Here is a 288358-nt window from a genome sequence, read left to right as displayed (position 1 = left end):
CTTCGAATTGCAGGCTTCAACTTGTTCGAAAGCATATCACTGTATCGTTCACTGTTTATTGGTGTCCCCTTTTCCACATAATGTTCCATAATTACAGCTTCTGAGTCCCAAAAAAGTGTGAGCATCAGTTTTCCTGCAGAGTGTTGACGCTTGTCTTTTTTTTTTTCACAAGATTGAGGGTGTTTCCATTCCATGCTCTGGCGTTTACTCTTAGGTTCGAAGTGATGGATCCATGTTTCATCTCCAGTGATGATTCGTTTCAAAAAGGCTTCACCTGCGTTAGCATGTCTGTCCAATAATTGCTGACATATTCTCACACGATTTCGCTTGTTCTCGTCAGTGAGTTCTTTAGGGACCCATCTCGCACAGACTTTATGAAAGTTGAACCTGTTATGGATAATTTCATATGCAGAACCATGACTAACGTGCATATGGTTTGCCACTTCATCAACAGTCACTCGTCGGTTATTCAGAACCAGCTCACGGACTTGCTCAATGTTGTCATCAGTAGTGGATGTGACTGGACGACCTGCTCTTTCCTCGTCCTTCACACTTGTTCGACCGCTTTTGAACTTTTCAATCCACTGGTAAACACTTCGCAGCGGTAAAATATTGTCACCGTATTGTGCTGAAAGTCTTTTTTCTATGCATTTCAGCTCCTGGTACACCTTAAGACCACAAAAAACGGATTTCAGTACGCTGTTCGTCTGTGGTGCACACGGAGTGTTGCGCAGCCATGTTTACTTGGCGACACTGCAGAGCGAACTGAAGTGATGACGCTGTAACCTGCCACAGGCGAAGACAACGATACTATCTATCGGCTTCCGAGCGCAGAAAGCTGTACAACTAACTTACGGAAGAAAAGAAAAACATTGCATTTACTTTTTGACTAACCTAATAGATACGTATATACATACATACAGTACTTTTTTCTGGCGAGGCCTACTCAAGGCACGCCGTACAGGCACCTTTATATAAGAATAAAACTAATAACGTTTCATTTTAAGGAGATGAATATGTGTGTGTTTAACTACATGGATGCACGATTATTTTGAACATACCACAATATTTTGAGTAGGTCTTACGGCGCCCGCCGAAAATGTTCCAGGGAAAAGGCGTGTCAAAATCGAAAACTACGTCCTGAAGTTAGATATACCGTATTGTCACCATAAGAAAGGAGTGTTTTAAGTGAGATAGAGAGACGATAGAAGCTACAGAGAATGAGAGGAATGGACAGAGAGAGAGAAGGAAATAGAAGGAAAACTTGAGAAACAGATAAAGTAAGAGAAATAAACAAGCAAGATAAGACATTTGCACAGAGAGAGGGAGAGAAAAATGGATAAGGCAGGAAGTGAGAAAGAAAGAAACAGGGAGACAAAGAAGTAGAGAAGCGACAGGGAAAGACATATTGAAACCAGAAAGAGGAAAGGAAAGAGAAATATAAAACAAGAGAAAGAAATAAAGAAGCAAGATAAAGATAGAAAAGCTAGAGATACAAAAAGAGGGAGAGAGAGAGACAGAAGGAAGAGGAATAGAATATCAATAGAGAGAAATAAGAGTCTATTTAGGATACTAAATCTCGTCTCGATTTTACCCAAACCTGCCTCATCTGAGAACATGGAATATGCGTTCAAGCAAAAGTGCACTTTGAGTACAGAGTAAAGTGAAGAATGCTGAGAATAACACCTGCGATGATGAAATTGGAAGGTGTCGTGGAATTTGCGTGCATAGCGAATACTACCTGAAAGCAGGGCAGAAAATGGCAAAACGTGATGTGGATAACCGAGTGCCGCCCGCTCTATGCGAGATGGAGTCAGCCCGCTTTAGCATTGTCTCATGGGCAGCGCTACCAGGTCAGTTCAGCGTGAGTCAAGCCTGCCCACGCATGCCTGCTTTTCTATTGTGCTTTCTTAGATGTTCACAGGCTAAGCCAATCTAGAATGGAATTCGAAATTGCCGAAACATATGAGGGGAAGTCTTGCTTGATAAAGGGAGGTTTCCGTTACAGAATAACAGGATTCATAGAAAAAATGTAAGTTTTACGTCATGGATGTGTATCAAGTAAGTACTGAGGCCGTGTCAGAGTGTCTTGAATAACAAGATGTCTTCCATCAATTCGCGCATATTTTTTTTTGAAACTTAATAACGGAGGAAAACCCTTTAAACCGCCAGTTGTGACCCATCAGGTTCAGAGAGAACTACATAAGTGCCTGTCCTAAATAAGGCGCGAAGAGAAGGTTAGTAAAATGATAAGTAGCAAATGACCTCCTTGCTCTAAGACATATACGCTAATTCCAAGTCACCTGTTATTTAGCAAGGCAGGTGTTACCTCCACCCCTCTCTTCTTTTCCCTGTACTCAAAAGTCCACGAATTCTGCTTGTATACGCATATTCCATGTACGCAAGGTCGCCGACATCCTCATCTGGTATATCGTTCTAGGTAGTCTCACCTCGGAATCGACTCTATCGATAAATATGGATTGGTTCCATTGTTGTACAGAACAGGCAAATATACTGGTCAATCGAAAATTTATATTACATACATCAAATAAATTATTCACATTTCACCAAATTGATTTTCCTTGTGAATTGAATAGTGTCGAAGATTTACCAATATGAATGGAGTCCGGTCCTCGTTTACTGCGTCACTAATCAGAGCATTAGAATAGTTTCAGTTTATTGATTTTACGTTTTCTAACAATTCCCTGACTAATGAACCTGGATAATTTATAAAATTAATTAACATTGGATACAGATGTCGAAAAAATTTTGTCTTTGTGTTTACCAAAGTTTATCTAGTACATACATCAATCGAGATAATTAAGTTCCATATTTTTTTTGTACTATTGGTATTTCACTCCACAAGTATCATATTAAATTCTGCAGTTACTCATCAGAGATAATTGACCTTTCCTGTCGTATCTGTAAGCAATGAGCACTTCACGCACTTCAAACAGTATATCACTAAACTTTCTCGGCTATTTGTACTATAAACAGGCGCAAATACACTGGAAAGTCGCAATTGACTTATTGACTTATTTTATAGCCATCTCCATGAGGTGAATTATTTACCTGTATTTACATACAGTTAGAAATCTTAGAAACAGGGAAGTCCTCTGAGTCCATTATTATTTAATATTTATTTAACAGATATTAAAACAATAATAGATTCCCCATTTCAGTTTCTACAATATGCTGATGATGTATGTATATATTTTGGCTCAAACAATCACTTAAAAGATTTTTCAATATTTGAATATAAATTAATAGAATTTAACCAGTGGTTAAAGCAGAAGAAATTATCAATATCTTTATAAAAGCCTAAAATAGTAGTATTTAAGCATAAGGGTCTTCCAAATGGTTTCAACATTATTCCTAGAAGATTACAAATTTCAATTTTTTTTTTCACAAGGAAAATATCTAGGGGTATACTTTGGTGCTTCATTATCATGGCAGCATCAAATATATATGATGAAAAATAGATCCGAAAAAATATTTCATTTATTTAAACAATGGCAAATACTAAATGGGGAGCACATCCTACCAGCATGCTTATGTTTTATAAGAATTATTATCGCGCAGTATTAGATTATGGATTAATGGTCTTGTGTAATCTTCCAGCAACAAAACTTGCTCCACTAGAAGTCCAGCAACGGAAAATTCTAAACATATGTTTGGGATTAATGAATAGTACTCCTAATGTAGTGGTATATATGGAGTCAGTAGAATGTTCGGTTTCTGTCAGGATAAAGTTAATTGCAATAAAAATGTTATTTAAAATGATTAAATATAATCATTCAGCTGAGTTTAGAGAATCTTGGCAAGAGTTTTATCACATAGCCTATATACAGATGGGTCTAAAACTGAAAGTGGAGTAGGAGCAGCTCTTTTTGATATTGAAAGAAATATACCAAAAATGTTTAGGTTACTAGTGGAGGCATCCATATTTACAGCTGAAATATATGCGGTATATCAAGCTCTGATTTATATTGGTACAGTTCCTGAACAGAAATTTCTAATACTAGTTTTATTCGCAAAGTGTTTTATAAGCAATACAATCTAATTATAAAAATTTATTTAAAATATCACCATATGTCATCAATTGTATTTGTGCAGCTAGTAGCTTAATTAGCAATGGAAAAATAGTTAATTATGTGTAGGTAAAATCACACATTAATATTTACGGAAATGAACAAGCAGACAGATATGCAAAACAAGCCGTTCAGTTTAATGAAACAATCCAGTTACCATTACATTACACAGATCTTCTGCCGAGGGTTAAGAAGAAAATTTTTGAAGAATGGAAATTATGGTGTAATAATTCATTAGAAAGTGTTGGTGAAAGCTATTGTCCATATGTTGATTAGGAAAAAATCTTGGTTTTATAATTGTAAAGGATCAAGAAATGCAATTGTTTTAATAAATAGATTAAGAAGTGGTCACGCGAGAATATATCATCATTAATTTAAAATACACATTTTAAAATCTCCGAACTGTGACAGTGTTGATTTAAGGGGTGATGCTCGTCATATTATTTTGGAATGTCCAATTCACTCAGAGAAAAGAAAGACCTGATACAAAACTTTGTCAAAAATTAATGTTCCTTTTACCATTAATATGACTTCAATGTTGTATGCTCCAGATGTTAGAATTGGATATGTTATACTTGCTTTCTTGAGAAAAGCTGATTTAAAATTATAATATATTTTTGTTACTGAATGAGTTAATGTAGTTATATAAAATTGTATTTAAGAACGTTTGTAAACTTTGTGTGTATATTAAAAATGTATCTGATGTACTTATAACAAGGATTATATATATGAGGATAACCCAGCCCCATAAGCCAGGCCGACATCGGAAATCACTAGGCGGATGCGGAACTTGCTATACGACATTTCCGTTGGAGAAGGAAGTAGCTAGTGCCATCTAACCGCTTAGACGAAAACTAAAAGCCCTAAAATGATGGACAATTAATGGGATCTGCCCTGTCACGGTTGCCATTAGTCCATGATCAGAGGCTAACTCATAAAACAATCGTATAAATTCAAGCGATATACATTATAAAGTATATTTGTATTACACTTTATGTAGTACTACGTTGCGTCGTACAAATTCAAGCACTTGAAACTTTTATTAAAGCTGTTGTAAAGATTTCAGATTTTCATGGAAGATTGTGACGCATTTCACTATTCTCAAAGTTCGTTATTGACTAACCTGTGGTAACGCACCGTGGATCAAGGACTGAGTTTTTGTTATAAGTACATTTCGATTTAGTGTGGCTATATTTTACTTTCTAAACCAAAATGTAGGTTCATTGTGGAGAATTTTGAAGCTTCTGTTATTTGCCTTAGGCTTTTCCTGGAATGTTTAGGAATTCAGTGGTGATTGGTTTTGTGATTAAGCCTTGTGCTGTGAAAGATTTATTTTATTTCTTATATCAAGCATAGTATAGAATAGGCTAGGAAGGCTAGGAATTGGGTATTCGTGTTTAACATAGACATCTCACTACAAAACTTTTACATGCGTCGTTGACTGAGTATCATGTAAGATACTCTTTAACCTTCTTTATTAATTAAATACCATCCCCTAAGAAGTCTCAAAGCACACAGGTTGAGTTTGATCGCTCTAAGCAAAGGTAGAAACTCTACATTCTTTATGTGTTTGTAATTTAAATTCGTGTAGAATGAAATTTAAGTTTAGTTGCAAAATAAATGTTTCTTGTATCCTACAAATGAGTTCTGGCTGCATACGTGAATATTTATTATTTTTAAGGAAAATATAGACACATTAACAACATTTTGGAACAGTAAATGATTTTTAATGTCATATAGACAAGGTAAACTTATGATGAATCAAATAAAAAAAGCACGTGTATGGTCAACATTAAAAATTCTTAGTTTAATATTTTAACAATATTAATATTTTGTTTTAAGTTAACAAAGAGAAAACTAAATATATGCTTACAGGCCGAAACCAAGTGTTAGGTAATAATCAAAATCTAATTATTGATAACAACTCGTTTGAACCAGTTTCCAAATTCAAGTACTTAGAAGTAATACTAACAAATGAAAATGATATTAAAGAGGAAATAAAAAGTACCTAGGCTTAATTCAGGAAATGCATGTTACTTCTCTCTTCATAAACTTTTGTCATCTCGTTTAATATCTAAGAAACTAAAAGTTAAAATATACAAAACAGTAATTTTGCCTCTAATATTATATGGATGTGAAACTTGGTTCCTTACATTGAAAGAGGAACATAACTTGAGAGTATTTGAAAATAAGATCCTCAGGAAAATATTTGGCCCTAAAAGGGATGAGGAGACAGGTGAGTGGAGAAGGTTACATAATTTAGAACTACATAATTTGTATTCATGTCCAGATATTATTAGAATAATTAAATCAAGAAGACTTAGGTGGGCAGGCCATGTGGCACGAATGGGAAAGGAAAGAGGAGTTTACAGGATTCGTGTTGGGAAACCTGATGGTAAGAGACCTGTAGGAAGGCCAAGACGAAGATGGAGGGACAACGTTGAGATAGACCTAAAGGAAATCGGTAGGGATGGAAAAGAGTATATAGATCTTGCTCAAGATAGGGACAGATGGAAGGCCTGTGTTGCTGCAGCCATGAACCTCCGGGTTTAGGAAGGCTAGAGAGTTAGTTAGTTAGTTTAATATTTTATGGGTATGTTCTTTCTCTGTATTTGCATACGATGAATTTTCATTGTAACTTCACAGTACAATATTTCTTCTGTGATAAATTTACAGTGCTACGGGTAGTTTGTTATTTCAGTGAAAGGGGAAGATATTTCGGTCCTATTATTGTTAATCTCATTGCATAACACGTGGATTGCAATTAATAAACCCCAATGTAAATAACAAATCCAGAATCAATTACAATAATGAAGTATTAAGTAAAATTTTTAGCGTTAGAATTGAAATGTTTCTTGTCTTGAATTTTACGAAAACAAAAAAATGACCCAGTATCATAAATATATAATAAATCAGAATATCTTCCAGGTATTTCCTTTGCACAATCCAAGACAAGACGGAACAATTTTAATTATTCCTTTTCTTCTATTTGTTACATTCCAATGAAAAAAGTCGATTTGCTTTCCAAGTATCGAGCTCAAACATCGATGTGCGTATTAATCGATAGTTCCTCACTGTTCGAGTTCGTTGTCTTCATGTATAGTCTGTGGTTCATAAGGCCTTAGAAAAGTGTTCGCGCAAGTCAATACAGAATATGCTCAGTGTCCCATCCTGTAATAGATAATCCTTGCTTATAATGTACATATGTTGGGCATAAACAGCCATATGTTAAGCTGTAAGTCCAATAAAACTTTGTTGAGTTGAGTTGTTGAGAAACTTGCATCAAGGATTACCTATTACTAGGGACGTGAAGTTTTCGCTTTATTTTCCCCTAAATTTCGATATTATTTTTTACTTCAATTCGGTGTTATATTTTGCGGCATAGGGCAAAATTCGGTGTTATAAATTAATATCGGTGTTATTTTTATATGCATTTTTACTGTTCTTTTTATGCTTACGATTTTCACATAGTTTTCGTTCTGGAAAATTGAGACAAATAGTAGCTTTAATGACAAAACAAATTACGGCTTACCTCTGTAAGAAATGACGAAATATCCTCCATTTGGAAAACTATTTCATCTCATCAGCCACTAAATATGAAATGTTTATTGAATGATAACACCCAAATCTTTGAACACAATCATACACATCACATTTCCCTAACAATGTCAAAAAATCCCTCTGCAACCGTTTTGTGTACATACACATACAGGCCCCCTTCCCCAGGAAACAAAACAGGTGCTTCTCCCTGAAACTTTTACCGTTCCTACGAAATTTTCCTTCTGGGAACCCCCTCTCTTCCCCGAGCGAATTGTATTTCAGGACAAGGTGAAACACTGTCAGTCATGTCTGCGCCAAACTGCAATAAATGAAGCGCGATAATCTCTTTTGAATGGAACTATCACCAGCTAGACTACAAATGAGAGAACAGCGCTTCAGCTAGTTCTTATTGAACAGAAGAAGTGCTATCCCCAGTTTATATTGAATATTTTCTGGAGTTTTTCGCGTTAAAGTCCAAAATTCGGTGTTATTTCGCGATTCCGATACACCGAAAACTTGCTTCTTTTACCTACTCAAATAGATTTTAAACACTTTATTTTACTTTCCTCGACTTTTCGGTGTTATCGTTAAAACGAAATCTTCACGTCCCTACCTATTACAGAATGGGACACTAAGCATATTTTCTATTGACTTGCGCGAACACTTTTCTAATGCCTTATAAATAGACCTCGGATTTTTAGGTTCTAAAAAATGTGCTTTTAGGTTCCTAAAATAGGCTCTAAAAATCCTAAAATAGGTCCTAAAAATAGGTTCTAAAAACCTTAAATTAGGCTCGAAAAAACTTAAATTAGGCTCGAAAAATCCTGGAATAGGTTGGAAAATAGACTTAATTTGGTACAAAATTCCTGAAAAATACTGATTAGATACAATCGTTAAAAACAAAATTTCACAAGAACCGTGATAACCAGATATTAATTTTCTAAACAAATTTTTGTTTCTTTATATCCTTTTCAAAATTATCTACAAATTATATAATACTGCACTTGTGCTGTTAGAGAAACTTACTTATTGGTATGAAAAATGAATTATGTATGTATAATTTGCTGCACAATATCAGAGTGGCTACTTACTTGGAAGTTGAATTAGAATTAAAAATTTTGGGTGCGTCAGCACTTAGGCTATTTTGCACCCGTCACATTTTACGGGGTACAGTCCCTTACCATTACAAATAACAACTCTAACGTTGTATAATTAAAAAAACTTAAAATATTCTGACTGCCGTTAAAAGCGAGGCTGTAAAAGGGCACTCAGCACACACAAAGACAATAAAAGGACAACAAGCACAAAATTATACTGGCCATAGCGCCAGAGCCTCGTTCGTCTGCAAAATGTAGTCCAGGGTGTACTGCGTGGAGGTGAGGTTGACTTTTGGGCGCCTATGTGGAAGGTATCCCTTACACCCCGCTACTCACTTGGAATTCCTTGAATTCCGGGAATTATGTATGAAATATTTGCTCTGGAAATTATTCATGAATTTTGGCAAGACATGAAAAAAGGTACAACTGGATGTTTTCTCTAGTCCCATTTTTTTCCATAGACGTGAAACATTGCAACTGTTATTAATCCAAATCCCATTAAATTTATACATGTTTATACATGCCCTGAGGAAAGTTTTATTTTATTTTTTTAGAAAGAAAAAGAAAGCTACATGGAAAATAAAACAAAATTTTCTCAATCCATTAATTTTGTTAGTGTCTTTTGCAGAACAATCTATCTGACAGATGGAAGATTATTACAAAATAATATATCTTGAAGTTGATTAGGTAAATTTTTTGGTACATTGGAATCATACAAACCCTTTACATTGTCAATATTTTTGTGTATGGAAGGGAGGGTGAGAGTTGGTAATACATAAGGTTGGAATAGAGAAAACATCTGCTTGTATCATTGAATTTTTGGAAAGTTTGCCTTGAAAACCAGGAATTATACTTGAAGTTTTTCATTGTCCTATTGACCAGCATGAATCCTTTTGCGTTATCCACACTCAAACTCCACCTCTTGTCTGCGAGAATCATTTCATGTGCTGAAAATTATTTTTGAACAGAAACATAGTCAGTAGTGCAATTGTAATCAAGGGGTTCCTGGTTGGATACCCGGTGGAGGCACATAGTGGTTCGGATCCCACTTTAAACTGTAGGTCCAGTCCCGATTAGCCTTACTGTGCATAAAGACGAATTAAAACACGAAATCAATAAATCAATTAACGCAAATTTGAATGCAGAAACATTACTTCGCAAGACGTGAATGCCAAAAAGGACAAAACTGACACAACAGTGAGCAAGGCTGCAGAAGTATGCACTTGGGACTGTGCAGGCAGTGGAGACGATTGGGTGCCAAAACTAAGAATGGGGAGAAGGGGGGGGCAAGGACACTTTATCTTAGTAGGCAAGGCTTAGCATTAAAAGTCTATAGTGCGGGGGTAGAAAGTAGGGGGGAACTGTCCCCTTTCACCGCCACTGTGTGCAGGTAACAGTGCGTCAGATATTTTGTTTTGTTTAGAGCTTTGATAAACATCATATACTTGGAGGGAGGGAAATCGTCAGGAAACATGTTTCAAACATGCCAGTCATGGAATTATTTCACCACCAAACCTAGTAAATACCTCTGTGAGATATAAAAATCCTGTAAAACCTTAAAAAATATAAAAACCTTAAAAAAAAGTTTAATTAATTTAGGCACATAAACCTAAAATAGGTTCTAACAAGCAAAATAGGTTATTTTAGGCACTATAAAACTTCGTCAGTTGTTTCGGTTTTTTTATGAAACTCCGATATAACTTGTTATTTCATATTTACCTGCAAAGGAAAAAATAGGTTAAAAACCTAAAATCCGAGGTCAACTTATAAACCACAGACTATACACCCAGTACAAGCAGAACCATCTGGCGGGGGAAGACAACGTACTCGAACAGTGAAGAACTATCGATTAATAAGCATATCGATGTTTGAGCTCGATACTTGGAAAGCAAATCGACTTTTTTCATTGGAATGTAATAAATAAAAAAAAGGAAAAATTAAAATTGTTGATTCTTGTCTTGGATCGACCAAAACAAATACCTAGAAAATATTCTAATTTCTTATACATTTAATAAATATATATGATATTGGGTCATTTTCCGATTTTCGTAAATTCAAGACAAGAAACAACATTACTTAATACTTGAATGTTGTAATTGATTTCCGGATTGTTTTATTTACATTGAAGTTTAATTATTGCAATCCACGTGACATGCAATGAGATGAACAAAATAGGACCGTAATATCTTCCCCTTGCACTAAAATAACAAACTGCCTGTAAGGCAGTACATTTACCACAAAAGAAATATTTTACTTTGGAGTTACAATGAAAATTCATCTTATGCAAATACAGAGCAAGAAGAAGAACGTAGTCATATAATATTATACTGTAAGAATTTGTTTTGTTGACTACACACACTTTTTCCCCCCATTTGATTCGTCGAAGTTTACCTTGTACATTGTGAAAATCATTTACTATTCAAAAATGTTGTAAATATGTATAGGTTTTCCTTAAAAAATAATAAGTATTCATGTATGCAGGCAAAACTAATTTGTAGGATACAAGGGACATTTATTTTCCAAATAAACTTATATTTCATTCTACATCAATTTAAATTACACACACAAAATGTAGAGGTTTCTACCTTTGCTTAAAGCAATCAAACTCAACCTGTCTGCTTTGAGCCTTCTTAGAAGATAATATTTAATCAGTATAGAAGGTATAAAGCCAAGCTAGCGTAATCTTACACGATACTCAGTCCACGACGCATGTAAAAAGTTTTGTAACAAGATGTCTACGTTAAACTCGAATTCCAATTCCTATAGTACCTTCTATACTATGCTTGACACATGTAACGAACCTGAGAGTTTAAGGTTTTATGTTTGTAAGATGTTAAGATTTTTAAAATGTTTGTTATTTCAAATAATGTGCAAGTTGTCACAGATAATTATAGTTAGATTGATACACTTGTGTTTGGAATTTGTGTAGATGTTTATAAATACGTCATAATCTGTTCGTGTTGACGTCACTTTCTCATCTCAGCGGAGGAAGTGAACCCACCTGAATGTTTCTCACCTGACGACAGACTGAGTTTGGAAAACAGGTGAAGGTGAAGGATCAACAAGAACGTGGTAACAGTTAATAGAATGCCGGAATAATGTATTTGGTAACTATTTTCGTTTCATTCTGGCTATACTCGAAATAATAATTAAGTACAGAAACTTTCGTGTATTTATGTTTGTCTTGTCCAACGTTAATTCTATATGCAAGTGTCTTTAGTGATTGTGATGTGATTTAATATGATATAGAATTGTTCCTCGTCAGGCAGAAACGTAAGCAAATCTGTGTCTTGCTTGTAAGTACACATACGATAGGAAATATAAGTGATTATAAAACTACGTTTAACTTTGAATACTGTGTTGTGTTTCTTTTCGGCCCAGCAAGCCCTGATGATTTGCAAAGATTCTCATGTTCCCGACTAAAGGAGTAGCGGACTAACTTTGTGACGACTGGTGTCCAACCGGGGGACGTTGCATAGTTATTTTGGCACAGCAACGTGGGGCCCGAGTGCACAGTTATTTTGGTACAATCGTGGGGGCTTGAGTGCAAAGTTATTTTAGCAATTAAAACGTGATACCCGGTTTAGTGCATACTTAAAGTGTTCGTCCATAGAATTCACAAAGGTGATATTGAAAGTCCTTGGAATTCACGAAGGTAAAAGTGTGATAGTGAAGTGAAGGTATTAACTGGTAAGAGCCATAGACTGTGTTGTAGAATGGAGAAAGACGCGACAGGAATGAATCTGCGAAGCAGAGGAAGAACGACAATGGATGCAGAAACAAAGTTTGGATGCTGTAATGATCTTACCAATGACAGGGAATTCTTCCAGTGTTGCCAATGTTTGCTGAGGTTTCATAGTAGTTGTGATGGGCAGGAAGTAACGTTGGCATCAAATAAAGAGATGCGATGCACATCATGCTTGTCAGCACCAGAACCAGAACCAGAACCGAACGTTCCTACCAAACCCTCATCAGATCACTGGCTACTTGATTGGTTGATGAAAGATAAAGCAGAGCGAAAACAGAAAGAAAAGGAGGATGAAGACCGTAGACAGAAGGATGAGGAGCGTAGACAGAAGGAAAGGATAGAGGAGGAGAAACAGCGTAAGAAAGAGATGGCTCAGATAGAGAAAGTTCGAAAGAAGGAGATGATGGAGTTTAAGCTCATAGTTGAGTCTATAGAAGAAAAGAGAAGGAAAGAGAAAGAAGAGGAAGAAGAAAAGAGAAGGAAAGAGAAAGAGGAGGAAGAAGAAAAGAGAAGGAAAGAGAAAGAGGAGGAAGAAGAAAAGAGAAGGAAAGAGAAAGAGGATGAAGAAGAAAAGAGAAGGAAAGAGAAAGAAGAGGAAGAGGAAAGGAGAAAGAAGGAAAAAGAAGAGGAAGAAGAAAAGAGAAGGAAAGAGAAAGAAGAGGAAGAAGAAAAGAGAAGGAAGGAGAAAGAGGAGGAAGAAGAAAAGAGAAGGAAAGAGAAAGAGGATGAAGAAGAAAAGAGAAGGAAAGAGAAAGAAGAGGAAGAGGAAAGGAGAAAGAAGGAAAAAGAAGAGGAAGAAGAAAAGAGAAGGAAAGAGAAAGAGGAGGAAGACGAAAGGAGAAACAAGGAAAAAGAAGAGGAAGAAGAAAAGAGAAGGAAAGAGAAAGAGGAGGAAGAGAGAAAGAGAAAAGAAGACTTAGATATTTTCCGTTCATTGATTGAAATCCAGGAAGAAAGGAGGATACAGGAAGATATAAAACTAAGGTCAGAGTTACAGGCTCTATTCTCTCAACATAAACTTGAACAGGTAGAGAGCATCAGAGGAGAGATAGAAAAGCTTAGTATTAAAGTCACTGAAAAGGTGGACGAAAGGGTAAAGGAAATTGTGGAAGAGCAGCTAGAGTTCTTAACAGTTCGGCAAGGACGGTTAGAGAAAGAACAGGATCAATTGAAGAAGAATATGGAAACCTGCCTTGAAATTGTCCAGTCTGGAAGAGAATCTGAATATGACCCTCCACAGAGAGTTCAAGAATTAAAGAGTTCTGTAGAGTCTATTAATGTAGCACTAAAAACCTTTGGTGAACGAACAGAACTCATAGAAAATATAGTGCAAGAACAGAAAGTTGAAATAAAGGCAGCTGGAGAAAAGGTTAATTTTCTCCATGAGAAGGCTAAAAAGATGGAAGTATCTCTTCGCCAAGAAATTCAGGAACAGACAGTTACAATTATAAGTAGGGTCAGTGAACTGCAGGAAAAGATCCATAATTTACAGATTCGACCAGAAACCTCTTCCGATATAGTGCCTGATCCAATCCGAGGACTGAACCCAGAAGCTACTGCCTATGAACCTCCTGTTGTACTTCCAAACCCATTCTTCCCCGGTAATACCACAACTTCTGATAGATGCAAGAGGCCTAGAGAAAAGGATAGTATTGACGGTTTTTCTCCTCGACGCAGAACAGAGTTTAAGATGCCCAGAATGGCTGATATCGCGAACATTCCAAAGTTTAAAGGCGATATCGAAGCTCAATCTGCCGAAAGATATCTGCGTGAATTAAATGTCAGTTTCGACTTAATGCAAGTGCCTGAGCACTATAGATTGGAATTATTACCTCGGGTTTTCACCGGCAAGGCTGAGCATTGGTTAGCTGGTAATATGGACAACTTTGTGAATTATGCTGATTTCTGCGCACGCTTTAAGGATGAATTTGCATCAGAAAAGGCAAAACAAAGACAACTAGCTGCTGTGAGGAACCGAAGGTATTCTCGCCTGGTCCACGACAACTTAGAGAGTTTTGCCTGGAGTGTCTACGCAGCGTACAGAAACCTAGCTGACAATTTTAATGAGAGTGAAGTTCTTAATTTGATCATTGGACAGTTGCCGTATCGCATTCGGAATCTTTGTCTGGCGCATGCTCCACGAAGTGTGGATGAATTGACACACTTCTTAAAGGACTTCGATATTTATGATGACCCTGATTCCTGGAAGAATAAAGAAGACCCTAAGAATAAAGAGGCTGCAGGCAATAAAAGTTTTAAGATCCGGAATATCCAGACGGATTCAGAGAGTCGAGGAGGAAATTTCTCACGACCTCCAAGATTCAACAGAGGATTAAGCAGGAGAGGTTTCAACCAAGATCAAAACCAAAAACAGCGAAATTTCTACAGGCCTCGTCCAGAGCAAGAACGGAATTCTCCAGACAGATGGCGTTACGAAGAACGACGTAGCCCTAGTCCGCCTAGACAGTACTCTCCACGACGTAGAGGTGACAATTGTGGTTCTTTCTCCCCAAGGCATGACATTGCCTCAGAGCAGGAAGAAGCAGTGGAGACTACTAGAGAGTTTCTGCACAACCATGTCAAACAAACCTCGACCTATTCTAAGTGCCTCCTCTTCGTTTAGGCAAGTGAACTCGAGGGACGTAAATTACAAGAATAATATGTAGATTATTTTTGCTGGCCGAAAATGTATTTTCTAGCAGTCAAGTGAAAAAAAAATCCGAATATAAAACTGGTGTATTTTCCGGAATACTCAAGAAGATAGTGCTAAGTGGTAGACAAGTAGAACATGATATTAGTGGCATGAATTTTAGCATCGATGTTTTCCATTTTAAAAGATTGTGGTTCTGACTTTCTTTGACTGTGCCTTTTCTAAAAACTGCACCAGGCAGAAATAAGTATTAAGAAAAATGCAGTTGATGTGTTGTTTGTTACCACTCCTGATCATATGAAGGATTAATTCTCCAGATATATATATATATTTAGTGCGGTACATCCGAAAGGTCCAGAATGAGGATAGAATCGGGATGCATAAATCCGTAGACCTCTCAGAAAAGGTCCATATAGTAAATATTTGGATTAATTCCTATAAGCAGGAGTTATTGTATTGCTGGTGTGGAATTTAAAGGCATTATTCTAGAAGCACAGAAGCAAGAAAAGTGTTGAGTTTGAAGTGCTATAGGAAAGTACTGGTTTCAGTTCATTGCTTATCGAACCCTATACCGTTTTCTACAAAGTCTTTTTGGAGAAAAAACTAGATATATGGAAGCCTACTGTTCTATTAAATCATCATGGAATCAATCATTGCCTGAATTCACTGTTTATTGGCTGATTAACTATCCTGGATTGTATTCTATTTTGGATACCACAAACTACGTTCCTTCTGAGTTGTTGTCAAGTGAAGAGAAGCCAAGATTGAGTCATTCAATTGTCAAGATAAACTCTATATTTTAATGTTCTTTATATACTCAAATTTTTTTCAGAACTTGTAAATTACAATTTCTTCAAAAATTTTCCCTGGACGAGGGGCAATTGTAACGAACCTGAGAGTTTAAGGTTTTATATTTGTAAGATGTTAAGATTTTTAAAATGTTTGTTATTTCAAATAATGTGCAAGTTGTCACAGATAATTATAGTTAGATTGATACACTTGTGTTTGGAATTTGTGTAGATGTTTATAAATACGTCATAATCTGTTCGTGTTGACGTCACTTTCTCATCTCAGCGGAGGAAGTGAACCCACCTGAATGTTTCTCACCTGACGACAGACTGAGTTTGGAAAACAGGTGAAGGTGAAGGATCAACAAGAACGTGGTAACAGTTAATAGAATGCCGGAATAATGTATTTGGTAACTATTTTCGTTTCATTCTGGCTATACTCGAAATAATAATTAAGTACAGAAACTTTCGTGTATTTATGTTTGTCTTGTCCAACGTTAATTCTATATGCAAGTGTCTTTAGTGATTGTGATGTGATTTAATATGATATAGAATTGTTCCTCGTCAGGCAGAAACGTAAGCAAATCTGTGTCTTGCTTGTAAGTACACATACGATAGGAAATATAAGTGATTATAAAACTACGTTTAACTTTGAATACTGTGTTGTGTTTCTTTTCGGCCCAGCAAGCCCTGATGATTTGCAAAGATTCTCATGTTCCCGACTAAAGGAGTAGCGGACTAACTTTGTGATGACTGGTGTCCAACCGGGGGACGTTGCACACAAGATATAATACATCTTTCACAGCACAGGGCTTAATCACAAAACCAATCACCACTGATTTCCTAAACATGCCAAGAATAGCATAAGGGGAATCAAAGAAGCTATGAATGTGGAAATCCACAATGAACCTAATATCTGGTTCAGAAAGTAAAATACGGATACACTAAATCGAAACCTACTTGTAACAAAAACTTATTACTTGGTCCCGGTGCGTTACCACAGTTTAGTCACTAAACAACTTGTCTAGAATATTTACAACAGCTTTATTCAAATGTTCCATGTGCTTGAATATACACGACGTAACGCAGTACTACACAAAATGCAATACAAATATACTTTATAGTGTAAATCTCAACTCCAACTGACGATAATCCGTTTGGTTGAGTGGTCCTCCCAAACATGTTTCACCTTCTCATCCGAGAAATCCTTGTGCGTCCACTTTTGTCGTCAGCGTACATGCCATCTTGACCCTGACCTGTACATTGGGAAATGTCCCCTGCGATTCGTGAATGAGGTCCGCTTTCTGGGCCTCATTTTCGATAAGAAATTAAATGTCTACCTCACGTTCGCCAGTTAAAGTTCTCTTGTCTTCGAGTTCTCAACCTTTTACGCGTTTTATCTCATACTTCTTTAGGTGCTGATAGGACGGTACTGCTCCGCCTGTACCGTTCACTCATCAGGTCGAAGCTCGATTACGGATGTGTTGTCTGCCCGACCATCTAGGCTTCGCTTCCTAGACACCGTCCACCATGCTGGTATTCGTGTGTGTTCTGGTGCTTTCCGTATCAGTCCGGTCGCCAGTTTGTATGTAGAGACATCTGAGCCGTCGCTGTCTCTGCGAAGGCAGCGGCTGCTAGTGAACTACTTCCTCCATCTTCGCTCGATGCCCTCACATCCTTCATATTACACCGTCTCAGAAAAGAGTCGGCTGGCAAAGCATCGGCTCCACCCTAGTGCCACTGGACCATTTGGTGTTCGTGCAGGTGAGATCCTGTCAGCACGTGGTGTTGACAGTGATCTTCCTGGCGTCTCTCCACTCATTCTGCCTCTCCCGACCTGGGAGTTTCCTGCACCTTCTATCGATTTTTCTCTGATTGCCCTTCCAAAGGCAGAAACACCAATGGTTATATACCAGTAACGGTTTTCAGAACTTCGTGCGAAGCACCCCAATTTTAGTGTGTTTTATACGGATGGATCCAAGACAGTCGAATGAGTTGGTTGCGCCTTCGTCCTAGACTCGCAAAGTTCTAGTTACTCGCTACATCCTGCCTGTTCCATCTATACGGCAGAGTTGTACGCCATTCTAAAGGCCCTGGACTTTGCAGACGTCAATGGTCTAAAGAAAGTCCTTGTGTGAAGTGAGTGTTTCGACCAGCGTGTTGCAGACTCTGGATTCGCCAAATTCCCGGCATCCAGTAGTGCAACGCATGTTCAGACGGCTCGTGTCTTTATCTGCCAGTGCTGATGTCTGCTTCTGCTGGGTCCATAGTCACGTGGGCATACAGGGGATCGAAGCAGCCGATGCTGCCGCCAAGTCTGATGATGCAGATGGCGACGTTCTCGTCCACCTGCTGTCAGCTAGTGACCTGCAGAACGTGTTTCGTCGTAGCCTTCTTGTCACTTGGCAGGCACAGAGTGGGATGCTGAAACGGGGAACAAGCATCATGCTATTAAGCCCACCATAGGTGCTTGGCGTTCCTCGTCCCGTCCCTCTCGGCGAGAAGTTCTTCTATCCCAACTTCGTATAGGACACAGCCGTCTAACCCAAGGTCACTTGCTACAAGGGCAGGACCCTCCGTTATGTCGTGTTAGTAATGTAGTTTTAAGTATTCGGCATATTCTTGTAGATTGTGCCGATCACGCTTACTTCCGTCAGAATTTTAACCTGTCCGGCTGTTTGTCATCCCTGTTGGGTAATGACAACAGTATTTTATCAAATGTTTTTAGTTTTTTATGAAGAGCTGGTCTCTTCCACCGTCTGTGAGGAGGCTTTCAGTTTTTTTTCTGCCTTTTTAATGTGTTGTGTTGGTCTTGTGCAGGTCTTTTTACAACCTTGCACTTTTAATTTTTCCCAGGGGGCTTTTTACACCCCTTGTTTTAATCCCTCAAGTCAGAATTTTAGGTAAGGGGATCATTCCCCGAATATCTATATTGAAGGGTGCAAAATGGCATCAAGTGCCGACGCACAAAATCATTTTAAAATTCATTCATTCATTCACTTATTGAATTTATGCAATCATTTTATGAGTTAAACTTTGGTCATGGCTATATTGCTAAGCTTGTCAGGATAAATCCTACTAATTGTCCATCATTTTGGAGCTGATAGTTTCGTCCAAGCTGTTAGATGGCGCTAGCCACTTCCGTCTCCAACGGAAATGTCGTATAGCAACTTCGGTATCCTCTTAGTGATTTCCGCGTTCGCCATGGCTTATGGGACTGGGTTATCCTCATATTATATTATCCTTGCTTGCATCTTAGAAAATTGGAAAAGAGAGGTTTAGTGTATTAAATAAAATTGGGAACAGTTTACGTCTTTTAAGGTGTGACAAGTATCCGAAAATGTTTTAACTATATGTTCGTTGGATATTCCTATTTGGATATAATGTGTTTATATTTTTGATAGGTTTAGGCAAATAATATAATGCCAATTATTACGGTTAATTCATTGACTCAGCAGTAGACACACAGATCGATCTAAAATTTATAACCGTTGTCGTTCAGTTATTCTTCTTCTTATTCTTATCAACCTACACTGAAAAAAATAAAGGTGTGGAAACTCACCTTTTGGGGTGAGTTTGGCTTGTCACAAATAGACGTCCCCAAAAGGTGAGTTTCCACACCCCATATTGGGGTGAGTTTTTCTCACCCTAGTATAGAGTGTGTTTTTCCTCCCATAGGATGAGTTTTCTCACCCTAGTATAGAGTGTGTTTTTCCTCCCATAAGGGTGAGTTTTCTCACCCTAGTATAGAGTGTGTTTTTCCTCCCATAAGGGTGAGTTTTCTCACCCTAGTATAGAGTGTGTTTTTCCTCCCATAAGGGTGAGTTTTCTCACCCTAGTATAGAGTGTGTTTTTCCTCCCGTAAGGGTGAGTTTTCTCACCCTAGTATAGAGTGTGTTTTTCCTCCCATAAGGGTGAGTTTTCTCACCGTAGTATAGAGTGTGTTTTTCCTCCCATAAGGGTGAGTTTTCTCACCCTAGTATAGAGTGTGTTTTTCCTCCCATAAGGGTGAGTTTTCTCACCCTAGTATAGAGTGTGTTTTTCCTCCCATAAGGGTGAGTTTTCTCACCCTAGTATAGAGTGTGTTTTTCCTCCCATACGGTGAGTTATTCTCACCCTAGTATAGAGTGTGTTTTTCCTCCCATACGGTGAGTTATTCTCACCCTAGTATAGAGTGTGTTTTTCCTCCCATAGGGTGAGTTTGAGGGGTTCGTGAGGAAGAGGTAAATGATCTTCATTTAGTATAATAATGCTTACCTTTAACCTTGAAGAATCAGTCAGATCTTTTCTACCTTATCCAATATGAATTCAGAATAAGATAGAGCAATCATAACTTCATTATAATTTCTTACCAGATGGCAAATGTATCAAAGTAGAGAAATGCAATGTTAACTCTTGCATTGTGTAATATACGACATCACAGTGAAAACAGTGTTTCTTCATTTAATGCGTTCAGATTTTAATGTGATTAATTGTCTTCTTTATAAAAATAATACCATTCAATTCAGCATTAAAATTTGACAAAGCTTAAAAATCTTAGAGGAAACTAGATGCAGCACGCTCAACAAGGTATTCATGTAGAAGAACAAGCCATCCCTAAATTACATGAAGCTTGCAAGGAATATTATGTATCGATTTCTAAATCATACAAAAAAGCCGCAACTTTTAATGTACATACATATTTTCCAATAAGTCTTTTTTGAGACTTCCACTTGATGCTTAGAAGCCAATTGGGACTGGATATATGTAGAGTCACATACACTGCTGGGTTGTAATGATTTAATTGAAAGTCAATGGTGCTGTTACAACCCAGAAGTGTCCTTGAGTGTACAATATAACATGAAGGGTATTGATCTTCAGAAGTCACACCCGTTAATTATAAAATAACAACTTTTTTCTGTACTGTTTGGAAAGCAACACTCATGCTCACATACATTGCTAGGATAAATAAATGACATACTTAACACAACAAAATACTGTATACTTGTATATCCGTAGATAAATTTTATGTATACGTTGGATGCAAGTATATACATACATGGTAAGGGGATAATCTCTGAAAAATACTACCTTGCCACTAAATGCATACACATTAAGCAATAATTCAACCTTACCTTTCCTTTGCTGTTGGTTCTGCACACTCAGTTCAATGCCACAATCATTACAATGTGAGTAATTTTTGGTGCTTTTAGAACCTATTTCAGTACTTTAATAAATTAATTAGAAACGAAAATGTACATTCTTAAGAAGGCAGAGCAAATTTAGTAGAAGTTATAAATGTTCATATACATAATTTTTAACCACTCTATTTCAAATACAGAGGTTAATTTTTTTCGCCCCAAAGATTAGGTTGAAGAAATAAAGTTACCAGTTAGCAAAAAATTCAACTTTATTTACAATATTCGTACATATCATCTTGCAATAATTCAACATAGTTCTCACAATTTTATCCAAAAAAAGAGGAATTTTACTTCATTGCTAAAAATTTGCATGCTGTATTCCTTTAAAATGTCTGTATGGAAAGGCGTCCATGATCTGAAAGGAGAAAAAATGTAAAAGTAAATAAGAATATAACCAAGAATGCATTTAGGTCAGAGTGTGATAGTTTAGAATGTACTTATAACATTTATGAGTCTTAATACTTCCCTGAAAAGTATACTAGTGATGTGTGCATACAAAGTGATTCAAGCTTGAGTAGCCAGCCTTCATGGATGAATGGTTGCGAAAGCATGCTAAAACGCCTGGGGTGTCGAGTTCGAATCCCAGCCTGAGCACAGGTGTTCTTTGTGAGTGTCCATTCATCCATTCCATCATATCATCACTCATCCTCATGTTCGCAATTAGCCCAAAAGTAGCAGAAATGCGAAGAAAAATAAACAAAATCAATCAGTCAAGCTGCTCAATTGATAGATTGACTTGGTGTTTTAAGTCCACTTTATGCACAATATGGCTAATCGAGACTGGACCTGCGGTTCAAAGTGGGATCCGAACCACTATGTGCCTCCACAGGGTATCGAACCCAGGACCCCTTGATTACAAGGCAACGACCTACCACTGCACCATCGGGGAGGCCCTCAAGCTGATCAGTTTCTACATTGAATGCAGTAGCACTAAATTGGCAATTTATTTTACACAGCATTTCCCATAATATTTAAAGCTCGGGGAGGGGGGGTTAAACCCAGTAACCCCCCTTGCGTGCGCCACTGATTGAATGAACAGGTGGAGGGACTAAGAGTATGTCACCCTATTATGCAAAGGTAATATAAACATGCATGCTTTTATTTCATAAGCAAGGGCCTATACAAGGAGGGTGATGATGGGGCTATAAACAGGCAGGAAAAAATAGCGAAATGAGGGCTGACTACTGGGCACGCCACAGCATATATCTGGAAATGGCACACTATCTTCAAAAGTAAGAAATTACTTTAGGATAATATTTTGTGCTGAAACATCGGTGTCGGGAGATGGAGGTGGAACATATCCGTTGACCCCCCCCCCACCCCCTGGAATTGCCATCGGCCATTTCAAGTCACAAAAAGCAGAAGTTGTTATAACATAAATAATGTTTAGAAAGCTTTTATTGAAAAGTTAAAACTTAAAGATAAAACAGAATAACTGTGCATTTCTGTACACTAACTGTGTAAAATGTAAAAAAAAAAAAAATATAGTAATAAGGAAAAGTTGTACTTGATATTCATTCATCTAGTAGTTCTCCCAAAGGATTTAATAATAGTAATAATAATAATATAATTTTATTTTTTTGTTATAATAGTTATTACTGTAAAATTATTATCATAACCATGATTCTTATTGTTAATATTTGTTCTAATATTAAGTTAAGTCAATGGATTGCCCCCCAATACACACACACAAACACCTTTCTGGTGTCGCCTAAGAGCTCAAACAGTACCATTCAATGTTGGTGTGAAAAATATTTTTTTTACTAATTTTTGAGTGTTTAGCTTTAGCTTTCTTTTGTTTCTGTTAGTTCTGCAGGGTGCGAAATCCTGGGGGGACAGGGGGATTTCCCACCACCAACAATCTTGGCCTTAAAAATCCCCCCACCAAAAATTTCCGGGGGGAAGATTTTTTGTTATAACAAACGAAAGATAAGCAATTACTTTTAATTTCAAATATACTGTACTAAGAATAATATCGAAAACACACACAAATTAGTGTAGTTGTGAGTATTGAATGCTTTCTCTCTCAAGAAATCATTAACAAATCTACACCAATACGCACAATTAAAGTAAAACAAGAATGCAAGAAAATTATAACTATGAAATCTAATTGATTTATATTAACATAAAGCACAAACAAAACAAAAACTTACACATAATAAAAGCACTTCAACTATTTCATAATTTATAACATCTTTAACCAAGTTACTAAAGGAATTAGTTGGCTGCTTTACAATATCTGATATGTATAAAAGTAACAAATTAATTTACTTTTAATAATACACACATGTGGCGGAGGGGGAATGTAAATTAAGAACTTTCTTCCCCCACCAGTTTTCAATGATTTCGCACCCTGTAGTTCTGTCCTGTCAAAGTGTATGTGTAAACATCATGTAGCGAAAAGGCAAAAAGATTTTATTTATTCTGTACATTATACTAGCATGTAACAGGCACAGTGCCAGAAGGAGAAGTGAGTGGATGCCTCATTCCATCCCTTCACCCAGCAGACAAGAGACACATACCCTTGACAATTTTAAATATTTTCTATAGAAACAAGACATAGCTTCATGAAAGTTCAACTCTCCAAAAATAAAAGCATGGATATGATTCTGTTTTCAAGTAGCAGAAATAAAGTTCTATTGAAAGTTTAGTAGGCTACGAAAGAAATACATAAAGATTATAATTTGTATATTTATGCTAAGGTGCATTTTGGAAATGCATATCCAAAGATTCTTAATTACAAAATGAAAGGTGTGTATGTATGGTTTGCACACGCAGCATTATATTTTACGTTCCTAGTTCTATTTATGTGATTCTGACATTTTCAGATTACATACAGGTTAATTGATTTATTTACTTACATTTCCATTTACAAAATCAGGATCATCTTCAAACATCAGATGTGGTTATTTTAGTTAAACAGCATTCAATGTCTGAAATAAGGAATAAATTTAAATTAGATTAATCTTGAAAGTAGCAAAAATTTAACTTCTTCAATACAACAGTTTATTGTACAACTATATTTCTTAATAGATGGAAGACTATTTGAAGCGTTCAAGTGGATTTAACATATAAAAGTTAATTATCATGCAAAGTTAGTATCATTTGGATCCCCCCAGCAATTTAAATTCTCCTAAGGAATGTCTATACATACAGTGGAAGATTGAATGAAAGAAACCCAGAATGATGAAAGTTTAGATACTTTTCAAATAAGAATTAATTTCTTTATCTGTGTGTTTTCTTCTACATAACATCTCAAAATGAATTTAATTTCCAAAGACAAAATTTGTATGTAGGCTTTTACAGGGTAACTGATAGCCAATAAATGTAGCATCACAGACCCTCACTTTGCAAGTTGAAAAGAGAAAACAAATAAAATGTATGAATCACTTACTTCATCCCACATCCACAAGAACACTAAATTGTACACAAGCAGCAATCGATTCTCAGAACTTAAAGATGCTGACACAGAAGTATATTTGCTGTGTGGTCTAGTCAACCATTTTTTTTTCACTAATCCTCCATGAAATTAATTGTGTAACAAAGATATTAGGAAAGGTATGTAAAGAGTGAGATGCATAAATATTTCCCGGAGAAGTTCAATGCAGTTCAATTCCTTAAATACACGTGGGACGTCAAAAAATATTGAAAATTATGAACAACTTGCCTGGTAATATTTTAACATCTCGCTGTACACATTGTGTAATTAGTATGCCATATCAATTTCCAAATACTTCTTAAGACAGTCACAACAAAGTTTTACACTCCAGCCTACACTGTGTATAACTATTAGTACTGTCCTTCCCAGTGGCGAACACTCCCTTTGAAACAGAAATAACCGAAGCTATGAGACACCCACCCACCCTTTCCTATTTCCAGATTTGTTGTTTGAATTTGTTTTTAAGTCCATTTTATGCACAGAAAGGCTAATCGGGGCTGCACCTAAAGTTCAAAGTGAAATCTGAACCACTACCGAGTATGGAACCTCGGACTCCTTGATACATGTATTTATGTATGCATGTACTTTTGACACTTTAATTTTCTTTTCACACTCACTATGATGACTAAATGTTCAATACTAGCTGCCCACCTCTAGCGTGCGCTACACCTGGGTACATATAGTGGTCGCCACTGGTCCTCCCACCTCAACATATAAGCTTACTTCCTAAGAGACCTCTGTCATTTCAAGTTCCTACAGCTTAAAACTTATGAAAATAATGAATAATAAATTCCCTTGAAAAGAGAACAAAATTAGATTTGAACTACTCTACTTACATTGCATATCTGTGTAAACCCAACCCATGCAGGATCCTTGAAAAACTGCTATCGGTGATGAGTGGCGAAATGTTCAGTGTAGATTGGAACTAAGGCGAGTGTGTTTGTGGGTATTATCCGTATTCACTCCTCTCTATGCATGGCACATTCCTGAAAAGGAGTTGAAAATTAAAATAATACTTAAAATTTTATGTTACACAACCATATTTATGTGTAAAAGAAATCTAAGACAACACTCTGTATGATTGAATGAAACACCCTCCCTTGCCCGGGAAAACAAATGCTACCACTACCTAAATAGAGGCGGCAAAATCTCCCTCGGACAAGCGAAATAGCGTTACGGTCCAGGTTAAGTTCGTGTGTAGGAACCGGTGACCAACAGTGCATAGTAATAAGCCATATCGAAAAAAAACAAAGACATATGTACTTTCAAATTACCACCTCTTTACCTGTAGCCGGGAAGCGGCTAGCTGTATACCTGAAAATCACGGGTAGCGACATGCATACGAAAAGGATATAGCCCAAAATTAACATGAAAATAAAAAGTATATTCTATTCATAACCAACAAAAATGGAATCATTACAGGTCCCCACACTTGCACTCTCACATTCTCTCTCAGATTCAATCCTCATGGGGTCATCGACACAAGAAATTATACATGACATGTACAGGTTTTATGACGACGAGCCCTAATTATTGCATTCTCAATTAATTTTATCTTACTTTTTGTCTAATCAGGTCATTTGTGATTTTGCTCCAGTGCTACTTAAATCCTAGCCAGCCCTTACTTAAGTTCACCTCTTGTTTTTTAAAAAGAAACTAGTCGGCGCGGTGACAATACATTACTTGACCAGTATAAACAAAGGCGTCTCAACGGCAATTACATTCACGTGGGCGGACGTTTTCCTTTTACAAGACCTCACGTGGTTCCAAACATAACAAATAACCTCCGTTGAGTGGCTCAAACAATATACTCTCTAGCAGGCGGGACTTAAACACTTCGCCGCGACGAGCAATTCACATTACCAGGCAAATACTTTAACAAATAATCACATATGCGACCGGACATAGCTAGCAGCGACACAGCGCTCACACATAAAAATGAACAAACCTCAAGTAGAATATGCAATTAAGCGGGCGGCGCTTTACTCTAATAGTACGCACTTTAAACAAATACAAAGGAGCACAAACAACAATGAATTTAAGATCATAAAAAAAATATCACAAGGAATAAGAAAAATTGACCTGAGACGAATAGATTACAAATGACAAGCGCGACGGGAGTTCGATATAAAATTTCGAGTTGAGTGGGCGTTTTCCAAATGTCGACGAATTTCAAGGGCGTTCTCTAAATCAATCGGGCCGTCACGTGTTAAGGTTCACACAGATGAATACTTTACCATCTCTCAGCTTCCGGGTTGCATCCAGGCGTCTTTATGGGCGATTGAAACACATAGTATCCACGCGAAAGGTTCCTTTGGTCGCGACGATGAAGATGCGAGAAGGGTTCAAACACCTAGTTTCCCGGCTCCTCTTCCTCTCGGGATCGGTGGATCTCCGTGGTATGGCGCGGTTCGGACGTCGCATCTGAGCGGTCGTTGTAGGCGTCGTCGGGGCGTCAACATCTCTCTCTACGTCTCTCTGTCGCGGCTGGTAGGCGTCGTCGGCGTCGTCGGGGCGTCAACGTGGCGGATGGTAGGCGTCGTCGGCGTCGTCGGGGCGTCAACATCTCTCTCTACGTCTCTCTGTCGCGGCTGGTAGGCGTCGTCGGGGCGTCAACGTGGCGGATGGTAGGCGTCGTCGGCGTATCAATAGGGCGGCGTTCGACGTTCTCTCTCTCTCCATGGCGGCGGATAGGCATCGTCGGCGTATCAATAGGGCGGCGTTCGACGTTCTCTCTCTCTCCATGGCGGCGGATATGCATCGTCGGCGTAGCTTCTTCTGACATCAGGCGAATCGACGTAACGCCCTCATCTCTCTTCTCCCTCTAGCCCGCCATAGTTTCCGGTGTTCCTCGTTTCTCAAAAATTATAAATGGCGTAAGGTAATCACGGAAACGGTTTCGCTTCAACTTCCCCCAGCGGTTGAGGTAGGCGCACTCGTGTAGACTTACTGCCTATCACACACACTGGTGTTCGCACAACACGACAAAGTCCACTGTACACGAAAGGTAGCACGGAGCTGCTCTCGTTCCAAGAATCGCGGCAAAACTGTATATGGAGAGGTAGCACGGAGCTGCTCTCCCTACAAAGATCGCGGTAAGACTGTGTGTCGAAAAACCATGTCCCTCGTTTTATTTAGATTTTGAAAAACGACGCTATGCGATCGTTGAAGCGACGCTTCCGAAGGGGTCAGTCCACTTTGCTCTATTGTCTCCAAACTAGGACGTACCGTGTCTGAAGTTGACTTGTGCGGATTAAGCTTCCGCCTGGCTGTCGCCCATAGCTCAATAGCAATCGCTGTCCACAAACTGATCAATTAGAACCGATTTGATCTGGCGTCCGTAATTGTCGCTTGATCGTGACGAAACTCCACATATCCGTCCTTGCACACATGCCGCTGCGCTGGTATAAGTTTCACATGAATCTGACCGTTGGAAACCGAGATATTTGAATGTTTGTCATTACGGTCGAATTTCCTAAGCTTTAGACGCATAGCGTGACCCTTCAGGTGCTCACCCTTAACACAAGCGAATCTCCCGTTCCTCCCGTCGGCTTGGCAAAAATCAAATATGTAATCTTACAAATTAAAACACTTAACACTTTGAATAAACACGTCTTTTTACCGCTACATACATGAATAATAAAGATAATAAATGACGGTAAATCTGACTGTCATAACCTCGCCCCTCTCCTTCTTCCAAGGATTTCGTAAGCGTGAAAAATTCGCTCTACACAGGGACAGAATTTTTTTTTGCTACAAATCCTTGAACACTCTGTATATAAAAATTGGCAAACAAATATATGAACACCCTGTATATAAATTGACAAACAAATACATTAACACCCTGTATATAAAAATTGACAAGCCAATACATGAACACCCTGTATATAAAAATTGACAAGCAAATACATGAACACCCTGTATATAAAAATTTACTCTCCGCACTGCACTGACACTGTGAACTTTCGGTTACTTAACACATATAATAACATCCTGAATATAAACATAATATGGAGAGTATATATATAAAACAAGAACAAGATGTGAGCATTTACGTGTCAGCTTGCATTCCTACGTCGCTCTTACTCTCGTACAGTGCTGTCCACTCTCTGCGCTTCTCATCGGAACAGTTCCACCTCTTGCAGTTCTCTATATGCTGGGGTGCTATGCTCTTCCCAGACGTGCAGTCCACTAACTCCAGAATATTGGCGGCGAGCTTGCTCTTGCAGAAGTACGGACCATCGTACATGAAAAAGAGCTTCTTGATTTTCCCTTCAATTTGAGAGCTAAGTCCGTGATTCTTTACGAATGCGAGGTCTCCAGTTCGAATCTCGGCGCCGTCCCTTGCCTGTCTTTCATTGGCCTTCCTCCTGGTTTCTCTCGTCCGTTCGACGGCCATCAGGATCTTTTGTTTGACAGTTGGGTCGCGGTTGTCCTCCTTCAATCCAAAGTGACGAATTACGTCTCTCCGAGGTGTGCTGCCGAATTGTAGCTTTGCTGGTGTGAACCCAAGGGTGTCGGATTCTGTGTTGTTTAGGAGGAGTACAATCGAGGTGACGTGCTTGCTCCATTCCTGATGCTGTTTATGGCAAAATAATCTCAAGAGGCGGTTCATTTCACAGTGCATGCGTTCGACCTTGTTTGCCTGCGGCCTGTAGCTCGGGGTCCATATGGGCTTCACTGCGTATGCTTCCAAAGTGTCCCTCCAGAGGCTACTTGTGAACTGAGCTCCGCGGTCCGTGAGAATGTAGCGCGGAGTTCCGAGCTGTACAAAGTAATTTTCTGTAAGCTTACGGAGCAACACTCTCGTCGCGGTTGACCTGACTGGATACGCAACTAGGAAACGACTGCATCCATCCATAACTGTGAATAGGTACTTCGTGCCGTCCTTGCTTTTCGGGAGTGGTCCCACGCAGTCTGCGAACAACACTTCCCGCGGTTTCTCTGCCACAAACGAGGTTGGGTTTTTTGCCGCTCTGACGCGGTTAGGCTTAGTTTGCATACAAATGACGCAATCGCGCACCCATTTCTTAGCGTCTTTCCGCATCCCTTTCCAATAATAGGTACTCTCGAGGTATCTCCACATTTTCCTCCCCCCGAAGTGACCTGATTTGTCATGCGCTTCCTCCAAGATTTTCTTTCTCGCTTCAGCTGGCACATATACCCTCAGGCGCTCCGGGTTGTGGACATCTGTCTTGCACAGGATCCCGTTCGCGACGACAAAATGCTCTTTCACGCGTCGCTGGCGACGCGGATCTGCGGGTTGCTGGTCTTCCAGGATACTGAAGTACTGCGCGAGCTCGGCATCTTCGTGTTGCATTTCTATAAACCGCCCGCGGCTGAAGGTGGTCAGGTACAGGGAATCGAACTGCATCAAATTTACGTGCACTTTTGTTAATCCTTTCCCCCCAACGTATCTTGACAGGGCATCAGGCACAACATTCTCTCGCCCTTTCACATACTCCACCTCGAACGAGTAGCGCTGAAGGCGATTGCTCCACCTCGTTAGTCTCCCACTCCAGTTTTTTGCGCGGTGCAGCCATTGGAGATTCCGGTGGTCTGTTCTCACAATAAAGTGTCCTCCGGCCAGATAAACATGAAAGGTTTCGATGGCCCACACCACGGCCAGGCACTCGAGTTCTCCGACGGTGTAATTTCTCTCTGCCCCCCGCAGGGAACGACTGGCGTACTGAATCACTCGTTTCTCCCCCTCCTTTTCTTGATACAACACTGCGCCCACGGCCGTGATTGAAGCGTCGCACTGGACATAAAAAACGTCAGAAAAATCAGCGTGGTAGAGGCGAAGCTGTTCTCAGACGGCGTCCTTTAGTTTATCTAGGGCTCCTTGATGTTGATCTGTCCACTTCCATGCCTTTCCTTGTTTCAGCAGTTCAAATAGGGGTGACGCAAGTTCGCTGAAGTTCGGTATGAAGCGCCGGTGCCACGTAAATATCCCTAGAAGGCGCTGGACTCCTTTCCTTGATGTCGGGGGCTCGAGCTTCCTTATCGTGTCAAACTTAACTGGGTCCTGCCTCACGCCTTGCGCGTCTATGATGTGGCCCAAAAATTGCACTTCCGGTTGAAAGAAAGCCGATTTCTCGAGTTTAATTGTCATTCCCGCATCTCGTAATTTAGTGAGGATCAGGTTTAGATGTTCGAAATGTTCTTCCACGTTTCTTGAAAAGCACAAGATGTCATCAACATACCACAGACAGAAATCTTTCACTTCGTCTCCGAGCACTTCCGCCATGGCGTTCGTGAAAGCTTGCACGCCGTTAGAGATTCCGAACGGAACGACGGTAAACTCGTATAAGTTATCCTCGAATCCGAAGGCTGTATAAGGCATGCTCTGTTCGCACAAGGGAACCTGCCAGAATCCGGATAACATATCGATTTTTGAGAACACGTGTTTTCCATGGAACAGTTGTAGGGTGTCCTGTAGTTTTAATGTTCTGACGCGTTCCAGCTTACACCTCGTATTTAGCGCGCGAAAATCTCCGCAAATTCTGAGGCTATTGTCAAATTTCTTCACCACGAGTAGAGGATTCAAATGTACGGAGCGTGATTTCCTAATTACGCCCCACTCCAGCATCTGCTGCAGCTGCCGACGCACTTCCGGTCGATGCGTAAACGCTATCGGGTAAGGCTTACTGACAACTGGACTTTCTCCCTCGACACGGATTTCATGCGTATACTTCCGGCACTTTCCTGGCCTTTCATCAAGAACGACGGCATTATCCCTCAAAAGACTGGCGAAAACTTGCTTTTGACTCGCCGAGAGATTCTCACATGAAGCAACTGCGGCGTGCAATCTTTCCTGTACTCCTTTGTCGCGGTCGACCTCCGAACATAAAGCGACGACGGGCTGGAACTCGCCCTCTTCTCCTGCGCATGACCTCCAGAATTCGACGTTAAACTCTTCGTCGCGATTATTCAAGGTTACAAAGTGTCGACCGATGTTGAGCACAGACGCATACCGGCTCAGGAAATCCATTCCTAGCAGCAGGTCCACGGACAATGACTGGACCACCAGAACCTCAACCTCAACATGATGTTCATCCAGCGTTGCCTGCAGAATGGTGTGACCGAGAGGCCTCTCTCTCGCTTTGCCCGAGAAATCGATGAGTCTAAAGTCTCGTACGTGCCGAAGTTGTGGCCTGCGCACTCCCTTTGTCACGCGCCGCCAAGTTGCCTCCGAGCATAAGCTTGCCTCACTTCCCGTGTCTAGGAGCCCCATCACAATTTCATCGCCCACTCGCAGTTGTACATGTGGCGATTTCGAAGGCCAGCGGTCCTCGTGACTTTCCTCGGCTTCTCCGTCGGCGTGGATCTCCTCGTCCAGCCAAGCGGCACGAATCCTGATCGGCGTGGTCTTTGTTACATCCGGGTGGTTCGGCTCAAGCGAAGGTGGATCAGGTGTAGTCTGCCCCGCATCCGAGCCCTGACGCGAGACTTTTATTAGTTTCCCGGATGCTGGTATCCCGACGGTCCTGGCCTGGGCGAACCGCGTCTGGAATTCGGCCTGGTCTCTTCTCTCGCTGGGCTCCGTTGCGTCCTCGCTCCACGGCGTCCTGCATCTCCCCGATCTGACTCCGGGCTGACCGACCTGCTATCCGCGTGGCGCTGATAAAAGCCATCCCGGACTTGGCCGTTCTGAAAAAAGCCGTCGTTTCTCCTTGGCGACGCACGAGTCGGACCTCCACGCCGTCTCCTGCCTCGGAATGGGCGTCTTCGTTGCGGTGAAGGTGGATCTTGCAGCTGGCGGTTCCTTTCAGCCCCTGGAGCGTGGTGCTGTCCTCTCCATCCCTGCTGGACTAGATGAACGCGCGGGTGTTTATTCCGGTGCGACGAATCATCTTCCGGTCGGCGCCGCTTGCTAAACTTCTCACCCCTGGTTTTCTGCCTCTCCTCCTCGCACTGAAACAGGTTTTCCAGTGTGAGGGACATCGCGTCGGCGTCAAACACGCACGCTCCATTGAGGTGACGACGAATTTCGTGTGGAAAATGGTACACCAGAGCGGCTATTATCTCCGCCGTAGTCATTTGGGGTTGCAGAGACTTGAACTCATTGTACCGTTTCCAAAAGTACTGGGCATACGTGAGTCCTCCGCCCCTGTCGTATCGTTCGTTTCGCACCTGCATCAGCATCCTCTCGACCTGCAGGGGACGTTGAAAATAAGTGAGAAACGCTTCTTTGAACTCCTCATATGAATTGAAGTTCCCCTCGTTCCTGTCCATCCAGTTCTTGGCCCGGTCCTGCATTAAACCTTTCAGAATCAGAAGCCTATCCTCGTCTGTCAGACCTAACTCACGGGCGGTAGAATTAAATTCCTCGAGGTACGTGGAAGGAAGAATTCTGTCAGCACCCGAGAATTTTTTGAAGTGCTTCCGGTATTCGGGCGGAAACAGAGCCCTCCTGGCGGCCGGCTGTCCTAACTGTACATCCTCGTCCCTCTGCTCGCGGCGCGGACTCAATCCTGGTGACGCAGTGTTTTCTCTTCGAAGGGGGCGGGGCGTTTCTGGAGCTCGCTGGTCGCTTTCCCCGTTCGAACAAGTGGCGACGTCGGCTGCCGGTGGTGACGTCAATCTGGGCTCCCGCGACGATTGTGAAGTGCCGCTGCTAGTTATGCTCAGTTGACGCACTTTCATCTCGAGGTCCTCAATTCGTTCGGAATTCCCTTCGGCTTTAACTGAAATTTCTCTCACTTGTCGCCCCAGGGTGTCTATGCCACGGTCACATGTCGCTTCCAGCTGCACGCATTGTCGGGCCATCTGCTGCATACCTTCCTCCTGGTCGCGCACGCTCTGAGACAGTGTTGCCATCTGGTTCTCTTGCCGGTCGATCCGCAAGTTGGTTTCGGCGATTTTGGCTTCGACACGGGATTCGCATTCCTGTACCCGAGTGACAAATCACCCTTACGTCACTCATGTTCAAGTTATCACCTCACCGGAAGTACGGATGGTCTCCTGGAGGCGGTCTTCCGTCACTCGCATCTGGGTGCTGATGGCCTCTATCTTGCTCTGGGTCGCCTCCATCTTGGCTTCGAGCGAGGCTTCAATTCCGCTTCGCGTAGCTTCCATCTTTGATTCTAGCGAGGCTCCCATCCGCAGTAGCATCTCGATGATCTGTTGGGAGTTGGTACCACTGAGGCTAGCTGCTTCGTTGACCCGTTCTGCTTCTCCCAGAGATACCTGTTGCACGCTGGTCACATTGGCTTCCCCCCGCTGTTCGGTGGACTGGTTTCATCACGTGGACTTAACTGGAGATCGCACCGGGAGCAAACCTGTCTAGCTGAGCCGACGTTTTCACTTTCTGGGAACTCCTCGCTGCAGACATCGCAAATCACCCTTACGTCACTCATGTTCAAGTTCTCGATGCGGCGGTTGCGCAATCTCATGAAATCAAAAATTCAACCCTCGGTCGATTCCCAATGCTCGCTGACAAGCGTAAACGTGAGCGCTCACAATATATACCAATATATATTTAAACAATTCACAAACGAAAAAAGATAAGGGCGGTCGATTCCCCTTTTGCCAGAACTCAACTTAACGCCTAATGCCATATGCCAAACAAAAATTTTAAAATGCCTAACGCCTTAAGTAGCTGCCCTACTACCTTGACAAAAATAAACGCCTAATGTCTAAATTACCACCTCACGTCAAAATAAAACAATAAAATCTCACAATGAAACACAGTTACATGACACCAAAATACGCCTGACGTAGCCCTTACAAAAACGACATATACCTCTGCACTGAGGGTGCTTTCGATTTAAAATATACCGGTCCCTGTGTTCGCGGCGCCAAAATGTATGATTGAATGAAACACCCTCCCTTGCCCGGGAAAACAAATGCTACCACTACCTAAATAGAGGCGGCAAAATCTCCCTCGGACAAGCGAAATAGCGTTACGGTCCAGGTTAAGTTCGTGTGTAGGAACCGGTGACCAACAGTGCATAGTAATAAGCCATATCGAAAAAAAACAAAGACATATGTACTTTCAAATTACCACCTCTTTACCTGTAGCCGGGAAGCGGCTAGCTGTATACCTGAAAATCACGGGTAGCGACATGCATACGAAAAGGATATAGCCCAAAATTAACATGAAAATAAAAAGTATATTCTATTCATAACCAACAAAAATGGAATCATTACAGGTCCCCACACTTGCACTCTCACATTCTCTCTCAGATTCAATCCTCATGGGGTCATCGACACAAGAAATTATACATGACATGTACAGGTTTTATGACGACGAGCCCTAATTATTGCATTCTCAATTAATTTTATCTTACTTTTTGTCTAATCAGGTCATTTGTGATTTTGCTCCAGTGCTACTTAAATCCTAGCCAGCCCTTACTTAAGTTCACCTCTTGTTTTTTAAAAAGAAACTAGTCGGCGCGGTGACAATACATTACTTGACCAGTATAAACAAAGGCGTCTCAACGGCAATTACATTCACGTGGGCGGACGTTTTCCTTTTACAAGACCTCACGTGGTTCCAAACATAACAAATAACCTCCGTTGAGTGGCTCAAACAATATACTCTCTAGCAGGCGGGACTTAAACACTTCGCCGCGACGAGCAATTCACATTACCAGGCAAATACTTTAACAAATAATCACATATGCGACCGGACATAGCTAGCAGCGACACAGCGCTCACACATAAAAATGAACAAACCTCAAGTAGAATATGCAATTAAGCGGGCGGCGCTTTACTCTAATAGTACGCACTTTAAACAAATACAAAGGAGCACAAACAACAATGAATTTAAGATCATAAAAAAAATATCACAAGGAATAAGAAAAATTGACCTGAGACGAATAGATTACAAATGACAAGCGCGACGGGAGTTCGATATAAAATTTCGAGTTGAGTGGGCGTTTTCCAAATGTCGACGAATTTCAAGGGCGTTCTCTAAATCAATCGGGCCGTCACGTGTTAAGGTTCACACAGATGAATACTTTACCATCTCTCAGCTTCCGGGTTGCATCCAGGCGTCTTTATGGGCGATTGAAACACATAGTATCCACGCGAAAGGTTCCTTTGGTCGCGACGATGAAGATGCGAGAAGGGTTCAAACACCTAGTTTCCCGGCTCCTCTTCCTCTCGGGATCGGTGGATCTCCGTGGTATGGCGCGGTTCGGACGTCGCATCTGAGCGGTCGTTGTAGGCGTCGTCGGGGCGTCAACATCTCTCTCTACGTCTCTCTGTCGCGGCTGGTAGGCGTCGTCGGCGTCGTCGGGGCGTCAACGTGGCGGATGGTAGGCGTCGTCGGCGTCGTCGGGGCGTCAACATCTCTCTCTACGTCTCTCTGTCGCGGCTGGTAGGCGTCGTCGGGGCGTCAACGTGGCGGATGGTAGGCGTCGTCGGCGTATCAATAGGGCGGCGTTCGACGTTCTCTCTCTCTCCATGGCGGCGGATAGGCATCGTCGGCGTATCAATAGGGCGGCGTTCGACGTTCTCTCTCTCTCCATGGCGGCGGATATGCATCGTCGGCGTAGCTTCTTCTGACATCAGGCGAATCGACGTAACGCCCTCATCTCTCTTCTCCCTCTAGCCCGCCATAGTTTCCGGTGTTCCTCGTTTCTCAAAAATTATAAATGGCGTAAGGTAATCACGGAAACGGTTTCGCTTCAACTTCCCCCAGCGGTTGAGGTAGGCGCACTCGTGTAGACTTACTGCCTATCACACACACTGGTGTTCGCACAACACGACAAAGTCCACTGTACACGAAAGGTAGCACGGAGCTGCTCTCGTTCCAAGAATCGCGGCAAAACTGTATATGGAGAGGTAGCACGGAGCTGCTCTCCCTACAAAGATCGCGGTAAGACTGTGTGTCGAAAAACCATGTCCCTCGTTTTATTTAGATTTTGAAAAACGACGCTATGCGATCGTTGAAGCGACGCTTCCGAAGGGGTCAGTCCACTTCGCTCTATTGTCTCCAAACTAGGACGTACCGTGTCTGAAGTTGACTTGTGCGGATTAAGCTTCCGCCTGGCTGTCGCCCATAGCTCAATAGCAATCGCTGTCCACAAACTGATCAATTAGAACCGATTTGATCTGGCGTCCGTAATTGTCGCTTGATCGTGACGAAACTCCACATATCCGTCCTTGCACACATGCCGCTGCGCTGGTATAAGTTTCACATGAATCTGACCGTTGGAAACCGAGATATTTGAATGTTTGTCATTACGGTCGAATTTCCTAAGCTTTAGACGCATAGCGTGACCCTTCAGGTGCTCACCCTTAACACAAGCGAATCTCCCGTTCCTCCCGTCGGCTTGGCAAAAATCAAATATGTAATCTTACAAATTAAAACACTTAACACTTTGAATAAACACGTCTTTTTACCGCTACATACATGAATAATAAAGATAATAAATGACGGTAAATCTGACTGTCATAACTCTAAAAGAAGTTCTAGCTGCTGCTTGAAATTGTAAGTTTTCTTAACTTAAATTGTTAATGTTTAGAATCCCCCAAGGACCGAAAATTAGAAGATACTATGGACGCACACTACAGAAAACCTCACGAATATCAGCGTCTGAATGTGGGAAGGCGATCATTGCTCCCGAAAATTAATGTCAAGGTATATTTAACTTTCACGCCCTTGTTTACAATGTGTCTTTTTTCCTTTAAAAAATTGTGAATTAGATGCAATCGACTACAACGAATGAATGGAGTGTAAGCAGCAGCTTACAAATCTTATAAACTCTTACAGAAGCCTGTTTTGTAAATAATATTTCCCATGCAAATTAACTTTACGTCCCACAGTATCCCACTGCATTATTTTGGCCTCTTTACTTAAAAATCAATTACAAATCCCTCTGGGGTACGTTCCGACAGGCAATAACGAAATATTATGAATTATGCGCAACAAGTTACTTTACAACTTTAGGAACATCACACACCAAACGAAGGTGCCAGTCGCAGTCAGAATAGTCGACACCAAAGGGGGCTCTAGCCCACAACGAAATATTTTTGGCCCATCTCCTCCTAACACAAATAGCCAACAGTTAAAAATTGGGATTGCTTACAGCGCAGCGAGAATCACACAAGAACAGAAGAACACAAAGAGAGAGAGTGAAAGAGACCGAAGATACATTGACAGCGAATGACAGAGAACATAAATAGAAGGAAATGGGAAAGAGAGAAGGAAGCGTAGAAAGAAAGAGACAAAAGGTAAAGAAGAATAACGGAAATGGAAACAGAGGAACCAAGAGAGCAGAGAAAAATTGAAACATATGAAAACGGAGAAAGAAATAAAGATGATAGAGAATCCTAGTAGCAGTGATAATTGTAGTAGGGTCAACCTTTGTGACGTTGTTCCCCCAAACATCCACATATTCTGTTTAAAGTAAGATTATCTTTCGTTTGTACCGGATTGTATCGCATTTACTTTCGTTTGCAACATTACAGAGTTCGAGTATTCACAAATTGAACTTGGGGGGGGGGGGGACTTCAGGTAGCCCGTACAGTTTTATCCCAGCGCATTTTTTCGATTGTACCGTAACGATTTGAGAGTAAATTAAATTAATATTTTAAGTTCCCTCGCCCCCAACTTTAAAATGAAGGACAAAATCATTACGTTTGTACCATTGAAATAACTAAACTAAACAACTAAAAGCTCCCCATCATGGAGGAAGAAAAAATCAAGCAACTTCTTGGATAGAATTTCGTTTGTGCACTTGAAATTTTATTTTTTATCGTTATAGTTTTCCAGTTATTTCTCTCCAAAAATGGGAGTGGGAAGGACGGAAACGAACTTAAACCATGATTTCTCAGTCTCCGTAACCATAGGCGTAAATTGGCGGGGACAAGGACCCCCAAAATTTTCACATTTGTTAAAATCTTCAAGTTAGGCGACCTGAGGAGCAAAGTAATAAAGAGTAATATTTGTGATTTCGCTAGTTATTTAAATGTCTTAGCACGTCGAGCTGCGACGCCAGGTGTCCCGGGTTCGAATCCCGCTTGGGCATGGTTGTTTGTAAATGTCCATTCATCAATTTCATCACTCATCCCCATATTCTCAAAATTAGCCAAGAGGCACAAACCGCGAAGTAAAATAAAACGAATCAATCAAATCAAATCAAACCATCACGAATGCCAATCTTCGGACGAGAACTATTGAAAGGGCTCACACTGCATGCTAAACAGTGCCCTCTCACCGTGTACTGTCATTATTTCGAAATGTGAAACACATTTTGGTCTAAGCATTTAGGATAGGACAATCTGAGCATATATAAAGAAAACTTACAGTGTAAAAATATTGAAAACGTTATTGAACTTACTTACCTTCGAATCCTGCTTTCTTATCTTCACTTTCAAATACCCACTCAGCAGACAAACTATTCTGGCCCACGGCACAGACGACCTCACACAATATCAACGGCAAGGCTATTCTGGGCCTGCTTGTCCCAGACGACCTTCGATTGGTCCACACGAAAAGCGCGCCGTATACGACGCGTGACTTGCAACAAAAGACACTAAAAGTGAATGTCCTTTAAACAAAGCAACGATCTTTGGGGGTGGGGGTGGTTTAGACAACTTTTGTGGCAGGCGGATCCACTGGGGGGGCGATGGGAGCGATCTCCATTCCCAACTGCCAGTTCTTGGATATGATATTATACCTGATATTTTTGAGACTCAAATGTTCCGACTTTTATCCCCAAATTTAAAAGGCTCGATAATATTTATAAAATAAATCAACCTTATGATCAAGATAAGCTAATCGAAACTGACACTACAGTTTAAATTTGTATTGAATCACTGTGCAATATGCTTCAAAATGAAATCGAACTGAGACCCCTTGAGGGAATAAGCTTTCGTGTTCTGTGAATATTCACTATATTTCTCATATCTACTCATTCAGATTACATTGTGGCAATAGGAGGTCAAGAGGCATTATGATACAATAATAACCACCTATTCCAGTCCTCGACCTCTATTTTTGCAAAGGAATTCTCTATCTTCTAGAACACAAAATCAGCTTCGTTCCTGTTTACAGTATAATATGTTGTTTATATATAGCAGTGTAGTGTATGTTAGAATTGAGGTTCGGTGAGGTGAGGCATTCGAATGAAATTCGCCCCTCCCAGCTGTAACTTCTGGATCCGCCTCTGGTTTGTGGCAATTTGAAAGCGCTCTGTGGATACCAAAGTCCTAAGAAAATAAAGGACAGAATTTCTCTCCTCCACAAATTGATTGAGCTGGTTTATTTTATTTCGCTTTTGTGTCACTTTTGGCTAATCGCGAAGATGAGGATGAATTGATGATATGATTAAATTCATGAAGGGACACTCGCAAAGAAAACACATCCCCAGGCCTGGATTCGCTGCGCTACCCACTCCGCCATGGAGACCGGCTTTCCTTCACAGAGATAAGTACTTCATAATAATATTAATGTAGAATATAATATTGTAATTCTCATCCAGGAACAGCCCTATAGTAGGGGGGTGGGAGGATAAGGGCAGTTGATTCAGGTTCCGCAACAAACAACTTCAAATTTCCCCAGAACTTATTAGTTAATAGTTGACACTGATACTTTCTAATACACATGATTAGTTGACCAAAAATCTAGATTTTTACCCCCTAAAAAACTAATGTGAACATGAGAATGTTTTTTGTCGCTTTTATATAAAGAAAACTTCAAACTGCGTTTATTGTGTAATGCTGGTTATTATCAGTTCGTTACAATAATCTGTAATTAAAATTTTATAATAATAAATGAGTATTTAATGTCTTATTGTTGAAAATATTGTCTTTGCATTTACTGTAGTGTCCTAATATACTGATTGGAACAAAGAACTCCAGAAAATATAACTTATATGGTGGTCGTTACCAAAGATAATGTACTCTTCCTGCGGGATTTGTAAGCAATAAGTTCTTCTCAATAAGGGGACCCCCACGGACAGGGTGCAGAGCTGTGGTGCAACGCTCTCGTCACTTGGTGTCCAGGTTCGAGCCTGGGTGAGTGACTGTTGAAATAGCCATTTCCATAAGATAAATTATTTTCCTGTATTTGTACATATTGCCAATGGACACGAGAACTTGCGAAAAATAACATTTTTTAAAAATAATCCAGATAGTTAATAAACAAGCGTGAATGTGAAGATATGAAGGACGTATCATCCAAAATACAATAAGTAACTTCATTTTTTTTAACTAGTCGTTGAATGCAGAGTCTTGCACTACTAATAAAACTGTATCTTAGATAGTGGTAAGCAGGAATAATGCTGTTTTCTTTTCCTTCTCACTGGCAGGCAGACACGTCATTCGAGGTATTACATATATCGATTGCCTTCGACTGTTGACTAGAACAATAGAAAACCAGATTTTTTTAAAGGAAGATCGGCCGTTGGTATAAAATTTATTATTACGTATTATGATTATTTTGATTGATTGATTTGCTTTATTTTACTTCGCTTTTGTGCCACTTTGGCTGAAACCGAGCACAATTTAAAATGAAGACAAGACCGAGAGTGACAGCCGTCTGTATAATCGAGACTTATACTGTCCGAAACGAAAGCCTTGTATTGTTCAAGGATTTGGTAAATCGTAGTGTAAATTATTTTTTGAATTCGTTATAATCAAAATTTCTATAATATGCAACTTGATTTACTTTTTATTTAAAGATGTTTAATTTTCTAAAACTTTCGTTTTTTAGTTATATTACTAAATGTCTTTGAACATTTCTTATATATTTATTATTGAGATAATCTAAACGAGACCGAGGCTTTTCCTTCGGGAAAGAAAGAGCAACGAGAACGAGTCTGCTTACAGCGACGTCTGGCGAAGAACGAAAGGTTCCTTCATTCACCACTCTCGTCTCAGTTTGTAACCTAAATTCATGTTGCACTTTTATTAATTTTTGTAAAAGTAATCCTATGTTCAATGGCATTGATTAACTTCAGTTGACCATATTTTGAGAAATCTTACGTGCCAGTATAATGCAAACTGTCTGAAATAAATGTAATAAGTTAGCCGTGACCGAGCACGTTGAATAGTAGACTCAAGGATTTTGCTACCGAATGCTTGACGGTCAATTAGTTGGCTTATGAAAAGATCCACGTATATATCCAAACCAATAATAATAATAATCTCTTGATTTAGTAGGTGACGTGCGCGTGGATTACAAGGAAGCAGAATTCTTTATAGGGGTGGTCAGGCCAACAATAAAATTTAAACAGTAATATTAATAACAATAATAATTATCATGCTTATGATTATTATTGTTATAAACTAATTGAAATAAACCAATTTTATTCCAAATGTATTATCATTACTATTATTATTATTATTATTATTATTATTATTATTATATCCTCCTTGGAGAGAATTTTCTTCTCGATCCACTTGATAAATGAATTTCCAGCGCAACAGTAACTTGACTGAGATGCTTATAGTCATTAAATTTTGTTATTAACTTCTATAATAATAATACCCGTGGCTCTACAGCCCTCGAAGGGCCTTGACCCATCTCCCGGCTGCCAGGCTCCATCCCACAATCCTACCTAGAGGTGTGGAGATCTTCAACCAGTAATGGGGTGACGTGGGGTCAGCACGTCGAACCTCCAGCCGTTATAGGAGATATCCGTGACCGGGTTACACTACTCACTCGTAGCTCGCCAATTTCCTCACGATGGTGGGTTGCCACCGGTCCTATGCACAGGCCGAGAACCCAGAGACTGAACCCAGGCGGACTCGAACCCATGCCGTCGGAGGCCAAAGCACAGCGCCTTAGACCGCACGGCCACGGACGAGGACAATTAACTTTTGTACAGTTTGTTCAAGAAAAAGCTTTCAAAGCTAGTTAGAAATTTTAATCACAGCGTTTATCAGAGGAATATAATCGTGTACCAGAAATAAAACATTGCTTCGACTTGTAATGTCATTCCCAGGGAAGACTTCAGGTTTGGTGCATTGACGCGTGACGCGCACAGCAAGGGGTTGCTCGTTACAAAGGAAAAGGAGAGAAAGTCCAGAAACGGAACTTTGGAGGATATTCACGTATGGTATTCAACACGTCGTTGCAAAATTTATTTGTTGCCACATCTATTTGAAGACAGTGGCTCAGAAAGGGAACCAGTTTGCCTCATTAAATGTAGCGTATATTTGGAAATGAAACAAGAATAACAAATTGGAACTGCGTTTATGGTATTATGTGCTCATTGAAATTAATTAGCTTAACCAAAATTTCTTTTGAATACTTAGATAAGCGGACCTATTTAGAAACTTTTATGATTTTTGTTTATGCAGCTCTAAAGATTTCAAAAATATGGATAAGCATTTTAGGTTGTACATTGACTGTGATGTAGGGGTGGGGGAAAAGTAATGAAAGTTGAATGTCTTCTGGAGTTGCGGTCCCTTGCAAGGATAAAACGCAAAGTGGGATGAAACATTTTCTATTAGACTATTTGTTGTTGGCGTTACCGCCCTTAGGCATACCTTTTGAATAAATGCAAAAGATAGTCGTTGGTGTAGTAAACTACGAAGCAGAGGGTTTGGGTAAAGTTTGAATATGTCCTTTTCTTTGTCTCATCAGTGTTATCCTCATCGTTACAATTAAGCCATTCGTCAAATTGCAAATTGAAGTATTCGTCACATGTCATATTGGTGGCGTACGTAAGTTGTTTGGCAGAGAACTTTAAAAAAAGAATTTCAAATGCAGGAAGGATGGGAATTCTAGGAACATGACTATAACACAGGCCCGTTTATTTCGGGGGGGGCTCATCCTTATCACCACAGGCGTCGCCAGAAATATTTGCAGAAGGGGACAGGCCATTGATTGGTAGAAAGAATAATGACAATAATAATTATTACCAGTTTACCACGGTTATAATTATCATTTTACAATAACAACTATTATAAGTTATTGAAAATAAACCAATTTTAATCCAAATTATTTGTTATTATTATTATTATTGTGTAAATGGAGAGAGACTGCTACTCGATCCACTGTATGAGTGTATATCCAACACATTGTCCATTTTTTTTACATTTTGTACAGTTAGTGTACTGAAATTCATAGTTATTGTATTTTGTTATTATCCTTTACACATTCCGTCAGTAAAGGCTTTAAAAGTTTGCCCAAATTTTACTCATAAAGTTTATATAGTATGACTTGTCACAAAGAAAACTATAAATTTTGAGAGCTGGTGGATCCATTTATTCTTTGGATTAAATGGTAGAATATAACAATATAAACTGGTTTCTCTATTATACACTAAACTTTTTTCGATCTAATGTTTAATCCTGCTAAGTAAGTAAAATTAATTACCTCTATGCACTATTTAAATTAGATATTTGTAGGATTTCGGGGCTTCAGCCCCCTTAGCCCTCCCCCTGGCTACGTGCCTCATAACAAGAAGGCATAACCCTTCTCTTATGGTCATAATCCTTTACGATAATCCCAGTGACTTCGGAAATATTAAATTTTTAATTGTGGTGGGGTCACATTTTAAACATTAAGTTTATTTTACATCTCAGCACAGAGAATTGTCTTGACGCCTCTCGTTAAATTTACTGTAAAATAGTAAGGTTAAACAAATTATTTAAGCGTTAAAAAATAATTCCAATTACATTGAGTACTCAGGATGTGTACTCCTGGTGTTATATCTGTAATCTGTGTTTTGCATAAGAGCTTCCTCCTAGCCGAAAAAAGTAATGAAATAAGAATAGGAAAAGTGTAATGCAGCCCGACAGATAAGCGTTATGAATGAACACTAGAAATACCGACTCCAAGTAACAAAATTTACTTCTCCAAGATAACATTGATAATGAAGGCACATTATATTTTCATGAGAAAATAACTACAAAGATGCAGTCATACAGGTTCGAACAACAAGAAAGAAGAAATATTGTAAACAAAAAAAAACACAGTTTTTTATGCCTTAATTTGTATGCACTTGCACGATTGCATATGTCACACGTTCTTTCAGGCTATAAACATGTATTTCCTTTGTTTAAGTGAGGAAAAATCATATTTTTCTTTCGGCTTAAATTTTGTTAATTACTGACGTAAAGCAGTGAAATTGTACTTGAAAATAAGAAATGACTATTCAAATAGATTATTCCTGAAATTTACATGTAACATACAGGTATTTATTTCGTACACTTTCTAATTATTAAAACATCACAGGGATCTCAAAACTGACAGGTTTATTCCAAGGTCCCTCGACCGCTAGTTTCCCCCACACGAACAACGTCGACGGACTTTAGGTTTTCGACCTATTTTGAAAGTATTTCACGATTTAGTCACTCGAATCAGCGCCACTTGCAGTACAGCGCCTCTGCTGAATATTTAGAGAACTGCTACAGGGTGGTAATTTGTTGGGAAAAGGGTTCAGCAGGTAGAAAAAATTGCCTCGGAGAGCCTGGCAGGGGGTCCAGGACGACAAACGTTGTCATGTCGGCAAAATTCTTTCGCTATGACAAGGCCTGTGAGTGGATTTTCAGTGGGAAAGTTTGTACATGTGGCATCACGGTGCAGCCGAAACTCACCCAAAGGGGTGTATAGGGAAGGTTTTCACGACAGATCTGCACTCACCCTAGGGTAGGGAGGAGAAACTCACTCAAAAGGGTGAGGATTCCGAGTATTCTGACCTTCGAAGCCTCCAAAGAGCGAAACTCACCCCAAACACACCTTTTTTTTTTTTGCAGTGTATCAACTGTGAGTTGATTTTGGTCATCTTATCTGAAGTGTAGATTCACTATGCACTTGTTACCCACAGGAAGGAGAGGAAAAACAATATATTGTTCACTAAATCGTTAAGTTACATCTTCTGGCATATCAGTAAAGAATCCATATAATTGGAGGATTGGGATCCGTGAGGAGTACTTAGGGATACAGGGAATGGAACACGAACACCATGACGGCGCAAACCATTTGTATAGTTTGTCTCGTTCTGTATCAAATTCTGGACATTGTAGAAAGAGATGTGTGGCAGCTTGAATAATTTCTCCGCATGTTCAGGCTTGATTTGATGCTATCTGTAAACGTTCTAGGTGATCATTAGTGCGAACATGGCCCGTACGATGATTTGTAATATAGTAAAGATTATAATTGATCTTGGTAAATGTATATGAATAGAACAAAGGTTTAATTTGTGAATGTTCTGCAAGACATTTATATGTATTACCCGTGTATTGAAATTGTACTATACGCCACTGTCTATATTTATTTTGAAGTTTATTTTTAACTCTTGGGAGAAGGTCCGTATAAGGAAGCCTCGAAAGTGAGATATAGTCATGTCCACACGTTCATTTCCCGTATTTACATGGTGAGCCTTTACGTAACTGAATTGAACGTTGATCCATAAGCATGCTGAATTTGTTGGATTATTAGAATGATAAATAACGGATGACAAATCTGAGGATATGAAGAACTCAGTGCCATTAATACGCTTAAAGCATGTGTAATAATAAGAATTTTTGTGGTAATCGGTATTGTTTTTGTTTTTTTTGCTCTGATTTGGAATGATTTGGATCCATCTGTATATATGATTAGGTGTGTTGGCCTTTTCTCTTGATAGAGTCCAGCGCAGATATTTCTGCCGTGCGATGCGCGAAACAACTAAAGAAGCAGTGTTGCTAATGGAGCAGATAGAAAAATCGCTGCAGTGCGCCGATGCACAGCTGTTACGTACAACAATAAAATTAGAGAATTCAGGTCTATCTAACGTTGAGTTTTAAACGTCATGCATTATACCAGGACTAGGATTAATATGTACTAACAAGTGGCTTTGTATGTAGCTACATACATATGGACTAAAAATTCGCAAAATATGAACTAACACATAAGTAAAATTACCAAAAATGCTGCAAAGAAGACTTCTTCATACGATTCCTTATTTGAGTGATTTCAAACAAAATAAAAAAAATATATATATTATTTTTCATTGCATTAATGCACTGGTGGCGTTCTAACTTTTCACTCCCAAAACTCGTATATACTGGTATGCAACGGCAGATAATAACATGCCAACGTGTTAAACCGCTACAATTGCACCATAACACTCCTCCTGAAGCAGTATTATTATTTCCTCTCTGAGATCGGCGACAGTCGGTTGCCTTTTTTTGTACATTGACAAAGGATGCCGGCTTCCACAACAATAACAAGTACATATACTGCCACTAGACGATAAGCTGCGCGGCTTTTTCTTTTGTTATGAACCAGGGCAGGCGCCAGTCATTTAGCCTCCCTGGGAGGTGGCGGCAGATGCCGCTCTATTTCGACCCCCCCCCCGGTCATTACGCAGCAACGGAAAATAACGTTTTCATCGAAAGCGTCCACTGACGATTTGGTCGCTGGTCTTTGTCGTTCTTTCCCGGGAGTGTGGAATGATGTGGAGGGGCCTTCTGACATCTCAAGAGATTGTTTTTCGTTCATGATAGCCCTGATTGTTCTTTCAGGAACTCCAGTCGCAGCCGCTGCTCTCTTGCCAAAATGCTTTATTGGGATGCTAACACCATGACTGGCTTCCTCCTTCATGAACGCGTGCACGTTGCTTAGAATTTCCCGAGCTTGGCTATGCAAGGTTTTTTATTTCAACTTCGACAGAACTGGAGGCATTATGGAATTTAACGTTCATTAGCAAACACACACGCAATACACGCACACAACGTCAAACCGGTCAAATACTTAGTATAAAATAAAAATATGGCGCTTCCAATCCAACAAAACTCACCGCCACTTTACCTGCCTTTCTTCTTCCGTGACAGAAATAGTGCTTCATTATTACAGTTGGCAACACTAGTTACTAGCTAGCCAATGAACATGCACTGCATAAAAGAAGCAAGCACTACGCCGTGCTATATTGCCACATTACCATCCCTGCGGAACGGTGGGAACCGCGAGCTGGAGCGCTATTCAATTGTTTTCAATGATGTTTGCGCGAGTGTGTCCAGGAATGGAATGACAATATGGCAACAATAGCGAAGGTTTTCGAGCAGGGTAGAACACATGATGCTAAGAGAGAGGGAGACGAAACGAAAATTCGTTTCTACGCAACGGCAAATTTACGTGTGTGGCACTCTAGATGGCATGTCGTCCAAGATCTCTGAAATGGATGTTGCAGTGCGTATGTAAAGGTATGTCTAATTGGTAAATTAGAGTATGTTGGAAGGTGAAAGACTTTGTACGAGTTTCCGCCTCTAGAATAAAGTATGTTGAGGGTCTATAACATTGGCTTCTGTCCATTGTTTTTGTATTGCAAACAATTTAATGAAACGATGAATATGATTTTTCCAAGTTTTAAACAGAAATTTTATTGTTAATTGGACCCGGTCAAACTAGTTTCTTTTCTTTCCATATATACACTGAAATTAGGGCAGGACTGCATGAGACCTCAAAGCCTTTCTCTGTATTGTGTCTATTTTGTTCAGATGATAGGTATTTGCACCCCCATAACTAAAAGCAGCATAATCAAAATTTGATCGGAAATAATTCCTGTAAAATAGTAGTAAAATTTTGGGGTCGTTCAGTTAATGAAATTGAATTTGTGTATGCGAATAGCCTCTGCAAAATCATCAGGTATCGAATGGTTCGATTTTCGACGATATTTTATGTCTTTCGACACATAAATGAAGAATATTGCAAATAATGAAAGTAGCGAAGAGTTAAATGTATGCATACATATAATCAGTGTGGTATTTCAGAAATGTCCAGTGGGGGAAATTCTACTGACTGTCTAGGGGATTAGATGAGATAATGACATTATGCCATATAAAATTTCCCCCATTGATAAAATTTATCAAGCAGATGGGGGAAATCCCCCCATCCTCCCTACAAATATCACCCCGTATATAATATGTATGGCACTTTATCATTCTTTTCACACTATAGACCTATGTTGAAAAAATATTCAATAACAGCTGACCGCCCTCCCACTCATGAGGGGTAGACCGCGCTACTACTGAGTATAGCTATGAGAAGTTATAGGCTATATGAAGCATTCGCCACTAGTGTGTGGTGCAGGGTATATAGTTCTCGCGGAAACGAAATTCCATGATTTAAACTTTTACAAGGTTCATTACAGTCCCGCCGCCCTTATAGCCAGCGCGGGGAACGCCATTCTGCCAGCGACCCTCTGTTGTCGCGTTTACCTACGAAGTAACTTGCGATCAAACAGCCAATTAGCAACAAGCGGCAACCTTTGAGACACTTCTCTCCGAAGCAAGCAGCAGGGATACAGGATTTTGACAAAATAGCCGTTCTGCGCTGTGATTGGGGACTGGTTCGTACGGCGGCACTATTATAATTAATAAACAAGACGGATCCATTGGCCATTGGCTGAGTGAATTCGCGAGTACACGGGAAATTTGGAAGTATCTCTGTTATGGCCATGGGGGTGAGCGGGTGCCGTCTCGTACCCACCCTAATACGTTTAGTGTTCAAACAATTTCTCCTGTTTTCCATGCACGCAATTACGCAGCTTCTCGTGGCCTCTTAGGCAATACGTATGGTTTTGTTTGTTGGGCAGATGGACTTCCATGAACGATTTTTAATTTCCTTACGGTCACAATCATAGGTGTAACTTGGCGGTTGCAAGGGGGGAGGTGCGCACATGACCCACCACCAAATTTTCAGGTTTATTGAAATTTAGAAGTTAATGGCGCTTTTGTTAACCTCCTGCGGGACACAAGGAGCAAAGTAATGAATACATTTTATGATTTCACAAATGTAACAGTTAACAAAATAGTACTGGATGCTATTTTTATGTGATAAAAAAAATCGATTCTGCCCTCACAAATTCAAGCCCCCAGTTCGACTCTGCCCCTCCCACCCCAAAAAAAATTGAATCCCAAGTTCGACTCTGCCCCTCCAGTTAAAGGGAGTGTCAGGTCACCGGCGCGGAGATCGTCCTTATAGCAGTGACCCCAAGTTGCCGCGTTTACTTGTGAAGGAACTCGCGGTCAAATAACCAATTAGGCCCACCACTTGGACAAGAAGTGACAATGTTGTTAAAAATCCCCCTCCCCAAAGCAGCCAGTAGGGAAACAGGATTTTGTCAAAATAACCGTTCTGCGTTGTGATCGCACACCGGTAAGTACGCCTCCTCAACTGTAGGTCGCAAGTTATGCGCGTGGTCACAATAAAAGAAATAAAGGACATGCAATGAACATTATACGGAAATTACATATTATTAATGAAGTGTAACATTAACATTTAACATTAGACTATATTAATCATCGAAGTTCTGTTTGTAAAAAAAGTGCTTTAGTGGTCGATTTTGGATCTTGTTACCGAAGTTCTCGGGTTCGGGACTTGATCTTTGCATGAAAGTTCTTTGCGAGTGTCCTTTCATCGATTTCATCAACACTACACATCCTCATCGTCGCGATTAGTCGAAGTGGCAGACAGCGACGCAAAACATCAAATGACAAAGAGAAGAATACATGAAATCCCCCTCTCCTTTCCGAAATTCTTGATTACGTCATTTATTTCTACGATCAGTCAATATTAGCGTTTCACTTTCATGCAAAACAAGGAAAATCGCGGAAGATTAAAATATAATAAAAACAAGCTAAAGTAATATCAATTAAAGTACAAATATATGATGCACAACGAGATACACAAAATACTTTTGATGATGCTAAGTGTACATGCTATAATTTATGCAAGGATATTTACGATTTTATTACAAAAATCCATGCCCGTCGAACTTTTTTAAAGTCGTAAACTTTTTTTGTCCACTCGTTTTCAAGCACAACACCAATACTTGAGTTTCGAGATAGCGTACTTGCTTGATTACGCAACATTATCCAGCGAAAGACACCGTGAGCATTCATATATTATTGTGGAGAAATCACTGCCGAATGAGAAACGATGCGCGCGATCGCCAACGACGAAACTCGTATCCTCTCCAACGCACCGCCATGTTGCCTCGCCATCCATAACGACCTCTTCGCACCAGTCTCCCTCCTCCGCGGAAACACGTTCCCTCGCACGCAGTTCCGAGGCAGCGATCCGAGCCATTGGCCGACTCCGAGTTACGTCACTCCCGCTCTTGACAGGGTGGGCGGGGCTTGGCGTTCATGGCGCTGGGATAATGTATACTTGGGTTAGTGTGTATTGCCAGTGTTCGGTGCGAAGGCTCGTGGCACGCAGAACGTTTGACGGGGGGAAAACGTAGCCAAAGCCAACAAAACCCTCCCCCTTTTCTCTCTCCGTATTTACGAGGGGGGGAGCAGAGGCGAAAGAGTACAGATTGCCGAGAGGGGGGGCGCCGAGATAGAGAGGAAACTGAACCGGTTGCCGCAGCAGTAAGACCATCACTGCGAGAACCTTGCGCAGGCGATCTCCATCAGAGCTCTGTGTCTGGGAAGTGGGGAGGGAACCGCAGGACTCCCTCTACTCGATGATATATAGAGGTGGACTTAGCCCTAAATCGCGCCCAGGACTCTGCAAGATTAGGGTGTGATCTCTGGGCGGATCTGTCGGGTTTTGGCCTCTGTATTACCGCACGTACTCAGCAAGCGCTTGTATCTAAATCGCCTGATACTTTCCGGCAATCTTCCGCAAATCCATTCCTAACACCAGAGCTAACAAATCCACGGTCAAAAAACGTGTACTTTTTTTCCGTTACTTCTCGTCTTTCTCCCCCTACCACTTTGCACACACGCACCTTTTTTTTCTTCCTAAGTTTGTTTTTTACCCTCTCTCCCTCCCGAAAACACAGCGTTCACCGTGTCCGAGAGGAGGTGGGGAGATCACCGCCTGCAAGAAATCTAGTTACTGAAACAGCGACGTATCGTGGACCTTCAGTGAAGAATACTTACGGCGCAGGAAAGAGGACCGCGACGTGTTTCCCAAGACATTCTACACACCACAGACACCTTGCGGCGTAGACAACGATAAGCGAGGACACTGATTCACCAGCCCTGCAGGAACTCGGTTCGGAGGCGGAGAGAGAGAGAGAGTGAGAGAGCGGGAGCGAAGCAGGCAGATTACGGCGCCTATCTGGACCTAAAGCCTTCAAAAATCACGGGGGCTTAAGGGACTTACGAACCTTAGCAAGGAGAGGAAAGACTTTTAAGCCTTTTTCATATCCCACCACAAGCCGAGAGACAAGCAGACAGATTCTACGGGTGTTACCGTGGTGTTAGTGGCAGTGCAGCAGTGAAGTGTGTTTGGGTTTTCGGATTGTGGGACACAGAGGGGAGGGGGATTGAAAGCTCGTCTGGCCGGATTTAGTGCTTGTGTTTGCCGAAGCCTTTTTTTTTTATCCTGAAATCCTCGACCGGCCTCCCCCACCTCCCTACCTGGTACTCAACACATACAAATACGGACAACCTCCCCTCTCTCACCCCCTGTCAGAGGTTTTTTTCTCACGTCCCCACCCCCTGGCCCGAGCTAATTGATTGCGGCGCTCTGAGTATGGATGGGTTGGGCGGAGGGCCACTGAGTGCGGGACCTTTAGCGGACTCGGGCCTCTTCCAAGATCTGGTCTCGGGTGTTGACACGCACTCCCACGCACACACGCACGTGTCGGAAGCCACGGGGATGACGGCCGGTGGATCGGCGACAGTGGCTTCGACACCTCATTCCCACGGCCACCACAGCGTCTCCACAGGGGTGGACTCCGTGGTCAGCGTCGCTTGTCCGTCGTCCGTGCCCTGTACTCTACCAGAACCGCTGGAAAAATTGAAACGAGGTGAGTCATCTTTATATATTTTTTTTTAATGTTGGCATTCTTTGTATATAACATGTTCGTTCTGTACTAAATGCAGGGCAATATTTTAGAAACAATGCAGATTGTTGTTGGTTCAATTCCACGTATTTTTTACCACGGCCCACTGGGATGTTCTAACAATACATAACGCGCTTAAAAAAATGGAACCATAAGTTCATACAAAGCTCAATTTTCTATTCTAATTTATAAAAAAGTTTTCCTCTCACTATACACATTTAAATATTTTGAAAATGCCCTAAAGCAAGTGTAAAGTTTTAGTTTTTGAGTAGCACCTAAAATTCATGTTTATATTCAACTAATTTTGACAATAGAACCAAAACTAGCATTTGTATGGAGCTTTTTCTTCTTTCTAGTAATTTGGCTAGATATTGATGGATCAAAATTAATTTGCAACAGTTTCTTGCACGGTGTCTCTTCATACGCTAGAAAAATTAAAACACTTCCGTGGATAATGTTGACATTAACATTCACTTACTATACATATTCTGCGGTAATTACGTCACATCCAAAATGATCTAATTAAATATTGCCAACTACAAAAGTGTTTAACCTATTTCGTATGAGGAATATTTGACCACTTTGATCGGATGAATATTATTTAACACATGAACGTGTTACATTATTGTAGAACTGCTGTGAATCTTCAGCATTTTTACAGCCATGTTTTTTATGTTAGTGATGCTGTTAAATATTAATGCCATTAGTTCCGGTTTTACATTTTATATTGTAGATCTGTGTATCTATTCTATAGAAGAACGATAACAAGTCGAACAATTAACGCTCGATAGCAATTCTGATTCTTCTGTCAAATAGCACACTTTACTATACAGGCACATTTGTACCCAAATGCTAGAGTTTTTAGGTAAGATAAACTTCAGAATTAACTTCAGTTGAAAGAGAATTTGGAAATATTTTGTGTATTTGCAAAGAAACTTTTATACATACATATACATCATAAACATTCGAATATCACACATTCAAGCAAGTAACTCTTTTAAAATTTATTTTCTGCCTAACATCTTTATTTGTGAGCATTAAACTTCAGTGCTAACAGCCCCTCTAAAATATATTTTTTGTTGATTGAAACTGCGGCCTTTATGTCTGTATATATGTAAAACCTTGTATAGACCATACCTTGCAGTAATGAATTACTACTTACTCTTCTTTTAAGAAATTTGTGAACTGAGTAACGTTCGATAAGAAATTTCAGGATATTTATCAATGTAAACTCTTTCTTTAAAATACTTTATTCCATTCTTTGCTTTATTTCTCTTCATTGCCTGACAACCTACAGCTATACTATATTCCCAGCAAGATTGCTTAACTATGTCCTTGGTACATTACCTTTATTTTTTATAAAACGTGAAAAAGAATGCTTTCTCGCCACTATCAAACATCAATCTTTACATCTCTCTCCATAAAAAAGCAAAATACTTGTGTACATTTCGTGTTAAGGAATAATTATCTGCATGAGATTATAAGTGTCTCCTTCAAATTATATATATTTTTTAGTATTCGAAATAATTTAACAGCCACAAAATTTAGTAAAGGCTATGGGGAGGTTTTAAGGGGTTTCAATCTGTTCCAATCAGCATAGCAAACGTTTTTTGCCTTCAGTGCTGTGCAGAATATGTAAATCATCTTAATGTATTTTTTAAATGCTTTAGTAAGTATGATCTACATAGTTTATTCGATTTCAGTAAGTGTATCTTTTCATTATCTAGGGATAACTGTGTTTCCATTACATGTTTTCTTTTATACTTATTTTTTTGAAAAAAGAACATAGTATGGAGAAGGGCATTATGAACATGTGAATGAAAAAAAATGCTTTACTGATTGTATGGTTTTTCCAGAAATATAAATATCAATATTAATCAATATTTTAAACCATATTATGTGTATAGCAAAATTTAATGTAAAAAGATAATAATGTTGGAAACAACAGAATTAAAGTAGAGACTACACCAAACCAAAATATTTACGTTCAGAATTTAGTATTGATTAACTGAATCTTTCTTTGAAATTATTATTAATAATAATATAACTTTATTAATGTGTATGGCAATTCTTAAGTAACAGTAAAATTGATTAAAATATTGTTATTTCTAAAAATATATATAAAATAAAATTTGATTCTTGAGCTACACTACAATCTTCTATGACATACTGATGTCATGTTCCCAATAGAATGGTAATCTTTTACAGGGTTACAAACATCACATTATACTTTTTAGCTATAATATTCAGAATATTAGAGGATATATTTTTGTGATTCCGCCCCTGAATAAGGCCATCATATTGCTACTTTGCTCAATGCAGGGTACATACTGAACGGCAATGTCAAAACTAAACGCTAACCGGCGGTTTTTTTACACTAATCTGTCAAGTGTTTCAGGGCAAAATAGGTGGACCTATTGTTTATTTCCAAGGTGTTTTCTTGGAAACATACAACACAGCTTACCAAAATTTTATTTTTTCTTGGTAGGAAGTTTAGTTATTGGTATATTTTTCCTAAAGATAATTTAAGAAGACCAAACTCTGTTTAACATAAAAAACAATCACGATAAACATGACTTTAGATGTTTGAGAATCGTATGAAAAGAAATACCGCAGACATTTGTATTTGTGACATGCGTATTTCGTTCAAGGAATTGTATAAATATGTTGTGCAAGTCTGTAAACTGTTAATTTATATTAGTTTAAATTTACGTAATATTGTCTATTGTTAAGGGAACATAAGCGCACGATATCTATTAAAGTTATCTTACAATGTGCACACCTAAGTTTTTCAAATCAGAAATGATTATTGTTTTAAATATATTGAGCATATTTTTACAGGAATGAACCATGGAAACAAATTTGCACTTTATTAACATTAATATGTCAAATTAACAAATGATATTAGAATTATATTTATTAAATACCAAATTATCCAGCAGTAGGTAGATAATTATGAAGATTAATTTTCTTTATTCGCCTTTTCATTGAAAATGTCTACACATCAAACAACCCAATATACCTCCCAAGCTGCGATTTAGCAACCCCTGATGTGTGTACTCTGTGTACACAGGATTGAAAAAGACATAATTTACAGTTAATTAATTTTGTTTACTAACAACACGGCAATTGCCTTGCTTGTGACATGTCATTTCAAATTCGAGCCTTGGAAAAGTCATCATATTATTCTTATTCAGTCTTGATTTTTTTTCAACGATTCTCAGATTTTTCAAATTGTTGTTCACTTTTATGTATTTAGCAAGAAGTTGTTTAACTGTATTGCAGTGTTGTAAATATGGTTTGGATCAAACTCAGTAAGGGATGGATGGTTGAATGTTTTCGTTCATTATCTCGCCGCATTAATAACGTTTTCACAATCATTCCAATAGCATATTTTTATTTATTAAATTTGTTTGTAGATAGCGGTAATATATTATTATACTGCAGCTGCAAAAATATGCAGTAACTAATTTTACCGAAAAATTATTATTCTACCTTCATTCCTGATTTTCTTTATAGTGAAATCAAACGATTTTAGGGCCATGTGTATCCAGTCAATTGTTAATGTTATATGCTCATATTCCTTTAGCTTTAGTTTAGTACAAATGTATCTATTTGCTGTTTGTATTAATTGAATTGCACGGTTGCATTGTTACCAGAGGAGACAAGCGCACAGAGTAATTGTTTGAAAGGTAGTACATTTTATATCTGCTCCAAATAATGGTGGTTGTTTCTATGCATGTATGTTTCCCCGGTCGCACGTGAGTTGCCCATATTATTATTCGGTTGAAGAAACTATTCGCATCAATAAATTACATACATATGCTCTTAAATTATTTTCTTCATAGTCACCATGATTATGGAGAGCCTCCTTGTTAGTGGCAACATTGTCCTTGTAATGAAGGAGTTCCGGGTTCAGAATCGGATATAATGTGTCGCCAGCCTTAGACCAGAGTAACATTTCCCGCCCTTACCCTACTATTTTATGTGAATTTGTTATGTTACATCGTTAGTGTGTACAATTGCTGCAGGATATAATTGTGATCTCTATTCTTTAACAAATGTTGTAGCAATTTCCAGGGATAACAAATATACATTATAAACAACATAAAGATAAAACGACTTAGAAGATAATATAGCATAACATTTATAATATAAGCGAAGACTTTAATTTACTTCATTTACTGGTTCAATAACGTGTTGCATCTCCCCTCCCACCGTGTATGTAGATTCGTAAAATGCATAGCCTATATGCAGACGACACAAAGAGTAACTGAAGTCAGTTTCTGCTGGTTAATAAGGCACAGTCCAAATCACAGATTTGGTGACAATAAACAGTAAAGTAAAAATTAAAGATTTTTTTTTACTGCCCCGGATTTGACTCGTGAATGCACTGGGGGCATTTGCAAGCGCTTTTTGAATCGTCACATTCGATTATACTAGTTTTTAATTAGAACATAAGGATGAGATTCGTGCATGATTCTGTTTTGTGGTAGTCTAATGGTTGCTGTTTGGCAGTGTACAATTTTAAAGAATGAAATCAACGAATTACCCGCTCTCAGCATTTTCTACACCAATCTCCACATCTTTAATTTAGTTCCCAACCAGGGAAAGTATTTTTGTTCTTGTTAATAAAAAGTTCTAAGTAACAATTTTTGCCATTCATATTATTATAAACTAAATAAATTGTCTAATTTAGCGGCTTTCATACAAAACTTTACATTAGACTGATGATTTGCAAAGAAATTTAATAAAATTTTCTAGCTCGCCCACTCGAGAACTTTCTGTAAGAGCAACACAAAGTTTGTTCTTGAAATTATTGGTGCCCTATTAAATTAATATTGTTGTTTGTTTTGCTACATATGTATATATAATTAGAAAATAGTGTACTGTAGATTTATCTTCATATAAAAATTAATTCTGATAGAATTAGGAGTTTTCCGAGATAAGCAAAAGAAGTCCATTGTCGCTTCAGGCGTAGAAATCTCTCCGAAGGCTCTATGTTTAAATATGATAGGATACTTGATTTCTGTGTAACTATTGAAGCTAAAAGTAACGTATTTTATACGGGCCGTTATATGTTAATGATAACATGCGCAAATTGATACATGTTTTTCATATTACTTACTTTGACTCTCGAGAAATGGAAATAAATGTTTGAGATAGGGGTATTCTTGTCTCTGCCCGGAAAAGTCCAGATTTGGAAGTACTCACGTATATTATGTATAAAAAAAATGAAAATAGAAACTCTGAAAACCTTCATATCCCCCGCCCTACAATTTCAAGTCGTACACTTGTGTTTGGTATAGTTTGCAGCGATGCATTTTCACGAAAGCCCCTGGGCCGGAACGAAACTTTCGGGGCGCGAGTCATTCAAACATTCCCCATGCTCGGGAATTTTTTCCGTTCCGACTGTACTATTTTCGGGGCGGGCCAGGCAGAAAAGTAGGAAGTTCATTTTTTAAAAAAAAAAAACTGCATCAAATCTGTAGACAAAATATGAGAGTTGGAATTTATTTATTAAGCATTTTTGACACCAAAAAGCCCCTTGACGAGCTTTGGTTTCGGACGTAACAAATAAGCGACTCGGAACTTGATAACCCATACTCCGTTGAATTGGATTCAGTTGGTGCGCAGTCTCTAGTTGCTCTACAAATAGTGGACGAAATTCCTTCAGTAGCCACTGATAGCCAGAAACAGACGGGACTAAACAATGGGACGAACTTTCACCGGCGTTTTTCTCGGTTTCGTACTTTTGTGGGTTAGCAAGCTTTACCCCAAGCCGCTCAAATTATAATATGGTTCCAGTACACACAATAAAGTATTTTTCCAACCATTGTTCAAATTAAGCTTTTTGCTTGCGGTGTACCCATCAGTGGCGTATTTGAGATTTCATTCCGGGAGGTAGTTTTTATTCGTGTGCAAATTTCTATATACAGTAGTACCAGTCAGTAAACTGAACTATTGCCTTACGATTGTGAATACCTTAGAAAATTGGTCCTAATCCAGGTCATTAGATTTTACAATAAGATTAAAACGTAATTTAGAAACACTTAGTACGTATACCTAGGTATATTTACATTCCAAGAAAACCCCTCATACACAAAAAGAGCTATCGATCTTAGAGTAACACCAAAAACTTGACCAAATTTCTATTGCCAAGTTCAAACTTAATGTCCATCTAATCTATCTACAAGTTTCTTGTGATCACTTTAATATTTGTACAATATGCCATGAAAACTTGAAGTGGAAAACGCCTGCTGTTCTCGGCTCTGTGAGGTTGGTCACTTGAGGAATGGTGTATTCCTCTACTCCACAAGGCTGCATACTTTTCGGTAGGGAAATCTTTGATGACTGGACCATTAATGGACAAGAATGACTTTGTTTACTTGTTTGTTATATACTTAATAAATGGTATATACTACATGCTTTTAATACCATTTTCTTTGAGGGGGATAAAACCATGTCTGGTAGGATACAAATATTTTTCTATTGCCGGTGATAATATTTTCTGGGGGGGAATCCCTGCCATCCCCCCGTTAATTCGCACAGTGTTCCCAACAGTAATCTTTTCATTTTACTTTTAAATGCCATGGGTATGGTTGTTGAGTGAAGATTTGTAGGATGGAATTGATTCATTAACTGCACGCTGCACCTCCCCCATCCACACGCAATCAGAACTTAATATTCGCATATTCTGGATTATATTTTCATTCTTTTATAGCATTGTATTGGAAATAATTTGTATAAACACTTAGAGTCGCGGAAATTATGAATAATGAAGTGAATGTAGGAATAAGAAACATCCATGCTTTCTCCGATTTCTAAGTAAATGTGCAAGATTTTAAATTTTGTTTTGTTATTGCCTGTGAAGATTTGTAGTTTTCCATTTTGCAACCATGTTTCGTCTGATTCACGAGAAAAGCCATATGCATAACTCCTTAAATGCGCCACTGCTGCTGCTGTAGAGTAGCTTGCTGGCTACATTGATATGTGATCTCATTGTCAATCGCTAAGTGGCGGGTCAGCAGGCCGAGACAAGTCGCTTCCGGAGATCACTCCGGTATTTCAGAAAAGCATGACTAAGGGGGGCCCCGAAAAATAGTAAATATTATTGTCGTATAAACCATGTTGTAAAAAAAATATTTAGCCCAATTAGTTATTACAGAAATAGGATTTAACAGGCTTGTATTTATAATGAATTACCTACGCATCATTTTCTATGGTTCAAAAATAAATTTAATTCGAACATGTGACTGTTATTGAATGATTACTTCTCGGAATGTTCTCCTTCCGGACACACGCGTAGCCAGTTTTAGGTTGCAACACAGCCAGTATGAAGTACAAAGTTCTACTTCATTATAATTGTTTAGCACCACTTCATTTGTACATATATTTTGTAGTTTTTAGGATACTGGTCATAAAAGGCTCTCCGATAGTCCTTGTGAACTACTGATAGAGGTATAAAGATATTTTTGAAGGGATAGACCTGATAAATAATAAATCCATAGAACATAATAAATTCATCAGCCCGTCTGAAGTAACCTATCGCTATACCTAGCATATACCAAGATCTAAAATTTTCTAAAATTGAAGACCCATGTTAGTGTAACGCAACATAAATGATTTTGATTGTCCCTAATAAATTAATCAAACATCAACAATCAATTCACTTTTATATTGCTATACCTTAAACCTTTGAAGCTAAAGCATAAATTTTGACGTTTTCTACCGTCAAAGTGTAGTACTGCATAACTGCTACCATATTGTTTTGGAAACGGAAGAACCCAGGCAGAGTGTCCGGAATTTCAGCTTTCAAACCAACACTACAAGATAGGCCTAATGCGTGTAATAGGTTCCAATCTGAAGTCATATTTTCGCGCTGGGAGTCAAACCTCTACGGATTTGGATTGAAATTATCCATCGCTATTTTTGTTGCCTTATTTTACATCCTGTCCGCTTGTACGGGCCGATTTTGTACCGATATGAAGCCTCTCTATCCTCTCTTATCGTATTATCCTCTACAATTTTGCAGGTCGTGAGTCATACTATCGGCGTTTCGAGACAAGGGGTAGGTGGAGTAAAAAGCTACCAAATCTCAAGATGTATGAAAATCGTCTCCTTATGCATAACTAATTTTTTAACAAGCAAAACTTTCAACAAGGGGATCAGATGATATGAAACTGTCTTAAGAAGCCGTATCAATTTACAAATTTCATGGAACCAGTGTTGCAAACTAATTTTTCCAAGAATGTACACAGAATAAAAGCCGAAAATATTAAGACGCCGTCCTTAAAATTTCATTTTTCCAGAAAATCTCCAAAAACTAAATTATGCTTGAAAAATACTTTCCCTTCAAATTTTAATGTTAAACATTGCAGATGAACTTTTAAACTCGTATTTGTCCAGGCCTACCAAGAATTAATTTATTTAAAATAAAACAGAGTATGCACTTTATGTCTTGTCCATCTCGCTGCCTATTGTTCTGTGTTTGAACCCTGGTCTGTCTGGGCACAAGTATTTCTTTGTTAGTTACAGTTCACGAGTTTTATCTGTTGATCATTCATCCTCATCGTCACGATTAGCCTACAGGGACAGAAAAGTGATATAAAATAAGAAAATGCAAATACATTTATATTAATTTATGGCCCTGTCATAACTCCTCCCGAATGCTCTTCAGTAGGAAATCTAGAGCTATCTATATCAAATTTTATCATGAAACGTATAAACATTGCACTCAAGGCAAGAAGTATGGGCAGGTCAGTAATGGCAAGAATAAAGCGCCCTGGGTAGGTCTCTGGCTTGACAACTTTAAGGAGACATGAATGACCCACTCAACAAGAAGGCTATAGGTTACAAAGAAACAATTAGAAACAGAGAGCTTGAAACCGACATTATCTTCTCCCTTCCCTTTGTTCCAAGGAAGACAAATGCTGCGCAAAATGAAGATATGCATCTACTGCGTTTCAATTCACAGTGAGTGCCATTAGCACTCTCTTTTAACATTGTTGGTTGACGCCAGAAATTGATAAGAGAGTGTGTCTCATGACTAGTGCCAGGTGTAACCTAGATCCCCATTTCCTTTCCGCCATTGTAGTATATGTTTCAGAGTATTACAACAATTTATGTAGATTCTAATGCACCTAAAATTGCCTTTTGTAGCGCTTGTAAGTTCCCCAAAATGTTGAAAAAATAAAGGAAGATAATTATATTTTGAAGTTTGAAAAGTGTGTTTTGTTGATTTCCCGTTACTTGCCTATACGCCGTTCCGTAATCGAAGGGTTCTGGGTTCGATACCCGGTGGAAGCACACAGTGGTTTGGGTCCAACTTGAAATCCCAATACCGACTACCCTTTCTGTGCATCAAATGATCGTGTGTGATTTTTTCATTTGATATATTTCAGTGCACAAGAAACTGCAGCTGATAAATGTACCCTTTGATACATTTCTGTGTGTATTTTGAATTTGATGGAACAAAAGCGCATCATTAGCAGTTTGTGCACTTTAATATGTTACTGGAGTCAACACATTGTTTCATTCACAATTTTTAATTGTGATAATTGATGCACCAAAAGTGCATCGTGGTGGCGTGGTTAGCACACCGCGCTACGACGCCAGGGCCCCGGGTTCGAATCCAGGCCTGGATATACATGTTCTTGTGAGTGTCCCTTCACCATATCATCACTCTTTTCGAGATTAGACAAAAATGACAGAAAAGCGAAGTAAAATAAACCAAATGAATCACCTAAGCAGCACCCATGAGCAGGCTAGGATTTGAACCCGGAACCTTGTTCTTGAGGTCTTGACAAGGGTAAGGACAGTGCAGGAAATGCATTACCTTGACATACTGTGAATATTTGAAAAATGATTAAGTTTTTTAGTCCACTGTGTAAGTAGGTGAATAATTGGTCTATTTGTTAAGCTGCATTACTTTAGTGTCCCTCTTTGTGTATAATGCGGAGTACTTGTTGCGGATAAATTTCTACTAACGAGAAAGTTCCTGATTAATTCTCGTGCCAAATCCCGTTTCATTAAATTTCAGCAATACTTGAATGATAGGAGTGCATTATTGCCTGCGATCGGACCAACGGACTCTTCCTTGTTTTATCGCTCGCGAAATGGCATTCCGCTAATGGCTCTGCGGCCCTTTTGAATACAAACGATGTGCAGTGCTGTTGATGCATGTGGCGTGCGCCGAAGGGTTTGTTATACAGAGCACTCGGCAGACCGGAAAATTGGACTCTTATCTGTCGCCTCGAGCTGCGAGGGTCGGCGTGCTTCCCCTCCCTTGCTTGGATGTGAGCAGCGAGGCTAACGAGCCTTGACCAAGTTGAATGGGGTTGATTTTTAACACTTTCAAACCCCCTTCCCTCCCTCCTGTGAAACCCCGTCTAGTTCGCTACACTCTTTTTGCACTAGGTGTAGTGCAGGTGCATCCCAGTTTCAGACTGGTGCAAGGAAACCGTGTTGAACCGAGTGGACGATAGTTAAAGGGGGGCACAGGGGACGAGGTCCTTCAGCCACCTCTCACCTCGCACTCAACCATACCCTCTCTCCCAGCGTAGTTGCCGTAGCTTGCCGTTCTTGTTTGCAATTTTAGCTGGGAGCGGTTGTGCCCCCTAAGAGGATAAGGGTATGGATGGGATTTGAGGAGAGGATCTAACTACCTTGGTGTCTAACATTAAGACCAAGGTGTGTTTCTTGAGAAATAAATATGGACTTATAGAGCTGTTAAGATTGATAATAAATTATAAAATATAAAAAACATAAAAATTTTTTTTAGAACAAATATAATATAAAATAATGAAATAAGATACAATAAGATAATAAGGGATATAATGTTAATACAATGTTTAATATTTGAGAAGTGAGAAGTGAGAAATTAGATTTAATGTATATATGTTCAGTCCTTAGACCATAATTGGTAGAATAAGAGTTTGTTGATTATAAGTTTACTATAATTTATGTATTGCCTTCATTGAAGAGGCTTTAGAGTATATATATAGTCCTTGGACTAATTGTTCCCAAAAGTAGTAGGAATTTTTTTTTTTTTTTTTTTGAGAAAAGGACATCCGATGTTTAGATGTTCCTTGACTTCTTCTTCATCCAGTTGGGTAGAACATGGTTTCTTCTTCTTGGATTTGTCCGAAAGGGATATTCTCCAGTTGATTGCTTCTTTTAGATGGTCCTGTTACTTGAATGCACTTCCTTTTTCCATGGGGAATATACCTCGTAGTTTCCTTCCTTAAATGGATGTTGAAAGAAAAGGACTAAAAAGGATCTACACCTTCCTCTTGCCTACCAGTTGTTATTACACTTCGGATGGAATTTGATCACTTCACTGCATATCTTCTTTAACACTTAGGGATTATATTGGTGTCCTTTGGCTTCTTAATGATGTTATGTAAAAGTTCCTTCTGTTAATAGATGAAGGTCCTTCTTCATAGAGTTTTAATTCCTCTTCTTTCTTCTTACTTGTTACACCTCTCGAGCCATTTCTTCTAAGCGATCTTAGTCTCGTACTTCTTCTGTGACGGGTATCCTTCTGTCTTGATGTTTGAACCTCAGGGGGAATACTTATCCCTGAATTACTGATGTAACTTTGTTCTTCACTTTTGGAAACAAGTTCCGCAAGTTTGTTGATGGTTTGAAGCATTCCCATATCTTTAAAACTTTCACGCCATGCCATATTTTGTAATGTTTCCCGGAGCTTAGTGATATTACTACTCGTGTGTTGTTTGCATTCCATTAGCGTATGCTCTGGGGTATCTATCGTGTCGCAGACCTCACATGTGTCCTCACCACGCAGATTAAACCGCTTTAGATATACTCCATACGGGCCATGCCCAGTGATATAATGAACCAGACCACTTGTTGGTTGTAAGTTTTTCCATTTACTTCTCCAGTTGACATATGGTAGATATTTCCTGACGCGAACGGCAGTTTGAGATTGTGTCCATTCTTCTTGCCAATTATTCCATATATGGCTATCTATTTCATTATTTGTATTTGCTGTATATCCCAGCACTTCCTGCACCCCGTCTTGTCTCCTCTTCTTCAGCCAGTATCTTGATGCTGATCGAATGACTTCCAGATCTAACGGCAAGATTCCTGCAATAACTAACAGGGCATTAGTTGACGTGGTCTTAAAAGCACCCAGTATTCGTAGTAGCACATTTCTTTGAGCTGTTCTTAGCTGATTCTTAACGTTGACGTCTAATCAGTCCAGTCCATACTGATGCAGAATAACATATTATGCTCAGGAAGATCGATCTATAGTATATCATAGATACTTCCTGTGGGAGTTTATAAGCCTGGTTCCCTAAGCCAAGGATCTTGTGTAGCTGAACCTTGGCTTTTCCAATAACTTTTTCAATATGCATTCTCAGTTTAAATTGGGCTTGTAGGGTTACGCCCAGATATTCAATGTGCGGAGCTGCCTTGACTATCATATTGGCTCTCTTGATGATGGCTGGTCTTTGAAGTTTTCCTTTTAACATAACGTGATGAGATTTTTGGGCTGCTATTTTCATTTTTGATGTTTGGTTCCATTTCTCAACTAATCTTAGTGCTTCCCCAGCATGAGCCTCTATCTCAATACGATTGTTAGCTTCTATGAGGATGAGGATATCGTCTGCGTAAGCTGTTACTTCTGCCACATCCTCTGATTCCTCAAGTGAATACAGTAGTGGTTCCAAAATTAAGTTCCAAAGGACCGGTCCCAAAACAGATCCCTGTGGGCATCCCTTATTTATTTCTCTTTTAATTATTTGTTGGGGTCCTTTAAATTGGACAAATCTGCCATCCAAATAGTTCTTTATCAGATTATACAATGGTCTGGGTGTTTGGGCCTTCCTTAAAGTTTTCAAGATATACGGCCACCACACATTGTCAAAAGCTCCACTTATATCAAGTGTGATGGCCAAGACGTATTTGTATGAATTTTCTTGGACAAATGTCTGCACATGATGTATTGCATCCTCTGTAGAGCGTCCACGGATAAATCCATACTGTTTTCCCGACACCCCAGTTAATACTCTTCTTTCATTCAAACGCTTAACTACTAATTTTTCCAGAATTTTACCCATTGTATCTAATAGGCATATTGGTCTAAAGGATTTCGGTTCTTCGGGATCTCTGTCTTTGTCTTTCATTAATACAATCAAGTTGGCCAGTTTCCAATCCTCCGGGAACTCACCTGTTGCCAAACATTGATTATAGATCTCTTGTAGACTTCCTAATAGCTCGTTCTTAGTTATTTTAATAACCTCATTTATCAGACCATCAGGCCCTGGGACTTTTTTGCATTTGAGTTGGTCTATTACCAGAGCTATTTCCTCCCTAGCAAAAGGTAGAACCAAAACTTCATTCTCATACCTTTCCTGTAATTCCCGTCTAATATTCCTTTGAATGTCAGAATCCTCGGCTTCATTATCAAGTGGTAGTAGTCTTTCCATCAGGTACTGCAGGGACTCCTTCCATGAGTTTGTATACTCATTATTTTGACGTTTTAATGTTGTGGGTGTATACTCCTGTCTTAACTTCCCAGTTACAGCTTTGTACGCAACACTCCATGGATCTTTTACAATCTGATTCTTTAAAACTCTTGCCCATTGTTTCGTTTTATATTGTTTGATCAGGTCTTGATAAATCCATTTGGATGTCCTATATTTTTCCAAATAGATTTGTTTTAATCTGGGGTCTATTGATCTCTGGTAGTTTTTACGCAATTTCCTTGTGATTGTTCTTCTTTTCAGGATATATAGAGGCCACACTTGTTTTTTCTCAGTTGGAGTCTGCCTCGTGAGTTGACTTACAGCTGTTGTCAATATTGAGGTTATTGTCATGACACTGCCTTTTAGCCTTTGGTCCATTCTTACTGGGTTTCTTTCTAGACCTTTCTTGACCTTATACCTTAATTCTTCTTGCTCTCTCCTACTCCATTTTCTTTTGGTATTGTATTTTGGAGTAGTCCATATTCCGTTCTTAACACATGATATATTCCAACCTATTACATTATGGTCACTGGTCGTCAGGTCTTTGACCCACCAGTTGTAAATGGACTGCCGGCCCTCGCAGTCCACCAGGGTGATATCAATGTTCGATTTGCCACCATTATTGTTACGGAATGTCGGTATTAAGGATTTCCTGTTTACAATATAAAGATTGTTACTAGCAATGAAGTCTTCCATTTCCCTGCCTCTATTATCGAGTTCCTCACTATGCCATAATGGAGATTTGGCATTAGCATCTACACTTATCAGAACATGCGAATTTGTACCATTTTGGAGTCTAATTGCTCTCTCCATCGTTTGTATATATGGTAATATCCTATCTTTAAACTGGCAGTAGGTGTTTACTAAAGTCCAATTCTTTCCGCCAAACTCTGCATCTATTACCACACAATGCGGTGTTGAGCACGATTTTCTCCAAAAGATTTGAATATCCTTATTTGTTACTAACGTAACAACTTTTGGTGTCCCGGAATGAGCGAAGGATTTGATTGATGCAGGAAGTCCGACAAACTTCCCTTTAATGTGATAGGGTTCCTTGATCATCGCAATATCGATGTTGTTATTTATAATATAATGTATAATCTCTTGCATTGCCAATCTGGCACCTTGGGCATTATGTTGTATTCAGAGGCGTGGCGTGCATGTAGCCGCTGTTACCGCAGGTAACACCAAAATATAAAGAATTGAAGAACCCGTCTTAAAATATTATTACGTACATAAACTGGTAATATTGTCGTAAAGTAAACATTGCAAACTGCCATTTTTTCTGACACCGGCAAAAGCGAAGAGGAGGACTGATCCGGTACCCTCCACAGGCAACATGAGGAAGGACCCTGAGCCCACGCAAGGAAGACTTCGCGTTGCGGCAAAGACTGTTATGGCGGGAGGAGGAGGCGGGCTGTTTAGCCGGCGCAGTTGCCGGTGATGCTTACAGGAAACATACCAGTGTTGCCATATTCAATTGACAGAAAAGAGCTAAGTCGCCTAATCGGGTCTATCTTACTCTGAAGGTGTCCAGTCACACTGGGGAACGATGGCGCAGTGTTAGTAGCGTCGCCGCCTTATAATCAAGGGATTCCGGTTTCGATACCCGGTGGAGGCACAAGTGGTGCGGATCCAACTTTAAACTGTCCCGATTAGCATTACTGTTCATGAAGTGGACTTAAATCGCCAAATCAAAATTTAAAAAAATCAAATCACACTGGGGCAAAAGCAAACTACCAAGTGATATTTTGTATTTACACTAAATATCAGCGATTATGAAAGTCCTCTTTGTCCTTCTTCGACATCATGGGCGAGAAGGAGAGGAGAGGGATGGGTATGGTCAAGGGGTCCGCCGTCCTTCTAAAAATGTCAACCTAAAATTCTACATGGATATTTCACACATATAATATTATTTCGGTTACAGGAATTTGTGATAGCTAATTGTTGAAAGGGCCGATTGAGATTGACATACGTTGTCGCAGGAATGCGATAAATTCGGATTGAAGCAATGTTTTTGACGTGGTAGAACTGTTTTTGGGTGAAAACAATACTTACAAGCATCATTTCCCGATTGTTATCTTAGCACGCTCTGAAGTGTCAGGTGTCGCAGGTTCGAATCCTCAGCAAGAAATGGTTATTTCAATGTTCGTTGTTATTATTTTACTTACATAATTATAAAAATTAATAATTACATACACAAAGAAATAATAATTTTATTTCAATAATTCACCATGCATCCTCATCGTCACGATTATCCTATAAAGCGAAAGCCTTAAAGGTAGCAAAGGACGTAAAATATACGAAATAGTAGTGGTGTCAGAAATGAGATTTCAGTGGATTTAGCGAAACATGGGAGTGGGAGTAGTTAGGAAACAGATGAAGACTACATCCACTCTACATACGTCTTATTTGAAACGAAAAGTTTCGCGATTTGGGCAAATCTGGTTTCAAAAGAACTAAGATGGCAACATTAGTAGAACGGGACTGTTTGCAGGTTCCGAAGGAAATATTGGGGAAGGGCAGATGCTGAGAGGGGAGGGGGCAAGGAGGGTGCTTCACGTGTTACAAAAGTAAACAACGGTTTGTGGGAGGGACTGTGCAGTGGGAGTTTTGTGACTGGTGTCTTTCGTCTTTATGTTGTTTTCGGGCATTGTCAATTAATTAATGAAGCTTGCTCCGAGTTCCGAGGTGGCGGGTTCATCCTATCTGGACAATGTGTGTAATCGTGCGATAGAAGATATTTTGAAGCAATCTTTCGGTTCGTTATTTTGCAGAAAAAATCGAAATTGTGGCGAAAGGGAGGCCAAAGCCTATTTTGAACGATTTAAAAACCAAGTCGTCTGCTGGATATGAAATATTAGCACTTGTTGAGAAAAATGAGCTACATTTTTAACATTTCACGATTTGTGCTTTAATTATACACGGATGGGAAAGTAAAAGTAGTAATCATAACTTTCACAAACCGCGCATTTTATAACACTATAGCTTCAAGAATTACATGATATATTTTTACAAAACCACATGGCTCAATCGAACCATTGAGGTAGTGTTTCTTATTAGACTTGAATGTAACGACATTTTCTTTATAAAAAAAAAAACAACAATGAAATGCATACAAGACGACAGCTACGCCATCGGGGAGGCCCACGAGAATCTTCGAATGTTTTGCTTTCGCTCTTATCCATTTATCTGCTATATAAATAGGCTTGCCACGAAGATCACAAATAACTAGACAACAGAGTAAGCAAACCACAGAAATATTCCCTTGAATGCTCCTTCTAGATGTAATCTACCAGAATTTGGAAGGAGAAACGAGATAAATCTTCCAAAAAGCATTTGCTGACTCTGGTCAACCATACAGCGGAACAACAATCTCATTTCTGTGACAAGGTGCTGACCTCCGTGGCGGAGTGGTTAGTACATCGCGCTACAACGCCATGGGTACCGGGTTCGAATCCTGGCTTGGGCATGGATGTTTGTGAGTGTCCATTCATCATATCACCACTCATCCCCATCTTCGCAAATTAGCCAAAAGTGGCACAAGAAGGGAAGTAAAATAAAGCAAATCAATCAATCAATCAGTAGAGACGGTCGTGGGATTTTCTCTCCTGAAGTCTTAGCCCGAAGAAGGATTTAATAGCGGAGTTCCACCACGAGTATAAAGAGAAGGTATCAAGATTTTAGAGGTAAAGACAGTTAGAAAGGGGTTTTAATGAATTAAACACACATACAAAATGCCGCTTAAGTCCGCAAAAGAATTAACGGGATGCAGAGTATGACTTGCAAATTTTACGGCCGACCATTTTGTTCTCCAAATCCGAGGATTCCGTTCCTCGAGGGACGTGTCCGAGCGTTAAGCGCCCCCGATATTTAGTTTTCCTTCGGCGACCGAAAAGAAAATATCAGTGGGCAGGATTGAAGCCTTGCACTGCCCGTGATCGATAAAGGAAAGCTTCACTTTGTTGCACGTTGACGTGACGCCTACGAAGGCCAAAGGTTGTCCGTCTGAAAGATCAGCCTCGAAGGTGAAATTTCGCATTTGTGGTTGTTTAGTTCGAGATTCATATTTTCAAGGTTATATCTTTCGCTTTTATTCCTTCCAGATTGTGATTCACGCTTCATCCGCCCCGCTCGAATAACTACCGAACGCATTCCTTCTCGGTTAGCCCTTAATCCATTTTCCGATTACTACGAGGGACAATCAGAAAGTAAGTTGCAGCAGCATGAAATAATAACGTATGGGACATGTGTATTTATATGTACGGTATGTACAATGCAAGAGCCACTTCTATATATTCAAGTTTATTTAAGTACTAAAGCCGACTCGATGGCCCAAAGCTCCGGGTTCAAATCCCGGCCTGGGCATGGGTGTTATTTGTGAGTGTTCTTTCATCTATGATCGTCATCGTCAGGATTAGCTGAAAGTGTCAGAAAAGCGACGGTAAATAATGAAACTGTATTTAGTAAATACTTAAGCTCTTCGCTCACTAAGGCGTCCGAACCGCGCCGCGAGAAGAAATTTCCGTTTTCCGCTTCTAATGAAATCAAACGGTGCAACGTCTACTACAGTGCGACGCGCCGAAATGTGCGAATGCATCTTACGGAATTTCCATGCCAGATAATCCAGTGGTTTCAAGAAAATTGTTTAGTTTCGGCGTGGTTCCAAATGTTCTGTGGCAAAATTACTCCGAGCTTCTTCGTGCAGCTCCGGCATTCTTTTCAAAGGTAACAAGCATACGGCGGCTCAGATCGACGCGGTCCACTCTATGGGCAAGACTTCGAAAGATACGTTGAATGTTCAACACGGCTTTTCGGAGCGTGACGAGCGACAAGCTTTAGAATCGGGTGGCACGTGTTTTGCTATGCCTTCTTGGAAAACTTCCCGTCCAACGTGCGAGAACCAAATCTGTTCCCTTTCACGCCTCTTTGGAAGAATCAATTCGGATTCAATGATGACATTCGTCATCGAAGTGGACACTTTCTTCTTCCATATCTGTGTGCTCATTCTCGAACAACGTGTACCAATTTACGAAATTCCATCATTAATCGCTCAAGAGATCCTTTGCCTATATTAGCGAGGAGGCACAAATAGCTTTTGGTAGAACTGAGTCACGCGTGAATGTGCAACGAACTAGATTCATTGAGTAAAGCATAGATATGTTGGGATTTTTGTCCTATCATCAATTTCATAATTCATCCTCATCGCTGCGAGTAACCTAGAGAGGTACAAAACAGACTTAAAATAACCAGGAATATATTAGGATAGAAAACATAGTTCTATGCCTTCTCTTTAGAATGTTAATACCGCAGGTTATAAGACCAAACAAGGAAAGATCACGTCTCAATGTAGATATCATCGGTGAGGCCAGGAAAAAGATGAAAATGCTCCTAGATGTAGTGGTTACTCAGTAAAGTAAAGGCCTCCTGCGAATTTGTGCACCACGTAAGATTTATCGTGATTTAGTTCTTTTGTGTACGTATGTTCAGCACATCATCGTCGTATAAAAAAAGTGACGTAATATTTATAAAGTTCGAAATAAATAAATAAATGAATAGAACTCGCAGAACATGGAATGGACACTACACCGGAGAATGTTGTTCTAAGTATTCGACATATTCTTGTTGAATGTTCCGATTTCGCTTTCCTCAGGCAGACTTTTAATCTCCGTTTGTCATCCCTGTTGGGAGATGACAACGATGTTTTATCAGATGTTTTTACCTTTTTGCGAAGAGTTGGTCTTTTCCACTGCCTGTGAGGAAGTTTTTAGAAAATTCTTACTTTTTAACATGGTGTGGTTGTCTTGTGCAGGCCTCTTTACAACCTTGCACTTCTAGCTTTTCCCAAGGGGCTTTTTACACCCCTTGTTTTAACATTTTCAGTAAATAGTTTTAAATAAGGGGATGTTTCCCCGTATACATTGAAGGGTGCAAAATTGCCTAAAGTGCCGACACACCCAAAAATTTTAATTCAATCTATCAGTTTTCAATGTCATTGTACAACATTTCAAAATGTCAAATGTATTTAGCTCGCATGATTGTGAGCATGTTTCTATGTATTGTGTTTTAAAAATAACATGTTTCTGTACCAATCCATACCATTATGTGTTATATAATGAGGGCAATTTTCTAAATTCTATATAGGATCTATAAACTGTTTATAATAAACATCATATTAGAAAATTCAAAGACACTGTTCTATACTCTATGGCATAATTACCGTTAAATAACTGTCTAATGAACAATGAAACAGTGCATCTCTCTTGACAGCGCTAACAATGAGTGAGCGAATGTTGGTCTCATTTTTAAAATTAAAACGGACTCGTACAAGCGATTTCGTGCGTTAATCGAATTGTGAAGTTCAATTACTGTGGTAATTTACCAGTGTCCCTTGGAAGTGTAGGTGCAAACAACAATGCATTCGCCAGTCTATTCAACGTCATTTTCAGCGTCGCGAAGAGAAAGAGACACGCCAACTGGAGCAAAATTGCCAGGGACAGGCGAGATTCTAATGTTGCCAGATCATGTCATCGAAGAAATCTTCAATCGTATGGAATTTGCGGAAGTTAGCAACACGAGAAGAGTCTGCCGTCGTTTTCGTGACGTCGGCGCTAATTTTTTCACGCACTACTTCAGAAAGCTACAAGGGCTCATTCAGAAGGAAATCAGATTGATCGATGACAACTGGGACCCCAACTATTTGCGCAACTATCACAACAGGCAGTGTCACCTGTTTCTAGAGATTCTAGAATCCGACTACAACATCACCAGTGTAATTTGCTGGCAGGCCACGGAAGACAATTTCTGCCCTTGCTTTGCCGGTGAGCTGCTGCAGCACCTGTATCACGTGTTCAGAATTTACGTACACTCGAGGAAGACATGCGAGTCTCTCGATGGCGTGTGTTTCGAACGCATCTTCGAGTTAAACGAGAAGCTCATTTGGGTTCTGGAGAGAGTCCTCGAGAACATGGACGACGAACGGAACTTCCTCATGGATGCCGTACACATCTTGGATTGGTGCTTGACAGCCGAGAGGAAGGATGAGACGTCGTTGGCTGAAAATGCCTGCGTGATACTCTTCAGCTTCAAAGTGAACGACGCCTATCTGTTTTTCACGGGGCGCCAGTGCGTGAAGACCAAGTGCATGAGGCACTTCAAGCACATCACCCGAGCCTTGGTATTACTGGTGTGCATGAGCAACCGGGAGTATTTCAGGAAGAAAGTGGAGAGGCTTTCGATCGGAAGCGACAACGAATGTTTCAGCACAGTCTTCTCGAACAAGAGGATAACGTTTGAGGAACGGATGTTCATGTTTGGCTGCAAAATGCAAGGTAAGGACGAGTCGTGCGTCACGGTGCAGTTTCGCTTCTCGATCCCTCTGGATCAAGATGAACCAACGGACGCTTGTGTCAGCACCGACATCTACCGACGGTTGTGTGAAGTTCCGTTCGTATCAACGAATGTGGAAATACAGCTCACTCTAAATAACGAATCGTCTTACAATACGTCCCTTGAATACAAGAGATCCCTCACGCTCTACAAAGTGCCCAGCAGTCCAAGTAAGCAATCTTCATGCAAGAAACACAGCAAAGGTGGCTCGTTGGACGAAGAACCTACGTTTATTATAGTGAACAAAGGAAACTAGAAGCTTTCCGCAGTGAACATTCACTTCAGTAGTGCCAGAGACTTTTTGTTGGCTTAGATCTATAAAATATATCTCAAGAAAGAAGAAACTAAATTTTTGTCTATAGCTTTTGGAGATATCGATGCCCTTTACTCCAATTAATAAATATCCGTCAGAAATATTACGTGTTTGATTAAAAATATAGGTACTCATAAAAATTAAAATTATTGGTCATTTTACACTCAGAAGGAACTAACTCGGGTGGGATTCTATCTGTTTGGTACAGTTATCTGAGTGATATTTATATAATGTTAACAGGTCATGTGATCTGCAGAAATGGGTTGAGCACAAATTGCATACTTATTCTATTCCTTGCACACACATATTCCCAGACAAATGTACAACAAGACAGAAAGATTCTGATTATAGAGTGCTGAATCGAGGCCTTCTTGCTCGATCGTCTAATAGTTCGCACGGATGACGCTAGATGGCTTGCGGAATGGATATTTTATTTATTTATTAATTTCGAACACACAGGCACATGCTAAATTACAGTGTTCACAGAGTAAACAAGAAAGTAATACAAAATACAAAAATAATATTACATCAAGTGAGAAATATGACATTTCAATCTACAACATACTTATAAACATGACTGATTTCATATATTGCTTGATTTGAGAGAGTTTATGTAATATTTGCATACAAGTTATACAGAGGTAATCAGCTTATATACATGTAAATAGTAGTAGTGTAATAGAGATATTGAGTAATAAGTTGCACATATAAGAAACACAATGATAAACATACGACAGTGAAATTAAAACAGTATTTTATATTAAATAATGTTAAACAAAAATATAGATAATGTCTAATTTAGGGTGAGATTATGAACATAACAATCTTAATTGTGTCCTGTTTGTATAGGCTACAGTGTTCAGAAAATACAATGACTTTTAAATCTGAAAATATCGATTCTGGGGTTATTACTAGAGACCGGATGTTAGGCAAAATCCCTATTCTTTCCTGTACGAGATATGATGAAAACGAATGTTGCGAAGGCCAGGGGGGAGAGATTAGCTTCATTTAAAGGCAATTTAATCTTGCCTATTTTGCCTATTTCATACGATATTGCCTATATTATTTCATAAATGCCAGATATTGCCTATTTTAGGCATTTTCTTTAAAATTGTGACATGACTGAACTCTGTGCATACAATTTCCTGTTCCCAGGATTAGTTTCCGATGTTTCCAAGAAATTTAAAAATAACAGTTAGCAAGTTATTGCAGCTAATAAGGACTTGGACAAAGTAAGGGCAATTCAACATGTTCTGAAAGGTGAAAATATACAAACTGAGTTAGATCCACGTGGAGGTTGAAAGATCTTTTTCAATTCTAAAAAATGTGTTGTCCGATTGCAGACATAACTTGTCGGTTGATCACCTGAAGAAATACCTTGTTGTGATGAGCAACCACAATTAGTGCTTCTTATTCAGAGACTGCCAAACCGTACAGTACAAACTTGAAATACATTTAAACAGTTTCTTAGTTCGAACTGCTGTGTGGAATATATAGTGTAAATTTTTAAACTGAAATAACTCTAAATCTATAAAGAATGTACAGGTATGTTTCTATATTTTTTAAACACCTATTTATTTTTGTATGTCTATCTTCATTATTTTGAGTTAAATTTCATAGCTTTTTATTGCCTATTTGTATTTTAATGCCTATTTTACTGCCTATTTTGAAAATTATAAGTGCTTATTTGCCTGCCTATTTTATATGTTTTTAGTGCCTAAACATCCGGTCTCTAGTTATTACTAGACGCCGAGTTGAACAACTTGCACATTCTCCTCAGGGGTTCCATTTCAACCATGTTGGTTCTTCCATGCGAAATTTTAAAGAGAGTATTTCTGGGTCTTAAAATAGCGTTTGGAACATAAAAGTTTAATTGTGAGAGTAAAGCTGGAGAATCTATTTTTCCGTTGACAAGTTTGGATAAGAAAGTCAGTTGATGCATTTGTCTTCTTTTTTCGAGCGACGGAACACTCAACATTTCACGCAACGTGTTACCCGAGGTAAACTTCGGATATTCACCACCGAGTTTAAATAACAGGTTCCTCAAAAATTTATTTTGAAGTTTCTCTATTTTGTCCATTTCTTTCTTGACTAGAGGATCCCAAGCAACCGAGGCATATTCCAGTTTCGATCTCACAAACGCATAGTACAGCAACAAGAAAGTTTCCCTCTTTCTGAATTGGCTCCCCATTCTCATTATGAATCCTAAATTTCTATGGGCTAAGCTGAGGATACGCGCAATGTGTGATTGAAAGCTTAGTGATTGGTCGAAAGTAACTCTAAGATCGGTAAAGGTATTCACTCTTAGAATTTCCACACCTTATATGAGTATTGCATGGGACACCTGTTACGCGTAAATGACACTACTTTACATTTCTTGAGGTTAAGACTAACTTCATTATTTTCGCACCAATTAAGTAATTTATCAAGTTCTTCTATTACAGTTACCGTTGTTTTTTATGTTTTTAAATATTTTTACATCGTCGGCAAAAATAAGTTTTTCAAAGTTTGTGAGCACATCTGGTAAGTCGTTAATGAAAATTAAATATAATAAGGGGCCAAGGTTCGATCCTTGTGGGACTCCAGAGCTAGCTGTGTAATAAGAAGACCTGTAGCCCTGGTACATGACATATTGTCGGAGATTCTGTAGGTACGAAGCGAGCAGTCGTACGAGTGGAGGTGAAAGGCTTATGTTGGTTAGTTTCAGAATTAGGGTGTCCTGGTGAAGAACCCTTCGCTCGAGCGAATAACGCTCGAACATTCAAACGACTAGTATACGCTCGAAGCCTAGTAGTTCACGTGTAACCGTAGTTTGTCTGTAGTAATGGGCCGTCAAATATGTATTGTGAAGGGATAGAAGCAGTGAAATTGAAACTAAAGTGAACATAGTCATCATCTCCATGTGATTTAGTCTATCTTACGAATACATAGCAATATATGACAATGAATAGATGATTATGGGCTGAAACTACCAGGACGGATTTTTACACATTTGTACGATTATTGCCCATTGAAATGATATTTGAAATTCTATATATTTGAAAATAAGATCCTTAGGAAAATATTTCGACCTAAAAGGGATGAGGAGACAGGTGAGTGGAGAAGGTTACATAATTTAGAACTACATAATTTGTATTCATGTCCAGATATTATTAGAATAATTAAATCAAGAAGACTTAGGTGGGCAGGCCATGTGGCACGAATGGGAGAGGAAAGAGGAGTTTACAGGATTCTTGTTGGGAAACCTGATGGTAAGAGACCTGTAGGAAGGCCAAGACGAAGATGGAGGGACAACGTTGAGGTGGACCTAAGGGAAATCGGTAGGGATGGAAAAGAGTATATAGAACTTGCTCAAGATAGGGAAAGATGGAAGGCCTGTGTTGCTGCAGCCATGAACCTTCGGGTTTAAGAAGGCTAGAGAGTTAGTTAGTTAGTATATATTCGAGCGAATTACGTGGGCGTGGGAGATTCGATCGAGTATTTTCGAGCGAAAGTGGTCTAATGCAGTATTCTAATTCTGATGGTTCTGAATACAGATCTCAAACACTGGCACTTGGGATGATATTAATATTGTTATTTCATTGGACTTGTATGGAGTGGTAAAGTCGTTGCTTTGTAATCAATGGGTTCCTGGTTTAATACCTAGTTAAGGCACAGAGTGGTTCGGATCCTCTAAGTGTAGGTCTCTATAAGCCTTTCTGTGTACAAAGTGGACTTAAAAAACAACTCGATATACCTGTTCACAAATTTCTACGCGTACGAAACTTTGAGTAGAATAAATTATGTTCTTAATCAGGTCGAAGAAATGCGGAAATTCCTTTAGTCTATTGTTATATCATTAATTTCTGATGTTCACACAGATGTTTGAATTTTCTGGTATGGAAAAAAATAGACGGATAATAACATTATTAGTGCATGTTGTGGTCAGCACACTTATCGCTGATAGACCTGAAGTTCTAAAACATTGTGTGCTCTGTATTTCGTCCTTCCTCCAAACTTTTTCAGTTTCAGATTCAAGTGTCTAGTAACTTGATGGGATGAAACGTCGAGTTTAGTAATGTATAATCGTTGCCAACTAAGATTTTCCCTCTAGGGCATTTACCTTAACAAAAACCAAGTTTCACTCTCTATCCTTGAAGGTCACACCTGTTGACAAATGAGCTTTAAGCCGGAGTCAGAGCAGATTATAATGGCAAGGGTTCTAAATGTGATATGTGTATTTCGGTTATTGCTAGAAAAATACCCCACTTATGAGCATTTTAAATGATAGCAGTCCTCCTGTAGAATCGGTTCCTTCCGGGAACACACTGTCCTTGCATAGTGAACCCCTTCCTCATGTAGATTGTTCGCCCGTTATGCGTACTCTCGGGAAGTTGGGTAATATATCGGATTTGTTCAGGCTTGATCGTAAGGCCGGTAGAGATTACTTTTAAACTGCAAGTGTGCAGTATGGCATTCAATTTGTGGAAAATGAACGGTAATTTGCTTAATCCCAGTTACAGGTATGTCGTGACGATATAGCGTTTTTTTTCTTTTCGCATGTGCCTAAGTGTGTTTCAAAGTTATTTCGTGCTTTTTTTTATTTTCTCCCAAACGGCATAGGTCCTGCACATTAGAATTTGTACTAGGGATGGCATAAGCCTCGTAGATTGTGAGCCATAGAGTTTAGTAGTAGAACATAAGCTATTGTTGGCAATATTCACATTCATATTCTGATAACATAAAAGAGGAAAGTAGTGTAATTATGGTTGCTATAGATCAATTTCCTCTTTTAAGCCTTAAAGTTTGTACGATATATCAATAAATTACAATATTCTCGATATCGACAAGACCGTTACATCGATACTGACACCAGCTTCGCAGGTATTTCTAAGAAACTTAAGTAAAGAAAGATCCGAAAATAATGATGGATAGTTATTAGAGCATGCTCTCACTGTGACATGTGTATATTGCGACACTATGTCAGTGATACCTTCCCGCCCTTATCCACTATTGTTGTTAAAGATATTTTGTCGCCAGATTCCGCCAAAATGTTCTGTTAATATCCTCCAGTCTGTCTGCACAGGGTGTCCGGGCTAGAGGTATACAAAAATAACTGCGGATAATACGAAAACTACTCCTTATATTGCCTCGTAATGGTGCTAAGTCGATAGACCATCTATCCAAGATTTCAGTAGTCAGTACGATTAACAGTGCTGTTCAGCCACGCATGCGCAGAAACGGCATGAGAACAGCTCTCAATAAGACGGGCTGCTAACCTTGGCAGTCATGATGTGGACGCCAAAGAGTAAAGTGCAGTGCGTGTTATGGTTGGCTGGGTTGAAATCATTAAAGATGTTGTGTACATGAGGAAAAATCACAATTTGGGTGATTTAAGACAGGGTATCGTTTAAGCGGTTGTTCTAATAACACCTCAAATGCCGGTCAACACTTGGCACGAGCTTGAGTATCGTTTGGATATCTGTTGAGCTACAAATTTTGAGGTGTACCAGTGTACATAAAACCTTTCTGAGTTACTTTGTACAAAACCGGGAAAAGAAAGTTAGTAAACTTTACACATGCTAAAATATATGTGTATTTTTGTATACCTCTAGCCCGGACACCCTGTATATTGATTCTCCCCTCTACTCCCTTCTCCCAATTATAAACCTGAGTATAATAAGTTTTCAGATTCAGTATTTGGATTTTGAACTCGCAATAAACCTAGGGGAGTGCTCCACACATCCCCAATACCTCCCTCATATTTTTCAGCACCTCCCTAAAATTTTTCACACTTGTTGTCACTTTTGCTCAAAATACACCCCTTAAATTTGGACTGAGACACCCCCTAGTAGAAAATTCTGGATAAACCCCTGTTGCAGGGGAAGATACAGAGAAATAAACGAGCATTGTAAGGTGTTAAAGTTGTAAAGCTTCATACTTGAAATGAATTCTATTCTTGTTGGAATTTTCCGGTACACAACTCGTAGATTTACAGTCGAACTGAACATCCTACCGTGGAAGCTAAATTTGCGTTGATCTGTAGAACAAGCAGTTGACGAAGGATCCACATTTTTGACTTTCCCTCCATTTACGAGAGCGTAGGAAGAACAGTGTCTTTTTTGCTGCTTTTCTGCCCCCGCAAGGAGAACCAATTTGTCTCCAACTGCGTCGAAACTGGAATCGGAACACCTAAAACAACACTGGGGCTAGCAGGGTGCATTCAGCGTGTAGCTATAGGGCCTGGCACGCCTGCGATCATGTATCAAGTGGCAGGAACGAGGACGGAAAATGCTCAAGTGCAGACGTGTATTTTGGCGTAACACAAGAGTGTCTCAATCAGGGCACCCGTGGTTCGGAAGACTGCAAATGTAACACCAAGTAAAAACTGCCCGTCCCAATTTTATTTTCCCATTTCTCTTCCATCATGTGTCTTTGCGAGGGGGAATCGTATTGGTACTGGAGCAAACATTGTATTCTCTGCTTGGATGACGCTTTCTCAATTCACGAACCTTATATAATATAGAGTAAAACCCAGTGTTCGGAGGTAATGAGCAGCTAGCTAGACGTTTTGGCGCCCTAGGCAGGATTGTTCTTTGGCGGCCCCCTTCCCCGCAATACCAAGCGCCGACGTTTTATGTGCGTCCTTCGATATCTTGTTCTAAAACAGTTTTTATGATATTTACATGCTACGAATTTTGAAATGAGGAAAAATAGAAAAACTCATTAAAAAATAATGTAAGTTATATCTAAACACTTGTAGTTTGCATTCGTTTATGTCTTACTGTCTCAAAAACAGTACTATTACTACTTTGGGAAAGATAATATTTCAGCTGTGTGTTACCCGAATGTAAGCCTATACAAGTAAAAGACGAAAAATATGTTAAGAATTCTAAATTTGTTGTATTTTTTAAAAAGACAAAATCTTTGAATGGTGCCCCAGGCTTCAGCTTCCTATCCTACCCCTCGCTACCGGCCTGGCAATGAGCTGACTCGGAGGTTTTCGACCTTCGCGGCCATAGATCCCCGGTTCGAATCACGGTTAAGACACAAGTTGATGTTGAGAAATTAGAGAGAAATTGGGAAACTAGAAGAGAAAGTGAAAAACACAGAGAAGTCTGTACAAGAACAGAGTTTAATCGAAAGAAAAAGGACGTTAAGTGGTCGACAGTCAACATCGTCACCGAAGTTCCCAAGTGCGAGCCCTGGACTGAGCATCGTTGTTCATTGTGACTTTTCCCTCGTGGATTTAATCTATTTGCTACTCATAATCATCGTCGCGATCAGACAAAAGTGACAGAAAAGCGACTCCAAATAACGAAAACACAAATATTGTAGTAACGAGTTAGTTAATTACTCGAGTTGTAGTTGCTTTTTGAAGTAAGTAACTGAAACTGTTACTTTTGTCAGGTAAAGAGTAACGAAATTAGTAGTTAATTTTTGCATTTCGTCGTGTGAGATGAGAACCAGAGGGTTGTAACTATAATTTATCAAATTTAGAGGAGAGAGGAAATAATGCATTTTTAGGAATACTCTCCCTCACTTCCACGTACCTTTATAATACTCCCCGGTAACTGTTTCTTGCAAGCCAACGAGGCTCTGGCGCCTGCACCCATGGCCAGGCTAATCCTTTGTGAGGTTGCGTTGTCCTGTGTTTGTCCTCCTGTGTGCGGAGTGCCCCTTTGCGGCCTCAGCTTTTAACCTCAGTCAGTATACACTCAGAAAACTACATGCATAATAGCTATTGATGCACAAAAGGGTGTTTTATGGCCTCTGCGAAGAATCAGATTCACATTTTGATGCATTTAGGTGCATTTTTGTATATCGTAAAAGAAACTAAGAAATGCATCATATGATTCAAGTGAGGATTTATTTAAGTCGAGATGAACTTTAATGCATCAGTTGATGCGTTTTGATGCACCTTCCTCCTACGTTTTTCATTGATGCACTTCAAAATTTGGTCTGAGCTACATTATGTCTACAAGACCGAACGTTTAAGGGCATCATCGAAAAAAGATGCAGGAAGGTCCATCAAAACGCATCAACTTATGCATTAAGTGCATCTCGACTTAAATAAATCCTCACTTGAATCATATGAAGCATTTTTGCGTTTCTTTTACGATATACAAAAATGCATCAAAATGTGAATCTGATTCTTCGCAGAGGCCATAAAACACCCTTTAGTTCATCAATCGATGCGTTCTGGTGCATCAATAGCTATTATGCATTTAGTTTTCTGTGTGTAGTTTTAGTTCCTGTTAAATAATGAATAAATGGAGTTTTAAAAAATGGGTAAGGAAGGTTTTAAGAAACATATTTCATTTTCTTGTTGGGAACCTGTCCTCAAGTACGACAGGTTCCTAGTAATGATCCTGCTGAAAAGAGTCAGTAAATTGCAGATACGTGATTCCACCTTACTGCTAACAATTAGTGGAGATACTCCCAAACAATATTTGGGACTTAGGCTACGTTACTCTGGTTCACATGGCGATTTACGACTTTTATACATGTTAATGAACAAAAATATTGTTTGCTGAAAAAGAGTAGAAATGCTGTTTTACGAGCAAATAGTCTGCGTCACGTAACTTTGCAAACATACGGGTATTACTTTGAATTATCATTTATCATATTCTATTTTTTAAACATTCGAGTTTTTTTCCCGGGTTCGATACCCGGTGGAGGCACATGGTGATTCGGATCCCACTTTAAACTGTAGGTCCAGTCCCCATTAGCCTATTTGTGCATAAAGTGGACTTAAAACAACAACTCAAAAAAATGAGAGTTTTATTATGATTGTCGATGGTCATAAAGAAAAGAGCAATCCAGTTCCAAATCATAGGCTTACATGAAACACGTTCATATCTTATCTAGAGCGGTAGCCATAAGGGAGTTAATTTCCAGCATATTAACAGTTCCTTTTGAAAGTCAACGTTCTAAGGACTGTTAAAAGCAAGATCTTGAAAATAAATAATCAATAGATGGCGTTGATGGTCCTTGCAGTGGACGCTTATGTGGACATGCATGAAAAACCATTAACATGTTTATCTTTATAATAAATGTACTGAAATTAACCTGTATTACGGTCACCATGTACGGTGTGTGTGTGTGTGTGACACTCCATTTCTGTATTAATCCTGTCCATTGCATTACTTTGTGGAAATTCTCTACCTGTGAAACGGATGTTACTAACGTGGGTTTTCAACGAGCTTATTAAAAATCGGATCCCATTTCATGTTTCATAACCGAATATGTGATTTTCGAGATAGGTTTCTGAGTTTCCAATGTCACTCTCAACTGCAAATTCAGTCCCTGTTAGCCCACCTCTGAATCAAGTATCTTCTTGATAACAATCACGTATTTTAACACCCTGTAATCAACACAAAGGTACACATTAAGTAAATATGAATTAATCCTTATAAACTACTATATAATAGAAAATAATTTATTTTCAAGTATGAGCCTTTACGACTGTGCACACCATACAAGGATGAAAAATTTTAGTGCAATTTTCCTACATCCTCTCCTCCTCTCAGTCTACTTCCTTTTCGCACTGATTGGGAGTTTACAAACACCGTCTTTCGTTTCCCTTACTTTCACTACACTCCCACTGTTTCGCTACAGTATTTCACTAAAACTCTTAGCTAAGTGATACCTAGATTTTTCTTGGATTTATTTATTTAGTAGCCACCTTTCACTCATTTTCGATATCCCCACTGAGCTTCTTTGCTCTCTTTGACCAGACATAGCGTAGGAAAGTTCCCAGATTCCTTATTTGCGCCTCCCCCTCTCGGTCTCTCCCTCCTAATAACGGTTGTCATTATATTCTCAATGTTAGCTTCATTTATTTCCCTGATATATTTTTGTCTTGCCTCCCCTGTTTCTTCACAGCATAGCGGACATTCTACGCTCCCGTCCTCCAGCTTTAGTTTAACTTGTGTCCATCCCCCAGTCTGAACCAGGCTAATCCTGACCTTATTTTGCCCCACACATATAATTCTAGTTCCTTATTCCCCATTCTCGATCCGTATCCATTATTTTTGCTGATGTTAACGATATTTTTGCTCCGCATTCCGCTAAAATGTTAGGTTTGTTATTGTCTTCCAGTCTGACACGTATGGCCCCTAGCATCTGCCTATACATTACAGGCAACCGTGAGAATGCTCCTAAAGTGCATGTCTTTTCATTCTTTCTACATCGCTCATATTACGTCGCTTTTCTACCACTTTGGTCAATCGCGGCCATGAATTGATGAATGGTAAGACAAAAACGATGATACCATCCATTCATTACCCAGGATTCGAACCTTGGTCCTTTGGCATCGCAGCACGTTGCGCTGACCACTCCGCCATAGAGGCCGGTTGCAGACCGGTGGTTTCTCTCCCTGACGGTCCTCCCAGGAGATGTCCAACTGTTCCTCTAAGTCCCTCGGGAGCAGGTGGCTCTTGCCATGAATTACTCGAGTCGGATGCGCGAGATTTTCTCAACCTCCGCCATGTTCTCTTCTCCGACGTTTGACGGAGAGGCGAGGGAAAGGATTTATTTATTTTTTTCGAAAACTTCCACTCCCAGGAAGTCAACTATTTTCGGCAGGAAGAGAAGTTTCGCGGTGGCAATGAAATATCGCCTTTTGGAGCAAACGCGACGTCCGATAGCCATTTGTTTTCGACCGTCTCCACCAGCAGCGCTCTTTCATCCCCGACGGACGCTGTCAGTTGCCACACCCCTCTGATCCTGAAGTTTCTCCGCCTTTAACAAGCGGTCCAAGATTCCAATTCATTTTAGGATATTTCTCAGCTGGGAGTTGAAAACAAACGTCGTTGTGAATGTCCGTGCCTATTGCCTTCAATGGCTTTACGAGATCATTGGTTTTTCCTGTAATCATGCGGGAATACTTGTGATATCGTTTGTAGGCAAAAACAGTATTCAGCACAGATACATTATCTACAACGATTCAATTATTAAAAAGATTATCAGACACATCTACCACAGCTGCTAAAACTAACCTTTGTTAGCCAACATTGAAGACTACGGCTGGCCAGTGTAGCAAAGTGGTAATTCGTGTTCCATGTCAAATGGCTGGTAGGTAATGGAGTCTGTAAATGTAAGGTGAGGGAAAAATACAGTACATCTCAGATTTTCCTGACAACAAATTCATGATATCCAAGGTGGTATTTGAAGGTGGAGTGCGAGAAATTCCCACTGGTTGCTATTTTTGTACTCTTGGGGGGCGTAATTTATATAATATCCCGATGCTTCAAGAGTGGTTACTGGAATTCCTATACTCGAAATTTTCATATACCACACTAGTGATATATATTAATTCCAGGTGGCAATTTTCGAGCACCCTGTATGGAGTGACGCTGGGATTCACCCAATCTCAACTTGAAACAATTGGGTGCCTGAGGGCAATCTTAGGGGGTAAAGACGGCCGGTGGTTCTGCTGATCACATCACCTCCACAAATGGACAAGATTGTAAATTTCTGGAGCTCTCTCTCAACACCCCCCCCCCCCCCGCACACACTTTTGCAGCATATTGTAATGTTCAGGAACATAGATAGCTTTACCTGTATGTATGTATGTGTGTGTGTATCACATATACCTGCACACTAAAGAAAACATATTAGCTACTCAACCGTAAAATGAATTCTGCGTGAATTTTTCTCCGTAAACATGAAAAATAGCAACTTTTATTAATCCAAATCCCACTGAATTTAGACATAAATATTTATAAATGCCGAGGCAGTATTTTCACAATTTAGCTTTTATTTTTATCGAGGAAGGGAAAAGAAAGCTGCGTGAAAAATAAAAGAATTCTCTCAATCTGTGTACTTTGTTATTGTCCTTTGCTGAACAATCTATCTGACACACGGAAGATTATTGCAAGAAACTATATCTTGTAGTTAATTAGGTAAATTTGAGTGCAATTATTATACAATTAACAAATTATCGTAGATTAGTATATCTCATAACATTTGTGACTTGTGTTTCTATGTATTTTGAGTCTGAGTATGTGAAATGGCAAATGCAAACTCTGCATCTTAAATTAAACTATTTTAAATACATGTACCTTTTAATTTAATTTAATTTGAATTTGTGGATATAGACAGACCCTGTATATTGTTAAGATATTTGTGTGTGTGTGATGAGAGGCGGTAATACGTAACATCTGCTTGTACTCTCGAATTTTTCAAAAGATCGCTTTGAAAACCCGGAATTATACCTGAATTATATCACAGTCCTAGAGTGGCCATCCTGAAGAACCAAATAGAAACCACGGCTTGTAAATGGAATTCCGGTGAAAATACGGGTATGAACGTTGATAAAAAGCTTACAAAATGATTATAAGAGGAGGATTTTTTTAAAAAAAGAGAGAGAAACGCCTCTGCACTCGTTGGTGCGTGTGTGCGATTGTGCGTCGTGTGTGCGTGTGCTCTGATTCACTCGGATTGTCAGCAAAGGATTAAGCCTGGCTTAACATATAAAAGTAACCACCACCGTCGAGTTTGCAGAACAAAAAACGATTTGTTACCCGTTTCTGTAGTTGCATTTTACTAATATTTGCGCTTAAATCTGAATGCTTTGTTTTGAAAAAAAAATATATTTGCTCGCTTTTTTTATTTCCCATTTTCTCTCTCCGTGCAACATCCCTTCCTTCCGCATTATTTGAAATTGAATATTTCTGAGGATTTTTACATTTAGCCAGTAAAATTGGAGATTTTGATCGCGCAGAAATCTCCGAGCTCCGAATGGGATCGTCAAATTCGCAGCCTCGCCGTTAGCACAGATCCTCACTTGATCCTCAACCAAATGAATACAACGCGGTTCGTGTATTTAAAAAGGATTCGACACGTATGTCGATTAAAACGCATTTTCGCCTTTCTAAAGATAATTTGATTTTATACGGGAGGAAGATTTTTTTTCAGTTGATCACCAGTGATTGGGGAATTATTTTTCAAGGGAATACATTGGATAATTCCATTAAAAGGATATACCTTCTTTATTCGGACGGAAAATGGAATTATTTTGGTTTTCATCTTTTTCTCTTGTTCCTTCTTGGGAAGATTAGTTCTTTTTTGTTTTTGTGTTACAATTTTCATGAACCTTAGGAACCAATCGGATGTTATTAAATTTTGTAACACTTTTAGAATTAAGTTACTATTCTAATAGCAAGTACAGTCACCTGCAATAAAAATGGAACAGCTAGATCCTGAAACACTCGCTTCCTTGTAATGTGTTGCCAAACTTAACGCTACCACCGCCGTATAGGTAGGCAACACACACAACACCTTGCAGGGAAGCGAGTCCCATTTTCATTCACGGTGACCATGGTTACTTGGTGACGTTTACTTCGGAAGATTCAAGTCTTGACAATGGGGCTGGTCAGGCAAAGTTTGTTGTAGGTGGCAACATCGTAGTACGCTTCAGACAGGCAACTGTTTATTTATTTATTTATACATACTCCCCATAACAGAGCTAATGCTCCCCTTACAACGGGAGTTTACAAGTAAACAAATTTACATAGTAGCCTACATAATATTCATATACATATACATAAACATGAACATAAATATTAACATATACAGGCACATAAACCAATTACATATACACAACGCAACGCATTACAGATTTTTAGACAAAATACTAATTAAAAATAAATTGTTTAATAACAGATACATAATTTTTTTGAGACAGCAAAATCGATGTTAACATTATTTTGTATTAGTACATTATGAGCTTTCCATATTTTAACCATAACTGAATTTTGATGTACAATATTTTCAGAATTAACCGAAGAAAATGGCAAATGAGAGCGAAGCGTTCTAGGTTTAATTGTGAATCTTATCAACTGAAGACAATCTTGAGCATCAATAAAGTTATTTATAAATTTATACAGTAAGATGTTTGGCTAGTTCTCTTGTTGATTTTAATGAAGAGAACCCAAATTCAGATAAGATAGTATTATAGGATATTCTTTCTGTTCTCCCATTTAAATACACGGTCGATTTTCGGTTGAGATATTTTGAAAACTTTCATGGAATTTTCCATGTTTTTTGTATGACCCTATTGTTGCAACACCGGATTAATCTTGACTTGACTTGATTTGTTGTTTTAAAGTCCGCTTTATGCACAGTAAGGCTAATCGGGACTGGACCTACAGTTTAAAGGCACCGGCTTAATCGATTATTCTGCACTATCAGTGCGGTTCAGCCGAAAGAAGAGGTTGAAGCAAAAGTCCAAGGAAGCAGAGAGGAGGGAAGAAAAGATGGAAGAGGGTTGCTGCATTTCTGTCTTTTACTTTCCTCCCTTCAATCTTCGTTTAAGTTGTAAAACTTGATCCCGGGTTATGATCAAACCTCCCCCTTCGGCCATTATATCATTTTAGAAGCTGACTGACTGTCGTAAAGAGATTTATCGCTAGCAGGCGTGCTGCAGGAGGAAAAATGCTCCAGCCGTTTCGGTTGTTAAAGCTTTCCGAGAGGTCCGATCCACTTTTATTTTTTTTTCCTTTCTCCTTTTGGTACGATACTATGAAATCGTCTTCCCTGAAGTTAGAGCCAATTACAATTTAAGCTGACGTCTCAGCCGAGCTCCCCGACGTTCGAGGGAGGAGGGGTTTATTTCGGCAGCACTCGCCGAAACCGGCTTGAGCTATGAATCTTATTGAAATACGACGGAACGACCAAAACAGAGTTACGCTCACATAATTTGCTAGAATCCTCTTCCACGTGCATTTACAGATGATATGTGCAGACTTAATGCCAACTTCATGTACCCTCTTCATCCTTTATATTGCCCCGCGCTCAGTGTATTTACGCCGCTAATCATCCCTTGCTGGAGGTACGTGTAATCTTTTTACTCAAATAGGCGACCTTAAGTGCAATTTCCTGCGAGTTTGCTTAACAGCTGCGTCGTAAATTAGTATCTTGCATTTAATGCTTTCCGATAATATTTTGTGATGAATTTTCGAATACTAGCTGGCTAAGAATTTGTAAGGTAATCTCGGAGTGTTGGAAATCTGGTCCATCATCGTTAAAAATGACATTAATTTTAAGGGCGACACCGAGAACTTCAGTACGAAATATCTAGAATTTACGGAAATTACTCTCGCAACGTGATGATAGTAAATTCTTGACAAATAATAGTCCCTGAAGCCACCGTGTCCAAGATTGGTACAATTGTCAAGGATAAATACTGCAACATACCTACACATAACCGTAATCAGATACCAAAATTGGCTATAGTACCTATACTCGTCACGAGGCTCCGCTAGTTTCAGCAGACTGTTTACGCGACTGAGCACGCTAGAACAATTCTTTCACCAGTACTCAGCGGTTGGTTTCACTGGATATTGAATGAAGTAGTTACTCATTTTAAAAAGTAACTCGTTACAGTCACTTTCTGCTTGAAATTTTATTGGTAACAAGTTAGGCCTACACATAACCAATGATTATTAATTGTAATAACATAAATATAAGAATTTCGAGTTTCTGTTTTATGTCCATAGGTTAATCGCAGGCACAAATGTCATAATAATAAAAATAATAAATTAAAATGGTATTAATTAAAATATTCAAATTAATATATTTTTATTACACGAATAGGCAAATAGACGGTACCAGGATAGTGATATAACAACACGTATTCATTATCCTGCTTAACGTGTAGTCAAGGTTGGCAAAATTTGTAAAATAGAATAAAAATAAAGAACAACGTAGCGAGAAAATTAATGTCACATACATGAAGAATTAAATATTTCTTGTATATCAAAAAAGGATGTTAGATCCAGTTAACGAAAAGTTAAGTTCCTGGTAATATTTTATGCATATTATTAAAAGTAGTAGTAAATCTTGCATGAATCTTCTTTGACACTGTCATTTAAAGTCGTATGATCCTTGCCTTCCAATTACTTCGGCGGAAATAAATAACCTTCGATTAAACAACAAGTATATTTTCATTATTTACTTATTTATTTTATTTTCATTAATTAATTTTAGTGCTTAGTAAGTCTCTTTGGGGTGTCCGGGTTAATCGGGACTCTACCTACGTTTTAGAGTAGGATCTGAACCACTATGTATGTGCCTCCACCGGGTATCGAACCCGGAACCCCTTGATCAGAAGGCTACAACATTACCACCACGCCATCGGGGAGCCTCAAAATAAATATGTGAAGACTTACAGTTTTTTTATTTATGTTTCTGGTACATAATATAGCTAAAGTCCTCACTTATTTATATTATTACAAGTGAGTGATGGAACAAGGAGTTAGCTTTGCTTAGATGATCATCCAATATATTTAATGCAACAACGACTTTTTTTCTAGCTCCAGCACAACGTTCCAAACGAATGCAGCAAATCCACCTAAAACACTTAAGTCTTTGCTCGCAGTTATAAATATGAATTGCAGTAAACTGTGGATGTTCTAAACTTAGCATTCAACGAGGATTAAACGAAAATTATTTCATCATAGCATCCAGAGAAGACATGGTTGGAAGCAGAGTTACGAAATTTAGCTCTTCCCCACGTTTTTCAAGTTAAAAATTTCAGTGTCATAAAGTAACTGTCGATAACTTTACATATAATGCAATAAGTAACTCAATTACTTTTAAAAGTAGCAAGTTACAGTTAGAATTTCTGAAAAAGTAGTTGTTACTTGTAACCGCGCTCACGTAACTAGTTACTTCCATACGCTGCCACACAGTAAACAAGAAAAGTTACTTTCTTTATCTCTGCACCAAATGCACAAAAGCAGAAAGTCATTTGCAGGAATGGGAAACGGCAGATGTTGAGGAAAAGAGACTTGTATTGGTTCACACTTTGGTCGGAAGGGTTGTAGCACCGCGGGAGGCATTTCGGTGACCATTTGTTGGTGCCGTATTGGCTTACAAACTTGTCGAGTTCCGCGATCTCAATAAGACCTCACGGAGGATCACGCTAAGCCTCGGCGGCTAATGAAAGCATTTCGATGTAAATCAAGTCGGGCGAGGGGCGAGCGCCAACCGCAGGCGCCGACCCGTCGCTGATTGAGGAACTGTAGGCAAATGTGTCATCAGGTGGTGTTGCCTTCGACAAAGGCTGCTGGGGAACTGCTAAAAGGGGTGAGCCGTCGTGCAAAAGGGTGGCGAGACTGTTATTGTTCGGTGAGGAAATGAGTTGTTGCTGAAAGACACGTTTCTGCAGGTGCCGATGTCACTTAATGGTCTCAGTAACCGAGAGGTATTATGTATTCCTTTACAGGTCTGGGAAAATGTGATGGTTGTATTTCCCACTTCATTTCTAAAAATTAGTTTTTTCGGCATGATGAGTCCAAAGTGCATGGAAAGATCAATTACGATATTCAATACTAAACGCACCGGCATGAAAAGAGGCGGCTGGGCAGAATTGCGCTGGTGCAACATATGGGAAAAGCAAAGCGAGAGCGGGACAAAACTCGCTAGTTCCCGCTTACTGTGTGGCAACGTCAACCGGGCTGCGTTGCCTAGTTTGAGCGTCAGACCGACCTCTCTCCGGTGCTCTTTTGTGTCATCAATGACCTTTCGAGCAAATACTGCCAGTTTGTATCACATGGATTACAAAGACCAGTTCTACAGCCAGGGAGTTGTGCTCCGACGTGGTAACAGTTCGAACTTTTGCCACCCGCCTAATTTCATGGCCATGCATTTGGTGGTTTTTTAAAGATTTATTTAAAAAAAATGTTATTTAGCGTCGCTCTTCTGCTGCTTGGCTAATCCCGACGATGAGGATGAGTGATGTTGTGATGAAATTCATGAAGGAACACTCACAAAGAACCCATGCCTAGACCGGGACTCCAACACGTAACTCCTGGTGTCTTAGACTAGTGATGGTATCGGAACGAGACGAGAATTAATTGGCACTGATTTGTCTCGACATTGAGTACACCTATCTTGTTCTAGTTTCATCTGCATATCTAAACACCAGCCGTAGTATATTAAAATCTCGAACGAAACGAGACTATCAGCATAAACGTAACTTGGGACCTAATATTTGGAGTGGGGACAGAATCGAACTTGGAGCTTAACTTTGGGGGGCCAGAATCAAGATGTTTTCATGCCCATAAAAATGTCATTCAGGACTATGTTGATAGACAACTGTTACATTTTCAAAGTCATAAAAACTACCCGTCACTTTGCTCCTCGGGTTCCAGGAGGTTAACAAAAAAAACAAAAAAAAACATTAACTTGTAAATGTTCATAAACCTTAATTTTTTGGGGGGGGGACTAATGCCCCCCACCATCTTGCCCCCGTGAAGTTACGCCTATGACTATCAGAGGGAACGTCTAGGTTTGGCCTGTTTTGCAGTCTGCATTGTTCTCAACCTCGCTTTAAAAGCCCTGGACTTGTCCCAATTTTTAAGGTAGTCTCGGTATAATCCCAATAGATTGTAAAATATTCAATTTCAAATTGTCTTTATTGAAGGGCGAGGTTCAGCCTGTGGCTGTTCTCCCACCTAACCCAGTTTATACATCTAACGTGTGGACATAAACCAAAGGGAAAAACAAGAACAAAGACTAAATAGAAATAAAAATGAAGAAACACACACAAAAAGGAAAACCAATAACATTTATACGCATAGACACACAAAACATAACATTCACTACAAAATATAAATAAAGTCAAGCGAACTATACTGGTCTACTCGTTCTTTCATGAACGACATGACATACCTTACCATTTGTTAGGCTTCTTTCAAATTGTCCGTGAGTTTTTCCGGACGGGAGAGACCTCAAGGGCAGGAGACGAACGAGTATTGTCTTCACACCTCAAGCTCCAGAATACGCAGGATGCTGTGGAGAATAAAGATCTAAAAAAATACGTTGTTGCGTTCGCTTTGTTACATTCGCGACCTTCACTCGTAAAAATTTCAGCTTGGAACTTTATTTGTGCTCTTGCAAAATTATGTAATTATTACTATACTTCTCGACTTTTGTTCGATTCCTCGAATAGGAGACCAAGACTTGTCTCATCTCGATACCATCCCTAGCAACCAGTAGCGTGCCCAGGATTTTCGAAAGGGAGGGGTTATATGTACTTTTTCTTGGTAGTCAGCCCTCATTTTGTCATATTTTCCTATCTTTGACGTTCTTTTTTTTTTAGGAATACTAGGCCAAAAGGGTGTTATAACCCCCACCACCCCCCCCCTTCGGCACGCCACTGCCATCAACATGTTCTGGAATAGCTGTAGAGACAGGATATAAATACGACGTAAATGTATTTAGTGTATTCTCTTATTTTGTCGAATCTAATATAAAAGTTTGGTTGAAATATAATATCTTTAAAAACATAATTATTTTAGAACATCATCCCATTGCTCACATTCGATGCGGTCAAGTAAACGTAAGAATCCAACTCGTCCACTCAAATCTTAACAGTCGGATTATTGGAAAACCTAATTTCACGCAATGGTACGCTAGCGTTTCTTCCGTTGGAACACCCTGCAGTCTCTCGACATTTTCTAGCAGGGAAAATAGGGTGTTTCTGATCATACGAATTGTTTGTCCACTTGATGAACATATAGGCTAATTGGGACTGGACCTTCAGCCTCAAGTGGGAATGGAATGTGCCTCGAACCAGAGACCTCTTGATTACAAGGCGACGACGTTACCACTATTTTTTTTCTATTTAGAAGAAAGGCCCCTAAACGGCAGCCTTCTCCACAAATCAAACTCATATAATTTAATCTCAATTCTCTCTATCATTCAGAACAGACGAACACAATCATCCATCTCTGAACCGGGATTCGAACCCGGGACCCCCTGGCATTGTATCGCGCTGCGCTCACCACTCCGCCACGGTGGTCGACCTACGCCATTGGGGAGGCCTCGAAACAACATTTATTAACATCACACTCTGTTTTAATACAAAGGAATTACAAACCCTATGTTTTAATATAAAGACAGTAAATATCCCAATCCTACTGAGCACACTCCACATGACGCAATTTTATCAAATTCACTAGCCGTAGAGCCTGGTGCAAAGTAATGACGTCACACTTTGATCTTGTGAAAATCCTGATGTGTTATTGAATTCTGGAAAGCGGCGAATATGCATTTCAAAGCACCTCTTTATATGATGCATGGTCAGATCATTCCAGTAGAAGCTATGTTCAAGCAGGAAGACGTTCATTTATTTCCGAGCGCGCAGACCGCCCCGGACACAAAAATAAGACATGAAGCCAAACAAGCCTTGCTTTGAAAAGAACCCGTCGGTGCCTCTGCGGGACAGGTGCAAGGGGGGATTGAAACACGGTCAAGCGACCGCCAGAACGTGACTTTTAACTGCGTGGGAGGCGCGGGAACCCGTGCGAACTTTCATTAGGACTGTCAAGCTCCGAAGGGAGGTTTGACATTTCAAACAATTAGCGCTGGAAATTAGCCGGTGGGGCCAAAACCGAAAGAGATCTTCTGCGGTGTGCGGTAGCAATCTGGTAAACTCATTTCCAGACATCCCCCACCGCAAAAGCTCTCCCAAAAGGGCCCGAAATGTTCCTCAACGGATCCCCTCGTATGCCCAATTCAACCATTGTGCGGGCGAAAGGACTGATACATGGGGATTATTTTTCCGAACCTCCTGTCCCTCTCCCCAATTTGACTGCTAGTTTTCGGAGTATTCATTGTGTCCGTGCACCGCACAGCTGCTATCCATTTTTGCGCGGCGATATCGGCGGCCTTTTTATGTCATCGCACAACACCCCCTCCCCCTTTCTTGCCCCAAATGAAACAATAATGATACGCGCATGGAGAGACCCTCCCTTCACAAAGGGTAAGAGGGATGTTGGACACGATTAGAGCATAAATTTGTTACGAAAGGCTGAGCGAGTCTCCCTCGCAGTTTTTGTCTTGTTCCGACGCTGGAAGACATCGGGGCTGGCGAGAGAGTCTATTACGCGTAACAAAATTGGACATGAAAATCAACATCTGGTGTTTATTACCGCCTTATCGGGGGCACGGTAGGTTTTGAATAGGGGATGGCATATTCTATGGAAATGATTGGCCTAATAACCCACTCAATTTGCATACTTACGCCAACAATACAAACAGTATAAGTAGTCAGTGCAAATTCAACATTTTCGTTGCTTCCACCAAACATACACCGGTAACTGCAATCTTGAAGGTCTGGCGTCTAGACTCACAGCCAGTATATTCCTCTGTGGGACTTTGGACCTAACCTGTCCATGTATGTTTGTGCTTGTCCTTTTATGAATTTCATCTTATCACCATTCAACCTTATCTTCGCTAAAAGTGTTAGAGATGCCGCGTAAAGTAACCAAAATCAGTCAGTCAGTCAACTTTTTTCCTTGTCTTTGTAGGAGGAAAGCATATTGTGTTATAAACACCAAAAGTTCATATACTATTTACTATATCTTGAGATATCACACTCCTTTTTTGGAAGGGGAGGATGAATACACATTCTACAGCCGCGTTGAGTGATCGATTCACGATTTTGTCACTGAAGGATCTGGGTTCGAATCATGACTACATCATTGTGTTTGTTCTTTCATCAATTTTATCCAATAATCATTCATCCTCGGCGTTGCGAATAACCTAATAAGTAAAAAAGCGACATTAAATAGCCAAATACATGCACAAATACAACTTGTAAACAAGAACGAAGATAACATATATATATATATATATATATATATATATATATATATATATATATGTATATATAGACAGACGTATGTGTATGTATGTGTGTGTGTGTGTGTGTGTAAGAGAGAGATGAATTTACTACGTAACCACAATATGTTACAATGGTAGTAATGAGAATATAGGCACATTTATAATAAATTTCTGACGAATTGCTAATGAGGATAATTTTAATTTCATCTTTGTAGCAATTATATTTTACTAAATATCCACATCGATATAACTATTTGAACTTATTTACTTATTTATTTATATACCAAAAGTTTCAGATATAGTACAGAATGACCATTTTATACTGAAACAGTAACAGGAGAAACACAACAATAATAATAACAACAAAGCAATCGAGTACAAGATGGCACAAAAAAATATTGAGATTTCACATTCATTGTTAACATTTTCTGAAATTGTGCTCTGGCAAGAATGTGTCAACATTTGGATGCAGGTTATTACATGAGCAAGGAAGTCTATACAAAAGATGCCGCTGTAGAAGAGAGAGCCTTGTAGTGGGATTGTGAAAGAGCTCAACTATTAAAATGTTTATCTTGGGTAGCCTTTGGCAGTGGTTCCCAAAGTGTGCGCCGTGGCTTGCTTACAGGGGCGCCTCGAACTGTCTCAATATTTTCACTGAAATGATATGATTGTTCCAAATATTTGCTTATTTAGTACTCATTACATGTAAAATGTTTCTGAATTTTAAATATGTGTATATTTTTTAACTAAGGCAAGCAATTTAAACACACTAACTGAGCGTTGCAAGTGTTAGATAGGCCTACAGTCTGACTATATTCCTTTTCCGGAATGTCTGGAGTAGCGACGCGCAGAGGCGAAAGCTTGTGGGCGGGGCCAGACATGCGGCGCTCTCCTGAATGCAGAAATCCCACAGAACTACTGGACCACGAATGAGCAGTCGAGTCGCCCCCTCACGCGCGACCCTCTCCTCCGCGCGTTCATTGGACGAGGCACACACCGCAACGTGCGCGCAGTACGCGTTCGCCTTCTCTTACTCCAGACATTCCGGAAAAGGAATATAGGGCACCGCGGAAAAATCTTGAAGCAATAGGAGCGCCGTGAAACGAAAAGGTTTTGGAACCTCTGGCCTATGGCTTAGTTTATTGGTTACGAAAAGGTCATTATAATGTCTATTGTCCATTTTTTACTACAATGGGCAACAGACAGAGAAGTCGATCGAATTATTAAATATCCCTCTTTTACAGCACATGGCATTCTTTCACTTTACGGAGCATATACGTGTATGTATGTATACACATACACACACGCATGAGTTAAATTTAACTCTAACCTAACCAACATAATGTAACATGATCGGTGCTCGAAGTGAGTGGTTAGTTTATTGAACTCTCCAGCCTAACTGTTGCCTAACTGGGGGGGGGGGTTTCTAAGTCCTTGCCTAGACTCATTCTCACCCAAGAGGTCGCTAGGTGCCGGGGATTGCTCCGAGTTGATACCTTCCTGGAGATGAGGCCTACTCGACGCTATGAATATTTTCACAAAGCATCTCCCAGTTGTCTCATTGTCACCATGTTAAACCATATGGGCATCCACCCAGTTAACCCCAAGGTTCTACAAAACATCCCCCCCAGCTAATATTTTCCACTTCAAGCGCTGATACCTATATGCAAGTATTTTTCGGCAAATTTTTTTCATTAACTTTTCTTTCCTGCGTGATTTTTTAGGAATGTATTTTTACGTATCCCAGTTTGGATTGATTGATTGATTTGATTTATTCTACTTCGCTTTTTGTGCCACTTTGGCTAATTTGCGAAGGTGGGATTGAGTGGTGATATGATGAAATTGATGAATGGACACTCACAAACATCCATGCCCAGGTCGGGATTCGAACCCGGGACCCCTGGCATCGTAGCGTGATGTGATTATGCCAGTTTTGTTTCAATTCTTGAAGCTCTCCTTGAATGGAACAAAAGAATGAAGAAATAAATGATTAATTGCATGTCACTACATCCCAATTTACACGCTTAAAATTTCGCACAGTGTACATTTTCCTTCTGTAATCATATTTTTATTTATTTCGTGTTTCTACACAGTTGACCGAGAAAGGTCACTTCCTTCAGAAACTCGATCCGCTATTACAATAACGTGAGGCCTGGAAGGTTTTCTGCGGTCATTATTTCGTTGGCAACGACACCTCCCTTCCTTCCTTCGGCCAAACGGAGGCGGTTTTGTGTGGCGCTGATTGTGACAGATCGATATAGCCTCGAGGTCATGTGTAGCGTCTTGTTCAGCTACAAGTGGAAACCCGAGAGGTCAAAGTGTGAAAGGGGCGCTGCATGCGTGGCAACAGCTGTGTCGGTCTTCTGGTTTTGCTCCTTCCAAGCGATTCCGAGGGAGAAGTTGACGTGGGGGGAGGGAGATATTCGGCACCCGCCGTGCGAGACCCACAGGAAGTCGGAAACGATCTCGCTCGCGGTTTTACGTGAGATTTAGCGCTTTGTGCTGACAGCACGATTGGTTGTGTAATGCGTAACGATCTTCAGCTGCCGACATCATCAAGCTGTGGTCAGCGACAACTAATGGCATTGGTTGTCAGTGCTTTCTTTATTGAGAAGCATTTTCCTCTTCGAGTCTGGGATACGAGTTCCAACGCGACACTAATATAGAGAGAAGTGGATAGCACAGCGCGCTACACAGCGGTGGTTTAGTAGGTATGGTCTGACTGATACACGGGACACCCGGGTTCGATTCCCGGGGTGGATGATCTAAGGTCGGAACTTTTCTGGCCTTGTCTCCGGATAAAGCGGCTCTGGGGCTCACCCAGCCTCAATTCAATGAGTGCCTGTGGGGTAAAGGCGGCCGGGTGCTGATCACATCACCTCTAAAATGGACAAGATCGAGAATGTGTGGGGCCCTACACCCGCAAACCCTTAACCTTTTGGTGCCCAAGCGTCTCGAACGAGATACCCAAAAGTAACCCTCGGGGTACCAAGCGTCTCGATCGAGACGCTGTGTCAAGGTCGTAGTTTTTACGTTACAACTTTTCTATTTTTGGCTAGAATATCGTTTTTATTTTTTATATTGTTCCTAACACATGTATTTAACAGAAATTGTTTTTTGCATTTTTTTTGTCTTCATGAAAATGGAGGGGGAAAGGTGGGTAAAGGTACTTCTCTTTTGCGGCTCTTTTCAACGTCAAATCTTTGCCGACAAAGGAAGACCGGCTTTGTTGTTCTGTTGTTACATTGGTCATACGGCAATGATGCAAATATTTTTCTGTTTCTTACATGCCAGCGATAATTTATATGTGCATTTTGAACTTTTCATATCCTTTTTTTCGGGGGGGGGGGGGGCGGGGGGGAGAAACCCCCTTTTTTAAAAACAAAAATCAGGGGATTTGCCCCCTTTCACCCTCCACATGTGCGCCGAATGTGAATAAATTATATATCGTCTGAATCTGTGATTCATTCTGCATACAACGGTATATCGTTCAAATCTCCAGAGCAAATAGTCTCTGAGCGTTACCCCCACACCCCCTATACGCCTTCATGGCGTGGTGCTAAGCACAGGGGAGCACTTTACCTTTTTTTTTTTTGCTAGTTATTTCAAGGTACCGCTGCATTTCGAAGCTTGAATCAGTGGCGTGCCGACAATTCCTTTTGGGGGTATAACTCAAGTTACATTGGTCATATGATAATAATGCAAATATTTTTGTGTTCCTTACATGTTAGCGATCATTTCCATATGCATGTCGACACTGTCATGTACTTTTTGCTTGAGGGGAGGGTCAAGGAACACAATTTTTTTCCCGAAATTTTGGAATTTTGAGAGTTAGCCCCCTCCCCCTCGCCACATATACTCCGAATTTGCTAAAATTTCATATAGTCTGAATCTCTGGTTCATTCCGCGTACATCGGTATATCACTCATCTCTAGGGCAATTAGTTTCCGATCTACACTTATTTAATTGAAACTCTGCATTTTGCTCAAAATCGGCTCGGTACCCAGAGGCTTACTTGTGAAAAAGGTCTTGGGCGTCAAAAGGTTAATGTGCCTTCATGGCACGATGCTATATGCAGGGAAAACTTTACTCTTACCTTTACAGCGGGCTACGACGCCAGAGGTCCCGGGTTCGAATCTCGACCTGAGCATGTTCTTTGTAAGTGTCTCTTCATCAATTTCATCACATCATCAGTCATCCTCATCGTCGCGATTAGCCAAAAGTGTCAGGCGAAGGTTAAAGTGGCAAGTAAGACCACCCCAAATTATTCATTGACATTTTCCAGAACTTTACCAACAACCATATTTAGCTCTGGTGAATCATGACGATGAGAATGAATGATGACCTCGAAATTGTGATGGGACAAACGCAACGACACATATCTTGACAGGAGTTCGAATCTGGGATCTCTGCTTCGATAGCACGTTACGCTGACCAATTCGCCATGGAGGGGGGCTGTGCTGGGACCTCTGCTTCGATAGTGACCACTTCGCCATGGAGGGGGGCTGTGTTGTTACAATCTGACGGCACAATTTCCCAGTTCAAAGGGCAAAATTTCCCTTTTCTGACCATTTTTTCCCTTAATATAAAAATATTTTATGATAATAATAAGTTATAGTATATTCATTGGCTCATGGTCGTATGCATGAAAATTGTTAAACAAATTCATCACATACATGCATATAGCCAGCTTCATCTCTTTCGTGACCCGGGTTCGAATCCCGGTCAGGTGTGAATTGTGTTTGTCTCATCACCCACTTCATAACTTCATCATTCATCCTCATCGTCGCCATTAACAGAAGATGTAAAAAGCGAGGTAAAATAAACAAAATAGAAATGTGCTTCTACTCATTGAATATGTAGGCTTATAGTATTTTCAACGAATTCCCTTTCATCCCTTTGGTTTAAAATACGGTTCAATTTTTTTCTGGACAAAAGGGAATTTCCCTTCAAGTAACAATACTATGCGTGTTTGTGTGTGTATGCAGTCGCGTCGGTGGCCGAGTGTGTTGAGTGCTTGCTTGACTCACGATTTCGTCATGGATCTCGTGGACTCTGTGAGTGCCTCTTTTTCAGGGTGCGAAATCCTGGGGGGACGGGGGGATTCCCCCCACCAACAATCTTGGCCTCAAAAATCCCCCCCACCAAAAATTTCAGGGGGGAGAGTTTTTGTTCCAACAAAGAAAAGATAAGCAATTACTTTTCATTTCAAGTATACTTTACTAATAATAATATCGAAAACACACACAAATTAGTGTAGTTGTGACTTGTGAGTGTTCAACGCGATTTCTCTCTCAAGAGATTATTAACAAATCTACATCAGTACTCACAATATAAGTAAAACAAGAACGCAAGACAAAAGAAACTATCAAAATCTAATTGATTTATACTGTATTAACATAAAGCAAAAGCTAAATAAGAACTTAACATAATAAAACCACTTCAACTAGTATTATCTAATTAACGTCTTTAACCAGTTAGTAAGGGAATTATTAGTTTGCTACGTTATAATATCATCTATGTAAAAGTAACAAATTACTTTCTTTGTGTGTATAATAATAATAATACTAATATATTTTTAATTTAGTAATTAATTTTTACTTTTAATAACATTATTGATATGTATATCGTCTAATTTATATGTATGTTTGTGGGGAGGGGGTTTGTAGATTAAGATCTTTCTCCCCCCACCAGTCTTACATGATTTCGCACCCTGCTTTTCATCAGTTTTGTCCAATCACCATTCATCTTCATCGTTGCGATTAGGCAAAACTGTCAGAAAAGCGATGTAATATATATATATATATATATATATATATATATATATATATATATATATATATCAGTAAGGAGATGAGATTGGAAGGCAGTAAGTTGAGGATGAGTGGTGATAAGATGAAAAGGGTGAAGGGACAATCACAAGCACATATAAACAACACACAACCAACTCCATAGAGGCTTATATTGGCCATGGGCACAGACGCAAAAGCCTCGTTAGTCTGCATTTGGGTGTCTTCAGAGAGGGTCACCCTTTACACCCCTTGTTCAGGTCTCTATTTTGACATGGTTTCCTATATGTTGCCTTGGCGCTTACCACGATGGCTCAACGATTATATTAATTACTTATTTGCACATCTAGTCTATTCCTTTTTTCTGTCTTTGTTGGTCTATACTTTCACCTTCCTTCTTATCAAAATTTGTCGTAAGTCCATTTCATGCCCAAACAAGCTGATCGGAACTGAAAGTGGGATTGGACCTACTGTGCAATGTTCCTACACAGGGGATTCAACCCCAAGATTCTTCAATTGCAAGACACCTGCGTTACCACATAGCCATCAGGAAGGTCCGCCTTTGCTCTTACCACTTAGAATCCATTTCATCGTGATTGCTCTGCCTACTGTCATTTATTTTTTTATTGCCTTTTCTCTTTCATTTTTTTGTTTTGTTTTCTCATTTATTCTGTTTTCACCTCTTTCTAGCGTATTTTCCTCTGTTTTACTTCTCGAGTTTCATTTATCTCTCTCTATTAGTTCTCTCCAAAAACTTTCTACCTTACCGATGTCTTTCAGCCAACGGCATACGATTTTCAATATAGACCTAAACTATGATTTGTAAAGCAATTTTTTTTAACGTTATATCTGTTATATCTCTAGAAAATTTTCACGGGTGTCCATGACTCGTACCACCTGTACTGTTGTTGTGTCGCCATTCCGCACATTGCACGAAAAACAAACTAAATCAAAAGAAAAGTTTCCACACACTTCTACTCAACTTACGTGCAGATATTCCTCTTTCTTGAAGCGAACGCAATAAAAAAATGTAAACTCACCTGCTATGATAACCAGGTCTTTTCTCTCATTATCCATGTCCTTGGTGGCCCCGTACACACACCGTACGCACGCGAAGACAATGTTTTTTCGGTCCCACGAGTCTGGTGTATTGCTCTCGAGGCGTTAATAATGCCATATTTGCTCGTACGTCAGCCTTTTCCTTTTTTATCTGCTGAATTGCTCTGTATGCCTTGTTCTTATCTGCATTGCATAATCCACAAAAGATTTGCGACCTGTCACTGCATTGTTTAGAATACTAACAAGCACATATGCTGCCCGAGTGTGTACCATTCTGTCACATACAAAGACATGAGCGGAGAACTTCAGTTTGCTCGCCGCCTCTGTGGCCGGGTGCGTTAACCGGAGGTAACGGGTTCGAGTCCTCAGACATGAGTCTCGTGAACCCTTCATCAAATCGTCATTCTCACAAGCACGATTAACCCAAAGAGGCAGAACAACGAGCTAAAGTAAAATAAATAATTAAGAAAGGGGGAACCCCTGAAGTGGCCCCCGCATACCGGGTGTTTCAGAAGTAATTGAGGGGTTAAAGAATTTATTGCAGGTAAAGTATTGACGTTACGTTAATGAAACCAGTCCAGAACGAACGAGGAACTCAAATAGTTTGTTTTACACCTACAAGTGTTCAATGTGTGTACCACGGGTGGCGTATGTACAAACCCTATAGTGCTGCAGAACCTCCAGCTATATTTGGCTACTGATTGGCTGCCATTCCGGAAGTTGATGCAGCGTTCCTTCAAGTTAACGCTAGATGGCTGGGTTCAAATTAACAGTGTAGATTTCAGAGATCCATCCCAACAAGATAAGAAACCCATTTACACTAAGGTTCATTTTTTAGCAAAATTTTGTAAATTAATGTTTTAGAAGACAGAAATCAGAACTCTTCTTGAAGTGAATGATTTTTCTATTTAAAGTCACATCAGTGCAAAAATTGTAACTACCAATGATTATTGAGAAAATTATGAATATCCAATGTATAGCATTTTAAACATTATATTTTATTATGTAAACGTATATTTCTTAACATAATTTCGACAATCTGTTTACAAACTTTATTACTATATAATCACAAGTCTAATTTTTTTCATACTTTTGCTGTAAATGAAGAAACAAGGAACACTGGACACGGAACATAATCACTTCCGGTTCACACAGCCAATAAGAAAGTGTTATATACCTCTGGTTCTGCAGCACTATAGGGTTTGTAAATACGCCCACGGGTGACACGCCACACATCGACACGATAGTCTAGTTCTTGCAACACTCGCATGGGCCTGTCGATAATGCCTATCCCTGCGATGATATCCTCTCTCAGGGCTGCAATATCACGCGTCATGGTTGAGACGAATACCCTGTCTTTCATGAAACCCCACAAAAAGAAGTCACATTGTGTAAGGTCCCGTGATCTTGAGGACCAAAACATTGCACAACACACTATGACTGATGTGGGTGATTTGAATGTCACCTAGCGGCACAGATGTGAACTCTGAGCTTAACAAAACATACACGCACAAACTGTTTGTGATCCTAGATCGTTCTGGACTGGTTTCATTAACGAAAGTTCAATAGTTTACTTGCAATAAACGTTTGTATCCCCGCGATATGCTCTTGTTGTCCTGGTACCTGAAATTTACACCATCCGTTGAATTTCAGTTTCCCCGTCTTTCTATTCCTCTTTCCTTCTTTATTATTTTCCAATTAACATTACGTGACCATCATTGTTCTGAGTTCCAGAACAATGATGTTGGTTTACATACAATTCCTATAATTAGACTTCCCACATTGTTCATTGAGAATGAAATATATTGGAAGTGGTACATAGAAATATATTAGTTTGCATATGTTATTTAGAGTTTATTAGTTCGAAAACGAGCGAGAGTGGGTTTTGTTAATGTTTAGTAGTTCTTCAGATGAAGTAATATAAATTTTAATGTATATAAATGTGGTTAGAGATTAGTAACCCTAAATGCCAGAATACTATTTTATATTACTTGGTTGCACAACATATACTATTATGTAAAAACAAAATTAATTAAATTAAATAATGTAAATAACAATACAAACGCTACTTCAATTTATTCATTTTAAGAATATTTTATTTCGGGTAATCACACATTAACATAATAACATCGCAAACACAAAACACGTAGCTTTATGTAAATAAATGTTTGAATGTTGACGCCAAAAGTTCGACATTAGCATAGGGTCTTGAGTTGGCATAATCTCTATATTTCTCTGTGTTCGAATTCTAACACCACTTTTTAAGCTTCTTTGTCGTGTTCATCAAGACACATTATTCCATTGTTAGCGAGGTGAGTGAAGGCAACAATATTTCCGCTTTGCCTCGTTATTTTTTTATATTAACCTCGCATGTGTCGATGGATGAATTACATACAGAACCAAAATGTGTCATTTGACACGAATCCGAATATGTTGACGTCAGTAACACATTGATGTGCATAAACAAACAAAAATGCATCAACAGTTGCGTAGCAAGGGTGGGCGAAGTGGTCGGCCGCCCGGGGCCTTGCGCTTGAAGGATTTTTATTTTTTTTTATTTTTATTTGCTTTATTTTACGTCGCTTTTTGTGCCACTTTTGGGCGATGACATGATGAAATTGATGAATGGACACTCGCAAATATCCATGCCCAGGCCGGGATTCGAACCTGGGACCGCTAGCGTCGTAGCGCGATGTGCGCTTGAAGAAGCCTCGCGTCCCTGGCGTTGATACGAAAAATGTGTTAAATAGAAGTGGGGGGGGGGGAGATGGAACAGGTTATTTTTGTAGGCAATAGAAATGAAACATTCTGTTTTTATCTGGATTTAAATTCTAGTTAAACGGTATAATACGCCAAGCCGAGCGTAACATACAGGCTGGCAGGGCCTAAGCCTAAGGGGACCAGAAAAAAAGTTAAAATTGTTGTCATATTTCTCATGTAAAAATATTTAGGCAAAAATTCACGATAACTTGCTTGAACATTTTTACTCATTTATTCTTTTCTTGAATAAAAGCACTTTGTCTTGTATTTTTTTTTCTCTCCCTTGACTCCCCGATTTCAATATGTTAACAATTAAGCACCTCCAACTCGCACGGAGGCATTTAAAAGCTTGCGTTGTTTTCAACTCAAGAAGGGCATGGATAGTATGATCCACCAAGCTTTCTGAAACCTCGGAAAATATGCGAACTATAGGCTTCCCCGTAACTTTAACAAGCGACACTAGCGACACTGCTCCCGCGCCAGAGTTCCAGATGAGTTGGTGAATAGCAACTCTTCCTTCCTTCCGACAGGTTCAGATTTAAGCTCCCGGAAAACAGAGAAAGACATTTTAAATTATGAAATATCATTTTCGTCAGTAATGTATTACTATTATTTAAACACGATAATTTGCTGACGTATCCCTGAAGATTTTGTATCGATTCACATTGAGATTTCAAATTTAAAGAACGGATGGAGGCCTCGCATTGCGATCTCGCCCAGGGCTTCGCGATATGTTGCTACGAAACTGTTTATCAGCTACTGTAACGTGTTATGTACTAAAATTGTATTAGTTGAGATCGGACACGAACATTTCAAAGAAACCAAAAATACACCTTTAACTGTGTTAATCGATGCTCCGTGTTTCGAGTTCTGAGTAGTTTACGCTGTAAATTTGTGTTGAATGGCCTTTTAGGTTTTTCAACTCGGATGATAATACTTTCATGACAAAGTTTGCTTCATGAAAGAAATACCATGTATATTTCTTTACCATGATTTACATTTACAGTAAGATGTTTTAAAATTGTTTTAAAAAATGTTCAATTGTTGTGTGTTATAGTGCCTCCCCCTCGTGTTTAAGTGTTCCCTGTTTCTTACCAATCCACTTCACTGACGAGCCTCTCTGTCCCCTGCTGTGTTCATTTTCTTTTGTGACTTTCAGGAAACGAGGAACAAAAAATATTGTCAATGCTCAGAGCAGGAAATCTCTTTTCTTTCCAGTGTGGGCGGAAACTGGAGATTTCCGAGAAAACACTCACTCCATGCCGGGCCCCATCGACGCACAACTCACATTCCCCGTGCGGAGTCGAAACCGGGACAGAAAAGGTGAGGGACTCGCAGTAATTCTAGATCCCCTTACATTCCCTGCTTTCTACCTCACGCCATGCCCTAGATCCACCAATCTCTGCTCAAAAAATGAACCACAAATCCAGCTAGGATGTTTAGTAACATAGCAATAAGTTTCAGTTCCGTGTTTTAATGCAATTTGTGTATGTAGTGCTTTAAGGAATGCTTGGTGATGCAGGAAAAAACTTATTGTGTCGTATTTGACCAGTGGCGCGCCCAAGATTTTTTAAAACCCAGTCCTCATTTTGCCATCTTTTCCTGCCTTTGGCGTTCTTTCATTTTTTAAGGAATTCTGGTCTAATGGGAGATTTAACTTCCGCCAACGCCACTGTCGGGAGTTTGGATAGGAGAGCAATTTTCAATGCTTGTTATGGGAATGGTTTTCAGGAGTTACATTAATACTTTCGATACCAATTTTATATTTCCGTAATGAATTGGTCATTATTGTACATTTTTTGTTTATTCTGTTTAAGCAAAACAAAAGTTTGATACTTGGACATACATATCCCAGTGCAGCTAAAGGTATTTTTAAGTGGGATCATATATATATATATATATATATATATATATATATATATATATATATATATATATATATATATATATATATATGGTATATATATTGTTTCTGTAGGGCAGGCGCGGCTCGTGCATTATTTACCCGGGGGTTCACTGAAGTCATGTGACATATATTCAGTTTCCGCAAAATAGACTTCCTTCGCCTAACAAAAGGATGGGGGGAGGGCTTAAAAGATTTGTCCAGAATTTTCTTACCTGGGAGTATAAGGTTTTGTATTAGGGGTGTGCGAATAAATTTAGGGCTGAAACTACAATAAATTGTGCCTTTATGAAAAAAGTTGAGTTTTCTTGGAATGTCATGGACGTCCTCAAGTAGGGGCACGTAATATATTTTTTTCCCCCAGGAGGAGCAAAAAACACTCTTTCAGTCTGAAGTTGCTGCAACGCTTTTATAATAATTACCAAAAATTACTGTGACTGACATTAAATTATATGCGTGTAATATATAATTTTTGGTTTACTTTCGATTTCCATGGGGGGCGGCCCCCTTTTCCCCTTTCGGACGTCCATGCCGATTAATCAGAACTGGTCCTACATTTATTAAAGGGAAATGGCAACTAATGGCATGTGCATACTAGAAATCAAACCTGAGACCCTTTTCATTGATACGCGACAGCTTTGTTCAAATTTGGGGCTGGTCGACCAGCACACGCTTTTTTTCAGTGGACAAGGAAGTTTATTTTAAGTTAATTATGTGCATTTCTATCGGTCATTTCTTACATGAGCGGACAGCAACGCCTACAATGCATCAAATGACATAACCTAGGTAAAGTCCATCCCTCGCAGCATCACTTAATACTTTCCAACAAGTATCCAAGCACTTCAAAAACTAACAAACTTGAGACGATTGACACCGAGCGACAACGAGTCACGTCTTCGCGCCATTCTTTCTCTTTCGCGAACCCGAAGTGTTTCCACCTTTAAGGAAAAACCTCTGAATGCATGCACGAGCTATTTTGGTAATGTATCTCCTTTATTTTAATTCATCGCATCTAATTCCAGCTTTTATTTGTTTCCACTCATCCATCTCTGCCACAATCTTGCATTTATTCCAAGAAGTTCGGTGCAAAAATGATACAAAGAGAATATTGAATATGTAATGTGTGCGCTTCAAACTTGAACCGCACACAGCAACACTGGAAGGGAGGAAGCAGCGAGATCGGAGCCTTGTCCAGCGCCTTCTGCGAGAGAACGAACTGCGCATGACCGTTGGGTGTCGACATAGGTTCTGCAATCTCATCTTCCATGTATTTTGTCCTATACCCTCCTCGAGCTTCTGCTCCCGCGCGAAGCTTTCACAATGGCAAGAGCTGTCCTGTGGGGGTTCAACTGAGGGTCTGTATCAGGGCGGCCGATTCGCGGTTTCTTCTTCTCAGCAAAAGAGTTCGCCGTATTACGGGCACAAATACATGACTTATTGTGTAGAATTTTTAGCGAAATAATGTGGAAATGTAAAGACATTGTTTATTGTTCATTCTCGAGGTGATTATCGTATATTACTGGGGGTTCACTGATCCTGTGCGCTATAGGGCCAACCGCGCCTGCTGTAGGGTTGTATTACCATAACACAGAACATTTGTGAAAGCAGTCCTGCGCTGAATTCTTGTCTATCAATTGAAGGACCATAGGAACAGAAATATTCTATAATGTACCAACACCTTTCCCGAAGAACAAGATGGAATACATCGCGGTGTGACCAGTCCTAAAATTTCCTACAGCTTCTTAGAGATACCACAAGCTCTGGGGATGAAATAATGGAAATGTACAGAGGGGAAGGTGTATTTGCTTACATGAAAATATTCAAAACTTTTCCTGCTTTCAAAGATCATCAAAATTCGTTAACAAAATATTATAACAAGAAACCGATGTTGAACAGCTGGCAAGAAAAAAAATCGAAGAAAGTTATTTGTTTGAAAAATATGTTACCAGATTATATTATTGCCCTTGACATGTCCCCATCCCCTAAAAAGAGTGCATATTATTTTCAATATAAATCTAGAATATATTGCTTCATTTTTTGCTTATATTTATGAGAGTGGAGCATCTGTTTTAAATTCACTTTAAACAACGATAGGCTAATTTGGACTGTAGCGATAGGGGAGAGGTTTTTAAACTACTCTGGGGTGTGAGCGGTAAACGAATACGGGATCCCAGGACTACAAGGCAACATGGTTTACTTCCTTCCGGGGGAGTGAGGTGTAAAGGCATTTCAGATATCTGTACAATTAAATTTAGCGCCGTATGGGTGGATTTCATGTGACGTCAAGATCCGCAAAGCCGCCATGTTTGCGGCCATTTTTATTTGTCTTGTACAAGGAAATATCGTGAAATAATGTGAGCATCTGTTGAAACACCGAATAGTGCACAATGTGACGTCGTAAACAAGGTTCAAATATCCAACCGGTCCGCTTGAATTCCGTATGCTCACAAGAACTGGCCTCCATCATGGCTACTAGCCACAATTCAGCAGTTTGTGACGCAGGTGGAATACACAGAACTTCACGTTACATAATCAAAAAAGGGAAATTGAGGATTGTGTGCTTGTAGTTGTTAGTTGAATCTTTTTCTCAACAAATACCAAGAACTTAATAAAGAACACTTCTATAATTCTTCATGTCATTTTTGATTAATCGCGACGATGAAGATGATTAGATTAAACTGATACCTACAATGAACACCAATGTTCAGGCCAGGTCGCGAGCCCGGTAACTTCGTGGCGTGATCGAAATTCGACCCAGACTCGTGTCGACTTTCGATGAACAAAATGTAAAGCTAGTCGCTATGTAGCATTAATTAGGAACATGGATTTTTCGCAAATACGATAACACCGAAAAAACGTTAATGGTTGCAAAATGCATTTCTGAATAATGCGCAGTGAAATGTTCTACACACATTTTTAATGAATCCTAAGACGCGAAATAACGCGAATGTGGCATGATATGCGAAATGTGTTTTTTTCGCGGATTTCAACACATTTTGTCCTTAAAAAACGAAAAATACCATAATAATTTAGCACTTCTTGTTCTAGGCTTAAAAACAATCAAATATATATCATATGTATGCGCACCTTTTCCCAAAATATGCTTCGTGTTATACTAGGAATAGTTCCGACAGCTGCATGAAACCGTTTCGCACTATTTTTCACCTTCCATCAGAATGTTTGCACACCGAGCAAAGTCGCGGGTTTCTAACGGGAGATCGAGAAGCACTTGCCGTCACAGCGGAGCCGTAACATCGGTATTGTCCCCGTGATGTGGAAACTAACTTGCTCAAAAATATTTTCCAACGTCGTAATTACGAACACGACCTTATAAATTGAAATGTAACTACTATGGGATTAAAAATTATAGATACACGAGTTTGGACTCCAATTAAAAATTAACCAGTAAATCTACAATAAAACGAGTTACATTAAAATTTAGCTTATTCAGTTCTGCGTTAATCTATACTAACCATTTTTTTTCGAGTATGCCTTCTATTTTATATCGTCGTGAAAACCAAAAAAAGGGCCTGTTTTTTTTAGTTTTTCAAACGATCGCTCTCTTTGAAATTCTATAAGTCAAAATCTGGTTCTCCGATCGTTATGAAATTTTAGTAGGGTGCAGGCAGAAAGGTTTTAAACGCAATTATTAATTTTCAGGTTTTCAAAATTTCTCAAAAAACTGTTTTCAGCATTCTTTGCGAAACAACGTTTTCTTAGTATTTGGTAGTCCAACAAACACAATATTGGTCATATTGTAGATTAGGCACACACAGGAGATGTACTACGTAGAAATTTTCAGCGAAAAATGCTGGCTCGACCAGGACTCGAACCCGGGTCTCTGGCATACCGTGCCTTTGCTCTAACCACTGAGCTACCGAGCCGGCCTGACCTCGCTGGGAGGAACCAGGCAACGTCGAAGTCTACTGGGTTTCAAAGGCAACAGATCCTGTTGTGGTAGCACTGGCAGAGACGATTCCAAGCAGGTAAAACAGCGACAGCGAAAAATCAGGCGAGGCTAGGCCGGCTCGGTAGCTCAGTGGTTGCCGGACCCTGTGGCCGAGTGGTATGTCGACCTCCGTGGCGGAGTGGTGTCTGCCTGCAGCTCGAGCAGGTATCAGTTCGTACCGAGCTCCGCTCTTCGCGTGAGAAGGCTTAGTGATCGAACTGTCCGAGTTAGCTAGGGCCGTATACGGTTTGCTAGTGTTGTGTTAGTTCTTTTTTCCTTTGGAGTGCAAGCGAGGTTTTGACTACAATTACCGTGAGCCAGTGAAGATACGATGAAATAGTTCACGATGAATACACAAAGAGAAAACACCTTGAAATTTGTTTTCCGTGAGGTCAAAACGCGACCTACGTCATTGGATTTTCATCGATGGTTTCATGATGTCTACCAAGTGCCTACGAACCAAGTGCTCAGTTTTGAAATAGATTACTTTCGTAAGTGTTTGTACGTGAAATTTGCGACAAAAGTGGTAGGAGAAAGGTTACTAAATGATTTTGGTGCTGAGGTAATCTACAGTGACGTAGATGGTGATCATAAAGTTGAAGTAGAATGGGCCCACCAGCGGCATGTAATCGTCAGAATCCATGTAGTCCCAATTGAATTAAGTGCAGAAGTGATAAGTCGTGTCATGAGGTCTTATGGGGAAGTGTTAAAAATTGAAGACGAGACATACTCTGCAGATCACATTTACCCTACTCGAACTGGACGTGTCTTGATTAAAATGATACTACGTAAACCCATACCCTCATATGTAACAATGAATGGAGACTCTTATTGGGTAACATACCCTGGGCAGGTGCGTACGTGCCTCGCGTGTTCGGGGGAGGATCATGTAGTTGCTCAGTGCCCTAAGCGTCGATCCTCAGGGAACCAGCCCCGCAGGGGTCCGGTTAATATACCCGCTGACAATGTCCCGATGGTATATGAACCAACTGTGCTACCCGTACGGACTAAACCAAGAGATTCAGCTCCGTTAGTTGCAGAAGTCCCAGCGTCAGGAGATAGCAATGGAGGGAACACGGATAGCCCCAGAATCACCGACGAGGAGACAGGTACCAGACAGGAAGTTAGTGAGAAGAATGCACCAACAGGAAGGGAAGAGATGGAGCAGCCAACATTAACCACTTCAGAGGAGATGCATCACATACCCCCGCCCCCACCCCCAAGTGCTTTGTTCGCGGACGCAGAATTTCCCGTAGTTACCTCTCCTAGGAAATCACGGTCAAGATCTGTATCAAGGTTACGGTCAGTGGCGGAAGAGTCCATGGTGCTACGTAGAAAGAAGAAGAAAAATAATGAATGCGTAAGTTCCACAATAGTTCATAACGAATTTAGAGTAGAACCTGGTACCCCAAAACAAGATGTTTCAAAGGGTAGTTTAACAAGTCATTCAGGAAATGTAATTAAAGAGAAACCTTCGACGAGTAACAAACTTACCCCAGATTTATTTAGTGGAAAGCATAGTTAATGCATTCTAGGCAGAAATTAGAGTTTAGTAATGTTGAAGAATATAAGTAAGTTTAGTTTTCTTGTGTGGACAGTTCTAATCATGCAAACATTTACCTTGGCATCTATAAATTTGAATCAAATGCAAAGTAAGACCAAAATAATTGCTCTCAATGACTTTCTCATTAAATCGTCTATTGATGTGGCCCTCTTACAAGAGGTAGCCATAGACGATTTTTCTGTACTGAACATGTTTAAAGTTTACAACAATTTTACTCCCTTTGCACAAGGGACTGCCATAGCATGTAGGCGACACTTGGATTTACGTAATGTAGTGCCCCATCCCACGGGCAGACAAATAAGTGCCAAATTAGGCTCAGTGTTTCTCTGTAATGTGTATGCTCCGTCAGGAAGCCAAAACAGACGGGAAAGAGAAGATTTTTTTTCAACAGTTGTAGGGCCCGAGTTGACATCCCACACACTAGACACTATACTAGTGGGAGATTTTAACTGCGTAATTCGTTCACAAGATCAAAATCCAGGATACAACTTCTCACGTGCGCTCTATGAATTAACGCAGGGGTTACAACTGCGTGACGCTTGGATACACACCAATGGCGAAAGTCAAGGTTACACACATATCACCTCCAATAGTGCGTCAAGAATCGATAGGTTTTATGTCGCACCAAGATTTCAGGAATATATCATTAGTGTTCAAAATTTTCCAGTATGCTTTAGTGATCATAGTGTCCCAATTCTCAAAATAAATTTAGATTTGATCAAACCCCGACAAGGTAGCGGATACTGGCTTTTAAATAGCACATTATTACGCAATGGTAGTTATGTCCAGCTAATCAGGGAAACGTGGAACGAACTCAAGGCCTCTCGGCCAGTGCACAAGACCCTAATCGAGTGGTGGGAAACTCGAGTTAAGCCTAAATTTCGTCAGGTCAGTAAATTCTTCAGTGCAGAGGTTAGTAGAGATCAAAGAAACAAATATAATTTTTTGTATGCAGTCTTGAATGATCTCCAACGTTTAGCATTGCAAGGTAATTTCGATCGTCCTTATGCAAATGAAATAAAAGCGCAATTACTTGCTATACATAGGAAACGAAAATCTGCAGCAATAATAAAGAGCAAGATTCTTCCTATAGACCCAGATGAGCAAGCCACACTAAGTCACATTCTTCAAGAACATAAACACGCCAGGAGTCACGTTATTCATAAATTAACTTTAGATTCCGGTGAAGTTGTCACCAGCCCTCATAGTATACACGACAGGTTTTTGCAATACTATAAAAATCTTCTTGGTCAACCCTTTAATCCAACAGAAACGCAATGCAATTTTTTGAACTACCTCCCTGCGTCACTGACAGAAAATGAAAGAACTGAGCTCACACAACCGTTTAGTAAAAAGGAGGTTCATGATGCAGTATTCAAAGCTCCGAGGAATAAAACTACAGCCGAAGATGGATTACCATCAGAATTCTATCAATGTTTCTGGGATCTAATAGGAGACGAATTAACGGAATGGGTCAACGAAGTGTTGTCAACAGGGACCATAGGGAAGACCAGTAGCACGGGAGTTATAGTGTTAGTTCCCAAAAAGGCAAATCCAAAGTTCGTCACAGATTTTAGGCCAATTTCCATATTGAGCAGTGACATCAAACTTATAAGTAGGTGCATAAATCAGCGTTTAAAAAAATATATGGTTAAACTTATTGGCAATTTACAGTTCGCTTGTAATACGTCCCAAAGTATACATCACTTGCTACAAACGATAAGAGACGTAATTATTACCAAACAAAATAAGAATGCATCAGAAGCAATTCTATCTTTAGATTTTTCTCAAGCATATGACAGAGTGAGCCACGAATATCTGTACAAAGTCTTAGAAGCATATGGCTTCGGAGACACTTTTCTTAATTGGATAAAAACATTATATAATCATATGCTGCTAAAACTCAAAATAAATGGTTTCTTGACAACAGGTTTTAAAATGCGACGAGGTGTACTACAAGGTAGTCCCTTGAGTAGCACATTGTACGTCCTCACAATAGCCCCCTTTTTGTTTAGTATCCAGCATCATTTACAGGGCATTTCTATGGCTTCCACCACAATACAAGTTGGCAGTTTCATGGACGACGTCACGATTTTTCTCAAGGATGAAAGAGATCTGTACAGTGTTAAAAGCCAAATACATACTTTTGAGCTCACATCAGGAGCAAAACTAAACAATCGAAAGTCATTCCTAATGCCCCTTGGCAAGGAGAATCCTTTCACAAACAATACGGAGATCCCTGTAGACAAGAAAATAAAAGTTTTAGGTATCAACTTCTATGCAAATATCGATGAAACGATCGAAGCCAATAGTAATCTCACGTGCGAGAGGGCAATCTACGTCCTCAGAGTGAACAAGATGCGCTCTCTGAGTTTAAAAACACGAGTAAGATTTATCAACGTTTTTGCTCTCTCTAAACTTTGGTATGTAGCAAAAATCCTGCCCTTCAAAACACAGCACTTAGCCAAGGTCAACAAAGCTGTTGGCTGCTTTTTGTGGCACGATACAATTTTCCGGGTGGCAATGAATGAGGTCACGTTATCAGAGAAGACAGGTGGTTTGGCACTAATACACGTGAACACACAGGCAAGAGCATTGTTTGTACAGACTGGCCTTAAAACAGCTTTCTCACTGCACGAGTCAACGACCCAAGCATGTATACAAACGATAATACAGGACATTCCATTAGAAGCTCCCATCGATATCCAAAGTATCCCCAAAAGATTTTCGTTTTATAAGGACATCGCTTTACAGGTATGCTACCAGTTATTACGACATGAGACAATTACACCATCTGTTAAAAAGTTATATAGTGAAATCAATAGTTTCAAGCACACAGTACCACGAATAGTCAGGGATTTCAATACACATAATTGGCCACAAATATGGGAAAATGTCTCCGCCAAACACCTTTCAAAAGCTGCCCAATCAATATGGTACAAAGTGGTTCATCGTGTTATAGTGACAAGAGATAGGACATACCAATATGGAATCAGTGACTCTCCTAACTGTATATCATGCAACGTGCCTGACTCTTTAGCCCACAGGATAACCAAGTGTCGCAACTCCTCCACGGCGTGGAACAAATTGCGAACAATGCTCAGTCGTATATGCCGCACCTCATTAACAAAGTTTACGGATACTGATATAGTTTTTCCTGCTTTCAATTTTTATCCACCAACGAAACAACGAGCAGTACAATGGTTGATAACAGAATACTTATTATATATATTTCACAATGACAAGAGCAGTTTTAAGAAACAATTCAGTATCTTCTTGCAAGAACAATATGAAAAAATTCCTCTCCAAGCAAGGAAGAAATGGTATGCAAATTTCTTATCAGTGCTTTATACTTAATTTAGGTCAAACAAAAATGTAAAGGTTAACCAGATAGAAATACGAATTGTAATAGCAGTACTACACTTATGTCAAAAACAATGTAATTCCATAACTTGTAGATCAGAATGAGACAATAAAAAAAAAAAGTGGTTAGCAGAGCGCGCTACAACGCCAGGGGTTCCGGGTTCGAGTCCCGGGTAAGGCATGGGTATTTGTGTTTGTCCAGATGATAAGAAACAGAAACTGTAAGAATTGAAAAGTGAAAAAGTGTGATTGGTGGGGCATACCTCCGTGTAGGCGTTATTTCCTTTTTTAAATAATAAAAAAAAGAGTGGTTATCATATCGCGCTGCTACGCTAGGGGTCCCGGGTTCGAATCCCGCTCGGGCTTGGATAACGAATAATGAGAACCAATGTGAATACAGTGACATGTGTGAGATTGTGAAAAAAATGTGTGAATGACGCGGGATACTGCCGAATAGGGGTATTACTTTTAAAAAGATGGTTAGAGCAATGGCACGGTATGCAAGAGACCCGAGTTCGAGTCCTGGTCGAGCCTGCATTTTTCGCTGGAAATTTCTACGTAATATTGGTCCTGTTTTGAAGCTCTTTGCATTTGTTTTTAAAATCCATTACCATTGTCAATTCACATTGCGAAACCAATTTTATACAGATTTTTATTCAGCGGAGCAAAGATGTACGCGAAATGTGTCGACACGGCACACAGCGACGTCCGTTGAACCGCGGAAACTGGCGGCGGGTGTTGCCACGTTATAATATTGGAGTCCAAACTCGAGTATCTATAATTTTTAATCCGGCTGAGCCGATGCCGATGTATGGGTATCGGCCGATACGAGTAGTATCGTATACCAAGAAAGTATCGTTGCAGTTTATTTACCGATATTATCTTGGAAAATATACAAGAGCTTGAAGTTTATTCCTATTTTGCACCATTTTTGCGCGGAAAAAAAACTGAATTTTGTAATTACACAACATGTAAGTTAATATTATGACAATGTTTTAAAGTAATACATATGGCATATTAGTGCATATAGTTGGAGTGGAATACTTACACACTAATATTAAACAATATTTTGACGTCTTTTAATTATTAAAATTTTTCAAGATCTGTAGGTATCGGTGGGAATTTGTGCGAGTATCCGTATCGGCTGAGCCAAACTTAAAACACTAGTGTAAAAGCACAATGGAAGTAGTATAATTTTAGATACATTTTGCAGAAAAAGTGTGATAAAATTAAAATGCAAATTTTGGGCACAAATACCGAAAAGTTATAAACGAAAAAAAAGGTTGTGTTCATCGCTCCATGAGAACAGGTAACGTGCATCTGTGCTAAGGCTTCAGGAAGAGCAGAATTCATCTCGACTATAGCCTGATTCTCTCCCGCCTAAGTGCTGTTATCAGGAGCATTGTCGAGTGCGTGATCCATCTCTGTCGACAAGACTAACAGATCGGCAGAGCAAGAAAGGCACCGGCGCAACTGATATCCGCTGCGGACTCTTTGTGGTCCGCCGCATCATCTGGACCTTATCAACTAACGGGTGCTCCTTCATCCAATTTTATCGGTCGGACAGCTCAATATTATAACAGCCATCGAACTCCTGTGATTTTTCTCAGCATTTTTTTTTACCCCTTCTCGTCTTAGTAAACAAAGAGAATAAGGAAAATATGATCTTTGTTTCAGGATGGTTTTAAAATGCAGCGTTGTTAGATACATGTAATGCGTACGGAGCGGTCGAATTCTTTCTTGGAGAACCCTTCAATACCTACTTCCAATTTGCATTTCGTCATTTTCAGGCTCGGCTGAACTTTTTGGCCTATGTCAGGGCAGCTAGTGATTATCACATCGCGCTACGGTTCCGGGTTCGAATTATGACGTGGTCATGGATGTTTGTGACTGTGCATTCATCAATTTCATCATGTCGTCACTCATCCCCATCTTCGCAAATTAGCCAAAAGTGGCACAAAAAGCGAAGTAAAATAAAGCAAAACAATCAAGCATCTGTTTTCGATTTTTCTCTGCTTTTGAAAAAAAAACGCTGATATTCTCAAGTCTGTAATAATATACGTCCTTAGAGCATTCACGCGAATCTTCTTGTGATTTGCTTTCGCTCCAGGCTCCACAATACCAATTAAAGGTCATTTTAACCACGATACTAATGAATGATTAACGAGAAAATTTCAAAGTACGCCAATAAGCATTTCGACATGACGGTTAGGAGTGTTATATAGAAGTGCACGTACTCGCAAGCACAAATAAAACACACGATAAGAGAGAAGGGAAAGCCAGGAAGAACACGGGTCAGCGAAACAGAGATAAAATGAGAGGGGAAGGGAAAGAAGGAAGGAAATAGGGACGGAGACTATAAAGAATTAGATGGAGTGAAGAAGGTAGGAGAGAGAGAAAGTTATAGGCAGATAGAAATACACGGAGAAAGGATATAGTGAAAAAGAGAGGGAAGAGCGAGAAAGTGAGAAAGAAGGAGAAGCGAGAAAGATAAAGAGATAAAAGGAAGAAAGAGATAAATTACAGAGAGGGTAGTAGGAAATAAAGAGAGAGAGAGAGAGAGAATCTTTGCACGCATGAATGAGTCGGGAGCGTAGACCACCTGAATATATTTCCCATCCACAAAGGGGCACTGCAACTAGTGAAACAAACATATTCATAGACAAGCAGGAAATAATGGAATGTGAAACGGAGATTACTAGAGCTCCAAACAAGGGGACCGCGGGAACAGGAACAAGTAGCGTGCATCAGAAAACATAGCAGTGGGGCATTAAAGGGGTTGGTATGGATGAGGCTGGGAGGATGGAGGCATAATACACTAAAACGTTAGGAGGGAAGAAACAAATGCGCACTATGCAATGGAGACGACTGGCTGGATCACTTATTCTTATGACAAGAGACTCGCGTCCTGTATAGGATGAGACGCTATGTAAGTGCTCGAATCAACTGGAGGGCAAAGAAACATGGGACTACTGGAAAAATTAGTCAGGGAAAAAGAGGTTCTATAGACTATAGAGAGACGGAAAAAAGAAGAGGACGAAATGGTAACTCAAGTGAGAACAGACCAAAGACCAGAACTGCTATTGTAACAGAGTGTTTAGACTGCAGATCAAGATACAAGGAAAAATAATAGAGTAAACATTGAATGGATAAAATTAGGCACCTTTCGTGGAGCTAATTTTGAGATAATAAGTGTATTTAATGAAATACAAATATATTGTACTTGTTTGAGGGGATGAAAATCTACATAGAGATAAACATTATTACGTTCATTGATTGATTTATTTATTTTACTTCGCTTTTCTGCTACTTTGGATAATCTTGAAGATGAGGGAGGATGCGTAATGATATGATGAAGGGACACTCAAAGAATGCCCATGCGCAGGACGGGATTCGAACACGGGTCTTCTGGCGTCGTAACGCGCTGTGTTAACTAATCCGCCAGGAGGTCGGCACAAAAGAAAAGTAAAGAAAGAATGATTATATTGTCACCAATAGAGTGCACAGAATATTGAAGAATATTATTATGTAGTCCCTAAGAAAAATACATATACCATTGCTTCAACCACTTCCAACCCTTTCGTCACGCTATCCAGTTCGCAAGTTCCGTCTCTTGAAGTGGTTTTTGTTTGTCATAGTACAACTCGCCATAGAAGGAGATATATTGGGACATATGGCGACTGGCATAGCAATAACCTGTAGGGCAACAAGAAAATATAATTTTCTGACATTATCTTCGGCGACATGATAACACAGACAGCATAATCTCGAGAGTGGAAAGCGAACCTGGTCGTGGAGTGCGGCGAAATGAACAGCCAAGTCAACAGATGTGTTTACTTCCTGTACGTATACATTAGGTGATGGATATGCTGACAGGAACTTGGGGGGAGAAAGGGGGTTGGAAACCTTCGCAAGGACGATGAATGTGGCTAATAAGTTCGTTGCAATTTCGAGTAGTTGGCTAACATTTACAGATCAAAGGCGGCATGCGCGTTCGTGAAGACACGTATACTCTGTCCGGGGAATGTGCGGAGAAAGGTTGCGCATAACGGAAGGGAAGGGGACAAAGCAATTGGGCGGAGTAAAGAAAATTATTCCCAACAGCTGGTAGCTGCAGCCGCATTTTCCTCTTCAGTGCACTCGCTTCTCCTCTCACGCGTGCATTGATCGAGCCCCGTCTCAAGTTACTTCTTGCATAGAGACATGTTTTCGTTCGCTTCCTCCATAGATTCCGGGGATAGAGTATAGGAGCAATCAACCCATCGGGATATAATGAACCTTCAGCAGAAATCGAACCTGGGATCCCTTTATTACTACGTTATCGGAAAGGCCCAATCACAGTTCCATCCATCAGTTGAGCAAATCCCCGTATTTCAACTTTTTGAATTTTTATAGCCACGTGTTCTCCGGTGGAGACTCTTAGCGGTTTGGAGCCTGCTTTTAAACTGTAGGTCCAGTCCAGATTATCTGTGCATAAAGTGGACTTAAGAAAACTCAAACTCTTGTACTCCCTTAATCAGTCTGTGGAAGAAAACCTCAACAGGATGACACCAAAACACACGACACGCTTAAAACTCTTTTAAAACATTTTGGGCACTTTTAGGTAGGCACCGCACGTATCGAAATATACCTGCGAAACAGTAGAATTTTCGCACAATGAAAGCCTACGGGTTGTTTCCGGGAAGAAAATAGGACAAAACCAAAGCTACCTTTTCATACAGAATTCCTCGTAGTCCGAACTATCCTCTTGCATTGTACTTTCTAAATATAATGCAACACAATACGACGAAGCTCTTGGTCATTGAAGAACCCGCGAAGGTGTCAAGATTTATTTCAATCTGCTAATGTTCTCGACCATTTCCAAATCACTCGGTGAGGAAATGAAACGATTCGCCATCTTGGTGTCATGGATATGCAGGAAGACAAACCAGCTCCCCCAATGCCTGTGTTGATATTCTTATCTTCTTTTATCTTTACTTTGGCAGAGGGGCACTTGAGGCTGACTGGGATCCAGGTGGTAGCCAGAAAATGTCGGGAAATATAAAGCGTATGTCAAATTTGGCAACATGTCAAAGCCGCTTCTGCATGGACTGTAAATGCACGCTAGCCGCTAATAAAAATGACTTAGTCTGTCCGACGGAAAATATCCTATACACACACCATCATTCCTAGTGCCGATGTAATCAAAGGGGTCCCTGCTTCGATACCCGGCGGAGACACATAGTGGTTCGATTTCTTTGTTTTGTTACTTTGCGTTACTTTTCTGCCTGTTTTGGATAATTAGACTATGAGGATTAGGGATGGCCAGATCCGGATCCTGACGGATAAATTTTTTCGGATCCGGATCCAGAACTTTCGGATCCGGATCCGTTTTGCCATCCACATGTGCTTCTTTGGAAAGTAAGAATGTGCTTATAACATATTGTTACCTGCTAATATACATATATATATAATATACATACATACACATCCTAATTTAGTGTGTGTGCGCCCGTGCGCGATTTGTAATTAATTAATACACTTACAAGGGAGGTCTAAGTCTCCCCCTCCGATTTCCAGGAAAATTGGCAGGTGTATAGAGCCCCCCCCTCAAATGTCAAGATGAGGAGAATTTGAAGTGGGGATCTGACCCCGAAACCACGTAAATATGGTATAGGAAGAAACAGGGTGCATAGGGCCTCTCTATACACCTGTCAAATTTCATGAAAATCGGAGGGGGACACAGGGGTCAGATCCCCACTTCAATTTGTCCTCATCTTGACATTTGAGGGTGTTTTGCCCCTAAAACCGTTTCTTAGCTGAAACAAAAAAACACGTATTTCTTCTTTTGGGCCCCACTATACGCCTGCCAAGCTTCATGGAAATCGGAGGGGGACACTTAGATAACCTCCCTTGTTAGTCTTACACTTTGTAATTATATAACACTGCATATATTATAATGTTTCATTTTAATTTGTAAAACTGTAACTATAGAACAATTGTATAATTTTTGTATAACATTTATATCTTGTTATATGTGTTAAAGGTTTCATCCTGGAATGGAATGTCTCACATTTATGTGTGTTTTCATTTCCAATACATTCGAATGAATACATATTCGTTTCAATGGCATTTACAAAATCACCTCTGACATTTTATGTTAAACAAGTAAGATTATTTTTGTGCACGAGTGTGTTAGCCGATGCGTAGCAAAGTATTTTAGGAACAACACTTGAAAAAAATTCTTGTAGGACTAACTAATGAAAAATTTCTTTGTAATCGAAGATCATAATACCTTTTAAGGTGTGGTAATATTATAATGGGATTGAGATACGAAACTCTCGGATCCGAATCCAGATCCGAAACTTTCAGACCCGGATCCGGATCAGGAATTTTCGGATCCGGATCCAGATCCGTAACTTTCGGATCTGGATCCGGATCCGTTTGGCCAGCCTTAATGAGGATGAGAGATAAAATGAAATTGATCTAAAGTGCAAACTTCTTATCCGTGTAGTCTTGCTCACTTTTGCGTCAATCCGGTGCTTTGTGGCATTCACGACTTGCGAAGTAACGTTTCGGCATTAAAATTGTGCACCAACTAGCGTTTCTGTTGAAAGATCATTTTCAGCATACAAGATGATCAGGAGTGCCTATTCCCCCCAAGGCCAATGATCATGTCATATTCCCCATAACATATTTAATTAAGACAGCGTTTCTACTGTCTGATTAGTAAAAAAATAAGTTGAAAAGAGAGCGTTGACATTCTTCATAAGAAATGCATAGGAGTCGGAAAACATGTATTAGCGCATTTTAATAAGACTTTCTCTATGTTAATAAGCATCATAAAGATCCGTTTGCAACTGCTATGCGAAACATGAACTCCATGCCTTCAAATAATCCCGCGTATTGTAAGAGAATTGAAAACCGTTCCCCTTGTAGATACTTTCTCCTCAGATTTTCATCACTGGCACGTCCTACACATATATTACAATCTATCAACTTGAGAAACCCATGTTTCTTTCGCGCAAACACCATTTAATCCTTTGAGTTAGCTAGGATCAGAGTGGAGATGTGAGGGGATTTTTCTCGTTATTCGACAAGAAGCTAGGAAAAACCAACAGAAGAATCCCCGTAGATGAAGCAGCACATGGAAAGAGAGAGAGAGGGAGAGAAGAACGAGAAATCTCCATCGGAAGAGCATGGAGCTTGAGAGAGAGGGGACAAAGTGGCAAAGAGTCATCCGGCAGTTTCGTTCCATCCGCCTCGCGGTCCATCGTGTCACGTTCCTTAAAAACAGCGCTCGCCAAAACATTTTTGTCGTTCCATCTGGTGATTTTGAGGAGGCCTCTCCAGGAAATCCCCCGCGATTTTAAAACTATCACGCACAACGGCGAGCAGGAGGAACTACCTGCGTGACGTTTCCCCGTCACACATGGCAAAATGCTTGAGGAGGGGATTTCCGCGCATCTCGTTTAAAAGGAACTTCCATTTCTTTCTTCAGCTTGGGGGTTGACGCGGAAAACCATAAAGGGTGCCGTATACTCCGGTCTGCGAGCTTTCGCGAAACCCTCGTAAAGCCTACGCCAGCGCCGCCGCCGGCAGACCAGGGGAAGCTGAAGCCTTACTTCTGCTGCAGCTGTTTCTTAGCCGTATCTTTTCTTGTAGGCTTTGCTCGGCGTTCGTTTTGTTTTGGTATCTTCGAAGTTTCTTTCCTTTACGAAACCTTTACATTGTCTCCCCCTTTTTCTTGCACGCCAGTTTTCTCTTCTAAGCAGTGGATGTCCTCCTGGATTTTCACGCCGAGAACAAAATCCAGACCTCCATGTTCTGCACTCCTTTAGGTCTCTTTATGCCCTCCCATGTATGAACATGTTCCAGCTTTCTCTCTCCTAGACTTCGGGTCCGGAAGGTATGTTACAATCATTACAAGGGATATACGACAAAAGTTCACGCGAGGGTCCTGATTCCGGGTTCCAAGTTGGATGTGGTTTCCGTTTCGCGACGAAAGGTTTCACAGTAACGTTTATCCAATCTTTCGAAAATCCTCACCTTTGTTTGAATGTTTTGTTTAATGTGTCGGCAACTGAAAGTAAAAGTTCATCACTGACAGCATTCAAAGATACTTGCACTTTGTGTCTTTATGCAGCATGTTTGGACAGGATAAAGTTTAACTGATTTTGTGTTGATGTAAATATTCCACAGAAGAGCCAGTGTTTTGTGTCCGCTTCAATCGACAACAATGAGAGCACTTGTCCAAGATTCCGTGCTTCATAAGTAGCACTGTTGAGTCGGAAGATCCACACATGTTACCTTCTGCTTCAAAGCATGCAAGATAACTGAAATGTTTTGTATGAAAAGGATTACACCAAAACGTATTTTAATCAGTACTTAAATGTGACCGTGAAAAATGTAATTTCATGTGCAATAAATGTAAATTTACTCTAATGCCTTATGTAATAAGAGATGAAAATGAAAACAGCTTTTTAATTACTGGTAAATATAAAGTGTGCGTCTCATACATGCCATGACATTCATTGCCATTCACGATGCAAAGAGTTTATCTCGCCTTACTCATTAAAATTGCCTCTGTAGTACACTGACATGCATAGGTATCACCAAGCAAATTGCCCATCACGAAGTTTATTCTCTTTGTTACAAGCAATGAGAGCGTCAAGAATTGAAACAAAACGCCGAACAATGTGCAGACAATTTCTGCACCAACATAGATAGATAAAATTCCCTTCCTTAATATATGTAGGATGCAAGAGAAACACTAATGACAATAGTCTTGGACAATTTGCTGGTGCATCCCACTGTACTGTCTCTGAGGCAAAGGGACAGTGGGATCGATGTTACCGTGCAAATTTTCCATGACCAGTGGCGTGACCAGGATTTGAAAGGGAGGGGTTACATTACATATATTTTCTTGGTAGTCCGCCCTCATTTTGTCATATTTTCCTTTAACCATTAACGGTTTTTTTAGGGATATTGGGCCAAAGGGGGGCTATAACCCCCACCAATCCCTTCTTAAGCACGCCACTGTCCATGACTGTATTCGTTAATTTCCCCTCTTGCATCCTATGTGTTTTTAAGCGATGGATTTTTATGTATGCTGGTGCAGAAGTTGTCAAACAGCTTGTTTTGAGTTTTTTTTTTTTTTTTAATTCTTGAAGCTCTTATTGGGTCAAATAAAGTGCACGAACATGGTGATACACAATTTTCACGGTGATACTCATGGATCCCACTGTACTACATCACTTGATCATACATAAAAATGACAGAAACATTGTAATACTGTCTCTTCCCATATTTATTTATTTGCCGGCCCCTGTGGCGGAGTGGTTAGCACATCGCACAACGACGCCAGGGTCCCGGGTTCGAATCTCGGCCTGGGCATGAATGTTTGTGAGTGTCCATTCATCAATTTCATCGCTCATCCGCATCTTCGCAAATTAGCCAAAAAGTGGCACGAAAAGCGAAGTAAAATAAAGCAAATCAATCGGTCATCTTCTCATATTTAACACTCCTGCCCCTGCTTATTACCTGCACCGCCGATCGAATCTTATATATTGGTCTTGAAACAAACTTTGACCTTACTAAAGCCCGCTTTAGACGAAAGCATTTTCCTTAGCATTTTTCTTAAGATTTACGCCATGACCAAAATGCTACCGTGTAAAGTAAGAAATCTTATGGCATTTCAGATGCCATGGCATATTTCATGGCATTTCTCAAGGATAGGATCCGTCCTATTTCCGTAGCATTTTTAACCAATCAGAAGCGACCTCTAGATCACGAGTGCAGTTGTAATAGCGGCCGCGTGAGATGGAAACAACGTATCACTTCACATTTTTAAAACACAATAATTATTCAACCGAGAAGCATGGCGCTGATTAAATACAGGGTGGGCACAAAGTCGCTTTCCCTAATAAATACAATCGTACTAATTTTGGGGAAAGCGACTTTATGCCCAACCTGTATATACTTTACAACGTTTACTGTACACACATGGAAGAATATTTTAGTTTTTTCAATTGTAAACACCGCACTCGCCATATATGGTGTAACTCGATGTGCCTATCGTGCTGTATGTATCATACATACAATGTAATCTCAACAGCTAACCGAAATGTTCCGTGAAGTACTTTCCTGTAAAGTGCTATGTGCTATAAGATTTTTGGAAGCATTTACATAGCATTTATGCTATCAAAAATGTTAAAGGAAATGCTTTCGTCTAATGCCGGCTTAACGTTTTCCCTGTCACGTGACACGAAGTTTGGATTTATAATAGTTTGGAATGATTTACATTGGGGCTGAGGCGATACCGGTACTCTCACCGATTCCCACGGATACCGATGCTTCATAATTATATAGATACCTAAAATTTGTTCAAAATACTTAATAATATTAGTGTGTAAGTAACGCACTCCAATTATATGCATCAATTTACCAACATTTCCGCCTTCAAATATTCATGAATTACATCAGAATATTGATTTACATGTTATGCTATTACAAAATTCAGTGTTTTCGCACAGAGACTTGGATTTTTGCATAATTTCCAGGATAATTGGAGTCCCCCAAAGTGTCGCGCAGCATTTTTGCGGACCCCGCGAGAGATCAAAATGACGGAAAAGTATCGGGCGGTATCGGTAAGTAAATTCCAACCGATACTTTCAGAGACCGTCATCATTGGTATCGGCTCAGCCCTAATTTACATGCAGTACGGAATTAGTGGTTTGTTTATTCTTGTTGCTTGACGTACTACTGTAGAGTATGTGATCCTGCCTTTGTGTAAACTGTACCATGTAAACAGTCAATTGTTTCAGGTTGTATCCAATAGTACGTAGGCCTAGGAAGTTGATGTAAAATCATTTTTTTTCTGAGCCTTGAAAACAATGCTAAACCTGATAGTAGTCAGTTTCCCTTCAGTTAGAACTAGAAAACATTGTTCTTCTTTTAATTTCTTTTGCATTTTTTTGTCTCTTGTGGCTTTTAGGTCATTTTTCAGTATTTTTGCCATTTTTCATTGCATTTCTCTTCATTTTTTATGTTCCATTTTCTCCTCCCTTGTTTTTTCGTGAATTTTAAATGCATTTTCAAGCATAACTTACATATTCAAATTTTCTGATATGGTATTTTTAGCAACTTTGCAATTAATCGAAAATACGGTCAGTGCAAAAGCACAATATCATTTTAAACTGAAATATTTATGGTAAATTTCTTTCTTTATTTTTCCATCAGCAAACTTAAAATACTTCGTATGAAGCTCACTTTAATGTTCTCTTCCTGACCACCATTATCGCTATAATTTGTGGTGTTAAAATAAAATTAGTCACAATATAAACAAATTATAATCTGATACACGCGAAACAAAACTGTATTTTCAGATTCTGGCCGACTACTATATCGTGCGAGTCCCACTCTGAAAGCAGGTGAATGGCTTGGACACAAAAAATCCTGAGGTGTTTTTTATGTAACACTGAAGTAAAAATAAAGAAAACTACGTACATTAGCACTTAATTGCTTTTCCCCCCTTGTTTCAGTATTTTAAACCACGGAACAACGGGTTTTATCGAATTATTCAACTACTCTCTTGTAAATTGCAATTTATGAAAAAATCAACTTTCATTGAAAGAATGAAACTTTTTAGGTCTTCTATAGGTTAATTTTTGAAGAATTTTTTAAGTCATAAACTTCCGAGCCCTAGTTATAAGAAATGCGTTATTCGAACTATATTTATGTAATGTATATTATTCTACAATAACAAGTGTCCTGTTGTTTTGCAGCGCCGCGGGTGTTGTCCGTGGACCCCCCGGGGCCCGTGGTGAAGACGGAGGCGGGCGGCGACTCGACGGACAACGGCGCCGACGACGGGAAGGACGGGAAGAAGAAGCGACAGCGACGCCAGCGGACGCATTTTACGTCGCAGCAGCTGCAGGAGCTGGAAGCGACCTTCGCGAGGAACCGCTACCCGGACATGAGCACGCGGGAGGAGATCGCCATGTGGACAAACCTCACGGAGGCCAGAGTCCGGGTGAGTGCAACTTCCTGGTATTCTCATTTCATCGCATCTACCCCGAACGGGAGTTTCAGCCATTTTTGGTGTTTGAATTTGCGTTGGAAGGGGTCTCGATCGTTGCACCCAACTCATGAGACCTCTTCGTCAAGCGCACTATTTCGTCTTCTGAAGTCAGGCTAAATGGAATGTATTTATGCTAAGAGATTTAAATTTAAACCTATAGCCGCGAGTGCCTAAGATCCGGCGCGGAGACCGCCCTTATCTTATGGCAGTGACCCTCTGTTGCTGCGTTTACCTACGAAGGAATTCACGGTCAAACAACCAATTAGACCTACTGCTTGGGCAAGAAGCGGCAACAATAAAATCCCTCCTCCCCGAAGCAGCCATTATGAAAAGAGGATTTTCTCAAAATAACCGGTGTCCATTAACATCTCGGAACGCTTATTTTGACAAAAAACCTGTTTCCCTGCTGGCTGCTTCGGGGAGGAGGGATTTTAATGTTGCCGCTTCTTGCCCAAGCAGTAGGCCTAATTGATTGTTTGACCGTGAATTCCTTCGTAGGTAAACGCGGCAACTAGTGTTGCCCACGAGACGAGACTTTGGCCTGTCTCGTCTCGTGGAAATCCTGTGAAATGCTGTCTCGTCTCGAAAATATTCGTTTGTCTCGGGACACATGATCAATCTCGTCTCGTCTCGAATTTTTAAAAGCCTGTCCCGTCTCGTCCCGTTGGCAACACTAGCGGCAACAGAGGGCCACTGCCATATAGGCGGTCTCCGCACCAGATCCTCGGCCGTCACAGCTATAACTACGAAAGCATTCCGCCCTGATGTCAGAAGACGAAATAATAATTTTATAATTACCCCACTGATCAGAAAGGCGCCAAAACAAGCGATGAACATAAACTTTTCCTTAATTTTCTTATTTATTTGAACACACACCCTCACTTCAATTTATTTTTACTCTATTGTATTTTTATTATTTTCCCCCGCTTGTGTATAACTTTTGGCTGATCGAGACGATGATGAATAATGATGATTTGATGAAGGGACACTCACAAAATAGAGTATTACTTTCTACAGTGTACTGTGGAGATGGTCTACGTAGCAGAAGAGAGCGGGGTTAGGGGGAAAACTGGGGGAAAAGAGTTTTAGAGAAGATTATGAAATATAGGACTAAACTTCAGAGTAGCCATGAAATCAATTTATAACATTAAAGTCCCTATTTTAATATAAAATAATAAAAAATGTGCTAATGGGAAAAACCAACATTTTTATAACTCTGTGTTGCAGGGAAGCCGCACATTTTAGCAACGCAGGGTTGAAAATTCCACAACAGGCCAAGAAGCAGTTGCTATCTTCAGATTTTAACAAGCCGTTTTATTTTTTTCGCGTTAGATTTCTCAGGACAAATCTAATTCTTTTGTATATAGTTACATTGCACTGACACTGCAACGCAGCTCTAAGAAGAATGCACATAAATTTAAAGCTTGGATTTGATTAATTGAACGATTATAAATTCAGATATTTTTTTCTCAGCTTTCAAGCATTGCCATCCAATTTATTAATTCCGGTGAGCGCAGAGGAAGTTGAAAAAATCTGATGAATCGGGAGTCAAATTGCGTAGCTCGGCCCCTTCCAACTTGCAGCGCGTGTTACGTTAGCCCTGGATTAGGGCGGCGGGGCGGGAAGCAGAAAGGGTTAGTTCCCAGGAGTGCCGCCAGATGGGATCAGTGGTGGGCCAGGTTGATTAGGGTGGGACTTAGCAGGCAAGCTCGCCAAGCACCCCTTGGATAACCCTGGCTCCAGTACAAATCCCGTCCACCCAGAGCTTCACTCGCCACTCGTAAGCTGCCGAATGGAGCGTATGCAAAACACGTACGCCACTCACATGTCCCCTGGATTCTTTGCTTTCCCGTAATTACGGAAGCAAAATAAAACCTGTTACCGAAACGGGGAGAAGGGAACTTCGTGCTGTAAAAATTAATTTCTTGGTCTTTTTTTTACGACACCGCTGATTTTAGTAGATGCACGACCACCTTGATAGGCCTGGTTCAGATTGGGGTTTGGGCACAATTTGAACGTATAAGGGAGGACAGTAGCGCATAATTCCTAGGAGGAAGAGACGACATATCACATTCTCCTTCAGTGCAAAGGAACGGGATGCAAGATGAAAATACATTAGGGGAATAAATGAATCAAGAATTGATAGCATAATGAAGAGCGTTGCGAGGAGTGAAGAGCAGAGAGATGAAACGCAAAGAAACTTGACCACTCTCTTACTTTAGGATTGAACAGAGAGAACAAAGATGTTGAGAGGGGAATGAAAATTAATGAAAATTGTTTATTAGGAATAGTAGCATGAAGTATTTAATAAATTATTATTATTATCATTATATTATTATTCTTGCGGTGATGGGGGTTTACAGCTCCGAGCCTCCATCTGCAAAGACCCTCACTAGGGAAAAGTGCTTTGTAAATAGCCACCGAATGAAAACATGAGGCATTTTTTAATTATAACTACGCATTGCTATGCTGACTCAAAAATTACAATTAAAACTGTATGTAGAAGCGGTCTCATGATATTGTTAGTGTCTGGTCTCGACATATATAAATCCAGACCTGGTGATAATTTTAAATTTGAATTTTTGTTTTAAGTCCACTACTATGCACAGATAGGATAATCGGGTCTGGAGCTACAGTTTAAAGTGGATCTGAACCACTATGTGCCACTATCGACCCTGGTACTCCCTTGATTACAAGGCGACGATCTTGCTACTACAGTGTATTCCCGGGACGTCCTAGGATCCGGCAGGGAGAGACTGTTGCCGCGTTTACCTACGAAGGCATTCGCGGTCAAACATCCAGGCCTAATGTTTGGACAAGAAGCGATAACTTTAAAAATTCCCCCTCCGCAAAACAGCTAGCAGGGAAACAGGATTTTGTCAAAATAACCGTTCTGAGCTGAGCAGTAGCGTACGCAGGATTTCATCAAGGGGGGGTGTTATTTCGAAAACTTTCTACAAATTCACATTACCATTGTTTCATTATACTTTAATTAATTAATAACCATCATAATTAATTAATTAATAATACTTATAATTAATTAATTAGTTTAATTACTACTAATAATACTAGTAATGCAGCTGCTGTTACTACTATTATTAAGTAGTAAAGATCTACATAAATATATTTATGAAAGCAATTGAACAAAATTACATTTTTTTTGTTTCTTTGTTACGAAATAATTGTCTAGTCAAAAGTTATTTGTATATGATATGTGAGACATTTTAAGTGTGAAGAAAATCCATAAAAACAAGCAAATATATTAAATTAATTGAAATAATCAAAATATGTAACTCATTCATGGAGCCGCGGTGGTCTAGTCGGACAACCTCCTGGGAGATCCGGGTTCGATTCCCGGAATTGGTTAGAATTTGTCCAGCCTTGTCTCCGCACCCAACCTTCATATCAATTGGTACCTTTGAGCAACCCTGGGGGATAAAGGCTTCCGGAGCATGGTGCTGATCACATCACCTGCAAAATGTCCGAGGTCGAGAATGTGTGGAGCCCACCACACTACTACGTGTGCCTTCACGGCACTGTGCTATATGCACGGGGAAATTTACATTACTTTTACCTATGGAACTCACCCAGGATGGTGATGAAGGGTGAGAATACATGTTGCTAAATTCCACTGAGTCTATGTTTTCGTTCAAAAGTAAGTTTATAGACATTCCAACACATTTATCACTTCTAGGTGATTCACAAAGCACTTCTTCAACATTATTTAATGATGTGGATGTAAACTCAGCATCACTTGAGAGTTCACAACGGGATGTGAAATCAGTACCGAGAAGTTCGCAATAAGGTGAGCATACTACGACGAAGCAAGGAATTTTCACAATTCTCGCGAGAGTTACTGTGCGACTTTATGCAAAAAAAATTGAAAAATTGAACTTTGCAGCCGCATAGATTGTGTTTGGAATGTTGTGTTTTTCTTCATTCTGCATGGGAATAATAATTCAAATTCAAATCCGGGAACTTTTCTAAGGTTGGAAGCGGCCCCGGCGCCCACCCAGCGTCGAATAACATGGGTACCTGGGGGAAACCCTGGGGGGTAAAGGCGGTCAGGGGCGTGATGCTGATCACATCACCCCCACTCATGACCGGATCAAGAAAGTGGGGGGCGTTACCCCCACACCCCCTATACGCCTTCATGGCGTGGTGCTATGCACAGGGGAGCACTTTACCTTTACCTTTTTTATTATTATTGGTATTATTATTATTACTGTCGGAGATCTTTGACTGTGATAAATAAGCAATTTTTAATTTTTTCTACAGCATTTTCCATAATATTTCAAAAGCTCAAGGGGGGTTTAAACCCGGTAACGCCCCCCTTGCGTACGCCACTGGAGCTGAGAATGGACAGCGGTTGGTACGGCGGACAGATACTAAGTATTGTGCAAGTGAGGGAAGGACGGGTCTAACATAACTTTTCTTACGGTATGATAAGTGCCTAATGACTATGTCGATAAGTAACTTTTGGTGTCAGGTTTCTGACCATAATAATTTTATGACAAATGCATGTGCCAATTTTGTTTGTTTATAAAACCTGCCGGAACTTACTTTCGAAATAACCAGTTTAGAATACTGAAATCTAATACTACAATCCACCTGTATCGTCGTACAGTAAGTGCAAATACAATCCAGAGGGTTTGCAGAAACGCGAATTTTGCCAGGGTTATGTGGAAGCACGTGCGGAAAGGGGGGGGGGGGACCGACAAAGGTATTTTTAAACGAACAACGATAATCAGGAGCAGGAACTAGGGAAGCGATCCTGAAGGAAACGTTTCGCGGAATCCAAATGATCGGCGCCCTTTTCTTTCCGTAATCTTAGAACCAACAAACTAGCTCATCATAGGGGATTTGAGTTGAGCAGTCTGGCCTTAGCGGCGAATCGGAAGGAAAATGGAAGACGAAGTTAAGCGGCGGGGAAGAAGGGGTAATGGGGGAGTGGGGGGAGGGGAGGGCAGGAATTGAGTGGATCGGATGGCACTCTCTCTAAAGCACTCGGGGAGACGAAAGCATGTACATGAATTAAATCTTCACGCGGCAGATGGAAAACGGATTTGCTGTTTTGGGAGAATTCTCAGAAAATTCTCATAACAAATCTTCACTGTTTCTAATAGCATTTTTCTAAATTCCTTGTTTTGTTACAGCTAAACTGTAAAAATGTGTGGTGTAACATAACAACATGTGATGGTATAATTTAGGACTGGTACCGATTCTTAAAAATGGTAGCAATTAGGCGTAAATCGATTGATTTGGTTTATTTTACTTCGCAAATCTACCACTTTTGACTAATCGCAAAGATGAGGATGAGTGATGATACGATGAAATTTATGAAGGGACACTTGCAAAGAACATCAATACCCAGGTCGGGATTCGAACCCGGGACTCCAGGCGTCGTAGCGCGCCGTGATAACCACTCCGCCACGGGGGTTGGCTTGATAAATGCAGGAAAACACTCGCCATTAGTGCACTAACAGAAATCTTAATTCGATCACAATTAATATTGAATGGTTACTGAAAATAATATGTGAATGTAGAAGCGGCGTTCACGGGTGACGACTTATGGAGATATAACCATTTCTTTGGTCTATCTTTACTAAGAAATCAGTATAGGTGTCATGACAAACTGATAAAGTAGGCTTATTATATAGTACTGACTACTAAAAAAGTATACGCCGGCCGCGCTATCTTCCGGCCCCCGTTGAAATGGTTATTTTGACAAAATCCTGCCTTCCTGCTGGTCGATTCGAGGAGGAGGGATTCCAAGGTTGCCGATTGTTGCCCAAACTGGAGGTCAGCGGTAGGCCTAATTAACTATTTGACCGCATGTTTCTTCGCAGTAAACAGCGAGTCACTATCACAAAATCAGTCCCTGCACCAGTTCTTAGTTTGCCCAAGTATAGTAATACCCCAAGTCTTGGTAATACCCCACATAGAAATTTTCTGGATCCATTATCAAATACGCATTCGTTCAGCAAATGTTATTTTTATTGACCTTTCCTTAGCATGGCAGGAACAGATTGAATATTCACTCTTCCCGTGTAGAAATCGATCATGTTTCATTATGCTAGTAAAAAAAAAGTCGGTTTTATGCACAGAATATTCGCTACTGCAACCTCAGTGCCGACACCTGGCGGTTTATTGCACCTGCTGGAAATCGAATCGGCCTCCGAACGTGGATGACGTCACTAATCCTCATTCAAACACGCGGATACCTAGCAGATGGATTTATGATCTTAATCATGAAGGGATTAACCACATACTTGGGAAATGATTACATGAAACTTTTACGCACGAAAATATTTGATTGCAGTTGATATGGATCTCCTGCGACCAATGGGGTGCCACGTACAAATTGCATGTCATCTGAAGGTTGGTTTCTTCTTCCATTTTTAGAAAAATATTTTCAAGGATGTAAAAATTGTTTTATCTTTTAAATATGTTTTCTCTTGCTTCGGAAGTCGGCCAGACTTGGTAGGAACGCCGACCATATGGTTGCAATGTGATCTGCGAAGTCTTACTTCACATAAAAATGCATAGTTTTACCTTTAGCACATAAAACACATATTTAGCAAAATAACATAAAATGTACATATTTTAGACATTCCAGGCAAAATAAGTTTTCCAAATTATTTATGTAAACGCATATTTTGGAGTTAATGGATAAAATAGACTAAACACACAGTAAATTAGAAAATTACTATCCTCTTCGGGACTCAACAAATAATTGTGGAGCTTCTGCCTGTGTTTTGAGTGAGTTTGACGAACCTAACACGTCGTCCATTCAACATTTATTGAGAGATGGATGTTTACAAAACAATTTGGGGTTCCTGTCTGCAAATTTTTTTTCTGTAGCGTGATAAGAAACGTTCCATACAACTGCTTTCCGAAACAGTGAAGGTGGTGCGGTTCAAAGGGAGTTGAACTCAGGATTGTTAAAGATCCAGGAATTCAAAATAAATTCAATTCCGGTCCAGGAGAGAAAATCGGCAAACGTATATGGATTCTGGACCGTAAAGAACCTTATTATGTGTAAAGTATTTCAATTCGGTCCAGGAACCTTTTTTTCCTTATAAATTTAAATACGGACTAGGAACCTTTTTTCAATGAACAATAAGCAAGTTGTACCGAATTTAAATTGGGCGAGAAAGTAGATTCCGGTCCGGTACTCAATAAAACCCATTAGAATTTATGGCTTCATGGACTTTTAACAACCCTGATTGAACTCTCTGCCAGTGACAAAGAGACAATTTTCGAAATCAAATCTGTTCGAAAAATAAAAAAAAACGTCAAAAACTAAGTAAAGTTTATCCGGTCCTGGAGAGTGAACATGTAGCATTGATATTGATGGGGCAAGTGTGCATGACATCCCTCACTTCATATATTATGTAGGTATATGTGTACGTCTGACTACCTGTGGAAAGGTCGTTTTAGCAATACAAGGCATTGTTCAGAGCTAATCGACGTGCACTTTCAATAGACAATTTGGAAATGTGATTCGTTGTTCATTGAAATTCATTGAAATAGAATGCAGCATCTAACGTTCTGCTGGCACTTGTGAGTACTATTTGTTTGACAGTTTTTGAATGAAAATATTTTTTACTTTTAGCCGAATATTTTCCGCTGTTTTTTAAACATCAAAAAAAAATATTTTCATTTTTTAACACCTAAAAATCCCCTTGCTAATAATAACCTGGCTCCAAAAATTGACATATTCTTGCCAGAACACAGTTTCCGACAATCATTAAGAATGTACGTGCAACTTTTATGTATTTTTTTTCTCTGCCATCTTGTATTATATCGTTTCGTTGGTCTTGTCTTCCTGTTGTTACAGTTTCAGTTTAAAGCGGTATTTCGATACTGTCTCAGAAACTTTAAGTAAATAAATAAATAATGCAGAAAGAGCGGAAAATCGAATAGGTACTGGTTGTCGTTTTTCGTAATTCATCCACTGTCAGCACGAGTGTATTCTTAGTATTTTGAATGCACACCTTTGCGTGAACTGTTACTGCACGTTCACTTCATCACGTGAGCACACCAACGCACTCCGAAAGGACACGGGAGTCGCCGCGAAAGGGGAAGACAACATCACTGCATTCCGTGAAACACAGCCGCCATCTTTCTGTGTCAGGGAGGCGTACCCTGGGGAGGGTTACTGCACAAATGGGGAGAGTCCTTCCTTCCTTCCCCCCCGCGCCATGCGTCTCCCTTCCAGACATAAATCAGAGCCGCCGTAGACCGGGCGACCATTCCAGGAAGCATTATGGCGGGCGCGCGAGACGGCAGCGGGTCGGAGGGTATCGTTTGATCTACTGATGCTCCGAGCCGCTACTTTTCGGTGCTTCCACTCGATGGGAAGTTAAGCTCTGCGACAGATTTCTGGTCTCAGAAGAAGAAGCTGCGAAGCCACGGTTTTTCCAGAGTGAAAGAGACGTAGGTGGCCAGATGGCAGCACCGTTGTGTAAAGAGGAACAAAAACAGCTGAAGGTAGAGAGAAAAAAATTACGTCGTTGTTTCGCCGTTTGAGGTACGAGCGGACCAGCTGTTGCAGGCGATGTGAGCTCTGGAAGGTTCGTTGCAAGATTGTAAGTTGGTAATTCCGTACACGCAAAGAGACTAATCGGGACCCTATTTGAGATATTTAATGTTTCTGAACTGATGAATTGTTGTTTCAAAGTCCACTTTATGCACAGAAAGGCTAATTGCTTCTGGACCTACAGTTTAAAGTGGGATCCGAACCACTGTGCCATGTGGCTCCACCGCCCATCAAACCGGACACCCCTTGATTAAATGCATTAGACCCAAATATGATACGTATAAAAGTATGCAATATTTACAGACTGAAACGTAAAATGGAACCTTTGGATGCACATGCTGACAGACCTGTCTAAGCAATTAAAAATATCGTAGCACAATGCAACACATGCAAATGCAATACATATATTGAAAAAAAAACAAAAAAAAAAACACCTTTCGGCGAAAGGTTAAAGGAGTCGCGGGTCTGCGCAGACTCTTTTGCCCGTGGTTACTAGACCTGTACATCATTTTTCACTTACCGAAAAGGATAATCATGTTCTGAGAAATATTAAGATGCAGTTATTGAACATCATTTTAATGCGGCAATCATCGCAGAAGCATATTAGCCCAGTCAATAAAGGTTTAATGTCTGGAATAATTCCGTAAAAGCTGAATTTTGGTCTGTTGTTTGAACACTACTAGTAGCGCAAAATCCCGAATGTCCCCGCCCCTCCTCGCGAATGGTTCGAGAATTATTAAGACTTTTAACTCGGAGTTATTCACATAAAGTATTATAGTGAGTTTTCTACAAAACCACTATTTTTATTTTTCAAAAATCGATTTATTGATATATTATGAAAGATTACGCTATTTGGAGCATTTCTGAAAAATCCTGAAGTTGACAGGTGCCACCGTTCCCAAGATATATCAATTGAACATCATTTTAATGTGGCAATCATCGCAGAAGCATAAAAAATATCCAATACGGACTCTTTTCAAGATGGCGGCCATCAGCACGCAAATGGCGATTGGTTACTCGACTGAACATGTCTTAAGTGGCATAACAATTGATTCTACCAAGTCTCATGCTTTTATCGAAAAGTCTATGATTCCGGACTTAACGGCCAGAATGTGATAAAGACATACTTTTTTGGTGCTCTCCTACATTTGAGATACACATTTTATGGCGCATCTTTCATTAAAATATATTAAAACTGATATCGTTTCAAAGCGTATAAATGAAGCTATAACTTTTATTCGAAACTATTTTTTTGTCATTTAATTTGTGCAAAAGGCAAAAACGTCAGAAAGTACTAGAAAAAATCACTTTTTGAAGATTATTTTTAAAATTACGGCAAAATCTCCAACATTATCGAAAAATTAAATAGAATCTTTTTTGTAGCTCATTTAATGAGGATTAAGACTAAAAAAAGAGTACATGCCTTGGACCATTGGTTACGGAGATATAGGTCAATAACTGAGAGTCTGCGAAATTGATGTTTGGTGGGGGGGGGGGCTGGGGGGGAAGCACCGAAAGCAGGGGCAGGGACTTTTGGGATTTTGCACTACTAGTAGTGTTCTAACAACTGAACAAAAATTCAGCTTTTACAGAATTATTCCCGACATTGGCCTTTTTTTGTCTTTTATTGACTGGGCTAGGTAGTTTCGGCCCACAATCATCTATTTGTCATGCATCCCTATCTACTGGTAAGATACACAAAACTGCATTTTAACATGGAGATAATGACTATGTTCACTTAAGTTTAAATTTCACTGCGTCTTTCACAATTATTCATATTTGAGGGCCAAACCACAGAAAAATGACAGTTATACGAGTACTTCTAGGCTTCGAGTGTATTCCACTTGTTCAGGCGTTATTCGCTCGAGCTGAAGAGTTCTCAATTCCGTTCGCCATCTAGCGTCGCCCGTGCGAACCATCGAACACTCGAGCAAAATCATCTTCATGCAACACTCTATTATAAACCAATTTTGGGACTGAAAAAACAGGATCCGACGATTATGCTGTGTAGGCTAAATCTGACTATCTGTGCGGGGTTTGTAAGTAAACCCTGTGCTTCTATTACAATAAACGTCAAAAATGTGAATAACCCTGTATAACATAGGCCTATCTATAAAAGATGTTCATTTCGTTGTCTGGATAAGTCGTACAGTAGCAGCAAAATCTTCGTTTGTAAGAATTGTTTCAAGTACTAGCAACAAGAATGTTAAATTATTTTTATTCCTAACACAAACATCCCTTTTTAACAATAATTATCAATATTACTATATTGCTCATCGGAACTCAATTGAAAGACAAAAAGTGAAAAACCAAAACCTTTCTTCCAAAGCGGTATTAGCGAGCATGAACGTGTGGGGAGAGGGGATTGGATAACTGGCCGCCGCAAAAATCGAATCAGAGGCAATATTTTCTCCTCATTTTTGTAATGACCCACTTGCATAATCCCGAAAATTAACAACTCTTTTTGACATATTGCGCGTTTAAAAGTGACTGCCCCCAGGCCGTCGCTTTTTTCCCCTCTCGATACCCTCTGCATAAACAGTGGATTGAAAACGTAGCCGGTGGGGGGAAGGGGGGCTTATGCTTGCATAACGCCCGCCTCTATGCATGCGCGCGTTTTGTGTTTGTGCGTAAAAGCTGCATCCCGTACGGCGAGTGGAGAGTTGCGACGGGGGTGAGGGGGCATAAGAACACAGCCACAACAAGGCAGGCTAATACCCTGTGATTACCTAGGATCCAGGTTATCGAAAGCTTTGGATCAGCGGGGCATCGATGAATATGAACGATTAACGTGCATGAACCGTAATCTGCGTGAGATTTGCGTAATGCTCTCCTAAAAGTGCCAGATCGCCCGTGCGAATTATAGAATTACAGGCGTCCTGAGAAAGCTGGGTGGGTGAGCGCGTGTGTGCAATTGGAAAAAAAAGGGGGGCAAATAATAGCGTTTTGACAAGCAGTGCTTTTTAACTTCTTTAAAAATCATGAATCGGTGCCGTTGAGAGCAGGATTATGTTGTATAAAGAGGGGGAGAACTTTTACTTTTTAATTTCCAGTATTAATTGTTTTGTTGAGCCTTCTGATGCGTAGATTTAATAAGAAAAAATCGTTGGAGCTTTTTTGAGCATTTGAATCGCAAGTGGAGGAATTTCCGTAAAAAAAAAAAGCGCCGAGTGCATTTAGGCAAGTGAGCGGTAAATATAATATAGAAAAGTCGGCAAGTAGATCAAGAAGGACTAGCTAATTCAAATAGAATTTGAATTGTTCTTTTATGTCCACTTTATTTACAGGTAAGCTAATCGGATCTGGACATACTGTCTAGGATCCGAACCACTACGCCATCCGGGTGCCCCTAATTCAAGTAGAACATTTAGAATTGTCTTGTTGGACCAAATATGTAGAAACGTGAACATTTATCTAGAACGTGCATGAAATCGCAAACTAAGTTCCTTACAGTGGGAAGAACAAAGCCGGAATAGACCGAATAAACAAAATAAATATTAACTGCATTAAAACTTACTGTATCCTATGCAAATGAGCAGCAATAGCGTAACGAGGATTATGTAAGGTCCTCACAACTGACGAAGATAGACAGGAGATAAACACTTCTTTTCTCACAGGCCGAGGTTTGCAGCAAATTTTCGCATATATATAGACCCAAACGTGCACACAGAATGTAGCTGAGCTGTAATTTTCTCACAGTCTGGAATAGACTAAGAACAGCTTGGCGGATGAGGCAAGACTGGCACGGTAGATGCTGAGTGCCGTCCTCCAGTGGACTAATACATGAAACCTGCTGCAAACTTAAACTGTCGCGGAGCTTACAGAGAAAGGCCTAACGTTCTACTGTGTTTGTCACTTGACCTTCTATCCCAGTCAATAAAGGTTCTATGTCGGAAATAATCCCGTAAAAGCTGAATTTTAGCCAGTTGTTAGAACACTACAAGCAGTGCAAAATCCCAAAAGTCCCCTCCCCTCCCCGCGATGCTTCCCCCCCAAGTAGCCCCCTCCCAACAAGCAACGCTTTCACACATTCTCAGTTAACGACCCATATCTCCGTAACCAATGGTCATAGGCAGATATTTTTTAGTGCTAATTCTCATTAGATAGGCGGTCCCGGGTTCGAATCCCGCTCGGACTTGGTTGTTTGTGAATGTCCATTCATCAATTTCATAATTTCATCACTCATCCCCATCTTCGTAAATTAGCCAAGAGGCACAAAACGCGAAGTAAAATAAACTAAATCAATCAAACAATCAATCATTAGATAGGCTACAAAAAAAGGATCTGTTTAATTTTTCGATAATGTCAGTGGTTTTGCCGTAATTTAAAAGAAAAACAATCTTAAAAGAAGTGAATTTTTGCTAGTACCTTTTAAAGCTTTTGCCTTGTAACGTTTGAACAAATTAGATGACAGGAAATTCTTTCGAATAAAAGTTGTAGCCTAATTCATAAGCTTTAAAACAATATAATAATTTAATAAAAAAAATACACAATAAAATATCTCCAAATGGAGAATCATTGACTTTTTGATAAAAGCAAGAGACTTGTTAGAATTAATTGTTGCGCCAATTAAGATATTTACAGTCGAGTAGCTAATCGACATATTCGTGCTGGCGGCCGCCATCTTGAAGAGAGCATCTGGGGAACGGGACATCTACAAACGTCCGGTTTTCTCAGAAATGCTCCAAAATAGTGTAAACTTTCATAATGAATCAATAAATAAACAAACAAAAATCCAATTACGATGAAGAAATGCCACTTTTGAACAATGGCTGGATTCAATGACTCTTTTTTTATCTTTCTATTTTAGGTTTTAGAGCCTATATTTTGATACATGAATAGCTAAAATAGTAAACGCTGGACGAGAAACATCGAATGACGTCCTGTGGCACTGTTGCCAAGCTCAATTCGATTTATGTGTGGTTGTGCATTCATGTTGGTAACCAAGTATATTTCACTTTTTAATATCATTAAATATGGAGCTTTGTTTTCTTTTTTGGAATTTTAAACACTTTTATTTTCACTGCGGCAGAAACCACACACTTACAGTAAATTTGCCAGCATGCATGTATTCGACACAAATTCGTTTCTCTCGCGAGCAGAGTTCGGCTCCTTCAAGCACGAAAATAAACGATCTCAGCCGAACACAACGGAAGATATATCTGATTCGTTTCTTTCCAGCCATCAGTTGAAAGTATGTCGAACATATAGTTATGTTGCATACCCTGTCTCGGCTATATCTGGACCAAGCGAATGAATAAGTCTCTGCGCAAGTAGTGACGGGAGAAGGGGCTCCACCAATGAACACGTGAAAGGGAACGGGATTGCGTGGAGGGGGGAAAGCGACTGCAGTAACCAGCCTTCGCAGCAGGGTGTACTGGTTTGGTCGGACCACTCGATCAACCGCCCACCCACCTTCCTCTGCCGCTATGCGCCGCCTTGCTCCACAGATTCCGGGGATATAGTATAGATTTCAGTGTTGCCATGTAGAACGTCACCGTAGATAATTATTTTTTAAAAAAATGTTTTCTTAAAGTCTAATAATGGAAATCATGTATCTAATAGAGAACAGAACAGAACACGCACGCACGCGACCACACACCCAGCAGTGCACAGAATTTTCAGTTTCGTCGCTAGCTTCCTATAGCTATGCCCTTGGCCAGGCCCGTAACCAGAATTATATTTCACGGGGTGGGGTCATCTCTTATTAGCAGCCACCATCTAAAGGTGAAAAAGTGGCGGTAGAAGCCATGAAGATGTATTTCTCAGTATATTACAACTTATACAAGATGGTCAATCCTGCCAAGGAAGTAAAATTAATTACCACAATACACTATTTCCAACGAAACATTTGTAGGATTTAGGGGGAGCTTTAGCCCCCACAGCCCACCCACTGGTTACGTGCCTGTCCTTGGCAACAAGGGTGTGCTGCACTGTCGCGGGTTCGTATCGAAACCCTGTATCCACATCCGTTGTCGCCGTTAACGTAACGGTATAAACCGCGAAGAAACGAACCTTTCTGGTTTATAGCGTACATCTGGCAACACTGCCGCTTACATTGTTCCCGATGAAGTACCGAACTTGCAAAATAAAAACGCAATGCTCTTTTTTTTTGCGCACGGAATTATAGTTTTATGCGCAACGCGAATCCCATGATTTATTCGAACGAGGGATCGAGAGAGCTGGCGTGGCTTTTAACGCTCATCGGGAATAGGCCACTCTTTTGATATGAAATGTTCACATCGAGCCGGAATTATTTCCAGCGTTTTGATCTGCCATTCAACAAATGCCACATAATCTCTGGATATTCAAATGTATAATTGCCATTATTCACAGCTTGTCTGGAGATTTCCGCACTAGGCGAAACAATGGCGTTTTCATGTGGAACGCGAATGATCCGGAACGAGCTCATAGTATGTAAATTTGACAAACAAATGAACAGGCTGGCTGCGTTGGCGCGCGTGGGGGAAACAACTTTTTAATAGGCTCCGTTCACTTTTGCTACTTTCTTTTTTGTATCGTCTGCGTACATGTGTTTCAGATTTAAATATATTCGTGTACAAGAATGTAACAACAAGAACAGGAGGTGTATTTATTGTTATTGTAGCTACCGATGTTTTGGGTCAGTCAACTGAAAGAATAGTTTTGAATAATATGATGCACTAGCAATGCAGCTTTCTGAACAGTTCGCAAAACGCAAAACATTGAATGGCTAACCCAAGTGCCAGATCTAGATTAATAACCTCCTCCGCGACATGGTTTGATGGCCAGGGATATAGCTGAGAATATACTGCAGCATACCCTCGTGGTTAACCTCACTGATTACAGTAGGCTGCTAATGCATATACCGTACAAATACCATCCACTTTCGTTTCGTCTCTGTATGTTTATGTGAGGTTGCCTTCAACGATGAAAGAAATAGTATTTTCAGATGGGATCTATTCTATCTCTATTTCTATTCCGCTCTCTCGTCTTCTATCTTTTCTTCTTTCCTTTTTTTCACCTCTATCTTTATTCGTTTATGTATTTGTTTATCATATTTTTCGTCTCTTTTTCAATTCTATGGTTGAATAATATTATTATCGTGAAAGAAAAATCCAGAAATCACTTCAGAAACTGTACTGAACTGAACAACATACATCAAAAGAATACCTTACATAATGGTTTTTAACTGCAGCATTCGGACGGACCTCTATCAGAAAACCAGACACCTGAGCACAGTACTGGGATTGACAGACCTCTATTGAAAAACTTTCGAATAATTACCACACAACGTATGACACGAGGATAAACATTCCTCCAAACTTACTAAGTTGACGACAACTACTTCAACTTCGCTTGTGAATCATACGTTCTTGCGCTATATATATTATCCGATCGTCTTTTGGACCATGGTGTGTCCATGTTTCTGTACAATGTATCCTCTCTCTCTCTCTCTCTCTCTCTCTCTCTCTACCTCTGTATAACTATATTTTTCTTCCTCTTTGTGCTTTCTTTATTCCCTCCCTTCTCATTCTCTACATATTTCAATCTTTTTTTCATTCGTCCTTTTTGTTCCATCTTCCATCAATTCCTCTCACTATTTTGACCTTTCTCTCACTTTTTAATCGTTTAGTGTGATTTTGTCTGATTGAATGTTTTTAGAAAAATGAGTAGGCTGAGAAAATTTCGCGGTGAGCTAAAGCCTATTCCGTAGAAACACCCTTGCCTGTGGGGTTTTAAAGTTAATGCCACTTTATGTACACTAGGCTAATCGGGACATGACCTTCAGTTGAAAGTGGGATCCGAACCACTATGTGCCTCCACCCGGTATCGAGCCGAGGATCCCTTGATTACGAGACGACGACTAGCCATCAGGAAGGCTCCCCTACGAAACAAACAAGAAATAATGTTTTCTCGTCAACGTCACGCACCTATCCCAACCTACGAACCTGTCATACATTACCCCGAAACATTGCACGCATATTTGCCCGACAACCGTGGAGAAACGTTACACACAGAGAGGGAGGCCCGAAGTGCTAAAAAACAGGAGCGACGCGTTGCAACTTGATTACACAGGAGCAGGGAGGGATTTGCGAAATACCCAGCGGCGTTGCACGTTTTACCACCAGAGGGATCTGGAGGCGGACGAGTAAATCCGGCAACAAAGCAGCCTGGTTTTGCTGAAGTCAGGAGTCGCGGCGTTGCCAGATTAGCGTGTTGTCTCTTTTTGTCACGTCGCACAGTTTTAGCCGCCTCTGTTTATGTACAGAGAGGGGGAACCTATGGGAGAGGGGTGGCATCCCTCCCGTACGTGCCTTTCAACCCTGAAGTTCCGGAGGACGAATCGTGGGGTGACCAACATTTTTTCTTTACATAGGGCCATCCCGGAACATGTTTTTAGCAGAGTAAACTGTTGAGGTAATGATTGTAGCTCTGATTTTTATGTAATTTTATAAACCTACAGTATCAATTAATTCAGCTGATATGATAGGACTCTCACATTAACTTCTTTATTTTACATATTACAAACGGCTCTACACATCTAGCCTATGGTCATTTTACATTACAAACCTTTTCCCATTAAAATTAGCTTTTTCTGCCATGATGTTATGGAATATGCGGGTGTAGAAACCAGTAGCGGCTGGTGGTCTGGCTCTATGGGGTGTGCACTTCAGCCTTGCGTCCAGAAGAAGTGTTAGCTATAAGAAGTCACCCCTCTCAAATACTCGCACACGCTTTTAAACTGGTGCGAGTATTTGAGAGGGGTGACTTCTTATAGCTAACACTTCTTCCAGCAAAGTTATGATCAAACCGGGGCATCCTCCTTGATTAGAGCCAAATCCCAAGCGTATTTTTAAAATAAGGCTATTATTTTTCGTCATCAAAACCGTAAATATTTAACATGGCCATGATTTACATTGGAGCAAGGTGGAAAAGAGGGAGCAACACCTCGCCCGGGTGAAAATTTTATCTGAAGCCGCTACTGCAAACAAGTAGCCGATCCAAAGACAACATGCAAAAAATCAGTTGGAATCTATCTAGCAGTTCTTTATTTCTAATGACCAACTGACCAAACAAAATCAAGCGAATAATAAATATTAAAGAAAATAACAGTACTCACTCAGTCCACACTGCGCTGCGTCGTATTTCAGATGTTTTCCCCTTCCGCCGTATCCGTATTACGAGTGCAGTCGCTGCCCGCTTTGTAGATAACTTCCCTCCAAATATTCAACAACGTTAAATATTACGTATATGCTTTCGCTGTGTCGAGTTTTCCCTTTCATCATGAAATCAAACAATTTGCACTCAAACAGGAACTACCTTTTGACAGTGTAACAATTTTTGCAACGCAGGAACTGGCACACGATGAAAACGGCTGACTGATCAACGATCCCCCCGTGCGCGTTGATCGACTACAGCGCCATAAGGACAGTATATTTTGACCAAGCTGCTGCACTAAGCAAAAGCAATGCAAGACATTGTTTAAAACACGAGTTTCACTCTCAGTTGCCCCTCCCCCTTCTTTCTTACGCCTACCATGCTCGGAACAACAGTGTGGGCGAAGATACCATAGAAATGTCCCTTTTCAAAAATCCTTTCTCTCTCCCCTTGCGTGCTGCAAACAGCAGCATCTGAGCGCACTGCGACTTGTGCGAAACAAACGCGCCTTACTCTGCAGGCGCTAATACGAAGATATGATGGTCGCCGATGGGGCGTGGGAACGTTTGATGTTTTGAAGGAGATAGTGTTCAGTGAATAAGTATAATAAAAAATAATTGCATTACAGATTAATTGGGTGTGCACGTGCGAATGTGCAAATAGGCAGAAGCCGCTACTGGTAGAAACTATAGAGCACAGCTTGGAATAAGAAAATAAAGGGGAAATGAGGGAACATGCGGAGTGAAACGTTTATACTTAACCCACGATTCGAACCAAGCTAGGCAACCACTTCGTCACAAAGGCTGTCTGACATTCACTGTTCTGATTTCCATAAACATATCAATGAGATGGGATTTCTTAGTTAAAAAATCGTAAATGTTCATAAATTATTTGATCGATCGACGAAGGAGCACCAACATTTAATCCACTTGTGAAATCAGAAAGAAGTTCTTTACAACTTGAAAAAGACATAATATGGTGAACATAACCAGAAAAAAACTGTTAAAATGTGCTCAATGATGTAGGAATGGCCCTAACGAAGCATCTTAATTTAGTGTTTTTACAACCTAAATTTCTGCACCTTTCAGGAAGACATCACCCTTAACAGAAAGAAACGTAAAGTCATGAAAATCCCAGTCTTATACGAATGACTGTTGCGAGACTTATCTCGTCTACTGTTTACCTCTCCCCGAGACAATCGCTTCGGTATCAGAATACCCAGAAGGACCTGAGAAAGAGGGAAGACCTCTTAAAACACAAGTGGTGTCAGACGTCGGCGAGATAAAGTTACCAAAGGAAAACCTCGTCGGAACAAGCGAACAACTTGTAGTTACACACTGGGACCCTTGGGCTGGATAGGAGGTTGGTGCCGTATCAGAGCAAATAAGGATTGTACACATCGAGGGTCCCGCTACGCACTCGGCAAACACTTCTACTCCATCTTGTTTGGTTCGACCTCTCAATATTTGAGGTTGTGTGCCGAGGGAAAGATCAATGAAGTGTGTGAGGTGCTTGCTCCTCCTCCCTGTAAGATTACATGATATACCATGCTCTGTTCCCGCTGCCTCTTGAGTATATCGCAGAAATTCTAAGGTTTGATGCTTTTGCTGCAAGATGAAAAATCATATTTTCCTCTGAGCCTTGAATACAATGCTAAATCAGTCCGTTTCCCTTGAGTCAGAACCAGAAAATATTGCTTTATTTTGCATTTTTCGGTCCTTTTTGGGTTTTAGGTCATTTTTCTGTATATTTTGCTGGTTTTATTGCATTTTTTGTTTTCATTTTTGGGGTTTATTTTCCTACTCCTCTGTTGTTTAGTGATTTTTAAATGCATTTGAAAGCGTAACTTACATATTTAAATTTTCTGACATGGTCTTTCTATCAAGTTCGCCATTAATCGAAAATACGGTCAATGGAAAAGCATAATATTATTTTTAACTGAAATGTTTGCAATGGATTCGATAACAATTGTGTAAAACTTAAATTAGTCAAGTTAGTAGTTTTAAACCACCAAACATCGCGTTTGTCAAAAAATCAAGCTTTAATTTTAAGAACGAAAATTATTTTTAGGTCATTCTTTAATAATTTTAAGATCACTTTATAGGTCATTTTTCGAGAATTTTTACGTCATCAACTTCTGAGCTCTAAATTCATAAGGCATAATCTTGGTATACGCCTGAAATTGATGTAATATGGGTTCTCTCTCTTGCTCAGCGTATCTGAATCCATTCGTTGGTGTGCACTTTGAGGTTCTCGTGTGCGCTATCGTGTTCAATTCTCAAGCTCTAAATGGCGAGGTTGACAAAGGATAGTGAGGAAAATTGGGAAGTTAGAGGCAATCCCAACTTAAGAGTTGATTATGAGGTATTATGGGCTTTTACTTTTGAACCCCCCCCCCCAAATAAGAGTGTTTATTTTTTTTTTGTCAGAAAGGGAAGTCGTTAATATTTGAAGACAGAAGAATTAATATACCCAAAACCAGTTCGGGTATTCTGAGAATGTAAATATACGTACTAAGCGTTTCTAAATTATGTGTAAAAGTTATCATAAGATTTTATGACCTAGGTTAGAACACAAGGCAATATTTTACTTTACTGACTACTTTACTGACCCAAGAAAACTTACTTCCCAAACTGAAATCACAAATACGACATTGAATGCGCACCCCCCCCCCTCCCCAAAGCAAAAATCTTAATTCGCCCAGTGGTTGTGAATGTCAGTCTCGCTCTTCTTGTTTCGATGTCAAAACTCGGTCTTAGATTTCGTCTCGCCCTCATCTTCAGTTTCAAAATAATACTCTAAATACAATAAAAAATAAAATAAACTTATTACTATAAAGTAAGTGAAGGACTCCTAAATTTTTGCACGTTAGGCAGATACAATCACTCATGTACCACTCGACATGTCTGAATAAGATCTGTACCGGAAGGAAAGCAAATTTGGCAAAAAAAAAAAAAAATATATACATTACATTGTATTTCACTTGTCTGGAACAAGACGAGAATATCTGACACAGTATCTAGTCTCGTCTCAAATTTTGAATGCTGGTCTCGGCAGCTGCTATGACGTGGTAAGGTGTAAGATCTGAAAGCAGGGAGGGTGCACTGAAAACCTACAATTTGGCAGAGAACAATAAATGAATGAGTATGTGTAAACATACTCACGATTTGAATCATTGAAAACATAAACCGATAAGCTAAAATAGATGTCACGTTTCTGTTAAGAAAATTTTGGGTACTACATTATTGACCAACATGAAAAAGTCAGGGATTTTCAATTTCTCTTTTATGGTTTTTCTGCGACCAACCATTTGCAACATTAATGAACCCCTTCCCCTACCACTATATCGAATCTTAAGCTGATTAAATAACTCGTCTAACAAACTTCTTATTACAGTTATCTGTCGATATTTTGATTGGTCGGACAGCGAACTTTTTTCCCCAACAGATTGTAGGAGTGGTTTTTGATCGAATGGTTTTTAATGTGAAGTAACTTCCTCTCTTTCCTTTTGGTTCAAAAGAAGCGACATTCTCTCAGATGGCTATTCAAAAGTTATCAGCCTGCGAAGGAGATAACCTATTACGGATAACTAACTATCTGATAACATTCGAGTGTTCCAGATAACACATAGATCTACTGACAAGTCCTTTATTACCTCCAGCGTCACGGAATTGCAGCAAATGTAATGGTAGCCATTGCATTAAAGTTGTGCATTGAACGCTAACACATGTATAAATGTGTCATTTTTTTAAATAGTTTTGTAGCACATTCCATACTTCGAACAATTCTTTGCAAAGTTTTGCCTACTTGCCTTTTCCATTCCTTTGTATTGAAATATAAGTTTCAATGTTCTAAGTTCGTTTCATGTTTTGCAAGCCTGATAACGCATTTTATAGTGCCTACATGTGCCTATTTTGAGATTTATTACCTACTTTGCATAATCTTAAATAAAAAGGCCTATTTTTGCTTATTCGTGCATTATTTCGTTACTTTAACATTCTCAATTGAAGAAAGTAATCTGTTTTGTCAGGTTCCCCGACATCCAACCACCATTCTTCCAAAACTAGGGGGCAAAAAAATTCAGAAAAAATACAATATAATACCAACAATTCAAGTTAATAAGCCTGCAAATGACTCAGAAAATTAACATGTTCAGTGCCTATTTTGCGGCCGTTTTTCATTATAATAGGTCATCTTATGCGACTATTTTCATAATTTTTAATGCCTATTTGCCTGCCTATAAGTCCGCACCCTATGTAGTGATCCGTTTATAAACTGATCTCTATATCCCACCAAGGGAAATAAGGACTCTAAATTTTAATTTGGTGCCTAATTAAATCTCTCGGATTCCCCTTTCTAACGACTATACAATTCAGAGTTCTTATAATCATGATGGGAAATGTGGATGTTATCTAGAATTTATTGTACACTGTAAAAAAAAAATGACCGTAATTTTACGTTAAATCACCGCTACCGTAAAATTACAGTCATAAAAACACTGCAGTAACAACAAAAATTGACATCATAAGGACAGAGTGAAATGGAGTTTTGCATATAGTGAGAGTTACAATAGTGTAAAAATGTCATTAGTTGAATATCCATTTTATGTACTTTTACATTTTTAGTATCAATGTGCACTTCTTCAATAACTTTGCAACAGTTCTAAAACACATTTTAAATTATTTGTCATCATGTAAAGTGTTTGTAATTTACAAGTTGAATTCATTGATTTTAAGTTTCTCGTACTTACGGCGAAAATACTGTTGAATGGACTTACGGTGAACCATCAGAGCATTTTACGGTGTCATCACCGTATGCAGGATCAACCTCATGTTCCTACAATGCAGTCTTAAATATTCCCGAAAATTCCAAAGCTAACAATCTTCTTTGGACATCGGCTATTGTACGTCGATTTTCTACCTCTTGGTTTAATTGAAACGACGAGGATGAATGAAGAATGGGTGAAGGGACAAACACAAGGTTCGAACATGGGATCTTTGGCTTCGTAGCGCGTTACGCTGACAACTCCGCCACGGAAGCGAACTGTCCTTGGCTATTCTGTTCCACAATTTATACAATTATCCCCACTGAAAAAGTTATTAAACTCGTTATATTTTGCGGAGTCGCCACACACAGCCACGGTGTAGCGCGGGGTTCCGGGACCGGAATCGGGAAAAAAAATTCCCGTCCCGATCGCGACTTCTGGAAATGAATTCTCGACATTTCGGGATTCCGAGCTGTCGGGATATACCGAATGATCATTTTAAAAAGTTGTTAATTCTCGACGTTTTCTTCATTGCAAGTGTCTGGAAATTATCGGAAATTGTTAGTTTTTATTCCAGAAATGGAAAAACAATCACTGAAGGTGAAAATGACGTGTAGAATTCGAGCTTTCCAGAGCTTCGGGAAATTGCGAATTTTTCCCGTCCCGAATGTCGGGATTTAAAAAATTTCCTGTCCGGTTAAAAAAAATTCTGTCCCGCACACCCCCAGTCGTGTCAATCCCCATTCTCTTTCGAAGTTTGGAACAGAGATTTCAGTGCTTGTCAAATGGGCGATAGACAAGGCGCCCGCTGGATTTTTACTCGGGGGGGGGGGGGGCAGAGCCCTTCAGTCACATGAGCTAATTATTATTATTAATAATTTACAAATTATAAAATTAAAACTAAATTGAAAATACTTTGGCGTTGCATACAAGTTTAGACTCGAATCTACTATTTAAATAGAAATTGCAATGGCCTTGCTTCCTTTCCAGAAACATCTATCACTTTGTTGGTGAACAGTTCTGTTTATTTTTTTGTACTTTTTCACAATGTACAGATATCAAACAGAGACCACTTCATCTACTGTCCCTCATGGTAGCCCATACTTCTAATTTATGTTTTTACATGCCGAAGAGTACTGTAAAAAAAAAAAGTAATAATTCAATATGACTGGTTGTGAGTTATCAAGGTCAGATCCGGAGTTCGGAGGAAAAAAGAATCTCGACTTTTCGTAATCCAGAACACCCAAAAAATTCCAAAGGATCGTGTTTAAAATAGGTGAATTCTTGATATTTTCTGCACCATAAGTGTCTGAAATTTCTTGAAATTAACAGGTTCTTTTTTATTTCAGAAGTACAAAAATAATGACTTGATATGTATTTTTCGCGCTTTTCATCGTATCGGCAAATTTAGAAATTTTCCCGTCCCGGGAAATGGAGATTTTTTCAGTCCCGAATGTCGGGATTATAATATTTCCTTCCCTATCCCGTCCTGATCCCCCCCCCCCCGCCCAACACCTAGTTACGGCAGTCAACATGATTCTGTTGCATCTTGTGAAAACGTTCTCTCGTTATACACGTTGTTGGACATGGCAGTAAATCGCAGAAAACAATATTCCTTGCAATAAAATATCGCTAGAATTTCACTATTCGAAGTACATTATTTTTTCCCAAGAAATCCCAGAGGGGAGAAAGTGCCCCCTTACGATCGCCCTTAGCGATAGAACTACACAAATCAGTGGTAAACACATAGGCGTGCGCAGACCCTCTGATTAGGGGGGCAAAAGTCTTGATGAAATTTCAGTCGGGAAAATAAAAACCTAATTTTATCTCACTGTTTAAGTTTCATTGCATCGATGGGTGTGTATATACACCCCCACACAAATACACACACACACACACACACACACACACACACACACACACACACACACACACACATACATAATCAATTCATCCGCCCCATAACAAACCAACAGCATAAATCATATAAATTTTCCTTTTCCTCCAAACAATTGTTCATGTATTTACGAGAAATCCGTTTAGCAGCAGTACTTCTCTCTCTCTCTCTGGTAATTTGGAATGTATTACAGACAACAAATTGCGAGCGAAGCGAGCAATAAGACTTTCAGATCCAATTTTTTTTCAAAATGAAAACAACATTGATTTAATATGTCGGAAAAAAATCATGGAGCGCCATGGCATTCTCTTTTACATTTTTTTCATTTAGATCTTTGGCGTCCAGGGCCAACTTCCGCCGACCCCTCGCTACAGCTCTAAACTTGACAAAACTGCAAGAAAATCAGGCATTACAAGCGAAGCGATGAAGAAAATTTTGCGAAATGTATTTTTATTTGTATAAAATTTGAAATCGAGTGGGCAATTGCAGCTCTGTGCCCCCCCTCCCTGCAGGTGCTCTTCAAGACCGGGAAAAGTAGCGGTCGACGGAACTTGCTCTTGGCCGTCTGGAAGAAATAATGCAAGAAAGACGTGAAAACTAATTCCATCTTGAGTATCCTTTTGTCTTGCTACTCTTAGATTCTGCTAGTCTTGCATTCCTTTACTTCCATGTTTGCCCCCCTAAAATTGATTTTCGTCCAAGGTGGAAGGGCAATGCCCCCTGCCCCACTGTGGTTGCGCCACTGCACACCCTTTCCCCGTAGTTGCTTTGAAATTTCATCGGCTTGAAAATACTTCATTTTCTTTAAGAGTATAATATAGCTTAATAACGGCTATAATATTCCTCTATCCTAAATTTCTAGGTGAAAATATAATAATATAGGGGTATGGACGTCTGGAAGGAGGGCAAGGATGGCCACATCTCCCCCTCAGAAAACGAATGAATATCAACCTACATTTTCACACGTATAATTTGATTTCAGTCATAATAATTTCCATTAATTATTGTAATGGGGATGCAGGAATGCGATAATTTCAAATTCAAGAAGTGTTTTTTGAGGGGTTACACTATTATCGGGGTAATATGCCTCATAGTATAGTACCTTGCTTGTCCCTCCGTGGAAAAAATCTGCGGACATCCATGATTAGGGGGGCATTTGCCCCCCCCCCCCGTGCGCACGCCTATGGGTAAACACAAGATAAACTGTGTAACAAAGGTAATAAACAATATCTTACACTTACAGAAACATTCTCTGAAGGTAACGTTTGCGATAAGCAGTGGACAGGTTCTTTGCGTAACGTAGCGCGAGCCGTGCATGTTTGTCCCTTGATAGAGGCCCATTCTTTTATCGTTAAACAAGGGCTGTGTTTGGTTTCGTAAACGATCCGCGTGATAAACCAATCATCGCGGACCAACACACGACGACGCTTTCCCATTGTATTCGGCTGGTGGTCGGACGCATCCCCTTGCTTTCGAACGTAGGTTCATCCCCAACCATCCCCTCTTCCCTCTTTCCACCCCCTCCGCCAACCAACCCCGCTCTACAACGAGCAGAGAAGCTCGGACAAGATCAATACCCTGGCACAGCGCGGGTTTTGTAGGAAGGCCTCCTGTGCTCACACTTTGTCGTGCGAGACGAACATCTTGCATCCTGGTGTTTCCAACGTTAATTTTACCTCACAACCATTTTCCTGCTTCGTTTTTAGAATGTGCATACCGGAATGTCCAGCCACTCGCGATTATCTGGCATGCAAGCAATAGTTCCTGGATATATTGGGTACAAGGTTGTGTAAAGTGATATTTGAAAACCATGTACCTTCATCTGGAATAAAAAGGAGACAACTGCATCCTGAAATATACTCGCTTCTCTGAATGATGTTCTGTGTGTTATCTATTTCTTTCTTTATATCTCTGTCTCTCTCACTTCTCTTTCTTTCTCCCTTCTCCGCTCCATTTTTCTTTCCCTTTTTTCGTCTCTCACTATATATCTCGGCCTTTACCCTTCGCAAGTAGGTATTATATTGTATGCTTCCCATCGAACTGAGGGCTGTCATAAACAGTTATGGCTAAGTAACCAAATTTCTGGCGATTCGTCCCAACTATAAGCTAATTTATTTTATTTATTTATTTAACAATATTCCAAACAGACCTCAGCCATTTCTCATTGGAATGGAGTATATGATGAAAACAGCAGTAGTGAAAATAACAGAAAAGTATTACACATATGTAAACTAAATTACATTAAAAAATAAATCTGAAACATACTTCAGGTGCAAACTCGAAAATGTTTTCAAAATTAATCTAGTTTGGAAGCAGTTTACGTATCATTTAATTTTTATTTTTGTTATATATTTTTTGCGTCGCTTTTCTGCCACTTTCGGCTAATCGCGACGATGAGGATGAGTGATGATATGAAATTGATGAAGGGGCGCTCACAAAGTACACGCATGCTCAGGCCGGGATTCGAACCCGGAACTCATGGCGTCGTAGCGCGATGTCATAGCCGCTCCTCCACGGAGGTCAGCAGGTTTTGTATGTAATGTACAGAGAATTGGTAAATATTTTTGGATATAGGATGTGACTCATTAAAGGCACATACCTACCTCCAAATTTATTTGTGAGACTGACCCTTCTGGCACTGGCTCTAACTGCCACATAATCAACTTGACATTTGATAAGAGGAAACCAGTAATTGGTTTACTTGTAGAACTCGTTCGTACCATTACTCCAGATGTCCATTTTCCATAATGAACATGTAATGTATAATGTTAGAGCATTGAAAGAGAAGGATTCCCGAAATAAGGAGCAATAAAAATCATCTGCATAACCTAAATCGAGAACAGGAAGATATAGGATGTAGTAAGAGAATAAAAATCATGAAATGTAATGTGATAATAATGCAAGAATGTGCAGTCGTAAATGACAGTTGTGTAACGGAATTAATGCATTTACTAGAATCAAGTAAGTTTGCCAGTCGCGAAGTTATTACGAAAAAATCAACAGGGCAATCGTTCCCGAGACGTTTAAGTTAGCTGGCGCGAAACTAAATGTATTTTGGAGGAGGCCTATTCCTGGGGAAAGTGTTGCCAGACGCTGGCAACGGAACAGCAAACCAAATAACCTTTAACCGTATCTCTTCGTTAAATTTGCTCTTTATTTATCTTCAGGGTAATAAAACTTTGAACTCTTGGCTGTAGCGTGCGGGGAATCTGTTTTATTTGGGAGGGTCTTTGTTTTTTTATGTGCACAGCGACATTCCTTTATTTTTGCTTGAAGCAAGTCTGCTTGCACCTTCCTGTACGCGAGTGTGTGTTTTGGCGGATACGCGTGGGATTGGAAGACAAAATACGCAGCACCGCGACAGACTTTATGTTCAATTGAAGTCACCGGGCTGTCTCGTCTTCACGTTGAAGAGTACGTCGCAAGGGAGGAAAAAGTATGTTACTTGGGCGCAACGGTGCAACCTTGGACGTTTTTCACGCCATTTCTCTTGCGACAGGCAGTTGTTTTTGGTAGTTGCGGCGTCTGCTGATAGGTGGCGTGTTAACTCCAATAGTTTTTTTTTCACCCCTCGAAGACGTCTTAGCGAGAGTTAATTTGTTTATTGGTCTCTTAGTTCTGCAGATGGATTAACAAGGACGTACAGAATGAAAGGCGAAGGTAATCGAGTTGTTGGGAAACAGGAAGCATATCTCCCGCCCCAAAGCAGTGAAGCTACAGAAGGGGAAGGGGTTGCAGTTGCCCCGTGTACGTAACAAGTTAAAGTAGAAAACAGGTGAAAAACATCATGGCGCCTTGTGAATATATTGGGCCTTATTAATTTAATTATTGTCAGTTCGCCTCTCTCGCAACACAACTATTTCTGGTAAGAACCTCGTTAAGTTAGTAGGTACGTATTGCTTAAAAACAGGTATTGCATACGGATTATGTAATGAACAAGGTGTAATGAAAATAATGTTTGGAAGTGTTTTGAAAATCGGAAGGAGGTTAAAATCCGGAAACATACATTTAACGTTCTGGTGAAGTACAAGTTCCCCTGCAAATAGCCAAACTGAATCTCTCCCCACCTACATCTGCTAACATATTAGGCTATTATGTATTATTTGCAGTAGGGTTACAGTTAAGTTTACAATTTACTTTGTACTAATTGATTGATTGATTTGGTTTATTTTTATTTATCCTTTTTGCCATTTTTGGCAAATCGCGAAGATTAGAATGAGTGATGATACAACGAAATTCATGAAGAGACACTTACACTGTTTCACCCTTCTTTTCTTCCGAGCGAATAAAAGGCGACCAGAGTTTCTTCTTTAGGTAAGAAAACCTTAGTGCATATATTCACCACCGCCTAGTGACCAACGTCGCTGTAGTTGTCAGCGTGGCCCTTTGCATCCCAACCCGGTTAGACTCCACGAAGGCGACGTGATTGGTCGTTAGAGGTGCGTGCTTCCTGCACGTCACAACAGATGCATGGAGCAGCCAATCAGGCAAGAGTACCTTTAAAACGTGTCCGCGCTTTTGTGCTATTGGAGGCCAGAAATGGCGGCGGCAGTACTTCAATAATAATTTCTCGGTGCGTAAAACATGACGCAGGACCAACAGCCCCCCTTTAACTTTAACACACTCCAAGGTGTATTTGTATCCTTCAATATCATCTCTCGAACGTATAGTTTACACAACACTGACATAGGGTTAAAGTTTTTTTTTTTTTTTTCCGGAGAAGAAAAGATCTCCCTTAAGGAGCCTATCATGCGAGAGAACCCCAGATCACTTTAGCCGATAACCCAGCTTTCATCAACTCAATTAAACAATATTTTAAAGGAGCGAAAAATTAGAAGGGGGAGGGGGGAGGTGATACGCCTCGCTCCGAAATCCAAAGCATTATCGCAACTTCGTACATGATTAGTTTCGGGTGGTGGAGCCCTCGAAGGGGAGGCGCGGGGGGAGGGGGAGACCGGGACTTAATCATCGGAGATGGAATATAAAGCGGTTCGTTGGGGGCTTTGCCATTTCAAGTTCGCTCGGAACTGGGAGTCCTCGACCCCGGTCCCCCCACCTTCCCCCCCGAATCTGATTAAGCTTGTAATAAAGGGAACTTCTCCTTGCCGCTTTTCGAGCTTCTGATCCCCCCGCCCACCCACACTCGCGCACCAAGTTTTGGAGCTACCAAATCCTGTTATTATTCCACACCATAATAGCGGGATGAAATGGGAGACGTCGTGAGGAGCAAGAACAAGCAACAGAGTGGGACTCCCTCCCTCCCCCCTCCCCCACCCCCTTCAACCACGTACATACGGAAGAAAGGGGGGAGGGAAGGTGCGCAGAATAAAATCGCCTCTTGCATCTGAATTACTTTCGTTCGTAGGGTTGCCAACCCATGGAACAGTGTTTCCATATTGCGATTGTGCTGCACATCGAAACGAGCACTGCTCTTGAGAATATTGGGAAGTTTTGGGAGATACTCAAACGCTAACATATGCTCAATTTTGGTGTAGATGTAATTTCAGTATTAAAATGGAGTACAGTCGCGACCATAAATGTGGTAGTGTTGAGATTCAAATCAGTGTGAGGTGACGTAGGAGTGGAACAGAAAAACGGAGCAAAATCGAGGCAAGACCGAGACTTCCTGCCCGAGTCTCGTCTAGTTAGTAAATTTAAACAATTAGAATGCAGAGGATATGAAAATATAGCTTAAATCAAAGGGTCTCCCCGATGCGCAGTGCTAACGTCGTCGCCTTGTAAACAAGGGTTCGATATCTGGTGGAGGACATTGTAGAGTAGTGTACGTTCAGTCCAGATCAGCTCATTTGATCGTAGAGTGGATTTAAACAAAACAAACTTGAACGGAAACCGCCACAGTTGTCCTATCTCTCTTTCCCGCTATATTACTTAAAATTACCATTTTCAACCATTCTTCGGACCCCCTCCCCCAAAACGCGCTTATGAGTAGAGGGGAAAGATGTCCAGTGTGCCACCCTCCTCCTGCCCTGTGAAGCGAAAGAGGCTTGGCAACCAGGAAGCAGGCAATCTTTGTCGGTAGTCGCGAAACCTTAAGATTTATGGCTGTGGTTTCCCATTTCGAAGGGGAGATGAAGATCATCAAAGGCTCTCACGGACATGAAATGCGTTAACTTGAGAACAGCTCCAAGTAAGCGTGACGCAAATAGTTACATGCACAAAAAATTGCAACAGAAGATAATGAAGTCATTCATTTTTCTTTTTTGTTGTTAATAAAATTTATGCTCATGTGGTACAGTGGGATACACAAGTATTGCTCGGAAAATTGCCCATGACTATAGGTCTCGCGCCACAACTTGAGCTCTGGGGAGAAAGTATTCGAGTTGACCGAGGCGGCAGTGACAACCCTCATATTGAGTTCTCCGCCCTTCAAAAGCAGTGTTTGCAACCGCACTAATTTCTTGCTATTCTCAATATATGTTACCAGGAGGCCTGTGATAACCAAGAGCATTTCTTAGCAAAGCTGTATATATCCTACGTTCTTTTAATTGAAAAAACAGTATATCGACCTTCTAACCTATTACGGTCATATTTGCTTTGTACGCAATGCCGCGAGCTCCTCTTACCCCCTTTCCTTCTCTCTCCTCTTCGTAATGGAAGTTATTGGGTTAAAACGTCTGTCCACCTCTCTGACATCATCAATGCGTGTATACGTCTCTCCTCGATATATATATATATATATATATTTCACTAAGGGCACCAAATATTTTACTTGCAAACTGTGCTGCGTCGATGGTTGCCATTAGAAGCCTCTCCTTCCTTTTCCACTTGGTGACACTGCCACGTTTTGGCACCGTATGATGTTCGTTTATGTAGACTACGTTTCGTCTAAATGGGAGGTTATTTCAGTCGTTTACCGCCAGAGCGTTGACCGCTCAGCGGCCCCTTCATGCAACAGGTCCCGGCAAATTGCGTTACGAGAAGTCCGTAACAGAAACAGCTTGTTTTGTAATATTTCCACTTTTCACAATTTCAGTTACAATTACAATTGAAATAAGCACGTACCTTGTCGCAAGGATGCTGGAAAAGGTGTCCTCCCAAATACAAATATTTCTGGCACCTTATTTCTGACATCTAATCTTAGATTAGACATCGCTACTTTATCCTCAGTTGACGGAAAGGGAAGACAGCATCCCAGCGCATAAAGCAAACCGAAAGCGTAAAATGATATTTAATAGTAATAATAATGATGATCACTAACCTCCTATGTTATAAGAGATGTTGAAAATGACCTCCTTCAACAGCAATACAACACGTTTCTTAGGTTCAAGAGATCCTGTTTCTCAAAATTGCCTGACCACTTTTCTGCAAGAATTCGTTTTCACGTAATTATCGTACATAAAAACTTTGCTCAAGACTATATTCGTTTAGCTAGTGAATAGCACACTAACTCAATAACACAGTATATACAACACGCGTACTGATAAATGCAAACAGAAGTGAACATGAGCGTACACTCGCTACGTCTTGTAGCCGACAGTGTTGCTAACCATTTTTCGGCAATGTCTCCACAGACGTAGTCAAAATGTCCCTACAACTGACCAAATGTCACTATGCCAAGTAAAGCGACTAAAAAAAATAACACCTCATGAGCATGCAAAACAGAAGATAAAATATACACATTTACTTACCAAATCTTTCTGCTCGGTGCTTCCACAATTAATGAAGGAGCGAATTTACAATACAGGACCCCTCCCCGATTTTTGTAATATTTCGCATACTCATTAATTGAGGCCTCCTAATCACGAATTTGAAGTTAACATTTGGGGGTCACTTGTAGAAATTGCAAAATAAGTGAAACTGAGCGGTCCGCGATCAGCACGATTGCTCATTATTTACCGGAAGATTTTGTGTTTCCAATACTTAAAAAACGAAATATACATTCCTGATATTACTACAACCCCAAATTTTAACTATGTTTGCCTATCCTAACCTAACCTAACCTAACCTTACCTGAATGGTTGTGGGGCTATCCGTCAATGGTTTGTGGGGCTACCCGTGTATGGTTTTTCGACCCCAAATTTTAACTAGGTTTGCCTTGCCTAACCTAACTTAACCTAACCTTACCGAGAATGGTCAGTGGGGTTATCCGTGAATGGTTTTGCGCTAATTGCGATTACGAACCGATAAAAAAATCTTATTTTCGTAGCACTTTAACGGCAAACGTTCATCATCGAAGACGCCATTTTCGTTTCCTGCAATTTTACGATCGATGTACTGTTGCCAAACTTACCTGTAATCAAATCAGTCCACATCCACATGTTCTTCTATATCGTGATTGTCACTGTCACATGTAAGCGCCTTCTTTGGTCAATATAAAGAAATCCATAAGTTTATTAATTAGCCCACAGCCATCCTCCTGCACACTCCACCTAACAATCTGTACAACATTAACAACTTTTTTACTGTTCTCTTCCGCCATTCTTACACGATCCATGCTCTCCAAGTATGAAATCAACAGTGTGGCAACGCTGTAGACAGCGTAACTAATTGCGAACGTCAATTGTTCATATCAACAAATATAGCTACCATACTTGTATACGGAGAATCATTGCGAGAATTGAAAAGCTTATTTTACAACTTCTACACGTTAATCAACAAGTTTTTCACCTCAGCCCAATATGTTAACTTGAGATAAATCATCACGACTAAGTATTTCGTGAGTATAAGACGTAGCATAGAAATTACAGAAGGGCCCGGTATTGTAAACTCTTGCCTTAATGAATAATAGGGGTGTGCGGGGCAGAATTGTTTGGGTCGGGACGGAAATTTTTTTAAATCCCAACATTCGGGACGGGAAAAATTTGCAATTTTCCGACCAAGTCGGGACATTTTTGGGACGGGAAATGTTAGAAATTTCCCCAAGCTCTGGAAATCTTGAATTCTACACGTCATTTTCACTTTAAATGATTGTTTTTGCATTTCTAGAATAAAAACTTACAATTTCCGGTATGTTCCAGAAACTTACAATGCAGAAAACGTCGAGAATTAACGACTTTTTAAAGTGACCATTCGGTATTTTCCGACTGCTCGGGGTCCCGAAAAGTCGGGATCGAGAAGGGAAATTTTTTTCCCGAACCCGTTCCTGACTTTTCGGGATCCCGCACACCCCTAATGAATAACGTTGAGTCGTTTACTGTTGATTATGTTATTTCAAGTCATACATGCTGCTGCTGTGAAGAGATAGATGTTGGTTGGTGATGCTGCATTTCCTGCAGTCTTGAACAATTCTAGTCCCATTTTATTTCTCTTTTTTGTTTTTGTATCACTTAACATTGAAAATATTCTTTCCGTTTCCGCGTTAGAATGTGACAATGTTAGCACTACTTTCGCGAGAGTGGAAATGTTTTTAAAAAAGACCTTGCCTTGAAAGTTCTTGGTAACCGATAACATGTTTCAAAATTCTGATGCAGATTTGTTAGTTAGTTCTTTTTTCTCCTCCTCGCTAAAGTATCCAGATAAACTAATCCATTCATTCCAAACCGAGCATGAAAAAAGTGCAACTGACTGGCTAGTAAGCTTTGCACCTTTGCACAATAAAATTTTATTTTCCAAGATTGAAAAAAGTCCTTACGTTTTCCCTCATTTGGCAAAATCTGTCCCTACGGTTGGTATCACTGCCGACAGGTGTCGCATTCGTGCAGTATGAAGCGCCCTCTCGCGTCCGACAACTCCCCTGATAAGCTGCCGGCGCTCTCGCGACAACTGAAGATAAAGTAGCAATGTCTAATCTAAGATTAAATGTCAGAAATAAGGTGTCAGAAATATTTGTATTTGGGAGGACACCTTTTCGAGCATCCTTGCGACAAGGTACGTGCTTATTTCAATTGTAATTGTAACTGTAATTGTGAAAAGTGGAAACATTACAAAACAAGCGGTTTCTGTTACGGACTTCCTGTAACGGAATTTGCCGGGAACTGTTGCATGAAGGGGCCGCTGAGCGGTCGACGCTCTGGCGGTAAACGACTGAAATAACCTCCCTGTAGAGCACGGCTCTTCCAATGTTTGGGTAGTCATGAATGAATATCTCTAAAGAAATCGGCGCGCACAACAATAATATCTGGTTTCTCCATCAAAACCCTCCTATTGGATTCCGTTCTTTAATAAGGAAAACAAAGATCAAGTACACATTTCCATAATGTGACCCCAAATCTAAAATTGATTTTTTCTCTCTCAACTTCTTTGATAGGTGTAGGTACAGTATTGTCCACAACGTAAATATATCTTGCAAGCCTTCTAATAACCCCTTTTCGCGGTTTGTGGCGGAGTGGTTAGCACAGTGCGCTTCGACGTCATTCCTGGGTTCGAATCGCTGCATAGGCATGGGTGTTCTTTGTGATTGTCCCTTCATCAGTTTCATCTTATCATCAGTCATCCTGATCTTTGCGATTAGCCAAAAGCGGCAGAAAAGCGAAGTCAAATAAATAAAATCAATCAATGAATTAATAACCCCTTCATCCAAATTCGATTAATAGATTTGGTTTATTTTACTTCGCTTTCCTGCCACTTTTGGCTAATCGCGAAGATGACGATGAGTGACGATATTATGATATTGATGAAGGGACACGCACAAAAACACTACCATCTACAGGCCGGAATTCAAACCCGGGGCTCCTCACGTCGTAGCGCGCTGTGCTAACCACTCCGCCACGGATATCGGCGAGTATCTTGGGAAACGTGACTTCTCTATTTCTTGCCTGACTTCGCAATGCAGAACCCCCCTTTTCCGAATTATGCAAATCTACATCTAAACTGAGTGACCAGTTAATTGTTTACATCAGTAGATGGCAACATTGGAATTTTGCTCCAGCAGCCTGCCTTTTTCCTGACAAAACCCACATGGCCCCCTCGGATTTCCACTTTCGCCAGAGCTCAAGTTGTCGCGCGAGACTTATAGTTTCATTAAGTGTTCTCTTGAATATTACGTGTTTTAAGTTTCAATTCTTGAAGCTATCATTAGGTAAAACAAAGTGCATGAAAATAGTGATGGACAATTCGATTGGTAATGTTTATGCACACCACTGTACAGTCACGGAAACTTTGTAAATTGTACCTTCTAAGGAAATTTTTTCGTCTTTTATGCATTTAAATACAGCAGTAATTCTTGAGACGGCCGGTTTTTTGAATGTGCGATGAAAGTTCGGGTTGGGCAAATAACTATAGAGGTTACAGCAATTTGGGTTTTTTCCATCTGCGGTCAGCTCCTCGACTGGAGGTTAAGTAGCACTGAACTTGATTCATGCTTCATCTGGAGGTCGACGAGATGATTGACTAGTAGTTTGCGAATAAACATGGCTGCCTCATCGGAAGATCGATCTCCACCAGACAGTTTCTCAGGCTCATTGAACGAGAAATAATTCAATAAAAAGTTACATTGGTGTAAAAATAAACTTATTGTGTTTGGCAGAATTCAAATGACGTGCGCAGTAATATGTAAAACAAAGGAAATGGTCGCCAGACTTTCATTTGTGTGCACCTACTGGTGACATCTGTCCTATCGTGAATGAAAACCCCAAGTGGCAAGCTGGTAGTGGGTAAGGGCAGCAGCTTGAAGTGCGGGTGTAGTTTTATTTCGTTAGTTCGAGTCCTACTGCTGACTTTTTTTTTATTGTTCATTTATCACGATTTAGAGATCGATTATGTATTTTATTTTGCGCGATCCTAACGCACTTATCAAGAATTGTTGCATTTTTATATCGTCCAGATAGAGATAGTGTGTAAAAGTTGAATACAAAATGTGAATGTTCAATGGAAATATTTAATTTCTCCGTGATGTTACATTCTCCCGAGAAAAAAAAATGTACAAAGCGGATATATGCTTCTAGTCGAAATATACGTGCAAGATGAAAACACATTAATTCCTAATTAGCTAGATACAGTTCTTTATATTTGATGTCGTCTCTTTTGTACTGTAGGAAAGGATAATTACCACATATTTGTACAAACCATTTTGTGGTTTGTGAAGTCGATCTGTTTTAGGAAAAAGCCAGATCTGTAGTAACTGTTTTCCCCTTGTATGTGTTTCTTTGCAGCAACGGGAGACGCGCGCGTTAAGTTTTGCTGTATTTACAATGTAAACAATGAATTTCAACAACCGCATGTGCCTGATTGTAGTTCTACCTTCTCACACCAGGCGAAATTTAATTTGAATTTACGCACCTAGATGTGTCATCGAATTTCTCGCTCAGCATTGCAAACTCAACTCACAATTACGAGCCGAACTTACGGTCAACGAACCTTTGGTTATTTTTACATTGAAAAGCCCGGTGTTGGTTAAGACTGAAGGTGAACTCCAACTGGTGGTTGGCTGACCAAAAAGTTGATCAGACATTGAAAAACCGGCTCTTAAGAGGGATGCATTTCTGGTACTGATAATGTAACACACCCACAATGCACAAAACTTGCACAGAAAAAGTGTGGGAGGGGCAGTGACGCTTGAAATTCAACCCTGCGTTCGGTCCTTTAACTTTCTCTTAACATTAAACCCATCAACGCTTTTACAATATTTACGGGAAGGGATTTGCGGGCCACACGTTCATAGATGAGCTTTACAAATAACTGCATGGTCTCTGTACATTCACTTACTGCACTCTTTTCTTACGAAAGAACATATCAGCATGGGTAACTTTTGCAAAAAGCAGTCACGTTCTGAACTGAGGTTAGTCACTGCAACGCAACAAATAAACATAATTAAATAATATTGTGTGATGTTTGTTAAGCAAAAAAAAACAAAACATTTTAACAATTCACGCACATGAATGTTCATTTACCCCTTCAATGAGACGACTCTGATTGTTTCTTTCTTCACTAGCATGTAAATATTTGTCTTGAAAGTTGATGAGGCTACTCGCAGACAGCTTCGAAGACGTGAGTCGGTCAGTTGATTCTTCAACTTTGATTCCACATTCTTTATTTTGGAAAAATAATATGTTCGCAGGCATAAGTGGTACCAAATAGAAGGCAATGAATAAACATGATTGTACAGAACAGGAAATTCTGACTCTTTCACATATTTTGAGTTTACTGGTTCCCATTTTTTTTTATGTATTATTTTATTTCATTACGACTTTAGCGGACCTCTAAATTACAGCCAGGTGGCCGCGGGTTGAAGACTACTGCTTTAACCCTTCCCGGTATGCAACGTGCCAAACCGTTCTGCATTTTCGGTTGCCTGCTTCTCAGGTTTGGATGTTCCCACAGTGACCCCCCCCCCTCTTTTTCCATCTGTCGTGAAAGGTAATTTGTCCCATGTGCACGGCACGTCCCTTACATGAAGACAAATAAGGGAAACAGGGTTGGAATAAGAAAAGGTGTTTAAAACAAACACAAATCTATCTCTAGATGTGTTTAAAACACCCTCCTTTCTTTTAGAATTTAAGGGCATTTGGATGAAACACATTTCTACCGTACTTAACGTACAGTCTTAGAAAAAAATACCTGGGCCACGGGACGTAGAATTTCGTAACGTCTTAAAGCCTGTTGTTTATGCAACCCAAATAACAAAATATTCGCTTAAGTTTGCCTGGTGATTCTGAGTTCTCGGGAAGGATTGAGCTTTGATAGCATGAGTCACATGACTCGTGCCCCAGCCGTGCTACGATGCCTCCAGAAGAAAATTTCAGGAACTGGTTTCTTGACAAGAGCTACTCGTAAGGAAATACTATTCTTTCAAGTGATATTAGAGTCATTGTCAAGAAGGTTCGCTGAAATGATGGTTCTCATCACAGACCACATGCCACACGTTAATTGTTTGAGTCCAGTTCATGCACTGGACCTACAGATTAAAATGGGATCCGAACCAAATGTCCCTCTATTTGGTATTGAATTCGGAAGCCTTTCATTACATGGCGACATCAGAGAGGCAATGGAACCCCTTGAGAAAGAGATAAGCGAAAATTGCTACGTGACAAACCATATTTGCCCGTAAATTTTAAAAATAAGACAATATTTTGTACTGACAGTTTCGAACCGTGGGAGAGGCATATATTTTTTTGTACCATCGTCCATTTCACGAGTTTATAATTCTTCCTCACCGACACGAGTAACGCGAGTGGTAGAAGAAAAGCGAAGTAAAATAACTGAAACAGAAATAAAAGGAAAAAGCGAAATAAATGTTATTCATAATATTCTGCAGTCACTTGAGTTGTATTCACGGGATGCTATCTTTAAAGAAAGCCGTGGTCTCTTCCTTGTCTTTTTCGCTTCCTTTGTGCCCGACCCTGTGGCCGAGTGGTTAGCACATCGCGCTGCGACGCCAAGGGTCCCGGGTTCGAATCCCGGTCGGGCTTGGTTGTTTGTGAATGTCCATCATCAATTTCATCATTTCATCACTCATCCCCATCTTCGCAAATTAGCCAAGAGGCACAAAACGCGAAGTAAAATAAACTAAATCAATCAATCAATCGCTTCCTTTGTGCTCTTGCTTCCCCCGTCACGATTGGTCTAAAACTAATTAATGCGACGTTAATTAAACAATCCAAACGACGAAACAATGCACAATCAACTGCACAAAACAACATTCCAAATGTTTTCGAATCGGAAAACAATTGAGATGCTGTAAAATGACTTAAGATGCAGTAATAAAGTGGGAATTTGGTACCGTATAGAATTAAATCGGTCGATTTGATTGGATGTTTGTTATTTAGATTTGCTATTCTTTCACTTTTGGCAAATAGCGACGATGAAGATGAGTGATGCTATGATGAAATTGATGAAGGGACACTTACCAAGGACACCCACGCCCAAGTCGAGATTCTAACCAGGGACCCATGGCATCGTAGCGCGCTGTGCTAACCACTCCTCCATGGAGTGGACATTATAGCATATTTTGTGTGCTCAATTGGGATCAATCAATGGAATGAATAGGCATATTATATGATTAATAAATTCATATCATAATATCACGTCATATTATTCGGCACGGAGTAACATCAGAGACATCCAATTATTCATTTTTGCCTTTCAACTAATTCTTTGAATTCAGGTTAATCACAACAATAAGATAAATTATGAAGCAAATGATAGTGAATGTGGGATATTGACAGTTATTACGAATTACCTGACAGAAACAACATTAAGCAGGCTCGGTGGTCAAGCTCATTAAGTGATTGACATTCGATATCGTCGCCAAAGTTCCCGGGTTTGAGTACCGTCCTTGTCGGGGGTGTTTGACTATTTCGTCATCAATTTCATGTAATGGTCACTCGTTCTTATCGTCGCGATCATCGAACAGGGAATAAAAATTATAAAAATAAATACGATGGAAGAGTACTTATTTCATCTCTCACGAAATCTCCTACAAAACCGGAATATATGAAATACATGTATATTCATTCACATACATTTTCGATTTCTATATTTAACTAATCGAGACCGAGAACGGGAGAGCAATTTTCAATTCGACAAACCGCGAGACGAAGAAACTGTCAAGTCTCGTTTCTTCTTGGCACCTCCGTAATCGAGTTGTTCTGTTTGTCATTGGCTTTGTATTGGCAATTATTGTCATTATTCTTCCCCTGCAGGTAAACCATAACGATGAATTATGATGAAATGAAGCAGATAAAAGGGCAAGAACAAGAAAGTCATGCCTGTTCGGGACTCCAACCCAGAACCTTTTGTAACGAGATTTGAAATTCTGGAGAAGGCGTCCGTGTTTCGCTTGGTTTTCTCTTTCCTCTACTTCTCTTATATTATCATACATGTATAATAAAAATGGATCTGATACGATATGTTGCGATTCATAATTGTGCTGGTTAGATGCTACAGATGTGAACTCCAACCTGCAATATATTATTCCCTTTTGTTTCGTATCTGGTTGAACATGAAATTTTCTTACACTGTGACAATTTCTTTCTTAGTTTTGGTTTGGTGCACAGATATGGTAATCTGGACTCGACCTTCAGTTTAAAGTGGGATACTAACCACTATGTGCATCCACCGTGTATCAAACCCGGGATCCACTGATTACAAGGCGACGACGTTATCACTACGCCATCGAGGAGGCCCCATGACAAAATGTTATTCACTCGATCTCTACCATAATTTATTTCAGCATTTACATTTTCGTTTTCTTCTTCTTTTTTCCTTTTGTTAACTACTCTTATACAACTCATTTTGCGTCTTCGAATTTCTTCTTGTTTCAGGAAAAAATAATACATGCAGGCTGTATAAAAATCTCCCGTTCAAATAGATAAAACGTTCACTCTCGAGAACTAATTTACATGTTTATCACTAACGTAACCATTAGGAAACTATTGAAATGTTAACTGATATAACTGCAGATGAAACAATACTTACAGCCACTAACGAAATATCTATTCTTGTGTAGCCTCACAGACAACAAGTATCTGGTGAGTCATTCACTCTTGCTGCCTACGGGCGAAGGTCACTGAACTAAAGGGTGGTGGCAAGCAAGCAGGCTTCTGCTCTACCAAAGACGAGGTCACGTGTTCCAGTTATCAATGGCGTACGAAATAAGGAGGAACACAGCTATCTGACGTATATTTTGGTCCCGTCATTGCACGTAGAACACTTTATCGTCGTGGCCTTGAAGTTCCCTCAGGGCACTCCTACGTAAAGGCTTCTCAGCTAGAAGGATATCTTCCCCATTGAGTGGAGGAAAAGTGGGTGCGTATAGAGGTCCTTTAACTTTCGTATTCTTTTTCATTTCAGAACCCGTGCTGTATCGTCGACTTAATCCAATCTATCCGATGTAGGTTTTAGGTTCTGTTTCTGTTCGGTTATTTCACGTTGTCTTCCTGCTTATGTTATTCGCGACGAAGGTTCTGGATTCAATAATCTGGACAATAGCGGGATTGTGTTGGTTGCTTGATTTGGTGTCTTAAGTCCACTTTATGTCCTGTTAGGCTAATCGTGAATGGACCTACAGTTTAAAGGGGGATCCGAACCACTATGTTCCTCCACCGAGTATCGAACCCGGGATCCCTTAATTACAAGGCGCCCACGATCCCACTGCGCCATCGGGGATTGTGTTCGAAACGAATGAATCAAATTTGAGTGATATGATATGCAACCATTGGAAGACTATTGAAAGAAAAGCTATGGGAACCTGCCAGTTTTTCTACTGCAGACAGGAAACCATAAACATGGAAGAGAAGCTTATACTATTCTATGAAACCTGACGCTATGTGCTCGAATACGTTAAACAATCTCTTATATGATACATATAGGTTTAAAAAGGTCGAAATACAAAGATTGTGTGCGCCTCACTGATGGCGTAGTGGTAAGGCCTTGTAATCAAGGGGTCTGGGGTACGATACCAGGTGATCGCACATAATGGTTCGGATCCCATTTTAAACTATATGCAGTTCAGATTAGTCTATCTGTGCCGGTGACTCAGTCGGTAACGCGTCTGACTACCATGCTATAGGCCCCGGGTTCGATCCCCGGCCGGTTCAAGCCCGGGAACTTTTATAACGTTGGAAGCGGCCCCGGCGCCCACCCAGCGTCGAATGACATGGGTACCTGGGGGAAACCCTTGGGGTAAAGGCGGTCAGGGGCGTGATGCTGATCACATTAAACCCACTCACGAACGAATCAAGAAAGTGTGGGTCGTTACCCCCACACCCCCACACCCCCTATACGCCTTCATGGCGTAGCGCTAAGCACAGGTGAGAACTTTACCTCTTTTTTTTTTTTTTTTTTTTTTTTTTTTCATAAAGTGGACTTACAACAAAATTTAAACTTGCGATAAAGATTATGATAAGGTATTAAAGAATTGTGTCTAACACATTTTTTTATTGTTTACCAATGACATTGTTAACTAATATTCTTAATTTCAGTTTCAAGATGAAATCGGCTACGAAATAAAAGGAGTGGGTTCATATTTCTGTTACGAAATTCCACTTTTGTAGTAGACCTGTGCCACACTAAGGTGAGACATAATAAACAAATCTGAGACACTTTGGTTTGGTTTGATTTGCTGTTTTAAGTCCACTTTATGCACAGTAAGGCTAATCGGGACTGGACCTACAGTTTAAAGTGGGATCCGAACCACTTGTGCCTCCACCGGGTATCGAACCCGGGACCACTTGATTACAAGGCAATGACGCTACCACTGCGCCATGGGGAGGCCCCTGAGACACTTTCAAAGTATTAAATTGCTATCTACGTATTTGGGAACAATCTTTCAATAAAATACTTTTTTTGGACGCGTCAAATCATAGTATTTAATTCCTGTTTTAGCAGCTTTAAGAAACCTGATTTGGGGGGGGGGTTACAAATGCCCTTTCTGCTCCCGTCAAGTTACGCCTATGACAAACGTCTGATAGATTTACAATTGGGAAAATCATAATTAAGCGTGTAGTTGAAAACAACCTATTTTCATATATTGCATGCAGCTCTACTTTTTCTGCAATGTGGATCAAGAACTGGGGACGTGGAGAAGCACAACACTCCACGTACCCAATAGTCACGTGACCCTCTTTGCTTTCCTGTCATGTTGACCTTCGCGTGGAACACATTTCTCTGTGTTAAGACGGGCAAAATCACCCGATCATCGAAGGGTGCAATATGTGTTGCCTACCCTCCTGCATTACTTGCTCCTATTAAAGCCTTATGGGGAAGAACTTTTTTCCATGACTGTACATATATTGTTGTTAATGTAGTATTTTAATTCATTTATAATAAAAAAATATGTAATGTTTCTGAAAACCGTATAATCATCACGGAGTTAGAATGAGGACTGGCAATCGTGCAATAATCTGAACCATGTCGAATAGCTAGTCGAGAGATTTTCAAATAACGTATTTATCTATTTCAAATATATACCTACTATCGCACATTTCTGTAATATTAGACATAGAGGTCAAATAAAATATTATCTGTGTTAATTAAAACAGGCACATTAAACAACTTGGAAGGAATTATTTATTTAATCAGAACTTATTAGCTATGTAATATCTACCTTAACATAACAGGGAAATAAATCTAGATTTCCGAAGTTTATTTTTGTACAAGTTCGTCCCCGAAAAGTATAATCATCAACCGTAAACTCAGAAGTCGCTATTTTAAACTTTTTTACGTTCTGCCGTTCGAGAAACACGGTTTCATGTGTGATATAGTAGAAATGCACGTTGAAGAACGTATATGAAAAATCCAAGTAAAAACATTTTTTTTTTTTAAAACAGCGGCTTTTTATAGTAGTAGGCCAATATTTGCAAATTGCAAAAATAGCAAATTTTAGTTTACTTGTATACAGAAAGACATGATGAGTAAGCCATCTTGAACTCGTGCTTAATCTGAGGTATGAAGCACTAATTTAAAGCAGATAGTGCTTTTCCTGCCATTTCCAGAGTTTTGTTCTTTGATCATTTCAAGAAAAAATATATTTTTAAAATCTCTGAGAAAAATATATGCCGAGTTTGAGTTCAAAATGACATATCGGGAAGAAAATGGGATAGCATTTTAAAAATATTTCGATATTTAAGGAGCAAGCAGGAAATCTCCTGGAAATCGGCCGTAGACCGGGAGCGCACAAACAAAAGGCTGCGTGCGCTTGTGGTTAAAAATATATACCACGAGTGCACAAAATCCATGGCGATGTTGCCACGTTGTGTCAACTGTTTTTGCACACTGAAGACAGATCGCGGCTACAAAATTACTGTAGAACCTTCCCTAACCTAACCTAACCGACAGGCATTCACACCAATAACGGAATAGAAGCGTTGTTTTGTTATAATAAACATGTGTAATACTTCTTGATATTTGACTTTTCATGCAATTAAATGATCCTCTACACAGGCCAGCCATTACACAATCATAGATGTGGCAACGCAGCATTGGATGTTGTGGGCTCGTGGCACCTTTCGTATACCACGAGCGCACACTTCCACATTGTTGTCCCCTAGTGGACTGCACCCGGAAAATCAATCTTAGTGAGCAACGTCATTGAAAGAAGTTAAAAAAGAAACCAAGCTGACTTTTCTTCAACCGCAACTAACAGATTTATAGACGATTTTATGTGCCTATAGCTTGTGTGGATATTTTTTTGCGATATTAGCAGTTTCAAAATATTAATATTCTGAAAATTCAAATCCGGGAACTTTTCTAACGGTGGAAGCGGCCCCGGCGCCTACCCAGCGTCGAATAACATGGGTACCTGGGGGAAACCCTGGGGGGTAAAGGCGGTCAGGGGCGTGATGCTGATCACATCACCCCCACTCACGACCGGATCAAGAAAGTGTGGGGCGTTACCCCCACACCCCCTATACGCCTTCATGGCGTGGTGCTATGCACAGGGGAACACTTCTGAAAAAACAGCTTTAAGATTTAAAACTAGATTCTTACTCCTAGCATACCAAAAAATGAAGTAATCAGAATATCGAGAATCAAATTTAAAATTAGTTGGTTCCATTGGTTGGATGAAAATTAACTTCGCCAGCTAGCTTTCTTTACCTTGCACTGCCGGTCGGAAGCATAACCATGCGACACAGCCTGCGCACTGCAATGCGAACCCTGTGGAAGAAAAGGTTCAAGTTGTTCCTGCAATGGTCTTCTTCAGCAGGAGCATACGGACCTGGAATGAAGACCGTTCCAGGGAATGAATTATTCAAAGCAATGCACGTATTCGTAAAAGGAAGAGAATGGAAGCGATCCTCTAGTAGAGTATTGGATCGTTCGAAAGAAACGGTGACAACGTACAAACCGCCATGCAGCTGTTTCTTCTTCCATTGTTACCACTACATGCTTATGCGGTGTGTCTGTCTGTCTGCCAGCAGATCCGTCCGTGTCAACTATCGGCATCTCAGAACCTAAGAGACTTACAAAAACAGAATTTTGCAAACTGATAAGACTTCCCAAATAATAGCTCCATTAAACGTAAACCAACTTGTTGGGTCCGTTAATTTGGGCGTGAGACAGAACAATCGATCAAGCAAAACCTATCAATATATAGATATATACGTATAAAGGTAGATACAGTAGATACATAGGAAATGGTCCACCCTTCTGTCCATTCGAATAAAACAATTCAAAGAAAGCAATCGATGCGGTAACTGAATCCATGCAAATGTGAAAGTTAAAGAAAACTGTGAATTCTCTACATGATGCGATCTCGACATTCTCTACATTTGTTTATACTACTCAGCAATCGAAACCAATTGAATACACATCGATTTCTCAGAAACTACTAAACATGGAAACGTAAAACCCGGTGACAGAATCATGTAACTAATATTAAGCTTGCATGATATTAAAATTAAAGCATCTCTATGAGGAAGTTTATAGTAGTCAAGGAATTGGAAGTTAGCAATCTATATATGCAGTGGCGGTGATTAAGGGGCATGGGGGGCAGTTGCTTTCTCCTATTTTTTGCATCTTATAGTTGAGTCGTTGTATCAACCGGTGTCCATTCATAGCGTAGAACGCTTATTTTGACAAAATCCTGGCTACTTCGGGCCGCCCCTAGGCCAAACAAGCTCTGCCGCCTCCCATACCGTTCATCAAGAATGAAAAAAAATCATTATTTTCTGTATTACTATTTTTACTATTAACTGGCATGCTGTATTAATTATATGATAGTTACATACAAAAAATGTAACAAAGCGATATGACATAAATTATATAAATTACATTTTAACATTTACCTTGTTTTTCAGAGAAGACATTTATTTTTACTTTATTTAAGTGATAGGTACATACCATCGTACAAAAAATGTAACAAAGCGATATGACATAAATTATATAAATTGCGACACACCACCTACTTCTTGAATAATATTATCGAGCAATTAACAGTAGAATAGCACAATGCGAAACCCTTTTAATAATGCTTGCGCCGACAGTTTAATTCTCAACAATTCAACGCGAATCACATGCTCTTGCTATGCGGCCAATGCCGGCAGTAACAAGGAACGGCGTTCCTGGAAAGCAGCCAAGCCGGTGTTGTCTTTCAAAAGCAAGCGGCAGGCTCCACGTTCTTGCCGCAATCGCCGACCTGGATCAGCACAATACTGTACATTCGAAACAACAACGTCGGTAATTAAAACAACAAATTAGTAAACTAGTTCCGAGCCCTGCTAGCCTATCTCTCTTAAGAAATATTCTTCGTTAATTTATATTTACAATACAACATTAAGTCATTCTATTCGTGTGTCCGGAGAAAAAAAGAGACAATCCGAGAATTAGGTATTCCTTATAAATTTGAAACAAAGAATCGTGCCGCCCCTACCAAAGTGCCGCTCTAGGCCCTGGCCTATGAGGCCTATTGGGATATCCTGGCCTGCTTCGGGGAGGAGGTTGTCGCTTCTTGCCCAACCAGTAGGCCTAATTGGTTGTTTGTCCGCATGTTCCTTCGTAGGTAAACGCGGCAAGAGAGGGTCACTGCCATAAAGGTGATCCCCGCGACGACTCCACTGTAATGCTAAGATTGTCTCGGCTGTTTTTTGAGTGTCTCCTCATCAATTTCATCATATCATCACTCATCCCCATCTTCGCGATTAGCCAAAAGTGGCATAAAAGCGAAGTAAAATAAACCAATCAATCAAGTCGACCTCCGTGACGGAGAGCTGAGCGCAGCGCGTTAAGACGTCAGGGGTCCCCGGTTCGAATCCTGGTTAAGACATGGATGTTTGTATTTGTCTCTCCTGATTGAAAAGTAGATAATTGATTTTAATTTATATGAGATTGATGTGAAAACTGCCGCTTAGGAGTTTTCCTTAAAAAAAAGGGGGGCGGGGGGTTGGTAGAGGAAGAAGAAATCAATCAACAAACACTCGGAAGAAAAAAACGAAATTATAGAGATCAGCGCCAAGAGAGAAACACACAGGTTAGAAACTAACTATGATTTGCCACAAAATCGTCATTTGGTGACATCATAACATGAGATATACCATGGTAGCCCATTACAGTATTACGAGTAAAACTACTTTTATAGCAGAAAATATAATAAAGGAAATACCTAATTACCTTTCGAACCATTTCTGGGGCGACAATCAGGAGGAAATCATTAAAACACGTTCTATAATTTATATTCGTTTCAGGCAGTTAAAGAGTCAGTACACGTTAAACTGTGTTCTATTTCAGGCTAGACCAGTTGTTCTCAACGTTTTCATGAGGCCCATAAGCATAGGAGCCGGCAGAATTACTTTCAGCCAGTTTATAATAATATTTTTGCTAACATCGTGTACATTAACTTGTACATCCAAAGTTTTAGCAGAAAATATTTGGAACTCTTTTATTGATTTCCTCTTTTAGTCATAGCTCTCTGAAAATGCTTGTTTTTCATTGTTTTCAAAGTTTGAGCACCAATATCTCTGATACCTAATAAAAATTTGATATTTACAGCGTAAAGAGTACTCGATGAAAGGCACCTGTAAAAAAAATGATTATCTTGCATGGATAACAAATTTACAACAGGGGGAAGTTAGTCCAAAAAGGCAAATCGACATTGTTAGTTAGAAAGAATATTTTAATAAACTATTATGCACTTAGAATCATTGTATTTAGGCTATTAATTACATTATGTGAATGGTATAGTAAACCTGTTAGTATAGCTATTATGTATGAAAAGGTGTGTAAAGCAAAGGTTTGTCTGAACAAGTTAAGATATCAAATACAGAAATAATTCAGTTATATCAGAATATATACCTTGTCATTTTCAAGTATGTAAAGATGCAACAAGCAAGCAAGTTACTTAATGCAGAGCATATTAATGTTTGAACTTGTGAGTGTGTGTGTTATACCAGGACATTTTAATTGTCAGACTAATTACTAGGGAAAGGATTTTAAGGTGCAAAATTATGGTCGGAAAAGGGAAAAAAAGTTCTGAAAATGTTTTCAAAAAGGTACAGAAAAGGTGCTGATATAATGCATTTATTCAATGCTCTCTTTTTCTGCACCTTCTGTATTTAATGCGCGTGGTCCGCATAGAGAACTGTGGTTCTGTCGAATAGCTTTTGCTGAAGTTTGTGTTTTCTCTCGTGTGTCTTGCTACATTATCTTGGGAACTATTTTGGCTGCAATGATTATATTATACCAATTATAGCTCTCGTTCTGCTCTACAAAATGAGACTATAGGATTTTATGTAGCTGCTCAAGAAGAGTGAATATCGTTTATTTTCCTGACCAATGTTTTAACAAAACATGAAAGAAAAGAAAGGGAAAAGGTGTTGAAGCATCAAAGAGGGGGTAAGAAGGGGATAAAGGTGCTAATCACACGAAAAGGTGCAACAAAGTGTGTTCATTTTACTTGATTTCATGTCCTAAAATACATATCTCAAAAGATCGGTATGAAAATGGCTAAATTTTTGGAAAGGTGCTGCACCTTAAAATCCGTTCCCTACTAATTACATTGTCCGAACCATTAGTACACCCAACGGCTAAAGAAATAGTACACGAATTGGCCACCACCGTTTTCATTCATTCTGTTTTTCACAATGTGATGATTAGGGCTCGGAAGTTGAAGACCTATAAAGTGCCAAAAAAAAGACCTAAAAATGTAAAAAAAAAAGGACCTAAAAACGAAAAAAGGACGTATAAATGTGATCCAAAATAATTAATAACTTCAGTTCTAAGTACATATTTAATGAATATGCGCGGCACCTCCTTATCGGACTTGAGATCATTGCAGGTGCGTGCTGTCTGGTCGTATACACCGTGCCGAAAGCTTTTATAAAAAAAAAAAAAATTCCAGAGGGATGGTTCAAATACGTATATTTATTATTATTTTTTTTATTTCCTTACTACAGAAATGATGTTTAAGAGGTGATGAACTGATGATGATTCGAATTGAGAATGGGCAGTAACAATGTAGTCGAAAGAAGGTGAAGTTGCAAAAAAAAAAAAAAAAAAAAAAAAAGCCGTTAAGACCTAAAAAGGCTAAAAAAGGACCAATAAGCCAAAAATCGCCGAAAAAGGCAAAAAAGGACAAATAAAACCCCCCTTTTTTAGGCCTACAATGACCCAAAATGAACATATATTATGTTGGGCCTCGGCTTCGGACACTATGAAAAAAAAAAAAAAGAATTTTTCCTCAACTCCCGAGCCCTAGTGATGATCATAAATTGAAATAAACACATGAATCGGCATAAAGCTACACCTGCTTTGCATAAAAAGATTTCTAATTTGGTTATTTTACATCACTCTTCTACCTCTTAAGTGAGTCATGATCACGAGGACAGATGTGAAATTATTAATAGTGAGGAGACATACACAATGTCGACACATGCCTGACCAGGGTTTGACCATGTTACCTCTGGGTTCCTAAATGCCTTGCCGACTTCTCTGCCTTGGATGCATGCCTATGTAAATAAACACACATGAGGAAACTGAAAACATTTTATTTTTTACTCACCGAACTAATGAGACTAATGTTAAAACAATATATTTTGGTAATTTAAATGTAAGAGGTTTTTAAGACACAGTAAATAAATTTTCAAGCCCGACTTCGCGACCAATCGAACGCCCCCTCAGGACCCAGCAGTGGGTCGCGCTCCACAGGTTGATAAACGATGGGCTAGACTGTAAGTTGTGAGAATTTCGTCGTGTTTTTCAATTACTTCGTAACAAAGGCACTTTTGACCCGGCAGTACGAGCAGCTAGCGCGCATGCAATATTCTTAAATGGCGATCATCGCGCAAAACTTTAAGTTTGTTCTCTTCCACAACTTGGCAGACTATTCCGTGTGTGTGTGTTTGTGCATGTGTAATCTGTTCACGATATTACATTCCAGGCTTAAGTTTCAAGTGTTTTGTTCCATTAATTAGGATGTGGCCGCATGCAGATCCTCGCATTCTCCGGGTGCAGCACGCAGAGTCTTAGCCGGCGGTTTTCTTGCTCGCGTTCTCTTTGAATCCGCTAGGCCCCTCCTGATGCCCCGGGTTAACCAGAAGAAAAGGGTGATTTTCCCCGGCGGGGGGAACAGGCAGGATAGAGTGGAGCAGGAAAGAACAGCTCAGCGAGCGGGATTTCTGGGGGATATAGCAAATCCTGCACTCATGATCCCAACGAATTTATTTTTAATGAAGTGAAAGGTGTTGTAATTTTGGAGAAAGTCCGGCGTTTGAGGACAAGGAGAGGCGGTTGTGAAACTTTACACGTTCGGGCAAACATCTGACCACGTGCAACTTTCCTATTTTGGAAGTGTAAGACATGGGGAAATGATCAGAGGGGAAATTGCATATCACAATATATCTATTAAATTTAATTAACAGCAAGAATATCTTTTAAGGCGCGAGAATTTCGAATATTAATTAAAAGAAGAATTTAAGCAAACAAATTCTTCTGTTATCAAAATATTTTGTATATTTTCTTGTAAAAGTTTTTTAAGGATTGTCTGAAATTAGACCTTCAACAAGTCAATTTAGAGCAATCGGATGGATATTAATATGATACCTGTGTACGTTGTTTATTGGAAACATCTAATTGTTTAACTGTGGAATGGCACTGAACTATCATCAGTTACATGAACGTTAGATTTGAAACTATTTAAAAGTATAAATAATAATAATTGCAATTTTTGAACCCATAAACCTCCAGATTATGAGTCAAGCACTTCAACCGTTGTCCTATGAGGGAACTCAACATTTTTTTATTTGAAGTGAAATTCCTTCTTCGTAAATTCTTCAAACAGAAGAGGTGTTGAATGTCAGCCAAATTAGAATGTATATTCTTCTTTTGACACACGATCCCTTCGCTTGGCTCGTTAAATAAGAGGTTATTCGGGCACGGACCCCGATAATAACGACGGAGTCAATGTGATGGATGGTTGCCTCTCGTGTCATTCCCGACTTCCCCTCGACCACGAACGATCCTTCTATTGTCGATTCCGTTATGTTATATAGTCTGGAGAGAATTACAGAGTTAATCCTGTGCAGATGAGAACCCGGGATGCCCCTATAAATACAGGAGTCGCATGTAATAACTCGGCAGAAGGCAAGCGGGACCCAGCGCAAGGAAAACTGAGCAAATGTGATTCAACTGCAGATCCCAAGACGGGAAACCGTATTGTTTCATTCAAAAAGTAATGGACGTCAGGGAGATAAACGACATTGGGGTGCGATACTGGCAGGGTGTCCCCCATATTACGGTCCCCCTCCGATCCCCTCCTCCCTCTTTTATCTGTATCAGATTTCTGGTTGTAAGCCATTATTCCACCTTGTCGCCCCTTCTTCCTTCAAACCTCTCCCTGTTGTGGTTGGGCAAGTAGCTCATCCGTTTGAACCCCATCATCACCAGGGAAAATGAACAAAAGAGCAACAAGAAGCACTGTTTTTGATTGAATAACAATGTAATTTGCAGTGACGTTCCTTAATTCGTGCTTCTTGGTGTCCCCCTGGCGGTCGGAAAGAGATCTAATTTTCTGGTCCATTGGTGTGCGATGCGCATCAGCAACGAAGCAGGCCGTCGGCAACCTGAGTTACCCTTCTCGACCGTTCGTTCAAAAAGTACAGGAATATACATTGTAAATCATCAAGAATGTATAGCGGTAATAATCGCTGCGACAAAAGGGTCTATGGCCTCGTTTGTGAGTCTGTGGTGATCGTAGGAGATGGGATCTAGATGATCATACAAAGGGCGATATTAAACCCTTCGGGGATTTTCGAAACAAGACTAAGAACGAGACAAACGGAAAGACGAGACGAGACTTAAGTGTCCGAGACTCTGTCTCGTTTGATATTTTGAAAATTTAGGTAAACCGCATTCACCTTATAAAACATTCTTTTCAGTCACACACAACGTATTTCTACCTGATAGATAAGAGCCTCATATTTTATGTCGAAATGTCAAGTTTAACAAGTAAATATTTTAAAGATGTAAGGAATGACCATTTCCAAAGACACTTCCACGTATGCTGCAGACTAACGAGTCTATTTCGCCTGTACCTGTATATATGGTTCTCTGTAGGAATTGTGTTGTGTCGTCCATATGTGTTTGTGATTGATTGTACCTTCATCCACTTCGCAATTAGTCAAAAGTAACACAAACGCGAAGTAAAATAAATCAAATGATTCTTTCAAGTAAATATTTGAAGATATGAAATGCTTTACTTTGTACAGTAAATCTTTGAAGCTACAGAGTTTTATTCAACACATTTACGTGGTGTATATATACAATATATCAATGTGTTGATATACGTATTACTAAATTGCACCACGAAGTTATTCAGACTACCCAGATGCATATTCAACATGAAATATAGCATCAAGATTAGAAAAGTAATTAGCGTACGCAAGGGCGCCCGCAGAGGGGGCCAGGCGGGCACTTGGCCCCTGAGATATCTGTAATAACTTCATATAATTCAAATTTTGAAATTGTAGCGTGAAAACATGGACGAGGGGTGCAGATAAAGACAACAGGTAAAGCACTTTATCGTATACTATAGTGCTGGAGATGCTTTATGTTTCACGTTTCCTCAACTTTAAGCACTGATATATTATCCTGAGCGTACGTAAGCATTAAAAATGAAATTGCATTAGATAGTGAGAAATTGATCGCAATTTGTTGTCGGAACAGCCGGTCTCCGTGACGTAGTGGTTATTACAGTGCACTACTACACCAGGGTCCCAGTTTTGCATCTCGGCCTGGGCATGGATGTTTGTCAGTGTCCATTCATCAATTTCATCATATCATCACTCATCCCCATCTTCGCAAATTTGCCAAAAGTGGCGCAAGAAGCGAAGTAAAATAAAGCAAATCAATCAATCGAATCTCGACCTGGGGTCTCGGGTTCGAATCGCAACCTGGGGTCTCTGCTTCGATACTCGGTGGAGGCACATAGTGGTTCGGATCCCACTTTAAATTGTAGGTCCAGACCCAATTAGTCTTTCTGTGCATAAAGTGGACTTAAAACACCAACTCAATCAATCGAATCGCGGCCTGGACATGGGTGTTCCTTGTGACTGTCATTTTGTCAAATAATCACCCATTCTCATCATCACGATTAGTCAAAAGTGTAGAAGAGCAACGTTAAATAACACAAATCAAATTAAAGTTGTTGAAAGATGCTTTTAAACATCACACAACTAACTCTTAAAAAATGTTCATTCGGTAAATAAAGAGGCCTGTAAATTCTACATTAAGTCTCTATGATATTTTATGTGTTATTCGCATGATGGGGTGTAGGGTCATATCTGTTCGACTCTAAGCTTGACGAACAGAAGCATGCAGACCTTATTTCGTCGATTTCTGGAGCCCATGATTGCAGTTAATATTCACCTCAGTGGGTGGTGATGAAATGAAACGAGGGGAGAGAGAGCCCCCACCACCCCCTATTGCGTGTGGCCGTGTGCAGAGAGCGCAATAAAGCGATGGAAAACTGAATAACTGCAGAAATTGCCGCCAACATAAATCTTGCTTCGAATATAAGCTAGAATTGCAGTGGCTTACATTGGGTAATCTCTGCCCCCGATCGTATATTGTTTGGTGGCTTTGGATTCGTCAGCAAATAAACACGCGTATTTATATAGATATCTTGTTGATTGAACATGGATTGCATGAACGATGTGTGGATGGGAGTTTTGGCAAACAAATGAAGAGAAATAAAGCCCCGCCTGGAATTAGCGACGTCAATCAATTCTTATAATTCAGGCGGTTTTATGCAACGGTTTTTTGTTGTCCCTGCTGTTTCGTATGAAATGAGTGAGTGGGATGCGCCATTGTTGTTATGGAAAAACTCCTAAGTTTTTTTTTGTGTGTTTGCGTTCAATACCCTGTCACCCGTAACCGGTTCTTACCCAGTAATAGCTTTCAGATGTCCTTAACAATCAGTGTTCGAAGTGAAGTCATTTTGTATGTATTTTCCTTATTTTACGTCGCCTCTCTTCCACTTTTGTCTAATCGCGACGATGAGGATCGATGATGATAAAGTAAAATTGATGAAGAGACACTCAGAAAGCAATACCTATGTCCAGCTCACGACTCGAACACGGAACCTTCACTAGAGGCCTCCTATAACGCTACTTACAACAAATAAAACTATGTATACTATCTCTGAGTATAAAATCTCCACACCCTAGTTAAAAGCGGAGGCTGTAAAGGGACACTCAGCACACATTCGACAAACACGACAACACGATCGGATAAAGGATTATCCTGGCGCCAGGGCATCGTTAGTCTTCAAGTACAGGGTGGCTACTCACCGGGAATTCCTTGAATTCCGGGAATTATGCGTGGATTCTGCTTACATTGCATTTGTAAGAAAGAAAGCTACGTGAAAAATAAAACAGAATTTTCTCAATAATGATTACTTTGTTATTGATCTTTCCAGAACAATATATGGGACAAGCGGAAGATTGTTGCAAGATATGATATCTTGAAGTTGATTAGGTAAATTTGAAATTCTTATACAATTATCATTTTTTCATAAATTACTATATTCCGTAACATTTGTGACTTGTGTTTGTAGATGTATTTCTAGTCTGAGTACGCGAGATGCCAAATGTAAATTCCGCACCTTAAATTAAATATACATACCGTTCAATTGAATTTAATTAGAATTTTTGGGTACATTGGAATCGCACAAGCCATTTATATTGTTAATATATTTGTGTGTGGGTGGTGAGAGGCGGTAATACGTAAGGTTGAAATAGAGAAAACATTTTCTTGTAGCCTTGAATTTTTTGGAATTTCGCCGTGAAAACCGGGAATTATTCTTGGTCCTAGAGTGGCCGCCCTGAAGTATACCGGGATGTACTGCAGAGTAAGTGAGGTTGACTTTTGGGTTCCTTCTCAAAGAAGGCAGCAGCAGCGTGGTGATGATCACATCATCTCCACAAAATGTGTGTGTGGGGGGGGGGGGTCTGCTTCCACATCCCTCTACGTGCCTTGACGGTACAACGAGCAAGGAAAACTTTACCTGTCTTTTATCCATTATCAATCAATAACACGCGTGTTGTTTAAAGTGAGGGATTTCTTCTTAAAGAAAGAGAACTTGTTGTCTCCTAGCAGGGAAATTCTATGACACTGTTGTTGTGTGCCGTTTCTTCAGAAGTGAGCAACCACTGAATCTCCTTCGGTCACTTCACTTCCCGCTCTCGAGCGAACCGCAAGTAGAGCGGCCCTTATCAAGAGACATCACTTGAGAAGGCTCAAAAAGGATTCAGGAGTCTTGTGAGGAGCTTTCAAGATGCTAGCAGAAGAAGGAAAATAAACAGTCCTTCAAGGGAATACACGTTCTTCGCTCCACACACGGCCATTGTGTCAAGTCCGGGGCGGCTTAAGGGTCGGGCAACTCGGGGGTCACCAAACCGGACCGTCCCGCTTGACCTTATTTGTGATTACATAAGCATTGGTATTTGCTTGAGTTTATTATTAAGTCTATTTTATGCACAGAAAGGCTGATCAGGACTGGACCTACTGTTGAATGAAAGTGAGATCCGAACCACTATGCGTCTCCATCGGGTGCGTAACTAATAAGAGCTGGATATATTGTTTACAAAATAAATTGAAGTTACTGCTGCATAACATAATACGCACATTTCAAAATCTGGTAGCAGTTAAAGATACGAAATTACTGTTATTTTGATGTCATTACGTTGGTATTTAATCAACACGCACCTACTGAAATAAACGTGTTCTTTAACAGTAATACTATTTTTCGTCATTAAAACCGTAAATATATAACGTGGTCATGTTTTCTATTTGATTGGTTGATTTGGTGTTTTAAGTCCACTTTATGCACAGTAAGGCTAATCGGGACTGGACCTACAGTTTAAAGTGGAATCCGAATCACATGTACCTCCACCGGGTATCGAACCCGGGACCCCTTGATTAGTTTTCTATTTGAGGAAGGTGGAAAGTATAGGAGGACCAGGATAGATAGAGGGGGTTAGTAGGGAGAGCACCAAAATCCACCTCGCCCGGTTGAAAATTTTATCTTGAGCCCCCTCTGGTTAATTCCCACTAGATGTCGCTTTAGTGGACACTCAAAGCAATCTAATAACAGTCGGTGACTGTGTAACATCGTGTTACGAAAGATGACTGCAAGTTTCACTATGTGCTATATGAAGCTGTACGAAGACTTCATTCGGATTCGATACCCAATGGAGGCACATGCACAGTGGTTCGGATTCCTAAACTGTAGGTTCGGTCCTGATTAGCCTATCTGAACGTCAAGTGGAGTTATAATAACAAAAACAAACAGGACTCGTCCAATCACTAATTCATCAGTTGGCTATTCATTCGCATCGTCGCGATGAATGCAAGAGATAGTATTCAACATGTATTCACCAATAACAATTGTTAGACAACCTACTGCAAATTTGATTCTTGAAGGGATATTTCCATAATGTAAAATGGCGCTTAGAATTTACGAAGCATATCCAATGAACGCATATTTACACATGAGAATCTGCGTGAAACACGAGAGATTCCAACGCACGAAGAAAACAGCACAAGTTGTCTTTCTGCTATATGTCAAGAAAGATGGTGGATAGGAGTTAAACAATATCGGATCTAGCATTCGAAAAGAAGGGGGAACCTTTTTAGGACATGGGTAATTCGATGGTAGACCACCTGCATGGATCCGGTCACTAGTTCACATTGGACCAACTGAAAACGGACAGAACAAAGCCCGTAGCACTTTACGCAATAAGCTTCCGTCCATATTTTGTCTACGCACTGGTTTTACTTCCAGAACTTTCATGAAAATTTTAGTGATCAGTACACGAGAGCTGTTCTAAGTAATATAAGACCTGATTTACTTGTATATCCTTAAATAAGTGCATTAAAGCAGCACATGTTCTTAGTATCGTCATATTTAAATTGTTATTACCCTTTCCCAAAAACACAGGCAACAAATTCAACAGGAAAACAATTATTTTCACAATATTCAAAGTCATTGTTTCATCGTCACTGAATGTGAAATCACAAACTTCGTAACAATTATTAGATGTACCATTCATTATTTTTTGTGTTTATTATTATACATCGTATTCTTCAACTTTTGGCTAATTGCGACGATGAGCCGGCACATCGCGCTACGACGACACGGGTCCCGGGTTCGAATCCCGGCCTGGGCATGGATACGATTGTGAGTGTCCGTCCACTCATCAATTTCATCATATCATCACTCATCCCCATCTTCGCAAATTAGTCAAAAGTGGCACAAGAAGCGAACTAAAATATGGGATATCAATCGATGAATCAATTTCGACGATGAGGATGAGTGACAATTGGATGACGATGAGGGCCTCACCGGTGGCGCAGTGGTATCGTAGTCGACTTGTAATCAAGGGGTCTCGAATTCAATGCCCGTGGAGGCACAGAGTGGTTCGAATTCCACTTTAAACAGTAGGTCCAATCCCGATTAGCCTTTCTGTGCACAAAGTGAACTTAAAAACTCAAAACTGAAATGAATTTGATGATGAGTGGCGATTAGATGAATTTGATGAAGAGGCACTCATAGAAGAACACTCAGGGTTTTTTTTTTAAAGAGTAAAAGTTTTCCTTCAATTCTAAATGCCAGTATCCCATGACTCCATTGTTTTCTTTAAATAACATAAATATATTTACTAAAGTTTCAATTGTAATTAACTTACTTATAACCTCATTACTCTGCGGGGAAGTGAAAATATTGCAACGGGGTGAGGAGGGGGAGAGGGTAAATGAGAGTTACGGCACGTCCGCGGGGGTGCGGGCGGAATAATGGCAATTGATTACGCATTTATGCACGCACCCGTACGTGGAAACGCACAATGCACACAAACGCAGACCGCTTCGCTCGTTAGGAAAACAGCGAGCGCCGGGCCGGGCAGCGAGTTTAATTAGATCGACGAGAGACGAGTCCATTCGGTCATTGTTATGGCTTCCGCCGCCACGCTGCGCAATGACACACGAAATGACTTCGGTCGCGGCGGGGGCGGAGGGGGGTGAGCGGGGGAAACATGGCCGATGGGGGGGAGGGTATCGGTACCCGGCCATTGTGCGGTCGAGGTGTGAAATGAAACTGATCCGGGGATTAGAAATGACGCAACACAATGGAAAATGGAATTGGAAAGCGTACCTACCCCCCCGGATGCCTTCGCTGATACACATTGGAAGTTAAAAAAAAGAAGGAAAAAAGAGAATGAGTTACAGCGGTGTCATATTCCATTCCGTGTCATTCATTTCTGGGGAACGTAAATGCGATTTGCATCGCGTAAAAATGTACGCAAAATGTAATGTATTTGATCCGGATTATAAAGGCCACACGTGTGTGTGTGTTCGTCTACGGAAACGTACTTTTAAAAAGTAACCTAGTTATAATTACTTCACTAACAAAAGTAATTCATTTACGTTTACTCATTTTGAAAAATAAGTTACTTTCAAAGAGTCACTTTATTACAGACAAGATATAATTCGTATATCCGGGTATTATTTTTTTATTGATGACCAATCTAAAATTTAAATTAATTTAGCTTATATGCTACAGGATAGCCCTAAAGTCACTATCTATTATAGCCAATGAAGCAACACCGTAATTATATTTATACAGGGCGGGTGAGAAGTAACCAGGCATTGAAAATTTGCTGTATTTTTTTAATATAAAATTAATCAATGTCAATGAAACTTTCTGTACATCTACATTATGGAATAGGATTACATATGTACATACGAATCTCACAATATGATAGCCGATAGGGTGGTAGGTCCATATTTTCTGCATGACACAATGAATGACGAACGCTACGTGAAAACTTTGCAAGGGTATGTTTGGCCCATCGTATCTCCCTGGGGAAATATTGGTGAGCTTTTTTTTTCATGCAAGACTGCGCGCCGCCACACTTTGCACTTATCGTACGGCCCTGGTTGGACCATGATTTTCCGGGACGTTGGCTGGGACGACGAGTGACCTGCCAGAAGTGCAGACCTCAAGCACTGCGACTTTTTCCCGTGGGGTTGTGCAAAGGAAGAAGTGTACAAGACAAACCCTTGCACTGTGAAACAATTAGAGGCACGGATTGGGGATGTTATCACAAACGTCGGGAACGAATTCCTACAGAAGACTGTGGATTCCATCCCCGTTCGTTAGTAGATGCCGCAGGTGCATACATTGAATTCTGAGCTGGCCAGAATACATTGTATAAATGTATATATACAGAATATTTCATTGTAATTGCTTAAATATTACAAAAACTACAGCAAATTTTCAATGCCTTCTCATCCACAATATATATAGCTATAATACACAAACACACACAAACAGAAGTGTGTGTGTGTAATTCGACACATATAGCCATTAACATACGTCAGTTGTAGTCTCCTTTCACCCAAATGTGTAATGCAACTCCATACGACCTACAGTCATTTGAATCGTTCAGCGGTGTTTCGAAACATTGACTGATGAAGTTTGCTCCTTTCAAATTTTCCCGTCTATTTGAGACACCCTTTATATGTATAGGCTTGAACGGTTTATATTTTGAAAGGGAAAACCCCCAGTGGGCAGGAAAGGTGGAAAATAGAGCGAGCAGCGACACCCGAAGTCTCCTCAGCGTAAAGACAGCCGCAAGGAGCCCGATGCATGCGCCAGGGAAGGGACAGCCAGAATTTATGACTTCAATTTGTAGGCAAATTATGTAAACTGTTTTTCCTTCCTTCTCCCGCCCTCCGCCTGTCTGTTCCGAGGGGCGATATATCATGGTTCGGAGGGCAGCAAAGTTGATGATAAGCCTCATCTGTCCCCACTGGCGCAGCCAATCACGGCGGCCATATATCTTCATTGTCGTCCGCAATTAGACGCTTCGTTGGCCGCGACCCAGAGAATGGCTCCGATGGGGGAGGAAGAGCGATGAGTTCCAGAGAGATCGGCGACTGCGACGAAGTGGCTGACGTTAGAAACTATTATCCACGGGGGGGAAAGGGACCCGCAAAAACAAACTTTTTGTCTCTCGGCTCGATAAGGGTCTTGCATTTATACTTCCTCGCGCTCAATCTTACGTAATGCAGTGTCCATGACGCAGAGAGCTTCGCAAGGAATCATTGAACTATTTGATTTATTTTCCTTTTCGTTTCTGCCACTTTTGGCTAATACAGTAGAGTGAAGCTAGGAACCGGTGTGCAATCACAGCGCAGAACGATTATTTTGACAAAATCCTGTTTCCCTGTTGGCTGCTTCGGGGAGGAAGACTTTTATTGTTGCCCAAGAACTAGGCCTAATTGGTTGTTTGACTGCGAGTTCCTTCCTAGGTAATCGCGGCAACAGAGCGTCACTGCCAGAAAGGCGGGTCCCGCGCCGGGAGATATAGCGATTTCACTATAATTGCGAAGATGAGGGTGAATGGAGATAACATAAAGTGCATGGAGAGACAATTGCAAACGCATATGGACGACACAACACAATTCCTACAGACAGTAGCTGCAATTGGGTGTCAAAATTGGGGAAGCAAGGACATTTTACATTCTCTTAGTAGACAAAGTTTCCAGTTAACAATTAACAAAGTCATTGATCTCCATCTCTCCTAAAATTATTGCAAAGTCTATTTTAGGGCACAGAAATATATATATTGCTAATGAGAATGTATTATGCATCTTGTTCATGCCTATATGTTTATTTATGCTTATTGTAATTGGAGAAAATGTTCTGTTATAGTTGACAAGTAAATAAATAAATAAATATATAAAATCTCGATAGGTGCAACTCTGGGGCAAGTACTTTTGTAGACTGATTATGAATACTCCCACGTACTTTTCCCTCATTATAATGTCTCGCTGTTCTTACTTTGCATCATTGTAATTGGAGCGTTTCCCAACCGTTGCAGGTCTGGTTCAAGAACCGCAGGGCCAAGTGGAGGAAGCGGGAGAGGAACGCCATGAACGCCGCCGCCGCAGCAGCAGCAGACTTCAAGAACGGATTCGGAACGCAATTCAACGGCCTTATGCAACCCTTTACGGACACGGACTCTCTCTACTCCTCGTACTCCTCCTACAACAACTGGGCGGCCAAGGTGCCCAGCCCCCTCGGCACCAAGAGCTTCCCTTGGCCTCTCAACTCCGTGAACGTGAACCCCCTCTCCTCGGTGGTCCCCAGCCAGAATTCGGTCCCCTCCGTGGGCATCAACGGCATCAACTGCTTCAACTCCCCGACGGGTGCCATGAATTCCGGCTCCATCATGCCCGCGGTGTCCATGACCACCAGCCTGAGCGTGACGACGCCGACGGGCCAGTGCCCGTACGCGGCGCCGACGCCCCCGTACATGTACCGCGACCAGTGTTCCACCATGTCCTCCAGCATCGCCAGCCTTCGCCTGAAGGCCAAGCAGCATTCCTCGAGCTTCGGGACCTACTCCCCCATGAGCCCCCGCTCCAACACCACCCTCTCCGCCTGCCAGTACGCCACGGTGGACAGGAGCACCGTCTGAGACGTGCTTGCGTGGCACCGCCCGCAGGAAAACGACAACTCTTACCACCACGTCGCCGTGGACCCGCAACCCACGACGCTGACCGCCCTCGGCCAGGAGAACGACAGCAACGACACGGACTACGACGAGAGCCGCGACGCCAAAAAGGGCTCGCTTCTGAAGAACGACCACGTCGATGAAATTTGGCGGATGTCTTCGTCGTAAAAACCTAGCAAGGAAACTTGAACTTCTTTTGAAGCGAGTGTTTGTGCCGTGGTGCACTTCTTGTGATAATATGAACCTTTTGCGACACAGACTCTTGTACACAGCATCGAGGAGGCTAAAAGAAAGAAAAAAATTACTTCTGTGTTTAGTTATCCATGTTTAATTATATAGACCTCTCGGAAGCAATAGTGTATTCACAATAATATCGATGATTTTTTGGTGTGCTTTATCCGTGAGTGTATGAGTGTGCGTGGTTGTATATAGTGCATTATAATTCAACTAAATGATGTTTAATGAAAGCTCTATTTAAGGTTTCTATATAGTGGATGTGACTTTTTCGAGTGTCTTGTTTAGATAGACCGATAGACCACATTCTTCGGTTAAAGGCTTTTCTTTTCCTCTTGCAATAAGGATTTAGCAAGGTTCAAAGTGGTAGGAAACTTAAGTTTAGATTCATCAGTGCATTAGTACAATAAGTAAGTGATATTACTTACTAGAAAGTATACTGTTTTTTTATTTTCTCCAATGAGTGAGAGATTATTTCTGAAATGGCATGTAGTACAAACATGAATGCTACTACATAAAGAATTTATGTTTCATTTAATGAATGCAAGCTTCTTGTAATATGCAGTGAAATAGCCTAGTCATCTCTCGGGTACTTCAATTAACAGTCAAAAGAGAATTTTACAGAAATTAATGAATAATACCCGTTTGAACTGTACTTGTCAGAAACGCAGAAACAACCAAATGTGAAAATAATAACAAACTTCTTCACCCCCAAATACTCTGCAGTTACAGTATTCTAAAACCTGCGTTGAAAGCCTCTTGTATTGAATTTATCGTAATTAGTAATTTGAACTACGTAGTAATAAGTTGAACTGGACTGAATTCTGCACGTCCAAATAAATACACTTTCAGGTCACAATGCTAGTCACCATACAGGTTGAGTGTTATATCTTTTTAATATCACATGTATTCTCCTATATTTTACCTAGCCACCCAAACAATAGTAATATGTTGTTTTTCAATGCATGCTTGCTTCACTATTTTATTTGTGGTAAAGTATTAAGTTACAACAAACCAAAGATTGTAACATAATAATACAACTATGTTTTATTATTCTAGAATAAGTTCGACTGATTCAGGGAGAGAGTTTTTTGTTTATTATTGAATCGTACCTGCATTAGAAATTGTTATTAGGAACTGTGCATCATATGTTTGAGGTGGCATTTGAGTAAGAATTCGTCGCTACATAATTGTATTTTCATTTATTCTCACTCCGTGCTCATAAACAAAAGTTACCAGCAGATCATTTTGTGTAAATTTAACTACGTCAGTAGACATTTTTTTTTAATGTAAAATCAAACTTATTTACAGTTCGCATTGTATATAAATGTTATCATAATTTTACCTTACTAAAATTACTGTTGATGTATTATAATGCGTCACGTGTAAAAGAAATAAAATAAGTACTTAGATATCTTGCAATTTGTAGTTTGTTTATGTAGGTGTTTATGTAGGTGTAAGGATTCCATAATGAAGGGGGTCATAAATTGAAGGCTATAATGACACTGTGATTCCAATCTTTCAAATCGGTGAATATGTGTATGACTATTCACATGTAGGCTACTTACATAGTAACATGTTTCGAGTTATGAAAAATGCAAAGGCGATGGTTGTCTCCGATGTGAATAAGAATTGAATTGTTGTTTTAAGTCCACTTTGTGCACAGAAAGGCTAATCGGGACTGAACCTTGAGACATAACTAATATTAAAATCTCATCAAGTGATTTATAATTAAGATTTCTAAAGTCACTGAACTAAACAATATAAAAATTAACAAAATATGGTAGCAATGTCTATCCCAGTAACACAAACTCTTCCACTCCTAACGCAGAATACTAGGATTAATATTCAATATCTAACTGATCAGAAGATTCAGCCCTATAAACAACACTTAGCTCAGTATTATAATCTTATAATTAAATGAAACAATTCTTCTAGAAACTGCAAAACACTTTCTTAAGCTTCATGATTACACATTAATACAATGTTACACTTATTGAACTTCATTTGTTAAGGGGGTTCTAAAGCCATGTTAAAGCATAGGCCTAAATTTCAATGGATAACCGTACAACGAATATAGATTCGGTAAGGAAGATATTTTCCGATATAAAAGATTGTTTTATTCACTAGAACCTGTGATCCTTATATTTTTGTTACGATTGAAGGTATTTAAGTAAATAACAGAAAATATAAGGTCTCAGTCATGTTCAAACTGCTGCGTACAGATGGCGCTGAAGTGATAGTTTTGTCAATACTAGTGCATTTTTTTTCTTTTATGACTAGTATGGAAGATTTCGTGGTGAAAAAAGGATCACATGCTCTTCCCGCAAGTATCTGAAATACTATGTGAAAAAAAATGAAAACATTTCGTTGCTTCAGAAAGTAGTGGTTATCATTAAAAATTTTGAAGTTGCGTTTCGTGGCAATATACTCCGTGGTGTAGATGTTAGCATACACTGTTGCCAAGATTTCATTCCGTGTTGTCTAACGATATGATCAATGCAAGTTCTTGAAGAGTGAAACTCAAACCAAGCTACCAGAGGATATCGAATCCCGTATATGTACGACAAGGGAACAAATATTCCATGGAGGATGTTAAAAAGCTGAACAAGCTCGAAGGTAAGTCTTAATATTTAATTGCTTGTTGCTTAATATTATCCATCGAAGGCAAAATGTTTGCAATATAGGCAAAATGCATAATATATGTATTGAGGAAGTATCTTCTGGCGTAATTTCGGTGAGAATATTGCTTAAACCTATCAATTTTTTAAACACTGCATGACTTTCTCACTTCCATACGAAGTTGATAATTCTTTGTAAATGTAAAATCAGAATAGGATGTTATATTTTACGTTAGGCATAATCCCAATAACTACCGTTTTGAGATCATTACTAGAGCATAAAATATAGCTTAATATAGATTATATCATTTTATCAATATTGCATAAAATGCTCTATTTTCATTCCTGTAAGTTAATTTCCAAACCTAGGAAACCCGTGCTATTCACATGTACGTACATTAAAATGTTTATTACAAATTAGTCGTTTGTTTTAATGTTTTTCACTTTACCCTTGTACATGGTTGAAACGAGTACTTTCTGACCTGTTTCCTGCAAGAGTTTTTCCCTTTTTATTTTTGAAGCAGCTCGCAAATATTCATATGCATATGCATTAAGTAGGTCAGGCTGAGTTAGGTTGATTCGAATAGATGTAATGTGAGATCCCTGAATGTCTGCAAGTTTCGAACACGTTTCTGTTATCTTCCTTTACAGAAACACGTCAGAAAACCGGCTCTTTAAACTGTATGAAGCTCTTCTGTTTTCGTGTCCTTTTATAATTTAGAGAGAGTACATTTCGTCCAATAACTTGATGCTGTCTCTATATATTTAAAGTGTAAAAGTACACCCTAACGGTTATGAGACTATAGTCTTACGTATATCGAACACAAGTCTGTATGTTTACTGAAAATTTACAAATGAGTATAGATTAATGAAGATACTAGTTCCCATACTTGCAAGTACAAGGGCAATAATTTAATTGTGGATGACACAGAGCTTCATACAAATCATAATTTGTCCCGATTATGCTACGTATATTTGGTTCAATATCAATATTTCAGTAGTCGTCTGTACTAAATAATAAATAGTTTGTCTTTAAACCTTTTCGGGGCACAATATAAACTTGAAATAACCTTTAAGGTCAAAATTTTTGGTGTGATCCACCCTAGTTTTTCTCTCAGACCTATGACTTATTGATTTAGCATGGATGCCTATTATTAACATTCCATGAGGGTAAATTTTTTTAAAGCTTTTTTGCTTCTTGGCTGGTCTACTACAATAATTTAAATTAAAATATAGTAGGAACTTAATTTCCATTTCATAATGTATATCTCATTCTTGGGACAATGAGGATGAATAATGATTTGATAAAATGGATGATGGGAACAAAGATAATGATATAAATACATACATGAAACCAGGATTCGAACCTGGAGGAACCTCATTCCATATAGCGTTGCAATCATCACTCTACTATGAAAATATTTCTAACAATTATTTTGCAAATTTCTGTTTTAGGTTCATCATATTTAACATTCATTCTAAAGTTAGATCACTGAAGTGAGCTCATATCGTGAACCAAACAGCCCTTTAATAACAGGACGATATCGTTAAGCATTAAAATGCCGATTAGATCCATTATTTTCAAATCCATTTACAAAACGTCTGTAAGTTCCATTATTAACTCAACTTGTCTAAGGTTGTAACAATGCAATATCAATATTTTTAAAAAAATGTTTTGTAAGTTCATAGTCTCATATACGATGTTAACACTATTTTTATTTGTTCCTTTTGCAGATGAGCATCTGAGAATCTAATCAAAGTGTCTTCTACCAATAGTAAAGAACACTCTTGATATTTGCACAAAAGGACAATAAGTTTGACCGACAATGGCAGTTGGTGTATAAGCTTCTACAGAATATAAATCAACAAATTGGACTGTTTGAACTTTACATAAAAGAGTACATACATTTTGCTTGCTAGCGTAGGCACTTGATTGAATGGTGATTATTTACTAGAAATCAAGAGTCCAAAATATGCTCAAGAAATGATGTTGCAAGCCTTAATAATATCTGTGGCCATCAATTGTAAATTGTATATTAGGGGAAACTGGAGAAAAAACAATGCGAGGGCTGTGACTTACTTGTCTTGTCTGTCATGCATTGGCACGCATTCATTGAGATTTTTGCAAGTTGAAATTTTGAGAGGAATTTTCACAAAACCTTAGAACATTCATTGCTTTCTGAATGCGATAATGATTTGCAAAAAGCATATCTCTCAGACAGTATCGGCAATTGGGGGGGGGGGGGGGCAGATGGCTCCTAATTTTTGTCACTTTTGCCCCCGCACTATACAAAACCCTTATCTACGAAGGAAAATTAAAGTGTCCTCCCAGTTTTGGAACACAATCGCCTACACTGCTCTCAGAGAACGCAATAATGTTTTGAAGAGTATGATAAAGAAAAATAATAAATATGCATTGAAACAACAATGTAAATCTGAATTATTATATCCCGAAGATCTAGTTTTAGTAGTGCCTGTAAACAATGATTTGTAAGCTATTGGACTTCTATTCTAATGGTATTTTTTACTGTATTGTATTTTCCCTCGAAGTCTACTTTATTCACAAAAAGGCTAATTGGGACTAGAACTACAGTTTAAAAGTGGGATCCAAACCACTATATACAGTCACCGGCAATAAAAATGGGACACCCGCATCCCTGCAATGCGATATGTAGTAGTCAACAGGATAGTGAGACTCTTGAATATTTCGATATCCGCTGAAGCAAATAGAGCCCATCCGAAATTTTCTTGGGATATGTAGAAGAACCAAAGATCTTCGAGGACATTGAATGGCCAAAGGAGGTCATGGAGAAGGAAACGAGGAGAGAACTTTTGAGTGAGCTGTATAGCAAAAGAAAGAGAAAGGGATCAAAGGAAGGAACAAAAGGAAAGCAGATCGAGATAAAGAAAGGGGACGTAGTATATTGAAAGACGCACCCCATCAGCAAGGTGATAGACCGCACCATTAAGAAGCTGTTCTTTAAATATGAAGGTCCTTATATAGTAATGGATGCATTACATATATTAGACATATCACATGGTGAAGTATTATAACACTACTCGAGGTCACCACCGGATGAAACTGAGTGGGATATTGATAATACGTACATGAAATTACCAACCATGTAATTAAATGGTTGTGTTGTCCAATTAGGCCACATCTTTGATTGAGGCTGATTAACAGGCACGTAAGTAGAATTACTGGGAATAAATTGGGGTATTATAGCACTTGAACTTGTTGGTAATAATGAACCATACATATTCCAAGCAGGGTTAGGCACACTGGTAATATTAGAATTATGTTGCATTGCTTCAGTTTGAGCATGCCTGTTATCTTTAGTAGAGTAGTTAGACTGATAATTCCTTCTAACTCTAGGCGAACTTCGATTATAAAATGTACGTTGATTGTTGTGTGTACCACCCGAGTTACTTCTCTGCTGAAAATTGCTTAAACTAGATTCATGAGAAGTATCCTGCTGTCTATTAATGCCTGTACTCAAATTAAAGTTACTTCTATGGTTGATAGGTTCTGCAACTTGCATAGACTCTGCTTTCTTAATTTTAACCTGCCTAACATTATGTGATTGTTTAACATTGCCATCTGGCTCCCTAAAATTTCTGTTAGTCTTTCCATTTACTTCTTGATCCTCAGGCAAACGAATATTCTTGCTCTTACATGAATTCACTAAATCTATTCTGCCTAGAATATCAATTAAGTGATCCATATCTTGTATATCATGGCAGGATACATACTGTGACACATGATTGGGTATTTATCTTATAATTAGCTGTATCATATCTGATTTGGAAGGATCTTCTTCTAAATTGCAATATAATGAATAGAATTGGAGAGCAAACGTTTCTAGATTCTCATCTCTAGAGGGATGATATTTCCTTGATCTCAAAGCAGCCAATTGTGCTTGAACAACTTCAGTAGAAGCGTAGTGATTCAAGAACCTATTAATAAAATCTTGAAATAAAACAAATTGACTTTTAATAGAATTGTACCAGAATAAAGCATTATCATGAAAGCATTTATACTTCCCAATCGAAATTTTTTCAGGGATTGCCATCAAGTCAAAAGTGGATAATAATTGTCGAATAAAATCCCTTGCACTTTGCTTCTCCAAATTACCTCCAAATTTAGGTAACCGATTTATCTCATTGGCCTTCAATATTCGTCCAGGAAAGTTAATCCCACCATTGGATGGTTGTATTCGGGACGTCATAGGATTCAAGGGAATCGTTGACAGCGATGTGATCTCAGAATCATTGTGTAAGATTTGTTTATTGGATGAAACATTCCACGGCACTGTTCTTCCACTTAAATATTCAGGCGAAATACCGATCACAGGATGTTCACTGAGACCTTCATTTGTGTTTGGAAACTGAAATTGAATAGTCTCATTGATACCATTATGTATTTCATTCCGATTTACTTGATTTCCAAAATAGGCTACATAGTTCCGTAATTTTCACTAGTTCCTGCTGAATTTCTATATGTCTTAGCTTGAACATCATTCTCATACTTGGCAGAATAACCAACAGTTGGAAGTGAATAAGTTGGTGTCAATCCTGAAGACTCCTGAAATTTTTTATGTCTATTGGATTTAAATTTGGCTATTTTGTTTCTTAAGAATTTCTTAGGCTTTGTAGTTTTAGTGCTGTCAGTTGTAGTATATTCATCGGTGTCACCGACACTTGAGTTACTGTTATTTGAATTCTCATAACTAACCTTTCTCTGCTTACGTTTGGTACCATTCATACTTTCATGAATTTGCACTGAATTCAGTAGCATTGGTTGTGTAACATTACTAGGTGAAAAACTAGGTGCAGAAGATGCTATACTAGGCACAGTGGATGTTCTTTTACTATATGAGTAGTGGTGGTGGGGGAGTTCACCAACCGAAAATGGGGCTCGGTGGGGCTCGCCTTAATGGATTTCTCTTGTAAGGCATGAGCCCCATTTTCTCGCAGTGTTGCCAACTCCTCACTCGAAAAAATCACCAAGGTTTTTTTTGGTCTAACCTAACCTAAAGCAAGGATCTGGCAACTTTGCTTGAGGCCTCTTAATGGTTTGCTCTTGTAAGGCATAAGCCTTATTTTCTCGCAGTGTTGCCAACACCTTACTCGAAAAAAATCACCAAGGTTTTTTTCTTGGCCTAACCTAACCTAAAGCAAGGAGCTGGCAACCTTGCTTGAGGCTTGCCTTACAGTGCATAAAGCAAGGTTGCCAACCTACTGGTGCTTTTGCCATGGCCTTTTACAAAAAAGAGAGAGGAGAGAGAGAGAGGGAAGAGTTAAACAACCGACAGCCTACCTACAGCTTTTTTTTGGTCTAAGGCCACGTCCGAATTGGCAGCAGATGTCACCTAGAGCACTGTTCCATCCGGGGACTCAGCCAACCTCCGTTGTCCGAATTCGCGGCAGACGTGGAGTCGGAGGGGAGAGCAGAGAGGCGCGACAGATGCATGCTTGAACTCGCTGTGACGCTGCGCTTGGCAGCCATATTCTAACCTTCACTTTGTCCAGACAACATTTACTGATTAGACGATGTAAAACTCAGTTATACTTTAACATTTTATCAATAATACTGAATGTAGAAAAATTGTAAATGATGAAATAGCGTGTTACATTTTTAACTAGGTGGAAATTATTGTCATGTTTGTTTGGCGTCTGCCTTCTGCTTCCGTGAGATGCGCCTGCGCCCCAGAGCGCGGTTGGTGAAGTTCGGGCTGACACCTGGCGGGAAAAGTAACAACCGTACTACAAGGGGACATGTAGATTCGGACGACTTGGACGCGACTTCTACGGCACTCAAGAGCAACAGTAGAGAACGGGGCGGAGTGCTTGCCAATCTGGACACGGCCTAACCTAACCTAAAGCAAGGAGCTGGCAACTTTGCTTGAGGCTTGCCTTACAGTGCATAAAGCAATTTTTGCCAACCTACACACACTGGGCAAGGAGAGCCGGCAACAAATATGTACTGCCGTAAAAGAGAGATGGGTGGATGGCAACACAGTATGCTCCGTATGGAACGATGTGCCACACACACGCACGCGCGTGCCTCTTATTATTTCCGTATTGTGACGCAAACAAACAAACAAAATAATAATAATTGTTGTTTTTTAGGATTACTGGCCCCCATAACCCCGCCAGGAGTGCGTGGTGCCCAACCAAAAAAGTAAAGGTTTTCCCGTACGGCCTTCGAACGTAAAATTGATTGACGTGGGGGCGAATCTCTTCGGGGATGTTTTTCAATTTGTATATTTACCTGTGCATACTATTTATTATTAATTTAGCCGTGTTCTGTTTGGCATCTATTTCGAGCAGTTTGCCCGGCGGTAAAGTCTTATCGTTTTTAAATTTTTTGATTTTTTTACGCAAGGCCATGATCTTGCGTATGCACGTGGCGTTTAGCGTGTCCTGTGAGAAATACACGTGAAGATCAGCTTCTGTGCAGCCGGTGTGGGATTCGTGACGCCGCGATAAACATTAACTTCCGTACCGGGCGGAACGTCCGTTCCGGCGGCGTGGAATTCGCGCCTCTCGCAAGTTCACGTTGAAAGGGGAGAGGCCAGCTGCCACCATGATGCTCGGGTAGAGTGACGTAAAGTCCAATGTCAAAATAATCTCATTCTCTGTTTTGTTTTTGAGTGCCACGTTCATGTGAGGGTTACGGTGCACGTAACCCCCGACCAGCTTGTGGTGGTACTCGAGATGCTGTCGCGGGAAACACAAATATTGCTTGTTCTGCAACGCTTCGCTGAAATAGTAATGCGAGAAATGCAAGTTAAGTTGATGCCCTCGAACCTGGTCCGCTCGCAACACGCTCTAACAACACGTAAAAACGATTGTTTGCACGAGTCTGTTTTTCAAAAACACACGTCCCTCACAAGCATCGAATCTTGTACGTTGTACTGCAACAGATCGTCTATCTTGTTTTTCTCGTAGAGCGTCTGCACGGTTTCGCCCTCGGGCATCATCTTCTCCCCCCAGGTTGAAATACAACGAAACGTACTTCAGCGTGTACGAGGAGAGGTTCCCGAAAAGGTAACGCACCACTTCTATGCCGTCTAGTTCGAGTTGATGGTGGGCGGCGACGGTGTTCGGCTGCACCCCAACCCTCGCACAAGTTGGGTCGCCCTAAACTCAGAGGCCTAGCGAGTTGGCAATACTGACACGACCTAGTTTTGCTTATATTGTCATCGCAACCGGATGTGACGACGGGAGGGCAAGAGATGATTTTTGTTTCTGTGGTGTGGATGTAGGTCAGATCAAACACAGTAGCGTGAAAGTTTTTGTAGAGAAGAGTAACGTTTTTTTTTTTTGCAACTGCACGCGATTATACAACCGTTTTGTGTGTGTTAAATTGCTAGCAGTTTTTTGTAGGTAAGTTTTGTTTTTTGTTATTTCTCTTGCATGTGTGTGTAATAATTGCGAGTTGCGTTAGTGAACAGGAAGTGGTGTTTTGATTAAACATCGAAATTTACGCTAAACAAAAAAAATATGAGCATACATAACGTGCGCTTGAAAAAACTATTTTTTATTGCGAATAACATAAAAGCGAGGTAACAATCGGAGGGAGGGGAGGGACGATGATCATGATCATGTTAGTTTACTCATGGTGGATGGTATTGACGCGTGTACTCTGGGTTGGATTTGTTGTTTTAAGTCTACTTTATGCACAGTAATGTTAATCGAAACTGGACCTACAGTGGGATCCGCCGGGTATCGAACTTGGTGTTTTAAATTATACAAGTACACAGGGGGAAATTTTATTTTTTTAATTTGTTGATACTCTGGTTTGGATTTGTTTTTTTATGTCTACTTTATGCACAGTAAGGCTAATCGAAACTGGACCTACAGTCACCAAAAAAAAATCGACAAGGGGGGAGATTTTTCGATAACTCTCTCACTGTTTCTAACGTACTTAGGTTTTTTGATAGACGACAACGACGGAGTCATCAATGAGTAAACATCTGTGAACTCGGTGAACAAGTCAACTTTTTTTTTTTCAGTACGTCAATATTTTTTTTCTTATTTCTTAGTGAATGGGTTATGGATGACTTGCAACGACGAAGGCCTTCTAGCAACACGTACTTAGCTTATGCCTCTTCCACCGAACATTCAACACAAGAGGGCTGTGTTAAATATACAGAACAGCGATAACAAGTGTTTCTTTTGGTGTATATTGGCTGCACTGCATCCTGTTTATTGCAAAAATAATCCACAGTGGGTTGGATATTACAAACAATACGAGTCCGAGTTTTGAAAGTGTAATGTCTGGCATCGAATACCCGGTGACTATTTCTGATACATCAAAATTCGAAACACGAGCACGAGATGCAGAAGGAAAACGCTTAATCATCAACGTGTATTCCTATACGTTGGATAAACATGTCGTGCATCCCCGTCAGGATAAGCGATGTCGACGATGATGATGCTCGTGTGATTAATCCTCTTCTAATTTCAAACGACAGTGTTCACTATTACTGTCTCAGGAATGTTATGCGCTTCCTCTTTTCTCTATAAAAAAGAGAGATTTGTGTTGATTGTTTGGTTAAAAAGAATTTCCTAATTATTTGTTTTTTGTCACAAGAATTGTTTGAATTTCAAACATTCCTAAGTGTTTGCTTAAAGATTGATGCATTAACCTGTTAAGAATGTCATATTAATAATACCGGCTCGGAAATGTCATGTCCTCTTCCTCTATAGAAGGTCATATAAATGTGCTAATTGGTTGGTTAGGGGGGATTTTTTGATTAGTAAATTGAGGTTATAAATACGTACGTATAAAGGTTTTGCTAATATGGAATGCTAAAGCTTAGTACTTGGCTTTCTCAGAGATTCGAATTCTATTAGGTTAAACTGCATAGAAATTTCACAGCAAGAATTCTCATATTTACTGACGATATTCTTAACAACCTGTGTTTTGATTCCACTACAAAAACTGTATACAAAATATGCAGTCTCTAGAATGAGATGGATGAGGCTTATGAACCTCGACCTATACAGTTGTACAATCTGGCAATGAATAGATGTTGTTTTTTATTAAGCATAGCAGAGTGTTTTCGCTTATTTTAATATCAGGCAACAATGTTAGAAAGTGGCCCCAAGAATAAAATTTAAAATCACTAATGTGATATGAACTTTTTTACTTGTGTGTATTTGAATATGAAAGTGAGGTATTTTGAATAATTGAGGGGGACAATCACAAGTAAGCTTGCAATGGTATTGGGAGGTGTCACGAGTTCAAATTTTAGACGATTTCTGTTAATCTGCTAAGGCGATATCAGTACGAAAAAATTTGTAAAAAAGAAGAGGCTAATGGCAACGATGAGGATGAATAATGATAATTATGATGAAATTGATGTGTGGCATTTAGAAAACAAAAACTTCAAAGTGTATTGCACCAACAGCTACAATTGTCCCCCTCTCCTCAAAATACAAGGCAGTTAACAGAGGTGTGTATATTTGTTGGTTTACGAGTCTGAGGGCTTAAGTTAGTATATTCACTATAGCTATACATATTAAAAAAATGAAATGACCTGAACAATAAAATATAACAATACCGATTCTGGTTTAAATATAGAAAGCAGATAACAAGAAAAAAGAAGAAAAGAAATAATGTTGCAGGTAGATACGGAGCCTCAGCCCAAACACATATATGATCAGACAGGATGTCAACGATGCATTCATAACTAACATGTGATTATTCAAAAATTGAAATAGTACAGTGGGAAACAACTAACTAACTAACTCTCTATGTTTTTTTTAAACCGGCACGAATGAGAAGGGAATAAAGGAGATTTTTACAGGAATCTTGTTGGGAAACCTGATGGTAAAGGACCAAAACGAACATGGAGATGAATCTAAAAGAAATCTGTAAAGATTGGAATAGAATATATATAAATTTTGCTCAGGATAAGTACAAATTGAACTGTAACTACGAATTTTCAGAATCAAGAGTGCTAGAGAATTAATTAATTAATTAATATTTAATATAATGAAGGTAGTAATATAGTATTCTTATTGAGAAGAGAATTTCTACAAAACTTATTTTTCCTCGTACGTTTACTAATAGCAGTTACATTTGACATGTTTGACTAATCGCGAATCAACGTACGGAAGCCGTTGGAAGCAGTTTGAAGACTGAAATGGCTATGGAAGGACACTTATTATAATGTTAATATCTTAGTATAATGTTTTGAGAATTGCTTCTCGATAATGTTTGGTATATAATTTAATCTGTTGTTAGATAAAATACATAATTATCAGAATTTAAGGATGGAAAATATGAAGAGCGAATGAATGATACGTTTGACTAATCGTGAAGATAAGTATCACAGTACGTTTTATCGTTTCTTATATAAACGTTGAAACGTTTAAGAACGTATAAGAACGTTTACTGAAACGTTTCAACGTTGAAACGTTTCAGTAAACGTTCTTATACGTTCTTAAACGTTTCAACGTTTATATAAGAAACGATAAAACGTACTGTGATACTTATCTTCACGATTAGTCAAACGTATCATTCATTCGCTCTTCATATTTTCCATCCTTAAATTCTGATAATTATGTATTTTATCTAACAACAGATTAAATTATATACCAAACATTATCGAGAAGCAATTCTCAAAACATTATACTAAGATATTAACATTATAATAAGTGTCCTTCCATAGCCATTTCAGTCTTCAAACTGCTTCCAACGGCTTCCGTACGTTGATTCGCGATTAGTCAAACATGTCAAATGTAACTGCTATTAGTAAACGTACGAGGAAAAATAAGTTTTGTAGAAATTCTCTTCTCAATAAGAATACTATATTACTACCTTCATTATATTAAATATTAATTAATTAATTAATTCTCTAGCACTCTTGATTCTGAAAATTCGTAGTTACAGTTCAATTTGTACTTATCCTGAGCAAAATTTATATATATTCTATTCCAATCTTTACAGATTTCTTTTAGATTCATCTCCATGTTCGTTTTGGTCCTTTACCATCAGGTTTCCCAACAAGATTCCTGTAAAAATCTCCTTTATTCCCTTCTCATTCGTGCCGGTTTAAAAAAAACATAGAGAGTTAGTTAGTTAGTTGTTTCCCACTGTACTATTTCAATTTTTGAATAATCACATGTTAGTTATGAATGCATCGTTGACATCCTGTCTGATCATATATGTGTTTGGGCTGAGGCTCCGTATCTACCTGCAACATTATTTCTTTTCTTCTTTTTTCTTGTTATCTGCTTTCTATATTTAAACCAGAATCGGTATTGTTATATTTTATTGTTCAGGTCATTTCATTTTTTTAATATGTATAGCTATAGTGAATATACTAACTTAAGCCCTCAGACTCGTAAACCAACAAATATACACACCTCTGTTAACTGCCTTGTATTTTGAGGAGAGGGGGACAATTGTAGCTGTTGGTGCAATACACTTTGAAGTTTTTGTTTTCTAAATGCCACACATCAATTTCATCATAATTATCATTATTCATCCTCATCGTTGCCATTAGCCTCTTCTTTTTTACAAATTTTTTCGTACTGATATCACCTTAGCAGATTAACAGAAATCGTCTAAAATTTGAACTCGTGACACCTCCCAATACCATTGCAAGCTTACTTGTGATTGTCCCCCTCAATTATTCAAAATACCTCACTTTCATATTCAAATACACACAAGTAAAAAAGTTCATATCACATTAGTGATTTTAAATTTTATTCTTGGGGCCACTTTCTAACATTGTTGCCTGATATTAAAATAAGCGAAAACACTCTGCTATGCTTAATAAAAAACAACATCTATTCATTGCCAGATTGTACAACTGTATAGGTCGAGGTTCATAAGCCTCATCCATCTCATTCTAGAGACTGCATATTTTGTATACAGTTTTTGTAGTGGAATCAAAACACAGGTTGTTAAGAATATCGTCAGTAAATATGAGAATTCTTGCTGTGAAATTTCTATGCAGTTTAACCTAATAGAATTCGAATCTCTGAGAAAGCCAAGTACTAAGCTTTAGCATTCCATATTAGCAAAACCTTTATACGTACGTATTTATAACCTCAATTTACTAATCAAAAAATCCCCCCTAACCAACCAATTAGCACATTTATATGACCTTCTATAGAGGAAGAGGACATGACATTTCCGAGCCGGTATTATTAATATGACATTCTTAACAGGTTAATGCATCAATCTTTAAGCAAACACTTAGGAATGTTTGAAATTCAAACAATTCTTGTGACAAAAAACAAATAATTAGGAAATTCTTTTTAACCAAACAATCAACACAAATCTCTCTTTTTTATAGAGAAAAGAGGAAGCGCATAACATTCCTGAGACAGTAATAGTGAACACTGTCGTTTGAAATTAGAAGAGGATTAATCACACGAGCATCATCATCGTCGACATCGCTTATCCTGACGGGGATGCACGACATGTTTATCCAACGTATAGGAATACACGTTGATGATTAAGCGTTTTCCTTCTGCATCTCGTGCTCGTGTTTCGAATTTTGATGTATCAGAAATAGTCACCGGGTATTCGATGCCAGACATTACACTTTCAAAACTCGGACTCGTATTGTTTGTAATATCCAACCCACTGTGGATTATTTTTGCAATAAACAGGATGCAGTGCAGCCAATATACACCAAAAGAAACACTTGTTATCGCTGTTCTGTATATTTAACACAGCCCTCTTGTGTTGAATGTTCGGTGGAAGAGGCATAAGCTAAGTACGTGTTGCTAGAAGGCCTTCGTCGTTGCAAGTCATCCATAACCCATTCACTAAGAAATAAGAAAAAAAATATTGACGTACTGAAAAAAAAAAAGTTGACTTGTTCACCGAGTTCACAGATGTTTACTCATTGATGACTCCGTCGTTGTCGTCTATCAAAAAACCTAAGTACGTTAGAAACAGTGAGAGAGTTATCGAAAAATCTCCCCCCTTGTCGATTTTTTTTTGGTGACTGTAGGTCCAGTTTCGATTAGCCTTACTGTGCATAAAGTAGACATAAAAAACAAATCCAAACCAGAGTATCAACAAATTAAAAAAATAAAATTTCCCCCTGTGTACTTGTATAATTTAAAACACCAAGTTCGATACCCGGCGGATCCCACTGTAGGTCCAGTTTCGATTAACATTACTGTGCATAAAGTAGACTTAAAACAACAAATCCAACCCAGAGTACACGCGTCAATACCATCCACCATGAGTAAACTAACATGATCATGATCATCGTCCCTCCCCTCCCTCCGATTGTTACCTCGCTTTTATGTTATTCGCAATAAAAAATAGTTTTTTCAAGCGCACGTTATGTATGCTCATATTTTTTTTGTTTAGCGTAAATTTCGATGTTTAATCAAAACACCACTTCCTGTTCACTAACGCAACTCGCAATTATTACACACACATGCAAGAGAAATAACAAAAAACAAAACTTACCTACAAAAAACTGCTAGCAATTTAACACACACAAAACGGTTGTATAATCGCGTGCAGTTGCAAAAAAAAAAACGTTACTCTTCTCTACAAAAACTTTCACGCTACTGTGTTTGATCTGACCTACATCCACACCACAGAAACAAAAATCATCTCTCCCCTCCCGTCGTCACATCCGGTTGCGATGACAATATAAGCAAAACTAGGTCGTGTCAGTATTGCCAACTCGCTAGGCCTCTGAGTTTAGGGCGACCCAACTTGTGCGAGGGTTGGGGTGCAGCCGAACACCGTCGCCGCCCACCATCAACTCGAACTAGACGGCATAGAAGTGGTGCGTTACCTTTTCGGGAACCTCTCCTCGTACACGCTGAAGTACGTTTCGTTGTATTTCAACCTGGGGGGAGAAGATGATGCCCGAGGGCGAAACCGTGCAGACGCTCTACGAGAAAAACAAGATAGACGATCTGTTGCAGTACAACGTACAAGATTCGATGCTTGTGAGGGACGTGTGTTTTTGAAAAACAGACTCGTGCAAACAATCGTTTTTACGTGTTGTTAGAGCGTGTTGCGAGCGGACCAGGTTCGAGGGCATCAACTTAACTTGCATTTCTCGCATTACTATTTCAGCGAAGCGTTGCAGAACAAGCAATATTTGTGTTTCCCGCGACAGCATCTCGAGTACCACCACAAGCTGGTCGGGGGTTACGTGCACCGTAACCCTCACATGAACGTGGCACTCAAAAACAAAACAGAGAATGAGATTATTTTGACATTGGACTTTACGTCACTCTACCCGAGCATCATGGTGGCAGCTGGCCTCTCCCCTTTCAACGTGAACTTGCGAGAGGCGCGAATTCCACGCCGCCGGAACGGACGTTCCGCCCGGTACGGAAGTTAATGTTTATCGCGGCGTCACGAATCCCACACCGGCTGCACAGAAGCTGATCTTCACGTGTATTTCTCACAGGACACGCTAAACGCCACGTGCATACGCAAGATCATGGCCTTGCGTAAAAAAATCAAAAAATTTAAAAACGATAAGACTTTACCGCCGGGCAAACTGCTCGAAATAGATGCCAAACAGAACACGGCTAAATTAATAATAAATAGTATGCACAGGTAAATATACAAATTGAAAAACATCCCCGAAGAGATTCGCCCCCACGTCAATCAATTTTACGTTCGAAGGCCGTACGGGAAAACCTTTACTTTTTTGGTTGGGCACCACGCACTCCTGGCGGGGTTATGGGGGCCAGTAATCCTAAAAAACAACAATTATTATTATTTTGTTTGTTTGTTTGCGTCACAATACGGAAATAATAAGAGGCACGCGCGTGCGTGTGTGTGGCACATCGTTCCATACGGAGCATACTGTGTTGCCATCCACCCATCTCTCTTTTACGGCAGTACATATTTGTTGCCGGCTCTCCTTGCCCAGTGTGTGTAGGTTGGCAAAAATTGCTTTATGCACTGTAAGGCAAGCCTCAAGCAAAGTTGCCAGCTCCTTGCTTTAGGTTAGGTTAGGCCGTGTCCAGATTGGCAAGCACTCCGCCCCGTTCTCTACTGTTGCTCTTGAGTGCCGTAGAAGTCGCGTCCAAGTCGTCCGAATCTACATGTCCCCTTGTAGTACGGTTGTTACTTTTCCCGCCAGGTGTCAGCCCGAACTTCACCAACCGCGCTCTGGGGCGCAGGCGCATCTCACGGAAGCAGAAGGCAGACGCCAAACAAACATGACAATAATTTCCACCTAGTTAAAAATGTAACACGCTATTTCATCATTTACAATTTTTCTACATTCAGTATTATTGATAAAATGTTAAAGTATAACTGAGTTTTACATCGTCTAATCAGTAAATGTTGTCTGGACAAAGTGAAGGTTAGAATATGGCTGCCAAGCGCAGCGTCACAGCGAGTTCAAGCATGCATCTGTCGCGCCTCTCTGCTCTCCCCTCCGACTCCACGTCTGCCGCGAATTCGGACAACGGAGGTTGGCTGAGTCCCCGGATGGAACAGTGCTCTAGGTGACATCTGCTGCCAATTCGGACGTGGCCTTAGACCAAAAAAAAGCTGTAGGTAGGCTGTCGGTTGTTTAACTCTTCCCTCTCTCTCTCTCCTCTCTCTTTTTTGTAAAAGGCCATGGCAAAAGCACCAGTAGGTTGGCAACCTTGCTTTATGCACTGTAAGGCAAGCCTCAAGCAAGGTTGCCAGCTCCTTGCTTTAGGTTAGGTTAGGCCAAGAAAAAAACCTTGGTGATTTTTTTCGAGTAAGGTGTTGGCAACACTGCGAGAAAATAAGGCTTATGCCTTACAAGAGCAAACCATTAAGAGGCCTCAAGCAAAGTTGCCAGATCCTTGCTTTAGGTTAGGTTAGACCAAAAAAAACCTTCGCGAAGCTTGAGATTTTCGTCTTCGATTTTTCGTTTCGTCATAACATTTATTTATATACGTCGTTTCTCACAACGTTGCAACGTTTAGAAAGTCGTTGATTTTGTTTCTGTATTTTCCGTCGTTGGGTTTCCTCGTCATGTCGATCGTCGCGAATCCGAAATCGTCACCGTTCCAGCAAGTAGAGTAGCAGCGTTCCGAAAATTGATTGTAGTTCATGTCTCCGCCTACGTAGTCATCGTGCGCGTGCTTGAGGTTGGTGTGATCTTGACGAAACAAACATATGAAATTAGCGTTGTCGCGTACTAACTGTTTTGGAATTTTGGAAAACGTTTGAGCTAGGTAGAAGCAATCCATTCTTTTGTGACGACCTTGCGTGAAAAAGTTGCGAATTTCATTTTGATTTTCCAGGATGGCGTCGTCGAACACAACGACTGAATTTTCACGACAATCGTCGAGTGGTTTTATTTCCGAGGCGAACGTTGCAATGTCCAGACCATCGTACAGTTTCATCAGTTGCTGGTATTTGGATTGCTCCAAACTTTTCGAGAACACGTACAGGTGCCTGTTCTCAAAAGGTAACAAGTTACCTTTTGAGATGCATTTACCTGGCTACCAGTACTGCGGACCGGGTACCAAACTCGAGAAAAGATTGGAGAGAGGTTACAAGGGTGTGAATCCGTTGGACGTCGCATGCAAAAATCACGACATCGCTTACAACACCACGCAGACGGATCTGGATGCACGTCACGAAGCAGACAGAAAGTTAGAGCACGCAGCTTTCGAAAGGTTCGTGAGCAGAGACGCATCGCTGGGTGAACGGGTCGCCGCACTGGGTACCACCATCGCCATGAACACGAAACAAAAATTGGGGTGGGGTATATAAATAACATAGAGTGAAAAATAATAATAATAACAACATGTCTCGTATAACTGATTTGCCGCCCGAGCTACTATGTAAAATATTTAAACACGCAGTAAACGGAGATTGTGAGGATGTAGGGAAACTTGTAATCATAGCAAGAACGACGCCGGAATTTCGCATCCCTTGTGAAATGGTTCTCAAGGACCATCTTCGGGAGATCGGCGGCCTGAGGTGCGGTGATCTCAACATTCTGCTTTCGGCTGCAGGGGAAAAATTGAACGAGAGGTTGGACGAACTGCACGAGGCGAGGCAGGGAAGAAGACGGTACACAGTAGATTGGCGCAAGTCTAAGCAGGAGACAAAAGATATCATTACGCACATCATCGCGTTTTCCGAAGCACGGACTTTCTTCCTCTGTTAAAAAAAATAATAATATATATACGTGTCCAAAAAAAAAAACTTGAAGTTGGCAATAGAAATATTTTTTCCACACTTAGAGCACAGTTTGGTCGCACATATTTGTTTTCCCGGCACACAAGTACGACAGTGCCTTTGAAAATGTTTACTTGACACAGCAGTTTGGCACGTAGGGCAATTTTTTACAGAACGCATAATGCAGAGATTTTTTGGGGGTATGTTATTTAATATCCAATGCTGTGCAATGCAAAATATAATTGTTCACTTTTTTTTAACTATTCTCTATGACCTTACTTGGTTTTTTTTCGTCAAATTATATGCTTCTAGTCTCCTATACAATACAATATACGTACAATATTGTCAACAGTATCATATTTGAGCAGGTCGCTTGTCACCTAAACACTACAGCTTACAGGTTGGCAAAATCTGACATGAAAGCAGATAATACGCTTAAGTCTTATTTATATATAATTTTCACGGACGTACAATATTGTCAACAGTATCATATTTGAGCAGGTCGCTTGTCACCTAAACACTACAGCTCACAGGTTGGTAAAATCTGACATGAAAGTAGATAATACGCTTAAGTCTTATTTATATGTAATTTTCACGGGCGTACAATATTGTCAACAGTATCATATTTGAGCAGGTCGCTTGTCACCTAAACACTACAGCTCACAGGTTGGTAAAATCTGACATGAAAGCAGATAATACGCTTAAGTCTTATTTATATATAATTTTCACGGGCGTACAATATTGTCAACAGTATCATATTTGAGCAGGTCGCTTGTCACCTAAACACTACAGCTCACAGGTTGGTAAAATCTGACATGAAAGCAGATAATACGCTTAAGTCTTATTTATATATAATTTTCACGGACGTACAATATTGTCAACAGTATCATATTTGAGCAGGTCGCTTGTCACCTAAACACTACAGCTCACAGGTTGGCAAAATCTGACATGAAAGTAGATAATACGCTTAAGTCTTATTTATATGTAATTTTCACGGGCGTACAATATTGTCAACACTATCATATTTGAGCAGGTCGCTTGTCACCTAAACACTACAGCTCACAGGTTGGTAAAATCTGACATGAAAGCAGATAATACGCTTAAGTCTTATTTATATATAATTTTCACGGGCGTACAATATTGTCAACAGTATCATATTTGAGCGGGTCGCTTGTCACCTAAACACTACAGCTCACAGGTTGGTAAAATCTGACATGAAAGCAGATAATACGCTTAAGTCTTATTTATATATAATTTTCACGAACGTACAATATTGTTAACAGTATCATATTTGAGCAGGTCGCTTGTCACCTAAACACTACAGCTCACAGGTTGGCAAAATCTGACATGAAAGCAGATAATACGCTTAAGTCTTATTTATATATAATTTTCACGGGCTTACAATATTGTCAACAGTATCATATTTGAGCAGGTCGTTTGTCACCTAAACACTACAGCTCACAGGTTGGCAAAATCTGACATGAAAGCAGATAATACGCTTAAGTCTTATTTATATATAATTTTCACGGACGTACAATATTGTCAACAGTATCATATTTGAGCAGGTCGCTTGTCACCTAAACACTACAGCTCACAGGTTGGCAAAATCTAACATGAAAGCAGATAATACGCTTAAGTCTTATTTATATATAATTTTCACGGGCTTACAATATTGTCAACAGTATCATATTTGAGCAGGTCGCTTGTCACCTAAACACTACAGCTCACAGGTTGGTAAAATCTGACATGAAAGCAGATAATACGCTTAAGTCTTATTTATATATAATTTTCACGGACGTACAATATTGTTAAGAGCGTCAGTTTCCGTAGAGCTCTCTTTTTCCATCTTCCCTCTATACAGTGAAGCTGTAGAAGACACAATTAGCTAACCTAGCATACAACATACTTTCCTAATTAATATGGATATTGTCACACATTCCTCTTATTTTATACTGTTGTAAATGGAAAAGATTATGTACGGTAAATGTTTTGTACATTATAGGGAAAAAATGCAAAATATCCCCCAATTTTAATTCGATCCACCTCTGAATCGAATTTTTTACATATTTTCACGCCGGCACATATGTTGTCCTATTTTGCTTCTTTTACTTGCCTTGCTTAATTAACTTTCGCTAATTAGCATTTTTTTGGAAGAAGTCAACTAGAAGAACATATGGCGGTATGAGAAATATGCAAATTAAAGAATATTTTAGTAATATAAGGGCCCTAGCAATTAGCTTCGTCGACTAAGAGTACTCTTTTAAACGTCTTCAGCTAGATCGTATTACTAAGCGAGGACGTTTAAAATGTTTGGGTGTTGAAAAAGTTTGACCTACTTTTTTATTTCTATTGCTAATAGATGACGCTGATAGTACCTCCTCTCTCTCTCTCCCCTCTTCTCCTCTGCTGTATGACAAATAGCACAAACATAAAATCAAGATTTTGGAGAGCAAAACATAAAATTTGCATGCATCTGATGTCGAACTAGGAACTTTATCTTTCGGGGAGTCAACATTATTTTTTTACTCAGTCGTCATATAACATGAACACACGCAAACATTCACATGTGCTTTTATTATTTTGTGTTCGGTAAGTACAAGTATATTCTTACATAAATTATTGTTTAATTTAATAAATTGTAAACTCGAAGCCTGCTATACTAACACTCCTTCTGTGTTTCATTATACTATTGAAAGCGAATGTTGCGTGCATACGGAAATAACACAGAAAAAAAAAAGCGGATGGAAGCAATTTAAAATCAGTGGAGCAAGGTTAGTATTACGAGAACGTAAAAACATGTGCTTTCATTCAACTTCGAAAAATAAGAATGAATATGTGCATACAGAACACATATGCTTTCTTTTCACAGTTGTAAAATCATATAAATTGTACATGAAGTAAGTTACGGGAAGGCTCTTTCTTTTATGTCTGTGTATATGTTGTACAATTAGGTACAAGTATTGTACAATTAGGTACAAATTGTTGTACAATTATTTTCCCCAGTTGTCCAGTTGGAGTTGGGAGCATAACACTGGTACTATTTGTAATCACAGTGCTTACTCATGTATTTTGTTTAATATTTTATTTCAAATTCACTGTCAGAAACTAGTGTTGCCAGTTCCTGGATGTAGGTTTACCTACTCTGTTGGTTGTCACTGTCAAGCTTCCAGTATTCGTACAGCATAAAAAGCCATAACCCCCCTCTCAAAATATATACATTGTATACGCCAAGATGCTCAATAGCCTAGCAACACATCATGAAAAAACATGCCAAGAGGACCCAATAGGTTTATAAGTCAGTGCTGCCAACTCCTATTTGTAGGTTAGCTTAGCCTGTGAAAGATCATATAGTAGAATTTTTGTAGAGTGGGTAGGCAACACCGACGAGGCTCGAATCATCATTTGAGGCTCGAAATCATCATTTAATGCTCGTCAGTGTTGCCAATTCCTATTTGTAGGTTAGCTTAGCCAGTGAAAGATCATATAGTGGAATTTTCTTCGGATGGGTTGGCAAAACCCAAGCCTCAAACAAAAAACATCCAATAGAGTTGCCAAATATAAAAAGAGGACAATAGGTCCCCCTCATAAAAGGCTACAGTAAGAGCCCACAGTGTTGCCAACACTAGGCCCCCAACAGTATTGCCAGACATAAAAAATACATGGGCCTCTTAGGTCCTTTGATAAAAATTTACAGTGAAAAACCCAGTAGGTTTAACAACACTGTCAAAAAATCTACGGTAGTGTTGCCAGATGTAAACAGAGGGCAATAGGCCCCCCCTCATAAAAGGCTACAGTAAAAACCCACAGTGTCGCCAACACTAGCCCCCCCCAACAGTGTTGCCAGACATAAAAAATACATGGACCCCTCAGACCCTTTGATGAAAATTTACAGTGAAAAACCCAGTAGGTTAACAACACTGTCAAAAAATCTACGGCAGTATTGCCAGATGTAAACAGAGGGCAATAGACCCCCCTCATAAAAGGCTACAGTGGGCCCACAGTATTGCCAACTCTGCCCTCAAAATATACATCATAAAAGGCTACGACGAGCCCCACATGATGATTCGAGCCCCAAATGATTATTCAGTACCGGGCCACCTGTACTACTTATATGTATCTTTCACCTGCAGTTTTACGTGGTTAAATTCCTTAACTCCTTTGTAGTGGCTTCAGTAGCTGAAATTCTTCTGTAATTAGCTGAGTTACTAATACTACAATCTTTTAGTTCAGCTTCAATTAGCTTAATGGAATTATCTTGTTACAACTTCCGTTCTAATATTTGTTAGTTCAGCCTGGCACTCCTGGCGAAGTTCCTTAGTTGCTTTTTAACATGCTTGAGAAACTTTACTTACTTCCCTTTGAAGTTGCTCCTGTAAATTAAGCAGAGATTGATTTAGAGTGTCTTATTGGGATTTCAGATTTACCCTTATTCCCTTCTCTATATGCTTATGACTTTTTTCAATCTTGTGTTCAGTCTTCTTATCCATGATTTCATGACTTTGTTCAATCTTCTCTTTCATGATTTCATGGCTTTGTTCAATCTTGTTTTCATGACTTTGTTCGATCTTGTTTTCCATGCTAATCCTTAATTCACCCATCCTGTCTAAGATGCTAAAGCATCAAAGTTTGATCCTACTACATCTGTGTATCCTTTAATCTTAAATGGAACAAAGGATGGATCGCACTGTCTACAAACATATTCTTGGTTTGTAGTTTCAAATATTGTCCAGTGCAGTGCAGTAAGCTGGAGACAATCAATGTGATATCATTTACTACAATGATTACATGCAACAAACCTTGGATCTTTACAACACTCCATTTCTTCAACGAATGATAAATCTATGTTACCTTGTTGATGATTCGACCTATAAAATTAGAAGATAACATGATCTTCTTTCCATTTCTTCCAGATTTTCTATCAGTCATTTCATAAGATATTTTATCCTGTAAATGGGTCGCTAAAAAGATGAGACATAACTAATATTAAAATCTCATCAAGTGATTTATTATTAAGATTTCTAAATCACCGAACTAAGCAATATAAAAATTAACAAAATATGGTAGCAATGTCTATCTAACACAAACTCTTCCACTCCTAACGCAGAATACTATGTATTAATATTCAATATCTAACTGATCAGAAGATTCAGCCCTATAAACAACACTTAGCTACAGCGCCTAGAATAACGTAGTGTGGAAAACGGCATGGTTCTGCGCTCTCTGGCTGGTTCCACTCGAAAATGATCCGCTAGAGGCGCTGGTGTTGACCCCGGTGCTTGGTGTTCGACTGCTTATAATGGAAGTAAATGGAGTTTTCGCTGCAACGTCTGATTCTTTTACATGAAGCATTTCTATGAATGTGATAATTGCTATGATATTTGGTACAGTGGTCGCGAAGATATTAACGAACATTCTAGACAGTCGACCACGTCCTGTTATCGTCATACTTTCGTTAATAATACGTGAGAAAAAATACGCGTGGAATGTTCTTGGCAACTAAATTTTTGTGTATGAATTAGGTTCATTATTATTATCATCATCATCATTTCTTTTAAAGATATACACACTGAAGCATTTGTATTTTTGATATTTACTGTCTCTTTTCTTCCGCTTTAAACTAATCGCGGCGATGATGATAATGATGATTGCATGAAACGACAAGAGGAACCCCACAAAACTTTCTTAGTGCCATCGACATGAGTGTAAGGCAACTTTCAAACCAATGGGAGAAGCGACACGGGATGTCACACTAGTGACACACACTTCCAGACTGTAAAATAGCATTCACTCCACATGAGGGTCCAAACAGCAAACGACACGTTCATATGGCGTATTCGCGTGCTACTTGTTACTTCGGTCGGAAAGCTCCTTAAAGGAAGGGTGCTGAGACCGAAGCGACGCGCTACAGGGGGAGTTCCCAACTAAGTGACAAGCGACATGGTGCCTTCAGTCTATTAGCAAGCGTTGCTTGCGAACAACAGTTAGGCGACACGATAAACCGCACATTACAACAATAGATCTAGGCGACACGATAAGCCACACGTGTCGCTTTGTCGCTTCTGCGTCGCTGAAACTGAAACCATTTCCTCAATAGCTTGCAACATGTTGCCGTGTTGTTCGCGCATGCGCGATGCAATGAGTGTCTTGCTTTAGTGAGATTGCGCACCAAAGCGACAAGGGGCACGCGACACTTATCGCTTGAGGATTTCACCAACCGAACGCTGGCCTGTGCTTCCCGTCATGCCGCTACGATGTGAAATGTTGCTCTTGATTGGCTCGTTTCCAAGCAACATGTGTCGCTTCGGTGTGAAAGTTGCCTTGGACCGAATGACTCGTGTCGCTTTGGTGTGAAATCCTCGTATCGTTTGTCGCGTGTCGCTTTGGTGTAAAATCTCCTTGAGGAAACGGTGCAGTCAGAGCTTTTGTCCCTACGGTTCGAAAGGCTGCATTGATTTCCGACTGCTCGCTTTCAAGCGACATTTGTGGTTTGTCGCCTCGGTATGCAATATCTCTCAGGATACTATTTATATTCTAATAACATAGAAAAATAAACTCTAATACACAGTCCAAGACCTGACGTCCGGAATCACATTGCGATGTTTCTTCTTGTGTTACGCATGCTATTTATTTATTAATTTTATTTTACTTTTCTTTCCAAATTAATGCCATTTCGTGACTGCAAATCACTCCACAAATGTAACTGTTTCCATCAATTCACTTACCACCTTTCTAGAGAAACAAATCTACACAATTCCAAAAACTAACTAAGCCGCATTACTTTCATACCAAATTAGCACCTTGTTCGATCGCACTGCCATCTACTTGTCATCGTCTCGGGGAACCAGTTTCTTGGGTCGTTTTCCACACTACGTTATTCAAGGCGCTGTAACTTAGCTGAGTATTATAATCTTATAGTTAAATAAAACAATTCTTCTAGAAACTGCAAAACACTTTCTTAAGCTTCATGATTACACATTAATACAATGTTACACTTATTGAAGTTTATTTGTTAAATCAATAAGAATTATAAAATGATTAAAGAAGAAGAAAATGTACATACTGCTCAAGTGGAAGTTTCAGCCCATAATTGTGTTTCTTATTATAACACAGTCTTTCAATTAAATAAACAAGATACATATAAAATATAAACTCAAATATTAAATTATTTGATAAAATTGGCCTCGTCTCAACCTACACACATGTCCCTTGTAACGTCGATTATAATTGTTATCTTTCTCCCCCATTAAAATCTATTATTCCCATTATCATCGCCGCTACACTTCGTATTTAATAAATTCCCTTCCGTAATTTTTCCCTCATGGGTATTCATTTCTATTTATTCTCTAATCACGCCCTCTATCGCCGTCAATGAACGGATCTCCCTTATCGCACAACGCAAGGACAACCTTGCGTTCTGACGTCACCGGGGAATATTTCCATTGTTAGGCTAAAATGCCTAAGTTGTTAGGTTAGGCTTGTTATGTCTTGTTCTCTTAGCATAAATAATACATCTACATTCAATTTATGCTAAGAGAACCAAACATAACAGACCTAACCTAACAACTTAGGCATTCTTCGTCTGACGTCAAAACGCGAGGTTGTCCTCGCGTTGTGCGATAAAGGACCCGTCAGTGAACATACAACTGCACGAGCAGTACGTACCCAACGGCGAAAGAAACAGTAGGCGAATTGTCCACCACCATTTTCATTCGGTCTGAATTACACAATGTGATGACAATGAATTGAAATAAAGACGTCAATAAGCAGAGAGCCATGTCTGCTTCGAACCAAAATAGTTTCATTCCTTAAAACAACACAGGATGTAGAATAAAAAGGTAGTGAAAATAGCGGTGGACAATTTGCCTACCATTATCTTTGACGTTGACGTACACCCTCTCACCTCTGAGTCTTCTTTATTGCACTACGCGAGACCAACTTCGTGTTCTGACGTCATACGAGGAATGTCTACGTTGTTAGGTTTGGTTCCCTTAGCATAAATACACATAAAATATAGTATTTATGCTAAGAGAACTAAACCTAACAAGTCTAACCCAATAACTTAGCGTAACAATGATAGCATTCCGAGGTGACGTCAGAATGCAAGGCTGCTCCAACGTTGTGCGATAAGCGAGACACTTCATCGTCGTACATCCGCAGTCGAAGCACACTATTCTCCAGGGACCTGTAACGTAACCCAACTTGTAACGCTGTCAAGTTACGAACGGAACTATCGATATGCGTTACAATGGCCTTGGCGTTCCACACAGTACCGGACAGATTGGACCTACCTACAACCTGGGTAAATTAGGCGTACCGTTACTCAACGACCCATTCGCTTCAGGTACTGAGTGGAACGGGTCTCGGATGGAACGGGTACGATCGTACCCGTACATACTGTACCTGAACGGTGGCTACCGGGTACGAAATGGAACCACAAGTTGGTAACCGGTACTGAAGCACAATGACTAGCGCTTGTTATTAAAATACCGGTACGTGGATAGAAATGGATGAAGCGGGTAACATTTGTAACAGGAACTTACAGTACGTATCATAACAGTTTACTGTCAATCAACATTCCACAGCAGCAAATGGAATACCGATAAATATACACTTCTTTGTTTAAAACTAATTATAATAACTTTAGAAAAAAGTAATTCGTGATCTTTCTGGATTTTATTTATCCGAAAAATATGTATAAAAGCTATCTAGTTTATCTTTCATTAATTTGTTAATAATGGCATCAGGTATGCAAAAATTTTGAAGACCGTCACTCTGGCAAACTATTAACAATAGAAACAATTAGTTTCAACAAGCTCATGTATATTATACTAATTACAACGACCTGCGCAGAAGGTCGATATTCGTCATTCAGGCAACCTGTTACTAGGAGTCATGTGCAGTAGGCCCCATTACTTTTAAAATAGGTAGAGAAGTGAAATTGAGTTTGAAGGTAGATTATGCTAATTAGAGCACGGCTAAATCAACATGATTGTGGAAAACCGGAAGTTGATGGACGCCATATTGAAAATTCTTACTTCTTAAGATAGAGGAGTGAAACTCGGTTCAACGATAGCTTATACTAATTAAAGCATGGCAAATAAACATGATTGTGGAAAACCGGAAGTTGATGGACGCCATATTGAAAAATGTTACTTCTTAAGATAGAGAAGTGAAATTTGGCTTGAAGGTAGCTTATGGGAATTAGAGCATGGCAAATCAACGTGATTCCGGAAAACCGGAAGTTGGTGGACGCCATATTGAAAAATGTTACTTCTTAAGATAGAGAAGTGAAATTCGGCTTGAAGGTAGCTTATGGGAATTAGAGCATGGCAAATCAACATGATTGTGGAAAACCGGAAGTTGATGGACGCCATATTGAAAAATGTTACTTCTTAAGATAGAGAAGTGAAATTCGGCTTGAGGGTAGCTTATGGCAATTAGAGCATGGCAAATCAACGTGATTCCGGAAAACCGGAAGTTGGTGGACGCCATATTGAAAAATGTTACTTCTTAAGATAGAGAAGTGAAATTCGGCTTGAAGGTAGCTTATGGGAATTAGAGCATGGCAAATCAACGTGATTCCGGAAAACCGGAAGTTGGTGGACGCCATATTGAAAAATGTTACTTCTTAAGATAGAGAAGTGAAATTCGGCTTGAAGGTAGCTTATGGGAATTAGAGCATGGCAAATCAACATGATTGCGGAAAACCGGAAGTTGGTGGACGCCATATTGAAAAAATGTTACTTCTTAAGATAGAGGAGTGAAACTCGGTTCAACGATAGCTTATACTAATTAAAGCATGGCAAATAAACATGATTGTGGAAAACCGGGAGTTGATGGACGCCATATTGAAAAATGTTACTTCTTAAGATAGAGAAGTGAAATTCGGCTTGAAGGTAGCTTATGGGAATTAGAGCATGGCAAATCAACGTGATTCCGGAAAACCGGAAGTTGGTGGACGCCATATTGAAAAATGTTACTTCTTAAGATAGACAAGTGAAATTCGGCTTGAAGGTAGCTTATGGCAATTAGAGCATGGCAAATCAACATGATTGTGGAAAACCGGAAGTTGATGGACTCCATATTGAAAAATGTTAATTCTTAAGATAGAGGAGTGAAATTCGGTTTTATGATATTATGGATATTACTGCATTGGAAATCAACATGATTAGGGAAAACCGGACGTTAACGGAAAAATTTACTTTAATATTCCTCTTTCCTTTGGTGATTGCTTATGTTAATTAGAACATGGTCAATTTATATGATATTATAAAACCGAAAGTCGATGGACGGCATAATGAAAAATGAAATTTATTAAGATGAAGAAGTGAAATTCGATTAGATTATTGCGCTTACTAATTTGAACATGGACAATGCATATGCTGTCTGTAAAACTGGAAGTTGATAGACGCCATGTTGAAAAATAAATACATTTGGGTGTCGATTCAGTTTTTATTTATTAAAAATTAAATATGAATTTCATCAAACTCAGGTTTTCCAGAATCATGTTCATTTGTCATGCTCTAATTCCCATAAGCTACCATCAAACCAAATTTCACTCCTCTGTCTTAAGAAGTAACGTTTTTCAATATGGCGTCCACCAAATTCCGGTTTTCCACAATCATGTTGATTTAACATGCACTAATTAGCAAGATCTACCACCAAATCGAATTTCACTTCTCTAACTTAAGAAGTAACGTTTTTCAATATGGCGTCCATGAACTTCCGGTTGTCCACAATCATGTCAATTTGCCATGCTCTAATTCACATAAGCTATCGTCAAACCGAATATCCCTTCTCTATCTTAAGAAGTAACATATTTCAATATGGCGTCCATCAACTTCCGGTTTTCCACAATCATGTTGATTTAACATGCACTAATTAGCAAGATCTACCACCAAATCGAATTTCACTTCTCTATCTTAAGAAGTAACGTTTTTCAATATGGCGTCCATGAACTTCCGGTTGTCCACAATCATGTCAATTTGCCATTCTCTAATTCACATAAGCTACCGTCAAACCGAATTTCACTTCTCTATCTTAAGAAGTAACATTTTTCAATATGGCGTCCATCGACTTCCGGTTTTCCACAATCATGTTGATTCAACATGCACTAATTAGCAAGATCTACCACCAAATCGAATTTCACTTCTCTATCTTAAGAAGTAACGTTTTTCAATATGGCGTACATGAACTTCCGGTTGTCCACAATCATGTCAATTTGCCATGCTCTAATTCACATAAGCTACCGTCAAACCGAATTTCACATCTCTATCTTAAGAAGTAACATTTTTCAATATGGCGTCCATCGACTTCAGGTTTTCCGGAATCACGTTGATTTGCCATGCTCTAATTCCCATAAGCTACCTTCAAGCCGAATTTCACTTCTCTATCTTAAGAAGTAACATTTTTCAATATGGCGTCCACCAACTTCCGGTTTTCCACAATCATGTTGATTTGCCATACACGAATTAACATATGCTACCATCAAATCGAATTTCTCTTCTCTATCTTAAGAAGTAACGTTTTTCAATATGGCGTCCATCAACTTCAGGTTTTCCGGAATCACGTTGATTTGCCATGCTCTAATTCCCATAAGCTACCTTGAAGCCGAATTTCACTTCTCTATCATAAGAAGTAACATTTTTCAATATGGCGTCCACCAACTTCCGGTTTTCCACAATCATGTTGATTTGCCATACACGAATTAGCATATGCTACCGTCAAACCGAATTTCACGTCTCTTTCTTAAGAAGTAACATATTTCAATATGGCGTCCATCAACTTCCGGTTTTCCACAATCATGTTGATTTAACATGCACTAATTAGCAAGATCTACCACCAAATCGAATTTCTCTTCTCTATCTTAAGAAGTAACGTTTTTCAATATGGCGTACATGAACTTCCGGTTTTCCACAATCATGTCAATTTTCCATGCTTTAATTCACATAAGCTACCGTCAAACCGAATTTCACTTCTATATCTTAAGAAGTAACATTTTTCAATATGGCGTCCATCAACTTCCGGTTTTCAACAATTATGTTGATTTAACATGCACTAATTAGCAAGATCTACCACCAAACCGAATTTCACTTCTCTATCTTAAGAAGTGACTTTTTTCAATATGGCGTCTAATTTCCAGTTTTACCAAAATAATTTTGATTGGCAATGCCAGGTCAACCCGAATTTCAGATCTGTAACTTAGATGGTAACATTACTCAATATGGCGTACATTAACTTTCCCTTTTTTCCACATGTATTATTAGTTGGTAATATTCTAATTACATAAACTATCATCATGTCGAACTTTCAATATCTTGCTTGAAAATATTTTTTTTTAAATATGTTCACCTTGCACCCAATATTACGTGTATTGGTTTTATAAAAGTAACATTATTAATAACAAATCTCACGATTCCATGTTTATTTATATATATACAATTTATATTTTATTGCCTACAACCTCAATTAATATTAGTTCTTATCGATTTTTCAAGAATTCAACAATGAAAGTTTTAAAATGAAGAGTTACGTGACATATATTTTCTGATCCACTCAATACCCATTTGATTTGCTTAAAATAGGTTTTGTTACAATTGTACCCGATCCTAAAGTTCAGATATACCCATCATGAATTTGTACCGGTATGATTCTAAGGAGAGGTACAGTCTTAGAAAAAAATACCTGGGCCACGGGACGTAGAATTTCGTAACGTCTTAAAGCCTGTTGTTTATGCAACCCAAATAACAAAATATTCGCTTAAGTTTGCCTGGTGATTCTGAGTTCTCGGGAAGGATTGAGCTTTGATAGCATGAGTCACATGACTCGTGCCCCAGCCACAACAAACAGCTGGGTGCTACGATGCCTCCAGAAAAAAATTTCAGGAACTGGTTTCTTGACAAGACCTACTCGTAAAGAAATACTATTCTTTCAAGTGATATTAGAGTCATTGTCAAGAGGTTCGCTGAAATGATGGTTCTCATCACAGACCACATGCCACACGTTAATTGTTTAAGTCCAGTTCATGCACTGGACCTACAGATTAAAATGGGATCCGAAACAAATGCCTCTCTATTTGGTATTGAATTCGGAAGCCTTTCATTACATGGCGAAGACGTTACCACTACGACATCAGAGAGGCAATGGAACCCCTTGAGAAAGAGATAAGCGAAAATTGCTACGTGACAAATCATATTTGCCCGTAAATTTTAAAAATAAGACAATATTTTGTACTGACAGTTTCGAACCGTGGGAGAGGCATATATTTTTTTGTACCATCGTCCATTTCACGAGTTTATAATTCTTCCTCACCGACACGAGTAACGCGAGTGGTAGAAGAAAAGCGAAGTAAAATAACTGAAACAGAAATAAAAGGAAAAAGCGAAATAAATTTTATTCATAATATTCTGCAGTCACTTGAGTTGTATTCACGGGATGCTATCTTTAAAGAAAGCCGTGGTCTCTTCCTTGTCTTTTTCGCTTCCTTTGTGCTCTTGCTTCCCCCGTCACGATTGGTCTAAAACTAATTAATGCGACGTTAATTAAACAATCCAAACAACGAAACAATGCACAATCAACTGCACAAAACAACATTCCAAATGTTTTCGAATCGGAAAACAATTGAGATGCTGTAAAATGACTTAAGATGCAGTAATAAAGTGGGAATTCGGTACCGTATAGAATTAAATCGGTAGAGATGTTCGATTTGATTGGATGTTTGTTATTTAGATTTGCTATTCTTTCACTTTTGGCAAATAGCGACGATGAAGATGAGTGATGATATGATGAAATTGATGAAGGGACACTTACCAAGGACACCCACGCCCAAGTCGAGATTCTAACCAGGGACCCATGGCATCGTAGCGCGCTGTGCTAACCACTCCTCCATGGAGTGGACATTATAGCATATTTTGTGTGCTCAATTGGGATCAATCAATGGAATGAATAGGCATATTATATGATTAATAAATTCATATCATAATACCACGTCATATTATTCGGCACGGAGTAACATCAGAGACATTCAATCCTGCATTTTTGCCTTTCAACTAATTCTTTGAATTCAGGTTAATCACAACAATAAGATAAATTATGAAGCAAATGATAGTGAATGTGGGATATTGACAGTTATTACGAATTACCTGACAGAAACAACATTAAGCAGGCTCGGTGGTCAAGCTCATTAAGTGATTGACATTCGATATCGTCGCCAAAGTTCCCGGGTTTGAGTACCGTCCTTGTCGGGGGTGTTTGACTATTTCGTCATCAATTTCATGTAATGGTCACTCGTTCTTATCGTCGCGATCATCGAACAGGGAATAAAAATTATAAAAATAAATACGATCGAAGAGTACTTATTTCAGCTCTCACTAAATCTCCTACAAAACCGGAATATATAAAATACATGTATATTCATTCACATACATTTTCGATTTCTATATTTGACTAATCGAGACCGAGAACGGGAGAGCAATTTTCAATTCGACAAACCGAGAGACGGAGAAACTGTCAAGTCTCGTTTCTTCTTGGCACCTCCGTAATCGAGTTGTTCTGTTTGTCATTGGCTTTGTATTGGCAATTATTGCCAGTATTCTTCCCCTGCAGGTAAACCATAACGATGAATTATGATGAAATGAAGCAGATAAAAGGGCAAGAACAAGAAAGTCATGCCTGTTCGGGACTCCAACCCAGAACCTTATGTAACGAGATTTGAAATTCTGGAGAAGGCGTCCGTGTTTCGCTTGGTTTTCTCTTTCCTCTACTTCTCTTATATTATCATACATGTATAATAAAAATGGATCTGATACGATATGTTGCGATTCATAATTGTGCTGGTTAGATGCTACAGATGTGAACTCCAAACTGCAATATATTATTCCCTTGTGTTTCGTATGTGGTTGAACATGAAATTTTCTTACACTGTGACAATTTCTTTCTTAGTTTTGGTTTGGTGCACAGATATGCTAATCTGGACTCGACCTTCAGTTTAAAGTGGGATACTAACCACTATGTGCATCCACCGTGTATCAAACCCGGGATCCACTGATTACAAGGCGACGACGATATCACTACGCCATCGAGGAGGCCCCATGACAAAATGTTATTCACTCGATCTCTACCATAATTTATTTCAGCATTTACATTTTCGATTTCTTCTTCTTTTTTCCTTTTGTTAACTACTCTTATACAACTCTTTTTGCGTCTTAGAATTTCTTCTTGTTTCAGGAAAAAAATAATACATGCAGGCTGTATAAAAATCCCCCGTTCAAATAGATAAAACGTTCACTCTCGAGAACTAATTTACATGTTTATCACTAAAGTAACCATTAGGAAGGAAACTATTGAAATGGTAATTGATATACCTGCAGATGAAACAATACTTACAGCCACTAACGAAATATCTATTCTTGTGTAGCCTCACAGACAAGTATATGGTGAGTCATTCACTCTTGCTGACTACGGGCGAAGGTCACTGAACTAAAGGGTGGTGGCAAGCAAGCAGGCTTCTGCTTTACCAAAGACGAGGTCACGTGTTCCAGTTATCAATGGCGTACGAAATAAGGAGGAACACAGCTATCTGACGTATGTTTTGGTCCCGTCATTGCACGTCGTCGTGGCTTTGAAGTTCCCTCAGGGCACTCCTACGTAAAGGCTTCTCAGCTAGAAGGATATCTTCCCCATTGAGTGGAGGAAAAGTGGGTGCGTATAGAGGTCCTTCAACTTTCGTATTCTTTTTCATTTTAGAACCCGTGCTGTATCGTCGACTTAATCCAATCTATCCGATGTAGGTTTTAGGTTCTGTTTCTGTTCGGTTATTTCACGTTGTCTTCCTGCTTATGTTATTCGCGACGAAGGTTCTGGATTCGATAATCTGGACAATAACGGGATTGTGTTAGTTGCTTGATTTGGTGTCTTAAGTCCACTTTATGTCCTGTTAGGCTAATCGTGAATGGACCTATAATTTAAAGGGGGATCCGAACCACTATGTTCCTCCACCGAGTATCGAACCCGGGATCCCTTAATTACAAGGCGCCCACGATCCCACTGCGCCATCGGGGATTGTGTTCGAAACGAATTAATCAAATTTGAGTGATATGATATGCAACCATTGGAAGACTATTGAAAGAAAAGTTATGGGAACCTGCCAGTTTTTCTACTGCAGACAGGAAACCATAAACATGGAAGAGAAGCTTATATTCTATGAAACCTGACGCTATGTGCTCGAATACTGGCTAAATATAATCCATAGAGGCATAGCAACGTTAAACAACCTCTTATATGATACATATAGGTTTAAAAAGGTCAAAATACAAAGATTGTGTGCGCCTCACTGATGGCGTAGTGGTAAGGCCTTGTAATCAAGGGGTCTGGGGTACGATACCAGGTGATCGAACATAGTGGTTCGGATCCCACTTTAAACTGTATGCACTTCAGATTAGTCTATCTGTGCCGGTGACTCAGTCGGTAACGCGTCTGACTACCATGCTATAGGTCCCGGGTTCGATTCCCGGCCGGTTCAAGCCCGGGAACTTTTCTAACGTTGGAAGCGGCCCCAGCGCCCACCCAGCGTCGAATGACATGGGTACCTGGGGGAAACCCTGGTGGTAAAGGCGGTCAGGGGCGTGATGCTGATCACATCACCCCCACTCACGAACGAATCAAGAAAGTGTGGGGCGTTACCCCCACACCCCCTATACGCCTTCATGGCGTAGCGCCAAGCACAGGTGAGAACATTACTTTTTTTTTTTTTTTGCATACAGTGGACTTACAACAAAATTTCAACTTGCGATAAAGATTATGATAAGGTATTAAAGAATTGGGTCTAACACATTTTTTTATTGTTTACCAATGACATTAAATAAAAGGAGTGGGTTCATATTTCTGTTACGAAATTCCATTTTTGTAGTAGACCTGTGCCACACTAAGTTGTGACAATAAACAAATCTGAGACACTTTCAAAGTATTAAATTTCTATCTACGTATTTGGGAAAAATCTTTCAATATAATACTTTTTTTGGACGCGTCAAATCATAGTATTTAATTCCTGTTTTAGCAGCTTTAAGAAACCTGATTTTTTTTGGGGGGGGGTTACAAATGCCCTTTCTGCTCCCGTCAAGTTACGCCTATGAGAAACAGGAATTCAAAGTAAAAGACTGTCCCGACTAAATCGGGAGACACGTCTGATAGATTTACAATTGGGAAAATCATAATTAAGCGTGTAGTTGAAAACAACCTATTTTCATATATTGCATGCAGCTCTACTTTTTCTGCAATGTGGATCAAGAACTGGGGACGTGGAGAAGCACAACACTCCACGTAACCAATAGTCACGTGACCCTCTTTGCTTTCCTGTCATGTTGACCTTCGCGTGGAACACATTTCTCGGTGTTAAGACAGGCAAAATCACCCGATCATCGAAGGGTGCAATATGTGTTGCCTACCTCCTGCATTACTTGCTCCTATTAAAGCCTTATGGGGAAGAACTTTTTTCCATGACTGTACGTACCGTAACGGAACCGGCATTCAGATAAGGAACAAGTTCCATGCTTTCTGGTACGGGTATTTTAACGTTCCACTCTGTGTACCCAAAGCTGTCGTCCCCGAAGCACTCTCGGGTACGAACGGAACTGTATAGCAGAAGCGTTACTGTTCGCCTTACCAAGAGGTTCTGGTATTTTCCTTGGAACGGTCCACAGCACTTGGGCCGGTACGCGGTACCCGGTACGGAAATAACGCGGAACGGTGACAAATACCAATGAATTGCGTTACGTTACAGGTCCCTGCTATTCTCGTTGGTAGTATTCGACTTATACAGTCAACGGCAAAGATAATGGTAGGCAAATTGTCCATCGTCATTTTCATTACTTTTTATTCTACATCGTGTGTTGTTTTAAGGAATGAAATTATGTTGGTGCAAAACATGCATTACCCACTGCTTATTGAAGTCTCTATTTCAATTCATCTTCATCATATTGTGCCATACAGACCGAATGAAAATGGTGATGGACAATTCGGCTACCGTTTCTTTTGCCGTTGGGGTACCAGATGGTTCTACGAGACGTTTCGACCACAAAGGCACTCGAGTCGTAATTCAGTTCTTCACGTGCCTCGGAACGATTTCGAAAATATCAGCAATGCACGTTCTACGATACTCTTCATCGTTTGCCGAGCCACCTGCCCGTCTTGTTGCAGACCAAGGCAAACCAAGGCGTACATCAAACGATCGTACAGCTGATTTTGACCGTCCCACTTACACCAGCACGTGGATTGTATGGTGATCGAGAGCTCAACGGACATTTCAAGGTACAGGGTCTGTATTTTAAGTAATGAGAATATTTTTTTTCTGCCGCGTCTAGACATCAGAGCGCGCTGGGACCGGTTGGAGTCGGTAGTGGGGGGTGTGACCTTGAAAGCGCTCCAAGCGGCAGTTGCCTGCTGGCGTCCGTTGAGGCATGATCACGTGTGGCGTGGACGTCTGCAAAGTAGTGTGTGCAAGAGGAAAATGCAGCAAGCATGGAATAGCGGTACGCGATCAAATTTTGTGTGCGCCTTGGAAAATCTGGTCCAGCAACGCTGGAAATGATTCGGCAAGCGTACGGCAGTGACAGTTTATCACAAGCGCAAGTGTTTTGGTGGCACAAAATGTTCAAAGAAGGCCGGGAGAGTGTGGATGACGAACCACGCGCAGGGTGCCAGTCAACCTCAAGAACCAGAAACAACGAACAACGTGTGCGAGATTTGCTGAACGCGGACAGGCATGTCAGTGTGTGGTTTATCACGGATACGCTAGGACTCGATAAAATGGTTGTTCACAAAATCATCACCGAGGATCTTGGGGTGAGAAAAATTTGCGCCAAGCTCGTCCCGAAAGTTTTGACGAACGAGCAATTGCACAACCGCGCGGTCATGTCGCAAGATCTTTTGGAACGCATTGAAGACAACCCCAGTTTTTTGACAATGTCATTACCGGAGATGAAAGTTGGATCTTCGAGTACGATCCCGAAACAAAACGGCAGAGCACCGCATGGCACACTCCGCAGTCGCCTCGACCAAAAAAGGCGCACATGTCCAAGTCCAGAATCAAAGCATTGTTGATTGTGTTCTTCGACAAGAAAGGTGTGGTCTATGTGGAATTTGTGCCTGCAGGACAGACAGTCAATGGCTTCTTCTACGTGGGGGTGTTAAAAAGGTTGAAGAGACGGGTGAATCGAGTGCGACCAGAAATTGCCGCCGTTTGGAAGCTCCATCATGACAATGCGCCATGTCACACGTGCTTCGTGGTTAGAGAGTTCCTGACGAAATCTGGCATCAGAACGATTCCTCAGCCTCCCTACAGCCCCGACCTTGCTCCTGCAGATTTTTTCCTCTTTCCCAGAGTGAAAACAGCCCTCAAAGGACACCACCACGGAACCCTGGATGCGGTCAAAGCGGCTTGCATGCGTGCTCTGAAGGCTGTTCCAGTTGCTGACTTTCAGGGAGCGTACGACGCGTGGAAAACTCGCCTGCAGAAGTGTGTTGATGCTCAAGGGGCATACTTTGAAGACTACTAAAGGTTTGTAGCCATATCTGTAATAAATTTTGTTTTCTTGAATTTATTCTCATTACTTAAAATACAAACCCTGTATGTTATAATTCTGTTCTTTGCGAGTGCTGTGAAAAGGTGAACATTTCATACAGATAATTACGACGTGGTCGAAAATATATGACTGCTTGACAAAGAGAAAGCGAACCTTCGCACTTAAAATTACCAGTCATGTTCGTCAAGTCCATCCTTAAAAAGGGTATAGTTTATCTGCGGAGACTAGGAGTGTGCATACAACCCAAATATAAATACTAATGCTCAGAAACAAGGACGTATTTAGGTGTGCCCAGACCCCCCCTCCCGAGAGACTTGCTAAGCACTAAAAAATAATAATCAAAATACAATTGTTTAGCATTTGTTGTGTAATCGATGGTTATTTATTTCCGCTGAACTTATTGGAAGGCAAGGAATTGGGATCCTATGGCTTTGAAGGACAGATCCAAAGATTTATGCACTCGACTACTTACGATAATATGCATAAAATATTAATCAGCAACTTTACTTTTGGTCAATTGTAATAGGCAAATAAAAGTGATCACCGTACAATTATTTTTGCCTATTGCAATTGGATCTGACTCCTTTTGTTATTCAATACTTTAATTGACATTAATTTTCTTGCCAGGCCAGTTGTTTTTAAAGAAATTTTAAAAATAGGGGGTGTGGAGTTAGGGCATTAATTAAATTGTTATATGCCTGATTGCTTGCAATTAAATACAAAAAAATCCTAATGTTTACAATTTACAATATGTCTGCAATCGGCATTAACTTTATTCGCAGCAATACCGCTCGTAGCCTCTGTTACCGAGTACTTTTAGTGCTGGACTCAACAATATTGTCACCGACAGTTAGTGTCCAGTCAACCATTTTATCTAATCAAAGTTTAATTTAAGGATTAATCATCAAGGGGTGCGGAATTAAATTTAGGGGGTGCGATGCTGAAAATAAGGAAAACCATGAATCACGCATGCAACCTTTTAAAACTGGGGAGCAAGGTGACCAAACGGGGGGGACAAGGACAGTTTACCATAGTGCGGGGGCAAAAATAGCAAAAAGCGGGGGCAACTGCACCCCTAATCATCGCTACTGATTAACAAAAAATACTGACTGAAATGAAATTGTATGTGTGAAATATAATAACTTTAGATTGACATTCATTTTCCAGGCAGGCTGTGCCCCCTTGCCTTCCCCCTGGACTTACATGATCGTATGTATTAAGTCTTATACTCCAAGAAAGTGGTCGTGCAGTGTAAACATTCAGATACACGTAGCAGTCTTATTGAACTATGTAGTGTCTTTAAAAACACAATTTTTGAACCTTTTCAATGTAACCAATGGAGGTACCAAATACATAGTACATTCCGTCTGCCACTTCAGGACAAAACGCGAAGTGCACAGCAACTTCGTCTTCGTTAAAATCCATTCTGCCGCACTATCCCCAACATCGAACTGTAAAATTTCTTCGTGAACATTGGGCCTCTTTCTAACGGCTTTTGAAAAAATACACAGAACGTATTAACAAGAAAACTACTCTTCACGTTACAACTCGCGTTAAATGAAGGACTCGGGTGTAAAACATGGTAAGTGACATTTTGAAAAGGTTATTAGAAGCTATACTGTAGATAAATTGTTTTCGTGTTGTGTTCACCAATATCAGAAGGCTTCACTGCGTCCAATGCAAATTGTATGACATGGCAATTTCACTCGAAAATTGAAGGATGCCACATTTTACTTTGTAACTCAAAAATAACCAAAATGTCACTTACTATGTTTTACACCCGAGCCCTTCAAATTATTCCCCGAGCACGACTTGGTCATTGACTTGGTGATACCTTGAAAGCAGCTGAATTTTTTGCTCCAGTGTAAGGAAGAACAAATAGCTAAGCGGAAAATAAACCGTTTATCAACAGTGTAAAAGAAAATGAAAGAAATGTATAACTCACATTAATCTGTAGGTAATTACCGAAAACCACAAACAGACCACTTGAAGAAACAAAGGAAGAAAAAATTCATAACAACAATGCTGACGAAAGAAAATAAAACGGTCGCTGATCTTTATAGAGGCTGCCGCCAGTACAGGAAAGTATGTATATCGGCAGCTCTTTCAGTGCTTCTTGCCTGTTGCATACAATAATAACGGCCTGACTTTAGTACCTAACATTCGGCGCTCAATATGACGACATGACATAATATGACACTCTAAGGGTTAGTGTTTTCCGTTGAACGTAGGGGGTGCGGAAGAAAATTAAGGGGTGCGCAAGCATCCCCTGGCGCCGCCCCTGCATTGTCGTGATTTACCTGAAGAGGCAAAATGGTTTCACAGAACTATAGCACATTAATATAGACTATAATGAGTAATATATCCATAAAATTAAATAATTACTCATTGAAGCGCGGTGATATCATCTTATATTGGTGTCGAGTCATTTCATGTCAATTCACCCAAGCCATGTCCCCCACCGACACAGATTTCAACGTAATTGTGTATGCTTGTAGCTCTGACCTAGGTAAAAAAACAGTCTTCCCCCCCCCCTCTGGGCCTTATACTTTTACAGTTACAGGAGGTCAAAGAGTAGACTAGGTGGGCTGAAATCTAGGGCTCCATTCAAAGCTTTTATTTGTTAAAGAGAACAAAGTCAGAATATGCGACGGGGAATGTACACTTGGCAGAGATATTGTGGTGTGTTTGTAAAGAGTTAGGAACGAGGAAGTGTAAGCGTCAGCATGAGCTAGAATACAGAGCGGTGCCAGTGGTAAGAGTGTTGAAGTAGAGAGGTGAATGATCGTAGTTTTGGTGGAAAAGGAAGAACGAGGTTAGAGCGGTTGGATTAGAATCTGAAACGAAAGAGCATGCAGGAGACGAGAAGGTCTTCACACATCCCAGGTAAATCTTAGCCAACCTAGAACCTAAATGTGAATCTGTCTGTGGTTGTACTAGTTATCAGTAATATGGGCATAAATGGGTATTTTGTAATTCGACTACATTTCGTTGGTTTTTTTTTTGGATCCCATTTGAAACTGTAGGACCAGTCCCGATTAGCCTTTATGTGCATAAAGTGGACTTAAAACAACAAATCAATCAATTTCGTTGGGGTTTTTCATTCATTTTGCCAAGGATGAACATCTGCCTATCACATTCCCATTGAGTCGACATGAATTACCTCTCGCAGTCCTTCCTTATTTCCAGGAAGGCTAGGGTATATTCTGGTAACACGCTGCTGGAATTTTCTGTTTCCCAAACCAGTAGTATACATCAAATGTCGATGCTTGGTAATGCGTTAGGAGGGCGCCAAAATATCTAGCTACGGCGCTGGTCAGGTTGGTGCAAGGAAAATTACGTTCAACCAAGTAGATACTGTATGCAGGAACAGCGACAGAAGTTGCAACGAATGCATGTCTGCTGCTTTAAATGGTCATTTGATTGCTTAGTACACTGTACGTACACAGTTCCAGAACGTACCGGTAGTGCAGACACCAAATACACTACATAAAATCAAATCTACAATTAGGCGAGACTGTGTGTGTGTCAGTGGTGGGTCGCATGTTGTAACGGAGTGCTGGTGTGGGTATTCGAATACTCAAGGTCAACGGTATTAAACTCTTAAGTTGATTATAATAAATAGTATTTTTCAAGCTGTGTGTGATTGTTTACCTAGCATATCCTGAGTTATTAAAGCTTCACTCGACTGTTCTGCTAGCGATAGGCAGGCATATCTGCCGTGCTGTGTTGGCTAAACAAAGACCGAAGTGTATCGCTGATTTTCATAATCAGGGAACGGATCTGCATGTAGTAAAAATGTTCTAAATATGCAAATACATATTTAGATATTTTCACCAAAATATGGAGTTAAATATGGACTTAAAATTGTAAAAATTTACCTTTTTAATAATATAAGACACTACACAACATAAAATACAGTACACTTACATTGAGATTAATTGTAAAACAACAAAAAATGTGTTTTCATTTTCTGTTTCGAAAACAATGAATAACAAAATATTGTAGTAAGTGTTCGAACGTGAATTTCCTTCTGTTGTCTCTTAAGATGGATTTATATTGTCTAAAACTGCGTTCAATATCGCAAGAAGTAATGGGAGTGTATTTAAAATTTGTCAGTTATTTGCAACAAATTCACCCAACTCTTCTGGTCACACGGGGACATGTAGTTTTTGTGTGAATATGGAGTATATGTTGAGAAATGTTCAGAAATATGGAAATAATCTGCAAAAATAAGTAAAATATGAGCCAAAAACTAATATATGTAAAAATATGGAAAATAAAACCGGAATTTCTTGAGTCTACATGCCATGATGTGCAAAGATAATTCAAAATATAACTGATTTCAGCTTCTCACATAAATATGTATTTACATTTAAATCCGTTCCCTGCTCATAATCACGATGGTGTTCCATCATTGCAAGTTTTGCCCATTTTGACGCTCTTGACGTCACTGCCGTTCCCCCCAGCAATCCTCTTGCTTCCATTCGTAAACGATTGTTAAGTTAATGCATCACAAACGTCTGCGTTTCCACCTCGTTAACTGTCACGGGTCAAGAGGATAATTTACAAAATGCATCCCCCTTCCTTTTTCATAGAGGGGAAGGATCCCTGGATTGCCTGCAGACGAAAATGACGAACGATTTTCCCATCGATTGCAAACAAAGGCGAGTTAAGAAGCTTAGAGCGAAGCAATACAATGAGCCGTGCGTGCGTGCCTCTGCCCGAGCGGGGCAAGAAAGGCAAATTGGATTAAGATGAATCCGTTTAGCCAGGCGCTCGATGTTCCATCTGTTGATTGCTTCGTTTACAACTCGCATGTTTAAGGGAAACGATGAGCTCGAGAAAATGGTAGACTGTTATTGTGAATATTCAGAAATGCGTAAACAATAGCTCATTGAAGTTAATATAAAAATATTTTAACAAAAATAATACATTTCCTTATACAGTTGGCACACAGAGGAGCTGTACTACGTAGAAACTTCAGTAAAAATATACTTGACCAGAACTTCTTTCGAAGGAGATGTTGGGCAGCTGTGGATTCGCCAAAAACACTGCCGGCGATTAGGTTCCAAAACTGGGGTTAAAGGTTCAAAACTGAGGGGCCCTTGGTATATAAACTTTAGCATAATGTGGAGGCAAAAGTGAAAAAAAATGGGGGCCGAGCCCCCCTAATCGCCACCACTGGCCAAAAACTAACATCAATCTGAACCCCTGCTGTTACCACTCATTCACACTTTGAGATAAAATAATATATTTTCTTCACAGATAAGAAATTATTATTTAAAAAATATAGTCAAAATGGTCCGGTTATCAGGCAAGTTTTGGTTCATAAATCTTATGGTTGAGTAAACGGGTCGTCATACACTTCTAAATCAATCCAATAGAAATATTATGGGCATTGCAAGCCAGCCATGCCAAGCACATGCGAAAAACATAAAATTGCCAAATTGAAACTTTAGTTTAATAATTCACTGAGGGGTTACTAAGGATCTTGTATGTAGAACCTTCCTCGAGTAAGTAAGTTATTTTTTCAAGTATTTCTAGAAATACTAATAGTTCCCTGATTATGTCCCTTTCTTCATAATACCTAAGAATTCCTTCAGTAACATCCAAACTTAGAATGAAAAGTCTGTACTTAGTACATAAAGTTTGTGTTAAGTTATAAAATGACATATTTATTGGTTTCGTGACTAAAGAGTGATTAAATGTTGTTTTGGAAAGAAAGAGAGTGCGAATTATATATAATAAGATTATTTTTGGTGAGCTTAATCGTTTTTTTGCATTACCTTAGGACCTGAGGCAATTTACGGATGTCACATATGTCTTATAACCTACATTATCGCATAAAGGATTAACAACGTTATTTCCTCGTTTGAAGCACATTACAACTTTAATGGCCTTTTAAATGTTCATGTAGGAGATAAATCAGAAGTAAATGAAGTCCACACAGCAGAACCTTTAGTTCCAGAACCTAACTTGACTGAAGTTAAAGATGCTATTAAAAGGCTAAAGAATAACAAAGCACCTGGCATTGATTTAATACCAGCTGAGTTAATTAAATATGGTGGAAATTCGTTAATATGTCAAATTCATAAATTAATTTGTTTAATATGGAATAAAGAAGAAATCCCTCAACAGTGGAAAGAATTCATAATTGTTCCTGTGTTTAAAAAAGGTGATAAAATGAACTGAAATAATTACCGTGGAATTTCTCTGCTCTCAACAACATATAAAATATTATATAACATTATTTTAAGAAGACTAACCCCATATGCTAATGAAATTATAGGTGATCATCAATGTGGATTTAAACGTAACAGATCAAATTTTTCACATTAGACAGACACTTGAAAAAAAGTGGGAATATATGAAAATGTCCATCAGCTATTAATTGATTTCAAAAAAGCATATGATTCGGTCAAAAGAGAGAAATTATATAATATATTAGTAGAGTTTGGAATACCTAAGAAGCTTGTTCGTATGATAAAAGTATGAACCAGTGAAACAGAAAGTAAAATTCGTGTGGGTATTAATGTGTCTGACAAATTTACAATTCATGATGGGTTAAAACAAGGAGATGCATTATCTCCATTGCTCTTTAGTTTTGCCTTAGAATATGCTGTTAGGAAGGTAAAAGAAACTAAAGAAGGACTAAAATTAAATGGTGTGACTCAGTTGTTAGCATATGCAGATGATGTAGACTTATTAGGGGATGATATAAATACAATTAAAAATAACGCTGAAATATTTTTCAAAACTGCTAAAGAGATAGGTTTGGAAGTAAACAAAGAGAAAACTAAATATATGCTTACAGGCCGAAACCAAGTGTTAGGTAATAATCAAAATCTAATTATTGATAACAACTCGTTTGAACCAGTTTCCAAATTCAAATACTTAGGAGTAATATTAACAAGTGAAAATTATATTAAAGAGGAAATAAAAAGTAGGCTTAATTCAGGAAATGCATGTTACTACTCTCTTCATAAGCTTTTGTCTTCTCGTTTAATATGTAAGAAACTAAAAGTTAAAATATACAAAACAGTAATTTAGCCTGTAGTATTATATGGGTGTGAAACTTGCTCCCTTACATTGAAAGAGGAACATAAATTGAGAGTATTTGAAAATAAGATCCTTAGGAAAATATTTGGAATTAAAAGGGATGAGGAGACAGATGAGTGGAGAAGGTCACATAATTTAGAACTACATAATTTGTATTCATGTCCAGATATTATTAGAATAATTAAATCAAGAAGACTTAGGTAGGCAGTCCATGTGGCACGAATGGGAGAGGAAAGAGGAGTTTACAGGATTCTTGTTGGGAAACCTGATGGTAAGAGACCTGTAGGAAGGCCAAGACGAAGATTGAGGGACAACGTTGAGATGGATTTAAAGGAAATCGGTAGGGATGGAAAAGAGTATATAGATCTTGCTCAAAATAGGGACAGATGAAAGGCCTGTGTTGCTGCAACCTTCGGGTTTAAGAAGGCTAGAGATTTAGTTAGTTAGTTAGTTTTCTAGTTTGTTTGTTTGTGTTTTACTGAGAAAGAGAGAGGCAGAGGAGGTAAGAGAACTAGACAAGGAAGATATGAAGAGAGAAAGATAAGTGGAAGAAAGGGGTGGAAAGAAAAGTATGGAAGTGAGAGGAAGTACGAGAGAGGGAGCAAGAGATAAATTTAATTAATATAACAAAGCAAAATCTGAAGTAAGACTTGTGAAACTTTCCTGGCGAAAGAATGGTGCAAGGATTCTCTCAAGCTATCAACCAGGTGACTTGTGGAAAGGACTCGAAGCTTTCGAGAGCTAACGTCACGTCAGGGTAGAAGATCTTCTATGGTTCTTCATGGCAGAACTACCTTGAAGAACAAGAGTGACGTTAGCTCTCGAAAGCTTCGAATCCTTTCCACAAGTCACCTGGTCGATAGCCCGAGAGAATCTTTTCATCAAAGTAAAATCAATTCACATCTTTAGTCTAGCTAAACAAAATTCTTCCACTGCACAGAAACAAGATGAAAATTGTGAAAGATAAATATTATAGATTTAATAATAAAGTCAGTGGAGACACACAGAGGTTCTTTAAAATTTCAATCTTATAAGAGGAAAAGTAGTCCTCCAGCATCCAAAGCGCATTGTAGCAGCAAATCTTCCTCCGTGGGCAAAAGGGCTTAGCTAAACCTTCCTCTCAACCGGGCAAGCATGTTCACTTGGGTGTCTAGCCTCGACGTTCCTCATCCTCTGGTATTTAGATTCAGGGCGCATTTTACTACTAATCCACGCCCTAACGAGGTTGGCTTTTTCGGTTGAACGGTGCCATAATATCCGCCCCTCCTTCTGCAACCCTCCGCTGATACCACACCCCCGTCTCCCCGCGAAGGAGAGAGGTTTGTTGAAGACTCAACCCTCCTTCCCGACTCCAGTCGAACCCAATATTAGCTTTGCCGCACGCACACATATGTAGGACGCGTCCCCCCCACCCCCGCTCCCTTTTTAGGAAGTCATACTGGGTTGCGCCTAGCCGCACAGCTTATTTCCATGTCAAATGACCTCCCCGTAGGAATTGTTATGCGCATTCAAATTGGGCCCCAATTCGATCTTGAAACACGGTTCTCTTCTCTGTCTGTCTCCCCCCCCCCTGCATTTTCTCCCTCCTCTCCGATTCTCAAACCTTTCCGAAAAGGGGGAAAGAATTTAGTGGCGAATATTCAGATAGGGCAGCGTTACCAACCTTCTCGGTTTAGTTTTGGGCTGGTTCCATATATACGAGGGGGGCTGGAAAGTTCATGAAATCACCCAGAAGAAATACAGCTGGAACAACCATTTTAATACATTACTCAACGTATTCCCCCCGAAGCTCAATACACGTTTTACAACGATGTTTCAACATTTGTAACCCTTTCAAATAGAAGGTTTTGTCCTGCTGTGCAAACCAGCCCTCCTCCACCTCCTCAAATAGTGCCTCTTCGGACTGAAAGTGTGTGCCCCTGAGAGGTTTTTTTGAGGTTTGAAAAGAGGTGATAGTCGGACGGGGCCAAATCAGGGGAATAGGGTGCGTGGGGTTCACAGGTAATGCCCAGATCTGCCAGCAATTGTATGGTGATGGACCTTGTGCGAGGGCGCATTGTCCTGGAGAAATTGCACACCACGGCTCACTTTTCCCCGACGTTTTCCCTTTAGAACCGCCTTCAATTCTATCAAATATTGGGAATAAACAGGAGCATTGATGGCTTCACCCTGTTTAAGATATTTTATGAGGATGACACCGTCCTTATCCCAAAAGACCGATGCCAGAACCTTCCCCGCTGACCTTTGACTTCGGAACTTTTTCGGTCGAGGTGACCCACCGTGGTGACACTCCATGGATTGGTGTTTAGTCTGTGGGTCATAATGGTGAATCCATGTTTCATCTTCAGTCACCAAACAGCGCAAAAAATCATCAGGGTGTTGAAACTTGCACACGGTCTCCCGTGACATCTGCACCAACGTTCTCTGTGACCAGCATTTAGTTATTTTGGGATCCATTTCGCACTGAGCTTCCGCATGTCCACATACTCTGATATTTTGACACCCACACGATCACGCCATATACCCAGATACGCAGCAATGGTTTTGGTGGATATGCGCCTATCCTCCATGATCATGTCGTGCACTTTGTCAATGTTTTCCGTGGTCACTGCACTTGCAGGCCTGCCAGAGCGGGGTTCATCTTCAGTCTCACTATATCCAGTCTTAAAATGCCTCACCCATTTGGCTACTGTTGTATATCCTGGGGCATGTTCCCCCAAAAGCTCATGCAAAGTTTTATGAATATCCATGGGAGATTTGTCTTGCAACATGAAAAACTTGATGACACTGCGAAGCTCATTCTTCTCAAATTTCTTTAGGTCCTCTGCCATCTCTTCTTACTGAACGTGAAACAAAAAAAATAACAATGACAAAAGGATTATATCAGGATAAGAGGTTTACAATATATGCTCTTTCTAATGGCGACAACGATTTGTTCTAATTTTTATTTCGTCTGCGTGATTTCATAAACTTTCCAGCCCCCTATCGTATTAGTTTTTAGCTCATATTTTACATATTATAGTTATTTATAAATATTTCCATATTTCAGAACATTGCTCAACATATTCACACAATAACTACATGTCCCCATGTGACTGAAAGAGTTGGATGAATTTCTTGCGAATAACTTATAAATTTGAAATACACTCCCATTAGGCTACTTCTTGCGATTTTGAACACAGTTTTAGTCAATATAAATCCATTTCAAGAGACAACAGAAGGAAATTCACGTTCAAACACTTACAACAAAATTTTGTTATTCATTGTTTTGGTAATAGAAAATGAAAACACATTTTTTCTGTTTTACAATTAATCTCAATGTGAGGTTACTGTATTTTATATAGCTCGTGTAGTGTCTTGTATTATAAAAAAGGTAAATTTTTATCATTTTAAGTCCATATTTAACTCCATATTTTGGTGAAAATAACTAAATATTTAGAACATTTTACTACATGTAAATTTGTTCCCTGGTCATAACATTCACAACACTGAATTTTCACTTCCTGCCTTGATGCGGTAACACATTCCACGCAGGACCTTATTGGGATATTTATAGAGGCATGCAAATTTCGTTTTGACGAAAACACGAAATATGAAATAACATGCTGTAATGTTCATTTTTCATGTTTCTGAGAGGTCTGAGGTGCATTTTTCTACCCTGTTTTGTCACGAAATAATGCGAAATGAACTGCAAAATACGAAATTGACTCTTAAACACGAAATTTACCGTTTATATACCGACACGACACTTTCTGAAGTCTGAAGTATCCTGTGAGTTATGCAATTCACGGAAAATTGATTAATTCTCTGTAAATATTTGAGAAGTAAAAATGGATCCCTTTATGCATAAATAAGCTTAATACTCTGGTAACTACATAAATGTGTATTAGAAGGGATAAGTTTATTTTGTGTAGTAAGTGTAGTTTTTAAATCAAATTTAGGATTATATTCACAATTTTTAAACCAAAATGTCATTTTATATAGCACTTTTGATGTGATTATTCACCGCTATAACACAGAAATTTTATTTTATTTACCGCTTTTGAACCCGAAATCGACTCTGTTTTTGTACCGAAATTTTGCTTTTTTATTTACCAAAAATATGTGCCTCTAGATATTTACCACAAGGTAGCAACTAGCTCCGAATAACACCTTGCAGTGGTTGACAATACCATTTCTTTACATTTGGCGTGACTGGAACAAACTAAATTGATTGAATTTCTGTATCAGTGCTTGAGGAGTAATTCTTATTCTACATATTGGTACTTACAGTTCTCCATGCGTTAGAATAGTCGCCACAATTCACTAAAACCCCTATAAAGTACACAAAATTACGGAGCACAGTAAAGCTACATCAGCCGTTCATTTGCCAAGGTCAAAGTTGCCAGGTTCTCTATTATCCAACGATATCGCCTCATCTCTAGACTCTTTAGTCGTGATCGAATTCGGCTCCTGGAAAAGGAGTGGAAGACATTTTTAGGGTGAGTGAAATTATTAAATATAATAAAAATCAGTAATTTCATTGTTAATACAAGTATTATTATTTAAATTTGATAATACTTTTGCTGACGTATGCCTGAAGATTATATATCGATTCACATTGAGATTTCAAATTCAAAGAACTGATTTAAGTCTCGCATTCTAATCTCGTCCAGGGGTCCGCAGTATGTTGCTACGCCAATGGTTGTAAAATACGTTTCTTGTTGTCAGCAACCATCCTCGTCAGGTGCACCATGGTTAAATGTACCCTCCTTCTTCACTTCACTTTAAGACCTTTCCAGGCGCAATTAAAGATTACTTTCCAGGTATTCTTATAAATTTGGACTACTGGCGTTTAAAGAACACGCTGGTAACTCTTAAAGGCCGAACCACACAGAACCAGTAGAAATGCCCTAGTTGGCGCTAAACTGGCTACCTGGGTGGAAATCATGGCCGCTGAGCTGGCTGCTTGACTGGATTTGATGATTAGGTCATGTTCTAATTGCAACTGGCTTTCGCGGCTGAATTCTGTGGAACAGCCAATCAGAGCGAAGATTGCCCATGTGAAGATAATCTGTGAGTTTGCAAAAGAAAAGTTTTTTCTGTGATTTCCGAGTGTTGGTTGTTTTTATTCGCTTCTCGGTAAAACAAAAAGTGACAGAGATGATGTGCATTCGTGTTCAGTTCATTAATATTAGTAGAATTGGCCCGAGATCTGACCAAACAATAGACCCTTTAATTGACATTAATGGCTTTTTTATTCATTTTCGAGGGGTGACGCTATTGTTAATTAATCTAGCGCCACGTGTCGTGGGTGGAGGAGGAGATGAGTCATCGATGACTCATGCACACGTGTGAGTTTGAAATTAATGGTTTTCCATTAGTGCACAAAATACACTATTATGTATTCCGTTTTTGACCTAAGCTAACACTATTGTTGTATATTATATATGTGTTTCTGCCGGATATGAGTCACAGATGATTTATACTGACGTTGGAGTTTGGAATTAATGGTTTCTCCATTAAGGTACAAAAGACACTATTGTGGAGTTCGTTTTTACTCTAACCTAACACTATTGTTGTATATTATATATGCGTTTCTGCCGGATATGAGTCAGGGGTGCTTTATGCACACGTGGGAACTTGGAATTAATGGTTTTTCCATTAAGGTACAAAAGACACTTTTGGCCTATTCTAAGGCGTCACGTCTGGCCATTTTGGCGTCGGTGGTGAGTCATATTTGGTATAATTAAGGATCCGGATTTACCCGAATTCAACCGGTGTCGACGCGTTCGATCGGAGGTAGAAGATATTATAACACATGTTCGCTTTAAAGGCGAAGAAATTGAACGATGTATCCTATATGCAAACGAAGAATGCGGGCAGAAGATATGTTATTAATATTAACCTGTTACGGAAGAACCTGTTATGTGGTTGCATTCATCGGCACCCTCAAACCGCGAGCGTTAATGGATACGCGTGGGGGGGGGGAAGAAAGGGTCGCCATTGTTACGGTCCCCTTCGCTTGGTCTTCTTCCGAAGTTGAATGGAAGTCAAGTGTCGCCAAATTTTTACACACGAGTATTGATTTTCTTTGAGGTTCCAATTTTATTTGGTGGAAGTAATCTACGCGGTATTTCTGCCGCCTTTCGTAACATTGCAAAGACTATTTGACCAAAACCGTAAGGAATTTGGCTGAACTAAGAACATTCAGTTCCAGTATCTACAAGTTAAAGTGGATGCCAGCCACTATTTGCCCTTATTTCGGGGTTGCGAACCACGGACCATTTGATTATTGCCTTATATACATCAGGATTCACGTAAAATTGACCAGATGTTTTTACTGTTAGGGACAATATTTCGCATTTTTTGTGTATTTATACTCAGAAAACGCTATTTGAACGATTCAAGCAAGAGTTCGCATGGCAATTTAGACACACAAACTGTGTTTCTTCAACTTTAGCTGAAATTTAAGTTTATTTTTTACTCTAATATCACAATTTCTTCTATTCAGACAACATTTTTTATTAAATTTTGGACTCACAAAGACATTTTTCAACTTTTAACTTGTTATTTTAAAAGTTTATTTCCATTTTTTACTCTAATATCACAATTTCTTCTATTCAGGCAACATTTTTTATTAAATTTTGGACTCACAAAGACATTTTTCAACTTTTAACTTGTTATTTTAAAAGTTTATTTCCACTTTTTTTACTCTAATATCACAATTTCATCTATTCTGGCAGGAGTGTTTATTCCAGTTTAGACTTGCAAAGATAATTTTTTCAACTTCTTTTATTAATTTTTCTATTTATTGCCTTTTGTATCTTATATTTATTAATTCTTAACTTTGAGTTTTGTTCTTTATTTAAAAAAATTCTCTAATCACTAAGGAAGAAGTACTTTTAAGTAAAACTGTACCCACAAACTTTATTATTACTATTATTATTAGTATTATTATTATTGTTGTTGTTTTTGTTTTGATGTAGTTGTTGAATCTTGTTGTTGTTGTTAGGGTTTATTGACTTCCACTACGCTATTTTTGGTTTGGTTCGTAGGAAAGTTTGCTTATTTTAGAGTTTCCTAGGTATTTTCTTACTGTTAGGGTAGGGAAAGTTTCCTAAATATATGAGTAGGGTTCCATATATTCTTGTTCTTGCATGTTTTTCATATGATGTGATCACCACAACTCTCCAAGGGCTTTTACTCCATGTTTCCATTTTTATTGAGGCTTAGTGATTCCTAGAGCCACTTTATGCATGAGCTGAAAATTTCGATCTCAGATAACCGTCAACCTTCTGTCAGAGTATTTTCGAGTATATTTTAGATTTAGATGTTCCCCATCTTTTTTTTTTTTTTACCGTACGAGATGTAAAGATAAAATGTTCCGCATGTACGTAACAAGCATTAGTTTTATTTTGAAACGAAAAATGAACAAATCAAAAGTACATTTTGCTATAAACATAGAAACTATATTTCATGTTCCCCCGGAATGTGAATGTCGGAAGGATACGTATTTTGTAGACAAAATGCATTTTAAGCGCCGAATAGAGTCAACAGAGAAAATATTGGCACCTATACTGACTACATCGCATAGGTCAGCCATTTTGTGTTTGCTGTTCAAGCAAGAGAACATAAAATAAACGCTCACGTTGGAACAAAGCTCATTTTACAATGGATTTTCGCTTTGGTCACCCGTTTGCTATGATTGTGTGCGGCCCTTCTCAGAGCGGGAAGACTACATTTGTGGATAAGTTACTATTTTATAAAAATGAAATGTTTACTCGAGTACCGAAATCGATACTCTGGGCGTATGGCGCTGTTAGACCAAATCTTAAATTGTGTCAAGACACCAATATTCAGTTTGTTGAAGGAATACCCGATATTGCTAATATGGATATTGAATCTCCAGGATTAATTATTATTGACGATCTGATGAACGAGAGTGGAAAAGATTCTTCAGTAGCAGACATTTTTACCAAGTATTCTCACCACAAGAACATGAGTGTTATATTTATTGTACAAAATTTATTTCATAAAGGTGCAAAGATGCGGGATATAAGCTTGAACGCGCATTACATTGTGTATTTCAAGAACCCTCGAGATAAGCAACAAATACATTATTTGGCACGACAATTCAAACCTGACGAAAGTAGAAGTGTTTTGCAAGCATTCGAAGATGCAACAGAGAAACCTCATAGCTATTTAATGTTCGATATGACACAACAGAGTCCCGAAATATTAAGAATGAGGGCGCATATATTTCCAGACGAACAATTAACTATATATGCGGCAGGAAAGCACGCAAACAAGTCATTTCTGGTGCGTACTTCAGAATGACCTCACAACTGAACCAACACGCTCCAGCGCTCAAAGTTTTGTGCAAATCCAACCCTCAGCTGCGTAAACTATTGTTGCACCGTGCGTCCCCCGATCTAGTACGCGTTCTCGGTCAATGTGCTGCCAATACAATAAAAGGGAATGTTCCACTTTCAAAAGTACAAAAGTCTAAGCTCCAAAAATTTAAAGTCACTCTACGAAAGCTAGCTGCAAAGAGCACTTCGCTTAAAAAGAAGAAAAAGTTGCTTATACAAAAAGGAGCTGGATTTCTACCTTTTCTTATTGGCCCTATTATCGCAGCCTTAGGAAGTGCCTTGTTTAACAAATGAGTGTAAAAAAAAATGATACTGGTACCTGAAGAAGCAGGAGCCGCAATGCAAGCTTCTGCCGCTCGTTCACAAATGCACGAATCGCGGTTAGATTCTGATATTCATGCTATATTGGCAAGGCAAGATTATAGTGAACCCGAAAAATGGAAATTATACCAACAGGCTCTTCGAAGATACTTACAACATACGAGTCCCAGTCAGATATATTTACCCGTGATAGAAGAACAAGAAATACATGTAGATACAGAGCGAAAAGAACCTCCACAAACTGCCACACTCAAAGAAGAAATTATTGCTTCGGTGCCTAAAACACTCCAGAAAAAGACAGAATTGTTATTGAAAAGATTGCTTGCTTCTCGGAACATAAGCTGGGATTCTCAAGGAACAGTCACCATGCATGGGAAATTATATCAAAATTCCAATATAGTCGATTTGATTAACGAAGTTGTACGCCCACGTAAAAAAAGCAGGGAACCAATAGGAAAAGATCAGTTCGAACGCATTCTTCACTCTTTAAACATCCCTCGCGAATATATTGTTACACACACGCCTCCACCCCCTTTAAGAAAAAGGAAACCTGAATTGATTTGGGAAGACTTGTAATATGGATCTGAAAACTTTGTACTATACTCATAAACTTCCTACTTCTTTTTCTAATAGTGAAAAATTATCTAAGGCTTCAACACAATCTAGAACTCAAATTCAGAACTGGTTGTCAGAACAGGATGCGTATACCTTACATGTTCCTGCTCGTAAAATTTTCCCTCGTAAACGTTACGAAGCTACGGCTCCTCTTGAACTTGTTCAAATGGATTTAGCTGACATGCAAAATATCGCTCGATTTAACGACAGTTTTAGATACATTCTTTGTGCAATTGATGTGTTTTCAAGACAAGCGTACTGTCTCCCAGTAAAAAACAAATCAGGCGAGGTTATGGCAAAGGCTATCACAAAGATTATAAATATGTTGGAATATCCTCCCGTGTATTGTCAGACAGACAAAGGCAGAGAGTTTTACAACGCTCATGTGAAGAAAGTGTTTCACAAGTATAATGTGCAACATTACAGTGTTAATTCTGAAATGAAAGCAGCCGTGGTCGAAAGATTTATACGTACTATGAAATCAAAATTGTATAAGCATTTCACTGCAAATAATACCTACAAATATATTGATATTCTAGCTAAAATTGTTAAATCCTACAATCATTCTTACCATAGATCCATAAAAATGGCGCCTGCAGAAGTAAATTTTGATAATGCTTTGCAAGTGTGGTCTCGCTTGCGCGTTAAACCAAAAGAAAATATCAAATTTAAATTTAATATTGGTAATTATGTAAGAATAAGTAAAAACAAGCTCAAATTCGAAAAAGGTTATTTGCCTAATTGGACACAGGAAATTTTTGTCGTTGACAAACAAATAAGTACTGATCCCCCAACGTATAGAATCAAAGATTGGAACGGAGAAATTATAGAAGGGATATTTTACGAACCTGAATTACAGAAAATTAACTTGGATCCAAATAGACCTTTTATTATTGAAAAAATATTGAAACGAAAAGGAAATAAGGCGTTTGTACATTGGCGGGGGTATCCCAGAGCCATGAGATCATGGGTATTTATTTCTGATATTACTCAAGTTTAGGTTAGTTGACACTATGGCACGAGACGATTTCTATCTTACTTTACCCTCCAATGCAAGTTTAGACTTGTTTCCAGACAACACAATTGCTCACTTTCGTACAAAGTTGAGTGAGTCAATCGAATTGGATCAAAAGTGGGTCGTTGCTGTAGCTGAAGTACATATGACATGTAGTTTCTATAATATAGCTGGAGATAACAATATTATTATATATGAATATAAACCTAAAAACAGAGACGAAGTGTTTTACAGTGAAAGTGTGGTCCGAGAAGGATTTTATTCCAATATTTCTTTGTTGCTTTCGAATATTCCTCCTCCAAAACGAAAAGTGCTTGCTCAACATGTAACTTTAGGATACGATGCACATAAACACACAATTTACGTGCAAACAACTTTGGAACATGATGAAAGCATGAAAGTACTTTTGTCGCCTTCCTTGGTTCCAGTGTTTGGTTATTCGTTATCTGTTCCAGAGAAAAAGGAACTTATACATTCTGATATGGGATCAGGGATAGTACGAACCTGTTCCACGTATCCATGCAACATGGATTTTCATATTCCACACGAGATTCACATTTGCTCAAATATTGTGAAATCTCAACCAAATATCGGCCCCGTGATAAGATCATTCAGCACTGTAGACTATGAATATGGAGCAAAGAAAAGTTATATTTTCGAACCACGACAATACATAAAAGTTGAAAAACAATATATTGAAACAATTGAAATACTATTAAAATCAGAGCACGGCACCCCTCTCCCATTTCAGTTTGGAGCGTCGAGCGTAACATTACATTTTAAAAAAGCGGAACAATGATCGCTGAAGGCAGTGACAATGAATATTACGTCACTTTGGTTTCAAATGCGTCCAAGAAACTTTTCAGAAACAATACACCTTCTCATTTTAGTACCAAACTTGCATATCCAATCAACTTAAATTCTGGAGAATGGGTTGTAGGGCTCTCTGAAGTCCACTTTACTAATAGTCTTTACAATGTTATGAAAGGGGAAAATGAGATTGCATGGACAGTTCAAAACTCACAACCAGGTCAGGCAAATAGGCAGAGTGGAAAAACGGTCGTGCCCCCTGGATATTATCCCACTGTAGACTCTGTGTTACAAGTTTTGAATGAAAATCACATAGGAGAAGGGCTTTTTCGTTTCAGGTGCAATTACTCCGCAAACTCTGTCGAAGGAAACTACGATTCTCAATTATCCACACTCAAATTTTCGCCCATCTTAGCATTACAGTTGGGCTTTGAACCAGATAGAAATATTGTGAAGCAATCACAAGCTTCGAAACAACCAAATTTAAGTATTGGCGTTCCACAACAAATTATGGTGTACAGCGACATAGTAAGTCACCAGATAGTAGGAGATACTAAAGCTCCACTTTTCAGAATGTTTACAATACCTTCTGTTCCGTATGGACGTTCACAAAGCATTATTTTCAATCCTGTTCATTATTTATCAGCATCAAAGCATTATTTCGACACCATTGAAATCCTTTTAAGGGACAATGCTGGTCGTAAACCTTCATTTGCATTTGGGGAGTTGACCGTTAAACTTCATTTTAAGAGAAAATGAAATACGACAGAGGCGAACTGTACCGCAATTACTATCTCGAGCAGGCCGGTTCGGGACTCCCATATTACTCAGGTCCACCCTTTCAAAGGGGACACGGGTTAGGATCTATCTTCAAGGGGTTGTTCCGTCTGGCTATTCCATTACTCAAACAAGGCGCTAAAACTTTAGGAAAACAAGCACTGACAACTGGGATGCAAGTAGTGGGGGATGTGCTGGAAAATAAGCCGGTAAAGCATTCGATTAGAACTCGGTTAGGCGAAGCTGGAGAAACATTGAGAGGCAAGGCAGAACAAAAAGTTTCTCAACTTCTCTCTGGTAGCGGAAAAAGAAAACGGAAGGGTGCAACTATAAAATTTGGCATCCCTCTAGTACCTTCTCAGTTCAAAAAGAGAAGGCGTAGGGTAAACAGAGATATTTTCGATAGCTAACCACCATGTCGTTCTTACATCCTGGCTCCTGTGATTGTACAAACTCGGAACTTGATTTGTTTACAATTCCACTCACTCAGACAAGTATAGAGAATTCAGCATTAGTTGAATATCGCCCACTTTCAACGCTAACTTCAGATTCTCCAGTCGAATTTTCAGTAGTTGGGGGCGGCGATGAATATTTGGACCCTTCGCATGTTTATTTGTATGTGAGATGTAAAATTACTAAACCGGATGGAGCAAATTTGGCTCCAGATAACTTGGTTTCCCCCGTGAACAATTTTCTACATTCACTCTTTTCTCAAGTTGACGTAATGTTGAACGACAAATTGATTTCATCCTCCTCTGGATCATATGCCTACCGTGCTTACATTGAAACTTTATTGAATTACTCGAACGAAGCTAAAAAATCTCACCTCACTGCCTCTCTCTGGTATCGCGATACTCCTGGAAAACTAGAAAATCTAACAGAAAACAAAGGAATTGAGAAACGCATGTCTTTTGCAACAGGTAGCCGTAGTTTCGAAATGTATGGTCGGCTTCATACAGATATTACCTCTCAGCCCCGCCTTCTAATGAACAAAGTGTCTATGCGAGTTAAATTGCACAGAACAAGCGATGCGTTTGCTTTAATAACTAGTGGGAATTCAGAATATCGAGTTCAGTTACAAGATGTCTCCTTATTTGTTCGCCGTGTGACAATTAGCCCTCATGTAGGCTTAGCTCACAGTGAAGCCCTTGAAAAAGCAACAGCAAAGTACCCTATAACACGAGTAGAAGTAAAATCAATCACACTGCCTCAAAATATCACTTCCTACAATCTGGATAACATCTTTTTAGGTACAGTACCTAAACGTATCATAGTAGGATTCGTATCGAATAGCTCTTTCAATGGTAGATTTGACTCTAACCCTTTCAACTTTCAGCATTTCAATCTTAGTTCGCTTCAGTTTCAAATTGGTAATAAGTCTATCCCAAGTCAGCCTCTGGCACTCAATTTTAGTGACAAAAATATCGTTCAAGCATATTACTCATTATTCTCTGGTACTTCTCTTTATTTTTCTGATAGTGGGAACGGTATATCGCGTGAGGACTACGATAATGGATTTGCCCTGTATGCCTTTATTCTTTCACCAACCATGGAAATTGATTCCACCTGGGACTTAATTCGCGACAGTAGTGTGACATTAAAGGTCTCTTTTGCTTCGGCACTTCCCTCCTCAGTCACTTGTGTTATTTATGGAGAATTTGATTCTCTGGTACAAATTGACAAGAACCGCGCCATATATACTGATTATAGCAAATAAGCCTTCATTTGAGTGACTGTCGGCCTCAAAGTAGGATCACAATATGAGAGCCGTTATCGATTTTATAGGATTTCGGGATAATCATGGAAAATATATTCCGAAAGAAATAGCTGTTGTGGATCCAGATTCTAATTGTTTGCAATCATGGGTATTTAAACCTCCGTGCGCATGGGATGATCTCGATATCAGAATACAAAATGAAAATTTATGGGAAACTCAAAATGTGCACGGCCTCTCTTGGCAAGCTGGAGAAGTGAATTTTACCAATATGTCCACTATTTTATCCTGCTGTACCGAAAATGCCGCAGGCATTTATTCCTTTGGCGCAGAAAAGTGCCATTTCCTTTCTACCTTACTTCAACGCACTGTGATTAACTTGGAGCAGCTTGGATGCCCTAAATCAGCTCTACTAAGTTTCCCTACCTATACCTGCTGTGAGAAGAACCACCGCCTGAGAAAAATAGCTTGTGCTCTGAGAAACGCGCACCTGTACGGTCAGTTTCTACACCACTACAGTTTCATTCAGCACGTTGTACCTGCATGTGCCTCAACCCAAGACGAGAACAACTCGTCATCAGACTACAAAGAAGGCAGCATCTCGTCGTCAGACGAGAACTTATATTCATTGAATTCGGCTGCAAAATGGATACCATAAGCATTGCCATGACAGTACATCAAGACAGTGTTCTATCTGAAAGCTTCGTTGGAGTGTTTGCAGACAATACGTTACCGAAAAATATCAAGCTTCCAGCTTCCCTGATTATCAATACAGACAGAGATTCGGGGCCTGGAATACATTGGACTGCCCTGTACATTGATTCGAATTGCCACGGAACATATTTTGACAGTTTTGGTGAAAACCCCAGTGCTTCTGTGACAGCGTTTTTGAAACGCAGGTGCCTTTGTTGGTGTATAAACAGATCAGTTATTCAGAATCCGTTGTCCAGTGTGTGCGGATTGTACTGTATTATGTTCCTCTATTATGCCAGCAGAAATCTAACTATGGAATACTTTCTATCTTTCTTTGGGAAAGATTTGAAAAAGAATGACCGCATAGTGAGAAAAAAATTTACAAATGCATTTTCTTGACTTTATCAACAGTGTGGATGCTGTGAGAGCCTAATCAGGGCACAGAGCTTTGTAGTAGCTGGAGGTTCATTAGCCTCAGAGTACTTGGGTAAAATGTGAACATGGATAGCAGAATTTTGAGTGAACAGTAAAAAACAATCAGCCTGAATATCGCACTTGTGAAGAAATTATATTAGAGATAAAAAAAGCGTTAGTATAACGCTACTTTGTAGTAGAATGATATGTAACAATTGAAAAAGCTTGATGTATTACATACTTTGTAGTAGACTAGTTTGTGAAAATAAAAATTTCGTGTGTAGAAACCATTTGTTTCATTTATAAAAAGTGGTATTAAGTTACTAAAAAAAAAAAAAAAAAAGGTACTTGAAAAGTAAATAATCCACCCCAGTATTAAAAATAAACCTAAATTTCAGCTAAAGTTGAAGAAACACAGTTTGTGTGTCTAAATTGCCATGCGAACTCTTGCTTGAATCGTTCAAATAGCGTTTTCTGAGTAAAAATACACAAAAAATGCGAAATATTGTCCCTAACAGTAAAAACATCTGGTCAATTTTACGTGAATCCTGATGTATATAAGGCAATAATCAAATGGTCCGTGGTTCGCAACCCCGAAATAAGGGCAAATAGTGGCTGGCATCCACTTTAACTTGTAGATACTGGAACTGAATGTTCTTAGTTCAGCCAAATTCCTTACGGTTTTGGTCAAATAGTCTTTGCAATGTTACGAAAGGCGGCAGAAATACCGCGTAGATTACTTCCACCAAATAAAATTGGAACCTCAAAGAAAATCAATACTCGTGTGTAAAAATTTGGCGACACTTGACTTCCATTCAACTTCGGAAGAAGACCAAGCGAAGGGGACCGTAACAATGGCGACCCTTTCTTCCCCCCCCCACGCGTATCCATTAACGCTCGCGGTTTGAGGGTGCCGATGAATGCAACCACATAACAGGTTCTTCCGTAACAGGTTAATATTAATAACATATCTTCTGCCCGCATTCTTCGTTTGCATATAGGATACATCGTTCAATTTCTTCGCCTTTAAAGCGAACATGTGTTATAATATCTTCTACCTCCGATCGAACGCGTCGACACCGGTTGAATTCGGGTAAATCCGGATCCTTAATTATACCAAATATGACTCACCACCGACGCCAAAATGGCCAGACGTGACGCCTTAGAATAGGCCAAAAGTGTCTTTTGTACCTTAATGGAAAAACCATTAATTCCAAGTTCCCACGTGTGCATAAAGCACCCCTGACTCATATCCGGCAGAAACGCATATATAATATACAACAATAGTGTTAGGTTAGAGTAAAAACGAACTCCACAATAGTGTCTTTTGTACCTTAATGGAGAAACCATTAATTCCAAACTCCAACGTCAGTATAAATCATCTGTGACTCATATCCGGCAGAAACGCATATATAATATACAACAATAGTGTTAGCTTAGGTCAAAAACGGAATACATAATAGTGTCTTTTGTGCACTAATGGAAAACCATTAATTTCAAACTCACACGTGTGCATGAGTCATCGATGACTCATCTCCTCCTCCACCCACGACACGTGGCGCTAGATTAATTAACAATAGCGTCACCCCTCGAAAATGAATAAAAAAGCCATTAATGTCAATTAAAGGGTCTATTGTTTGGTCAGATCTCGGGCCAATTCTACTAATATTTAGGTATTTATGCAAACCAATGAGATTTGTACGTGACAAATATGATTAGCCGATAATGAAAATCCTTATTATTGCAAGGATATTAAATGTTTGACATATTTACTTGAATATTTTTTTAATGGATGAAACCTGCGAAAATCACATATGAACATGTATAACCAAGTTCATTAAGAAGCTTGTTCAGTACGCATTGATTACCATATTTTATTTCGAACCAATTTGTAATCCACACTTCTCCTTTTTCGTTGTTAATAACAGCTAGATTGTCTGCTCTGCGCAATGTCTTATGGGAACAAAAGTATACCGACAAGTATCGTGTGAGGCAAAACTAGCAGATGAGTAGCCAGTCCAGCACGAATATACAGTCCGGCTGCCTTAGCCGAAACCATGGACCGAAGTGCGCATGCGCCAACTGGACTTGTTCAATGTCAAAATAGGGCTGCCGGCAGAAATCACAAACTTCTATTTACAGACTGAAAACGATGAGCTTTTGTTTGAAGCCGTGCATAGTCCTGGGGCTAGAAAAGTGGCGGAGATGCACATTAGAGCTTGTTAAGTTTTCATATTTGTGAATAAATTATTTGTACTCACTTGTGGAGTGCAATATGTAGAGTTCTTCTTTACTTCTTAGTAAACAATTTTCAAAATAGTTGTTACAAGTAGTAATATATGATGGTATGCTAGCCGCCATGATAGTATCCCCTTTTCTACGAAATAGTTGGCTTAGAGTTGACCCATATAAAAAGGCTCACGTTCCGATCTCGGGAGGTCTGTGGCAGCAATGACATTTTGAAAACGTAAGAGTTCCGTGAAAATCGTTTGGTGTGAAAACATCAATGAAGTAAGTAGAGATACGTTTCAAATTATGGAAGGGTTCAGAATGAAAATTGAAAAAAAGCAAATCTATATAAACAAAATACCACAGCGTAGTTTGGCTCGTGCTTCTACCTGCTTCCCCTCTCGCGTTTGGAATAGACCTTCCCAGCTAGTTTTGTTTGATTGATTGATTGATTGATTTAATTTATTTTACTTCGCGTTTTGTGCCTCTAGGCTAATTTGCGAAGATGGGGATGATTGATGAAATGATGAAATTGATGAATGGACATTCACAAACAACCAAGCCCGACCGGGATTCGAATCCGGGACCCTTGGCGTCGCAGCGCGATGTGATAACCACTCGGCCACAGGGTCGGGCCCAGCTAGTTTTGTCTTCCCTGGTTGGGCTGTAGGTCATTCCTACTGGACGTCCAGTTCCTTGTGATTCGGCCTTTAGTTGTTTCCAACTCAGGCGCACGTACAAATTCCCCACAGAGAACAAGATAACGTTCAGCTCGGAGCGATATTACAAGGAACTCCAATTCAGTACACAACATACCGTGGCGCTAGTGGTAATCGGGTCTCGCTTATCGCAAACAACTCAAAAGCCTTGGTCAAGCACCGAATTTCGTCTTCTGACGTCAGGCTTCGTAGTTACAGTGATTTTCAGAGGGTATACTCTAAGTGTCGTAACCCATTCCTATTTTTGTCTCGTCACTTTTGGTTAATTTCTTTATTCCTTTATTCCTTTTATACCCTATAAGAGTCATTTTGTCAATCCCATATGTTCTTGCGGCTTCTCCCAGTGACAAAGTACCATTCTTGATATCGGTGCAGGAGGATTTCTTAAATGTCTCAATTGGTATTTCTCCTCGACTGGTGATTTTGACGTAATGCCGGACCATTTTTTGTAAACAAATAAACAAAAAAATAATTAGAAGAAGCTGGGGTAAGTTGATACACCGTATTAACCTGCCCCCAATTAAGCCGTTTCAACTTTCCCCAACTGGCGCCATTTCGGTTAACCAAATATAATTTTCTACAGACCACAGAAAAACAAACAACATTAATTGAGTTCTCTTACCTTTTAGTGGCAGAACACACATTCACCAAAACAAAATAATTCACAGTTCACATAAGCCCACCAGGAGACTTCAAACAACATTCAAAAGTTACTTTGCACCCTGAAAAATACACATCGTAGGATAACTTTGCCCACAAAATGTTTTGTTAGCCCTGCACACGCTCAGACAGTGAGGACTGGTGAACGGCTTCTCCTGTTCAACGGACATTACCCAGCGTATGAGCGTTCCCTTGTAAATTGCACTGTATCAACTTGCCTGCATCTCAACTTGCCCCCGTCTCAACTTGCCCCGGTTTCCCTTACTGTTAACAACTTTAATAATACCGTTATTTAAACTACAAATAAAAATCTTGGAAAAAATTCTTATATAAAAAGCGAAAAAAGAACAGAAAAAGCATGAATTCAGCTTATTGGAGTAATGGGCAAATTATACATAAACAAATATAAATCAAACCAAACTGGAAGGTGTACGGATAGTAGCAGTACATACATGCTAATGAGTAAGGTTCATGAGTTCATCGTGCATCCTAATCTTGTACCAAAGACAGTTTAGTAATAAATAAATTTTAATTATCGGTAATACCGTCACAATTATTTTCTTTAAAAAAGGTTTCAAATAATGGGCGCACAAAAAAAATTGGCATAAAATCAGTGACGATTACATGGTGAAATATGGTAATTTAGAGAAAAATGATTTCATCATAATTTTTCAAAGATGGCAACACTTGTTGGGAAGCAAGTCTGCATATGTCAGGAAGGTGGAGAGAGAGAGAGATGCGGGAAGCAGAAGCGATTCCATCGATTGTTGGACCTCCCGTCTCCCTATATGAATATCGTATCACGCACCACAAGAGAGAAAAACCTCCCTGACGCACATTATCATAATGGCTTCTCGAAACGCCTATCCGAAGGTGTCGTAATGGGTTTTCCACTTCTTCAGCCGGAATTCCAGCAATCTATAGACTATGGATGGCTCCAATCCATGCACGGGCATGTGTGCTCGCTCGGCATCCGATGTAAATCTCTTGAATTTGGAATTTCAGGAAGTATAGGAGGGTGGCGCTGAAACGTTCGGAGCTGCGACTGGTTTTGAAGAGTTTCGCCGTAAGCTGTTATGAATACATCAGGCCTAATTTCCCCCGCCTTGCGTTCTGTGAGCGTTACGTTCTTCAAATACAACCAGAGTATAAAATAAATGTACTTATTTAAATAATACTATTTATTTTCCCGTACAACCATGATTTACATGGGTATGAGAGTCGTGTACTTTAAGTACATGAATAATAAACTATTTTCTTTGTGAATACACTAATGAATATTTCCTAATATTGAAGAGGAAGGACTATAGCTAATTCAGCTACCAAAGAGAAAAGAAACGATTTTCTGTAAGGTACATGTACTAAATAAGGTTTGGTAATTTCTTTTGTCATTTTTCCGACTGAAATACAAGTTGGAAAAAATAGTAAAATATGCACCAAAAGTGTTTGCTACAAAGTGTATATATTAAAATTTCTATAACGTAAATAGTAAAGCTACAAAATATGTTGTGAACACCTCAAAATGGTTAATTTAAAGAACACCTGTTCCAAATAGGGCCCATGCCTGATGCCCAATAAGGCCTACCCTTAGAATTTAATGAATACCTACTATGTACCAATACCGATAAGCAAAAATCACATTCTATTTTAACTTACAGAAACATCATTAAATTGGAGTAAAATAACTCAAGATAACCAGAAATTTCAGTATTTTTCCTGAACACAAAATTAGTTACTCCTTTACAAAAATTTAGTTTCAGGTAATTTTCTTTCGCCGTGGATTATTTTTCTTTGCGAGGATGAAATCCTCTCCCCCCACCCGCCCCCCGTTAATTCGCAGACTGCGTGTATCTAGTGTAAAAGTTCCCTCCGATACGGAATCCATGGTGACCATAGCCTTACGCCTTACCAAAATAGAAATAAGCACGACAGGGAAAAGAAAACAGTACAAGAAAGAAGTAAATGGAAAATAAGGGGGAAATAGATATAAGCGCGAGAAAAGAATTACCTCAATAACAGAGAATTGAACACTTAAGACAAGACTAAATTTCGGCATAATCGTTAAAGGGTAAAACATACAAACGGAAGAACAACGTAAATCGTCACCAAGGATTAACAACGAGAATGTTTCACACATGTTTCATCGATCTGTTCTCATTATCTTTTACACTACTCTGCCTGTTACTCAAAAGAAGAAGCAGACGAAAGACAATAGACACATCCATTTTGCGAAACTATATCATATTAAAACTTCCATCGCACCGACGCAAAACGCGGCCGGAACCTTCGCATTATACGATCGCAGTCGTAAATGAAGTTATTCATGGAAAGCCAATAAAACCAGAGCGAAAGGATGGAGGAGGAGTGACGGAACCGTTTCTTTCCCCTAATCGATGTACCCACTCGCAACGGGCCGCCTGATGCCAGCTTGACGCATGTCGAACGATGGGGCCTCACCGTGGCTGCCGGCATCAGTCATCGGATGGATGCTTATGAAGCTGTCGCTTCGGATTGGAACTGATGAGGTGGAAGGGGGTAAGGAACGATATGCCCACCATCAGCAAAACAGTGGTCAAGTTCTTGAATCGAACAAAATGTTCACGAAAGTCTTACCACAGCTATACGTCGCCGCTGAGGACTTGAATGCTGGAAGAACTCAGATGAAAGTTTCTAAAGTGAGAATGAAGCAGAGTTACTTAAGAACGCGTTAGTTTTTCCTTCGATATTTGCGTTTGTAGCGCGTTACCAAAAATTAGAAGAGTAATTTATAACGGTACTTCGGTATTTTACGGTACTTTACTTGCGTTGCGTCACCTTCATAAACTCGGAACTGGAGCATTGCTGAGATGAAACATGCTTTTTTGTGTCGTTTTTAACTTGTGCATGGAAAGTTGCACTGGGAAAACATGCGCTATAGAGAGCATGTCACGGTACCTAGTAGCGTATAAAATCACGGTTCGATATTTATCATTTTGTGTAATTAATCATATTATGACTTGTGCAAAGTGTGAAATCTGGTTTTTGTCTTTTGAATATTTCCAATGAATATATGTGGAAAAATTTATATTCGAGCAAGACATCGGCAGTTGGGGGACAGGTTTTCTGAGTCACAGTAATAATCGTCAACACGGCGAAGTACATGAAATTGGGGCAACCGAAGCGGCTCGTCACGAATGGAAGATGGATTTATTTTCGTCAAGACCAACAGAGAATTCACTACGGGAGGGCGAGTTGTTTTTCATCGGAGATGAACGGCAGACCACAGATTCCCAGATAAGCGCCAGGCAGGCAAGAACTTAATCAGCTGCAAAGAACCGAAGACACGCCTTTTGACCGCATTTGGACACAATAGAGCGGGGGTTGTCGTATTCTGCTCGAACCAAAGTCAAGCCAAGTTTAACGTCTTTCCATCTGACATTTTTGAATCTCATATAAATCTGCGGGACTTCGAGTTCACGACACAGTTTTGTCACAATTTTTGTAGCGAGTACATCTCCGCGCTAGACTCCCGTGTACTCATTGTTTTCGTGGACTTTGTTTTGTTTGCGGACAGTCAGCGAGTAACCGCTTCTGAAGTAATTCGCGTGTGCTTGATTTGGGTGATAACATTCGCGGTGATTTGTTTTTGTGAGACGAGGACTATCCAGAAATATGGCCGGCTAACACGATAGAGAGAGGGGGGGCCATCGGCTTTCCCCGAATCCCGCAGCAACGACGCTCCACTACCATCGAGATGTGAACGTACAGCAGACGCCAACAGCACCGACGCACCATACCGCGAAGCCAACCAACGCCGATGCCCATGAGAGAGAGAGAGAGAGAGAGAGAGAACTCCAGACCGACGCTTGTTGGACGCCCGATGCCCGAGAGAGCGAGAGAGGACTTCAGACCGCCGCTTGATAGATACCCGATGCCCGAGAGAGCGAGAGAGAACTCCAGGCCGACGCTTGATAGATACCCGACGCCCAAGATGGGAGGAATTCCAGACCGACGCTTGAAAACCTACAGCCGGCGTTCGAGATGTGAACGTACAGCCGACACGTGAGAGAAGGAGGAATACGCGACGTCCAGTGAAAGCGGCAGATATCGTCGCCACCACCCTTCGTCGCGGTCAACCCGCGAAGGAACATTTCTGTGCCGCTAAGGATCCTACTGCGAATTCCCGTATCCAGCAAAGATGGACCATCCGACGGTAGCAGTCTGGGTAGAGTATTCTTAAGCAGATTCATGTTCATGTACAAATATATTGCTTTGCGTCAACGCCGTACCATAAAAACCGAAATCACATTGAGAGCAACATGACTCAGGAATTCCGAACCTAACTTCCACCTCTTATATTTTGAGTAATGGTTATATATATTTATAAAGGTCGTTTCATGTTTATATTCTTTAATATTTGATTGCTCCTTTTTATTACGTTAATTTTCATGTAATTTGTCAAATCATGCTCCATTTTTGTGTGACTAAACGCCCAGTCGCTTAAATTAGTTTATCGAAGGTCGACGCATTAGTCTTTTAATTGTTGAATGAGTATGTTATATTGCAAGGTCGTGCGAGTGTAGTATTTTTATTGTATTGTGATTCTGTAATTTTTGCTCGCGCCGATGATTAATTTGTGTATTCCGGCAGCTGGAGCCGATCAAGTTTTGCATCACTACGTAGAAGTGTTATTATTCTCAAGGGACGAGAGAGGCTTGTGTGTATTACCCCCGTCCGAGAAACTTGGTAAATACCCTAATTGCGGTTTTGATGCGATTGTTCATTCGAACGAAAGGTTCAACTACGCCGACCTAAATTTCTGATAATTGTCTTTCCAAGGGCTGGTGCATATTTGATTGAAATGAGCACAGGAGCGAGCAGACTAACGACCTCAATTTCAAGATAATGTTTAAACAAAAAGGATATCGTGCGTTGATCAAATACGTGACTTGTATGTGTATTTATATATTGATAACGCCAGGAGTGAGAATGAGTGAGAGAATGAGAGTGTGAATCAGGGGGACCTGTAAGATGTTTATTATCCCAATATTTTCTTTGCTTACAATGTATTCATATTTTACTGTTCGTCCGAGTTATCATTTGATGCTTTCAGGTACAATTCTATTTGGTATGTTTTTGTTTCAGTTCCGACAGATGTCAGTAGATTTTAAAGTGTAATATTTCAAGGTATTTTATCCCCGCCTCACACTTGTGCGACAACAATGACCGTCTCAGAACCCGAACTAAAAACCTGGATCGTTTGCAATTGCACGAACGGCACCCCCTACTTATTGTGACATTTGGCCCCGTGCCGAGGAATGAAAGACATGTCACCGGCGACCGGGAAAGGCATTCACGCCCGATAGTGCGTTGTAACATCGACTTGTATTGTTCTTGCCGCCTGTTCACGGTGCTGTAACAAGCAAATATATTTACACGTTCCTTTTAGAAGCAAACTAGCGTTTAATTTTTTCAGAAACTTACCCAACTCTATAAGGAACGACGGAGAATTCACTAACATTTTGTTAGTGTTTCCAAAATGTGGATAAAGATTGAACATAGGTAGGTAACCAAACGCCGTGGTGTATATAATAAAATACGATAATTACGATATATTGCTGTAAATACGTAGTTGTGACGCTTCATTGAAACATACCCCTGGCAGCTCTGGACCTTCTCAAGGTGTGGAATTAACTGAACATGTAATTAAACTTTAAGTACAGGTTTTTCTCTTGTATATGTCATCACTCGCTAACGTCATTCACTTAAAACGAACAGATAAAAAAGACATTCTTATGTGATTTGCATCAATCATAATCACACATAAGAATATTACTAACAAAATTAGCGTGTAGTTTTAACACGAAACACGAAAGTTCCCATTAAAATCTACCCCAGTTCACTCACTAGACGCCAAAAACTTCAAAACTGTTCAGTGGTCTATGTTTTATCACCATGTTGTTGACAACTCCCTTCCTTTTTTAAATATATATATATATATATATATATATATATATATATATATATATATATATATATATATATTTTTTTAAGTGAAGCAGAGGCAGAAATACACTTTTGATCCAGCGAGTTAGAAATGTGGGGTCACCAATTGTAGAGTATCTTCCTACTAAATAACGTTGTCTGTGGCACAATAGATATTTAACTCAACAAGAATATAAATTATTAGACTGCATTGTAATGCACAGGGAATTATATGCTGCTGGTATGACATGTGCCGAAACAACGTCACACCAGGAGTAGAATAATCTGTGACAGCGTAGTATTTTTGATTGCTTATCCCATTTAATAATTGTTTTTGTTAAAGATAGAAACATTTATTGGAACCTTTGATTGGAAAAAAAAATCCGAAGCAGTTTTCTACAGTTTTCTTCATGTATAGTTAGATAATCAAAAATAAATGCATGTTAGTAGCAACCGTGAATTCGTTCTGCACGTACGAGAACTTAGCAGATTTTTTAGATCTCGCAGCATCGGTACAAGACGAGGGGCACCAAAGGAGAGTTATTGGAATGAGAACATATTGACTTCATTTTCCTGAAGAAAATAAAAAAGGTAAAGTTCTCCCCTGTGCTTAGCACCACGCCATGAAGGCGTATAGGGGGTGTGGGGGTAACGCCCCACACTTTCTTGATCCAGTCATGAGTGGGGGTTATGTGATCAGCATCACGCCCCTGACCGCCTTTACCCCCCAGGGTTTCCCCCAGGTACCCATGTCATTCGACGCTGGGTGGGCGCCGGGGCCGCTTCCAACGTTAGAAAAGTTCCCGGATTTGAACCAGCAGGGTATCGAACTCGGGACCTTGAGCATGGTAGTCAGACGCGTTACCGACTTTTTTTTGTTGTTTGTTTTTTTAAAGGAAATACCCCCTACACGGAGGTATCCCCCACCATTCACTCTTTTTCTCACTTTTACACTTTTCAATTCTTACATTTTTCTTTGTTTCTTATCAACTGGACGAACACAAATACCCATGCCTTACCCGGGACTCGAACCCAGAACCCCTGGCGTTGTAGCGCGCTCTGCTAACCACTTCGCCACGGAGGTCGACATTGAGCCACCGCGGCCACTTCCTGAAGAAAATAGGCAATATAATTATTTCGCTCCATTTTCTTAATTCTAATTGCACTCAATTTTTTTTTTCACCAGTGAATCCTTCTCTAAAAAAAATCCTAGATTCGTTTACATTGTCGTTTCATCATCAATTTAAACTGTTCACCGTTCACACTCATCGTTGCAATTAATGTAGAAATGTAGAAACACAACGTAAATATAGCATGGGCTTCCCGGTGACATAGTGGTAACGTCTCTACTTTCTAATCAAGGGGTCTCGCGTTCGATTACTCCTGGAAGCGCATGTAGGTGCAGTCTCGATTAGCTTATCTCTGCATATAGTGGACTTGAAACAAAACCTCAAATAAAGTACTGTAAATACTTAAAAAGTGCAAATATTAAGTGTTCTCTCCAATCCCACCTTGTAATCAGTGGGTTCCAGGTTCGATTCCCGGCAGGACGCATTGCATATTGGTTCATATCCCACTTTAGACTATGGTTACAGTCCCGATTAGCTTAGTAGAGCATAAAGTTGATTTTAAGCAAACTTGTCCTCCAAGGTAATACAAAGCAAGCATAATGAAGACGACCTTTGAAATTTTTTAAATAGGGTTAAGTTTTACAAATAACTAAATGACATCTAGTGTTGGAGTATATTCATAAAAATAATACCTACATAATAACAGCGCCATGGGAAACACGTAGGTATCGCCGCAGCCGTAAGTAAAAACGGATTTCGAAGAAAAACCGTGAAGTCGTTCCCTAGCGATACGAGAATGTAGCGAAAAAGAAGAGAGAGGGGAAAAAAGGAACAGTGGGGAAAACCGAACAGTCCATTTTGCGTCGCTATGGCAACAACGCCATCTATCTTCAGTCTGACGGGGGCGCAACGATAGTTCGAAGAAGAGCTAGACACAATGATGTCTTTTCGAAAGGGGGGGAAAGGAGGAGGAAGAGAGTGAAGAGACGCAAAGGAACAGAGAAAAAGAGAGAGAGTTGTAAAGATTTGGAAATTAAAATGTCAACTTTGTTCGCCCGGAAACAAGAAAAAGAAGAAAGTGTTTTCTCTCTCGAGTGTGGTGCAGGATGCGAAACGAGTGGGGAAAATTAGCGATCGAGGATCGTCGACGTGTGAGGGAATGATTACAAATTCCGTACGGAGCGCTCTGTAATCCGACCCCAGTATCCTGGCGGCTCTGAACATAACGAACCTTACGATGTAAGGGGGATTGGAGGCAAAGCCCATCATAAACTGGGCGCTGCCGAGCACGACGCATGAGATTTGGCAGTGCTGGTTTGCGCACGGAATGGCGGAGACGTCCTAGGCTCGCGCGCCAGACCTTCATATAAATAAGGAAGGGGAGGGGCCATAATTTGGCGGGAAAAAAAAGATGGTAAGGGAAACGCGCGGTAGAGTGTGGGGAAAGGAGGGAGAGGGAATGCGAGAGAAAAAGAGGATGTGGGTGGGGGAGTAAAGTTGCGAAGCGAGCCTGCATGGGAAAAATAGAGAAATTTCAAGACACAGGCCATAACATTGAGACAGACGGTATTTTACTGGGATCTCTGAACCAATTTTCTGCTTTACCAACTTGAAAGCAAAATACTTCACACCAGAACAACACAGGTTCTTGTGCTTCCATATCGACGTAGGTTTGGGATGGAAAAAGAATAAGCGATAGGGTTAGTCTTTTCAGCAATAAATGACAAAAGAAATCACACTAGATGCATTACGTTAAATATCATCATTCAGATTGGCCACGTTTAAGGTTCACAGACAACTGTTATAGACGAATTTAATTAAGAATTTACAATTGCATTATGGATGACTACATCAAGGTAACGGTTAGTGATAAACCTTGCAGTGAGATCATTAACTCTACTAGATCCCGAAATTATGTACTAAACATTTTCTAGTTTCAGGGATTAGATTCGGGACTTTTGGAATATACATAAATTATTAAGATCATAGAATTTAATAGTTTGTTGTATTTCTGTGAATTGCGGTATTTATTAGTCTTGTGATATCCTATAGTGAAGTTATGTTATCGTTTTGGTTATTTATGAGACTAGTATTGCAATGTTCTGAGTCCAAGACTAAGCATGCGCCCAAATCACAGACAACAGAGACAATCCTCAACGTCTAAATGTGAGCCGCGACCAGCAGGCATAAGTTTGAGTTTGAGTTTGAGTTGGTGTTTTAAGTCCACTTTATGCGCAGTAAGGCTAATCGGGACTGGACCTACAGTTTAAAGTGGGATCCGAACCACTTGTGCCTCCACCGGGTATCGAACCCGGGACCCCTTGATTACAAGGCAATGACGCTACCACTGCGCCATCGGGGAGGCCCCCCAGCAGGCATAAGGTTTAAGCAGTTAAAAGCCGTGTGCCCATAATGACGTCACATCATGGCAATATTCTTCGGAAGACCCAAGGTCTAGTCTCGTGATTAACATTGAACTAAATGTCGATTTAATATGATAACCTCGTTTTCATCTATAAATTCAGAATATAACGTATTTTTTGATCCAGGAATATGTTATTTTTACTAATAATTGCTTTACAAAACTACGAATGTGTCTGGTTGTAAAATTTTGGAATTTTCTAATTAAGAAAACAGAATTACTACTTCGAATATATTGATAATTGACATCTTATAATAAGTTATTGACGACTTTATGAACTGTTACGTTTCTGTTAGTCAAGTTAGTCCATTACCGACTTTTAAGAGAATACACAGTAAATACCTACCTTCATGCTTCCTTAGTAAACTGCACCCAAAATCTAACAGGTTTACACATTCAATTCAACTAAATCACTTATAATATTAAAAATAAGTGGTGCGATATCCGAGAAGAAAAAATATTATTACTATTGTTCAAACTGTTATATAGAGTATAGAATTTGTTCATGAACTTTAGATTAATTCAACGACGACTTCATCAAAGCAAATTTTCGAATTTGTTCGAGAAAGTTCGAATTTGCACTTCGAAACTATTTTTCTTGCTTCAATTTATGGTGCATTTCTCAATATGTAACCACAAAACGGTTTTAATGTTAAAAATTATCATTACACATATCAGAGTGGCAATTTTTATTCATATTTAGTACCAAATTCTTGTAACAAAATTCTTGTAATTCTCTTGAAAAAAACTTGATTATAAACTTACATTTCCATACTTTGGCGTCATATAAATCGATGTTTTTATTAATATCGAATTGTTTCATTATGTTTTTAAGGTAGGATTCCCTTTGAATAAAATTTCATGGATAAGTGTGCCAAAATCGTTTTGGATGTTTCAATGTACGACATTCCGAATCTAAAGTGTTGAAAATTACACGGCAATTTTCTGAACTAATGTCTCCTGCAGTGGACATAAGCTTCCATTGTCCCCCATTCCTTGTAGACTAATATTACGCACACCAAGCCTATGTTTAGTTAGATAAGTCTTCCAAAATGTTTCTTTTTCAACTGAAATTAAGTTCCTCGACATAACTGCAGTGAGATCTAGTCCCAATATACACGTTTCTTGTTTTCAATGTCCCTTTTTACTCTTTATTTTCTTATTGTTCTTTACTCCCATCACGAGTCTGAGGATTAACACGCGTCCATTACAAATATATAAAAAAGAGGATAATAGACAGTCATGAAAACATAACAACTCCTCTTTAAATAGCCTGTAAACTTTCGTCACTTGGCTTCCAATAAAACAAACTGAAAGAGTGTAATATTACGTTTACTGCCAGTCTATTAACCTTCTTAAAAGTCTGAACTTAAAGTAACAGGAAGCTATTCGAGTAAAGGGCTAGCGGAGTCCTTGTTGACGATTGGATCTCATGGCAATTGTCAGGCTTAACGGCTTTGCTTCACTAAAGTCTTCCTTCTTCAATTGCATAGAAAAAAACCTTCTTTGCCTTCGAAATTTCATTCTTGGATTCAAGTCTAGAGTATCGAGTTTTTATTACTTGATAAAATGTAATCTTTCTGCAATTAGACTTAATCTGAACAGCTCTCGCGTCTTCTTCTGCAATTTGAATGTTTTTCGGAGACTAATCTTGTTTTTGCACCCTCCTCTTGACATTTTTTATCGTTCTTACTCTGTAAGCAAACGGCCACTTTATAAGGAAGAGGAAAGAAAGTTTCAAACCGAAACTCCTTACAAGTCTCAGAGTGCGTCATGCAAGAGTACATAATCCGAAAGAAACTTCTCCTCCAGATATATCTATCAGGGTTGAACGCAGAATTTGATTTTGAGAGGCAGACTCCTCCCAAATACTGTTCTCATTACGATTCTCCAGGGATCCCGGGTTCGAATTACGGCATGGGTGCTCTTTGTCATCAATTTCATTATATCAACAATCATGATCAGCTTCGCGATTAGCAACAGTGGCACAAAAGCGAAGTAAAATAAACCAAATCAACTAATCAACCATCTTTGGTGTGCACCGCCACAGATTACGGTACCCGTAGGTTTGACACGTTTAAAACTGTTTTAAACTTTATAGTTTGTTCTTTCTTTTAAAGATGTTTCAAATAATTTAAACCGAATACTACGTATTTTAGTGACACAGCTTCTTTCAGGGTGGCTACAAACAAGCAGAAATGAAATTCCCTGACTTTTCCAGGTTTTCCAGGACAAAATTTACATTTTTCCCTGACAATTACAAACTAAACTAAATCGATGTTTTTGCAAATGGAAATAATAAACTCATACAGATCCAGGTATAGATTTGTTAAGTACCAATATTATTTTCTATGAAATTGACTCAATTTCTCTATTCTCTATGATTTGAATTCAAACTGCAAAAGAGTGAATTTGGAAAATTATTACAATTCACAAGCTAGGGAAGGATTACGGAATTTTGTCATACGCAGTAAGTTTAAAATAAAATACTTGATTATTTTTAAAGTTACGACTTAAAAAATAAGAGTGAAGAGTGATTGATTAATAAATACAATTTGTAATTTATCAGTCTCCTTATACATTCTCGGTATTATATATTGATATTTCCACTGAGGTTTGGGACCCTCTGCTTGCAAGAACCACGAGTGCGGACTCATTTTTCAATGCATCAAGCTCTCTTCTCTGTAAAGCAAACAACTTAACTCTTGCATATAAGTGAAACAATTGAATCGAACAAAATAAAGTGTCATATTTCCTTACGTTATCAATGGGATTTCTGCTTCAGTACAGTATATCCAAGTGAAGTACTGTGAAACTGACAACATGCAGTTATACCATTAATGCTGTCGAAAAGGGTATGTAGGTATTAGAAATTTAACGCAAAGAATTTATAGAATTGCATTGTATAGGTACCTGATTTAGCTAACCATACATTAAAACAGGAACACTAATAATAAAAGCTTCTGAAAGTTCATATACGAGGGGCATCCTGAAAAAAGCTCCAATGGTGCCTATACGCAGCACTGGTGGTCAGAGATAGACACACACCCATGCAGGCAGGAAGAAGTGGCATGTAGCAGTAATCTGGTACAGTTGCAATGCAGCCGTCATACAGTCTCCCACCGAGCCTAGCCTACAATGTACACTCAGAATTTGGCACAGAGCCACCAGCAATTGTGTGAGGTGTGCAGACCGGACGTCGTGTATGGTCAGACGATGGTGCAGACAATTCACGGAAGGCCAATCGACTGTGCACAACCCTGTACAGCTGAGTACACACAGGCCCTTTGCATCACTTGAGGTGAGAGATCTTGGACCACTCCCTGTACAGCCCTGGCCTTGAATGTACCGACTTTCATCTCTTTGTTTAACTGAAGAGGATTCTGGCAGGGCAACACTGCGGTAGAGATAGTTCCAGTCTTTGCTGTCCGACACATATACCATGGGCATACAAAATATAGTGCCATGCTACGACAAATGCCAGAACAACGGTGGTGATTATGCCGAAAATTAGGTTAAGGCTCACTCTTACTAATGCAATAAATTACAACTGATATTCATGTTTTATTTATGCCTAATCGGTAGGGACCTTGATATTTTGTTATTTGTTTTCAAATTGGTGTATTTTTTATTTTTTACTATACGGTGTTATTTTTCTCAAAATTCACATTTTCATTTTAGCGCATTTTCTGGCAAATATCTGAAATTATTTCTTCATGGTGTTTTTAAACTACTGTTTCAAATTGTAAGTCACATGACTTACGCCTCTTCGTGAGAGTTCTTTTGGGAAAGTTATTTTCCATACCCCTTTTTTAAATTTTAAGGTAAGGATTTTAGATAATGGAATTTCCCACATATATACTGAAGGGTGCATAATAACCATAAGTGGCGACGCACCCAAAAAATTAAAATCAATCAATCTCACGTGACTGATACCGATATATAATGGCACCAAAAAATTGGCATTATCTTTTTTTGACTTGTCAGTATTAAGTTTCCCAAAATTCGCTTTTTTGTTTTAGAACATTTATCTGCCAAATATACCGAAACTTAATACTCCATTGTGCTTTTAAACTATTATTTTAAATTGTAGATCACATGGTCTACGTATTTTCGTGACAGTTTGATATGTTGGAACAGATTTTTGAGGAAGTAAAAGTAAAGTGCTCCCCTGGACTTTTCCATGAAGGTGTATAAGGGTGTGGAGTTAGGGCCCCACACTTTCTTGATCATGGCTAAAGGTGGGGGTGATTGATAAGCACCATGCTCCTGGCTACCTTTATCCCACAAAGTTTCCTCAAGGTACCAGCTTCATATGATGCTGGGTTGGTGCCGGAGCAGTTTGAATAGGCGGAAAACATCCCGGTTCTCCCCTGCAGGGGATCGACCCCGGATCTCTTGCATAGTAGTCAGACGCCCTAACGACTGAGCTCCATTATTACTCGCTTGACAAATGCCGATGGAGCGCACTTAGCTTCGTAATTCAAAACATATCTCGTGCGACAAATACGAGGATGTGGATCCCGTGTGACAGTAGATACGCACTCGATCTCCTGTTAGAACCCTGCCACTTTTCTCTGTGATGCAAATGGTTTTGATAGAAGTTGAAAAAATCCTGGGAAATACAGGATTTAATGTGGCTGTCGGAATTATTCCATGTACGTATAACTCTATAGTTTACTCTTGAGTAAAATGTTGGAAAACTTGCATGTTCTATGTACACAAACAGGCCTAGAAAAGACAAGAATGTTGGATTTCATGAAAATTTTTGTTGTTTTAGGTCATTTCTTTAAAAAAAATCGCTAATAACGCCAAATTCACATTTTATGACAAATTCGCATTATTTTCATATTTAGAAAGGGCGAAAAATGTATCCAGACATCACTGCACATTCCTAAACATAACTTCGCAGCAACTACCATTTTTCACGGTTTTGGCGTTTGCGAAAAATCAATCGGAAATTACTTTCTGGCCACCCCTCGTATAAATCAGTAGATGGAAAGTGAAAATTTAGCAGGGCTGGCAGAAAAAAGTCAATTCTTGAAGAAAGTGATTTGCTTTTATGATTGAATGATTCGAGTAAATATGATATTAAAATATTTACGTATTTATTATTAGTATTTTATTTCATAATATTGGACATTAACGTTACTCAGTGAGAGATTAATGACCATCTCTCACGAGTTTAAACAAACAGGACAGAGAATGGTGTTAATTTCATTGCAATACTAGTGTTGCAGTAAATTTGAGGTTGGGAGTGTGCACTTGCCAATTTTTATAACGTTCACCAATGCAGATTTATGTTTCACTTTCTCATGATAGTATTCAATATATATCCAGTTATGTTGGATTCTTCTTGTCTTCTTGATATCTAAGAATAGTGCAATGTGATTGTAAACGTATGTTAACTTGTGCGAAACCACTAATACGTCAGGACGATGAAAGAAAACCTTTGTAAGCACTGATACATTAAATGAGGTGAAGTGAGCCAGAAGAGTAATACAATTCCAGCAGCATATTTGCAGTCTAAAGCTCTTCTTGTTTATGCATACGGTTTTTGTTGGATGTTGCAGTGCGAAGACATCGAACCTAAATCATAAGAGTCCCATGCATGCAATTTCTGTCACATGTTGTAGTGCGATACTTTGTCGGGTGGCGATATTCGACAAAAATCATATGTATCAATGGAACCTATTTGTTTCCATGTTCCTTCAGTTTGCCCAACAAAATGCCTTACTACGACATCCGACAACTATCGGACGGTGCCACCCACTCCCATCCCCTCCATCTGTTGACAGTTCTGTCTCCTTACTACTCTCCCATACGGACAAGAAAAAATGATAATTCAATGCATTTTCAACGTAATATTTAGAGGCTTAACCTTTACTCCCTCGATGATATTATATGGTATCATCAGAGTCAGGTTGTTCTGACCCGATGAAACCATATGGTATCATGGTGCAGATTACGACATGAATGTGCTTTTTGGACCCTCATACTCTTCTGTTTGGGTTGAAACTCTGACACAGGTCTGGAGCAAGCCTGGGAAATTCATATTGATGATCAACCTCCCCCCCCCCTCTCCGCAACATATCCAAGACACATTTCCGAATAGTTTCACATTTTGGCTCATTATTCAACTTGTATGGCACCCAGGAACATGAAACAAGTTTCAATCTCTTTGGAATCGTCCGTTCTTTGAAGAGAATACTAAGGTTTGCACCTTCTCCCGAAAATAGCGAGAGAAGAGGGGGACAAACTCCAGATTTTTTTTTTCATTCATTGAAATTCGGTGGTCACGCCCACAAACCCCCCTTCCTCGGTTTGGCGATCTTAATTGTACACGGTTGCATGCTATGATGTTTTAGCTGAAAAACAAAACTTATCCGAAGTAGATTGTTCCCATAGTGCCCGAGTTATAACAATTTTCCTCCAAAAATGCTAATTACCTTATTTTTCGTAAAAAAAACAAAACAAGAAATCACATTTTAGCTTATTATTCAACTTGTATGACACCCTAGAACATGAAACATGTTTCATTATCTTGAGAAATGTCCATTCTTTAAAAAGAATACTAAAGTTCGCGCCTTCTTCCCAAATAGCGGGAGAAGAGGGGGCAAACTCCAGATTTTTGTTTTTCATTGAAATTCGGGGGTCGCGCCCCTCATACCCCCTTCCTCAATTCGGCGTTCTGAATTGTACACGGTTGCATGCGCTGATGTTTTAGCTGCAAAACAAAACTTATCCGAAGTAGATTGCTCCCATAGTGTCCGAGTTATAACAATTTTGCTCCAAAAATTCAAATTACCTATTTTTCGTTAAAGAAAAAAATGACATTTTGGCTTATTATTCAACTTCTATGGCACCCAAGAACATGAAACATGTTTCATTCTCTTGAAAAATGTCCATTCTTTGAAAAGAATACTAAAGTTTGCGCCTTCTCCAGAAAATAGCGGGAGAAGAGGGGGCAAACTCCAGATTTTTACGTTTTTTCCATTGAAATTTGGGGGACGTTCCCCCCAGCCCCCTTCCTCGGTCCGGTGTTCTAAATTGTACACGGTGTCATGCGCTGATCTTTTAGCTGCAAAACAAAAGTTATCCGAAGTAGATTGCTCTCATAGTGCCCGAGTTATAACAATTTTCGTCAAAAGAGTGTTCGAAGTAAATAAAGACAATATTCCCTGACATTTCCCTGACTTTTTTTGACACCTCAAATTCCCTGACTTTTCCCGGTTTTCCAGGTTTTCCAGGTCTGTCGCCACCCTGTTCTTTCTGCATCTTAACACACAAATAACTGTTAATGGCAATGTACATATATTAACAAAAATAGTGAGGAGAGAGTCCCAGGGCGAGCCTCAGCTACTGGGCGGGTCCGCAGGGTGGTGGATAGCGGAACGGTCTGCAGATATGCAGATTAGGGACCATGACGGTTAGACCGGAGTCCCCCCGAACCGAGGCGACCAGGTTATCAGGGTGTGGGAGTGTAGTTCTTGGCAAGACTACACTCATTAAATACCACAATGCTTGATAACGGCCTGGTGACATGGCGAGTAAGCACCGCCATTAAATAGGTGCTGCCCCCGCTGCCTTGCGGGTAGGGATTAACTCAAAGGCTAAGGGAAGGAAAACCCTGAAAGAAAACCATGGGTAGAGAGAGCTCTGTAAGGCGTGGTGAAGCCAATCTCTCTAAGGGAGTAAACCCAATACAAATCCTGGTCCTCCAGGTTGGGGGTTGAGGCATTGGGCTGACGACCCAATCCTCGGAAAATATCCGCTGTTCAGAGACCCAACAATGAGCCTCGGATATGGAAGGAAACCAGAAGACGAACACGGCTACGAGTTAAGGTAAATGATCTCAGGATGGGGACATGGAATGTGCAAACAATGCTACAAGCTGGTAAGCTACCAGAAATTGTTGATGAATTTATAAAATATAAGTTGCATGTTCTGGCACTGCAAGAAATAAGATGGCCTGGGAGTGGTCAGATAGACAAGGGAAACTGTACAGTTTTGTACAGTGGTGCTGAAACAAGAGGACACAGGGGTACAGGCTTTATAATAAGTAGAGAAGCTAGGAAATCACTAATGGAATTTATACCAGTAAATGACAGACTGTGTAAAATTAGACTTAAAGGCAAGTTCTATAACATCTCCATCATCTCTGCTTACGCACCTAACGAGGATGCAGAAGAATTGGACAAGGAAAAATTTTATGATGAGTTGGACTTGTTAAATGAAAGTACAAGTAGATATGATATACTACTTGTCATGGGTGACTTCAATGCAAAAATTGGAAGAGAATCTGAAGTCAAAGAAGTGGCAGGAAAGAATTCTTTACATTCAGTCACTAGTGAGAATGGTTGGAGATTAATACAGTACTGTATACAAAATAAAATGCTTGCAAAAAGTACCCAATTCTCTAGGAAAGATATTCATAAAGGCACCTGGAGAGCTCCCGGCGGAACATACACAAACCAGATAGATCATGTTCTGGTGAACAGCAGATATGCCACATCTGTTATAGACGTTAAAACACGCAGAGGGGCCAACTGTGACAGTGATCACTTCCTAGTCAAATCTATATTGCGGCAACGATTGTCTAATATAGGCAAAATCAAGGGAAAAAGGAGAACTGGTTGGGATATAGAAAAGTTAAAGAAAGACTGCGATAAGAGAGCTTTTCAGGAACAAATACACCAACAATTAAGTGATGAGAATGAAAATAATAGCATTGAGGAAATATGGGATGATATGAAGAAAACTCTGACTGAAACATCAGAAGAGATATTAGGGCAAAGGAAGAGATCTAACAGAAAAGATTGGTATGATGAAGAGTGTAGAGTACTAATAGGGAAGAAAAATGAGTTACGGAAAAAGATGATTCAAAGAGAAACAAGAGCATCGATGAATGCATATAAAGATGCTAGGAAGGAAGCGACTAAAATCTGTAGGAGGAAAAAGACATATTGGATGCAGGAGCGAGTAAGGAAAATAGAGGAACATCAGACAGAGGGTAATACAAGACAAATGTACAAAGCTGTTAGAAATCTTAGTACTGGATATCAACCAAGGTTAAACCTATGTAAAGACAAAAATGGGAAGCTTATTACGGATCAAGCCAAATGTCTGGAAAGATGGTCAGAATATTTTCAGGAGCTCTATGAATCTAAATTTAATATAACAGATAATGCAGATGAAGACCAAACCCAAGTTACAGAATGTGAGGTACAAAGACCATCGTTTGAAGAAGTAAAGTGTGCAATATTAAAATTAAATAATAATAAAGCACCTGGAGAAGATTTGCTCCCTGCGGAGATATTTAAAAAGGGTGGAGAAACACTTTGGAAGAAAGTTCATGAGCTAGTTTGCATGATATGGGATCAAGAGAAAATACCATGTAGTTGGAAATATGGAGTTATCTTCCCCATCCATAAAAAGGGTGATAAAAGGAATTGTGGCAACTACAGGGGGATAACACTATTAAATATTGGATACAAAATATTTTCCAATATCCTATATATGAGAGCATCTAAGCAGGCAGAAGAAATCCTAGGGGAATATCAATGTGGATTCCGTCCAAATAGATCTACCATAGATCACATCTTCACCATATCTCAAATTATGGAAAAATTCTATGAGCAAAATATAGATCTACACTTTTTATTTATAGACTATCAACGAGCATTTGATAGCTTACACAGAGCTGGGATCATGAAAGTATTCAAGAAAGTAGGATTTCCAGATAAATTAATAAGATTGATAAAGGTAACCTTGGAAAATACAACAGCGGGAGTCATGGTGCAGGGAGAAGTCTCACCAACCATTAACATAGAAACAGGAGTGAGGCAAGGGGATGCTCTGTCCACCCTAATTTTCATTATTGTACTACATGATATTATCAGTCCACTGCAAAAAAGGGGGAGTATATTCTACAAAACAACACAGATACTTGCTTATGCTGACGATATTGTGGTAATATCAAGGACACTTGCAGATCTTAAGAGCACTTTTTTAAAGATAGATAGTAAATCCAGAGAAATAGGACTATTAATTAATGAAACTAAAACAAGATATATGAGAATGTCCAGATCGCCAGCCAGACGAAACTCTCTGGCTTTGAATGTAGGCACATATCACTTTGAGGGAGTACCCACTTTTACTTACCTTGGAGCTCTTCTACATAACAACATAGAAGAAGAAGAGATTGTTAACCAAAGAATACAGGCTGGAAATAGACAGTATTATGCACATATAGAATTATTTAAGTCAAAAAACCTCTTTAGGAACACAAAATTAAGACTGTATAGGACACTTATTAGACCAGTTGTAGCATATGGTGCAGAATCTTGGAAACTTACATCTAAAGCAGAAAGCAAGGTAATGTGTTTTGAAAGGAAGATATTACGTAAGATCTTTGGCCCCGTTAGGAATGAAGATGGATCCTATAGAATTAGGAATAATATGGAGTTAGAAGGATTGATTCAATATGAACATGTGGTGAGATATATAAAATCTCAACGCTTAAGATGGGCAGGACATCTGATGAGAATGGAAGAGGATAGGCTACCACGCCTGGTATTCAATCAGAAATTGTGGGGAACAAGGCCAAAAGGAAGACCGAGGGGAAGATGGATCGATGCGGTTGAGGAAGATTTGAGAAGGATGAATATACGCAATTGGAAAAATGTAGCTCAAGATAGAACGAGGTGGAGGAAGATTGTTTGGGATGCCAGAGCCCACCAAGGGCTGTAGAGCAAAAGAAGAAGAAGAAGTGAGGAGAGAGTGGGTTTCGGCCAAAGTATTCTGAACACTCCCGAATAGCCTTACACAGAGAAATTTTAAAGTAACGTAACAAAATAATGAAATATTTAGAATTCAACTACAAACACAGTCCTTCGTTTGATGCCTAAGCGATCCTTATAAACCATTCCTTTCAGAAAATAAGTTTTCTTGAGATATATGTTTTAACTGTTGTATGGAAAGAACGAACATCATAACGGTCAATATAGTCTGGATCTTCAAATGTGAAGCCAGCGACTACATCCAAGGAAGATAAAGAAAACAGTCCATTACTGCGACAGTTGTGGGAATGACATCTAGAGATTCGAGTATTTAACCCAACATGCCATTTGAAAGTATTAGACAACTCTGAGTCACAGTCCTAATGAAAAGATTGACACTCACTAATAGGGAAAACCCAACATGTATTGATTTTTAACATGCATTGCATTTTTTGATCATGATTGAAACTCTCTTTAAATCATTAAGAAGACGTTTTGTTTGTTTATTTTTAAAAAGATTTGGTATTTACGATGCAGCGCTTTTTTGATGCAAAAAAAGGAAGCTAAACATTGAGTATTTGGCAACACTCGCATGCACAGCTTTCCTCCAGGGAATATTCTTGATTAACAAGAAGGTTGTCGGGTAGGTGATCGACTGTTGCGGGTTCCATTCCACTCGGATCCTCATACGCCAAGGGGTGATAAAAAAGGGATCACGGTGATGTGAAAAGAAGCACTGTCGCCCCGGGATTGCTCACGTTCTCAATATGCGCAAACCCTTTCGGGATGGATACTTTCAAGATTAACCGCCGAGCCTTTTCGTAATCTGCCCTTGTTCCACATACACGCACGTGGTAATCATTTTCGTGTCTTCTTCCCCGCTTTTCATCAGACTCGTAATCCCCAACTCCATCCTTCGCTCCAAGACAGTTCGGCGAGGCAAAATGAAAGAAAAAAAGCATGAACGTTGGGTGTCTCTTTCACTTCGTACAAACAGGGATCTTATGGCACATTTAAAATTGATTTTTTGCAATGATGGTGCACTGAGAGACGTCACAACAAGAATAAGCCACGATGCAATGTTCTCTGAAGCAACACTGGACTAACAAATTAACCAAATATATAGTTTCGTTGCCTAATACATCAGTTGCACAACCATGGGAGACAAGGACAGGCCTCTTTTCCCTAATATGTCTACATGCGAAAGTCTGACTTATAAACAGCTTTGCAAATTAATATCTACTTCCTGGAGAATGGATACCTTAGGTGAATGAGTGAGTCTGATACAACCTCAATTGCAACATACAGATTTTTGTAAAGTGCTGGATATTTCTTTTCTTTCTGTGACAAGTCGTTCATGTGTAAGTGTTCTCTATGATGGCACACTTAAAAACTAAACTGCGATCAACATCAGATACCCGTTTAAATGATTTTATGTTGAGTAAAATCTTGCAAAATCCTATTTTTTACGTGTGGTGCTTTCTATTTAATGTTCTTGGGATTCATTTATAGTTAAAACTTACTTTGTGTGTTTGTTTTCATGTGTGTGTATGAAAGTGAAATAAGAGTGGTATACATGTGTGTTGCATCCCAACAGCATTAAATGAACAAGCATGCCTTAGACCAAGTATTACTCCATGTCGAGAACACGAGACAGTACGTCCGGCAATATTCATCTCGTATTTCTCTTTAGCATCACTGCTCAGTCTACTGAGATGTACGTATATTACAAATTACAAAGTTGGTTGGGTTGTCTATACGCAAGGCGCTTTGTGGTCAGACGTCGTGAACTTGCTTCGATGCTCTTTCAATAGGATCGTTACAACCCAGAAATATCCGGATTACATAGGCGTGCGCACGGGGGGGGGGGGGGGCAACAATTGCCCCCTTAATCATGGACGCCCGCAGATCTTTTTCAAGGGAGAGACAAGTATGGATTTTCCCATTGGGCGTATTATCCCGATAATAGTGTTGTCCCCCCCTCAAAAACACCACTTGAATTTGAAATTATCGCATTAATGTAATTACTATGTCTGAAATCAAATTATACGTGTGAAATATACATACTTTTAGGTTGACAGTCAATTTCTAAGGGGGAGGTGTGCCCATCCTTGCTCGCTCTTCCAGACGTGCATGTCCCTCCTACATTATTGTACTTTCACCTAGAAATTTCTGCGACGCCAAGGGTCCCGGGTTCGAATCCCGCTCGGGCTTGGTTGTTTATGAATGTCCATTCATCAATTTCATCATTTCATCACTCATCCCCATCTTCGCAAATTAGCCAAGAGGCACAGAACGCGAAGTATCAATCAATCACCTAGAAATTTAGTGGAGAGAAATCTTATCGCCGCTATTGAACGATATTATACTCTTCAAGAAAATTAAGTATTTTCAAGCCGATTAAAGTTCATAGCAACTACGGGGGAAGGTGGTGCAGTGGCAAAACCACAGGGGGGCAATGGGCATTACCCCTCCCCAATCTTGAACGGAAATTAATCCTAGGGGTGTAATCATTGAGGTAAGAGAAAGCAAGACTAGTAGAATCTAATAGTAGCAGGACAAAAGGATACTCATGATGGAATTAGTTTTCGCGTCTTTCTTGCATTATTTTTTCCAGACGGCCAAGAATACCTGCAGGGGGACACAAAGGGGCAATTGCCCCATGGATATCAAATTTAATGCAAATAAAAATACATTTCGTTAAAATATTCTCGCTAGCTAGGGGGCAGTGGGGGTTGGTCCTAGGCGCCGAACGATCTAAATGAAAAAAAAATGTATGAGAGAATGCCATGGCGCTCCCGTGAAATTTTTTGTACCATATTAAATCAATATTGTTTTCAGTTTGCAAAAATTTGGATCTAAAAATATTCTTGCTCGCTTCGCTCGCAATTTTATTGTTTTCTGTAATGCATTGTAAATTACCAGAGAGAGAAGTTATCACTATTAAGTACTTCAGACTCTTGATGCTAAACAGCTTTCTCTTAAATGCATGAACACAATTGTTTGGAGGAAAAGGAGCGCGGAACAGAGACAATTTATTTATTCGTTATGGTGCCTCTATGTTGCTACATATTAAATATATATACTCGCGCACTTTCGACGTGGCTTTTGGCCACGTCTCGTAAGCTCGCCGACCTGGTTCGCATATTTGGAAAGTTTAGAACGTAACGTTATATGTGTATGGGCTCTGATATGGTAAAAATATTCAAAATATTATTGTCTATTTTCTTAATAATAAACTCATTAAGTAATAACCGTTTGAAGATAGTAAGTTGCATGATTTATATAAACGAATTCAATAGCGACACTAGATAAAATTGGAGAAGCAATATTTACGTCTTTTGTCATTTTTAAATTTTTAAACTTAATTGAAAAATAATTGTTTTCCGTCATTTCCCTCAATTTCCCACAATTTCTCACATTGCCTCTGTACTAAATTCTGACGATGTGAGTACAACTCAATTACCGTAGTTTTCGGGATGAAAATAAACTTTCTTTAAGTTCCCTAGCAACGTCCGTTTCCATGGACAAGAACAAAAATGGCAAGCTCTAATGAATTGTTTGTTATTATACCTCTTAAAATTAAGTTAAAACAAGCACGTTGTAGATATTTTCGCATTGAGTATAACAGTATATACGTAATTGTATCTTGACTGAATCTGCTCGTGTAGATGTCACTCTTGTTTGAAGCACCTTCTCTAAGCAAGACTTGATTCATCTGTGTGTGTGATCTGTGAGTAAAAATGTAGCTTGACAATGAAAAATGAAGCAAACAATGTGAGCAAAAAGTTCGCCGTGGAAACTGGTTGCTAAGGACGTGAAAACAGGGCATTTTCACCCCCTTAAAAAAGGGCCAAGTGAGCGATTTCTTAATTTTCTCGGTCTTCTGGGACAATTTCATAGGGGATCGTAATCGGGCATATTTTGCCTCCGGGGCTTCCTTCATGGAACTTTTATGTCAGTGAGTCAGTGGGATGGGGGCTGTATAGATATTGGCCACGTCTCGTACGCTCGTCGACCTGCTTCGCTTATTTGGGAAGTATGGAAAATAACTTTACATATGTACGGGCTCTAAAATTGTACAAATATACAAAATATTCAAAATTGTCTATTTTCTTAATAGTAAAGTGAGTAAGCAATAACCGTTTCAAGGTAGTTACTTAGATCATTTGTATAAACGAATTCAATAGCGACATTCAATTGGAAAAGCAATATTTACGTCTTTTGTCATTTTCACATTTGTAAACGTAATTGAAAAATATTTTATTTCCGTTATTCCCCTCAAATTCCTACATCTCCTCTGCAATAAATCCTGATGTTCATGTTTTGATATTCGAAAAGTATGGCATAATTCCCTTACAGTAGTTTTCGGGTTGAAAATAAACTTTCTTTAAGTTCCCTAGCAACGTCCGTTTCCATGAACAACTGCAAGCACGGCAAGCTTTAAGAATTTTTTGTTATTATACCCCTAAACATTTAGTTAAAACAAGCACGATGTAGATATTCTCGGATTGAGTATAAAAAACGTATACGTAATTGTATCTGGACTGAATCTTGTTCTTATGTAGATGTCACTCTTGTTTGAAAGCACATTTTCTAACCAGAAGTTTATTCATCTGTGTGTTATTGATCTGTGAGATATACAGGGTGAACAGAAACTATAGGGACAAATTTCTGGAGGTGATTCCTGACAGGTAAATGAACAAAAAAGTTCATATCAACATATGTCCGAAAACGCATATTTGTCAAGGTAGATGGAACTGAAGAACGACGTCATCTTCTCATAACAACACTCACAGTGTGCTTTTTTGTGTTGCAGATTGTGTGATTGGAGCTACGTCGAATCACCATGGTCCGTTATTCATACCAGGAACAAGCCGAGATGGTCTTCGTATACGGTCAAGCAGATGGAAACGGTCGAGAGGCCGCACGGATTTATCGAGCCACGTACCCGGACAGACAGCACCACCCAAACCACAAAACCTTTGCAGCCATTTACGGGCGTTTTTTTAACATAGGTCCTTTCATACAGGCGAACATGGAGGGCGGCCGCGGCATGTGCGTACACCAGATCCGGAGGAACATGTGCTACACGATATTGAGAACAACTCCAGTATAAGCTCCAGGCAAGTGGCCGCCAGCATGGTGTAAGTCAAGCGAAGGTGCTGTGTATCCTGCATGAAAACCGCTACTATCCCTATCACCTGCAACGTGTCCAGGGATTAAAACCAGCGGATTTTCCTACAAGGGAACGGTTTTGTCGCTGGTTTTCGCAAACAGGCCACCACCATATTGGGATTTCTCTCGTCAGTCCTCTTCACCGATGAAGCTACCTTTGGTAGAGATGGCATCGTCAACCTACACAATCGTCATCTGTGGGCTACAGCCAATCCTCGTAGAATGGTTGAATCGTCTCATCAGCTACGGTTCAGCATCAATGTTCGGGCAGGGATTATTGGCGACCACCTACTTGGACCATTTGTTCTTCCACAACGCCTTAACGGACAGACATATCTGGAATTCCTGCAGAACACTCTGCCTCTTTTGCCTCAGAATGTCCCTTTGGCAATACGACAGGTAATGTGGCTGATGCATGATTGAGCGCCGGCCCACTTTCGCATTATTGTTTGTAAACACCTCAACAACATCTTCCCCAGAAGATGGATCGGACGAGGAGGCCCTGTAGCATGGCCCGCTCGATCACCGGACTTAAACCCAATTGATTTTTACTTGTGGGGACATCTGAAAAGTGTTGTGTATGCTGAGCCAGTTCCTGATGTGCAGACCCTTGAACAGCGTGTCCATGTAGCCTGTGACGCTATTCGGGTACATGCTGGAATATTCGAACGAGTGAGGCAATCCATGATGCGACGTGTGGACGCTTGCATTGCATTGCATCCCATGGAGGTCACCTTGAACACCTGTTGTAACATGGATGAAAGTCATGCCATGTAATGTGTACCGGTACTAATTGCTTTATTGCAGATTCACCGTACATTTCCGGACATATATTGATATGAACTTTTTTGTTCCTTTACCTGTCAGGAATCACCTCCTGAAGTTTGTCCCTACAGTTTATGTTCACCCTGTATAATGTAGCTAGACAATAAGGAATGAATCAAATTGTTGTGTATTTGGAAGACACGCAGATCGCACTCAAGGTGTCGAATAGATTATAAATTATATGCACGCAATAATTCAACATTATTTAATTGATCACAATATTCCATTCAACAAACTATAATGAACTCCATTTATACAAGACAAAACACAATCTGTTTTTACCTACATCTTGACCACTTCAAAGGTCTTATAAACCATACAGACTATTTACGCAATAAGCGTCACACATACGACATTCCCCCGCGTCGATGAAATTTTGCATTAGCAAAATTTTGGTTTTATGTCTTTACTTCTTTTAACCATAATCACTCAAATCCAATCTGTCAGGTGGTTTTCTTTGCCTCTGACTTCTCCTTAACACTCTTGACTCTGCTGCTTCACGTCTATCTAAATCTATGTTACCTCTTGCAGCTTCTTCCACCACTTCATGATTGTCTCCTCTCTCGTAATCCTTAAACGTATCATTCGCATCTAAATATCTTCCTTCGTTGACTTCTGAAGATGCATCATTATTCTTATCGCCTGTTTCATCACTATCATGATGATATCCTCTATCATTTTTTCTCACATTTCTCCATTTTATCTGGTTCCCATGAACTAACTTCACATCTTTACGAACTTTAATATACCAAGTATATGTCCCTGCTCTCCGGACAACTTCACCTTGAACATAGGATGCACCACTGGAATCTCGGTTGGCAAGTTTCACCCAAACTTTGACACCTCCTCTGGTATCCTCGCGTTTGCTTTTATCAGGAATATCCTGCAACCGACCTATATCATCTTTCGGTCTCGGCTCAAAAGCATACATCATTTCAGCAGGAGATTTCAAATTAACGGTGTTTGAAGCCATTCGTATACTATGTAGCACATCCAGCAAAGCATTATTTAAATCAAAATGCTTGTCATCTCTTCTAGTTTCGTACAATTTACATCTCAGAGCACTTTTTATAATTTGTACGTGTCTCTCAGCTTGTCCATTACTAGCCGGATGATAAGCTGGTGAATGCATCAAAGCAATCCCTTGATCTTCACAATATTTCTTGAATTCTGCAGATTGGAAGGGAGGACCATTATCCGTAACTAAGGTGTATGGCTGATTATACCTTGAACTTAGTCTTGACATAAATCCTTTTACATCCCTGAATGATGTAGAAGATACAACTTCACATTCTGGCCATTTTGTAAATGCATCAACAACGAGAAGCAACACTTTTCCTTGAAAATAGAAAAAATCCATGTGTGCTCTCTCCCACGGTTTAGTTACTTCCTTCCAATCATTGTATTCTTTCTTTTTGGTGTCAGGTTTTACAGCATTACAAACGTTGCACGATTTTACGTGATCTTCAACGCATTTGTCTATACCAGGCCACCAATATCTTTCACGCAATAGTAACTTCATTTTAACTACGCCATCGTGATTCTCATGAGCTTTCTTCAAAACTTGTTGCCTCATTGAATTAGGTACAATAACTCTAGAACTCCACAGCAATATATCTTCTTCACATTGTAGTTCATTTCTTCTTCTTCTCAGCGCTTCGAATTCACTTGCATCTATATTTGGATCCTTAATCTTAGATTCTGGCCAACCTTCCATAACGTACCTTTTGACCTGTTTCAACATCACATCTTGTTCTTGCAAAGTTCGGAAGACATCTTTCAGACGATCCGTGAGCTTGATTGCATTTACAAACTGAATCCCGTCGATATCAACTGTTTCCCCTTGCAATGGCAACCTCGACAACAGATCCGCTACTTCAACATTCTTCTTGTACACAATTTCATATTCATAATTAGCCAAGAACAAACACCAACGTTGAATCCTGGATGAAGCCATAATGGGTATAGCCTTTCCATATTGAAGTAGTTGTTTGGCGGGTAGTGAATCAGTCCATATTTGAAATTGCTTTCCATAAATATATTTTCTAAATCTCTTCACGGCAAATATAATTGAAAGAGCTTCCTTTTCATGACGAGGATAAGCCATTTCATGTTGCGAAAGAGTAGTAGATGCACACTCTATTGTTTTCAATTCACCATTAATTCTATGGCACATCTGAGCTCCTAGACCATAGCTCGAAGCGTCACATATGATTACTGTATCCTTGCTAGGATCAAACGGAGTTAAAGTTTCGGATGAGTGCAGTGCTTCTTTAACATTTTTTGAACTGACTTTCACAGTCATCACTCCAATTCCAATGCACATTCTTCTTTAATAAATTGTACAAGGCTGGAATCAGTATAGCCATATTTGGGATGCACCTTCGAAAAAAATAATGCCTCCCAAAAACGACTTCAATTCCTTCACGTCGTGCGGACGTGGACAATTAAGTAATGCTTCAATCTTGCACTGGCAAGGTTTAATTCCTTCCGCAGAGAGTTCATATCCTAAGTATTGAATGGAGGATTTAAAGAACTTGCACTTTTCCAAATTAACCTTCACGTTATATTGTGCTAACCTGTGTATGACCTCAATACATCTGCTAACCGTTTCATTCAGTCCAGATCCACAAATTAGAATATCGTCTTGATATGGAATTACATAATGCAGACCTTGCAATATCTGTTCAATTACTCTCTGAAATATTTGAGACGAAATTTTAACTCCAAACGGTAATCTTGTGTGTTGTAATAATCCCCATGGTGTGTTCATTACAAGCAACCTTTTTGCTTTTTCACTCAAAGCTATTTGCCAATAAGCTTTTTGTAAATCCAAACTAACAAATACTGCATTTCCTCTAACTTTCTGGAAAATATCCTCTAACAGTGGTAGGGGATAAGAAGCATTTTCTACATATTTGTTCAATGTACTTTTTAGATCGCAACAAATGCGTAAATCTCCATTTTTCTTTTTAATGACAACCATCGGACTGGCCCATTCACTAGTATTGACTTTTTCATAAATGCCATTTTCTACCAATTTATCCAATTCTGATTTTACTTTATCTTTAATTCCATAAGGTACATTGTAAAATCTCTTAAAATTGGAGTTGCGTCAGGTTTTAATGGAATATCAGCTCTAAAATCTTTTATAGGCAAGCTTAAATCGCCATCAAATGTAGAATGAAATTCTTCCTTTATAATATCAACGATCCCTTGTACATTATTAGTTTTTATACAATTGTCACATTTATTTAATATATGCTTGACATTACGAACATCAGTGTTCATTGCATTAATTCCTGTGACATTGTGTGCAATAATATCAGACTGCGGAGAACAAGTTCCCCTTGCACAAATTTCAGTCAACTCACAATGTAACTTGGGTATCATAATTTGAATCCAACTTCTTCCTAAAAGCGGATATTCTAAATGATAGTTAATTATGTACAAATATAGACGATAGAACTGATTTATCCACGCAACATTCACATTAACTTTTCCCAGTAAAGGTATTACATTATTATCAGCACCTTTCAATGTACAGTTAGGTTCAGACATTTGTACATTTTGCAGAAACTTTTGATAAAAATCTTTACTAGCTACAGATGCATAGGATCCAGTGTCAATCTCAAACTTGGCTTCATGACCATGTACATTAATATCTATTAAATATGTACGCTGGTTAATGTTGGAATCTAGTTCCCTTGTACACTTTTATATCATTTTCCGAATCGTTGACCACATGTTGTGATGATTGAAGTTTGGATGCATGATCCACGATTTCTTCTTTATCAACTTTACTATTAAAGTTGATTTGTGCATCATTAGAATGCGTAAAAGTAGTGGCAATAAATAAATCTTGATTTGCATCTGTGTTTGTTGGACTAGCTTCAGAGTTAGGTGCGGATTCTAACTCAGTTGTATGAGCAACAAATTTGTTATTGAGTTCATAATTTGTGGAATTTCTACGTTCAATGTTAATCCTTTTATAACATTTCAAATAATTATGGCCTTGCTTCCCACAAAACGAACAAAAACTTCCTTCATAATGCCCTTGCACTTTGGACTTTGATTTATATGATTTTCAATTATTACCTTGACCATGAAGATTACTTTGCCGATTGCTAAATTTGGAATCAATCTCATTTTTACGTGAAACGTTATTCGCTTCATGAAATCTTCTGTCATTGCCCTTGCACTTAATATTATTCATTGTGCCTTTTAAGTTCACTTCACGGTAATAATCCTTCATATCACACTCGAGTTTTTCCATTTGTCTAGCTAACTCAAAAGCTTTCTGGAATTCCATGATATTTTCTGCTATTATTTTCTTCCTAATAACGTCAGACCTTAAACCGCTCACGAACGTGTCAAACAATGCAATAGGTAAAAACTCACCATATCCACACGCTTCACCTAACTTTCGGAGCCTTCTTGTAAAATCTTCAACCTTCTCCACATCCAATTGTGTACATTTTCTTAATTTTAGGTGTTGCACTATAGGGTAAGAATTTACAATATAGAGAAAGTCTCCAATTTCGTTAATTTTGGGTATACTAACTAATTTTGGCATCCTAATCACGAATCTGTTGTAAAAAACCGGGGGTCACGTCTGGAAATTGTACATTTTGATGAAAAATTGTTCGTTAGCGCCAAAAAACATCCACGGGTAGCTCCACAAACCATTGACGTTAGCCCCAAAAACCATCCATGGGTAGCCCCCAAAACCATCCACGAGTAGCCCCACAAACCATTGACGTTAGCCCCAAAAACCATCCACGGGTAGCCCCACGAACCATTCACACGAGGTTAGGTTAGACCTGTTAGGTTAGGTTCCATTAGCACTCATTTCACCCCTAAATTCATCGAAAAAAATAGGGATCGTACTAGAATTGAACATCATAAATCATTTTCTTGTAAAATAACGGCGTGGTTGGACACAATGACAGGAGATTACATTTTTGTTCGTAAAACTACGCATATACACCTATATATATATATAAAAATTCAATCAGCTTTTTTTCAAATTTTCAGACGTGACCCCCGGTTTTTTTCAACAGATTCGTGATTAGGAGGTCAAAATTAGTTATTATACCGAAAATTAACAAAATTGGAGACTTTCTCTATATTGTAAATTCGCTCCCACTATAAAATTACTACTTGGATTGTAATAAGAAATGAGCCTATCAGAAATTTCTTTGAACGATTTCTTCTCTGGTAATATTGGAGATAATAACTCGCGTAACACTTCATAAGGTTTGGCGCCAATTACAGATATGAATCTAGGAACTTTGCTTTCCTCAGATATGTTGAAAACTCGGCAATAATTATCATATCTTTCCAAATAAGAGTTAATGGTTCCTTCATGTGGATCATATTTGTCAAATCCTGGCATGTACGACATGAAGCCTATAGCAACGATTAAATCCAATTAATCATAGACAAAACTCACCTAAATCTGTACTCGCCGTTAAATATTTTTCTCGTCGCCATTTAATACATCTGTTGTGTATTTGGAACACACGCAGATCGCACTCAACGTGTCGAATAGATTATAAATTATATGCACGCAATAATTCAACATTATTTAATTGATCACAATATTCCATTCAACAAACTATAATGAACTCCATTTATACAAGACAAAACACAATCTGTTTTTACCTACATCTTGACCACTTCAAAGGTCTTATAAACCATACAGACTATTTACGCAATAAGCGTCACACATACGACACAAATAATGTGTGCAAGAAAATGGTCCTGGAAACGGGTTGCTAAGGACGCTAAAAAAAATGGCATTTTCACCCTTAAAGAAGGGCCAATTGAGCTATTTTTTTTTTCTCCGTCTTTTGGGATGATTTCATGGTGGGTCGTAATCGAGCATTGGCTCTGGGGCTTCCTTCATGAAGAACATTTATTTCAGTGAGTGGTGGGATTGGGGCTATATATATTGGCCACGTCTTGTACGCTCGCCGGCGTGACCTTCGGTCACTTTTTGTGATCTTCAATGCTCTAAATGCCTTTCAAAATATCATATCTGAGTGTATCATTGGAAGAAGGGAAACGAGTAAGTGCCTTTGCTTATTTGAAAAGTTTAGAACGTAACGTTATGTGTGTACCGGCTCAAATATTGTACAAATATTCAAAATATTATTGTCTATTTTCTTAACAATTAATTGCGTAATATCAGTTTTATACATACGAATTAAATAGCGACACTAAATTGGAAGAGCAACATTTACTTCTGTTGACATTTTTAAACGTAATTGAAAAATAATTGTTTTCCGTCATTCCCCTTAAATTCCTACCTCTCCTCTGTAATAAATTGTGAAGCTCATATTTTGAAATTCGCCACGTCTAGCATAATTCACCATCAGTAGTTTTCGGGGTGAAAATAAACTTGCCTTTGGCCACGTCTTGTACGCTCGCATGCGTGACCTTCGGCCACGTTGTGAACGCAATCACGTTATAGGTGGGGTTCGTCAATGATCTTAATGACTTTGAGAATATCTGCAGGGGAACATGTGTATAAGTTTGCAAATTTGAAAAGTTTAGAAAATAACTTTGTGTGTGTAAGTACTCTAATATTTTACAAATATTCAGCACATTATTATCTACTTTCATAATAATAAACTGGATAAATATTGTCCGTTTCGAAATAGTTAGATATTTCATATAAACGAATTGAATAGTGACACTATATTGGAAAAGCAGTATTTACGTCTTTTTGTCATTTTCACATTTTTAAACATAATTAAAAAGTAATTGTTTTCCGTCATTCCCATCAAAGTTCTACCTCTCCTCTCTCATGTTTTGAAATTCGAAAAGTCTAGCATAATTCCCTTACAGTAGTTTTCGGAGTAAAGATAAACTTTTTTATGTTCCCTAGCAACGTCCGTTTCCATGGACAATAATAACAAGCACGGCAAGCTCTAAAGAATTTTTTGATATTATACCCCTAAACATTTATTAAAAACAAGCACGATGTAGATATTCTCGGATTGAGTATAACAATCAATATATATGTAATTGTATCTGGACTGAATCTTCTTCTTCTTATGTAGATGTCACCTTTTGTTTGAGGCACCTTTTCAAAACCAGGAGTTCATTCATCTGTGTGTTGTAGATCTGTGAGAAATATAATGTATCTCGACAATTAAGAATTGAATCAAACAATGTGCGTAAAATAAATATCCGTGGTAAGGGGTTGCTAAGGACGTGAAAAAAGGACATTTTCACCCTTAGAAAAGGGCCGATTGACGGATGTTTTAATTTTCTCGGTATTTGGGGACAATTTCATGGGGGGTCGTAATCGGGCATTTTTCGCCTCCGGGCCTTCTTTCATGGAGAACATTTATGTCAGTGAGTGGTGGGATTGAGACTATATATATATATATATATATATATATATATATATATATATATATATATATATATATATATATATATATATATACGAGTATATATTGGACTCGCGTACTTTCGAAGTGACCTTTGGCCACGTCTTTTACGCTCGCATGCGTGATCTTCGGCCACGTTGTGGACGCAATCAGGTTATAGATGGGGTTCCTCAATGATCTTAAGGACTTTGAAAATATCTGCATGTTGTATTGGATGAAGGGGAACAAGTGCATAAGTTCGCTAATTTGAAAGGTTTAGAAAATAACTCTATGTGTGTACTCTAATATTGTACAAATATTCAACACATTATTGTATATTTTCATAATAATAAACTGGGAAATTATTGTCCTGTTCAAAATAGTTAGATATTTCATATAAACGAAATGAATAGCGACACTTTATTGGAAATGCAGTATTTACGTCTTTTGTTATTTTCACATTTGTAAACGTAATTGAAAAATATTTTTTTTCCTCCATTTCCATCACATTCATACCCCTCCTCTGTTATGAATTCTGACGCTCATGTTTTGAAATTCTAAAATCAGTTGAGGTCGAACAATTGTG

General features: G+C 39.5%; 4 protein-coding genes and 1 long non-coding RNA gene across 9 annotated transcripts; 3 read left to right on the top strand and 2 right to left on the bottom strand.

Moving 5' to 3' along the window:
- Positions 1–21330: 21330 nt before the first annotated feature.
- Positions 21331–38924, bottom strand: LOC145995319 (uncharacterized). The gene is made up of 4 exons (XR_014442436.1): positions 38835–38924; positions 25370–25519; positions 23956–24027; positions 21331–21449 (listed from the first exon to the last, which is right to left on the bottom strand). It is a non-coding gene; the product is annotated as an uncharacterized LOC145995319 (long non-coding RNA).
- Positions 38925–47561: 8637 nt separating this feature from the next.
- Ptx1 (pituitary homeobox homolog Ptx1) lies at positions 47562–189298 on the top strand. Of its 5 annotated transcripts, none has more exons than XM_083131410.1 (5): positions 47568–47630; positions 69834–69938; positions 105877–105981; positions 127203–127450; positions 188560–189298. In XM_083131410.1, the coding sequence occupies exons 1-5, from the start codon at positions 47579–47581 to the stop codon at positions 189157–189159; spliced, it is 1110 nt and encodes a 369-aa protein (XP_082987536.1). In that variant the 5' UTR covers positions 47568–47578; the 3' UTR covers positions 189160–189298. The 5 variants fall into 5 exon arrangements, with proteins under 5 accessions (XP_082987537.1, XP_082987536.1, XP_082987532.1 ...); XM_083131406.1 differs by lacking the exon at positions 47568–47630 and adding an exon at positions 50759–52195; XM_083131411.1 differs by lacking the exon at positions 69834–69938 and having other exon boundaries at positions 47562–47630.
- A 38468-nt stretch (positions 189299–227766) lies between these two features.
- LOC145995079 (protein GVQW3-like) lies at positions 227767–228282 on the top strand. Its single transcript, XM_083131611.1, has one exon. It carries the CDS (start codon positions 227767–227769, stop codon positions 228280–228282), a length of 516 nt encoding a protein of 171 aa, XP_082987737.1.
- A 9985-nt stretch (positions 228283–238267) lies between these two features.
- On the bottom strand, positions 238268–238657 carry LOC145995078 (protein GVQW3-like). The gene has a single exon (XM_083131610.1). The coding sequence runs from the start codon at positions 238655–238657 to the stop codon at positions 238268–238270; it is 390 nt and encodes a 129-aa protein (XP_082987736.1).
- Positions 238658–271463: 32806 nt separating this feature from the next.
- On the top strand, positions 271464–279985 carry LOC145995077 (uncharacterized). The gene is made up of 2 exons (XM_083131609.1): positions 271464–272852; positions 279665–279985. Exons 1-2 carry the CDS (start codon positions 271464–271466, stop codon positions 279983–279985), a joined length of 1710 nt encoding a protein of 569 aa, XP_082987735.1.
- The last annotated feature ends 8373 nt before the right edge of the window (positions 279986–288358 follow it).

Source organism: Lepisma saccharinum, chromosome 11 (assembly GCF_977018435.1).
Source record: "Lepisma saccharinum chromosome 11, izLepSacc3.1, whole genome shotgun sequence".
Taxonomy (NCBI): Eukaryota; Metazoa; Arthropoda; class Insecta; order Zygentoma; family Lepismatidae; genus Lepisma; species Lepisma saccharinum.
Note: the sequence above shows the minus strand (reverse complement) of the source record. Positions and strands in the feature narration are given on the sequence as shown.

Coding starts and splice junctions, on each gene's coding strand:
- LOC145995078 (XM_083131610.1), bottom strand. CDS start 238,657: ATGGCAGAGGACCTAAAGAAATTTGAGAAGAATGAGCTTCGCAGTGTC.
- LOC145995077 (XM_083131609.1), top strand. CDS start 271,464: ATGGGGACATGGAATGTGCAAACAATGCTACAAGCTGGTAAGCTACCA. Junction 272,853..279,664: donor AAAGACCATCGTTTGAAGAA/GTAAAGTGTGCA, acceptor TTTCGCAAACAG/GCCACCACCATATTGGGATT.
- Ptx1 (XM_083131406.1), top strand. CDS start 51,919: ATGGATGGGTTGGGCGGAGGGCCACTGAGTGCGGGACCTTTAGCGGAC. Junction 69,939..105,876: donor CTACGAGGGACAATCAGAAA/GTAAGTTGCAGC, acceptor TTTTCTTTCCAG/TGTGGGCGGAAACTGGAGAT. Junction 105,982..127,202: donor TCGAAACCGGGACAGAAAAG/GTGAGGGACTCG, acceptor GTTGTTTTGCAG/CGCCGCGGGTGTTGTCCGTG.
- LOC145995079 (XM_083131611.1), top strand. CDS start 227,767: ATGATTCGGCAAGCGTACGGCAGTGACAGTTTATCACAAGCGCAAGTG.